Source organism: Microcaecilia unicolor, chromosome 4 (assembly GCF_901765095.1).
Source record: "Microcaecilia unicolor chromosome 4, aMicUni1.1, whole genome shotgun sequence".
NCBI lineage: Eukaryota > Metazoa > Chordata > Amphibia > Gymnophiona > Siphonopidae > Microcaecilia > Microcaecilia unicolor.
Window position 1 is genome coordinate 365,779,907 of NC_044034.1, and position 288,358 is coordinate 366,068,264.

The following is a 288,358-nucleotide window of genomic DNA, read 5'->3' on the forward strand; positions in this document are numbered from 1 at the left end:
GCTGTTACCACATCCTCCAGCAACAAGTGCCAGAGCTTAAGTATTCTTTCAGTGAAAAAATATTTCCTCCTATTTGTTTCAAAATTATTTCCGTGTAATTTCTTTGAATGTTCCCTGGTCTTTGTACTTTTTGAAATAGTGAAAAATCAATTCACTTTTACCCGTTCTACTCCACACAGGATTTTGTAGACCTGAATCATATCCCCTGCTCTTTTCCAGGCTGAAGAGACCTAACCTTTTTAGCATTTCCTCATGTGGAAGGAGTTCCATTGCCTTTATCATTTTGGTTCCATTGCCTTTATCTTTGAATCTTTTCTAATTCCACTATATCTTTTTTGAGATATGGTGACCAGACCTGAACGCAGTACTCGAGGTGTGGATGCACCATGGAGCCATACAGAGGCATTATAGTATTTTCGGTCTAACTTAAGTTGGGAGATTCTTTACTACATTGATGTCTCTCAGGGACCTCCTATTTCTTTCCCTTTGGCCATCGAATGTCTACTTCAGTTGTCATTATCGCTTGAATGCAAATGTCGCTTACATCAACTCTTTCTCCATATCTTCTTCTCTGGAACCTGTGGTTCCACCTCAATATTTGCTGGCCAATTTAGTTTCAAAACACAAATTCTTCTCATGGTTCAGAAGAGTTTCATTTCAAAGCAACACCTGATCTGACTCGTTCCTTGTGTCTCATCTCTCATGTTGAATCCTTGTTGTGGTTCTCTCGACCCTCAATCATCTTTTCCACCGCTGGATATTTTATAGCTATCGGTTAGTGTCTCCAGAACATTACTGATGTCTAACCTTCACCCTTCATCCAACGAAAAGCCTTAGCCATACTTCTATGACCTCACTGAGCCAACTTGGCAAATGCAAATGCATTATTTATTGTTAGAAACCTTAGAATTTTTTTTTTAATCAAAAACATGTGAGGCATCTAGAGAGAACTTTAGTCCAGTATCAGATTTAATGGATCACATATTTTTGTGCTATGAAATATATATGTATAACTGTTTATCATTCCATCATGTGTAACCTCAGGCACAATCTGAATCATTAATGTAACCTGCTCTGATAGAACAGGGGTAACTTACGATCCATCTCTCATTCCCTTTTCAGCACAGTATTATTGTATCCCAGATCTGAATAATTCATTGTTATTCTTTCCAACCCAACAGAAGTTGGAAAGAATTACATACAACCAGTCAAGAATACCGTCTGTCTGTCTGGGGGGGTGATGGCTTGTGAAAAGGCACATCGAATAGGAAAATGAGCCAAATTGGATTGGAGGTTTGATGATGGTGGGATTTGGAGTAAGACCCCGGAGGAGCGCAGTGACGTGACAGGCGGGAGGAGGAGCGGCTGCAGAGACTGCGTTGTAAGACTCGGGCATTTGCGAATGATTTGGGCTGGGTTTAAAAACATTTATCGCTTCTTTTCTTTTTGTAGCGGCCGGTGCTGCTCAACAGGAGAAGCAGCAGCGGCCAGACAGCGTTACTACTGGCATCTGCGGGTGGCGATGGGGTTTGATGCGCCAGGGGGGTGTTGATGCGCTTCGGGTGGGGGGAGGGGGTGATTGATGTGCTTGGGGGGGATTGGGTGATGTGCCAGGGGGGAGGGGAGGGTCGCTGGACATGGGTAGCTACAGGGGGGACAGGGGGAGAGGAGGGTCGCTGGACATGGATGGCTGGAGGCGGGGCAGAGGAGAGGGAGGTGGGGAGGGGGTCCTGAGACCAGAGAGGTGGGGGTGGGGAGAAGGGCCCTGCGAGAGGGGGGGTGGGGGCTCACACTCACTCACTCACTGTCTCTCACATACACTCACTCTGACACACTCCCTGTCTATCACACTCTATCTCTCTGTCACACACACACAGTCTCACACACACAGACACTCTGTCTCCACACACTCTCTCTCACACAAACACACGCACACGCTGTCTCTGTCTCTCTCTCATTCTCTCTATGACACACACACTCCATCTCTCACACACACTCTCTCTCTCTCTCTCTCTCTCTCTCTCTCTCTCAAACATATACACTCCGAGGAAAACCTTTCTAGCGCCCGTTTCATTTGTGTCAGAAACTGGCCTTTTTTACTAGTAAATAAATAATTCATCCAGGCCAAATCTGAAATTACCATCGGGGGTTGCGCTGGGCTGGCGGTAGTCTCATTAGGGTGCACGCGGCACGCGCCTACAGCCTACCGCAGCTTTTTAAAAGGGCCCCACAAAGACTAAGGGACACTCCATGAAGTTACATGGTATTACCTTTAGAACAAATAGGAGAACATATTTTTTCACTGCACAGGTAGTTAAGCTCTGCCAGATAATGTGGTAAAAGGAGTTAGCCTAGCTGGGCTTAAAAATGCTTGGACAAATTCCTGGAGGAAAAGTCCATAATCCATTAGAAAGAAAGGGTTGGGCGAAGCCACTGCTTATCGCTGAGGAAGGGTAGCATGGAGTCTTGCTATTCTTTGAGATCCTTCCAGGTACCTGTAGCCTGGATTGACCACTGTTGGAAAAATGATACTAGATAGATGGACCATTGGTCTGATCCAGTATAACTATTCCTATCTTCTTATCCTTATATTAAGTACATAAGTGCATAAGTACATAAGTATTGCCATACTGGGAAAGACCAAAGGTCCATCGAGCCCAGCATCCTGTTTCCAACAGTGGCCAATCCAGGCCACAAATACCTGGCAAGATCCCAAAAATGTACAAAACATTTTATACTGCTTATCCGAGAAATAGTGAATTTTCCCCAAGTCCATTTAATAACGGCCTATGGATTTTTCCTTTAGAAAGCCTTCCAAACCTTTTTTAAACTCCGCTAAGCTAACCGCCTTTACCACATTCCACCAGATGAAACAGCACCAGTGCTATTTTACTATTAGGCATCCCTTCTCCAATCCCTTTCCCCAATAGGAATGTGAGAAAGTTCACGGTTAGCACATGCTAAAAATGCTAACGCACCTTAGTAAACGGCCCAAGGAGTCATCATCCCAGAAAAGTATTTCGGTGTCGTCATTGATGATAGGTTGAAACCCTCTGCTCAAAGCAAATAGAATGTTAGTAATTATTAGGCAAGGAAGGAATGGAAAGCAAAATTTAGGATGTCATGAAGCCTTTATATCACTCCATGGTGCGACTGCACCTCAAATACTGTGTACAATTCTAGTCACCACATCTCAAAAAAGCCACTGCAGAATTAGAAAAGGTACAGAGAAGGGTGATGGAAATGATAAAGGGGATGGGACGACTTCCCTATGAGGAAAGACTAAAGCGGCTAGGGCTCTTCCCAGTATGGCAACACTCATGTTCTTATGAAAATTTCAATCAGCATTTGTCGAAAGAATAGTAACCCAAAGGCAGGGCTGTCCCTATACCCAGGCAAATCTGCCATCAGATTAAGAGAGGACTGTGCACCTCAACACCTCTGTACATAAGCAAGGCATAGGATGAACCTATGCACGTCTCATATTCCGCCAGAACCGATATACTCATATCACCCCTCTCCTCAGGTCACTTCACTGGCTTCCGATCAGATACCGCATTCAATTCAAGCTTCTCCTTCTTACCTACAAATGCACTCAGTCTGCTGCCCCTCACTATCTTTCTACCCTCATCTCTACTACTACTACTAACTAGCATTTCTAAAGCGCTACTAGGGTTACGCAGCGCTGTACAATTTAGACATAGAAGGACGGTCCCTGCTCAAAGAGCTTACAATCTAAAAGACAAGAGAACAATCTAAAGACAAGTGAACAATCTAGAGGACGAGTGAACAGTTAATCTGATAGAGTGGATAGATAGGGGCATTCTCCCCTTACGTTCACGCCCGTAACCTCCGTTCACAGGATAAATCCCTCCTCTCAGTACCCTTCTCCACCACCGCCAACTCCAGGCTCCGCTCATTCTGCCTCGCCTCACCCTATGCTTGGAACAACCTTCCTGAGCCCTTACGCCAAGCCCCCTCCCTGCCCGTCTTCAAGTCTTTGCTTAAAGCCCACCTCTTCAATGCTGCGTTCGGCACCTAACCCTTACCGTTCAGTGAATCCAGACTGCCCCTATCGGACCGACCATTCACTTGTTTATTAGATTGTAAGCTCTTTGAGCAGGGACTGTCTCTCTTTGTTAAATTGTACAGCGCTGCGTAACCCTAGTAGCGCTCTAGAAATGTTAAGTAGTAGTAGTAGTATTCAAATTTACAAAAAAAAAACGGTACTTATATCACAGCTCTGTTCCAGTGCTACAATGGTTTCAATTTTACCTCAGCAATTTTTCCCTTTGAAATACTGAGATAGTTTCATCAACAAATCAGGAACGTTTGCAGCATTGGAAGAAAACTGTAATAAATCTTCTCCATGGAGAAACCACATCTGTATCCCAGAGGCTTGATTTTTGTGAGCCATCTTTGTCAATAAATGACTCCCTGAAGGCCAGATGCTGAGCCAACGCTCATGGCATCTCACATTTTTCAACCAAATGAAACAAGCTGTTCCTCAGTAAAACAAAGAAAATGCCGACCAGGGCGAGTCCAAGACTGAAATGCACCGTCTCAAAGGATTCACCACCCTGCAGGTCAACCTTCTAGAAACCATACTAACTAGGGGCCCTTTTACTAAGCCACGTAAGCCTCTATCCAGCTTATTTTCGAAAGAGATCGACGCCCATCTTCTGACGCAAAATCGGGAGATGGGCGTCGATCTCCTGAATCCGGCCAAATCGGCATAATCGAAAGCCAATTTTGGCTGGCTTCAACTGCGTTGCGTCACGGGGCCGTCGAAAGTTCAAAGGGGGCGTGTCAGCATGGTAGCGAAGGCGGGACGGGGGCGTGCGTTGGGATGGCCAGCTTCACCCGATAATGGAAAAAAGGAAGCCGGCCGTCACGAGAATTTGGTCCGCTTTATTTGGACCCTTTTTTTTCAGGTCCAAGTCCCAAACAAGTGCCCAAGCTGACCAGATGACCACCAAAGGGAATCGGAGATGACCTCCCCTGACTCCCCCAGTGGTCACTAACCTCCTCCCACCCTCAAAACAACAACTTTAAAAACTTTTTTTGCCAGCCTAAAATGTCATACCCAACTCCATGACAACAATATGCAGGTCCCTGGAGCAGTTTGTAGTGGGTGCAGTGCACTTCAGTCAGGAGGACCCAGGCCCATCCCCCCCTACCTGTTCCACTTGTGGTAGTAAATGGGAGCCCTCCAAAAAAAACCAAAACCCACTGTACCCACATGTAGGTGCCCCCTTCAGCCCTTAGGGCTATGGTAATGCTGTAGAGTTGTGGTCAGTGAGTTTTGGGGGGGATTTGGGGGGCTCAGCACCCAAGGGAAAGGTGCTATGCACCTGGAAGCTAATTGTTTTATTTTTTAAACTTTTTAAAAGTGCCCCCTAGGGTGCCCGGTTGGTGTCCTGGCATGTCAGGGGGGCCAGTGCACTAGAAACGCTGGCTCCTCACATGCCCAAATGCCTTACATTTCGCTGGGTTTGAGATGGCCGGCTCCGGTTTCCATTATGGCTGAAAATCAGAGTCGGCCATCTCATCTAACCCCAGAGAGCGATTTGGCCGGCGCCAAGCGTATTTTGAAAATACGCTTGGCTCCACCCCTTCATGGAGCTTGCCCAGAAGATGGCCGCCCATCGATTTGGCCGGCGCCGTTCGATTATGCCCCTCCACGCGTTCCAAAATGGAGTTATTGCCTGGCTACCGCACGGCTTTTGCACTAATTTCATTTTTGGTGTGTGTCCGCCGAATAAATTTTATTGTCGGACACGGGTCAAGTGGCATTTGACGCATGTAGGTCATTATCGCCCGGTTACCACGTGAGGTTTTACTGCTAGGTCAATGGCTGGAGGTAAAGTCACAGACCCAAAATGGACGCGTGGCAATTTTGATTTTGCTGCATGTCCATTTTCGGCAAAAATTGTAAAAAGGCCTTGTTTAAAGGCACTCTGGAAAATGGATCGGGGCACGCCCAAAACCCGTACCTACACTACCACAAGCCATTTTTCAGCGCACCTTAGTAAAAGAACCCCTAAACCTGGTGAAAACTGGAGTCTTTGTGAGTTGTGAAACATAGAAACAGAGGGAATGATATTCAACGGGACATTACTGGGATGGAGAACCTCCTATCCAGTTATTGTCTGTTCATCAGATGTTCCTTGGATTTCCAGTGTGACCACAACCCAGCACTCTAAACGTTCATCAATTCTTGGACAATATTATCAATTTAAGTGATGGAAGAGCCTTTGTAGCGACTCGTTTCAAACAAGGTTACACCCTGTGACTCGTCTGAATATTCATCAGCTCAACATACTATGACATTGTATTTTTATACATACTCATTGTTCATTAATCCAATCTTACATGGTATAACAAACTTCTTCAAAACTTGGAAAACTTATCTTAATCGCATTACTCAAGCTGGACCTGTGCTAATCAGTTAGCTTTTAGAGAGCTGGGTCGTGGTGATATCGAGTATTGTTACTTCCGCTCCTTGAGTATTGTTGGGACTGTTGATACTTGATTCATCACCTTGGATTTCCAACGGCACATAACCAGAGAGTACCACTGAAAATTGGGGGATGCCACTGTGACACTATCTGATTAATGCCAGGGCGGTTAAGGGGCAGAGTCAAGGTGGTGTTCAAGTTACTGGGCATTGACGATATTTAGTGGTGATGCCCAGGTAACTATCTGGTTAGCTTAAGAGAGCACAAAAACACCACGGAAGTGGAAAGAACAACAATGTCCCATGAGATGTCGTAGGAAAAGGAGAAGAGTGAAAATAGAATAAGGCTCTTCAAAAACAGAACTAAGACGCTCAACGTAGATATTAAAGGATGACTCAACACAGTACTATGTTTTGGCACTGGAAGTGCCTTCTTCAGGAGTCTTGGCAAATGTGCCTAACGATCCTTATAGTAATGTCTTCAGATTTATCACTGTCCTTATATCAGCCTGACATTAATAGTAGCTTTAGAAAATAGAGCAGAGATCTACAAGATAGGGTGTGTCACAAACCTGGAGTGTAACGTGCGGAGCCAGACGTACGCGCCCATGACGTTCCTCCTGACCCAGACGCTACGCGCGTAGATCCCTTCCCTCCTGGGCGCCTACATTCCGGCGTGTCTACAGACTGGGCATGTATATCCAGTGCGCCTACAGTCTGGGCGCATCATTTGGATGTGCCTAAAGACTGGGCGCATACCTGCGGGCGTGCTCCTTTGACGTCAGATGCCTTCAGCTTTAAAACCAGGAATCTTTCACTGCTTCTTTGACTCGGCTACAACCTTGTTGGATTGTGCTGGTGCATTTCTTCTTGTTGACTTGTCCTGACTTGACCGCTGCCTGAACCTGACTTTGCCTCCTGGATTGCTGCCTGTCTTGACCTCTGCCTGAATCGGACCCTTCCTGGACCGCGGCCTGCCTTCACTACTTGTTGACCAGGATCCCCGTTGTCTCCTCACAGACAAGACAGGTGCTTCCCAGGTAGTCTCTTCCAGACCAATTTCCATTGAAGTCCTGCCGACTGCCTGAACCTAGGGGCTCAACCTCTGGGGAACGGCGGTCACCACAGGTGAAGCTTTGGGACTATCCGACTGCCTGTTCTAGGACCGACTCCTCATCTCCGGGCCTGGTTCTCTGCCCTGGGATCAGCATAAGGGCTCACTTCTTTGGTCTGTGTCCAATTTTCAAGTGACCAATCAAGACAGACCGTGAGAGGGAGCTCCTAGGAATGCCGGGAACTATGGGGTCCTTTTACGAAGCCAGAGTAGTTTCAAAATTAGTGCGTACTGTTTCTCACAGTAGAAAATATTTTTCTATTTTTCTACCGTGGGGCTGTTCCCGGCGGTAATCAGTAGCACGGCCATATTGCCTCACATTGCCTGATTACCGCACAAGTAGCGCATGGTGGTAAGAGCTCAGGCAGTAAATAGCCGCACGCTAGTTTTAATATTAGCGCCCCATTTTAGAAAAAGGCCTTTTTATCCAACGTGGTAAAAAATGGCCCAACGCGTACCAATTTCACGCGTCCAAACTAGTGTAGACCACTTTTTACTGCAGCTTAGTAAAACAGACCCTCTAGTAGAAAAGCAGCATAGGTTTAGAGCACAGGGAAAAGCAATCAAGCACCTATACCCAATTAAACAGACTTCTGGTGAGCTGAAAAAAAAAGCCAGACAGACAAGGGAAGAGAGCTCAGGCCAGAACAGTCAGCAGGCTAGAAGGACAAGTTTTGATAAATCCTTGGGGGGGGAGGCTGTTCAAAGGGGCCCTTTTACTAAGCTGCGTAAGCGTCTACGCATGCCCAACATGTGTCAAAATGGAGTTACCGCATGGCTCTTGTGGTAATTTCATTTTTGCCATGTGTCCGATACGTACGGCCGAAAATAACTTTTATTTTCTGCCTCGCGTATCGGACGCTCGCCAAGTGGCATTTGGCGCGCATAGGTCATTACTGCCCGGTGACCCCATGAGACTTTACTGCTAGGTCAATGGCTGGCGGTAAGGTCTCAGACCCAAAATGGACGGACGGCAATTTTCATTTTGCCGCACGTCCATTTTGGGCAAACATTTTTTTAAAAAGCCTTTTTTACAGGTGCGCTGAAAAATGATTCTGTACGCGCAACGAAACCCACGCCGACACTACCGCAGGCCATTTTTCAGCACACCTTATTAAAAGGACCCCTAAGTTTGTCTAGGGAACTGAGACATTGTCAGTGTGGTGGTCTGACTAGAAGCCTTATAAAAAAAAAAGGGAACATACAGACAAGTTTGGGATCAGACTCTCTAGTGACTGTAAAGGTACCCTGGCTTGAAGGCAGATGCAGCAACCAAACGTAAAAAAATCTAAATCGTTAAAGTCCCTAACGATTTTAAAAAAACGAAGAATGCACCAAAAAAAAAAGTCACACATGCTGAGATCGGTATTGAAACGTACAATGTATCAAAGAATCACAATACACATCGGTAATCGGCCCCCAAATCATGCGCAGAGCAGCCAAGCGTTATGTTAGCTGCTCTGCGCATGCCACAAACAGTCAAAACACAAGCACATGGCTCCCAAATCAAAACAAAAATAAAAAAAGGGTCGGGAGGGGGCAAAGGCGCTCGCCAGAAGCGTCCTGTATGGCCGTCCTTGCCCCCCCCCCCCCCCGCCCGAGGTCGCCATTCCCCCCTCCCCCACTTCCCCCTGCATTCTAAATTAAAAAGCAAACATACCTTTAGCAGCCCCGGCCCCCTCCCTTCCTCACTACTCTGTCTCCCCTCAGCTCCGCCTCCCGACATCCTCCGCCCTGTGCCCCGCCCCCTCTTGGGGTCGTCGCCGCCATTCCCCTCCTCCATGGGGCCCCCCTCCCTCTTACCGGGCCCGTGCAGTGTTGCCAGAGAGCTGTGAGAGAGCTGAATATTCCTTAATGGGGGGGGGGGGGGGAGGAGGGGCAGCAAGTGAATTAATCTCCTAACTAGAAAAAACATTGTGGCTATGAGTTAGAAAATGTGAATTATATCAGTGTGTGCTTATGCGTAAACCCATTCAGTGATTGTTTTCTGAAGACCTCAGTCAACAGGAGTGATGGATCATGCGTTTATTTCAACAAACCCCTCTCCTATCGTCATTGATCTTCGTTATTTTTAAATCTTTTTATCTTCTTAATAATTCTTAGTCACAGCGTCAGCAAAGGATGGTTTGAGAGCTTTATAGGGGGTGGATCCTTGATACAGCTGGATGGTGAAACATGATTTCATGTCGGACTTAAAATTCTCCCGGAGTCTACAAATTTAAGATAAGTGAATGAGTTTCAACTGAACAATTAAAATGTTTGAAAATGTTTTGAAAACACCCATAGAGTGAAATATTGGGAGTTTTGACATACAAGGAAGGAAGAGAGCTAAGAATTATTAAAAAGATTTAAAAAAATAACAAAGACCAGTGACGATAGGAGAGGGGTTTGATGGAATAAACGCATGATCCATCACTCCTCCCGACTGAGGTCTTCAGAAGACAATCACTGATTGGGTTTACACATAAGCACACACTGGTATAATTTACATTTTCAAGCTTATGTTAAAGACTTAGCTTGTATCAGAATTAGAGAAGGCATTCAGTTAAAGGAAAGAATCCTATTGGGGAAATATACTGCAGAAGGTTATAGTTATAGAAACTGGAAGCATACTGCAGACGTAAGCAATGAGTTTGATGTTTCACAGCTAGGACCAGACAGAGGGAGGGGCATAATCGAAAGGGACGCCCAAGTTTTCCTGAGGACGTCCTTGCAAAACATCCCGATGGAGAGGCGGGGAAACCCATATTATATCGAAACAAGATGAACGTCCATCTTTTGTTTCAACAATATAGTCGGGGACGCCCAAATCTTGAAATTTAGGTCGTCCTTAGAAATGGTCGTCCCTAGACTTGGTTTTTGATTTTTGGTGATAATGGAAACCAAAGACGCCCATCTCAGAAACGACCAAATGCAAGCCATTTGGTTGTGGAAGGAGCCAGCATTCGTAGTGCACTGGTCCCCCTGACATGCCAGGACACCAACCGGGCACTCTAGGGGGCACTGCAGTGGACTTCCTAAATTGCTCCCAAGTACATAGCTCCCTTACCTTGTGTCCACTACCCCCAACTGTACACCACTACCATAGCCCTTATGGGTGAAGGGGGGCACTTAGATGTGGGTACAGTGGGTTTTTTGGTGGACTTTGGAGGGCTCACATTTACCACCACAAGTGTAACAGGTAGTGGGGGATGGGCCTGGGTCCGCCTGCCTGAAGTGCTCCAGGGACCTGCATACTGCTGTGATGGACCTGAGTATGACATTTGAGGCTGGCATAGAGGCTAGCACAAAATATTTTTAAAGATTTTTTTTTATGGTGGGAGGGGGTTAGTGACCACTGGGGGAGTAAGGGGAGGTGATCCCCGATTCTCTCCGGTGGTCATCTGGTCAGTTCAGGCACCATTTTTTGCCTTCGTCGTAAGCAAAACAGGGCCAGGTAAAGTCGTCCAAGTGCTCGTCAGAGATGCCCTTTTTTTCCATTATGGGTTCTCTACACCTCCAACACGCCCCCGTGAACTTTGGCTGTCCCTGCGACGGAAAGCAGTTGGGGACGTCCAAAATCGGCTTTCGATTATACCAATTTGGCCGACCCTGTGAGAAGGATGCCCACCTTCCGATTTGTGTCGAAAGATGGGCGTCCTTCTCTATCGAAAATAAGCCTGAGGATCTAGTAAATGTTATGTTTGAGGAAAGTATGTTGGATTACATTGTGCAAGTGACTAGATATAGTGGCAGTATGTTAGCAATGGAATGTTAGTAAGACATCTATGAAGAGGCTTCCCATTTAAGCTCGTAAATAAAACATGTAAATAGTACACCAGTGTCTTGCTCAATTATGATAAATGAGTTTAGTGTTGGGTTTCAGGAGGGGGGTTTCACTTGAATTTTGGGTTCCAATTTGTTCATCTGAAAAATCTCAATCAAAATTCTGATGTTGGGTTTCTGAGCAAAAGAACTAACTAATAGATAATAATTGGAAAGTTGTTGCGCTTGTGAGCTCCTGTGCCCAGCGAAGCACAGATGCGACAAACTTGGACCCGAGCTCCGCAAGGTAGCTGGACAATTCTGAACCTTCACCTGGAGCGATCCCTTCCCCCCAGGGTTGAGCCCCCAGGACCCAGGGCAGACAGGACTTCCAAACACCAGCTGGGAGTAGTGGCACGCCAAGCGCCTGGTCAGAAGTAAGACAGAGGTCAAGGCTACAGCAAACAAAGAGATGGTCAGGATGCAGGCAATGGTCAAGGCAGGCAGCAAACATAGAGAAGGTCTCTTCAACAAGGTATACCACAATGATCAATAATAGAAACTATAACATATCACCACTTACCTGATATTCTGAATGTTTTCTCTTTATACCTGATTGCTTAATTCTATTATGTCATCCATGCTCTTGATGTAATACCAATTGTATCTTTACTCTGGAATGGCGAATGCCATGACGGAACATTGTAAGCCACATTGAGCCTGCAAATAGGTGGGAAAATGTGGGATAAAAAATGCAACAAATAAATAAATAAATATTCTGATTAAGTGTCACTGAATATCAGCAGATAGGCAGGAACAAGCAATTTAACCGGGCAGGCTTTGAAAATTGGCCGGTATGCTCCTAAATGTAGGCTTGCCTAGTGCTGAAAATCAGTGCTAAGCTCCCAATATTTTCCCCATCCTAAATCTACTCCTGTTGTCAGTGCCGGCCCTACCATTAGGCCATCTGAGGCAGGGGCCTCAGGCAGCACTCTTGTAAGGCGGCATTGCCCCTGTCTTTCCCTCCCCAATCCCCTTCCCTGAAATTAGCTTTTTCATTTCTTGATTTTCAAAGGCAAGCGGTGGCAGTGACTCCCATAGGCTACCCTGCTGCCAGTCCTGGCCCCTTCTTTCTACAATCGGTGACCCGCCTCCGAGGAAACAGGAAATTACATCAGAGAGGCGGGCTGACCACAGTAGAGAGAAGGAGCTGGGACCGGCGGCAGGGCAGGCCTATGGGAGTCGCTGCTGCTTCCTTCTTTTGAAAGACAAGAAAAGAATTGAAAAGGTAATTTGGGGGAAGGGGGTTTGGGAAGGAAGGGGGTGGCGGCTCATTTCTTGCCTCCGGCGGCAGATTATCTTGGGCTGCCCCTGCCTGCTGTCATACCCATTTTAGGCTCCTATATTTCCTTTAGAGACATTTTGAGCATAAATTTAGGCAGCCAGCTCTTGTATATTTTCAGAGAGGCCAACTTAGGAGCTTAACCATGGGAAGGCGGTAGAACGAGAGGACATGAAATGAGGTTGAAGGGGGGCAGACTCAGGAAAGATGTCAGGAAGTATTTTTTCACAGAGAGAGTGGTGGATGCTTGGAATGCCCTCCCGTGGGAGGTGGTGGAGAGGAAAACGGTAACGGAATTCAAACATGTGTGGGATATGCATAAAGGAATCCTGTGCAGTAGGATTGGATCCTCAGCAGCTTAGCCAAAATTGGGTGGCGGAGCAGGTGGGGGGAAGAGGGGTTGGTGGTTGGGAGGCGAGGATAGAGGAGGGCAGACTTATACGGTCCGTGCCAGAGCCGGTGATGGGAGGCGGGACTGGTGGTTGGGAGGCGGGAAATACTGCTGGGCAGACTTGTACGGTCTGTGCCCAGAAAAAGGCAGGTACAAATCAAGGTAAGGTATACACATATGAGTTTATCTTGTTGGGCAGACTGGATGGACTGTGCAGGTCTTTTTCTGCCATCATCTACTATGTTACTATGTAAACTGAAGAGCACAAAGGCTTTGAATATTGGCCTCAGTGCGTTTAGCAAAAGAGAGATGCACAGACGGCTGAGAGAAGCGATCACGCTGACATTAGCTGTACAAGGGAAAACCTATTGCAGTGGAGTCAGCACAGAAGAGCAACACCTGGCTAAAACCTGTCCTGAAATTCCAGGCTTAGGCAATGTTTTGCTTCCTCAGATGCAGACACGAATAATTTCTGCATAACGCATGGACAGCTTTATCTATTAAATCCGTACAGGAGAAAACGACCTGGGAACATATCTGGACTGCCAAAAATTTGGAATTTGTTAATAAAAGGATGGACTGGCTGAACTCAGCAAATTCCCAACTAATTGAAAACAGAAAATGAAAGCGATATATCTTCTTTTTAAAAACCTCTCTTTTTCAATCTAGTGATTGTAACCCCCATCTTGAAGCCCTCACTAGAGAGGAGGGATTAACTGGGAGAAACTGAGACCAGAATGTTGGGTCCAGTCCCTAGTTCAGGGCTGGCACAACCATTATGAAAGACTAGGAGGTTGCCCAGGGAGGCAGCAAAGAGCAGACACACAGGCTCAAAAACCCATCAGCATGCACGTTTACCTACAAAACAAAATGTAATATTTAAAAATGTGATGTACAATCATTGCATTGTTATAGGATTGTTGTAAGATAATCATGATTGTAGAGGTTAATTATTAAAATCTTGGCGGGGGAACTGATGTGCTAGAGACCTGAAAATTAATTGATGGGCGTAAGGCTAAAGGTTCGCTTAGATCACATTGGACTCTTGCACCAGACCTGCCCAAGTTGGTTCTGAACAGGGAGAACTTAAAAAGCTCAATGGTTCTTAAAGACAATGGTCCTGTCAATATTTTACTCCTCACCCAAGAGTTGGCATTCCAATAAACCCAATGTTTATTGAATATTTCTTCGGTACTGTTAATTTGACACAATGCACATTTTCTAACAGTTGAAGCCCTACCTTATCTCTCACCATGCTCTGTTAGAATCTCTTGTCTTTACATGGTATACAAATCTTTTGGAACAAGCTCTAAGGATTTCCTATAAATTTCTAGGCTACCCGTTGAATCCAATCTGCTTGAATCTCCTGTCTCCAGTGGCGTAGCCAAGGGTGGGCCTGAGTGGGCCCAGGCCCACCCACTTTGTGCTCAGGCCCATCCAGTAGCAGCACACCTATGATGTGGCTGGCAGGGATTCCCAAGCCCCACCAGCTGAAAACTCCCAACAACTGTCTCTCCTGCATACCTTGTAAATAGCAGACCTTTGCCTGCATCGAGCAGCAGCTGATACATACTGTTCGCACCGGCCCCACAGCCTTCCCTCAGACATATTCCCACCTATGCAGAAACAGGAAGTTGCATCAGAGGGAAGGGTGTAGGGCCAACATGAGCAGTGTGTATTAGTTGCTGCTCGCTGCCAGTGAAAATCTGCTATTTAAAAGGTAAGCGGGAGAGGGGGGATGTTTGAGAGACCATATGGCATGCAGGCGAGAGAGGGAGAGACCAAATCACCTGTGGGATGGGGTGGGGTTCTTCTTCCCACCCATCTTGGGCCCAGGCCCATCCAAAATTGGGTGTCTGGCTACGCCCCTGCCTGTCTCCTGCTTTCATGTACCAATTGTCACGACTTGAAGTAGTTGAGCCTTTGGGCCCCAGTCAGGTTTACGCTGCCTACCTAACCCCATGGCTAGGCGGACGTTGGCTGGCAGGTGGTGAGTCATGCCATGGCAAAGACTAGACCAGGGAATAGCTCTTAAAAGAGCCCTTGGGGGCTGGCCAAAGAGAAACCAGGCCAGGGAATAACATTAACAACATTAATATTAGCAATTAATTTATATTCCGCCATATACCTCTCGGTTCAATGCGGATTACAGTCACCAAGAAGCTCTTAAAAGAACTCTTGGGGGCACCCAGGGTGGAAAGTGGCTCTTAAGAGAGCCTTTTGGGGATGGCCCAACGGAGTCAAGGCCAGGGAGTAGGCTGGAACCAGGTTAAAGCCACAAACTGGAACAAAGCTGGAACAAGACTGAAGGCACGGACTAGAACAGAACAGGGCTGCAACTCACTCTAGAACAGGCTAGTCAACCTGTTCCAAAGGCATTGGATGAGAGTCAGGAACTTCCTTATATACTACTAGACAGGATGTTATGACATCAATCAGTGCCCTCTCGCAGGGCTATAAAGGAAAGGCAGAGTTTCCAGGAAGTAAATCAGACTCTCTTGGCACGGAATGCTGCTGGAGACCATGGAAAACAGGTGAGCGGCATGACACCAGTTGATTTCAGGCCCAGGCCAGCACCAGCACACTAACTAGGATTAGTGAGCATTATCACTTTCCTCTCAGGAGATAGAGAGGAAGGACATCTTTTTGATTGGAGGGACCCCAAACAAAAAAAATCTTCAGCCCCACCCTCAAGCTCTTTAGTTGCTGAGGCTGCGTTAGGCAAAATATAGTCAGATCAAGATCTCAGTGGTGCTTTCCATTCCACTACCCCTGTTCTAGAACATTTGTAAAGAACGAAAAACATGAAAAATACTAAAATAGAATTATCTTTACCCTTGAAATAACCCTTTGACTGAGATCTATCCTCTGAAGGAAAAGGAAAACTCTTCACTTTTGATCATGTCAAGGCTTCAAAAAAAATGAAATAACCTATAGACTGTTCTCCTTAGGCAAGAGGTTGTTTATTTATTTTATTTGTTGCATTTGTATCCCACATTTTCCCACCTATTTGCAGGCTCAATGTGGCTTCCATAGTGCAGTAGTGGCAGTTGCCAATACGGCATGAACAAATACAAAGTGAGGTTAAGACCGACTAATGATCAGAATTGATAGACATATTAGGGGTCAAGGGGAAGAGTAGGTTATGTCCAATATGAACATTTATATTGCCCCTCCTTACCTCTCTACCCTCATCTCCCCTTACGTTCCTACCCATAACCTCCGCTCTCAAGACAAATCCCTCCTCTCAGTACCCTTCTCCACCACCGCCAACTCCGCCCTTTCTGCCTCGCCTCAGCCCATGCTTGGAATAAACTCCCTGAGCCCATACGCCAGGCCCCCTCCCTGCCCATCTTCAAATCCTTACTCAAAGCCCACCTCTTCAATGTCGCCTTCGGCACCTAACCACCACACCTCTACTCAAGAAATCTAGACTGCACCAACTTGACATTTTGTCCTTTAGATTGTAAGCTCCTTCGAGCAGGGACCATCCTTCTTTGTTAAACTGTACAGCGCTGCGTAACCCTAGTAGCGCTCTAGAAATGTTAAGTAGTAGTAGTAGTAGTATCTTGTGGGGTTAGGCATTTAGGTTGAGTCGTTTGAGTATGCCTTTTTGAACAGGTTGTTCCAAAACACTCCAGAAAACACACCCTAGCTCACTACAAGAGACAAAGAAGAGCATAGACCAATATCTGGTGGTGAATGGGAAGGTTGGGGGAGGAGGAAAGGAATGAAAGGTTGGCGTACGTCTGTGGATGGGGTGGGGGGGGGGCACAGGTGAAGGATGCCGGTTCGGTCAAGGAGGAAGTGGGCATGCGGCGCGGGTGGAAGATGCAGCTTATTTCTGTAGAGGAGATCCTCATGGCACCCACTCAGCATACCTGCGAAAACAGCTACGGCACACCAGTTGAAAAACACTGTATTATAAAGAATACAATTATTTTAGTAGATTTTGCTCACACCTTTTTCAGTAGTAGCTCAAGGTGAGTTATAGTCAGGTATTCTGCATATTTCTCTGTCTCAGGAGGGCTCATAATCTAAGTACCTGAGGCAACAGAGGGTTAAGTGACTTGCCCAAGATCACAAGGAGCAGCAGTGGGATTTGAACTGGCCACCTCTGGATTACAAGACTGGTGTCCTAACCACTAGGCCACTCCTCCACTATAGCAACATTCCATGTAGAATCTCAAATAGTAGCAACATATCATGTAGACCAAGATTCCATGTAGAATCTCGGATAATATCAACATTCCATATAAAATCTCAAATAGTAGCAACATTCCATGTAAAATCTCAGATATTAGCAACAGAATCTCAAATAATTTATTTGGATTTTGCTCATACCCTTTTCAGTAGTAGCTCAAAGTGAGTTACATTCAGGTACATTAGATATTTCTCAGTCCCAGGAGGGCTACAATCTAAGTTTGTACCTGAGGCAATGGAGGGTTAAGTGACTTGCCCAAGATCACAAGGAGCAGCAGTGGGATTTGAACTGACCACCTCTGGATTACAAGACCAGTGCTCTAACCACTAGGCCACTCCTCCACTATAGCAACATTCTGTGTAGAATCTCAAATAGTAGCAACAGAATCTCGGATAATATCAACATTCCATATAGAGTCTCAAATAGTAGCAACATTCCATGTAAAATCTCAGATAGTAGCAACAGAATCTCAAATAATTTATTTATTTACATTTTGCTCACACCTTTTTCAGTAGTAGCTCAAGGTGAGTTACATTCAGGTACTCTGGATATATCTACTACTACTACTACTATTTAGCATTTCTATAGCGCTACAAGGCATACGCAGCGCTGCACAAACATAGAAGAAAGACAGTCCCTGCTCAAAGAGCTTACAATCTAATAGACAAAAAATAAATAAAGTAAGCAAATCAAATCAATTAATGTGAACGGGAAGGAAGAGAGGAGGGTAGGTGGAGGCGAGTGGTTACAAGTGGTTACGAGTCAAAAGCAATGTTAAAGAGGTGGGCTTTCAGTCTAGATTTAAAGGTAGCCAAGGATGGGGCAAGACGTAGGGGCTCAGGAAGTTTATTCCAGGCGTAGGGTGCAGCGAGACAGAAGGCGCGAAGTCTGGAGTTGGCAGTAGTGGAGAAGGGAACAGATAAGAAGGATTTATCCATGGAGCGGAGTGCACGGGAAGGGGTGTAGGGAAGGACGAGTGTGGAGAGATACTGAGGAGCAGCAGAGTGAATACATTTATAGGTTAGTAGAAGAAGTTTGAACAGGATGCGAAAACAGATAGGGAGCCAGTGAAGGGTCTTGAGGAGAGGGGTAGTATGAGTAAAGCGACCCTGGCGGAAGATGAGACGGGCAGCAGAGTTTTGAACCGACTGGAGAGGGGAGAGGTGACTAAGTGGGAGGCCAGCAAGAAGCAGATTGCAGTAGTCTAAACGAGAGGTGACAAGGGTGTGGATGAGGGTTTTGGTCGAGTGCTCGGAAAGAAAGGGGCGGATTTTACGGATGTTGTAAAGAAAGAAACGACAGGTCTTGGTGGTCTGCTGGATATGAGCAGAGAAGGAGAGAGAAGAGTCAAAGATGACCCCAAGGTTTCGAGCTGAGGAGACAGGGAGAATGAGAGAGCTATCAACAGAAATAGAAAACGGGGGGAGCGGGAAGGTGGGTTTGGGGGGGAAAATGAGAAGCTCGGTTTTGGTCATATTTAATTTCAGGTGGCGTTGAGACATCCAGGCAGCAATGTCAGACAAGCACGCTGAAACTTTGGTTTGGATGCAAGGTGAGATATCAGGGGTAGAAAGGTAATTTGGGAGTCATCAGCATAGAGATGGTAGGAAAAGCCATGGGATGAGATTAATGAACCAAGGGAAGAAGTGTAGATAGAAAAGAGGAGGGGACCAAGAACAGAACCCTGAGGTACGCCGACAGGCAGAGGGATAGAAGTAGAAGAGGATCCACCAGAGTGAACACTAAAGGTGCGGAGGGAGAGGTAGGAAGAGAACCAGGAAAGGACAGAGCCCTGGAATCCAAGTGAGGACAGGGTATCGAGAAGTATGCTGTGATCGACAGTGTCAAAAGCAGCGGAAAGATCAAGAAGAATGAGGATGGAATATTGACCTCTGGATTTAGCCAGTAATAGGTCATTGGAGACTTTAGTAAGCGCAGTTTCGGTTGAGTGGAGAGGGCGAAAACCAGATTGTAGTGGGTCAAGAATAGCATGTGAGGAGAGAAAATCAAGGCAGCGGCGGTGAACAGCACGCTCAAGTAATTTGGAGAAAAAAGGAAGGAGGGAGATGGGTCGGTAATTAGAGGGACAAGTAGGGTCGAGTGAAGGCTTCTTAAGGAGAAGTGTGACCACAGCATGTTTAAAGGCAGCAGGGACAGTCGCAGTGGAAAGTGAGAGGTTGAGAATGTGACAGATAAAAGGAATAAGAGCAGGAGAGATGGCATTAAGAAGGTGGGTGGGAATGGGATCAGAAGAACAGGTGGTACATTTTGAGGAAGAAAGGAGAAGTGTAGTTTCCTCAATAGTAACTTCAGGAAAGGAGGGCTCACAATCTAAGCTTGTACCTGAGGCAATGGAGGGTTAAGTGACTTGCTCAAGATCACAGGGAGCAGCACTGGGATTTGAACTGGTTACCACTGGATTGCAAGACCAGTGCTCTAACCACTAGGCCACTCCTCCACTCCACTTATGGAACACATAGACAAAAATGGTTTAATGGGACAGAGTCAGCATGGGCTCAGCCAAGGGAAGTCTTGCCTCACCAATTTGCTGCATTTCTTTGAAGGTGTAAATAAACATGTGGCTAAAGGTGAGCCGGTTGATGTAGTGTATCTACATTTGCAGAAAGCTTTTGACAAAGTTCTTCATGAGAGACTCCTGAGAAAATTAAAAAGTCATGGGATAGGAGGCAGTGTTCTGTTGTGGATTAGAGATTGGTTATTGGACAGAAAACAGAGGGTAGGGTTAAATAGTCATTTCTCACAATGGAGGAGGGCGGAGTGCCGCAGGGATCAGTACTGTTTATAAATGATATGGAAATTGGAATGATGAGTGAGGTGATGAAATTTGCAGATCACACAAAACTATTCAAAGTTCTCAAAACCCATGTGGATTGTGAAAAATAGCAGGAAGACCTTAGGAAAATGGAAGACTGGGCATCCAAATGGCAGATGAAATTTGCAAATTGATTCACATTGGAAAGAATAATCTGAACCATAGTTACTAGATGCTAGAGTACACCTTGGGGGTCAGCACCCACGAAAAAGATCTAGGCGTCATTGTAGATAATACACTGAAATCTGCTCAATGTGTGGCAGCAGCCAAAAAAGCAAACAGGATGCTAGGAATTATTAGGAAAGGGAGGGTGAATAAGACTGAAAATACTATAATGCCTCTGTATTGCTCCATGGTGCAACCGCACCTTGAGTATTGCGTTCAGTTCTGGTTGCCGTATCTCAAAAAAGATATAGCGGAATTAGAAAAGGATCAAAGAAGAGCGACCAAAATGATGAAGGGGATGGAACTCCTCTCATATGAGGAAAGGCTAAAGAGGTTAGGGCTCTTCAGCTTGGAAAAATGACGGATGAGGAGAGAAATGATTGAGGACTACAGAATCCTGAGTGGGGTAGAACAAGTAGAAGTAAATCGATTTTTCACTTGTTCCAGAAGTAAAAAGACTATGGGACACTCAAAGAAGTTACATGGAAATACTTTTAAAACAAATAGGAGGAAATATTTTTTCATGCACTGAATAGTTAAGCTCTGGAACTCTTTGACGGAGGATGTAGTAACAGCGGTTAATATATCTGGGTTTTAAAAAGTTTTGGACAAGTTCCTGGAGGAAAAGTCCATAGTCTGCTATTGAGACAGACATGGGGAAGCAACTGCTTGCCCTGGGATTTGTAGTATGGAATGTTGCTAGTCTGAGATTCTGTTTGGAATCTTGTCACTTTTAGGATTCCGGAATCTTGGTATTCTTTGGGGTTCTACATGGAATGTTGCTACTCTGAGATTCTACATGGAATCTTATCACTCTTTAGGATTCCGGAATCTTGCTATTCTTTGGGGTTCTACATGGAATGTTGCTACTCTTTGAGATTCTGAATGGAATCTTGTCACTCTTTAGGATTCCAAAATCTTGCTATTCTTTGGGATTCTACATGGAGTGTTGCCACGATTTGGGTTTCTGCCAGGTACTTGTGACCTGGCTTGGCCACTGTTGGAAACAGGATACTGGCCTAGATAGACCATTGATCTGAGTGACCCAGTATGGCTACTCTTATGTTACCCAGTTGAGGATTAGCCTAGTGTTTCATGAAGCAGGCTGTGATCCTGGTGAACTGGGTTCAGTTTCACTGCAGCTCCTTGTGACTCTGGGAAAGTCACTTAACCTTCCATTGCCCCAGGTACAAAATAAGTACCTGTATTTAATACATATACCACTTTGATTGTAATCACAGAAAGTCAGAATATCAAATCCCATTCCCTTTACAGCATCCTCTAGTATTTTCACAGGATCAATATATTAAATAAAGGAATGAACTATGGTGAAACCTTCTATGCGGTTGCTTAAATAAATGGTCCAGTCCGAACATGTCCTTTCTAGAACAGACATAATTCCTGGTATGAATTCATTAGGTCCTTATACCCTCCCTCGGGTGAAAATTCAGAATTAGTATTACTAATTCACCCACACATGGAATATAAGCATTTTACATAATACATCGATAACATAAATGGAATACATTTTTTTAAAATTTGGATGCTATGTTAGGACAATCCACATCTGCAGTTCCATAACAGGTCCAGTGTCAAGGTCTGGAACACGGAGCTAAAGGTTTTGATTCCCACATTTTGCATGGAGGAGTGGCCTAGTGGTTAGGGTGGTGGACTTTGGTCCTGGGGAACTGAGGAACTGAGTTGAATTCCCACTTCAGGCACAGGCAGCTCCTTGTGACTCTGGGCAAGTCACTTAACCCTCCATTGCCCCATGGAAGTCGCATTGAGCCTGCCATGAGTGGGAAAGCGCAGGGTACAAATGTAACAAAAATAAAATAGATACTATTGGAGATTCTACATGGAACGTTGCTGCTACTGGAGATTCTACATGGAATGTTGCTATTCCACTAGCAATATTCCATGTAGAAGGCTGCGCAGGCTTCTGTTTCTGTGAGTCTGACGTCCGTCAGACTCACAGAAGCAGAAGCCTGCGCGGCCACATTGGTGATCTGCAAGGGCCGACTTCTACATGGAATGGTGCTAGTGGAATAGCAACATTCCATGTAGAATCTCAAATAGTAGCAAGTGGAGGAGTGGCCTAGTGGTTAGGGTGGTGGACTTTGGTCCTGAGGAACTGAGTTTGATTCTAACTTCAGGCACAGGCAGCTCCTTGTGACTGTGGGCAAGTCACTTAACCCTCCATTGCCCCATGTAAGCAGCATTGAGCCTGCCATGAGTGGGAAAACACTGGGTACAAATGGAACAAAAATAAATACAGTATTACCACAATGTACCCACCTGAACCACTGAGACAGATTTCTCTTTCCTTACATTGCCACATTTCCAGATAATTCCTTCTTTCCTTTCCAAATTAAGGAAAATCAGCATCAAGCATTATGGAAAGGAGCTCTTTCTCTCTCTCTCTCCCTCCCTCCCCCCCTCTCTCTCCCTCCCTCCCTCTCTCTCTCTCTCTCCAGTACTCCAATTCACAATAAACTAAATGCAATGCCAGCTATTTTCTTCACATGTTACATCTGTATGTTGGAAAATATCGGTCAGAAATAACTTTTAAAATACACAATAAGGACACAACTATTTTTCATCCTGATTGTCACCATGGAAACTTGATAACACAGTAACACTCTTTCTGTACACACATAAAAGTGATTGTACTTCCACTGCTACGTCTATCTAGGAAAGACCAACAGAAGAGCATCGTAACGGTCATCCAAGGTCATGTGAAAACAGGGATCATCCATGGGAAGAAGATGGGATCATTCTGCAGACATTCAGGAGAAAATTCTGTAAGTCGATGCACAGCAGGGGTGTAGCTACGGGGTGCCACGGGGGCCTGGGTCCCCGCAAATTTCATCCGAGCCCCAGGTTTGGCTGGCGGGGGTCCCCAACCCCCACCAGCTGAATCCTTCTTCAGCGCCGGTCTCTGGCATCAGCGTGCACAGGAGGAGCAAGAAGAAAAAAGAGCAGGGGGCAGGCAGCGAACGCGGCTGCACCAGAGACCAGCGCTGAAGAAGGCTTCGGCTAGCAGGGGTTGGGGACCTCCACCAGCAAAGGTATTTGTTTGTGAGGGAGTGAGGCGAGGCGGTGGGTGGGCGAGGAGGCGAGGCGGTAGGGAGGCGGCAAAATGTGCCCCCAACCTCGGGCTGTGGACCCCTCCCACCATGAGGTCTGGCTATGCCCTTGATGCACAGATTCCATTACTGAGTACTAGTGTAATCGGAGATCTCTGCCTAACCTTGCAACCGTCTACTCGTGGCACTGCCTTCTCTGTAACTTTGTAACCATCTACCTTTGTAAGCCACATTGAACCAGACTTCTCTGAATAATGTGGGATATAAATGCTGTTATAAATAAATAAATAAATAAATATTGACATGCCTGTGGTTATACCAGCCATAGATCTGGTGGAACTGTATTACTACTGCTACACAGGTACTTTCTCTGTCCCTAGAAGGCTCACAATCTAAGTTTTTTGTACTGGCAATGGAGGGTTAAGTGACTTGCCCAAGGTCACAAGGAGGTGTAGTGGGAATTGAAACCAGTTTGCCATGATCAAAGCCTGCTGCATTAACCACTGGGTTACTCCACCTACTGTGGACCCTAAATATGGCAGCGAGTATTCTGTAAGCTACGTGTGTAAATGAGAGCTACGCCCATGGCTCCACCCATGTGTGCACTCCCTTGCATTTATGCACTGTGCCATTTGTGTGCACTAGAGAGCTGCATGGAAATGGGGGGGGGGGGTCTCAGGAATCCCATGCAAAACCATGGGATTCCCATGGGGAAGAAGTTGCCACAGGATTCCTACAGGTGTGAAGTCAAAATCTGTGGTGACTCCAGAATGAGGCTTGGAATGCCCAGACTTGCAGCTGAGGGCAGCTACAAAATTAGTAAGCGGTCTTGAATGCAAAAATTATAGGGACAGGCTTATGGACCTCAACATGTATACGCTGGGAGAGAGGAGGGAGAGAGGAGACATGATGGAAACTTTTAAATATCTCAAGGGCATTTATGTACAGGAAGAGAGCCTTTTCCAAATGAAGGAGAGCTCTGGAATGAGGGGGCTTATGACAAAGATAAGAGGAAATAGGCTGAGGAGTAACCTAAGGAAGTATTATTTCACAGAAAGGGTGGTGGAGGCATGGAATGGCCTCCTGGTGGAGGTGGTGGAGTCGAGGACTGTTCATGGGATAAGCATGTGGGATCGCTTAGGAACAGGAAGAATTAGGGGTTACAGAGGATGGGCAGACTGGATGGGTCATGTGGCCTTTATCTGCCGTCGTTTCTATGTTTCTATTCTACCAATGCCTAAGAGCCAACCTCATTAGTGATGTCACAATGGCTCAATTGTCCCATTCTTGGCTTACTTTCCCCCCTTAGTGTGAAGAGTTTCAGTCTCTGGTAACCAGAGCTCATATTGTGATGTCATAATGGGAATAGGCTTAGGAATAACCTAAGGAAGTATTATTTCACAGAAAGGGTGGTGGAGGCGTGGAATGGCCTCCCGGTGGAGGTGGTGGAGTCGAGGACTGTTCATGGGATAAGCATGTGGGATCGCTTAGGAACAGGAAGAATTAGGGGTTACAGAGGATGGGCAGACTGGATGGGTCATGTGGCCTTTATCTGCCGTCGTTTCTATGTTTCTATTCTACCAATGCCTAAGAGCCAACCTCATTAGTGATGTCACAATGGCTCAATTGTCCCATTCTTGGCTTACTTTCCCCCCTTAGTGTGAAGAGTTTCAGTCTCTGGTAACCAGAGCTCATATTGTGATGTCATAATGGGAATAGGTTTAGGAGTAATCTAAGGAAGTATTATTTCACAGAAAGGGTGGTGGAGGCGTGGAATGGCCTCCCGGTGGAGGTGGTGGAGTCGAGGACTGTTCCTGGGATAAGCATGTGGGATCGCTTAGGAATAGGAAGAATTAGGGGTTACAGAGGATGGGCAGACTGGATGGTCATATGGCCTTTATCTGCCGTCATGTTTCTATGTTTCTAAACACCAGCCTAAGGCTTGGAACACTCATTGGTAAAATAGCGAATACTATCCAAAATACTGTGGGAGGCTATTGGGGTTGGGAGGAAACAGAGGGCTGTGAGTGAGTAAGTAATAGCATTGACTCCTGGGCATGTGGGTGAGGATAGAGGAGATAAATTGTGGGGGGGGGGGGGGGGGGATGGAATGTATCTTAGCAGGTTCAGGTGGGTATGAGTTAGATTCTAGTTTCTGTCAAGCTCTCTCTTGTACATCTTTACAGAATAGCCTGTTGATGCCCTGCTATTCTGCATGTATGTATTAAATAGTAACATAGTAACATAGTAGATGACGGCAGAAAAAGAGCTGCATGGTCCATCCAGTCTGCCCAAGGCAAACTCATATGTGTATACCTTACCTTGAATTTGTACCTGTCCTTTTCAGGGCACAGACCTTATAAGTCTGCTCAGCAGTATTTCCCGCCTCCCAACCACCAGTCCCGCCTCCCATCACTGGCTCTGGTACAGACCGTATAAGTCTGCCCTCCCCTATCCTCACCTCCCAACCACCACCCCCTCTTCCCCCCACCTGCTCCGCACACACTCTGGGTATCTAATGTGGCCACTGAGTTAGAGAATTGCCCTTCAGTTGGAGGAGTAGCCTAGTGGTTAGTGCAGTAGACCTTGATCCTGGGGAACTGAGTTCAATTCCCACTACAGCTCCTATGACTCTGGGCAAGTCACTTAACCCTCTATTGCCCCCGGTACAAAATAAGTACCTGACCATTTTTTTTTATTTTTGTTACATTTGTACCCCGCGCTTTCCCACTCATGGCAGGCTCAATGTAAACCGCTTTGAATGTAGTTGCAAAAACCTCAGAAAGGTGGTATATCAAGTCCCATTTCCCTTTCCCTATTTCAGATTCTAGATGAAATGTTGAACCTATTTGAGATTCTATATGGAATGTTGCTACTATTGAGATTCTGTTGCTACTGTTTGAGATTCTAAATGGAATGTTGCTATTCCACTAGCAACATTCCATGTAGAAGCCTGCCCTTGCAGATCAGCAACGCGGCCACGCAGGTCTGTTTCTGTGACGTCCTGCACATATGTGCAGGACGTCAGACTCACAAAGAAGCCTGCGCGGCCACATTGGTGATCTGCAAGGGCCGACTTCTACATGGGATCTTGCTAGTGGAATAGCAACATTCCAGGTAGAATCTCAAATAGTAGCAACAGTGGTAAAAACCTACATCACCTGGTTTGCATCTTCACTCTGGATGCACTTTTGGCCTGGCTATAGGGAAAGTTTAGCGTGTTCTAATGGACATTAGCTAAGTGTCACGTGGTCCATAGGTATAAAATAGGGCACGCACAAAAAAACAGCCTGCGGCAGTGTGAGCCAGGGGCATAGCCAGACTTCGGTGGATGGGGGGTCCAGACCCCGAGGTGAGGGGCACATTTTAGCCCCCCCTGGCGCCGCCAACCCCCCCACCCCCCGACCATTTTTGACCCGCCACCACCAACAACTTTGATCCCCCCCCCGCTGACGACACTCTCGACCCCCCTCCTGCCGCCAACCCTCCCCCACCGTCGCCTACCTTTGCTGGCGGGGGACAACGTGCAGGACGTCAGACTCACAGAAACAGAATGAAGCCTTGCGCCGGAAGATGACCTCGGCTGGCGGGGGTTGGGGACCCCGCCAGCAAAGGTACCAGATGGCAGCGATGACGATAGTGGCGGCGGCGGGAGGGGGGGGGTCAAGCAGGTCATCGGCAGGGGGGGTCCAGGGCCAAATCTACGGGGGCCCCACATAGCTTCGCCCCTGGTGTGAGCTCGAGTTTTGGGCCGCGCCAGGCCAGTTTTTACCATGTCCTGGAAAAAGGGCCTTTTTTTAGGGGGCTGGAAAATGGATGTGTGGCAAAATAAAAACCAGCATGTCTCCATTTTCAGTAAAGTCTCACGTGCTACCTTCGTGGCAGGCATGTAGCGCACGCCCACTGGCATTTACCACCGGGTAAGCACCACATGGTAGAGAATAACAAATTTTTTTTCTACCACGTTTTTTTGGCACAAGCCAAATTCAGAATTACCACCCAGGGCACATGGAAGCCAGGTGGTAAAGGCAATTTGGTGCACGCTGGACCTGCGTAGGCCATTACGTGCCTTTCTAAAAGGATCCCACTAAGCTTTAGTAAAATGGCCCCTATGTTACCAAAGAGGTTCATCTAAAAACAGTCTCCAATAGGACGCTGTCACACCAGGGTGCAAATTATATTGCAGTGATAGGGTAGATCGAATTGGTGGAGGGGTAGCATTATACGTTAAGGAGAGCCTTGAATCAAATAGACTAAAAATTCTGCAGGACATGAAATACGTCTTGGATTCCCTATGGATAGAAATTCCATGTGTAAAACAAATCGTAGAAAATTTTTCTTCACCCAACGCATAATTAAACTCTGGAATTCGTTGCCGGGGAACGTGGTAAAGGCGGTTAGCTTAGCAGAATTTTAAAAGGGGTTAGACGGTTTCATAAAGGACAAGTCCATAAACCACTACTAAATGGACTTGGGAAAAATCCACAATTCCAGGAATAACATGCATAGAATGTTTGTACGTTTGGGAAGCTTGCCAGGTGCCCTTGGCCTGGATTGGCCGCTGTCGTGGACAGGATGCTGGGCTCGATGGACCCTTGGTCTTTTCCCAGTGTGGCATTACTTATGTACTTATGTACTAAAGGGGGAAAGGTTAGTGACAGGAGTGTACTATTATCCACCTGGCTGGGATGAACAGACAGATGCAGAAATGTTATCAGAAATTAAGGAGGCTAACAAACCGGGCAACACAATAATAATGGGTGATTTCAATTACCCTGATATTGACTGGGTAAATGTAACATCAGGGCACGCTAGGGAGGTAAAATTCCTTGACAAGATCAAGGACTGCTTTATGGAGCAGCTGGTTCAGGAACCAACAGGAGGGAGAACAATTCTAAAACTAGTCCTATGCAGAGCGCATGATCTGCACGATTGTACAGAAAATCATTCACGCAGACGCCCCAATCTGCATGCTAAACCTCGTGGACCTGCCTCCCAGAAACGCCATAAGATCAGCCCACAAATTTCTCAATCTGCACTTCCCCAGCTGTAAAGGACTAAAATACAAGCTGATACACGCCACCACCTTCTCTTACATTAGCACGCAGTTCTGGAATGCATTACCTACAGCCCTGAGAACCATTAACGAAATAACTAACTTTCGCAAATCTTTGAAGACACATCTCTTCAATAAGGCCTACAAAGAGAACCCATAGCCTTACAAAACTACCTCACCAACCCACCCAGTTATTAAAATCCACCATCTATACTATCCTGCCCAACACCTTCCTTCTCTCTTCCCTTTCTTAATCTCTGTATATTGCTAACATGTATCTGATATCCTGGAATGACTAGGTCATAACAAAACTCTGTAAGCCACATTGAGCCTGCAAATAGGTGGGAAAATGTGGGATACAAATGCAATAAATAAATAAATAAATAAAAATCTGGTACAGGAGGTAATGGTGCTGGGGCCACTTGACAACCGTGATCATAACATGATCGGATTTGATATAAGCTCTGGCATAAGTACACACAGGAAATCCAATATGTTAGTATTTAACTTTCAAAAAGGAGACTATGATAAAATGAGAAGAACGGTTTAAAAAAACCCATAGAGGAGCAGCTGCAAAGGTCAGACATTTACATCAGGTATGAATGCTATTCAGAAATACCATCCTGGAAGCCCAGAGCAGATATATTCCATGTATTAGAAAAGAAGATGGAAGGCCAATTGACAGCTGGCAGGATTAAAAAGTGAGGTGAAGGAAGCTATTAGAGCTAAAAGAAAATCCTTCAGAAAATGGAAGAAGGATCCAACTGAAAAAAATAGGAAACAGCATAAGGAATGGCCATCGACCTCCCAAACAGAAACAGTTCGACGTCTTCCCGTACTTACCTTAATCTACACCTTCCCAACTGTAAAGGTATTAAGTACAAATCCTTCTACGCATCCAATTTTTCCTTTTTGGGTAGCCAGCTTTGGAACGCTCTACCAAGATCCATCCGAACAATCAACGGCCTAAGGCCCATCTCTTCAAGAAAGCCTGCCATAACGATTCAACTTAACTAAAGCCTGCCCACATGATTCTTACCGACGACTGTTTATACACTGACCATGTCTCCTATTATCCTATTACTTTCCCTTATCTATTCCTTCCATCTTCCTCACACCTACCTCCTAACACTTAATTCCTTACAGCTTTGTTATTCTTTATATTGTTATGATGTAAGCCGCATTAAGCCTGCCATGTGCGGGAAAGCGTGGGGTAAAAATGTAATAAATAAATAAGTCAAATGCAAATCGCTGATAAGGAAAGCAGAAAGACTTTGAAAAGAAGACTGTGTAGCAGGCAAAAACACATAGTAAAAACTTTCTTAGGTATATTAGAGGCAAGAAGCTGGCAAAAGAATGAGTTGGACTGCTAGATGACTGAGGGTTAAAAGGAGAACTCAAGGAAGACAATGCCATAGTGGAGAGATTAAATGAATTCTTTGCTTTGGTCTTCACCGAGGAAGACGTGGGAGAGATATCAGTGCCAGAAATGGTATTCAGTGCTGATAACTGAAAGAAACTGGAACAAATCTCTGTAAACCTTGAAGAGTGGCAAATCACCTGGACCAGATGGTATACATCCCAGAATACTGATGGAATTGAAAAATGAGCATGGTATTGGGAGAGTGGAGGGTGGCCAATGTAATGCCAATTTTATAAAGTGTTCCAGAGATGATTTGGGAAATTATAGATTGGTGAGCCTGATGTCGGTGCTGGGTAAAATGTAGAGATTATTATAAAGAACAAAATTACAGAGCATATACATAAGCATGGATTAAATGAGACAAAGCCAACATGGATTTAGTTAAGTGATATCTTGCCTCACCAATCTACTACATTTCTTTAAAGAAGTGAATAAATGTGAGCTGGTTGATATTATTTATTTGGATTTTGCTTACACCTTTCAGTAGTAGCTCAAGGTGAGTTACATTCAGGTACTCTAGGCATTTCTCTGTCCCAGGAAGGCTCACAATCTGTACCTGAGGCAACGGAGGGTTAAGAGTCTTGCCCAAGATCACAAGGAGAAGCAGTGAGATTTGAAACAACCACCTCTGGATGTCAAGACTGGTGCTTTAACCACTAGGCCACTCCTCCACTCCATTATGTATTTGGATTTTCAAAAGGTGTTTGACAAAGTACCTCATGAAAGACTACAGAGGAAATTAGAAAGTTGTGGAGGTAATGTCCTATTGTGGATTAACAACTGGTTAAAAGATAGAAAACAGAGTTAAATGGTCAGTATTCTCAATGGAGAAGGGTAGTTAGTGGGGTTCCCCAGGGCTCTGTGCTGGGACCGCTGCTTTTTAACATATTTATAAATGACCTAGAGATGGGAGTAACTAGTGAGGTAATTAAATTTGCTGATGACACAAAGTTATTCAACGTTGTTAATTTGCAACAGGATTGTGAAAATTTGCAACAGGACCTTACAAGACTGGGAGACTGGGCATCCAGATGGCAGATGACATTTAATGTGAGCAAGTGCAAAGTGATACATGTGGGAAAGAGCATCCCAAACTATAGCTATGTAATGCAAGGTTCCACATTAGGAGTCACCGCCCAGGAAAGGAATCTAGGTGTCATTGTTGATGAGACTTTAAAACCCTCTGCTCAGTGCGCTGCAGCGGCTAAGAAAGCAAATAGAATGTTAGGAATTATTAAGAAAGGACTGGAAAACAGCAATGAGAATGTTTTAATGCTTTTGAATTACTCCATGGTGTAGCCACACCTCAAATACTGTGTGCAACTCTGGTCGATGCACCTCAAAAAAGATACAGCAGAATTAGAAAAGGTGCAGAGAAGGGCGACAAAAATTGTAAAAAGGATGGGACAACTTCCTTATGAGGAAAGGCTGAAGCAGCTAGGGCTCTTCAGCTTGGAGAAAAGACGGCTGAGGGGAGATATGATAGAGGTCTATAAAATAATGAGTGTAGTGGAACGGGTAGACGTAAATCGTTTGTTTACTCTTCCAAAAATACTAGGACTACGGGGGCACACATTGAAGCCACTAAGTAGTAAATTTAAAACAAACCGGAGAAAACATTCCTTTACTCAATGTGTAATTAAACTCTGGAATTTATTGCCAGAGATTGTAGTACAAGCAGTTAGCTTATCAGGATTTTAAAAAAAGGATTGGATAATTAAATCCATAAGCCATTATTAAGATGGACTGGGGGAAATCCACTGCTTATTTCTAGGATAAGCAGCATAAAAATCTGTTTTACTCTCTTGGGATCTTGCCAGGTTCTTGTGACTTGATTGGTCACTATTGGAAACAGGATGCTGGGCTGGAGGGACCTCTGGTCTGTCCCTGATTGGCAACACTTACGTTCTTATGGGAATGTATTATTTGGATTTAGTAACTGCCTTGAGGAAGAAATTGACCCTGGCAAGGTTGGTCATTTTTCTTCTGTATGTAATGTGCCAGAGAGGGAGAACAGAAAGATACAGAGAACTCTGTGTACTACTTTGGCAACACATACGCATATTAAGGAGTAGCCTAATGGTTAGTGCAGCAGGTTGACAACTGGGAGAGCCCAGTTCAAATCCCACCACAGCCCCTTGTGATCTTGGGCAAGTTACTTATGGGCCCTTTTAATAAGCTGTGGTAAAAGGGGACCCTGCCCTAGTGGCAGTAGCCATGTGTCAGGGCCCCTTTGCCTGCAGCGTGTGCAAAGGCCAAAAAAAGTACATAAGTATTGCCATACTGGGACAGACCAAAGGTCCATCAAGCCCAGCATCCTGCTTCCAACAGTAGCCAATCCAGGTTACAAGTACCTGGCTAGATCCCAAAACAGTACAATAAGCAGTGGATTTTCCCCAAGTCCATTTTAATAACGGCTTATGGACTTTTCTTTTAGGAAGCTATCCAAACCTTTTTTAAACCCTGCTAAGCTAACTGCTTTTACTACATTCTCTGTAGTTCACACTTGCCAAGCAGCCATTTTGTGGAGGAGCATTTATCACCACCCATTGAGGTGGCAGTAAGGGCTCCTCTGCTAATCCGGCATTAACCAGGCAGTGCACCAGCGCTGGCCGATTACCACCGGGTAACCCCTGCTAGAAAGTCAGACCTGATTTTCTGTAGCACCGGAAATGGTGTTCTGGGGGTGGAAATACCCACTCGACCTGAATGTATACTGCCGTGATATCCTTTGGGCTTGCAGATAGTATATAAGAAATTAAAATAAAACTTCCCAAATCTGTAAGACACCTTTATTATATTTAATAATAGCAGCAGTCCACCATCAAATCAGTGTTCAAAAGTCAAAGGAAAGGGACTCCCGGACTGGTGGCTGTCAAATCAAGACACATCAGCTTACTTCTAGCAACTTCGGTTGTGGACACCAGAGGATATGGGATGAGCAGTACCAGAAGATTTTTTCTAAAAACTTTCTCCAATTATTGAGTGGTTTTTCAGTTCATTTCGCACATTCATTTTTTTTTACACACGTGTTACAAGCTTTTAATGCATGCAAACTGCTTGTATACATGTTAACTTGCTGGTGTAAATGTGTAGAGTCAGTGGCATAGCAAGGGCGGGGTGGTGGGGGCGGTCCGACCCGGGTGCATGCTGCTGGAGGGTGCGGAGAGCAGCCGCGCGCCTGTTGGCTCCGCTGGTTCCCTGTTCCTTCTGCCCCGGAACAGGTTACTTCCTGTTTCGGGGCAGAGGGAGCAGGGAGCCAGTGGAACCGACAGGCGCGCGGCTGCTCTCTGAAGCCTCCAGCAGCCAAGAATGCACCCGGGGGGGGCTTGATGCGCCGGGGGGTGTCATTGTGCCAGGGGGTGTCATTGCACCGGGGGGGGGGTGCACAGCGGCGATCCACCCTGGGTGGCAGCCGACTTAGGAACGCCACTGTGTAGAGTACAGAGTGCTAAGGTGCCTCAACAAATCCAAAGCATACTAATGATCTTATAGAGTTCACCACAAGCCAACTGGATTTGGCTTTGATCAACGAGCCACAAGACCACGCCAACTTCATTGCCAAAAATCTAATCCAGTTATCTCAGCAGTGGCATAGCTACGTGGGGCCACGGGGGCCTGGCCCCCCTCCCACATTTGCTCTGGGCTCCTCATTTGGCTGGCGGGGGTCCCCCACCCCCGCCAGCTGAAGCCTTTGTCCAGTGCTGGTCTCCGGCGCCACCGCATTGCCTGCCCTGCTCTTTCTTCCCCTCATGTCCGGCACGCTCCTTTTAGTGAAACTGAGCATGCTCAGTTTCACTGAAAGGAGCATGCTGGACGTGAGGGGAAAGAGAGACTGGGGCAGGCAATGTGGCGGTGGCGTCACGCCAGATACCAGAGCTGGATGAAGGTTTCAGCTAGTGGGGGTTGGGGAGCCCCACCAGCCAAGGTATTTGCGGCGGTGGTGCTTCAGCCAAGATGTACAGCGGCAGCAGTGGATGGGGAGTGGCAGGGCGGCAAGGCGGTGGAGGCGTGGCAGTGAGGCGGCAGACCAAAATGTGTCCCGTCCCCCCCACACACACACGTTGGGTTCTGGCTGCCTCCCACCTCGAGGTCTGGCTACGCCCCTGGGTCAGCAGCATTTTTGACTTCGCTTCCTAAGCCTCCACTCTGCATCTTCTTCCTGACATGTACCCTCCCAAATCTTATTCCCAAGTGGTTAGGGTGGTGGACTTTGGTCCTGAGGAACTGAGTTCGATTCCCACTTCAGGCACAGGCAGCTCCTTGTGACTCTGGGCAAGTCACTTAACCCTCTATTGCCCCATGTAAGCCGCATTGAGCCTGCCATGAGTGGGAAACCACAGGGTACAAGTGTATAAAATAAAAATAAATAAATTCATTGTTTCCCTTCTCTACATTGTCCATCTCCCTGGCCAGTTCCTCTTGTCCACCGTCCTTGAGTTTCAATGTTTTCTTCCTCCTATTCAGCTGCCCACATTCTCCCTAAGAAAATCTCATCCTCATTACTGTCATCCCACCTCTGCTTCCCTGTTCCTCCTTTCAGCTGGTGATTAACAATTTCACTCCTGACCCTTCAAGGGAGCTTTCACCTCGTCTAAACACATTAACCCCTTACCTTTATCCCTACCCCCCTTTCTACCTCTTCTCTCCTTCAGAGTAGTTATCCTCCCCCCTTCAAAAGCAAATATTTTTCACCTTCCCCCCCCCTCCGAGATGACCTTGAAAATTGCTATCTGTTCTTAGAACAACATGCTTGATTTATCATATAGAATTCTTTTGTCAATTATGAAGCTTTTAAAATGTCTTTGTAAGCCCCTGAGATTAACCTCAGCTTCCAGGGAGTCTAAAAACCTAAATTCACCTTCCAGCAACCCAAGAACCTGCTTTCACTACCCTTGACACATTTGAGCTTCAGAGGTTTGACTTTTATCACAACAAACTGAGGGCCCCTTTTTACCAAGCTGCGGCAAAACGGGGGGCCGGCACTGGTGTTTTTTACATGTGCCGAGTCCCCCTTTTACCACAGCTGGTAAAAGGGAAGTCTCGCCTTCCTGCAGGAAATGGCCATGCAGCACGTAAAGCACTTGACGTGTGACCATTTCGGGGGGGGGGAGCCCTTAACACCACCCACTGAGGTGGCGGTAAGGGGTCCCGCGTTAACCCAGCGGTAACCAGGCAGTGCGCAGCACTGCCCGATTACTGCGGGTCCACTTTGGCGCTACAAAAATAAATAAATGTTTGTAGGATCGGAAATGATGGCGCACTTGAGGTGGGAAGTATTCTGGGATGCTGCTGTAGCCTATGGTACCACCACTTAGTAAAAGGAGCCCTAAGTGTTTTGCCTCCATATTCATGGAGGAAGGGTATATTGTGATGTATATTTAATATGAGTATTATCTGTATTTAATTGCATTGTTTGTGTAATAGATAGCACTGTGCATTAGGACTCTTTTTCCTATAGTTTGCAGTTCCTGTGATTGACTCCTTGTGAGCTTTCCCAATTTACTGTTAGCTCTGAGCTAGGGTCAGCTCTCCCTCTCTGCCCCATGGGCTATGTGAGAGAGTTCAGTTTTCCTTGCATGCCTGATCAGCAGCTGTTCTTGGGGCTGAACCCTCCTTAATCTACTGTAATTCTATCAAGATTTTTCACCATCTCTCCAAGTCATTCCCATTTATTTTTCCCTGAGTTTCACCCCCTTATTCTCCTTTGAGTGTTACAGCTTTTGCTCTCAGCTGGGCTGAGGTTCTGGCCATCTCTTTGCCTCTGAGGTGGCTTGATACAGACTCTGTGTGCAGAAGGCAACAATTCTCTTCTAAGCAACTGAACTGTAAGTTGCATGTTCTTCGTTTATTCTGAGTGCTACAATAAAGAAGAATTGCTTAAGAAGTGAGAGTCTACTGTTCTATTCTATTGGAGTCTTATATCCCCCCCTCATTTTCCATAAAGGATTCATAGCGGTTTATAATAAGGAAAGTGAAGCTCTTCATATAGAGTGAAGAGACATCTCGAGGAATGAAATAGGAAGAAGAAATCAGTTTCACGGGTGGTCTGAAACTGTTGATATAATACCTATTTGTCAAACAGATAAGTCTTCAAGTCCTTCCTGAAGGAGAAGTAGGAGGATAGATACTTTAGATCTGGTGGTAAAGCTTCTACTTGGGGATGGTTTATGCTGGCTGTTCAAGCTACACTATGCTTTGCCTACGACACTGAGCACTTCAAGGGTTTAAAGCCAGGAAAGTTCTTGTATAAGAGTATTTTTGACACAGATGACATGTATCGATCATTGCTGTATTCAAATCTGCAGAGACTCTGAAGCCCCACCTAACCTGAGAACATCTACAAACAACTTGTCATGGTTCACACCTTGGCAGGAATGGATAAAAGGCAACTTTGTAGACAGCCTGGGGGAAAGGGTAGTAGATAGATTAAGGAATGGGAGGGGGAGGGTATGAGTGCAAAGTTTGTGCATTTTAGGTCGGTATTTATTGATTTACTGATTTATGCTTTCATCTATCTGACTTAAGTGCTTCTTCTCCCCAGAGACTACAAAGCTGTGAACAGCATAGCCATTAAAATACAACCCATAGAATGGAGTGGACAGGGGGCCTATTATTATTATTAGCATTTGTATAGCGCTACCAGACGCACGCACACACGCAGCGCTGAACACCTGATACAAAGAGACAGTCCCTAACGGTTAGAGCACCTGTCTTGACATCCAGAGGTGCCTGGTTAAAGTCCCATTACTGCTCCTTGTGATCTTGGGCAAGTCACTTAACCCTCCATCGCCTCAGATACAAACTTACTAGATTGTGAGCCCTCCAGGGACAAGGAAATATCCAGAGTACCTAAATGTAACTCACCTTGAGCTACTACTGAAAAGTTGTGAGCTAATCCAAATAGATATATAATCACAATAGGGGTAATAATATTCAGCTGGCAGCAATCAGTGGCTTGCTGGTTGTGCCCCTTCCAGCATCCCCACTCACACCTCTTGCCCTCCAGTCATTCTCACTCCATTTACACATCTTGTGGCCACAAATACCCAGCTGTATCCTTGGCTCATTCAAAGTTGACTCTGCCCTAGGGCAATCACCACTGGATTCTATAAAGGCTGCCCCCAAACACCAGAGAAAGACTGTGCCCCAACACTGCCAGATTTAGTCCCAGATATTCAATGCTGGGCCATGTTGAAGCATCGGCATTGAATATCCAGGGATACGCGGCTGCGTAAAGCCTAGTCAGTTAAGTGCGATATTCAGCTTTTAATCGGCTAAGATGAATCACATAAAGATAGGACTGTGTTCTATGCAGGTTATCCTAGCCAGCTAAGAGCTAAATATTGGTACTTAACCCAGTAAGTGCTGACTGTAACCCCTGAAGGCCCACAAAATAGCTTGTTTCGTCTTAGATCAGGCTTGACCAACCTACGGCCCACGGGCCAAAATCCAGCTCACAAAGTGCTTTTTTTATGGCCCTTAGAAGCTTGGCAATTCTTGTAGCTCTTATAGCGGGATTCCTGCTTCCTCACATTACTAGTCTCTCTGTAAGTCTGAGCCATGTGGTATCAGTCTTGCAGTTTCAATCTTGCAAGTCTTCCAGCACCACGTGGCTCAAGCTTACAGAGAGCCGTGTCGCGGTGGAAAAGCAGGAATCTCACTGCTTCTTCTGCAGCTGAAGCCAGGTAAGGGGAAAGGGGTTGGGTGAAGGCTTGGTGTGGAGGGGGGGGGGGGGGGAGAGGTACATGAGAGACAGAGACTGGATGAAGGCTGGGGAGGGGACAATGCACCTTTATATTTTACCACTATTTCACGAAACGTGGCAAAATATGATGGTGCATGTTTTGGTCCTCCAAATGTTACAAAATATTAAATGTGGCCCCCGATAGAAAAAGGCATTTTCAGTGGTGTTTGCCTTTGACGCAAGACGTCATTGCCGAGTAGAGTTCTGACTACCCCGGAAGCAGGCAGATGCCGAAACGCTCCTGTTTGAGCATCGGGTGTGGATTTTTTTTCCCAGAGTTGGATTTTGTTGAATTCAAGTTAGGTGGCCATATTTTTTAAGAAAAATCTTTTGAGTTATATTGTGAAGATTTGTGGAGATGAATTAAATTTCAATAAATGAAAACTTTTTAGTTATATAAAGAAATTACTAAGGACCGAGGAGTTTCTGCAAATGATTTGATAACCGGTGGTGAGGCGCGGACTTGAAACAGCTGTGTACTGTAAGAGGTCTCATGCCCCGCCATTCTTTATTCTGATGCGGTATCTCCTAAGTTTCTTTGTATTTGTTTGAATACTGGTGTTGTTTTGTCATCACCTTGTTGTGGAATGGAGTGGAGGAGTAGCCTAGTGGTCAGTGCAGTGCAGTGGACTTTGATCCTGGGGAACTGAGTTCAATTCCCACTGCAGCTCCTTGTGACTCTGGGCAAGTCACTTAACCCTCCATTGCCCCTGGTACAAAATAAGTACCTGAATATATGTAAACCGCTTTGAATGTAGTTGCAGAAACCCCAGAAAGGTGGTATATCAAGTCCCATTTCCCATTCCCTATTTGAGATTCTACATGCAATGTTGCTACTATTGGAGATTCTGTTGCTACTATTTGAGATTCTACATGGAATGTTAATGTTGCTATTCCACTAGCAACATTCCACGTAGAAGCCTGCCCTTGCAGATCAGCCACGCAGGCTTCTGTTTTTGTGAGTCTGACGTCCTGCACAGTATGTGCAGGACGTCAGACTTCACAGAAACAGAAGCCTGCGCGGCCGCATTGCTGATCTGCAAGGGTAGGCTTCTACATGGAATGGTGCTAGTGGAGGAGTAGCCTAGTGGTTAGTGCAGCAGACTCTGATTCTGGGGAACTGGGTTCAATTCCCACTGCAGCTCCTTGTGACTCTGGGCAAGTCACTTAACCCTCCATTGCCCCTGGTAAAAAAAAATAAGTACCTGAATATACATAAACCACTTTGAAAGTAGTTGCAAAAAAAAAACAACAACCTCAGAAAGGCAGTATATCAAGTCCCATTTCCCTTTCTATATTTTATATTTTGGGTTGGTTGTGTGTATTCCCATTTTCTTGTTTTCACCTATAGTGCCCCTCAATACACCTGGCTAGCACTGGACAAACAATTTAAATGGCCAGGAGCATTTCTGGCCTTTTAAATCACTTTGAATATTGACCCCCATACTAACCAAAATTGTACACTGAAGCAAAGGAAGTGCCAATCCTATAGGCCCGTAACATTATCCAGTCCTTCCGATGACAGCTGTTTAGCAGGTGCACAGCAGCTAACCCGAAAGTACCTGAAGTGAACAGAAGAAGCATGAATAATTGTGTCAAACATAAGCCAAGTCAAACAGCAATTAGCAAAGGAAAACAAAGAAAACACACAGTAGTAACCAAAACATATAAACCTGTTTCCCCACCTTTATAAATATCTCCGCTCTGTTGTATGTGTTTGTTTAAGCCCAGTAGTTTTCTCCCGCTCCTTTGGCCTTCCAGTTCAATTGGACCTGACCTCTCTTCGGATGTGGCCCCATGAGCCTCCATTCATTACTAGCCAGGCTTTCCCCCCTCCCCCCTTTTTGAGCTCATGCCTAATCCTACTACTACTACTTATCATTTCTATAGCGCTACTAGACGTACGCAGCGCTGTACACTTGAACATGAAGAGACAGTCCCTGCTCGACAGAGCTTACAAACTAATTAGGACAGATAAACAGGACAAATAAGGGATAAGGACAAAGTGTAGCAAGATTCCGGAATCCCAAAGAGTAGCAAGATTCCGGGCGGAATCCCAAAGAGTAGCAAGATTCTGTGCAGAATCCTAAAGAGTATCGAGGTTCCAGAATCCCAAAGACTACTACTACTACTTATCATTTCTATAGCGCTACTAGACATATGCAGCGCTGTACACTTGAACATAAAGAGACAGTCCCTGCTCTTCAACTCCAGACTCCGCCCATTCTGCCTCGCCTCACCCTATGCCTGGAATAGACTTCCTGAGCCCCTGCGCCAAGCCCCCTCCCTACCCATCTTCAAAGCCTTACTCAAAGCCCACCTCTTCAATGTTGCTTTTGGCACCTAACCTCTATACCTTCAAGTAACCTAGACTACCCCAATTTAATGACCCCTACTTAACTAACTGTATATTTGTCCTTTAGATTGTAAGCTCATTGAGCAGGGACTGTCTTTCTTTGTTAAATTGTACAGCGCTGCGTAACCCTAGTAGCGCTTTAGAAATGTTAAATAGTAGTAGTAGTAGTAGTGCTCAACAGAACTTACCCACCACAGCAATAACGATTGGCCAGGGACCACCAATCATGGTATGTGTGCATCCTGGGTCTGGCCAGTAGATGCCAGCACTGAGCAGTGACTGAGCTTACCTTCCACTGAGGCACTGTGAACTGCATTCAGCTAGTCTGAGAACAGAGAATGTGAACTAGGAATTGAACCCGGATCCCTTGATTTAAAGATAGTCTGATGGAGGTATTGTAGTTTCAACAAAATTTATTTAAAAAGTATTTGATATATAATCATATTTTATTGCTTGTTTTGAATTTTATGTATTTGAACTCACTTAGATTATATAGATAATTGGGATGATTAAATTGTTTTAAATAGATAAAGAAATAAAAGTACTGGCTCCAAAATCACAACCTACTACCAACAAAACAATCAGTCCCAAAATATAATTCCTGGAGTCCCTTTGATCTCCCTTATCTCCAAACCTTCCCTAGGAGAGAGGGGATGTTCTTTGCTCCTATCGAATTTCCCTAGTACCTGTATCTGTGCAGTTTCTTAAGATGACTTCCCTTTTTTAATGACCCTAAGAACATAACAACGGCCATTCTGGGTCAAACCAAAGGTCCATCAAGCCCAGTAACTTGTTTCCAGCAGTGGTCAATCCAGGTCACAAGTATCTGGCAGGATCCGCAAAACTAGACAAATTCCATGTGGGTTCCCCCCCAGTTTATCTTAATAGCAGATTAGACTTTTCCTCCAGTAACTTGTCCTGACCTTTTTTTAAGACAGCTACGGTAACTGCGGATATCCAAGACTTCTGGAGTTGAGATTACTTGGCTTGCTGGTAAATTTAGACACCAGTTATTAATCTGGTCAGTCAATGGACTAGTAGACAATCAGTCTTTCTTACCCCCTCTATGCAGAAAACAGGCCCCCCCCCCCCCCCTCCTTTAACACCAACCTTCCGCTCTACTAAACATCTAACAGTCCCACTTTAAAACTAAAGGCACTTACAAAACACTGGAGTTAATTTTCAAAAGAGAAAAACGTCCCAAAAGTGGCATAAATCTGCATTTGGCTCCCTATTAGAGAACGAATCAACTTTAAGATCCACACATTAATCCACAAGATTATCCACGGTGAATCTCCAGGCTATATGCTCAATCTGATTGACCTTCCAACCAGAAACATGTCTGATAGTTTGCGAACTTACCTCAACCTACATTACCCCAATTATAAAGGACTCAAGTACAAAACCTATTATGGATCTAACTTCTCCTTCTTAGGCAGCCAACTTTGGAATGCTCTACCCAGACCTGTCCGATCAATCAGTGACCATCTACCCTTACGGAAATCACTAAAAACTCATCTATTCAAACAAGCCTATCCAAATAACCCAAGCTAACTTTATGAACCCATCTACCCAACACACATCCAGGAACAACGACAATGACCCAGATTACATCCCCCCATCATATTTCCCTATGCTTATCCCATGTCCCATTTCCCCTCGCCCTCCACTACCCCTTGCTCTTACCTCCCTTCTCTCTTGCCCACCTCTACCTACCTATCTCTCATTATTCTGTTATACTTGACTTATTTTTCTCTATCAATAATCTGTAATCTCTATTACTATGTAAACCGCATTGAACCTGCTTGGAGTGGGAAAGCACGGGGTACAAATGTAATAAATAAATAAATTTCCCATAAAAACATCCAAATTGGTATTTTCAAAACCAATTTTTAGATGTTTTTCTGTGAAGTCCATCAGAAGTGTTTTCAGATCACAAGGGGGGCGTGTCAGGGGCATGTTAAGGGCAGTATCTGGGCATTCCTAACACTTGGACATTTTTCAGCCATAATGAAACAAAGCAAAACCATCCAGGACTAAAACTAAGACAGGTGCTCTAACCATTAGGGACTGTTTTGAGCTAGACCTGTTTTTATAACAAAGAAGGCACAAAAAGATGCCCTAAATGACCATATGACCACTGGAGGGAATCAGGGATGACCTCCCCTTACTCCCCCAGTAGTCACTAACCCCCTTCCACCCCCATAAAATGTGATTAAAAACATTACTTGCCAGCCTCAGATGTTGTATGCAGGTCCCTGGAGTAGTCTAGAGTTGGGTGCAGTGCACTGCAGACAGGTGGACCCCGCCTCTTACCTCCCCCTACCTGTTACACTTCTGGAGGAAACTGTGAGTCCTCCAAAACTCACCAGAAACCCAATGTACCCATATATAGGTGCCCCCTTCACCTGTAAGGGCTATGGTAGTGGGTTGGGGGGGGGGGGCTCAGCAGACAAGATAAGGGAGCAATGGTGAGATGTGTACCTGGGAGCAGTTTATGAAGTGCACTGCAGTGCCCTCTAGGGTGCCCTATTGCTGTCCTGGGATGTCTCGGAGACCAGTCTACTAAAACTGCTGGCTCCTCCTACCTTCCAATGGCTTGATTTTGTGCGTTTTGCACTTGGACATTTTTTGTTTGAAAATGGACAAAAAAAAACCCAAAACATCCAACTCACAAAACCCCGTTCAAAACAGTATTTAAAAAAAAAAAAGATAGGTATTTTTGTTTTTTGAAAATGACCTTCTTTCTTATTCATATGTACGCTGTTACAATGCAATGCACACTTACCAATTCCATGTATCTATCACTGGTAAAGAGTCAGAGTGCCATTACCCTCAATCTGCTCTCACCTTCATATCTAAAATTCAGACATTGTAATCGACGGAATCAGCGGCAGCTGCTCATACCTAAATCAGTCATTTGGGCAGCTAATTTGATAAAATGCTCTGCTACTCTGAGGTATTAACTGGATTCTAGGGACTGCCTTCATGAATCTGTACTGTGATGGGTAGAAGGGATGAAGAATCTGAGGCAGCCTGTAAAATCAAGGGTTGCTTTCGGAATCTGTTTCTTGTAAGGGGGCTGCAATCATACAAGTAAAACACAACAGGGTAAATATTCAAAACGGGTTAACCAGGCAGGAAAAGCTCCTGCCTAGTCAGATCATCTGTGTGGGGCTATCCAGGGATATCAAGCAGCCCTTAACTGGATACTGAATATCCCCTCTAACCACCTAAGCCAGTGTTCTTCAAGGCAAGGCCCAGGGACCAACGGTGGCCCCATTGTCTTTCAGGGGACGGAGGATAGGGTTACCATATGTACTCTTTTAAGAAGATGTGTCCTGTTTTTGGACTTCTTACATAGTAACATAGTAAATGACGGCAGATAAAGACCTGAATGGTCCATCCAGTCTGCCCAACAAGATAAACTCATTTTACAGGTATGTGATACTTTATACCCGAGTTTGATTTGTGCTTGCCATTGTCAGGGCACAGTACGTAGAAGTCTGCCCAGCACTGTTCTTGTACTAAAAGTTCTGAAGATTCTGGAATCCCAATTAGTAGCAACATTCCATGTAGAACCCCAAAGAGTAACATAGTAAATAACGGCAGATAAAGACCTGTACAGTCCATCCAGTCTGCCCAACAAGATAAACTCATTTTACACGGTATGTGATACTTTATACCAGAGTTTGATTTGTCCTTGCCATTCTCAGGGCACAGACCGTAGAAGTCTGCTCAGCACTGTTCTTGTACTAAAAGTTCTGAAGCTAACGTCGAAGCCCCTTAAAATTTACACTCCAGCCCATCCCTATCTGTTCAGTCACGATCAGGGCATAGACCGTAGAAGTCTGCCCAGCACCGGTTTCACTTCCCAATTACCGGCATCGCCACCCAATCTCCGCTAAGATTCCATGGATCCATTCCTTCTACACAGGATTCCTTTGTGTTTATCCCACGCATGTTTGAATTCCATTACCGTTTTCATCTCCACCACACCTACCCACATAATAAGAGAAACCATCTCTAGCCTATTAATCACTCTGGACACATGGGGACGCTAGAGAAAGAGAGAGAGGGGCATTGCTGATCTCCTCTCTGTTTCCCTGCTGGTTGAATCTGTCAAAGGAATTTTGTTTGTGCTGTACAGCTTTAAGTATATGTCATGCAAAGACTTACACATATCTCGGAAGCCAGCCAAAATTGTTGAGGGATATCCCCTCTTCTGATAAGTACACTTGGGCTCAGACTCAGTCAAACGCAAATCCAGAAGTCTTTGAAAAGTAGACTATTGTTGACTGCTGCAGTCAGTCGCTGTTTGATGTGTGTTCATTATCTAAAAGCTATTTACATATTTGCTACGATTAAATATTTCTTTAGCAAAGGTAGCAACCATTTTATTTTTGTCTCTGCAAATATGGTAACTCTAGTGGGGGGGGGGGGGGGGGGGGGAGGTTCTGCTACGCTGTCTCTCTACTCGGGCTCAGGCCAGAAAGGGGAAAGTGGATGGGGGAAGAGCCGCACACTTGAAGGACAATTTTTCAATAGACAAAAGAGGATGCACTTGGAAATTTATTTGTTGCTTTTGTATCCCACATTTTCCCACCTATTTGCAGGCTCAATGTGGCTTACATTGTTCCGTCATGGCGATCGCCATTTCCGGAGTGAGAGATACAAGTGGTGTTGTGTCATTCGTGGTAGGGTAGACTTTGGCAGTCAAGTACAGAGAGTTGGGTTTTATCTAGTTCAGGCTTGAGTTTCGTTGTCTGGTAGTTAGGCTGTATCGAAATGTTCACAACCATGAGGATACTCCCCAATGGAGGTGGGGCTGGTGGGGATGGATATCATTGACACACACTGGTCAGCAGTGTCATGGGCCCCCATGGCAAGATATTTGGCAGCTCTCTTTCAGCTCATTAGAATCCAAAGTGGCCCCAGCTTCAAAAACAATGAAGACCACTGGCCTTCGCTGAAACTGGCTATGATGTAGGCGGTTCAGGGGGCAGAGTCGGTACTTATGCTGCCTGAATATTGGCTTTAACCACATAAGGGGAGGAAGAAGAGTAGCCTAGTGGTTAGTGCAGTGGACTTTGATCCTGGGGAACTGAGTTTGATTCCCACTGCAGCCTCTTCTGACTCTGGGCAAGTCACCTAACCCTCCATTGCCCCTGGTACAAAATAAGTACCTGAATATATGCAAACCACTTTGAATGTAGTTGCAAAAACCTCAGAAAGGCAGTATGTCAAGTCCCAGTTTCCTTTCCCTATTTGAGATTCTACATGGAATGTTGCTACTATTGGAGACTCTAAATGGAATGTTGCTACTATTGAGATTCTGTTGCTACTATTTGAGATTCTACATGGAATGTTTCTATTCCACTAGCAACATTCCATGTAGAAGCCTGCCCTTGCAGATCAGCAACGCAGGCTTCTGTTTCTGTGAGTCTGACATCATGCACTCCATAGTGCCCCCCCCCCCTTCTGAGACATTAAAAAAAATTATAGATTTTTTTTCACCTACCCCACATCAACATCTCTCCTCCTCTGCAGCGTCCAGGCATCTGATCACCCATCGCTGAACCCCATCCCTCCCTGGTGTACCTTACAGGCGTCTCCGACACCTGCAGTGATTTAATTATTGCTGCCTGTGCCGGCTTTGTAGGCTTCCATCGAACAGGTCCCACCAGACAGGAAATTATGATGAAAGCTACTGGTTGGAGTGATGAAGGAGATCTTGTATTTGTAGCTGGATGGTGGATCCTTTCTGGAAAAGAAGTCTTTTTGCAGATTTGTTGGGAATGAAACCTAGAGAAAGTCTTATGTTGGGTTGAAATTGGTTCTTTCTGGTTTTCAGATGGAGACATAGAAATGTTGATTTAGCTGGTCACGTGTTTAAACTATATCATAAGGGTTCCTGGCTGACCATGTGCTGTAATACACACCCAAATATACTTGACAAGATTAGGTGGGTCAGTGTTTGGGAGTTTCAGGTAGATGGTCTGTCTTTTGATATATCCAGTCTCTTTGATTGCTATCACTATACCGACCCTGAAAGGTGGTGATTAACTTTCCAGTATCCACCCAGCCTGCTTTTGTTGGCCATTCAGTAGTCCTATTGTTCCAGGCTATCAGTGGTCTTCAGTGGAAAGGTGGAGCCAGATCTGCTTTCCGATACTTTGCAAGTTACATAGGAAAACATTTATATATATATATATCTGTTTCTGTTTTCAGCAAAATTAATAACTCAGAAAAATTCAATATATCATACTACAGGAGGGGGCCTATGGACCTCATCGGGGAGAAGGGGGATTGGAGGGAAATCAACATTTTTTTTTTTTATGCAGGTCCTGATCAATAACTGTCTTATGCAGGCCGTAGCTGAATATTGTCTGGGAACCATATAAGCTTTGGCGGCCTCAGCCATTCAATTAGGCCTAGATATTCATTGCCGATGCCTGGACATGGCCTGGCACTGCAAATCTGGATCTAATTCTGCCCACAGCTGTCACCATTTAAAAAAAAACACTGACCGGCGTGGGCTGAATATTGGCCAGTATGTGCATACCTGAGAGACACGCCCAGGCTCTGCCTATATGTACGTTCCCCTTGCAGTTCGGCGCTATGGCACAAAGGCGCTACCTTATCGAATAGCATGTCGTGCACACAGGTACCTACCTTTCAATTAATGGGGCCTTTGAATCGCCTGCCTCAGAGGACGTGTAACTTTGTGCAGGAACTTTCAGGTAGGCTGTTTTATCAAGGCACAACTCATGCACACCCATGTGCCTTCTTAAAAAATTACTTTTCACGTGTATTTTTCTCTGCAAAAAAACGGGCATATCCCACTGTGCTCATTTCCACCACCCACTTTTCAGCAATTTAAGGTTTATCAAAGCTGCAAACCATGGAAGAGTGAGATATATTTTAAAATAAACTGACTGGCGCTATGAGTGACGTGGTGTCTGGAATAACAGTCACAACCGATTTCTGGCTGGGGCTGACAGAACCACTTACGGACACTCTACTGTCTTGTCACTCATCCTCTCCGATACGGCACTTGCAGCGATCCTTAATTAGCAGAGAAAGTTAAGAAGGCACAGCCAAGCCAGTAATCTGACTGGCTCGACGCCCTATCACGTTCCTATAATAGTTGTTTATAAGACGTCAATTTCCCTTGTAAGAGGAGTGTTTCTTGATCTGTACAGTCTGGGAAACTAGAACAGCAACCAAATGCAAATAATTCAATGACGGTAAAACGCAGGAACCTCCGAGGCACATTCTAAAGCCTTCTGAGTGCTATCGTTCTTTTCAGTTTGAGCTGAAATGCAGCTTCCTCATCGACAGCCACCGGAGGCAAGGTACATTATAGAAACTGAGAAAAATGAAGGCAGATAAAAGACCACCCGGCCGATATTCAGCCCACAGGAGGCAGGCTGGCTAAGTGCCGCAATTAGTGCTGAGCCTGTATATCTAATGCTGGACTGTTTCCAGTGACCGGCATTGAATATCTGGGGGTTTTTGACCGGCTTAAATGTAACCGGTCAAGTTAATATTCACTGCTGGCCAGTTCAGTTTACAGGGGTCAAAGATAGGACCAATTTGGCTGCTAACCTTAGCCGGCAAAGCGCTGAATATTCGCAGCTAGTCAGTCATATCATGCAATATGGCCAGTTAGCCACTATGCGCTAAACACTAATATTCAGCGCAGGAGCGTAGCCAGACCTGCCATTTTGGGTGGGCCACGAGTTAACCTGGATGGGCCCTTCCCAACCCTGTACATACATACAGTTTTTTTAAACCTTTCCCTCTGCCCCTGTTATCATCATCTCTCTCCCCACCACCTGGCATCTGCCCCTCTCTCCCCCAACCCGCTCGGCATCTGCCCGTCTCTCAAACCCCATCCTCCCCAATCTACCTCCAAGCTGTCACCAGCAGCAGTTCTTGTAAGCAACCTGTGGCCTAGTGGTTAGGGTGGTGGACTTTGCTCCTGAGGAACTAAGTTCAAGTCCCACTTCAGGCACAGGCAGCTCCTTGTGACTCTGTGCAAGTCACTTAATCCTCCATTGCCCCATGTAAGCCACATTGAGCCTGCCATGAGTGGAAAAGCACAGGGTACAAATATAAAAAAAAAAGACCAAAGGTCCATCAAGCCCAGCATCCTGTTTCCAACAGTGGCCAATCCAGGTCACAAATACCCAGCAAGATCCCAAAATGTACAAAACATTTTATACAGCTTATCCCAGAAACAGTGGATTTTTCCCAAGTCCATTTAATAACGGTCTATGGACTTTTCCTTTAGGAAGCCGTCCAAACCTTTTTTTTAAACTCCGCTAAGCTAACCGCCTTTACCACATTCTCTGGCAACAAATTCCAGACTTTAATTACACGTTGAGTGAAGAAAATTTGTTTTAAATTTACTACATTGTTAGCTTCATTGCATTCCCCCTAGTCCTAGTATTTTTTTTTTTTGAAATGGCGTTTTGAAATTTGTACAATGGATTGAATTTTTCGGCATTTAAAAGATACGTAAAAAGATTTTTTTTGGACTATTTCTGAGCAGTGCACTTGAGTGGTTTTAATATATAAATATTGCTGGACTGATACTTTTATCTTTGTGGAAGGAAAGGCTGACTGGTTAACTCCTTCATACTAGGATGGTCCATCTTATTTATTCTTAATGGTGAGGATGGTTTTGGAGTGATGCTGACTGTAGCATGAACCTCAATGATTTAACCATGTTGCTTACATTTTACAGACTAGAGGTGGATATCAGATGTAGAGAGACTGTTTTTTCTCTAAGGCCCCTGCAGAGAATGTGTCCTGTTATCACACTGCTGCAGGTGTGGCAGTTTCCTGGACACCTGCATTCAGTCCCGATATCTGTACTGTTCATCCTCCCGGGGATGGGTGACTTTGAAGAATCACTGGAAACAAGGTGGGGATCCTCCCTATTTATAACCTGCCACTAGCAGCCGTGTGCCTTAATTTGGAAAAAAACCCAAATATAATTAGGGAAAGGCTTTATTTCCTGATGGCACAACTGCAAGATTCCCCTTCCTGGTCAACATATTAAAAAGCTGCTCTGCAACCGACCCTGTCACGCTTTCTGTGACTCACCCAGCCTTGGTGTGGGACTGGGGAAAGGGATTTCGGAGCCTGGCATCTTCACAAGGCATCAACAGCTGCCTATTGTGTTTCTGAGGCAACTGAAAGTCCAGACTGAAAATAGCTGAGGTGCCTCTGTATCAATTGCTCTTAGAGCTTGGCTAAAGATGTGTAGTTGTCAAGTCAGCCCGCTTGGATGTGTAGAGATTAGGGTCAGTAAATAAGCTGGAGGGGAGACCTCGTTCCTGAACTATTGAAAACACTTCACTATAACTGTGTTCATAACGCCAACACAGTCATAGTGAAGTGTTTTCTATAGTGTGTTTTGTACTTCACTCCTATCCTATCCTATATAATAAAACGTTCCTCCAACATTCTGAAGCTGACTGCATGGCTGAGGCATTCCTGCTCTCTGTATCCATCTCCTGAATTGATATCACGTACTTCCGGGTTCGTCACAAGCAGAAGTGACCAACCACACGGGGTTTCTCGGCTTCAGAATGTTGGAGGTGCATTCTATTAAATAGGATTGGTCAGTTCCTTGAAGCACAGCCAGAGCTCAGCGTCCTGCACATAGGAGCCAACTTTTCAAAATTATTGGGGGTGCTAAGCCCAATGGAAATGACCCCTCCCTGGACACGTACAAGGAATTTTCTCAATATTGGGGGTGCTCAAGCACCCACAGCACCCACAGAGTCGGCTCCAATGGTCCTGCACAGTAACGCTCAGACACCAGAGAGAGAGGGGGGGGGCCTGACACCAGCGAGAGGGAAGGAGGGGGGGCCTGACACCAGAGATGGGGGGGAGGTATCTCTGTCACACACACACTCTGTCTCTCACACACTCTCTCGCTCTCACAGTCAATGTCTTTCTCTCTCTCACTCTCACACCCTGTCTCTCACACTGTATCACATTCACTCTCTCTCTCACAGACACACTCGCACCCAGACTCTCTCTCTCTCTCACACACACTCGCACATTCACTCTCTCTCTCACACAGTCACTCTCACATACACTCTCTCAAACATACACACTCCGAGGAAAACCTTGCTAGCGCCCGTTTCATTTGTGTCAGAAACGGGGCTTTTTTACTAGTAGTATAGATTTTGTATTAAAAGTGAGCCAAGTATAGGACAATCAAGCCATTGTGACATCACTAATGAGCTTGGCTCTTATTGGTTAAATGAGGTATTATGACATCACAATATCAGCTCTGGTTACCATAGACTGAAACTAATGGTTTGGTCACTGTTGGAAACAAGATTCTGGGCTTGATGGGCCTTCAGTCTGTCCCAGTATGGTAATACTTATGTACTTATGTAATGGAGGAAGTTATCAATGCGGAGTACCGCTAAGACATGTTATTTTACCACTAACTCGTGTTCTTTCAGCACAGATCCCATTTTATGCAGTGAGACTTTGTTACCAACAACTGGATTAACAGTAAAATAACCCATCTTAATGGTAGCCCATGTTAATAACCATCTCCCCCCGCTTAGGCTCTTCAGCTTGGGAAAGAAGACAGGGGGGAATTATCAACATGGACTACTATTAAGATGTGCTATTTTACCACTGACATGCGATTTTAGCACTGGTCCCATTCCATGCAATCAGACCGGCTCATTTTCCTACTCACTTTTGCATCTGGCTAGTCCAATCAACCTTCTGGGTAACCTGTATTATTCTCACTATTATATGCAGTAAGCACATGCGACCTCTGGATCTGACCCTGAAGGAAACTTGGCACAACAGGGTATAAAAATCCAAAATGCAAATTGCACTGCATTATCTGTCAACGGTGATGATGGAAACAAAGACCCACTACAGAATAAATGTAGCAATGCCCATTCTAACACATCACGCCGTTGTCTTGAAAACTGGGGTGGTTTTTGTCTCCCTTCCCTTTTGTTACCCTGTTCTACTAAGAAACACAAGGCCAAAGCCTTTCTAATTTACAGCTGAGAGGTCAGAAAACATGACGCTCTCTTGACCTCCAGGACTCAGCAAGCAGCAGAATTTTCCCCAGAACACTGAGACTTTGCAGGGCAAAGGTAATGACCGAAACACAGAAGGGCCGGCACAATGGTATTAGATATCCTAGGTGACATGTCAGCCTTAGCCTCCCCCCCCCCCCCCCCCACCACCCCCAACCCTACAATTATCTTTCATGCCCTTGCCAGCCTCTTCCCCTAGATTTTCATAATTAAACTTAACAATTAAGATTAGCCCAACATTGCCCATCTCAAAACTATCACACCAGCCCCGATGGTGGGAGGCGGGGCTAGTGGTTGGGAGACGGGGCTAGTGCTGGGCAGACTGCTAAGGTCTGTGTCCTGAAAATGCCAGATACAAATCAAGGTAAGGTATACACAAAAAGTAGCACATATGAGCTTATCTTGTTGGGCAGACTGGATGGACCGTGCAGGTCTTTTTCTGCCGTCATCTACTATGTTACTATCCAGCTTTTTTTCGAAGGAGAAGGGCGTCCATCTTCCGACACAAATCGGGAGATGGGCGCCCTTCTCCTAAGGGCAGCCAAATCGGTAAAATTGAAAGACGATTTTGGCCACCCTCAACAGCAGTCCGTCGCAGGAGCAGCGAAAGTTTAAGGGGGCGTGTCGGAGGCGTAGCGAAGGCAGAATGGGGCGTGGTTAACAGATGAGCGCCCTCAGCCGATAATGGAAAAAAGAAGGGCGGCCCAGACAATCATTTGGCTGACTTTACTTGGTCCATTTATTTTCAGGACCAAGCCACATAAAGGTGTCTGAACTGACCAGATGACCACCGGAGGGAATTGGGGATGACCTCCCCATACTCCCCCAGTGGTCACCAACCCCCTCCCACCCTAAAACAAAAATTAAAAACATTTCTTTGCCAGCCTCTATGCCAGCCTGAAATGTCATACCCAGCTCCATGACAGCAGAATGCAGGTCCCTGGAGCAGTTTTTAGTGGGTGCAGTGCACTTCAGGTAGGCGGACCCAGGTCCATCCCCCCTACCTGTTACACTTGTGATGGTAAATGTGAGCCCTCCAAAATCCACCCAAAACCCAGTGTACCCACATGTAGGTGCCCCCCTTCACCCATAAGGGCTATGGTAGTGGTGTACAGCTGTGCGGAGTGGGTTTTGGGGGGGATTTGGGGGGCTCAGCACTCAAGGGAAGGGAGCTATGTACCTAGGAGCACTTAATGAAGTCCACTGCAGTGCCCCCTAGGGTGCCCGGTTGGTGTCCTGGCATGTGAGGGGGACCAGTGCACTACAAATGCTGGCTCCTCCCACGACAAAATGGCTTGGATTTGGCCGGTTTTGAGATGGCCGGCCTCGGTTTCTATTATCGGCGAAAACCGATGTTGGCCATCTCTAAGTCCGGCGATCTCAACATTTAGGTCAGACTCACAGAAACAGAAGCCTGCACGGCCGCATTGCTGATCTGCAAGGGCAGGCTTCTTCATGGAATGTTGCTAATGGAGGAGTAGCCTAGTGGTTAGTGCTGGGGATTCTGATTCTGGGAAACTGGGTTCGATTCCCACTGCAACTCCTTGTGACTCTGGGCAAGTCACTTAACCCTCCATTGCCCCTGGTACAAAATAAATACCTGAATATATGTAAACCACTTTGAATGTAGTTGCAAAAACCTCAGAAAGGCGGTATATCAAGTCCCATTTCCCTTCCCTACTTGGTGGTAAGCACTCCCACCTGAAATGAGCAAGTGCTTCACACTTCTTACCGCATGTCCATTTCTTTAAAAAAAAAACAAAACCCTGCCTTTTACCCTCTGTGGTAAAAGGGTGCTTCGGTGCACGTCAAAAACCTGCGCCGACGGCAGCGCAGGCCCCCTTTTGCCGCAGCTTTGTAAAAGGACCCCCTGGTTTGCCTAATGGTTACTCCGGATTTTGAATAAAGACCAGAAAAAAAAAATATTTGAATCTTTTCTAGCTTCAGGTTGTGGGGGTCCTGCTTTCCTTATCGGATTGCAAAAACTCTTCCAGTTCCCTGGGAGAGGAGAAGGGAAGTAACAGCTGCAGGCAGCATCTCAGTAACATGGAATACTTTTATTGAAGATCTCTTGTTCAGTACTTGGAAAAGAAAATCAGGAGAGAAAAAAACAGCGGGAAGATGTTATGACTGCTGGACCACCCAGGACAATGAGAGAAAAAGAGACTCTGGGTTGGGTATTATGAGCATTTAAAGGAAAACTCCTACATATGAAGCCAAAACAAGATTTTAAGTGCCAGTTTTTTTTTTTCCTCAGTACCACTAAAACAAGAAAAGAAATGCTGGCACATTCTATTAAATTCATTGCAGTTTATATCCTTTAATCCTTGGCATCTGTCCACCTGTGGTGGGAGCTGTTTATTGAGTAATAAACTCTGCCAGTGACAGTTTGTTCCATTCACTCAAAGTCATGACTTTAAAAAAAAAAAAGTTATTCACCAATTTCTGCAAATAAAAATAATCATAAGCAAGATGGCCGACTGAATCGGTTGTGAGATTCCTCGCTCTGTTTCAATTCTGCAATGCTGAAGCGTCGAGGGAAAGCGGCGGCCACAGCTCCCCCGGACCGGCGTACCTCAACGATAAGTGGCCCTATTGATACCTTTTTACGGGGATTCCAGGTTCCTGAAGGGTCGGTGAGCGGCGGATTGGCGGCGCCCGGGGTAGCTGGAGAGCCCGAGACGCTGCCCCTGCTAGATGTAACACTCAGCCCCGACCAGCGAACTCCGCCCCCGCAGCCCCTGAGCGTTCCCCCTCCATTGATGGCGTCTTCCCCGCAGCTTCTGGAAAGTGCTACGAGGGATTTGATGGGAGCTGGAACTTCGACCCTGGAGAGTGGAAGAACACAAGGTGGGATTCCCCCTTTGCCCGCTCAGGAGTCTTCATCTCAGCTTGTGGGAGGAACAAAGGCAACTGTGAACTCGGGAGCAGAAGGAATTCAATCTAACGATACACGAGTTCAAGGTACTTTGAATTTGAATTTTCTTGAAGAGAAACCTACTGATATTACCTTAGAAAGCCTCTGGGCTTTAATTGCAAATTTGGGGAAAGTATTATGCTCAAGATTTGCAAATACTCACTATTAAAGATGTAACAAATATGAGAAGAAAGATTGAAAACTTGGAGAATGCTCAGAGATCTAACAATTTAAGATTTTTAAATTCTCCGAGAACCATAACAACTACTTCAAGAGAAATGCTAAATAGATATTTAAAAGAAATATTAGGATTCTCAGACAATACTTTACCTCCTATTGTACAATCTTACTACTTACCGACTAAAATGGTGGATACCTCTTTACAACAACCTGAGCAACTCCGTGATGTCTCTGCACTGTTAGAAACCCCAACAGAGGACTTAGTAACTGCTTCAACCCTGTTAGTTAATTTAGCTCTCTCTTTGGATAAAGCTTTAATAATGAAAAAATTTTTCAGAAGCAGAGACATTGAATTCCTGGGTTTCAAAGTACGAATATTCCCGGATGTGTCTAAAGATACCCAAAAAAGACGCAGACAATTTCTTCTGTTAAAACCAGAGGTTCTCCATATGGGAGACACTTTTCTCTTACGATATCCTTGCAAATGTATTGTAAATTATCAGTCAACTAAATATGTTTTTTTTGATTCCTTGCAGCTTTCCGAATTTATAGTAGCCAGAAGTTCTCAACGGTAAAGCTTTGAATGTATATGAGAACCATAAAAGCCGATTTATAATTTCTTGTTAAAAAATCTTGTTAATTCTCCTTAACTGTTAATCTTGGATCCCATTTGTGGACTGGAAGTACTAACTCAATTAATATTAATGAGTTTAAATTTCTTTCTTAGTAACCTTATTGAGGAATGTACTTTTTCTTTTTTCAAATATGGTGTTTATGATATTTGAAATTAATAAATATATTTAAATATAAAAAAATAATCATAAGCTCGGTTTGAAAAACATGGCTCAGGAGCCCTGTATTTCATAAAACCTAATAAACCTAACTGGCACCCAGCTTGGATGGATTCATACAATATATTACCTGCCTGCAATGTATTATATCAATCCCGGCAAGTATGTTGATTCTTGATATTCCTTTTTTGCTAAGAGGGAGCTGCTGTCCTGATGTCACGAATATGTGAAATGGGGTAGCGAGATTCAAGGAGAAGGTAATCCACCGAGGTGGATGAACGCTGACTCCCACGAGAATACAGAAGATAAAGGAAAGTGGGAAGTGGACCAATGACTCCAGGGAAACGGGATACTAATGTATAAAAATACCACTTTATTCACAGACTCGACACAGTACCGTGTTTCGGCCTCAGGCCTGCCTCAGGAGTCTTAAAAGATCCTTGGTGCTCAAAATCAATCTCGATGTCAAATGGTCTTAAAAAAAGACCTTTGTGTTATATAGTGAATGCTGAAGCGTCTCTGTATAGTTTTGTCTGGAATAGACTATACAGAGACGCTTCAGCATTTACTATATAACACAAAGGTCTTTCTTAAGACCATTTGACATCGAGATTGATTTTGAGCACCAAGGATCTTTTAAGACTCCTGAGGCAGGCCTGAGGCCGAAACACGGTACTGTGTCGAGTCTGTGAATAAAGTGGTATTTTATACATTAGTATCTCGTTTCCATGGGGTACTAAGAAACATACACTAAAGGCTTTTTTTTTACAAAACTGTGGTAAAATCTAGGCTGAGCATAAGCTAATGTGGGAATTTCTCGCATGCTAGGCCCAGATTTATTGCGACTGCTGTTAGGGAATTTTTTTTCTTTTTTTTTGCAGTTTCCACGATAATGTTCCAATTAGTGCATGAGACCTGTGAAAAAATTAATGCAGGAGAACTTGCCACCTCTTAAGAGCTCCTGCATTAACCAGGTACTGCGTGCTAATCAGAACGCCCTAGCTGGTTAATGAAGGAACGTCCACTCTCTGCTCATTCCACTCCCTCTCAGAAAAAATATTTTTAAAAACTTATCACAGGCTTAGCATGCAGAAAAATTAGCGTAAAGGGAGGATTCTATATACGACACCTTAAAAATCTGCGCGGAAAACATTTCCATCCAAGTGTATTCTATAAGCAGCGCTTAGATTTGGGCGCAGTATATAGAATATGCTTAGTTGATAGTTCAGTGCCTAAAACTACACGCATCCATTTACACCAATGAAAAAATGGTGTAAATCCCGGCATGTAGATTTAGGCGCAGTGGGCCATAATCTATAATTACGTGCGTAAATTTCAGAAAGCCCACAAAATGCCCATTTCCCCACCCATAATCATGCCCCTTTTTGTCTGTGTGCCTTAGAAGTTAAGTGCAGTGCATTACAAAGTACGCTTAGCGAGCTGTGCATGCAAATTCTAATTATTGCCAATTATTGCTCATTATTTGCTTGTTAAGTGCTGTTATCAATGCTGATTAGCTTAAGCCAATTAAGTTACGTGCACTGTTATAGAATCTGCCTAGATTTCGGCGTGGATCTCTAGGCGCACTATATAGAATCCGAGGGAAAACGCTTTAATGCATTTTGCAGTAATCCTTTTCTCACATGCTCAGCATGTGTTAGGACTTACAGGCTCATTTTCGAAAAAGGACGCCCATCTTTAGACACAAATTGGAAGATGGGCGTCCTTCTCACAGGGTTGCCCAAATCAGTATAATCGAAAGCCGATTTTGGGCGTCCCCAACTGCTTTCCGGCGCGGAGATGACCAAAGTTCACGTAACGAAGGCGGGACTTGGGCGTGCCTAACACATGGACGTCCTCGACCCAAAATGGAAAAAAAGGGCGTCCCTGACGAGCACTTGGACGACTTTAACTGGTCCTGTTTTTTTTACGACCAAGGCACAAAATGGTGCCCGAACTGACCAGATGACCACTGCAGAGAATTGGGGATGACCTTCCCTTACCCCCCCCCCCCCCCCCCCGTGGTCACTAACCCCCTCCCACCCTCAAAAACATCTTTAAAAATATTTTTTGATAGCCTCAAATGTCATACTCAGGTCCATCACAGCAGTATGCAGGTCCCTGGAGCAGTTTTAGTGGGTACTGCAGGGCACTTCAGCCAGGCAGACCTAGGCCCATTCCCCCCCCCCCCCCCCCCCCCCCCACCTGTTACACTTGTGGTGATAAATGTGAGCCCTCCAAAACCCACCACAAACCCACTGTACCCACATCTAGATGCCCCCATTCATCCGTAAGGGCTATGGTAGTGATGTACAGTTGTGAGGAGTGGGTTGTGGGGGGTTGGGGGCTCAGCATACAGGGTAAGTGAGCTATGTACCTGAGAGCAATTTCTGAAGTCCACTGCAGTGTCCCCTAGGGTGCCCGGTTGGTGTCCTGGCATGTCAGGGGGACCAGTGCACTACAAATGCTGGCTCCCCCCACAACCAAAGGGCTTGCATTTGGTCGTTTCTGAGATGGGCTTCCTTGGTTTCCATTATCACCGAAAATCAGAAACGACCAAGTCTAGGGACAACAATCTCTAAGGATGACCTAAATTTCAGGATTTGGGTGTCCACGACCGTAGTATCGAAACAAAAGATGGACGTCCATCTTGTTTCGATAATACAGGTTTCCCCGCCCCTCCATTGGGACGTTTTGCGAGGACATCCTCAGCAAAACTTGGGCATCCCTTTCAATCATGCCCCTCTTAGTGTCCTTTAGTAAAAAGGCCCCTATGATTGTGCCATGATGTCACCAAGAAGGGCGAAAAGCAAAAGAATGCTCTTCCACATGTTCCAGATAAGAAGAAGGGCAAAGCTTGTGTTGTTTCCAGGGAAAAATCTCAGGGGTCCTTTTAATAAGGTGCTCTGAGAAATGGGTTGCGCTAATGTAGATGCATGTTTTGAGCGCGTGCAGATCCATTTTTCAGCGCGCCTGTAAAAAAGGCCTTTCTTTTATTTTTGCCAAAAATGGACGTTCAACAAAATAAAAATTGGTGTACGTCCATCTTGGGTCTGAGACCTTACTGCCAGCCATTGACTTAGTGGTAAGGTCTCATGCGTTAACCGTGTGGTAATCGTCTATACGTGTAGAATGACGATTACCGCCCAGTTTCTGCCGCGCGCTAAAAAATGAAAATTATTTTTCAGCACTCGTAGCGGACACACGTCAAAAATGAAATTACTGCAAGGACCACGCGGTAGCCAGGTGGTACCTCTAAATTGACGCACATGGGGCGTGCATAGGCACCTACCTGGCTTAGTAAAAGGGCCCCTCAGTCTATTCTGTGCTTCCTGATGAGAGTTAACATCCAGATCATCTGGTTTTGATCCAGCTCTGAGCCTTGACGCGCTTCAGCCACCTAAAGTCTCCAGACAGCTCACTCTGAGGCCCTACAATCGGTGAACGCTGATGCTAAGATAGATTCATTAATCCTACTGGAAATTTCATCAAAGTCCTTAGGGGCAGGTTTGTGTAAGAGACCAGAGGCAACTGATAGCTCGCTGTCAGCACTGGTAGATGGGTTGAAGTTGGTACTGGAGGTTATTATGCCAGGGTCTGAGGTGCTCTGTCAGGAATTAAAAGTGGCGAGAGCCTTTCAGGGTAACCACTGGGCAATAAATACCAGAATTCAAAGAAATTAGTGCTCATATAGCTTCAGAATATTTATTTATTTGGATTTTGCTCACACCTTTTTCAGTGGTAGCTCAAGGTGAGTTACATTCAGGTACTCTGGATATTTCTCTGTCCCAGGAGGGCTCACAATCTAAGTTTGTACCTGAGGCAATGGAGGGTTAAGTGACTTGCCCAAGATCACAAGGAGCAGCAGCGGGATTTGAACCGCCCACCTCTGGATTGCAAGACCAGTGCTCTAACCACTAGGCCACTCCTCCGCTTATTATTCTTTAGGGTTCTACATGGAATGTTGCTACTGTTTGAGATTATGCATGGAATCTTGTCACTCTTTAGGATTCCAGAATCTTGATATTCTTTGGGGTTCTACATGGAATGTTATTATTATTTATTTAGATTTTTGCTTGCTTACACCTTTTTCAGTGGTAGCTCAAGGTGAGTTACATTCAGGTACTCTAGGCATTTCTCTGTCCCAGGAGGGCTCACAATCTAAGTTTGTACCTGAGGCAATGGAGGGTTAAGTGACTTGCCCAAGGTCACAAGGAGCAGCAGTGGGATTTGAAAGACTGGTGCTCTAACCACTAGGCCACTCCTCCACCCCAAAGAATCTTGTTACTCTTTGGGGTTCTACATGGAATGTTGCTACACTTTGAAATTCTGCATGGAATCTTGTTATTCTTTAGAATTCTAGAATCTTTATTTATTTATTTAGATTTTGCTCACACCTTTTTCAGTAGTAGCTCAAGGTGAGTTGTATTCAGGTACACTGGATATTGCTCTGTCCCAGGAAGCCTCACAATCTAAGTTTGTACCTGAGGCAATGGAGGGTTAAGTGACTTGCCCAAGATCACAAGGAGCAGCAGTGGGATTTGAACTGACCACCTCTGGATTGCAAGACCGGTGCTCTAACCACTAGGCCACTGTTCTACTCTGCTGTAATCAATGCACATTTCAAGTTCACCCAGGGCTTAATTTGTGTTTGGTAGACAACAAGGAAGTATAACTGTGGAGGGAGAGAAGGAATAAGTGGGCCAGGGGCAGGAGCAACAGGAACAGAGGAGCTGAATCAGGGAGCAGAGGGACTGTTCTCTGCTGGGCTCCATGCTCATTCCCATCCCTCCTCCACCCCCCTGAAGGCTTCCTTGAAAAGGGGAGGGGGGGGGCTGGAGCACAACATCCCTGCTGCTCTGGAATCTGAAAAAAAAGTGGTGAAACTGTGTTCCAGACTGTTCCATCAGAAATTAAGGGCCCCTTTTACCACACTGCTGTAAAAGGGGGCCCGCAATAGCATCTGCACGCGGGTTTGCTACGTACTGAGGCCCCCTTTTTTCCACAACGGGTAAAAGGCATTTTGTTTTGTTTTAAAAGTACATAAGTACATAAGTATTGCCATACTGGGAAAGACCAAAGGTCCATCGAGTCCAGCTTCCTGTTTCCAACAGTGGCCAATCCAGGTCACAAATACCCGGCAAGATCCCAAAAATGTACAAAACATTTTATACTGCTTATCCCAGAAATAGTGGATTTTCCCCATGTCCATTTAATAATAGTCTATGGACTTTTCCTTTAGGAAGCCGTCCAATCCTTTTTTAAACTCCGCTAAACTAACTGCCTTTACCACATTCTCTGGCAACGAATTCCAGAGTTTAAATTACACATTGAGTGAAGAAACATTTTCTCCAGTTCGTTTTAAATTTACTACATTGTAGCTTCATCGCATGTCCCCTAGTCCTAGTATCTCTTGTGGAGGCTATTCCAGAGAAGGCTCGCTTGCGGGTATCACACTGTGTAATATCTTTTGGAGAGGGTGTGGTTACATAAGTACATAAGTGCCACACTGGGAAAAGACCAAGGGTCCATTGAGCCCAGCATCCTGTCCATGACAGCGGCCAATCCAGGCCAAGGGCACCTGGCAAGCTTCCCAAACGTACATTCTATACCCCTTCCCTTCCCCCCTCCCCCCTCTCATCCGAGTTCCAGGCCCCCCTCTCCAAGTTCCAGGCCTCCCTCCCTCCCTCTCCTCCGAGGAAAAGCTAAACGCCCACCTTTTTGATGCTGCTTTTAACTCCTAACCCTTATTCACTTGTTCACAACCCTTATGTTATCATCCTCACTTTAATATTCCCTTATCTCTTGTTTGTCCTGTTTGTCTGTCCTAATTAGATTGTAAGCTCTGTCGAGCAGGGACTGTCTCTTCATGTTCAAGTGTACAGCGCTGCGTACATCTAGTAGCTCTTTAGAAATGATAAGTAGTAGTAGTAGTACATGTTATTCCTGGAATTGTGGATTTTTCTCAAGTCCATTTAGTAGTGGTTTATGGACTTGTCCTTTAGGAAACCGTCTTAACCCCTTTTTAAACCCTGCCAAGCTAACTGCCTTCACCACATTCTCCGGCAACAAATTCCAGAGTTTAATTATGCGTTGGGTGAAGAAAAAGTTTTCTGATTTGTTTTAAATTTACTACATTGTAGTTTCATCGCATGCCTCCTATCATATGGTCATATGGCAAGTTAACCACTTGCCATGCAGATATTTCCTAGGGAGCCCTTACCCCCCCCCCCCCCTTCCCCCCAGCACAGAATTTTTTTTTTTAAACGGTAGCTCAACAGCAGTGCTTGATTGGCGCATGTCAAGGCCGCAGTAGTTGTACAGTGACATTGTAAATGGCACCTAAGTCATAAGAATATAAGCGTTGCCATACTGGGACAGACCAAAGGTCCATCAAGTCCAGTATCCTGTTTCCAACAGTTGCCAATCCAGGTCACAATATACCTGACAAGATCCCAAAACAGTAAAATAGATTTTATGCTGCTTATCCTAGAAATAAGGAGTGCATTTTCCCCAAGTCCATCTTAACAATGGCTTTTGGAATTTTCTTTTAGAAAGTTATCCAAACCTTTTTAAAACCCTGTTAAGCTAAATGCTTTTACCACATGCTCTGGCAACAAATTCCAGAGTTTAATTACACACTGAGTGAAGAAATATTTTCTCAGATTTGTTTTAAATTTACTACTTAGTAGCTTCATTGTGTGTCCCCTAGTCCTAGTATTTTTGGAAAGAGTAAACAAGGGATTCACGTCCACCCATTCCATTCCACTCATTATTTTATACACTTTTATCATATCTGCCACTGGTTATCCTCCTTCCATCAGGTCTCAGAGATGCCTATTATATCTATCTTTTCATTTAGGGCAATATATTCTAATTCTCCCATCTAATTTCTTAGGCTTCTGGCATTTGCATATAGACATTTCAAACTATCGCTCCTGTTCCCGGCGCTAATGCCGACAGAGCCAATTCAAAGTGAATAGGCTCTGCTGGCATTAACGCCAGGACAGCCGCTAGTGAGGCTTAGTAAACAGACCCCTATGTTTGTTGTTCCATGAAAGTTGTATTGAATTTTATAAAGGTAGAACACATAAAAATTGAGAAAACTGCAAAGAGATTAATTCCCTCCAGAGACGATATAACAATTTAGAAGAAATCACATTCTCTATGTTTAAAAAAAAAACAAGAAAACTTACAGTATTATACAGATATGACAATTAACATATATTGTCATGAATGCAAGTAAGTTTCAAGAGGTGCCCAAATTTGGTGTTTTCTGGTAGCTAAACCTTGAAATTCAGCTGAGGCTATAATAAAGAACAGATTGCCACCAGTAATGAATATTTAATAGACCGAAATTTTTCCAATTGGCCAAAATAGCGTTTTGTGTTATAGTGATTATTACTATGTCAAAAAGGTGCTTATCAAGCTTATTTTTGAAAGATAAGGGCGCCCATCTTTCGACACAAATCGGGAGATGGGCGCCCTTCTCCCAGGGTCGCCCAAATCGGCATAATCGAAAGCCGATTTTGGGTGTCCTCAACTGCTTTCTGTCGTAGTGACGACCAAAGTTCATGGGGGCATGTCGGAAGCATAGCGAAGGCATGACTGGGGTGTCCTCAACACATGGGCGTCTTCGACCGATAATGGAAAAAAGAAGGGTGTCCCTGACGACCACTTGGCCGACTTTACTTGGTCCTTTTTTTTTACGACCAAACCACAAAAATGTGCCCTAAATGACCAGATGACCACCGCAGGGAATTGGGGATGACCTTCCCTTACTCCCCCAGTGGTCACTAACCCCCTCCCACCCTAAAAAAAAATTGTTTTATATTTTTTACAGCCTCTATGCCAGCTCAAATATCATACCCAGTATGCAGTATGCAGGTCCCTGGAGCAGTTTTTTAAAATATTTTTTTATTTATAACAACTTAATTTTACAAGCACACGGTGGTGTCCCTTCGGAGGGGACTGGAGCACTTTTAGTGGGTACTGCAGGGCACTTCAGCCAGGCAGACCCAGGCCCATCCCCCCCACCTGTTATACTTGTGATGGTAAATGTGAGCCCTCCAAAACCCACCAGAAACCCACTGTACCCGCATCTAGGTGCCCCCCTTCATCCGTAAGGGCTATGGTAGTGATGTACAGTTGAGGGGAGTGGGTTGTTGGGGGGGGGGGGGTTGGGGGCTCAGCACATAAGGTAAGGGAGCTATGCACCTGGGAGCTTTTTCTGAAGTCCACTGCAGTGCCCCCTAGGGTGTCCGGTTGGTGTCCTGGCATGTGAGGGGGATCAGTGCACTACAAATGCTGGCTCCTCCCATGACCAAATGGCTTGGAGTTGGTCGTTTCTGAGATGGGCGTCCTTGGTTTCCATTATCGCCGAAAATCGGGGACGACCATCTCTAGGGACGACCATCTCTAAGGTCGATCTAAATGTTGAGATTTGGGCGTCCCCGACCGTATTATCGAAATAAAATATGGACGCCCATCTTGTTTCGATAATATAGATTTCCCTGCCCCTTCGCGGGGACGTCCTGCGAGGATGGCCCCAGGAAAACTTGAGTGCCCCATTGAATTATGCCCCTCCACGTGTCTCAAGTAAAAGATGAAAAATAGCGCTAAATTTAAATATAACAATGGATGGTGAGATGGAAATAAGAAGATTAAATATTTTGGTAATAATAGACCATGCTTCATTCCAAAATGATTTAGCTGAATTGTATTCAAACAACATACTGTATGTAGTAAACTTCCAGTTTGAGATGTACAGTTCCAACATGTATCTTGTGGTGTGAGGCCAGCTAGATGTAATTTCCTTAGTGTCTAAATAGTTCTGTGATAGGTAAAGAACTTTGATTGTAGATAACTCACTGCTGAAATACGCTTCAGGACTGTGATCCATATGGAATGAATTAAAGTATTGTCAATCTTTGAAGTTTATGTCAAGTTCCCATAATGAGCACATGGAGGTTGTTTGAGTATATTTATTATCAAGCATTATTTTGTAGATTGAGGAGGCAACATATCCTTTTTTCTGATGTTTTTTGTTCCTATTTACAACTTACTCAGCAGTTGACAGTGTTAATTTGCAATCTTGAAAATCTATCTGCTTTTAAAGACACCTGGGAGGGGCATAATCGAACGGAGCGCCCAAGTTTTCATGAGGGCATCCTCACAGGATGGCCCTGCGAAGGGGCGGGGAAACCCATATTATCGAAACAAGATGGGAGTCCATCTTTCGTTTAATAATATACGGTCGGGGACGGCCAAATCTCAACATTTAGGTCGAACTTAGAGATGGTTGACCTAAATGTTGAGATGGTCGACCTTAGAGATGGTCGTCCCCGGTTTTCAGCCATAATGGAAACCAAGGACACCCATCTCAAAAATGACCAAATCCAAGCCCTTTGGTCGTGGGAGGAGCCAGCATTCATAGTGCACTGGTCCCCCTGACATGCCAGGACACCAACCGAGCACCCTAGGGGGCACTGCAGTGGGCTTCACAAATTGCTCCCAGGTACATAGCTCCCTTACCTTGGGTGATGAGCCCCCAACCCCCCCTCCCAAACCCACTCCCCACAACTGTATACCACTACCATAGCCCTAAGGAGTGAAGGGGGGCACCTACATGTGGGTACAGTGGGTTTCGGGTGGGTTTTGGAGGGCTCACATTTACCACCACAAGTGTAACAGGTAGGGGGGGATGGGCCTGGGTCCGCCTGCCTGAAGTGCACTGCACCCACTAAAACTGCTCCATGGATTTGCATACTGCTGTCATGGAGCTGGGTATGACATTTGAGGCTGGCATAGAGGCTGGCAAAAAATGTTTTTTAAGTTTTTTTTTTGAGGGTGGGAGGGGGTTGGTGACCACTGGGGGAGTAAGGGGAGGTCATCCCCGATTCCCTCCGTTGGTCCTCTGGTCAGTTCGGGCACCTTTTTGAGCCTTGGTCGCAAGAAAAAATGGACCAAGTAAAGTCGGCCAAGTGCTCGTCAGGGACGCCCTTATCAGCCAAGGATGGCCATCTCTTAATCACTACGGTGCCGACAAGCCCCCATGAACTTTGGTCGTCCCCGCGACGGAAAGCAGTTGAGGGCACCCAAAATCGGCTTTCAATTATGCTGATTTGGGTGACCTTAGGACAATTACTGTACGAATATTTGCCATCCAGAGGCTAAAAATTTAGGTTTGTAGTTATCCCTTTATGAAAGATTGTATGACAGCAACATTATTCAGTAACTGAGCCACTTAGGCACTGAGTTATATCTACTACTACTACTACTTAACATTTCTAGAGCGCTACTAGGGTTACGCAGCGCTGTACAATTTAACAAAGAGAGACAGTCCCTGCTCAAAGAGCTTACAATCTAATAGACAAGTGAACGGTCGGTCCGATCGGGGCAGTCAAATTGGGGCAGTCTGGATTCACTGAACGGTAAGGGTTAGGTGCCGAACGCAGCATTGAAGAGGTGGGCTTTAAGCAAAGACTTGAAGATGGGCAGGGAGCCTCACTGAAATCTTGACTGTATTTTAACTTTCAAAATGATGTATTTGCTCTGTATGATTGTGGGCTGTTTCAAAAGCCAGACACGAGGCTCTTATGAGCTCTTGCTACTCAAGCCAAGGTCACCGTTAATCATTCGTGCCAGGATCAGCCTATAAGGAGATTCTAAGTGCTCGCTGTAATATGACAAAAAAAATTTAAAGCAGCACCTTGCAAACATTTACAGTCACACACGCTCGCTCACTCAATCTACTTACATATATGGGAAAAAAGCTCAATGTGTTAAGAAGGAAATGATACAAGGCTTGGCACAGTGTCAGCGAAACTGCAATAAAAAAAAGAACTTCTCATCACTGCAGCTGGGATTCCTCCTTCGAATCAGACTTTATTAGTTCTGAGGCACAATAATCACACTTCTCATCGGTAATATGAGATGAAAGAATTGCATAAGAATGACTTTATATGCAAGCAATCAGTCCATTCCACAGGACAGTTTTAAACCATGGTAAACTATATTTTCTAGTAAACTAAACAGAGATAGTTGTCCTACAGTGCAGAGTTTAATTACTTCATTTTGGCTCTAATAAATGTCGGCTTGCTGGAGCCAAACCACTACTTCATAGAGAGAAAAAGCACCTTGTACAAGTCATGATGCTCATTTTTCAAGGCCAAACAAGTCCTCTAGCAGCATCAGATAGCAGACATCTTTCACCAGACGGGCCACGGGCTCTCCAGTCCAGCCCTCTTCACACTGAAACATACAAACAACAAATTCAGAAAGCCTCCTCAAAATGGGCAGTAGCACCTATTCATCTGTGCGATCCAGATGTGCGCTTTATGGAAGGGAACAAACAGCAGCCACATACATAGTACATGATGGCAGAAAAAGACCTGCACGGTCCATCCAGTCTGCCCAACAAGATAAACTCATATGTGCTACTTTTTGTGTATACCTTACCTTGATTTGTATCTGTCATTTTCAGGGCACAGACCGTATAAGTCTGCCCAGCACTATCCCTGCCTCCCAACCACCGGCTCTGGGACAGTGTATAAGTCTGCCCAGCACTATCCTCGCCTCCCAACCACCAGCCCCGCCTCCCACCACCGGCTCTGCCACCTAATCTCAGCTAAGCTTCTGTGATGTGCAGTACAGGGTCACCTTTACTGGAAGGCCTTTGCGTGCACAAGAAGGAATCATCTTAGGATAATACAAATGAGTATTCTTGGTGGGAAAAGACAGAGCTGGTCTCTGACCTCTCCACAATTTCACTCTTGTGAAGGGCTAGTCTATAAATCTGCCCCTTTGTTTACGCCCTCCTTGTGTATATAAATGTGGGGGGAAAATAGCACTTGCGTGTCTAAGGGTGCTCACGGGAGGGGCATGGGTACTGTATGTTACACTTGGCCCTGCAATGTCCAAAGCAGTAGGGAAGGGACATAAGGACCAGCAATCCAGGCAAGTAATAGAGAAAATATTTATTTTAAAAAACAGATTACTCTCTACCCCTGGAGTCCTGCTTGGAAAGGTTGTCCTACATCCCTTCCCCTCTCCTTTGAACATTCTGATTCTTCACAGGGAACCCTTCCTTGATCCGTCAGGTATTAACACCAGCCCTTGCCACATTTACGCACAGGTCTATGGCTGGTGTAACTGTAGGCAGGTACATTTTAGGCAGTGCTTAAACTACTAATTCTATACCGGAATTTGGGCTCCTCACACTGCGTCAGCACACCTAAAAGGAGGCTCCCACTTATCGAATTGCCCCTTTAAAGTATAGTTCACAGGGACATGGCAAAGCTCCTGTATCTTTAACTCTAAATTAGTTATAACAGGAGAAACAACCCATTTTGAACCTCTGCTTCAAAATTGATCTTAATTAAGTGTGGTATTTTCAAAGCAACTCGCATAGCTGCAACATTCATTGATAGTTTTGCCTGGGTCGGACTTTGCACTAGCATAAGCTGTCTATGGAAAAGGTGTCGACATCAATTTCCACCTGTAAATACTTTTTCCCTTGGAAACGAAAACTATGCATGCTATTCTCATCCAAGCCCACCTAGATTACCCAGAAGTACAGATATGTGTGTTGTTAATCCCACACATAGTTTTATCCTGAACTAACCTCGCACCCGAGTCCACCTATATATTTCCCACGAGTATGGATATGTGTATTGTTGATCCTCATGCACAGTTTTACCCTGCAGACGTCCAACACCAAATGAGACATGGCCCAGCAGAACTTCCCTCCCCTACTGCAATGTCCTTACTACCATGCCAGAACCCAAACTCATGACCTTTTCAGTGCTCCCCAACCAACCCTGTGTCTGTTCTGCCAACATGCAGGGTCATGAGAATATCTCACGTGCAAGGATAACCGAGGCATCCAAAGTCTCCGTCATGATTTTTAATAACAAACCACCAGTTGTTCTAACGCATTATAAAAACCAAAAAAGCATACCCCAAAGGTTTTCTGAAAACAATGCCTCAGATTCATACTGTGCCTATCATCCAAATAAGACATTTTGTAATTTTAGCACCTGAAAACATACGTTCTCTGAAGATGTCCTAGAAGCTTATTCTTGGCACTTGCAATACATGTCGCCTTCCAAAGGAGGGCAGGAACAATTAAAATTCTAATTGTTCTCAACTGTAGCTAAATAAACACAATGTCTCATAGGGAGTCAGCAGCACATCGGGGATTCAAAGTTGTGTACCAGGAGTTTTTCTGACTCATGTAGCTTTATCCTGCAGATCCTAAACTGCAGCTTCTCCCTGGAGTGTAAGAGTTAATAGCTCGCTACGTACATTTCAGTCTAAAGCAGAGTTAAATGTTTGCTTCACTCTGTCTGTGCATAAATCCTGAACACACAGAATGGAGAAAGGGTTTGCTTATTTGTTTTTTGGGGTCAATGACAGGTAATTTATTGCAGATGAGAGTCTTGAGCTGCACTTATAGAAACAAGGGCGCTTGGTGTGCAAGAGAATGAAGGTACCTGACTGAGTGAAAGCTCTAAGGAGATTTATTAGCATAGAAACTAAAACCAGTGCACTGCCTAAACTGGATCCTGGCTTGGAATGTCCATCTCGATGATAGATAGCGCTCCCTCCTCCACCATTCCAAATAACTTGTTTTTCTTTAAAAAGAGAGAGAGCGAGAGAACACAGGACCCTGTATGTGGTAAATGCAAAGAAAAACAAAACTAGAAAAGCTTAAGAGAAATGCTGCACTGGTATCTGCAAGTTAAATCACAATTGAGCTGTAAAAATACAGTCCTACAGCAAACACTGCAATGACCATTCCATAAATCTAAGTACAATGGGAAACCAGGAGCAATTTTCAGAGAAACGGGGCAACTTGAACACATCGGGTGAGCTGGATACTGCTCCTGTCTTTCTTCGGAGAGCCTAGGTGTTGGCAATGCTGGTGCTGGTAGAAGGTATCACGATGCCTAATAAAAAGGATCAGCCTGACAGGCTTGTGGTAATATCCCATACATGGCCAGTTTTTAATCTCAGTCTGGCTTCTGCTTGGAGGCCAGCTGAAGCTGCGACATTATGGGGGGGCAGTGTTTACAGTCCCCAGGAAAGGAAAGCATCTTAGCCAATGCCTGTTGGCAGACTGGGTATACTGAGATAGTTACACTCTGACTCTGTAGCCCTTGAACCGTGGATTGTTGATGTCATAGTTGAGTAGAAGGAGGGGAAATGAATCAAATTCTAGGAACCCCACCCCATCTCTCCCACAAACTCCAAATGAAAGATCATGGTGTTATGGTACCAGTAAGGGCTTTTTCTGATTCAGCGGGAAACTCAAAGGAGAACTCCTACCCTAGCTGAGATAACATTTAACCATCTCTCTGACCTCATGTGCAACTTTCTTTGAATTAGACGTCTTACTTTCTAACTCCTCTTGCTCTTACCTATCTATATGTTACATTTTTCCTTATACCTTACACTGTCAATTAAAATGTTCTATTACGTATTCTGTTGACATTGTAAGTAGTAACTACAGTGGGGGAAATAAGTATTTGATCCCTTGCTGATTTTGTAAGTTTGCCCACTGACAAAGACATGAGCAGCCCATAATTGAAGGGTAGGTTATTGGTAACAGTGAGAGATAGCACATCACAAATTAAATCCGGAAAATCACATTGTGGAAAGTATATGAATTTATTTGCATTCTGCAGAGGGAAATAAGTATTTGATCCCCCACCAACCAGTAAGAGATCTGGCCCCTACAGACCAGGTAGATGCTCCAAATCAACTCGTTACCTGCATGACAGACAGCTGTCGGCAATGGTCACCTGTATGAAAGACACCTGTCCACAGACTCAGTGAATCAGTCAGACTCTAACCTCTACAAAATGGCCAAGAGCAAGGAGCTGTCTAAGGATGTCAGGGACAAGATCATACACCTGCACAAGGCTGGAATGGGCTACAAAACCATCAGTAAGACGCTGGGCGAGAAGGAGACAACTGTTGGTGCCATAGTAAGAAAATGGAAGAAGTACAAAATGACTGTCAATCGACAAAGATCTGGGGCTCCACGCAAAATCTCACCTCGTGGGGTATCCTTGATCATGAGGAAGGTTAGAAATCAGCCTACAACTACAAGGGGGGAACTTGTCAATGATCTCAAGGCAGCTGGGACCACTGTCACCACGAAAACCATTGGTAACACATTACGACATAACGGATTGCAATCCTGCAGTGCCCGCAAGGTCCCCCTGCTCCGGAAGGCACATGTGACGGCCCGTCTGAAGTTTGCCAGTGAACACCTGGATGATGCCGAGAGTGATTGGGAGAAGGTGCTGTGGTCAGATGAGACAAAAATTGAGCTCTTTGGCATGAACTCAACTCGCCGTGTTTGGAGGAAGAGAAATGCTGCCTATGACCCAAAGAACACCGTCCCCACCGTCAAGCATGGAGGTGGAAATGTTATGTTTTGGGGGTGTTTCTCTGCTAAGGGCACAGGACTACTTCACCGCATCAATGGGAGAATGGATGGGGCCATGTACCGTACAATTCTGAGTGACAACCTCCTTCCCTCCGCCAGGGCCTTAAAAATGGGTCGTGGCTGGGTCTTCCAGCACGACAATGACCCAAAACATACAGCCAAGGCAACAAAGGAGTGGCTCAGGAAGAAGCACATTAGGGTCATGGAGTGGCCTAGCCAGTCACCAGACCTTAATCCCATTGAAAACTTATGGAGGGAGCTGAAGCTGCGAGTTGCCAAGCGACAGCCCAGAACTCTTAATGATTTAGACATGATCTGCAAAGAGGAGTGGACCAAAATTCCTCCTGACATGTGTGCAAACCTCATCATCAACTACAGAAGACGTCTGACCGCTGTGCTTGCCAACAAGGGTTTTGCCACCAAGTATTAGGTCTTGTTTGCCAGAGGGATCAAATACTTATTTCCCTCTGCAGAATGCAAATAAATTCATATACTTTCCACAATGTGATTTTCCGGATTTAATTTGTGATGTGCTATCTCTCACTGTTACCAATAACCTACCCTTCAATTATGGGCTGCTCATGTCTTTGTCAGTGGGCAAACTTACAAAATCAGCAAGGGATCAAATACTTATTTCCCCCACTGTATGCCATACTTTGTATTGTTAGTTGAATATTTTACTGCTGTAATTGTGTATTGGTCACGTTTGATTTATTCTTACTGTACACTGCATTGAGTGAATTCTTTCAAAAAGGCAGTAAATAAATACATAAATAAATAAAACTGCTAATCCTGGCTCCTGTCCCTCAACAAAAAGAACTACAGCCAGTATATGGAAGGAGCGGCCAGGAGACAGCATAAGAAACAAAACAAACGGCAAAGTAAAAGAGTGGCTCCCTTTCATGTATGAATTAGAACTAATCCCTGAGCACTGATAGAACTGAAAAGCTATTGTTAGTAATATGTAATCTATCTTTAAAATTGAGTGTGGTACCAGAAAATTGGAGGGTGGCCAATGTAATGCCGAATTTTTAAAAAAGGTTCTGGAGGTGATCCGGGAAATTATAGGCCGGTGAGCCTGACGTCAGTGCTGGGCAAAATGGTAGAGACTCAGACCCTCTAGTTTCTCGTTGTTTTCCTTCCAATGTTTCAATGTTCTTTTCCATTGATATATTCCTTAACGATACTTTGATTTATCTCGTATAACTCTTCACAATGTAATCCATAACCGAATTGTAACAAAATGTATTTTCCATCATTCATAATGTATTGTAAGCCACTTTGAGCCCGCAAAAAGGTGGGAAAATGTGGGATACAAATGCAATAAATAAATAAATAAAAATTACAGAGCATCTTGAAAAACATGGATTAATGAGACAAAACCAACATGGATTTAGTGAAGGGAAATCTTGCGTCACCAATCTATTACATTTCTTTGAAGGGGTGAATAAACATGTGGATAAATGTGTGCCGGTAGATATTGTGTATCTGGATTTTCAACAGGCATTTGGCAAAGACCTCACGAAAGACTCCTGAGAAAATTAGAAAGTCATGGGATAGGAGATAATGTCCTATTGTGTGGATTAAAAACTGGTTAAAAGATAGAAAACACTGGGCTCTGCTTCGAGTCAGAGTGAAGGAGCACATGCTTTTTGGGGGCATGACGTTACGCTTTCTCTGCCAGACTCCAGTCTTCTACCTTGTCTAGCAGCAACAACAACGTGGTCAGTTTAACCACAGTGCTGATGGGATTGGCACAGAAGAATTCAGGCGACGGAGGCAGAGGAGGGATGATGTTAGAGGTCTGCCGAGGAATGAGAATGCTGGCGCAGCAGAAAATGCTACACCCAAGGCAATAACTTTAGATTTCATTTGGAAAGCCTTACAGGATCTGTCTACCGTCATGGAGAAGCCTTCAGATGAGGTAACCTCTTTGGTCTCGAAAGTAGATGGCTTGGTTAAAACAGTGGATGATATTTAAAATGACTGTTCCGACCAGTTCCAGCAGATCCAGGGTGATATTAAATTGCTCCAAGAATTTAAGAATGCTGTTGATAAAGATAAACTGCTCGATATTCAGCCACTCCCCTATAATTGTGGTCTAAGGAAGAAGGGGAACTGTTTTGTATATTGAGAATCTGTGTTTCTTTAGTATTTTTCTTATTATTCCCTTTTTTATTACTGTAACAAATGTTATACTTCTGAATTGTAATTGTTATTTTTTATTTTTGCAAATTTAAAAAAAAGATAGAAAACAGAGTAGGGTTAAATGATCAGTACTCTCAATAGAGAGGGGTAAATAGTGGGGTTCCCCAGGAATCTGTGCTGAGACCGCTGCTTTTTAACATATTTCTAAATGATCTAGAGATGGGAATAACTAGTGAGGTAATTAAATTTGCTGATGACACAAAGTTATTCAAAGTTAAATCGTAAGAGGATTGTGAAAAATTGCAAGAGGACCTTACGAAACTGGGAGACTGGGCGTCTAAATGGCAGATGATATTTAATGTGAGCAAGTGCAAAGTGATGCAAGTGGGAAAGAGGAATCCAAATTACAGCTACATGATGCAAGGTTCCACATTAGGAATCACTGCCCAGGAAAAAGGATTCAGGTATCATCATTGATGATAATGTTGAAACCCTTGGTTCAGAGTGCAGTGGCAGCTAAGAAAGCAAATAGAATGTTAGAAATTATTAGGAAAGGAATGGAAAACACAAATGGGAAAGTAGCATCTATCCCACTCATAACCAAACTCATGGAGGGCATAGTGACGAAACAACTCTCGGAATACTTAAACAAACACTCTGTTCTACATGAATCTCAATCAGGATTTCGGTCAAATCACTAGTATCCGCAATGAACTCATTCAAACAAGCAATTGCAACTGGTAGCAATATACTCCTCCTACAATTCGACATGTCTAGCACCTACGACATGGTTAATCATGGAATTCTACTACATATACTAGAATACTTCGGAGTAGGAGGCACAGTTCTCAAATGGTTCAAAGGATTCCTGACCACAAGATCATACCAAGTAACAACAAACACGGACAGATCACCCCCATGGACACCTGAATGTGGAGTTCCCCAAGGATCCCCCCTATCATCAACTCTCTTCAACCTGATGATGATACCTTTAGCCAAACTTCTAGCCAATCAAAAACTTAATCCATACGTATATGCAGACGATGTCACGATTTACATCCCGTTCAAACACGATCTAAATGAAATTACCAACGAAATCAACCAAAGCCTCCAAATCATGCACTCCTGGGCGGATGCATTCCAGCTAAAACTCAACGCAGAAAAAACACAATGTCTTGTACTCACCTCACCTCACAACACAACAAAAACAATTACTCCACCATAACCACACCATACTGCTCCCTCCCCGTAGCACAGAATCTGAAAATTCTTGGAGTTACCATCGACCGAAACCTCACACTCGATGCTCATGTGAAGAATACAACTAAAAAGATGTTCCACTCCATGTGGAAACTCAAAAGAGTAAAACCTTTCTTCCCGAGAGACATATTCCATACCCTAGTACAGTCAATGGTACTAAGTCATCTAGACTACTGCAACGCACTGTACGCTGGCTGCAAAGACAAACTATCAAAAAACTCCAAACAGCCAAGAATACCGCTGCCAGTCTTATATTTGGAAAAACCAAATACGAAAGTGCAAAACCCCTAAGAAAGAAACTTCACTGGCTCCCACTCAAGGAACGCATTGTATTCAAGATATGCACGATTGTACACAAAATCATTCACGCAGACGCCCCAATATACATGTTAAACCTCGTGGACTTGCCTCCCAGGAACGCCATAAGATCATCCCACAAATTTCGCAATCTGCACTTCCCCAGCTGTAAAGGACTAAAATACAAGCAGACATACGCCACCACCTTCTCATACACGAGCACGCAGTTGTGGAATGAACTACCTACAACCTTGAAAGCTATTGACGAAATAACCAACTTCCACAAATCTTTGAAGACACATCTCTTCAATAAGGCCTACAAAGAGATCCCATAGCCTCAGAAAACTACCTCACCAAACCTTCCAATTATTAAAGTCCACCTCCATACTAACCTACCTAATACCTTCTTCTCTCTTCCCTTACTTAATCTCTACACAACACTAAATGTATCTGATATCATGTAATGACAATGTCATAACAAACTCTGTAAACCACATTGAGCCTACAAATAGGTGGGATAATGTGGGATACAAATGCAATAAATAATAATAATGCCTTTGTATCACTCTATGGTGTGACCACACTTCGAATACTGTGTGCATTCTGGTCACTGCATCTCAAAAAAGATATAACAGAATTAGAAAAGGCACAGAGAAGGGTGACAAAAATGATAAAAGGAATGGGACAATTTCCCTATGAGAAAAGGCTGCAACAGCTTGGGCTCTTCAGCTTGGAGAAAAGACGGCTGAGGGAAGATATGATAGAAGTCTATAAAATACTGAGTGGAATGGAATGGGAAGACATGAATCGCTTGATTAATCTTTCCACAAATATTAGACTAGATACCGTTCAAAGGAGCCACCAAGTAATAAATTTAAAACAAACTGGAGAAAATATTTCTTCAATTAATGTAACATACATAGTAACATAGTAGATGACGGCAGAAAAAGACCTGCATGGTCCATCTAGTCTGCCCAAGATAAACTCATATCTTGAATTTGTACCTGTCTTTTTCAGGGCACAGACCGTCTAAGTCTGCCCAGCAGTATTTCCCGCTTCCCAACCACCAATCCCGTCTCCCATCACCGGCTCTGGTACAGACCGTATAAGTCTGCCCTCCCCTATCCTCGCCTCCCAACCACCACCCCCTCTTCCCTCCACCTGCTCCGCCACCCAATTTCAGCTAAGCTTCTGAGGATCCATTCCTTCTGCACAGGATTCCTCTATGCATATCCCACGCATGTTTGAATTCCGTTACCGTTTTCATCTCCACCACCTCCCGCGGGAGGGCATTCCAAGCATCCACCACCCTCTCCGTGAAAAAATACTTCCTGACATCTTTTTTGAGTCTGTCCCAGTATGGCAACACTTAGGTTCTTATGTTCTAATTATTATATGTACAGACTTCCTTTTCTATCATGCTTATTCAACTCCATCTCTGGCCTGCTCTGCAGTGCCCAAGGCAGGTTTCTGTTCAAATGTGGAGTCTAGTTACACATTCACTTCATGTGTAATTAAACTCTGGAATTCACTGCCAAAGAATGTGGTAAAAGCAGTTAGCTTAGCAGGGTTTTAAAACGGTTTACGTGATATCCTAAAAGAAAAGTCCATAAGCCATTATTTAGATGGACTTGGGGAAAATCTGCTTATTTCTAGGATAAGCAGCATAAAATCTGTTTTACTGTTTTGGGATCTTGCTAGGTACTTGTGACTTGGATTGGTCACTGTTGGGAACATGGATACTGGGCTTGATGTACCTTCAGTCTGTCCCAGTATGGCAACACTTAGGTTCTTATGTTCTAATTATTATCTGTACAGACTTCCTTTTCTATCATGCTTATTCAACTCCATCTCTGGCCTGCTCTGCAGTGCCCAAGGCAGGTTTCTGTTCAAATGTGGAGTCTAGTTACACATTCACTTCATTCTTTCTAAGGATGTGCTTTCCTCTCCTGTTAAGGATTTAAAATGAGCTGCAGGCTGAAGCTTAATTTCTAGCAATGTAAGAATTAAAACCAAATAAAACAGAAGATTCATTCTGAAGTTCCTTTATTTGATTTTGTTTTTCCGTAGAGGGATGGAAAACACTTGCTGGCTGTATTCTGCGTCATTTTGGTGGACTGTGAGTCATGGTGACATGCAGTTACATGTAACTTGCTAGCAGGAGCCATCTCTCTCCTGCCTTCCCATGCCTGCCTCATCCTCCCCCAAGTACATTTTGGTTTGATTTTAGAAAACCTTGCTAGCCTACTTTCCAGAAACAAAACACTGTGACAATTTGCAAGAGAGAGGATGACAACAGATTTAAAACCAGTGCTGAATTTGTAGCCATATTTTGCATGGCAACACTGAAGAGTGTATCACTGACACAGCTCCGTTAAACAAGAGGGAACGCTATTTTAGATCTAGTACTTGGTGGAATGCAAGACATAGTACGATAGGTAACGGTGTTGGGTCTGCTGGAAAACATGATCAAATATGAGCTAATATCTGGAGTGAAGTCACTAAGGGGTCCATTTACAAAGGCACACTGAAAAATGGCTTGCAGTAGTGTAGGCGAGGGTTTTTGGCACACGCTGATCCATTTTTTAGCATGCCTGTATAAAAAGCCTTTTTTTTACGAAAATTATAGAGTGATAAATCACCTGGACTGGATGGTATACACCCCAGGGTGCTGAAAGAACTCAATTGCTGATCTGCTATTAGTGTAATCTGTCGTTAAAATTGTCCATAGTACCTGAAGATTTGAGGGTGGCCAATGTAACGCCGATTTTTAAAACGGATTCAAGGGGTGATCTGGGAAATTACATCAGTGCTGGGTAAAAAATAGTGGAAACTATTATAAAGAATAAAATTATGGAACACAAGAAATAAACATGGTATAATGGGACAGAGTCAGAATTTGCTTCATTTCTTTGAAAGCGTGAATAAACATGTCGGTAAAGGTGAGCTGGTTAATGTAGTGTATCTAGATTTTCGGAAAGCTTTTGACAAAGTTCTTCATGAGAGACTCCTGAGAAAATTAAAGAGTAATGTGGATTAGGAATTAGTTATTGGACAGAAAACAGAGGGTAGGGTTAAATGGCCATTTCTCTCAATGGAAGAGGGTGAATAGTAGAATGCTATAGGGACCAAAATGATAAAGGAAATGGAACTCCTCCCAAATGAGGAAAGGCTAAAGAGGTTAGGGCCATAGGAGCCGACTCTGTGGGTGCTGTGGGTGCTTGAGCACCCCCAATATTGAGAAAATTCCTTGTATGTGTCGAGGGAGGGGTTATTTCCATTGGGCTTAGCACCCCCAATAATTACGAAAAGTTGGCTCCTATGGTTAGGGCTCTTCAGATTGGAAAAGAGACAGCTGAGGGGGGATATGATTGAGGTCTACAAAATCCTGAGCAGTAAACGTGAATTGATTTTTCACTCTTTCAAAATGTACAAAAACCAGGGAACGCTCAATGAAATTACATGGAAGCATTTTTAAAACAAATAAAGGAAATATTTTTTTCATTCAAAGAATAGTTAAACTCTGGAACTCATTCCAGGAGGATGTGGTAACAGTGGTTAGCGTATCTGGCTTTAAAAAAGGTTTGGAGAAGTTCCTGAAAGAAAAGTCCATAGTCTGCTATTGAGATGAACATGGGGGAAAGCCACTGCTTGCCCTGGGATTGGTAGCACGGAATGTTGCTACTAATTGGGTTTCTGAAGGTACTTGTGACCTGGATTGGGCACTGTCGGAAGAAGGATACTGGTCTAGATGGACTTTTGGTCTGATCCAGTATGGAAATTCTTATGTTCTGTCCTGGGACTGATGCTATTTAAGATATTTATAAATAATTTGGAAACCGGAACAAGTGAGATTATTACATTTGCAGAAGGAGAACAATAGGCACTGCACCCACAAACTCCACAAGGAACAGATGGGGAAGGCACAAGAAGGACTCGGCACCACCAGGTTTAGCACCCCTGAGCACAGTGGAACGGCCAACACCAATTCTAGCCTCTACTTTGTTCTCAAGAAGGGAAGGACATTGGCCCCAAAGAACTGTTGCCTGCAATATCCACTGGACAATGTCTGTGCACCCCCAGGAATCTGGGTCTGCAGCTTACTCAGTCTGTTTGTAGTTGCTGTACCAGGCCACATGTCAAGCCAGAGAAATACTGAGGCGTTGAAGGCAGCCTCTGCCCCCTATAAAGGGAATGAAGTCAAATCTGAGCTGTTTTTCTCTGGCTCCATCTGCTGGCTGGGGTACATTACCCACTCGTCTGAACTGGTCTGGTACAGACAATAAGGGAAGTGGTATTTTCTCATATTTTTTATTTTATTTTTATTTTTCTTACATTTGTACCCTGCGCTTTCCCACTCATAGCAGGTTCAATACGGCTTACATATTATATACAGGTACTTATTTGTACCTGGGGCAATGGAGGGTTAAGTGAACCTTCCTCTATACAACTTTATACCATAGCCTTTTACCCTTGAAATTCCTCAGCTACAGAAAATGTCCCCTTCCCATTACTACTGAAGCTTTTCAAATATTTATTGTTTATTATTAATTGGAATGTGTCTATCATATTCCTCTTTCCCTTCTTTCCTCCAGTGAGTACATTTTGAGTATCTTTGTAGAGTTTGTATTCTGGGCACTACATCCAGCGCTATCCTCAGAGTAAAGCAAATTGAGGTGACTCCGCTGGAACCCAAGCTTTGAAGGAAGATGCCCTGCCCTCTGACATCACAGCAGGGAATTCTAAGAGCTCAATATTCAAAGACCCATTCAGCAGGTTAAATGTATCCAGTTATCTTTACATAAATATTAAGCTGAAACCAACTGGACTGGTTTTCAGTTAAAAATTCTCCTAGATCTAGAAAGTCAAAATTTGACTGGATAGATGTGAAGGGGTGTTTAAAAAAAAAACGTCCAAGTCAGAATTAAGACATCCTGCCTATAATATTTTTAAAAAGTGTCCATTTCACAGCTATTGTTCAACAGGAAATATGTCCATATTTTCTGTTCAAAAATATGTAAGGATGTCCTTACACTGGAGACATCCATCCTGAACAACCATTTTACAATCTGAAACGTCTGCCTAGGTAGCAATCTTATTAAAATGGGCACACAGTCATCCTTGGAGGAGTAGCCTAGTGGTTAGTACAAACCAAAGGACACGGGTTTAAATCTCACTGTAACTCTTTTTTTTTTTTTTTGGGGGGGGGGGGGGGGGGGGGGTAAATGTGATTCCTTCCAGGAACAGAAAAATAGCTACTGTTCCTGAATGTACAACACTTCAATAGCTTTCAGGCTTGGAGGTGTCTTATATCTTTAGGTACAGCAAGTATTTTTCTGTTCCTGGAGGGAGCCCCAGGAAAAAAAAATCAACAGAGTTACAGAAGGATTTGAACCTATGTCCTGTGGTTTATAAGGCCACTACACTAACCACTAGGCTACTCCTCTGACCTACTTATTGCCTTTTTCAGAATGACTTTTAATACCTGCAGCTAACAGAGCCTGGTTTTCCTTTCTGGGTCACTTTCAGAGGACAGGGAGAAGGTGCCATTGGGGGATTAAGGAGGGGTTCGCTTAGCAGGGTTTAAAAAGGTCTGGACGGCTTCCTAAAGGAAAGTCCATAGACCATTATTAAATTGACTTGGGGAAAATCCACTGCTATTTCTGGGATAAGCAGCATAAAATGTATTGAACTTTTCTGGGATCTTGCCAGGTATTTGTGACCTGGATTGGCCACTGTTGGAAACAGGATGCTGGGCTTGATGGACCTTTGGCAATACTTATGTACTTATGATGCCTTAATCTTCTCCAGTGGTCAGCTGCTCAATCAGAGCACCTTTTTGTAACTTGGATGTAACTGAAACAGGTCTAGATAAAAATGTCCTTTTTTCTTCCCGTTCGAAAATCACTGTTGGGACATTCTACTTTTGAGCTCTCCCTGGTCCTGCCCAAAACACGCCCACAATATGTCCCCTTGCTATCTGGACGAACTACAGTGTGAAACGTTCAAATTCTGACTTTCTAAAATCTGGATTTGGGTGTTTTTAGGAGATGGATGGGTTGGGTTTTTTAAAGATATGTCCATCTGCTTTGAAAATGAGCACTTAAGTGTTGCTGAATTCCATGTTTAAAGTTAGCTGGTTAACACAGAAAATCGGTGATAATTTGTTAAGTAAGAAAAAATAAAAAGAATACATGGAAGACATGTCCCTTGCAGATTACAGTATGGGATCCCAATCATCCTTCTCTAAATCTCCCTTCCTCCTTTCTTCAAGAGAAAGTTTTACAGGATGTTACCAGCCTCCCTTCAACAGGATCCACTTCCTCCAGGCCAAAGGAAAAAGCTGAGTGGGAGCACAACAATCCCTGCCACGCACGTTACAAAGTTTTGTGGGGGGAGGAGGGCCAATAGCCACCAACAAGATCCCCTTCCTTCCTGGCCAAAAGAAAATGCTGCTGGGAGCCTGACAGTGCCCCGCAAGACCCTCTCTGCTTCCCAGCCAAAAGTAAAGCACAAAGCATACAGCACAAGAGCTCCTGTCCTGCCCATCCCTTCAATATCATGAGAAAATGTCCCCTGCCTCCCCCCAGATGCTCAAATACATCCAAGCTCCCACCCTACACCCTTCATCAAGCCTTCCTAATCCCCTCAATACATTCCTAGGAAGAGTTTAAAGTTTACTATCCTCTTGATTGACTTCCGATGTTGCTATCAGACCAATGCTAAAACCCATCACAGGCAACCTGCCCTCTCAACAACATTTACTGATATAGGTTTATAAATTCTGCATTAGTGTTGCAAGGTTAGTAAAAATGTCCTATCAATTAATTCCCAGTCCTGCTCCCTGCAACCCCCTTCCCACCGTGATATTTAATCAAAAGTCCAAATGCCTCCAGGTCCCTATCCCAAACCCTCCTAGACCCCTAGGTCGAGTGGAGAGGAAGCAAAGGCTGGGTTTCCATCCTCCCAAACTGGCTTCCAGTGTTGCTCTCAATCAATTTTGACAGGATCTTGCATTCCTGAATTCCTGCTGTGAGATGTCCTGTCTTTTGCCGTAGTTTTCGCCATTACTGATGTTAAAAGATTCTGTATTACCTCTGTATCAGGAAATTGAACCAAGATGGAAACACCATACACAGTGTTTCAATGACTGCACTGCATTAATGTTATTACAGAGTTTGCAAAATCTACAACCTCACTAGGATTTAATTTGCTGCAAAATACTTCCTATTTCAGTAAGCAACAGAAGGCTTGTACGTAAATACCTGGCTTCACGAAGGACAATGAAGGAATACTGTAGCTAAAAATAAAGCCAATTTCTTCCAAATTTTCTCAAACTTTTGCCATGTTTTACTTTTTAAATTAATAGGGTCAGGCAGTACTGATGTCAAGCACAGCACTTTCTTTCTTATAAGGCAATCTTACTTCTGCTTGTTTAATGTAGGGCTGTTTTGCCGTTCACACACTGAAAGGATACACATGATCACTCTTAACCAGAAAATCACATCCAAAGAAGGGGCCCCACATGGTCTTGAAAACCGATGAGCAATGCCATCTCTGAAAATGTCTTCTTTTAAGTAAATGAAAGACATCAAAGAATGGAAGGAATCCTCCTAACTTAAAAGCCATCTTCTTGCTCTCAGTACCTAGAGTTGAATATTTTTGTTTGTTGCCATGTACAATAAACTGTTTAAGAGATTTGCTCTTTTAGAATGCTGTTCTTTCACTGTCTTGACCCACAGGACAGGTTTATGCAAGCGTCAAGGTAAAGGTCAGGCACCTGATTCAAGAATAAAAGTGAATATAGAAAGAAAAGCTGAATCCTTAAGATGACTCTTCGTTGCGCCCTTCCCTGCCTTCACTCTGCACTGCTTGGGTATTATTAATCCATTTTTAGGCCTCAGGAAAACACGCGTATTGGGCCTTCCCACCATAATAATCACCACTGCCAAAGTATGGTGAAATTTGGTCATCCCTGCTAATTTCCTCTCCGTGACTCCTGCTAAACTAGTCCAGTATAAGGAGTGGTGCAGCCCTGGAACTTGCCAGTATACTATTGACAAAGCTGTGGTAAAGAAACTCAACACAGAACCTTATTAAAACTTTCAACAGAAAATAGGATAGGAAAAAAACATACCCTGAAATCACATCCTCTGTGAATATCCCCTAGTGAAACAGCAAGCTGTGAATATCCTTGAAAAAACCTTCTTAATCAGCCATTCTCCTGAAGATGAACATCCACCTTAAGACTGTCAAGAGAAGGGCAATCATGTTGACATCCTGCCCCTAAACTCATGCTTTATCGTTCTGCAGCTTCCTCAGGCCATCTTCCACTATTTCACTTCCACTGAAACTATGGACATCCTGGCTCAATGGACTCTTCAGTCTATCAGGAGAAATGTAAATATAACTGGTGCGCCTCTAAGCAGCCTAATAAACATAGCAAAAATCAAAACAGTTCAACATCTCAAGGATGGAATCTGTTACCCTTAAACCCTTATGTAGGCACTCCCACTCTGTGAAGAACCAAGAGGACCCTAAAGAGACAAGATGACCAATGTGGGTATGGGCCAGAGACCATTCATGATTCAAGTGATCCTATTTGGTAAGACATAACCATTCAGTAAGACAACAGGGAACACTACTGGAAGAACCCAAGGACAGAAATGCATCTATGATAGATTCTTAAAGGTAGTTTCCTTAGAGACCACTCCCCAAGACTCTATGGGTGGCTCTGAAAAGACAAACCCTCCCAGCCAGTGGAGAACATAAACCATCTTACTCCCCGACAAACAAAAAGGAAGAAATGCAAGGCTCCCAAGTCTACCGCTAGGAGAGAACTAACCTTCAGACCTTTCCACCAACTGAAGCCACCAAATGCACTCCAAGGGTATTGAGGATCAAGAATAGGTCACCACAGAGCCTCCTGAGAATGGGGCTAAAACGAAGCAGGAGCCATCCAACAGATCTACAAGAATGCATAGAGTACCCGATCTCAACCATGCCAATCTGCATCCACATCATAGGAGACTGCCCAGAACATATTCAACAGGCAACAAGCATCAGTCCCACAGGACCTGTATGAGAACCAACACCTTGTGAAGGTGATGCAGCAATCCTAAGGGAAATAAGAACCCTGCCCCCAATTGTGAAAAAGAAGAGCCAACCAAACCAGTCCCAGGCCCATGAACAGCAAGGGGTGAGGGAGAGGGCCTTGGGTTGACACAGCAGTAGATGGTAGGCCAACAATATCAGGCACTTGGGGGAATCACTATTTCATTCAGAGCTCAGCTGATGCATGGCCATGAAGGACAAGTAGTGAGGACCTTCCAAAACCACCACGGTATGAACATTCTGCAGCCGAAAATGCCAAATATCCCCATGCAAATGAAGACACAGGTGTCCTCAGAATTTTGAGACACCACCATGAAAAGAAGACCCAGATGGCTACAGCATTACAACAACCCCTGGAATACCTGGGAACTTAGCCCTCAAAAACTGACTGAATTTTGGACACGAGCATAGAGGACTGGTAGGCCCTCCTCCCAAAAGAGTCCAGGGTTCTAGATTCTCGTCCCGGGGGCGCCGAGGCAAAATCCCTAGAACTACTTGCTCTCTTGAGAGCAGAATCCACAACCATAGAGTCATGAGGTAACTGCGTCTTCATCAACTCAGGTTCTCCGTGAATCCGATACTGGGACTCAGCTTTTTTGGGAATGGTGGGATTAGTTAATGGTTTCATCCAGTTCCTAAGCAATGTCTCCTTAAGGACATTATGCAAAGGAGCCGTGGACGACTCCTTAGGTGGCGAAGGATAGTCAAGGATCTCGAGCATCTCAGTCCTGGGCTCATCCTCAGTTACCACAGGGAAGGGAACAGTCACATACATTTCCCGGACAAATGAAGAGAAAGAAAGACTCTCCGGGGGAGAAAGCTTTCTTTCTGGTGAAGGAGTGGGATCAGAGGGAAGACCACAAGACTCCTCAGACGAGAAATATCTGAGATTCTCCTCTTCCCCCCACAAGGCATCCTCCTCGGTGTCGGACAAAAGTTCTCGAACTGCAGTCCGAAACCGGGCCCATCTCAACTCCAAGGAACCACGTCCTCGATGACGACGTCGAGAGGTCGACTCCCTTGCCGGCGGCGATGAAGCTCCCTCCAACAACATCAACGGGGAGTCGACCCGGGTGGCAGCCGAAGCCGATGCCGCAAGCGGAGAGCCAGCCGGCGCTTCCATCAATGGTACCGAGGGCGCAAGCACCCCCGGTACCGGCACAGACTGACGCAGCAGCCCTTCCAGAAGGCCTGGAAGGATGGCTCAGATGCGCTCATCCAGAGTGTCTGCCGGGAAAGGCTGTGGGACCGGGGCAGGAGTCGGAGGCAGAATCTGCAAAGGGCGAGGAGGCAGTACCGGGCTGTCTGATGACAGACACCTCGTGAATGGAGGGCGAGCAGTCCTCCCGGCATCGACGCTTCTTGGGTGCTGAATCCTTCGACGCCCCGGAGCTCCTGGTTCCATGTCTGGAAGGAGACCAATTCGTGATGCTTCTTAGCCTTCGCTCGAGGCACGGCATCAGTACTCCTCAGTACCGACGAGGAGGACATGGAATCCACACGCCTCCTCGGGGTCGGGTCCGAAAGAGGTCGGTCCTGATGGGCCTGCACAGCAGGAGCCTTCGAGACAGGTGGAGACCCACTCGATGGCTCACTACTCCCAGCGTGCGGTGGTCTGCGGACAGCCATTACCTGCACTCCCGATGTCGATGCCATCTCCAGTGCCGACATCGACGCCGTCGACCTCGGTACCGCTGTCAAAGTCAACGCCGAAGTGCTGGGCAAAGCTCCAAACAGATGGTCCCGCTGAGCTTGTCTCGATGTCTGTGTCCACTTTTAAAGGTTGAGACACAACTTACATGCGTCTGGGCGATGGTCGGGCCCAAGGCACTGGATACACCACGCGTGGGGATCAGTACCTGAGATTGTCCGGCTGCACCGACCGCACTTCTTGAAGCTGCTGGGAATCCTCGATGTCATGGACAGAAAAATAGCGGCGGCAAAGTCAAAGTTCTTGATAGTGCCAAAAAAGAAGGGCACAAAAATGAGAAGCACATACGTGCGGCCTAAGAGGGCCACGACGACAACGAAAAGAAACTTAAGAAGGGACATGAACCTAAAAATATAAAGGATGATACTTTTTTTTTCTTTAGAAAAACAGAGCAAAAAAAGAAAAAAATGAAGAAAAAAAGGCAGAAAACCCGCGAAAAACGAAGGCTCTTTTCACAAGGGCACAGAGAGAGACCAAAAAACAGCCGCTCCCTTACCGCGGAAAGAAAAAGACTGATCGGGACTCTCGCACAATGGGCAGGAAGATGGCCGCGCATGCACACGCTCGAAGGCTCTAGCAAACTTTTGTTGCAAGGAAGATTTCCGTTCCTCGGGGCTGCCGTGGACGTCACCCAGTCGTGAGAACAAGCAGCCTGCTTGTCCTCGGAGAATGCACTATATGTTAAAGAGGGAATTGAATCAAACAAAATAAATATTCTACATGAAACAGTAGTGTGGAATCCTTACGGATAGAAATTCCATGCGTGAAGGGAAAGAGTATACTGTTTACACGTTGTATGTGGCTTGTTCCCCACTTAGACTCTTGCAGATATAGCAGGTTAAAAATAAAGTTTAATGATTATTATTATTATTAGGGATGTATTACCATCCGCCAGGACAGAACAAACAGACAAATGAAGAAATGTTTACAGAAATTAGAAAAGCTGGCAAATTGGGCAACAGCATAATAATCACTGACTCTGATATAATAGTCTCTGACAGTCTGAAAATTCTGGGAGTTACAATCGACCGCAATCTCACACTTGAAAACCATGCGAAAAATACAGCAAAGAAAATGTTCCACGCAATGTGGAAACTTAAAAGGATCAAACCTTACTTCCCAAGGGAAATATTCCGCAGCCTGGTACAATCAATGGTGCTAAGCCACCTAGACTACTGTAATGCCATCTATGCCTGATGCAAAGAACAAATCATTAAGAAGCTTCAAACCGCTCAAAATACAGCAGCCAGACTCATATTTGGGAAAGCAAAATATGAAAGCGCCAAACCCCTAAGAGAAAAACTACACTGGCTTCCATTAAAAGAATGAATCGCGTTCAAAGTCTGTACCCTGGTCCACAAAATTATACACGGGGAAGCCCCGACCTACATGTCAGACCTTATAGACCTACCTACTAGGAACGCAAAAAGATCAGCACGCACATTCCTCAACCTCCACTACCCCAACTATAAAGGACTATAATACAAGTCCACATACGCCACCAGCTTCTCCTACATTTGTACGCAACTATGGAACGCATTACCAAAGGCCATAAACACAACGCAAGATCTAACTAGCTTCCGAAGGCTACTGAAAACTGACCTATTCAAGAAGGCATACCACAAACAACCATCCTAATTACTAAACAATAAGACTGATCATGAACGAGACAGAACCGATCTCTTATCACTTGACTGGTTAGCCTCACTGTACAAACACTACCTCTTCTACCCTAATGTCGAAAATTGATCTTTCTACATATGATGGCCCAACATATGCTACAATCCAATCTATTACCTAAGAATCTATTCGCAATACCTTAATGTATTCCTCCTTCATGTATGTACGCACTTGAATGAAATACCATTTGTAATTCTACTGACCGGAAATGGCAATCACCACTACGGCAAATGTAAGCCACATTGAGCCTGCAAATTGGTGGGAAAATGTGGGATACAAATGCTACAAATAAATAAATAAATAAATACATAAAATAAATAATGGGAGATTTCAATTACCAAGCAATATCACCAAGGGTAAAGATTAAGCAAAATCAACATTTTATACAAGATCAACTCTCTTCCAGTACAGGGTTAGGACCGACATGCCTAACACAACAGAATTAAGTGGAGAAAAAAGACCTCAGTACCAGAAGAGCTCTAAACATGCAGCATCAAGCTGCTAATAGAAAGCTCACATTAATCATAGGTCACAGAAAAAAAAATCCACTTATGGCAAAGCAACAGTCAAGTCCCCAACCCAAAGTGGGAATAAGTAGACAAATCAACCCAGTCGTTTAAACAACTTCCATGTCTGATTTGGCGGCTGATCATTTTAGCTTCTTTTTAACCATTTTCCTCATTTTATTGTAGTCGCCCTTTTGAAAATTGAATGCTGCTACAGTAGATTTCCTTAGTGACTTCGGTCCAGATATCAGCTCAAATTTGATCATGTTATGATCAGTTTCCCAGTGGACCCAACACTGTTACCTCTCATATTTGCCCTGTATTCCCCTAGTGACTAAATCAAAAATAGCCCCCCCCCCCCCCCCCCTCTTGTCAGTTCTTGGACCAGTTGCTCCAAGAAGCAGTCATTTATTACATCTAGGAATTTTACCTCCCTTGCGCTCCCTGACGCAACATTTATCCAGTCAATAATGAGGTAATTGAAATCAAAATTCAGTACAAGATCAACTCTCTTCCACTACAGGGTTAGGACTGACATGCTTAACACAATACATGTTATCATGTCCTTTCACAGAGTCCCCAAACAGCCAGTGCAGGAAGGGAAAACATAATAATAACAAAAAAGGTAGACTGATAGAAAACATTAACACATGAAATAATTTATTGGTGTGAATCAAAAAAGAAACCCGACGTGGCCACGTTTCGCCTTCAGGCTGCGTCAGGAGTCAAAACTAAGAAATAAAAACATAGATATCAAATCATCAAACATACGTCATATATATCAACTTTCATTATAAAACATTCATATGTGTCATTATATTTTCAAAATAATTTCAAATAAATAACAAACAATATCAATATAGATATACTGCATAGACTACCTACGATGCTTTACAATTTGAATATTGTTTTAATTCAAATCTATCTCCCGTTGATGGGTGAATAAAATATTTTGTTTTTAAATTCACATTACAAAATGTGCAATTTAAGCATGGGTAATGTCCCCATACTGGGTCATTTCTAAAAGGTACTGGTAATGCTGATGGTGATAAATAATCTCTCAGATTCTTATTCCTTTTAAAAGCTATAAGTAACTCTTTGTCAGCAAAACATGGTATATTCTGTATCAATGACCAATGCTTTCTGAAAATCTTAATCAAATCTGACGACATATGGTCAAAATATAAAGAACATATAATCCTGTTCTCATTTTTACTCTTTTTTTAGGTATGTACATATATTTTGATCATTCACCTCCTTTCGCCATATGTTTTGTTGACAATTATGTTTTGATGAATTTTTTTACACGTGATTGATTTTATATGTTACAACATGATGAATTTCACGTTTTTTTAACTTTATTAACTTAGTTGAATATTCATGTATATTTTGATATGTTTATTTATATTGTTTTTTAATTATTTATTGTCATGTATTTTTGAGCTAATTTTTGCAATAATTTATGACATACATGAATGTTTATCATGATTGACACATATGAGTTTTTATATAATTGTTTGATATTCTTGGTTGACTGTATATCTATATTGATGTTGTTTGTTATTTATTTGAAATTATTTTGAAAAAATAATGACACAAATGAATGTTTTATAATGAAAGCTGATATATATGAAGTATGTTTGATGATTTGATATCTATGTTTTTATTTCTTAGTTTTGACCCCTGACGCTGCCTGAGGGTGAAACGTGGCCACGTCGGGTTTGTTTTTTGCTTCACACCAATAAATTATTTCATGTGTTAATGTTTTCTATCAGTCTACCTTTTTTATTATTATTCTACCATAGTAAGGAGACTGTTACCTTTTTTGTTTGCTTTTGGAAGGGAAAACATGCATTTTGTCACACTATAAATGTGCAATTTTCAATTTGACATATTTTATTGAAGTCATTGGTATTTTACCACACTTTATTAAACAGGGCCGTTATTTACTATAATGTTCATGCTAGGTTTTAGTGCATGAAGCCAAGCTTACAAAATTTATCAGCTTTGCAAGTAATAAAATTTTGCATGAAGTTTGCTACATGTAAATATTCAAATTTCAAAATGAATCTGTACTAACCCAGCACGCAAACATAGCTTTGGAGACTGGTTTTGGTAAAAGCAAAGTTCTTTGTAAGGTTCCTGTAGTTTTTCTAGCGAACTCATTTGCATCCATTGTGATAAAGTCACATCTAGGATAGTTGGGTTAAGGCAGTTTCAGTCTGAAATACAAGTCCCAGAAGGCATTGCAAGCAAGGAGCCAGGAGGTCAGATGAGGAACCCGGACTGGACTCCTAGCTGCAATGGGAGAAGACATGGGTGTAAGTTGTCAGGATGTGTAGATTGGCTGCCACTAGGGGGAAAGAGAGATAGGAAACCCTGTGTGCAGGAGCCCATCATTAGTCTAATGCTTAACTCAGCTGGTATGGGTGTGGGGGAAGCTAATGAGGGGAGAATGATTGGTTGTGAGAGCAGAAGCCAGGGACTGATTTTGCAGGTGGGAAGGAGTCCCAGGAGAGAGAAGCAGTTGCAGGCTGAAACCCCTTGGGTAAGAGAGGTCCCTAAAGTACTGAAGCAGGCTGAAATCCCTTGGATGTGAGGAAGTCCCAAAAGTATTTGCAGGCTGAAAATCCTTGGGTAAGGGAGGTCCCTAAAGTATTAAATTTACCAGTGAAGCTGATGCAGGGTGAAATCCCTTGGGTATGAGGAGTCCCTAAAGTATTGAACTCTCCTGAAGGTAAAGAGAGTAGACGGTAGAAACTGCAGCTTTGTGATTTAACTGTGATGATGAACTGAAAGAACTGCTTCTATTTGGAATTGAACTACTGCTTATTGTGCACTGGATAAACAGCCCAGACTGGAGCTGACTGTGAGCCTGTATTGAATCCTGATATGTGCTGATAGCCTACTGCTTAAAGGGGACTATTTGCCACATACTTTCAGGTGGCTTATATATGCTTAAGATTGAAGGTGATTGCTGCTGTTGGAACTGTGTATCAGATCTACTAGAAACCTGCATGGAATAAAGTCCTTAAGATTGAAGTTGCTGGTGGACATTTATTTCTTGATTATACCGGGAGCCTGTGGCTGGAGGAGATTGTTCTATCCTTGGCTGTACTTAGAGGTACCTGGTTACACCATAGAAAAGTGAGAGCACAATCACCGCTAACTCAAGGGAAATCCCACTGGTTAGTGCAATGGCCTCTTGTGTCTCTGCTGTGGATACTTACAGAAGTTAAAAACTACAGAGTGCTGGCTGCTGATTAGGCGCATAAACTAATTATCTAATTAGGTACTATCAATAATTTGAGTTAATTGGAAGCAATTAAGAGTTACATGTGGATCTGCCCTACGCCCTGTTCTATAACATACACACCTAAATTTTCATAGCGTGTAACTCCAAAGGGGCCTGGGCTAGTCAGGGGTGTTCCCAGATGTTAGGCACGATGTTATAGAATTCTGTGATTTATGCGCCTAACTGCCATTAGTCGGCAGGCGTAAATGCTCATGCCCAAAGTTAGGCGTGAAATACCCACTAAGCTACTATTCTGTAAAGGTCGTTCCACAACGAATACTAGCTTAGCGCGGTTCATCCTAGCGCCTAACTTTGGGTGCCATTTATTGAATTCCCCCCTGTATGTCAGGATTTTCGCCATATAAAGTGATCTATTCAGCTCATCCGTAACTGAATATTTCAGTCTGTGTTGGTTAAATAAGCCCTTCAGCCAGCAGTGAACAGCTCCAGGGTTTTCTCTTTGTTTCTGTTTTGAAATCTTTACCTTAACAAGGATCTCCAGTGGTTGGCTTGTACGAATTGGATGCTCCCTCCAGTTCAGACCAGTCAGAAGTTTCATGTAATCTATTTGTCCCTGGTCATTTTCATGCCTGAAAAGCAGAATATATAGACATAATGTTAAGGTGATGGTGTCATCTTTTCTAGGAATGGCAGATGTCTGAAAGCACAGTATTAGTTTACATTAGGTCCAGCAATACATGACAAGGACCGGGTATCACTGAGTAACTCCTTGAGGCTGATTATGTGATAGCTCAACAAACAGCTTAGTCTTTCTTGCATGTTAGCATCTTACGAATCATGGCAGGCTCAAAAGCCAGAGCAATCATTTTACTTAGCTTCAACACTCTCAGATATATACAGTTAACAAGAAATGTCACACATTTAAATAACTTGGCACCCCAACATAACAGCCTGGACAAAATGATCTCATACATCACTTGATAGGCACAGAAAAGGTAAAATACTCAGAGGCAGGCCCTTTTGTCAGGGGGCTATTTTGTCAGGGGCTTTTTTGACCTGGTACCAAATAACTTTTGCTTCCAAGATTTTCCTAGTCTCTGCCTGCCGCCAATCCCTCTATCTAATCATCTGTGTTTGTCTCTCAGCTCTTCCACGTTTATCTTCATCTTTCTCTTTTTGTCACATGGAGGGCAGTGCTATAAAGGAAGCCTATCTAGAAAGGAAAGCAGGTGTCCTCTTTATAGAATATTAGGGGTCCTTTTACTAAGCCGTGTAGGCGACTACGCACAACGCGTGTCAACGCGAGGCCCACGTGGTAATTTCATTATTTACACACATCCACTACACACGCTGTAAAATAATTTTTGTTTTTCTTTTCAGTTCCTTGCTGAGGATGTAAAAAAAATGGAAGCGGTGCAAAGAAAAGCTACGAGGATGGTATGGGATTTGCATTACAAGACGTATGAGGAGAGACTTGCGGACCTGAACATGTATACCCTGGAGGAAAGGAGAAACAGGAGTGATATGATACAGACGTTCAAATATTTGAAAGGTATTAATCCGCAAACAAACCTTTTCCGGAGATGGGAGGGCGGTAGAATGAGAGGACATGATATGAGAGTGAAGGGGGGCAGACTCAAGAAAAATGTCAGGAAGTATTTTTTTCACGGAGAGAGTGGTAGATACTTGGAATGCCCTCCCACGGGAGGTGGTGGAGATGAAAACGGTAGCGGAATTCAAGCATGCGTGGGATAAACATAAAGGAATCCTGTGCAGAAGGAATGGATCCTCAGAAGCTTAGCCAAGATTGGGAGGCGGGGCTGGTGTTTGGGTGGTGGGGCTAGTTCTGGGCAAGACTTCTACAGTCTGTGTCCTGAAAATGGGGCTAGTTCTGGGCAAGACTTCTACGGTCTGTGTCCTGAAAATGGGGCTAGTTCTGGGCAAGACTTCTAAGGTCTGTGTCCTGAAAATGGCAGATACAAATCAAAGTAAAGTATACACAAGAAGTAGCACATATGAGTTTATCTTGTTGGGCAGACTGGATGGACCGTGCAGGTCTTTTTCTGCCGTCATCTACTATGTTACTATGTTACTGTGCGCGGTGGAAACCGAGTGGTAATCGTCATTCTCTGCACGTAGATGATTACTGCATGAGACCTTACCACTAAGTCAATGGCTGGTGGTCTCAGACCCAAAATGGATGTGCACCAAATTTTTATTTTGCCGCATGTCCATTTTCAGCAAAAATTTTAAAAAGGCCTTTTTTACAGGCGCCATGAAAAATGGATCTGCAAGTGCCCAAAACACGCACCTACACTAGCACATCCCATTTTTCAGCACACCTTAGTAAAAAGGACCCCTTAACTCAGGTGCGACCACTTGTACCAGCCACAGAGCTGGTATGAATTCTCACGCCTAGATTGCTAAAAAATGGATGTAAATTATTGTCAGGCCCGCTGAGAAGGAATGTGAGCCTTTGTGCTCGATGGAGGAGAGTTCCTCCCCGAGCTGTCGGCCAACCCCGCGTTCCCCAGTGTCACCCTCCGTTCCCCAGGGGTTGAGCCGCCAGGTGTAGGACGTCAACAGCAGGAAGAACTGAGTCCAGAATAAAGTCCACGGGGCCCAGCCTAGCCATGGGAGAAACGAGGACCAGAAGCAGACAGCAGAGGAGACAGGAACGGGCAGAGGTCAGTACCAGGCAGCAGACAGTAGCAAGTCCAGGATCAGGCAGAGGTCAATACCAGGCAGCAAACAGTCGCAAGTCCAGAATGAAGCAGAGGTCAAAACCAGGCAGCAAACAGTAGCAAAAACAGAAGCACTGCAACTACCCAGAAAACTGAATAGAAGCCGAAGCGTGGAAGGACTGGAGGCAGGGCTTTAAATAGGGCAGGAATTAAGCCCAAACATGCACAGCTGTCTTCAAGATGACTGGCCCCACCGGAGACACCCTCAAGCCCAAATATGGGCTTCCTTCCTGAAGCTGCCCAGCTCCAAGATGGCCGCCCCAACCTATGGCGCCCACCTCTGAGATGGCCGCTTTATCCTGGAGATGCCCAAATCCAAGATGGCCGCCATATCCTCAGATGCCCATACCTTGCGTAAACAGGGAACATGACAATTATTGCATTCTATAATTCAGATGTGTAACTGTGTACCCCATCCATGCTGTGTCCAGACTCACGCCCATAGTGAAATTAAGTGGTAGCACATTTAAGCACCATTTTATATAAGAGCACAAAGCTGGAATATAATAACATAAAGATAACTTTATTATAGACATACATAGCTGCCTTTCAGTTTTGAAAAATCAACTTCTTTAAGTCTATTTTTCATATGATGGGCTAAGTAGCATGTGCATTCAAACATTTAAAAAGCTAGTATCTTTTTAATTAGTGGAGTGGAGGAGTGGCCTAGTGGTTAGGGTGGTGGACTTTGGTCCTGAGGAACTGAGTTCAATTCCCACTTCAGGCACAGGCAGCTCCTTGTGACTCTGGGCAAGTCACTTAATCCTCCATTGCCCCATGTAAGCAGCATTGAGCCTGCCATGAGTGGGAAAGCATGGGGTACAAATGTAACAAAAATAAAATTACAAAACAACATAAATCAGATAGAAAAGGAGGTTCTCTAGCTGAATAACTGTAATCTGTAAGGAAGTCTTTCAAGGTGGCCCCCAATCCCAAGGGTCATTAGCTGTATTTATTTATTTTATTTATTTATGGTTCATTTATATCCCACATTTTCACCCACATGCAGGCACAATGTGGCTTACAGAAAATTAGAAGGAATTACAAATTATGAAGATACAGATAAAGCGAAAAGGTAAAATTATGTATCATACCTGATAATTTTCTTTCCATTAATCATAGCTGATCAATCCATAGACTGGTGGGTTGTGTCCATCTACCAGCAGGTGGAGATAGAGAACAAACTTTTGCCTCCCTATATGTGGTCATGTGCTGCCGGAAACTCCTCAGTATGTCGATATCAAAGCTCCATCCGCAGGACTCAGCACTTAGAGAATTACACCCACAAAGGGACACTCTGCCCAGCTCACCACCGCCGAAACGGGGGAGGGGAATTAACCCAGCTCATAACCACACAAGTGGGGGAGGGGAATCCGTCCAGCTCATCCCCGCGGAGCGGGGGAGGGACACCACCCCGCCGATGCGGGGGGATCTGGCTTATCCTGCAACCGCAACCGCGGGAGGAGCTGACTGACCCTAACACCGCCGAAGCGGGAGGGGTACAAAGCTGCCCTACAGCCGCACGAAGCGGGAGGGAGTGCCGGCAGAATTTAAGTCTCAATCCAGCCCCGTAAAACGGAGGGGAGAGGAATGCAGCAGCTCACTGTAACACAAACTCGTCTCAACTCTTGAAGGATCCAAGTGAAAAAACTTGAACACGAAGTCCTCCTGAAGTAACTGAAGACTAAACTTGAACCTAAAATTCAACCAGAATATAAACAGTACAGATATCTGGGAGGGGCTATGGATTGATCAGCTATGATTAATGGAAAGAAAATTATCAGGTATGATACATAATTTTACCTTCCATATCATCATGCTGATCAATCCATAGACTGGTGGGATGTACCGAAGCAGTACTCACCCAGGGCGGGACATTGAAATCCCTGACCTCAACACTGAAGCTCCAAACTGGGCCTCCGCCCGAGCAGCCACAGTCAAGCGGTAATGCTTGGAGAATGTATGGGCCGATGCCCAAGTTGCCGCCTTGCATATCTCTTTGAAGGAGACGGACCCGGCCTCTGCCATCGAGGCCGCCTGAGCTCTTGTGGAGTGAGCCTTCAGCTGGATAGGCGGCACCTTCCCCACGGCCACATAAGCCGCTGCAATGGCTTCCTTGACCCATCTTGCCACTGTAGGCTTAGCAGCCTGCAGACCCTTACGAGGACCTGCAAACAGGACATTTCCGGAAATCATTGGTCACTTCCAAGTATCTGATGATGACACGTCTCACATCCAGATATTTGAGAGCAGAGTATTCCTCTGGGTAGTCCTCCCTACGAAAGGAAGGGAGACAGAGCTGCTGATTCACATGGAAGCGAGAAACAATCTTGGGCAGGAAGGAAGGCACTGTGCGAATAGTCACTCCTGCCTCAGTGAACTGCAGAAAAGGCTCTCGACATGAGAGTGCCTGGAGCTCGGAAACTCTTCTGGCTGAAGTGATAGCCACCAAAAAGACTGCTTTCAACGTCAGGTCTTTCAGAGATGCCCTCGACAAGGGTTCAAAAGGTGGCTTCTGCAATGCTCTTAGCACCAGGTTGAGATTCCACGCAGGCACCACAGAGTGCAGAGGAGGGCGCAGGTGATTAACTCCCTTGAGAAAGCGCACCACATCTGGCTGTGAAGCCAGGGAAACACCCTTCAGTCGGCCCCTGAAGCAAGTCAGAGCCGCTACCTGGACTTTAAGGGAACTGAGCGACAGGCCTTTCTCCAGACCTTCTTGCAGGAACGCCAACACTGAAGAAATTGGAGCAGTGAAGGGAGAAAGTGAGCCTGCTTCACACCACGCTGCAAAGATACGCCAAACCCTGGCGTAAGCAGTAGAAGTAGAGCGCTTCCTCGCTCTCAGCATAGTGGCGATGACCTTGTCTGAGAAGCCCTTCTTCCTCAGACGCTGCCGCTCAATAGCCAGGCCGTAAGACCAAAGGGGGAGGGATCCTCCATCACCATGGGACCCTGATGTAACAGGCCCTGCTCCACTGGCAGCCGCAGAGATCGTCGACTGAGAGCCTGATCAAGTCCGCATACCAGGGACGTCTGGGCCAATCCGGACCCACCAGGATTATCCGGCCCGGATGCTTTGCCACCCGGTCTAGCACCCTGCCCAGCATGGGCCAGGGCGGGAACACATAGAGAAGCTCTTGTGTCGGCCACTGTTGGAGAAGAGCATCTACTCCCAGGGATCAAGGGTCCCGTCCTCTGCTGAAAAAGCGCGGCACTTGGCAATTGGCCGATGACGCCATCAGATCTAGGCTCGGCTGGCCCCAGCGCTTCGTGATGTCCAAGAACGCCTGAGCAGATAGCTGCCACTCTCCGGGCTCCAAGGTATGGCAACTGAGAAGGTCCGCCTTGACATTCATGACTCCGGCAATGTGGGCCGCTGACAGCTGTTCCAGGTTCGCTTCCGCCCAATGGCATAGATTCATGGCCTCCTTGGCTAGAGGGGCGCTCTTGGTACCTCCCTGGCGGTTGACATAGGCCACAGCCGTGGCATTGTCCGACAGGACCCGTACTGGCTTCAACGCCAGTACCGGGATGAACTCCAAAAGCGCCAACCGAATGGCTCTGAGTTCCAGGAGGTTGATAGACCACTTTGCCTCTGCAGGAGACCAGAGCCCCTGCGCTGTCCTTCCCAAGCAGTGGGCTCCCCAGCCCGACAAAGAGGCGTTCGTCGTGACGACAATCCACTCCGGGTTCACCAGAGGCATTCCCGCAGACAACTTGTCTGTCTGCATCCACCAGCTCAGCGCCTTGCGCACTGCTGGGTCCAAGGGAAGGCGCACAGCATAATCCTCCGACATCGGAGTCCAGCGCTGCAGCAGAGAGTGTTGTAGTGGTCTCATATGAGCCCTGGCCCAGGGCACTACTTCCATCGTGGCCGTCATAGAGCCTAACAGCTGCACATAGTCCCAAGCCCGAAGAGGAGAGGCTACTAGGAACTGGTCCACCTGAGCCTGAAGCTTGACAATCCGATTGTCTGGCAGGAACACTCTGCCCACTTGGGTGTCAAATCGAACTCCCAGATACTCCAGGGACTGAGTCGGGCGCAGCTGGCTCTTCTCCCAGTTGATGATCCATCCCAGGGAGCTCAAAAGAGCAACTACCCGGTCCACAGCTTTGCCGCACTCTGCATAAGAGGGGGCTCGGATCAACCAGTCGTCCAGATAAGGATGGACTTGTATTCCTTCCTTTCGCAGGAAGGCCGCTATGACCACCATTACTTTGGAAAAGGTCCGCGGAGCAGTAGCCAACCCGAAAGGGAGGGCTCTGAACTGCAAGTGTCGTCCCAGGACTGCAAAACGCAGAAAGCGTTGATGAGGAGGCCAGATGGGAATATGCAGGTACGCTTCCTTGATGTCCAAGGAAGCCAAGAACTCTCCTGCCTTCACTGCCGCTATAACAGAGCGGAGAGTCTCCATGCGAAAGTGCCGCACTTTCAAGGCCCGATTGACCCCTTTGAGGTCGAGGATAGGCCGGACAGAACCTCCTTTCTTTGGTACCACAAAGTAAATGGAGTAACGTCCCTTGCCAATCTGAGTTTCTGGCACCGGAACGACCGCACCCAGGCGGATCAGGTTGTCCAAGGTCTGCTGCACTGCCACAGCTTTGACCGGAGACTTGCAGGGAGAGAGTACAAACCCGTCTCTTAAGGGTCGGCAGAACTCTAGCTTGTAGCCGTCTCTGATGACTTCCAGCACCCAAGCGTCTGAAGTTATTGTGGTCCACTCACCCAGAAACGAGGACAGTCGTCCTCCAATCTGCACTGGGGCGTGGACCAAGGCCCCGTCATTGGGTACGAGACCCTGGGGGAGGACCGGAGGGAGCACCTCCAGGACGGCGGTCTCTGCGAAAGGAATGCTGCTTGGGGGAGAAATTCCTCTTGAAGGAAGAGGGGGCAGAGGAGCCCGACCTGCCCGGGCGGTACCGACGGGCTTCCTGAAACCGTCCTCTGGAGGTACCGGGACGAGTACTAGCCCGAGCCCTGACCTCTGGTAACTTCTTGCCCTTAGACGTGCCGAGATCAGTCACGATTTTGTCCAGCTCGACCCCAAAGAGCAGCTTGCCTTTAAAAGGCAATCTAGCCAGGAGGGATTTAGAGGCGTGGTCAGCAGACCAATGCTTCAGCCAAAGCCACCGCCGCGCAGAGATTGTCTGAGCCATGCCTTTAGCTGAGGCCCTCAAGACATCATACAGCAAGTCTGCCAAATAGGCTAAGCCCGATTCCAGGGCCGGCCAATCAGCCCTCAAGGAATGATCCGAGGGGGAATCCCGCTGCACCATAGACAGGCACGCCCTGGCCACATAGGAGCCGCAAACTGAGGCCTGCAAACTTAAAGCAGCCGCCTCAAAGGACGACCTTAAGGCCGCCTCCAATCTTCTGTCTTGGGCGTCCTTTAGGGCCGTGCCACCTTCCACTGGGAACGCCGTTTTCTTAGTCACCGCAGTGATTAAAGAATCCACGGTAGGCCACAGATAGGCCTCACGTTCACCTTCAGGCAAAGGATAGAGGCGGGACATAGCCCTAGCCACTTTAAGGCTCGCTTCCGGGACATCCCATTGAGCCGAAATTAAGGTGTGCATGGCATCATGCACGTGGAAGGTTCTAGGCGGACGCTTCGTCCCCAGCATAATGGCAGAGCCAATAGAGGCTGAGGGAGAGACGTCCTCCGGAGAGGAAATCTTCAAAATGCCCATGGCCTGCACTAACAGGTTGGGCAAATCCTCTGAGCTAAAAAGCCGCGCTGCAGAGGGGTCATCCGCTCCAACCGAGCGGGGATCCGTCTCCTCCAAGGAATCCGCAAAGGACCGTTGGGAGAACTCAGATACGCTGCCCTCATCAACATCGGAGGAGACAAAGTCCTCCAAGGCCTGGGAATCAACCCGAGGGCGTTTACCTCCGGGGACCTCAACCTCTTTACCAGACGAGGGAGCAGGGGCAGCGTTTTGCATAAGGAAGGCCTGATGCAGCAGCAAAACAAACTCGGGGGAGAAACCCCCCAGACTGTGCACTTCCGCAGCCTGGGCTACAGCCCTAGACGCACCCTCAACCGGCACTCGCAAGAGCGGGGGAGAGACATGCTGCGCATCCAAGATGGCGTCCGGCGCGACACTCCGCGAAGGAGCCGCGCGGGAAGAATGGCGCTTAACTTTAGCCGCTTTTGTGCCGTCGCCCAAATTAAGGGCGTTCATGGCATTAATGTCTCTTACCTCAAGGGCGGCCCAAGAAGAAGCCGTCCGAGCCGCGTGGCCGGCCAAGATGGCGGAGGCGAGCAGCGGGGGATGGGCGTTTATGGCGGGAAAAACTGCCACGCCGGAGGAAGGACCGTGACACTCATCGGTCACGAAACTGTCACCCAACAAGGGCGAATCAGCCTTTAAGACCCCCGCATCCCCTCTAGAAGCGCCCAAGCGATCTGGGGAGCGACTCTTTGCGCCCTCGCCCTCCGACGCCATATGCCACGTGCAGATCAATCGGGGAACCCCCTGCCCGCTATAAAAAGGTAAAAATTACCTGCTTTCCGCTCCGAGCTGTAACGACCTGGTGTCCCAGTGAGTAGCTGCAATAAACGTTTAAATAAACGTCGAAATAAACGCCTTTAAGGACGTTCAAAATTTTTTTTTTTTTAACGGAGCCAGCGGGAGGGGGGAGAAAAGGAGGGACCTGGCACCACCAGGTTTGCACTTGCTCAAAAAGAGCCCTCAACCCCCAGGCACTCAACAAAACCTAAAAATTAGGCTTGGAGGCCTAGCCAGAGCTGCTGTGTGTGTGACCACCACCTGCTGAGATAGAGAACATACTGAGGAGTTTCCGGCAGCACATGACCACATATAGGGAGGCAAAAGTTTGTTCTCTATCTCCACCTGCTGGTAGATGGACACAACCCACCAGTCTATGGATTGATCAGCATGATGATATGGAAAAAAAGGTTAAACAAGGGGAGCATTGACTAACAGTGGAAAACTAAGCAGGATGGGGAATGTAAAGGGGAATATTAATCAGCAGGGGAACAGGGAGAGTAGGTTGCAACAAAGAAGTAAGTCTTCAGTAATTTCTTGAAGAGGGTGTGGTCCATTTGCATTTTGAGGTGCCTCGGCAGAGCATTTCAGATTTTGGGGCAGCAATAGCGGAAAGAAGAGGAAAAAAATCATCTTGTATTTGACGCCCTTGCAGTTAGGAAAGTGGAGTTGAAGATATGACCGGGCAGCAAACAGTAGCATCAGTATTGTTTGGCACACTGTTGAACAGCTTGGGGGGGGGGGGGCAGGGTTGGGATGGGCAGGTGGGCTTACTAGGTGGAAGTGGATAATTTTTGTATTTTTTGGAGTCTGTGTGGGCTGTTTACAAAGGTGCAGTAGTATTTTTAGCGCATGCTACAAGTAAGTGTACACTAAACGCTAGAGGTGCCCATATATTCCCATGGGCATCTCTAGCATTTAGCGCGCGCTAAAAATGATACTGCGCCTTTGTTAAATACCCCCTGTATTTGCTGTGGTGTTTATTGCTTGTTGTTTAAATAAAAAATTAAAAAAAGAAAACAACATGCGCTTCCACTGAAAATGAAACTTCAGTGGCACTTTAATGTCTGGCACAGTTCCAGACATCTAAGTGCTCTTTGAAAACTGACTTTATATATATATATAAATATATATATATATATATATATATATATACACACACACATAGATATTGATATCTAACATATATCTCTTTCTGTATCATATCCAGCATTTATAAAAAAAAGCCTTAAGACACACCTATTTCTGGATGCGTTTGGTCCAGAATGACTACAAATTTGTTCCTCACCTTTTTCTGTATTATTTCAGCTGATATGGAGTGCCAGGTGGCTGGGACATATAGGACTAGAAACATATTACAACTACATATTTTATTTTTTTAAATATATTTTATTTCTTTTCTTGTTTTAATGAAGAATTTGTAAACGCTATGACGGTTTACCAAATAGTGGTATAAATAATCTGTATATCTATCTCTTTATTTTGTTCCAAGAAATATCTGATTAGAATAAAATAAGTATATCTGGACACAAGGGGCACCTAGCGATAAGGCCAGAAAAGGAAGAAAGAGAGTGAGACTACCATTCAAAAGTAATCATCTTCAGACCACGATCTATAAAACTGTGACTTACCTTGTTAATATCATTCGTAAAAGGTCATCTGCCACTGGTATCCTGAAGCCTTTAAAGATTGTCCGGCTTGTCTGCAGAGATAGTAACCCATTCCTACAAATAAAGGGCAATGCTGTCATGTCAAGTACTGAGCATGATGTAAATAGGAACAACAAACATACTTTGAAATGTCTATATGCGAATGCCAGGAGCCTAAGAAATAAGATGGGAGAGTTAGAATATATTGCACTAAATGAAAATTTAGATATAATAGGCATCTCTGAGACCTGGTGGACGGAGGATAACCAGTGGGACACTGTCATACCGGGATACAAATTATATCGTAGTGATAGGGTGGATCAAATTGGTGGAGGGGTAGCATTGAGGGGCCTAATCGAACGCGAACGCCTATCTCCATGGGCGTCTATGTCCGAAAAAGGGTAAGTAAAGAGGAGGGACAGACCGTATTTTTGAAAAAAATGGACGTCTTTTTTTTTTTTCGAAAATACGGTTTATACAGACCAAATGCCATGGATTTGTTCGTTTCTGAGCTGGGCGGTTTTTTTTTTTTAGCGATAATGGAAACTAAAATCGGCCAGCTCAAAAATGTCCTAATCCGAGCCATTTGGTCGTGGGAGGGGCCAGGATTTGTAGTACACTGGCCCCCCTGACATGCCAGGACACCAACTGGGCACCCTAGAGGTCAGTGCAGTGGACTTCAGAAACAGCTCCCACATGTATAGCTCCCTTACCACGGGTGCTGAGCCCCCAACCCCCAACCCCCTCCCCCAAAACCCACTACCCACAAATGTACAACACTACCGTAGCTCTTAGGGGTGAAGGGGGCACCTACATGTGGGTACAGTGGGTTTTGGAGGCCTCCCATTTACCAGCACAAGTGTTAAAGGTGGGGGGGGGGGATGGGCCTGGGTCCGCCTGCTTTAAGTGCACTGCGGTACCCGCTAAAAGTGCTCCAGGGACCTGCATACACGCAGGCCTCTAGGACTTGTTGTTGCTGTAGAACCTTGGCACACCAGTTGACACCTGAACACTAATGTCTCCGAAAACGTCCTTTATTGGAATAAGCATCCTGCTGGTAGGCGAGCACAACCCATCAGTCCAATCCTGGTCCGGTCCGGAGGGACGCTAAGGAAGCATGTTTACTCACAGTTAACTGCAGATCAGAGGTTGTGCCCCACTGGCAAAGAGTCTCCCTGGTACTGAGATTAGCAGTAGGTCAGAGCTGGCAGAATGCTGTACAATGCCCTCTTTCAGCAACATTCAAGGTAAGAACTAAGTGCTGTAACGTGGCTAACACATGAAAGGGATCTAAAAGTGTCTTACACAAATGGCCACTACCACATGGACTACCGGAAACAAAACAGGGCACACTCTGACCCAGTAAGCAGGGGGAAAAGCACCATGGGAGTAGAGCCTACCAACTACCAACATCGTGAGCATTTAACACAAGCTAGTGGAATCACGGAGCCCAATACCCTACACCCACCACAATGCATTGCTGATGTGACTCTGCAGTGCGCATAACAGAAAAGGTGTCACACTCACCCGAGAGCCACATTAGCTTAGCTGAGTTTAAAAAGGGTTTGGATGGCTTCTTAAAGAAAAAGTCCATAGACCATTATTAAATGGACTTGGGGAAAATACACTATTTCTGGGATAAGCAGTATAAATTGTTTTGCACTTTTTGGGGATCTTGCCAAGTATTTGTGACCTGGATTGGCCACTGTTGGAAACAGGATGCTGAGCTTGTTGGACCTTTGGTCTTTCCCAGTATGGCAATACTTATGTACTTATGTATTTATGTCATGTTTTATATTAAAAACATAATTCATATTCCTCAGATCAGGTCTGGCCTACGGTATCTGACACCTAGGTGAACCTTCTTCAGCCATGCACACCCCTCCCCCTCCATTATCCAGGATCTGGCATTTCTTTTCCCTAACACAGCAAAGTCTAGCACCCCACTTTCCCCTACTCCCCCCCAATATGTCCAGCATCTCTTTCCTTCCCTACTTCCCTTCCCCCAAGGTGTCAAGCATCTCACTTCTTCCCTTCCCTTTCCCACCCTGAGAAGTTCAGCTTCTTCCCTACCCCTCCAGGGCAGCACTGATGTAGCAGTCAGTGTGCCTACAGAAGACTCCTTACAGCCGGCATAGGGCCTTGAGCATCCATGCATGCTCAGGGCTCACTGGGTCCTACTGCCTCTGAAAAGGAAGTTTGGAGGAGGTGGGATGCTGCAGGCCCTGAGCATAGATGGATGCTTACGATGAATCTTCTGTAGCCACACTTACTACCTTGTCAGTGCTGCCCCCCCCCCCCCCAAAACTATGCCACTCTATGCACATGCCTATTCCAGTTTTCAGATCAGCCCTGTCTCTGTGGGGACCTGTGTCTGTATTTCTTTAAGGCCATCTAAGTAAATTTAAATTCTATTCTATATATATACATGGTACTCAGAATAAAGTGTTAATATTCTAGGGAGGCCAGACTTCAAAGGGAGGCCCAGGCTGGTAGAGTTTGTCCTCATTGTACACATCGGTAAGTTCCAGAAGAATCAACCCTTTCATGGAGTCTGGACCACGTGATGTTGGAGGGTCTGCTTCCACAGAAGGCAAAGAGACCCAATGGTTTCCAGGGGCTCCCTACTGTATGGAGGTAAAAAAAAATTGGAATAGTAGATGACGGCAGAAAAAGACCCGCATGGTCCAACCAGTCTGCCCAACAAGATAAACTCGTGTGTGTACCTTACCTTGATTTGTACCTGTCTTTTTCAGGGCACAGACTGTATAAGTCTGGCCAGCACTATCCCCTCCTCCCAACCACCAGTCCCACCTTCCACCACCGGCTCTGGCACAGACCGTATAAGTCTGCCCAGCACTATTCCCCGCCTTCCATCCACCAGTCCCGCCTCCCACCACCGGATCTGGCACAGACAGTATGTCTGCCCAGCACTATTCCCCACCTCCCAACCACCAGTCCCGCCTCCCACCACCGGCTCTGGCACAGACCGTATAAGTCTGCCCAGCACTATTCCCCGCCTTCCATCCACCAGTCCCACCTCCCACCACCGGATCTGGCACAGACCGTATAAGTCTGCCCACCACTGCTCAGAAAGGGTCCAGGTCACTTCAGATCAGTGGGGTCCTCGAGGTGGTTTGTCTCACGTACTTCTTGTAATTGGCACAGCCACTTCTGACATCTTTATGGTATGTCTCTGAGGTTCATCAGCCAAGAGGACGGCATTACCCAAAATCTTGCAGCAGCTCCTAAGCTTGAGAGTCATTGAGCTGGTTCCAGTAGAGCAGGGGTTCTCAACCCAGTCCTTGGAACATATCTAGCTAGTCATGTTTACAGGATACCCACAAAGAATATGCAAAAGATTAATTTGCATACACTGCCTTCACTGTATGCAAATCTATTTCATGCATATTATGGATATCCTGAAAACCAGACTGGCTAGGTGTGTCCCGAGGACTGGGTTGAGAACCCCTGCAGAAGAGGAATGGGGCTAGGGGAGATCTCCATATACTTTAACAATGTCTTAATCAGAAAGGAAGAATCCTTCCTCCCTATATTGGAGCTTGAGGAGAGTTGAGATCTTCTTAATGCCCCATTTTCATAAGGAGACTTTACACTCTATGATAGCAGTGGCCAGAAAGGGAGAGTTCCTTACCTCCCTGGACCTGACTGAGACGTAGAACAGGTAAAAGTGAATCAATTTTTCACTCTTTCAAAAAGTACAAAGACCAGGAGACACTCAATGAAATTACATGGAAATACTTTTAAAACAAATAGGAGGAAATATTTTTTCACTCAAAGAACAGTTAAGCTCTGGAACTCATTGCCAGAGGATATGGTAACAGTGGTTAGCATATCTGGGTTTAAAAAAGGTTTGGACAAGTTCCTGGAGGAAAAGTCCATAGTTTGCTATTAAGGCAGACAGGGGGGAAGCCACTGCCTGCTCACATAGTAGAATGCTGAATGCGCAAGTGGACTTTCTCAGCCAGAATGTTCCGGATCCAGGAGAATGGAAACTAGGCCTGTAGTCCTTCCAGTTGTTGGTACTCTGATCTCATCCCATGGTTTTCAGTATCATCTTTACGCTGATGATTCCCAGATCAACCTCTCCACACCAAAAATCTCAGCCAAAATCCAGGCCAAAGTATCAGCCTGCCTGTCTGACATTGCTGCCTGGATGTCTCAGCGCCATCTGAAACTAAACATGACCAAGACTGAGCTTCTTATCTTTCCCCCTAAACCAACCTCTCCTCCTCCCCCATTCTCTATTTCTGTGGATAACACTCTCATCCTTCCTGTCTCATCAGCTCGTAACCTTGAGGTCATCTTCGACTCCTCCCTCTCCTTCTCTGCACATATTCAGCAGACTGCTAAAACCTGTCATTTCTTTCTCTATAATATCACCAAAATTCACCCTTTCCTTTCTGAGTACACGACCAGAACCCTCATCCACACTCTTATCAGACTATTGCAACTTGCTTCTCACAGGTCTCCCACTTAGCCATCCCTCTCCTCTTCAATCTGTTCAAAATTCTGCTGCACGACTAATATTCCGCCAGTGTCGTTATGCTCATATTAGCCCTCTCCTCAAGTCACTTCACTGGCTTCCTATCCGTTTCCGCATACAGTTCAAACTCCTCTTATTGACCTATAAGTACATTCACTCTGCAGCTCCTCAGTACCTCTCCACTCTCATCTCTCCCTACATTCCTCCACGGGAACTCCGTTCACTGGGTAAATCTCTCTTATCTGCACCCTTCTCCTCCACCACTAACTCCAGACTCCGTTCCTTTTATCTTGCTGCACTATATGCCTGGAATAGACTTCCTGAGCCGGTACGTCAAGCTCCATCTCTGGCTGTCTTCAAATCTAAGCTAAAAGCCCACCTTTTTGATGCTGCTTTTTACTCCTAATCCTTACTCATTTGTTCAGAACCCTTATTTTATCATCCTCACTTTAATATTCCCTTATCTCTAGTTTCACCCATTTGTCTGTCCTAATTAGATTGTAAGCTCTGTCGAGCAGGGACTGTCTCTTCATGTTCAAGTGTACAGTGCTGCGTACGTCTAGTAGTGCTATAGAAATGATAAGTAGTAGTAGTAGTAGTTGCTAGTAAGATACCAGGGTCATCCAGTCATCGACCTCATGCAATCCCATCAGAATGCCAAATTGGCCAGGTTTACAGTCAGAGAATAGATAATAGTTTGTTAGGAATAGATTTGCTGATTCACCCTGGTTCCAGACAACTACTCTATATGCCTTTCATCCTTCAGCCACTAGTAGGACATGTGATTCACAAGACAGTGAGCCATCCAGGTCTGGCCATCTTTATCACACTGGACTTGCAAACTGTGGTACACAGTCCTGATTTGTATGCTGGTGGGGGATCCCCTTTAGTCGTCTCAGTGTCAAGATCTCCTTCATCATGGTCTGATGCTCATAGAGGACCCAAATCCCCTTGAAAAGGCCTGCTTAAGGATCCAAGGTTATTTGGCAGCAGTACTCTCAACATTACTAAAAGCATGCAGGTCCTCAACTTCTCGAATATATGCGAGTCAGGCATCTGGTTTTTTGGTGTTCAGGTCATGGACACTCTGCCTAGCAAGTGGACATACCAGCCCTTTGGTTTTTCTGAAGAGTATCTTTGACTAAGGGGCTGGCCTTGAGCTCCCTCAAGGTCCAGGTAGCATTGCTGTCCTTCTACAGAGGTGAGTCAAGGAATGTTCTTTAGCAGTGCATCCAGATTATCTCCTAGTTTTGCGTAGGGTATGGCAGATCCACCTTTCTCTCTGAGTGATCCACATTTCTCTCTGGGTGGTAGTTCCTCAGCAGGATCTGAATCTATTTTTGAATGCTCTTGGCAGGTCCTCCTGTTCATCTGGTGAAGTGGGCTTGGGTGAGAAACTTGACCTCGAAGACAGTAGCTAGATATATCTTGGAATTCCATACTCTCTCCTGCAGGGATCCATATTTACTACTACTACTGATCATTTCTATAGCACTACTAGACATACAGCGCTGTAAACATTATATGCTCTCATTACCTCTCGTCTCGACTACTGCAACTTGCTCCTCACTGGCCTCCCACTCAGCCATCTATCCCCCCTTCAATCCATTCAGAACTCTGCCGCACGTCTCATATTCCGCCAGAACCGATATACTCATATCATCCCTCTCCTCAAGTCGCTTCACTGGCTTCCGATCAGATACCGCATCCAATTCAAGCTTCTCCTCCTTACTTACAAATGCACTCACTCTGCTGCTCCTCACTACCCCTCTACCCTCATCTCCCCCTACGTTCCTGCCCGTAACCTCCGCTCACATGACAAATCCCTCCTCTCAGTACCCTTCTCCACCATTGCAAACTCCAGGCTCCACTCATTTTGCCTTGCCTCACCCTATGCCTGGAACAGTCTTCCTGAATCCCTACGCCTCTTTCATTAGGCTTCTACTGAGATACTTTCTTGATTTCAGCAGGGATTAAAACATTATATTACATTACAGAACACATAACCCACACAGTGGCTTACATGTCAAAAAGACTGGGTATACACAGAAAAATAAACACGGGGGCCCTTTTACTAAGGTGTGGGAGGGCGAACACACAGGTAGTGCGCACCAAATTGGAACTACCACCGGCTTAGCACATGTGCCCGGCGGCAAGCTTATATTATGCTCACTACAACCTTTATAGCATAATTTATATACCTGAATTTAAAGTTTATAATGTTCTAAAGCCATTTAACATTTAAACTCAGTTTTATAAATGCACGTTACCCTGCATGCTCTGCTTTTCTATCTGGGTTTCACCCCCAATTAAACACTGCTTAGGCCAGCAGGCAAGACTATGTCTGACTTCTCTGCATGAGCCATATGTTTTTGTTTAGCAAGAGAGAAAAAGAATTTATTAGGACAGCTACCAGATGGTTTATATTGAAAGATCTTTTCATATATATGTTTATTTCTTTTACAATGTTAATTTTATTTGCTAAATATAATATTCATGGCTCATTCCTCTAAATGTAAAATACTTTCTCTGAATTTCCAGGGAATGAATCACCCTATAAAAAGGAAGACAATCTTTAATTATCTAAAGAAAGAAAATGGAGATATTTTAATGTTACAAGAGACTCATATGCCATATTCTCTTTCTTCAAGATTGAAAGTTCCTTGGCTAGATAATCATGTGTATACCCCTAATATTAATAAGAAGTATGGACTTTCTACATGGCTTCATAAATCATTACATGTCCAAATCATTGAACAAAAAACAGACATTAATGGTAGATAAGCATTAGTCCTAGTTCAATTTCCAGATAACACTAAAATAATGTTTCTGAATGTTTATGCTCCCAACAATCACTCACCAAAGTTTATTCAGGAACTTGCAGAATTATTATTAAATTATGATTCTTATGAGACCATTATAGTAGGAGACTTCAACCAACCTCTTGATTTATTTTTAAACAGACTATCTAACCCCACTGTTTACTAAGCTGCGCTAGCGGCTGGTGGTGTGCTAATGCCAACACAGCCCGTTCACTTTGAATGGGCTGTGTTGGCATTGCCGCATGGCTTAGTAAACAGGGGGGTAAATGTCATCCCTCTCGTACCAAAACTTTACAAGCTCTACATGATATGATGGATCATACAGGTCTACTGCCCCACAACTCCAGTGGACTGAGGTCTTCTAAACTAAAAAAGCAAGCTGCGGATAGCACAAGCCTCGCCACAAAGTTTATGAAACATTAGCACACAGCCATTGATGGAAAAAATAGAAAGTCGTAGGAGTCCTTTTACGAAGGCGTGCATGAACTCAGACTCCAAGTGAGTCAGTTCCTAAGGAGGAAGAAAATCAATCCAAATAAGACTGTTCCCAAGAGAGGTCTACTCCTAGCTGCTTCCTCAGACCACATGTCTGCATCATCTGCTAGAGACAGAGAAATACTGAAGAGCAGATGGCTGCATCAGACCCTTATAAGGGGAGTGAAGTCAGCTTTGAGATTTTAGGCTCACTCTCCCTCAACTGGCAGAGCGACATAACCCATTTGTCTGAAATGGTCTGGCTTGGACAATAAGGAAACATAACGACTTGAAAACATCAAAGTTAGACATTTCCCAAATACATGTTGCGCACAGGGCTGAATATTAACCTCTTTAGGTTTTTCTACATAAGATGGAAACTATGTAAATATTAAAACTTTATCTGAAGCAGGTCACAGCTCTCAGAAACCCACAGGACAACTCTGAAAGCACACGGAAGATATCAGCCTGCAGAGAAACATACAGTGGGAGCATTACCTTTCCCGGTCACTGTGTACAAAGAAATCTTTCAATTTGGAAAAGTCTTCAAAGTTGTTTCTCTTGAGTTGTTCCTGGGCTGTTGCTAACAGGAAATTAACATCAACATCAGAATCATCTTGCACACTGTAGTATCGTGCAACAGTCATAATCTCATGTTCAGAAAGGGTTCCATCTGACACATTCCGCAATATCTTTCTGTTAAAGACATAAAATAGGAAAAAATTAGACTGGTACAAGGTAAATCTAGAAATGGGAGCCTACAACGAGTCTACTTAGAACCTGTTCTATTAAAAAAAAGTAGAAGCCCACTTTTCTTTATAGAATACCAGTGTAACATGCCAAGAAGATGCCCGTTTTCTAGGTACGATCACTTATACCAGCCGTAGAGCTGGTGTAAATAATCATGCTTATTTTGCTAAAAAATGAACGCAAATTACAGAATTCTATAATCTAAAGATGTGCCTCGCCCTTTCTCTGCCCAAGTCAAAATCCACCTGCAAACTATGCACCATCATATTTAGATACAATTTACAAAACAACATTATCCCCTAAGGGTCTGATTTTATAACAGGATGCTTACGTGAGAAATCCAAAAAGGCGCCTTTGTAAAACAGGCTCCCAGATCCAGCCCCAGTGGTGCAGTAGCACAGCCAGACCTGACATTTTGGGTGGGTCCAGAGCTAATATTGGTGGGCACTATGTATGTAAGTATGACTAGTGTTTCTTGGGATCCTACAAAATAATGCCTTAGAATGCATTTGATGATGGATTTCTAAGTAGTCTGCCCAACAGCTGCCCTGGATCAACATAAACCACATACGTACGTAATGGAAAAAAACAATATTTTTAAATATAGTTACATTATGCCATATCAAACTTGACCAGACATAAGTCTACTATAATGGCAAAGTCTACCAAAATGGCAAAAATTTCTGTAGCCTACTGTCAACCCTGTCCTACACCCAACCCATCCCCCATGGCATTAAATATAAGACTCTGGAGCTCAATCTGCCTCTTGGGTCTTACACATGGAACAGGGGGCATTTCTGAAAATGCTACCCTAGAGCAGTGTTTCCCAAGTCCAGTCCTGGAACACCCCTTGCCAGTCAGGTTTTCAGGATATTCACAATAAATATGCATAAACTTGATTTGCATACACTGCCACCGTTATATGCAAATCTCTATCATGCATATTTATTGCTTATACAATACAAGGGTTATAATAAATATCAGTAGATCTTACTTTGTTACCTACTTCAATTAAACTACTACAAATCATATATCTATATTAAAATACATTATTTATTATTTTAATAAAGAATAATGTATTTTAATATAGATATATGATTTGTAGTAGTTTAATTGATGCATAATTATTGTGGATATTCTGAAAACGTGACTGTCAAGGGGTACTCCAGGACAGGACTTGGGAAACACTGCTCTAGAGGATTCTGGATTTCAACTTTCTGTCTAAGAGCCTAAATTTGGCTTCCAGAACCTCCCTTGCCAGTACATGTGATGTTTCCTTTGTAATATGGAGCAGTAATGCAGTGAGTTGCCTGGTTCATGGTTGCTCTACAATAAATATGTGTGTATTTGCGTTATTTTATGAGCGTTTGTTGTAAACTGACTAGAATTGTGGCTAATGTAGAGTATAAATGTTTTTAATAATAAATAAATCAAATTATCCTGTGTAGAGTTTACTGGTAGATTATCAGGCTCATTTTTGAAAGAGAAGGGCGTCCAAAAAGCGACACAAAAGGCACATGGGCGTCCCCGTGAAAGAAGGTCGGCCAAATCCAATAATCGAAACAGGGTTGTAAGGGCGTCCTCAGCGCGAGGACGCCCATCTATGGTCGTCCCCACAGGGGGCGTGTTATGGGCGGCATTACGAGATGGGCGCCCCCAGCGTATAACGGCTTGCGAAATGGTTTTGAATGGGTGGGAACATGGGCGTCCTTAGTTAGACCTGAAATAAAAGCAACCAGGGTAAGGGGGAAGTCGTCTTTAGACCCATTAGTGATTTTGTGCAGTTGGAGAGTGGCGAGAGCGTTGTTGGGAGAGAAAGCTGAGAGTTTGTTGAGTTCCTAAATGTGTGCCGTAGTTGGAACGTTTTCACCCTCACCTGCCTCATTTGTGTTTTACCTTTTCAGCTTTCCCTACCCCTTCTAGTCCCCAAACCCAGACACTACTACTCCGTCCTCTATCTCCCCAATCCCCTCTCCCTATCCCTCTCCATTCACTGTCCCCAAGTTCATAATTCATTCCCTTACCTGTTTGTAGTCTCTGTTTGTCTCTTTGTCCTGTGTACTGCTGCAGCGTGTTTGTGAAGACTGTCATTTGCTGCTTGGAGAGTGAGTGGATAGAGGGTGTGGCAGGAGAGTCTGTAGTGGGTCAGAGAGTGCTTGCAGTGTGGCTCTGCTGTATGTGACTGCATTGTTTGTCGGTGGTGGGAGAGTGAGTGTCAGCTTCTGTAGTGTGGGGAAATGGAGGCACTAAATGCACAGGTGGCTTACATGTTGGAGGAAGAGTGGAGGCACCGCAGGAGGTACTCACGCCCCAGAGTTTTCAGGCCCCGTAGCAGTTTCCTAGACCTCACTGACCTGCAGTGTCTCACTAGGTACCGCTTTGATAGGGCTGCCATTCAGCACCATTGTGACCAGCTCAAACTCCTTCTGCAGCCCAGGACCCGTAGGAACAACCCCATCCCTGTGCACCTAAAGATCACTGCTTCTCTATCTTTTCTGGCCACTGGGAGTTTCCAATCTGTCTTATCTGTGAACACGGGTCTCACCCAGGCTTCCATTTCTAACTGCCTCACCCAATTCCTTGATGCCTTCCTTACCCACACCTCTGAGTACATCACCTTCCCCACCACCCCCCAGGCCCTGCAGAACAACACGGCTGACTTCTACGCCGTAGCTCACTTCCCCTCGGTCATAGGCACCATTGACTGCACACATGTCACACTCAGACCCCCCTGGGCATGAGAGGCCACTTATAGGAACAGGAAAGCATTCCACTCACTCAATATGCAAGTTTTGTGTGACGCCCAGGGGGAGATTCTAGACGTGTGTGCCCGATACCCAGGTTCCACCCATGACGCCTATATATTGCAGCACTCAGGAATCTTCTGCAGGTTTGAGCGAGGGGAGATCACTGGCGGATGGCTCCTAGGTAAGTGCAGCATGGATCTGCCCAAACTATACCTCCTCCACCGGGCAATCCTCAGCACTATCTCCCTCCAGCTCACTCCACAACCCACTATTCCCCCCCCCCCCCCCCCCCCCACCTCCACAAGGTACCCACTCCAAACAATACACACTCATCTTTCTCATCCTGTTTCTCCCCAAAGGTGACAGAGGCTACCCACAGTGGAGTTCTCATGACCCCCATAGTGCACCCACAAGCAGGGTCAGAGGAGAACTACAACAGTAGACATCGGACCACCTGTGGCATCATCGCGCGCACCTTCAGACAACTTAAGAACAGGTTCCGATGTCTGGACCATTCTGGAGGGGAGCTCCTGTACAGCCCCCAAAAGGTGGCAAAGATATTCCTGGCCTGCTGCATGCTACATAATTTGGCAACGCACAAAGGACAGGCCCTCCCAGAAGAGCCACAGCCACCACAGTAACAGGCCCCAGACGAACAGGATGAGGAGCCCCCTCCACCTCCCGCCCACAGAGCAGAGCAGAGTGCACACCAGCTGGGGGTCAGAGCCAGGCAAAGACTGATCCAGACAAGTTTTGTGTGAGAGTAAGTTGACATTTATTTCTATGACATAGTATTTACACACCATCACCACCACCCGCTCTGTGCATATTCCCCTCCCTCCAACCCTCACCCCCCCCCCCCCCCCAGCATGTCCCATCACTTTCCCCACCCCCTCCCCTGGTCCCGTCCCCTCCTACCCCTTCCACCGTGTTCCTTTGCAGCTGGTGCTGCAGGGGAACTCTGTTGAGAGTCCTCTGATGAGCTTCCACTCTCCTCCTCTGTGTCCACAAGGCAGCCTGCTGCCTCGGCTGCCCTGTGGAAGTCCGACCACCTTGCGCTCTGTGGCTTGCCCTGCAACCTGGGCACAAGACCCAGAAGGGGAGCTGGTGTGGTGGCTGCTGGACCAGTGGCTGGGGAGGCTGAGGATCTCAAGCTCCTCTTCTTAGTGGGTGGTTGCTGTGCAGTGGTGGAAGTAGACGCCATTTCTTGCTGCATCAGGGCTGTACTAGGTGCTTTCAGGTCACGGCATAGGCCCTCGATGCTGTGCTCCAGCTGTTGGTGCTGCTGTATTACTTTACTTTGGGCCTGTACCACTACCCGTTGCACCTGGAGCGCTTCCCATTGCACCTGCAATTTCTGGCACCGGTAGTCTTCCATCTGCACATTCTGGCCCAGCAATTGTGTGGCGAGGCGCAGTAGCTGCCTCCTCTGGCTGGATGGCCTCTGCTAAGGAGGTGCCCCCCTTCTGCATCTTCTTCTTCTTCTTCAGTGCCACCATCGGCAAAGGCTGCAGTGAATGGAAAGGGATGTAGATGGTTATATCATCTGCATAGATAAATGGATTAGCTGAAATCAGAGATCTGATTGAAGTGAGTTTTTTCATCATGGATCTGTGGGCTAAGGTGTTTCAGTTTAAGTTAAACAAAGATAAAACTCAGTGTCTTGTCCTCTCGTCCCTACATAACAAATTCTCCTCAAGCACCCTTGTCATCAAAGACCAGACACTTCCTATCTCAAAGAGCCTAAGACTTCTAGGTGTTGAGCTGGACCCTCATCTGCAGCTGGACCTGCATGTGCGAGTGGTCACCAAGAGAATGTTCTATGCAATGTGGAGGCTGCGGCGTATTAGGTTCTGTCTCACCAGAGAGCTCTTCCGCACTCTCGTTCACTGGCTAGTTTTGTCTCACCTAGATTACTATAGTGGGATATATGCGGGCTGCCAGGAGCACCTACTGAGAAAGTTCCAGACTGCCCAGGACACTGCTGCGCGACTCATCTTGGGAAAATCGCGCTTGGTTCCTGCACAGCCTCTGCGCCTCAATCTACACTGGCTACCAGTAAAAGAACAAATCGCTTTCAAGATCTGCACATTAACACATAAAATAATTTACGGATTAGCTCCAGAATATATGATTCCTTTAATAGAGCTACCGCCAAGAAATGCCATCAAAACAGCTCGCTCCTATCTCCAACTACATTACCCAACTTGCAGGGGAGTCAAATACAAGCTTCTTTTTGCCTCGTCTTTCCACTACTCCAGCCCGAAGACTTGGAATACCCTACCTTTGTACTTAAAATCACAAGCTGATCACCATCTTTTCAAGAAGTTGCTGAAAACGTTCCTATTCGAAAAAACATACTCCATCAGTACCTCTGCTGTCTAGTCATTGTTATTGTTGTTAGCGTTGCATCCTTATTCTTCTGTAAAATTCATGTATTGTACTTTTCTTCTTTTATAATTCCTGTAAGCCACATTGTGCCTGCATTTGTGGGAAAATGTGGGGTAGAAATGAACCATAAATAAATAAATAATACTTATTTGTACCTGGGGCAATGGAGGGTTAGGTTACTTGCCCAAGGTCACAAGGAACTGCAGTGGGAATTGAACCCAGTTCCACTAGCAACATTTCATGTAGAATCTCAAACAGGGAAAGGGAATGGGACTTGATATACCACCTTTTTGCGGTTTTTGCAACTACATTCAAAGCGGTTTACATAGTATATACAGGTCCTTATTTGTACCTGTGGCAATGGAGGGTTAAGTGATTTGCCCAGAGTCACAAGGAGCTGCAGTGGGAATCAAACCCAGTTCCCCAGGATCAAAGTCCACTGCACTAACCACTAGGCTATTCCTCCACTAGCAACAGATCATGTAGAACCTCCATGTGGAATCTCAAATAAGGAAAGGGAAATGGGACAATATACTGTCTTGCTGTGGTTTTTGCAACTACATTCAAAACAGTTTACATAGTATATACAGGTACTTATTTGTACCTGGGGCAATGGAAGGTTAAGTGACTTGCCCAGAGTCACAAGGAGCTGCAGTGGGAATTGAACCCAGTTCCCCAGGATCAAAGTCCACTGCACTAACCCTTAGGCTACTCAGATATATACTCCTGTCAGCTAAATAGGGTGGCCACTGAAGCATCCTTGGAACACAGGCTATCCTCTTGGTAAAAGCCATAGCAACCATACTATCTTTGCAAGTCCAGCCTTCTTCTGCGCTTCTTTCTCCTGGCCTGGCCATCAGATCACTGGCAGAGACAGCAGGCTGGCAATATGGGGACAGAGTAAACATATACTTCTAATCTTTGCAGCTTAAGTATAAATCCATATTTAATTCTTCTCTATATTATCAAGCTGCTGCACTGTAGAACTTCTTACCATTGGAAATCTGCATTATTTCTAACCACTTAGTGTTTCATAACAAATTTTATAACTTGGTTATTTGAGAAAAAGTTTTGAGCCATTTCACAGACTGCTGTTTAGTTCATATGTATTTTCCTGGACGGTTGTGGTCCAGTTCTCTTTTTTTTATATAATCCTCATTGAACTGTTCAGGTATTTGCGATTTGTGGACTATAAGCAACGTATAGTATAGTAATGCGCCTAGGCAGAATTATTTTCAGTGCTGATTATTCAGGCGCCATAAATAGAATCTAGCCCTATATGTGGAAGTGGGATGTGAGAGACGGAGAAAGACAGCCTTCTGGACTGCAAAGAAAGTGTGCACCAAAGAGGAAGGCAGGTCCTCACGGACCGTGCCTGCACCTGCGCTAAACAATGATGGTTTACGTGAGCTTACGTGTGATTACTTCGATCCTTCAGTTTAGGAAACATTTAAAATTATTTCTTTTTGCTCAGGCTTTTTCAGTCTAACTGAGTAGTTTATACTTACTGCGGCAAGATATTAGTCTTGATGCAGATGTGTTCATTTAGTGATTCTTTGTTGTAGTTGTGTGGATTCTGTAAAGCTTTTTTTGTGTCTTTCACTGTGTATGTTCCAGATGTACACCGCCAAGGCCAATTGGATAGTGTGGTTTAGAAATGTTTAAATAAATAAATGGTTTGTAGCAAACATTAGAGGCTTGGTACATGTTTTTTTGAACATGTGCAGTAAATGTTTACTGTGTGCATTAAAAAACAATTTACTCACCAGTATCTGCCAAGATGACAAATACATTCAAAGGGAGCAGACCCAGAAATCTATCCCATAACTGCAAGGAAGGATTGCTGGCACCCACCTGAATTGCTCATATTCAACCTTATTGCTTCTTCCTGGGTCACTGGCTGCAAATGTCTGTTTGATTTCTCTCGATTTAGCTTCTTTTTTTTTCAGTTTGTTGAGGATGATGTTGATGTTGGCTCTAGGGAACTGAGTGAAAACAATATCTCCCGTAAGTACACATAGGGGGCAATTCTAAAACCTAGGCGCTAACATTTACATGCATGCAGTGGCGTAGCCACAGGTGGGCCTGGGTGGGCCAGGGCCCACCCACTTAGGGCTCGGGCCCACCCAACAGTAGCACACATTTAGTGGTAGCTGTGGGATCCCAAGCTCGGCCAGCTGAAGACTTCCTCCAGATGGTAACGAAAACGCTACTCTCCATGGTACCGGCACCTGCGTATGTTCAGTTTTCAGCACATGCCTACTGCAGACTGCCAAGGTGGAAAGAAGTGTTTTCCCACCAGCTGAGATATTGTTTTGGTGGTGGTTGGGGGGGGGGGGAGAACAATTGGTGCCCACCCACTTCTTACCTAGGCCCACCCAAAATCTGTTGTCTGGCAACGCCCCTGCGTGCATGTTACATGAATGTTTTTTTTATATTTCAACATTTTTATTGATGACATTTCGAAACAAAAATAAACAATTAAGGCAATTTGCCATGTACAGTCATCAAACTTTTGTCGTTTTTATCCCCCCCCCCCCCCCACGTCCTCCCTCTGTTTATGCTTCAACATTTTAACATTGTAACATTTTATTTCCCTCCGATGGATTGCGTTTATTAGTCAATAGCATCCCGCTGCCCAATTAGGCTATAAATGTAACAGCAAAACAACAATAAGACCATACATTGTGCAGGAAAGAACATTACATAGGGGATTCCCCTCCCCTCTCGTGGTCTCCCCATCATATTATCTCACTTTCCCCATCAACTATCAACAATTATATTCAACATTCCAATGCTGTATTCATTTCTAGTAACTCAAAACTATATAATTTGTGCATCCTAATATACCTCTTCTTCAATCCCCTTCCCTCCTTCCTTACTCACCTTTATATAAAGTATTTGTCTTCGCACATTCCACACTTATCTACCTTTCCTGTCAACTTCCCTGAATAAATGTTTTAAATGCTTATATATGTGCCTATGTGCACACTTACACATGTATATGCTAGCATGCTGCCTAAGCATCATTCTGCAAATATCTGCTTAACTCCCATAGCTCATATCTGCAAGGGGGACGTACACAGGGTCAAAGAAGAGGTGGGGCTTCCACTTGCATGCCTAACTTACAGAATACCATAACTTATGTGCTTCCTTGCTGCACTTAGGCACTCACACACCAGCTCTATGGCAGGCTTATGTGTGAGCACCTAAATGTTAAGCATATCGATACCAGGTTACGCTAATATTCTGTAAACAATTCTAGAAAACAGCAACAAAGGTTTCTCACCATGATAAGGCCTGTAATTCCGAGATCCTTGAAGCCAAGGCAATAGCAACTACAAAAACTGACTTCAAAGTAATATCTTTCAATCTACAGTCAGCTAAAAGCTCAAAAGGAGAGGAAACCAAGATGCACAAAACCAGGTTCAGATTCTACTGAGGAACCACTGGTCAACAAGGAGGCTGGATGTGTTTGACTCCACTAAGGAAACGGAGAACATTCAAAGAAGAAGCCAAAGATTTTCCTCAAATAAGACCACAAAGACAAGACAACACTGCTACCTGAACCTTCAAGGAGGCCAGAGCCAACCAAACTGGCCTGCAGAATGTCTAAGATCTGAGCGATGAATGCACTCTATGGGCTGTATCCCTTCTCCTGGCACCAACCTTCAAAGATAAGCTATACCCTCACATAGGCTAGAGAAGTAGATCTCCTTCATGACTGCAACATGGTAGCTACCAAACAGTAACCTCTCTTCGGCAGCTGCACCCTTTCGAGCCAAGCCATAACAAACAATGGAGATGGATCTGGCATACTGCACCAACATATCATCTGGTCCCTGCACCAACATAGCGTCTGTCCCCTGCAACCTAAGAGGAATGCCCACTGCCAGATGAATCAGGTCTCTGTTCCACGGTCTCTGGGGCCAATCTGGAGCCATAAGGACTATTGAGCCGACATGAACTTCTATGTATTGAATGACGCAACCCACTAAAGGCTGCGGGGAAAGCACATACAGACAGCCAAGGCTGTAACAAGGTGTTGATCCCTGCAACTGTAAAACCAGGGCACTTGCGTGTTGCCCACTGTCGTCAGTAGATCTATCACCAGAAGACTCCAAGTTCAAACTACGCTCACAAAGGACTCCTGGCCTGGACTCCACTCCATGATATCCAAGGTATTTCTACTTAGAAAGTCTGCTTGAACATTGCCTACACTTGCCACATGCACCACTGAGAGATCCAACAGATGACCCTCCACCCAGGCCAGAAGACCCAAGGCCTCCATTGCCACCTGACTGCTCTTCGTGCCACTCTGGTGATTCAGAGGCCACTGCTGTCACATTGTTGGAGAGCACACTCACTGATTTGCCTTCCAGGATCTGCTGAAAGGACTCCAAACCAATTCTCCAGCCTGATTGACCACTGTATTTCCAAAACTGACCAGTGTCTCTGTGCTACCTGCCTCAGACAATGAGCTCCCCAGCTCTTGAGAATGGCATTCATAGTCATTTTTGTCCACTGCAAAAGGCTTCAGACTCATGCCCTGCTGTAGGTTGACTGCATTGAGCCACCACTGAAGACATCTTTTCATCTCTCCTCGAAGAGGAAGACGCACCTCCAGATCCTGATGCTGGGAAGACCATCATGATAACAGGGCCACCATTGATCCCAGTACTTGTAGGTAATCCTTGGCTTATGGGGCTCTTGAAGCTACAAGGTTGAAAACTCTGCTGGAGTTTGCAAATCCTCACTAGTGGAAGATACACACTGCCTATCCGAGTGTTGAAACAGACCATGATAATCAAGCATTTGGATCTGAACAAGATGGCCAAATTCACTATTCAACCATGATGCTCCAGAAAGTGCATGACCCAGGAGATAACCCTTTTGCTCTCCAAAAGGACTTGGCGCAAATCAACCAGTCACTAAGGCAGGGTGAAGAAGAATTCCCTCCTTGCGTAGCGCTGCTGCCACCACGACTATCACTTTGGAGAATGTACGAGAAGCTTTAGGAAACCTGAATGGAAAAGCATACAATTGAAAGTGCTGCCCTAACACTGCAAAACAAAGGAACCATTGATGCACCTTTCAAATAAGACTATGAAGATACGCCTCCATGAGATCCACAGAGGTTAGAAACTCTCCGTGCCGAACTGGTACGATGACCAATAGGAGCATCTCCATGCATAAATTGGGCATCTTTAGTGCTCTGTTCACTCTCTTAAAATCCGAGATAGGCCAAAAGTACTTTCCTTTTTGGAAACCACAAAGTAAATGGAATGACTGCCTAAATCACATTCTTCAAGTGACAGGAACCACAGCCTGCAGCAGCAGCAATCTTTGCAAAGTGTTCTTGGCCACCCTCACCTTTCAACAAGTGCAACAGGGAGACTCTAGAAAGAGATCCAGCAGTGGACACTCAAACTCCAAGGCATAGCCCTTGCAAATAACCTTGAGGACCCATTAGTCCATAGTAATCTGGACCCCCAACCCCTTGGGCTTATTCTCTGGCAACTGGGGAACTTTGGCTTCTCCCGAAACTTTCACTGACTTATCCAGTTCTTCCCTGAAGAGCACTGAACCCCAGAAAGGAAGAGAACAGAGTTTTTAGGCTTAGAAGGTACATTCACAGCCGAACCATATAGCCAGAGGGCCGTCCGGGCCGCTACTAGCAGGGACGTATTCTTCACAAAAGCTCTTAATAGATCATAGAGGGCGTCAGCAAAGAACAAGGAATCCATCTCAATTTTTGTGACCTCTTTACCCACCAAGGTCTGATCCAAGGCAGGGCCATCAAGCACCTTTTCATCCTACCTGAAACAAGCTCTACCCACCAGGCCCCCCGCAAATGGATGATTGCAGCGCCAGAGCTGAGAGGTCAAAACTACACTTTAACAGGATAAGCAGCATAAAATATATTGTACTGCTTTGGGATCTTGCCAGGTACTTGTGACCTGTATTGGCCACTGTTGAAAACAGGACGCTAGGCTTGATGGACCTTCGGTCTGTCCCAGTATGGCAATACTTATGTACTTATTATGTACTTATTAGGGTCTCCAACTTCAGTCCTGAGGATCCTTCAGGTCAGTGCCTCTGTCCACTGGGATAGTAGTCTTCATTGTGACTGCTTTGACCACAGCATCCACTGTAAGTGGCTTCAATGACTCCCTATCTTTTGTAAGAATAGGGTAAAGTTTAGTCATTGCCCTGGCCACTTTGCCAGTGAAATCCACTCTGCATGAACCATCTCCCTGAGATTCTGGTTCATAGGAAAAGGGTTTGACGGTCTCCTAATGCTCTTCACTAACTGATCCACCTTCCTAGTGCTGCCCTCCTCCTCAAAGTCTCCTCCTGCGCCTATGACAAAACAGGAACTTACATCAGAGAGGCAGCCGCAGTAAAGAGAAGAGTCAGGTGCCGGCAGTGGAAGGGCAGCGTATGGGAATCACTGCTGCTGTTGCTGGGTTTGGAACATCATCGTAAGGTAAAACGCCGTGAAGGGGGAGATGCTGCCCCTCCAAGGCGCCACTCCTGAAGAGTGCTGCCTGAGGCCCCCACTTCAGATGGCCTAATGGTTGGGCCGCCCCTGACAACTGACCAAGTGCTGACTCTGCCCTCAGAATGCCCCCAAAATAGCCAGTTTTGAGATAGGCACAAACCATACATTTTCAGTGGCACAAACCGGTTAAGTGCCACTGAAAATGGCCAGTTGGCCCCAAACAATTGATTTAACTGGCCAGGAGCCATTTCTGTCTGGTTAAAAAAATCACTTCGAATATTGACCCATAAGGGCTTATGGACAATTTTCAAAGCACATAGAGAGAAATTCCATAAAGGGGCTTATTTGGAGCCTAATCTATAAGTAGGCATCTACCAGGTATATATGTACTTATGTGTTTAGGTGTAAGCACTTACGCCAGCCACACAGCATGTAAACGCTGGCGTCGAGATTGCTGAAAATGGAGAAATTAGGTCTTACCTGCTAATTTTCTTTCTTTTAGCCCCTCTAGACTAGCCCAGACAAATGGGTTATGCACTCCAACCAGAAGATGGACACTAAGAACCACTGACTTCCAAGCAGTCTCCCTACTCAGTCCCCAAGTAGCCAAGCAGATGTCCTCCCTTAGAAAACTACTGCTCATATCAGGTCCCTCTCAGTGTTACCATCCAGCTAACCCAGATGATCATGTGTTGCTGCTGCCCCACAACCAAAAAGAGAACCTCCCCTGAACAAGCATCAGAGATGAGATGTCCCTAGACAACTGGTCTATCATCTTTGGATTTGGTTGGGATTTTTTTTTTTTTCATATATATGAGCAGAAGAAACAAAACAAAACCATAGTATAAACCAGCAAACTACACAACTCGCTATAACCATAAGTACACACAAAAAATTATCTTCTTCGGACACACCAACATTGACCGTGCAGAACGGGTTGGCTCTGTGTCTGTCTGGAGGGACTGAAAAAAAGAAAATTAGAAGGTAAGACCCAATTTCTCCTTCTATAGCATCCCTCCAGACTGGCACAGACAAATGGGAAGTACCAAAACAGTTTCCACTAAGGGTGGGACCCCTGAAGCCCCGCCTGCAACACATACGCTCCAAAGGATGCAACCTGACATGCTTGCACATCCACGTGATAGTGACATACAAATGTATGCAAGGATGATCACACTGCCATTTTACAGATTTCTTGAGGTAGAACCAGAGAACTCTGTGCCCACGAGGTAGCCTGACATCTGGTGGAATGAGCCTTGAAGAAGGAGGGAGCTAATTTCCCCTTCAAAAGATAAGCAAACGAAGCTGCTTCTTTGATCCATTGTGCTATGGTTGCCTATGATGTTGCCTCACCTTTCTTATGTCTGCCCAGAAGGACAAAGAGTCGGTCCGAATGCCGAAACTCTTCCGCCTTCTTCACCAACATGCGCACAGCCCTGCAAACATCCAGCTTTCGTAGGCGCTGCTGGTTGGCTGAACTTCCCCACTCCCCTAGGACAAGCAACATCACCGACTGATTGACATGAAACTCAGACAGTACCTTGGGGAGAAAGGAAGGCACAAGTCAGAACAACACGTTCCCTCAAAAAAAGGAAGAAAGGTTCCCGGCACAAGATGCCTGCAACTCCAAAATCCAACACTCAGAAGTAATAGCAACCAAGAAAACCATCTTCAAGAAAGGATATTCAGGTTTATTTATTTATTAGGATTTATTTACCGCCTTTTTGAAGGAATTCACTCAAGGCGGTGTACAGTAAGAACAGATCAAACATGAGCAATAGGCAATTACAGCAGTAAAAATATTCTTGTATAAACTTTGTGGTGAGGTTTAGATTCAACAAGGCTGTCTGCAATCAAACCTGGCTGTGTTCAATCAACAAATCATCAGTTACATTTGGTCAATTGGTTGGGGGCAAATTAATTTTTCACATGGGTGATATGTTATTGGATAAATTCGTTCCTTACAGAAAGAAATTAAGTAATTTAAAATCTGTGTTATGTATTACTCAGGTTCCCTTTCACGTACATTACATTTTGTTTAATGTTCAGATACCATTCACAATGACATATATGAAAATAACAGAGAAAACCAGGAGGGGGAAAACCATTGGAAGTGATGGGCTTTGGGGGAGGAGGGGTTGAGGAAGGAAGGAAATCAGAACACTTGAGCTGGGACCCGACGGCCAAAATTTAGTGCTGACACCCCCACAACTAATCAGCTGCATTTAGGACACTTTTTGAGCCCCCTGTACCGCCCGACCTGCTCACTTTTCTGATGACTGATTAGAGCCGATATTGAGAGGCACTGCCCGGTTAAGTGGTGCTGAAAATCGGTAGTTGAGCGACCTCTCCTCTCCTGCCCGCTTAGATCATTTTGAATATCAGACCGTAAATTTCTACACATATTGTGTATAGTCCTCTTTGTTTGCTCGCTCATCTGTTAGTGGACTATCGACTAGCTTCTTATCCCTTCATACTATAAAACATTTATGCATTTACGAGATGAACAGTCTAATGTGGCCTCCCATTATAGAATAACCTCAAAGATTTCATAAGATATTACTTATCAAGAGCCTCAAATAACTTAAGTGTCCTCTTTTCACAGATAACCAAAAATTGACAAGTTACATCCTTCCTTTTCCCTTCCCTTCTAAGTATATCTAATCCAACTCCCTAACTGATGAGTCAAAATATATAGCAAGTTTGAACAAAGGGGTGGGGGTATGAGCTGGGGTAACGAGCGAGGGAAATGACCCCAGAAGTGCAGTATTACTGCTACAGAAAACAAAACCATCAGCAGCAATAAAAAATTAATAAAAAAAAATTAATTTTCAAGGACTGGTGTGCAAGAGTTGTGACTTGAACCCAAAGGGACCCCAAAACAAGCCCCATGATCAAGCCCTCCTGCAAAAAGTCCATAACCTCAGGCACGGAAGCTTCAAGTAGCGCAATACCTCACTCGCCACACCAGACACGAATATATGCCAGAGAAGTAGACCACTTCGTGGAGCTCAAAAGAACTGTGATGACTCAACCTGAACATCCTTTCTTTCTTAAATGGGCACTTTCAACAGTCAGACCATAACAGAAAATGGAGCTGGATCTGGCATGCGTACCGGGACCCTGCATTAGAAGATCTTCCGTGAGTGGCAGATGAATAGGCTCCCCATACCACAGCCTGTGAGGCCAGTTTGGGGCAATCAACACTACTGGAAAATCATGAAGCTCAATCTTCTGCAGAACTATGTCCACAACAGGCCAGGGAAGAAACACATAAAGGAGCTTGAATTACACGAATCGCCTGAGAATGAGTCTCCACAGTCCAACATGTCTACCGACAGACTAGGCACCCAAGCTACACCCAACTTGGCCCCCCCTCATAGTCAGCCCAAAACTGGCAATGCATGGCGTCATTCACACCTTTCCGAGATCAAACAGAGCAGCGTTTAAGCCTGCCACCACTCATGTTGAAGGACTACGAGGAACTAAGCCGAGCAGACGCCCACAGAAGCCCCAAAGGCACGGAAACCAGAGGTAGATAAAGGTTTATGCTGCAAGGAGCAGGCTACCAGAATAAAACCCCAAATAAAGAGTCAGTAGCAAGGGTTCAGATGACTGGGGTTTAACATTGGGCAGAGCCCAGAGGCTCTCTACACAGAATATCTGTCTCCAGACACAGTGGGTCAGCCAAGGCACCAACATATCACAGGGGAGGTGCGGGATGGGGGGAGGGACCTGGCCATCCGGGTTTGACACCCCCAAGGCTTAGAATCCCCCTCACGGGCCTCCGTCTAAGTCCAGCAAGAAAATTACATGCAGCTCTGAGAGGGAAGAAAAAAGAGTCCATTTTTCACTCTTTTAATTTTAAATTTAAATTGTTGTTTTGTTTTTTTTACAATGGAAAAATAAAGACCCCCTAGGCCTAACCTCCAGACCAAGACCGCACAGACTTACCACATCTACCATCTTCTGGAGACTGAGAATAGACTGACTCTAGGGGGATTGCACAGCCGACTTAAAAATTACTTAGAAGTCAGTGGTTCTCTGTCTCCATCTGCTGGTAGAAGTGCATAATGCATCTGTTTGTGCTGGTCTGGAGGGACGCTACAGAATGCACATAAATTATAGCACTTCATAATTTATACATGGATCTGTGCACCTCACCAATGCTCTGCTCAAACTCCGCCCCTGTGTACGGCCACCTTCAAACTACTCATCATTGCATTTAGGTACCACTGTACAGAATACTGGCATTTGTGTGTATATTTGCACACACATAATCATTTGCGTGCATTCTTGGCACCTAAATGTTGGCACCACATTGTAGAGCCAATTTTATCCCCAACATAATCAGCCATCTGAAACATGCCCTCCTTTAATGCAGCTAGAGATGTGCTTTATTCTATAATGTGTATTCTTGGACAGGAAGCATTCCTAGGGTGTGTTTTAGGAGAAGGAAAAGTAAATATGTAGATTGCATTTTCAGATCTTTCTGTAGACTTTTGCAATAAAATTCTACCCACAAAAAAAAAAATATCCTGATGGAAGTTACTGTGTGTAATTTGCACTCTCAGCAAGTTTCAGAGCAAAGGCATGTCCAGTTTTTTCTCGCTGTAAAAATAGTTTGAAAACTGCTCCCAGAAAGTCTCTTTAAAAAAAATTGATTGGAGATTCATTGATTCCTGGGTGCAGGAGGAGACAAGGGAAAAATACCGAGATGGTAAAGGATAATGACTTTTATGTAAGGCTGATTTTTCATTTATCCTCTTATTGTATTTACAAAAAATGGTCTGCATATGGATTCAGATTTCAGTACGATATTGAATTGTAACTAGACAAACTGCAGAAAAAATCTGCACATACCTGACAGAAAGATTTACCATGAGTCAGTCAACATAAAGCTTTGATAGTTTGGGGTCTGCAGGCATGTTTTTTCTTTTTACTGGGGGGCTACAAAGGGTTACTGAGGACAATAATTTACTGAAAAAAAGGAAAAGTGAGGTTACACAATTTGAAGAATCCTCCTGTGAAATACACTGGTCCTTTGCAGAATGCATGCTAATAGTCTTAATCTATGTAGAGATCTTGCAAATATGTCCCACTATTTCAATTCACTTTAAATGGGAACTGCTGAGTTTTGCCAGCAATCCTTGGCTTTAATAGAGAATATAGAGATGATGAGAATGCATTAGGTAATGGAGATGATCTATGGGAGTATGTTTTTGTATCATAACGGATATGAGAACTCATGCACTGACCTAAAAGAGCAAGCTTAATGGGGGATCAGCGGTTATGGAGGTTCAGTGTTTTACAGAGAATTCCAGAGAGATATCCTGAGAGTCATCAGAAGAACCGCTGTAAATCAAGTGTTCTCAAGGATGTTACGGTTCATGAGTGCATGACTGTCAGTGAATCTGTGACAGGGACGGAGAAAAACTGCCATGTATGCGAAATGAAGTGTAAAAATTGGAAAAGAACCAGTTTGTTGATTTGCAAAGAATAAAGACTTCCAAAGAATTCCTGGGAAATGCAGCAAACAGGAGGCATAGCAAACATTTTATACAGCTATTACTCAATGCATCTTTTGACTTTAAAGTGATGCTTTGAGTTTTAGTGATGATCACTAGAAGAATGCCTGTGGTAACTGACAAGATCTGATGATTCAAAAATTTACAGCATAGTATACACACAGTCCACTTCATCTCAGAGACTGAAAACTCCATGAGTTCACACATTTTGCAAAGGTGATCTTTTGAGACAGTACCGAGGGCTGTGCGAGCGATGCAAAAGTGAAGCAATTGCTCTCTGTCCATTGTCTCTTCTTCTTGGCTGCAGTGCACTGGGCGGCATGTTGCACAAGACATGATTCTGGATAGGTACAACCCTGCAATGTTTATACTCTGTATGTGTGCACATGTGTGTGTCTGCTCAGCCCTTTCTCGTCCCTTCCTCTCCTGCTCAATGCTGTTTTCTCCACTCCTCCCATTTGATCTACCCTTCTTTTAGTGTCACCCCCCCCCCCCCCTCCACACACACACACATACAAACACACATGCAATTCTCTCCGCTTCCATTAACACTCCAACCTTAATTGATACTGGAACCCCACTACTTCAGTCTCCCCCCAACTGAAAGGAAAACAAAACTGAGACTTTGAGCCACTGGCTGGCAATTGGGTTCTCTGGTTGCTTGGCAATTGATTGATCAGTGAGAGAATTCATGATGTCAGACTCCTTTTAAGGGAGGGAGTGTGACAGATGTAAAACATTTATTTATGGTTTCCAACCCAACTAAATGATGAAAAGAATTTTGCAAAAGGGTCCTTATCTATCTGTGGAAAAATAGCCTTCCAAACACGAGACAGAAAGTCACCAAATTTGGCTTGCTGGAAGCAAATTGAAATATCTCAGATGAATTCAAAAACCTGTTACTGTTTTCAGAGAATGAACCCTCCTCTCTCCCCCCCCCCCCCCCCCCCCCCCCCCCCCCCCCCCCAAATATTCTCATAGCTTTCCTACAGGAGGTAGTTAAAGGCTGCTGAGTGATCAAGACAGGAAAAAATGAAGTGGCTGGCAGAAGCTGGAAACTTTCTGGCTATCCCCACACTCTGGAACTCATTCTCAGAGGAGCTGCGTCTAACTCAAGACTACCTCTACTTCAGGAAGCAGGTGAAAGCCTGGCTCTTCTCCCTGGCTGTGCTGACTGACTATCCACTCACTCCATATCTGGACTAGCCTACTGCACACCCTGTAAATTAGACCAGTTCCACATACCTTACTCAATTGTACATATAATTTGCCTCCACTCTAGCCATCCACTTATTTATCCCTATAAACATTGTCTTACCCATCTTGTCTGTCTATATGTCCCAATTGCACTTATTCCCTCTGTTGCCTAGTACGATGCTTCATTGTATGGTGCCAACATTGTGAGAAATAGTAATTATGTTATATGAATGTTTTAATATGTTGGCTATTGAAGTGTTTCATTGTATTGCGCTGACATCATGAATGTTCTACCATGCTGCCCATCATGGTATATCATTTGTATTCTGCCGAAATTCATCTACTGTGCTTTTTAAATTTGTGTATTACTGGCACTATCATCTTATTGCTACCTCTAGGATTTAATTTGCCTTTTCTTTTGTTTACCTCATTGTTCTATGTATTATGCTGATATTTGGACATTTTACTATTGTTATTTTGTTAATATAATATAAGCTGCTGTACACTGCCTTGCGTGAATCCCTTCATAAAGGCAGTTAATAAATCCTAATAAATAAAAAAATACTTTTTTCCAGACTCATCAACCAACAACCCCTACCACAAGCACACACCCCTTCACTCCTTCCCCACACATTCCACTCCCCTTGCACACCCACAAATGCCCCCCAAATATCACCCCACCCAGAAATACTTAATATATATGTACACACTGCAATGCTGCGTTTAGAGCTATTCTCTGGAAGAATAAAGTCAGACAGAGACCAAAAGACAGGAAAAGGGAGGTTTTATTACTCACTACAACAAGAGTTGGTATCTGTAGCAAACATTAGTAATCTCACAAAACCTAACATCAGTTACTTTGGTAGTTGTAAAAGAATCAGTCTGAACTCAGAGAAAAGGGAAAAAGAGGAAGGCAAGTTTGTTCCTCACCAGGACATATCACTGGCTTTGAGCTTCAGAAGTTCTACAGAGTAAGGTACATTGAAACTATCATATATGAAGGACACAAAGCTGAGAGAAATAAACAAAAGAAAGAAAGAATAAAAGATTCTTAGCTGCAAAGACCAAGTCTCCACCCATAGTCATGGGGGGAGGGAAAAGCACACACATCCCCCCCCCTCCCCCTCCAGGGAATATGCCCTACCTACCAGAAGGATATATTCCAGCGTTCACTAGATCTCCAGTCACTTATATACACCTTCCATCACAGAGCACCACCTCATAAATAACCCAATGAGAAATCCTGCACATACACAGGGCTCCGCCCATGTGCTTGGTCATTACTTCATGTTTTACCAACCGTTATTCCTACATGTCCAGCTAAAACTGGTTTGTAGAGATAACCATAATCAGGCCTCTGGCTACAGTGAACAGGATGTACTGAAGTCTGTAGCAACAAGCCTCAGAAGAAATACTTACAAAGCACGAAGAAGCATAGTTGCATGACAAATTCCATAACAACAAACGCATCCTCCCACCCATCCACTAAACCCCTTATACACAGTCCCACAGACCTCTACATACACACAACCCACACATACCCCCAAAAAACAGCATTTCATACACTGCATTGCACACACCCCTAAACACCTAAACGTTTGAACACACACCACTACCCCATGTATATACTCTTCCTTGTGCACACGCAAACTCCACAAACATACATCCTGCTACACATATTTTAATTTGTATACTGTTTTGTTTATTTGATTTGGATCTGTGATTTTTTTTGTGATTGTTTTTGTATTGAAGGCATTGTTTTTTTATTCTAGATTGTTTTCATTAATGTTTTTTTGTAAACCTTCTAGAATTTAAGAGAGAGCGGTCCATAAACTGTGTTATAAATAAATAAAATCACACACTCAGTCCCGAATCCTCTACAAGCAGAGAAGCATACCTACACACTACTGTATCTATGTGTGGCTGTGTATGTGGCCCACTTTTCTTGTTTTCTTTTTAAAGCCTGAATGTACACCAGAAGGTTCTATGGTAACGAAGCAAATTAGGATTCAGCTTCAGCTTTGCTCTAGGCCAAGCTGCTAGGTGAGGTTTATGAAATGGAGCAACATTCAGCAACTTCGAAAACCCACACGCACACACATGCACACACACACACACAGTAAGGGCTGACTCACCTCATGCGCATTGTTCTCCATGTAGATGAAAGCGTATTCATCAGCATCCACCAAATGAAAGATGTGACCAAACAAATTAACAGTAGCACCAACAAATAAATCCTGAGCTGTAAAGAATTCAGACATCTCACTTTTAAACGTCTCCTGCCCAGGTTTTGCTATGCGAATTCTTTCCAAAAACTTGCCACTAATTATTCCTGCAAGACATGGTTGTAAATAATTAGTGAAATCTGCACTTCTGGGTGATTTAAAGCCAGAGGACATAATTATAAAAACTTTTTCCTGCATATACATATTGGGATTTTGGTACACGTGTACTTCTGTGCGACCTGTGGGTATGTTTATGTTTATTCTGTGCTTCCTATACTGCCTTTAAGTGAATGAGCAGAAGTTATGCCATTACTTGGAGTACAGCCTGGGCACAGTGTGGGTGCAATAGTAGAGCTACATATGTTCTTTCTAAAATACACATATACATTTACAGCAGCTCCTGAGCAGGCCTAAATGTCCACAGCTTTCAATTTCTGCTGCTTTTCCCCTAGATGGCTATGTGTTTATAAAAGAACCTTGAAGCAAGCGCCATCCTGCCCTCTCAACCTAGGCAACGTTTTATATAATTGCCCTCATCCTGTTTATTTTCATTTACTTCTATTCATTTTATGTTCTACCTTTTCTAATATTCAGCAGCAGTGGTGGCAACCATATCAATTACAGCATTGATGTCTAAAATAATCCGTATATGCAGCAGCACTAAATACCACACTGCCACTATGGGGGATTAACCCTGTTTAATATGCATAAAGTGGCTGTTATAAAATTATCCCAAGGGTTATGCATGTAAAAATATGTGGAGGACAAGAAGACCCATACTCTTATGTGACCCTCGGGTAGATGTTGTTGGACGGAGTGTGGCAGAGTCATAGGTTATCAAGCATGCTCCTATGCACATATTTCAGCCCTGTACACTTACATTCACTCCCAAGAAGGTGTAAGTGTATGCAGACAGCCCTCCCCCCCCCCCCCCCCCGCCCCAATATTCAAAACCATTTAATCGATCAGGAACAGCTATCTGGAAATATCCAGCAGGAGACAGACAGCTGTCTCCCGCTGAATATCGACAGTTAGCGGCTAGTGGATAGCCAGTTATATCGCCTGATATAACCAGCTATGTGGTCATTTTCAATCTCAGTTTGGCAGCCATATTTGGCCACGTGAAACCCTAGAATATCTTTGCCTGGTTTAAACATAACCTGCCAATGCCGAATATCAGCTTGGCCAGTTAAATTCAAACTGTCCAAAAATAAACCAGATATTCAGTGCCAGTCACGGAAACGGCCAAGCACTGAATATCCGGCATCAACGCGGACCGCTGGAGTTAGCCAGGCTATCTCCCACAGTTTCAATATCAGCTCCAGGTGCATTTTAGCCGCGATTGTGCGGCTCTTGAGAGGTTATTTTACAAAGAAACATAGAGGGGAATAATCGAACGTCGCCGGCAAAATAGGTCGCCGGCGATCTATTTTGGCGCCGGCGCAACAGCTGGCCGGAACCGTATTTTCAAAAAAGATGGCCGGCCATCTTTTTTTTTGATAATACGATGTGGGCCAGCGAAATGCCTTGGATTTCGCCGGGTTTGAGATCACTAGTTTTGTTTTTCCGCGATAATGGAAAAAACTGCCGGCGATCTCAAACCCGGCGAAATCCAAGGCATTTGGCCGTGGGAGGAGCCAGCATTTGTAGTGCAATGGTCCCTCTCACATGCCAGGACACCAACCGGGCATCCTAGGGGGCACTTCAAACATCTTTTATAAACAACCAAATTAGCTTCCAGGTGCATAGCACCCTTCCCTTGTGTGCTGAGTCCCCCAAATCCCCCCCAAAACCCACTGCCCACAAGTGTGCACCATTACCCTAGCCCTAAGGGCTGAAGGGGGGCACCTACATGTGGGTACAGTGGGTTTTGGGGGGTTTGGGAGGGCTCAACATTACCCACCACAAGTGGAACAGGTAGGGGGGGGATGGGCCTGGCTCTGCCTTTCTGCAGTCCACTGCAACCAACAACAACTGTTCCAGGGACCTACATACTGCTGTCAGGGTGCTGGGTATGACATTTGAGGCTGGCATACAGGCTGGCAAAAAAGGTTTGTATTTTAATAATTTTAGTGTGGGAGAGGGTTGGCGACCACTGGGGGAGTAAGGGGAGGTCATCCTCCATTCCCTCCGGTGGTCATCTGGTCAGTTGGGGCACCTTTTTGAGGCTTGGTCGTGAAAATAAAAGGACCAAGTAAACCCGGCGAAATACTGCTTATCGCCCCTTTGAAATTTTGCCGGTGAGGCGAAGGGAAAGTGGCGAAGCTATCACAAATGTAGCTTTCGATTATACGCTTTTCGCCGCTTTTGCGAAATCGCCGGCCATATCCCGATTTGTGTCGGGAAATAGCCGGCGATTACTTTCGATTAAAAGCTGGATAGACACCTATGCATCTTTATAGAATAGACTCAAAACTAGTGCCTACTTGCCCTCCCCTCCCCCAGCTAAGGCAACCTGTTTCAAAATTGCCCACCACATGTTTAGTTTAGGCTGTAACAGGTCTAGTCTAAAGGTATGATTCAGTGTTCTTTAATGCAAGCCCAGGGGTGGCCCCCATTCTCTTTCTGTTTGTTTGTTTTTTCACTGCTACTCTACCTCTCTACCCAGGCTCAGGACAGAAGGGGGAAAGTGGATGGATGGAGAACAAGGCATTTCTCAATAGACCAAAGTGAATGCATTTGGAAATGCTCACAACCTTGAGGATACCTTCCAATGAAGGGAGGGCCAAGAGTTCCTCTCGAAGTAAACTCAGCTGGAGGAAGCTGAAACAAAACTCTCTTGGTGGATGGTCAGCAGGTTTTCTTTGCCAACCCAAAGCAAAACTGTGATGGATGGTATGTAGCAAGCAGCAGTCGGAGGTTATGAAAGGTCACTTCTGTTGAAAGAGGATGAGCCTCCCTCCGACTGGTAGGTCGCTTGGCACGGACAACTGTACGGTGGCAATGCTCTCTAGGAAGCAGTCAAAAGGAAGGTTGTTGTTTAGTTTGAGAGGGCAATTGGGTTTTCTGACCTCTTGGACATGAGGGTTGAGGTGTAGCCCTTTGAGGCAGAGGAAGAGTGGGAATATAATGACATTTTGCCATATAATAGTTGGAGAACATAAGAACATAAGAATAACCATACTGGGTCAGACCTATGGTCCAAATAGCCCAATATCCTGTTTCCAAACAGTGGCCAATCCAGGTCACAGGTACCTGGCAGAAACCCAAATAGTAGCAAAATTCCATGCTAACAACTGAAAGACAAGCAGTGGCTTCCCCATGTCTAGATCAATAGCAGACTATGGACTTTTCCTCCAGGAACTTGTCCAAATATTTTTTTAGACCCAGACACTCTAACCGCTGTTACCAAATCCTCTTAGCAACAAGTTCCAGAGCTTAATTATTAATTGAATGAAAAAATATTTCCTCTTATTTGTTTTAAAAGTATTTCCTTGTAACTTCATTGAGTGTCCCCTAGTCTTTGTACTTTTTGAAAGAGTAAAATATCGATTCACTTCTACTCATTTTACACAAATCAGGATTTTGTAGACCTCAATCATAATCTCTCTTCAGCCGTCTCTTTTCCAATCTGAAGAGCCCTATCCTCTTTAGCCTTTCCTCAGATGAGAGGCGTTCCATCCCCTTTATCATTTTGGTCGCTCTTCTTTGAACCTTTTCTAATTCCACTATCAGGGTCATTTTCAAAGCACTTAGCCTCCCAAAGTTCCATAGAAACCTATGGAACTTAGCCTCCCAAAGTGCTTTGAAAATATGCCTCTATATCTTTTTTTAAATATGGCGACCAGAATTGAACACAATACTCAAGGTTAGGTTGCACCATGGAGCGATAAAGATATAATATTCCTGGTCTTATTTACCATCTCTTTCCTAATAATTCCTACAATCCTGTTTGCTTTTTTGGCTGCTGCCACACACTGAACAGAAGATTTCAATGTAATGTCTACAATGATACCTAGATCTTTTTCTTGGATGCAGATTCCCAAGGTGGACCCTAGCATCTGGTAACTATGATTCGGATTATTCTTCCCAATGTACATCACTTTGCCGTTGTCCACATTAAATTTCATCTTCCATTTGGATGCCCAGTCTTCCAATTTCCTAAAGTCTCCCTGCAATTTTTCACAGTCCAAATGAGCTTTAACAACTTTGCATAATTTTGTGTCATCTGCAAATTTAATCACCTCACTTTTTGGTCCGATTTCCAGATCATTTATATATATGTTAAATAGCACCAGTCTCAGTACAGATCCCTGTGGCATGCCACTATGCACCCTCCTCCACTGAGAAAAATGGCCATTTAACCTCACTCTCTGTTTTCGGTCCAATAACCAACTCCCAATCCATAGGAGGCTCTTATGAGGAACTTTGTCAAAAGCTTTCTGAAAATCTAGATACACTACATCAACTGGCTCACCTTTATCCACATGTGTATTCATGCCTTCAAAGAAATGATGCAAATTCATGAGGCAAGACTTCCCTTGGCTTAATCCATGCTGACTCTACCCCATTAAACCATGCTTATCTCTGTGTTCCATAATTTTATTCTTTATAATAGTTTCCACTACTTTATATTTCCACTGACATCAGGCTTACTGGTCTCTAATGTCCTGGATCACCCCTGGAACCCTTTTTAAAAATTGACGTTACATTGGCCACCCTCCAATCTTCAGGTACTACAGACAATTTTAATAACAGGTTACAGATCACTAAGAACAAATCAGCAATTTCATGTTTGAGTTCTTTCAGTATGCTATGGTGCATGCCATCCGGTCTAGGTGATTTTCTACTCTTTATTTTGTCGATTTGGCTCAATACGTCTTCCAGGTTCACTGAGATTTCTTTCAGTTCCTCCGCATCACCACCCTTGAAATCCATTTCTGGTACAGATAGATCTCTTACATCTTCTTCCGTAAAGACCGAAGCACAGAATTCATTCAGTCTCTCCACTATGGCCTTGTCCTCCCTGAGTGCCCCTTGTACTCCTTCATGATCTAATGGTCTCACAGATTCTCTCACAACATTGATATCCTCCTGTAAATCTTCTGGTAGAAGACAAGAAGTTTGTGGCCTAGATAGTCTTAATGGTATCTGCATGATTTTTGATTAGATTGGCCACCTCCTAGACTTTGCCTTCAAATAAATTCTTTCCACTACAAGAAACATCTGTTAGACATTCTTTAACTGTAGAATTGAGGTTGGACACTCTGACCCATAAGAGATATCACATTGCCACTGCTAAGGCAGAGATGTGGGAAGAGACATTAAACGCATTAAAGGCCTGTCTTGATGATGTATGTAGGACATGATTATGTAATTTTTTTTGTAAACCACTTAGTTGTTAGGTGGTATATAAATTTTTCAAATAAATATTTACAGCAGTTGAGAAGCTTTCTGTGAATTTTAAGGAATTCCTCTGCCTTTTCTGCAAAAGGATAAAGTACTCTCAGGCTTATTTTCAAAAGAGAAGGATGTCCATCTTTCGACACAAATCGGAAGATGGGCGTCCTTCTCACAGGGTCATCCAAATTGGTATAATCGAAAGCCGATTTTGGACGTCCCCAACTACTTTCTGTCGCAGGGATGGCCAGATTTCACGGGGGCATGTTGGAGGCGTAGCGAAGGCGGGACTTGGGCGTGCCTAACACATGGACGAATGCTGGCTCCTCCCATGGTGGAGACAAATCAGATGGAATGCCACAGAACTCCTCATCTGAGAACTCCTGTGGGTCTGGATCTGTCTCCCAGGAGAGATCTGAGTCTGACCCTTCAAAGTACTGCTCATGGGGAGTACATGGAAGAGAGTGATGACTGGAGTGTTGGCTCTGCCCCAAGGTGCGTCGAGATCTATGAGTTCCCATTGCTGGAGAACCCTCTTCTGGTGATGTTGACCCATGTGTCATTCAGTTTCTAGTTGCACTGGAGGGTCAAAACAGACCCAGCATGCGGGACCTCTCCCATGACTGTCTCTCCGATGCACTGACAAACTGAGCAGAGGCTGGAACAAGCACCTTGAAAGCCGGTAAGGACTGCGACTGCAGTAGCCCTGAGAGCTCCTCCTTGAGCATAGCCCAAATTTCCTTGTGGAGAGTTGGCGTTGTTGCCAGCTGGTAGCATGTATGGATGCAGCTTGGGCTACAACCTGTGCAAGTGTGGGAGATCTCGAAGATCTGGAAGGATCTCGGTGTGAAATGAGATGGAGAGCGGTCACTGCGACATACTTCCCATGCACCGATGATGTTGATACAGGGGAGGTATGGGTCGAGTACCTAGAAGGAGAATGATGGTGATGTTTCTTAGGTTTTCTATGCTACAGGTTCCTCGATGTAAACACCAATGACGAAGACGTAGAGTCCTTATGGGTACAAAGTACTGAGGTTCCTTGATGCTGCTTTGGTGCAATCAATGTCAGGTTCTGCGTCAAGTACCGAATCTCCTGCCATGCTCAATGTGGATGCTGATGTCGATGCAGAACCAAAAACGTTTTGTTGTTGGATTCTGCAGGCTTCAAGGGTCCTGGCCTGCATATGCAGGCAGAGGTTACACTGAATATCTCAGTGCTCTGGACCTAAGCACTGAACACAATTATGGGGTTCTGTGCCTGATATGATCCTATTACACTGAGTACACTTCTTAAAGCCACTCGGCATCCTAAGTCAAAAGGCACTATGGCCCTGGGAGCTTGAGTAGTCACGTACATAAAAATAGTTGATACTTCTTGGCCATAGGAAGGGTTAAAAGGTCCCAAAAGGCCGAAAATGAAAAATAAAAAAAAAAATGAAAATTTCAATAAAATGAACAAATAGATGAAGAAAAAGAAAAAAAATAGGAACTCAAAAAAGTCACGAAGAGGGAAAGCACCAAAATTCAAAAGTTTGACGTGCTGTGATGAGATTAAAAACACAACCTCTCTGCTCTATGGAAAACAACAGACTGCTGATCCCACCCTTGAGCGTCAGTCGGGAAGGCACCCGCACATGCGCAGTGGGGCCACTGCCTCAAAGATTTAAAGTGACAGTGTACTTGGTAGTGTCCGTACAGGGCTCCTTGGATGACATCACCCACAAGTGAGAATATTATGCCTACTTGTCCTCAGAGAACCATTAGTCTACTCCTCAGATCTGCATGGAGATCTATTAAGAATGTACATAGTTCCTGAAATCCAATGTGGATAGCAAGTTAAAATAATCCAGGAGAAATTGAAGATGTAGTTAAAGATGTTCTTTAAATAAAGTGAAGATACTGTACTTATTCTCAGAGGACAGCAGGCCGTTAATTCTCACATGTGGGTGATGTCATCCAAGTCGCCCCATGCGGAACGCTTTTTTTAGCATACTATCTCTTTAAGAGCTTATAGCAGTACTCCCACCGCGCATTTGCAAGTGCCTTCTTGCCCACTGCGAGAGCATGGGACCATCAGTACAACAGTTCTGTCCTTGGAGAATACCTGCTACAGGTAAATATCTTCACATTCTCCGGGGACTAACAGGTCGGTTGATTCTAACACGTGGGAAACCCTAGCTATCAGGCTCACCGAAAACAACAACAGTAAGACAATAGGAACTCACAACTGCGAATTCTAATTCAAATTAACCTGAAACTATATACAAACTGTTTGAGAGTGCAGCCTGGAACAGAACAAAATGGGCCCAGGAGAGGGGAGTTGGAGTCTAGACCCCAAATAAATTCTGCAGAACTGTCTATCCAAACAAATTATCTCATCGAGTCTGCTCAAGGCAATAGTGAGATGTGAATGTGTGGACCAAAGACCAAATTGCAGCCTTGCAAATCTCTTCTATAGAGGCTGATCTCAAGTGGGCTACTGGTGCCACCATGGTTCTGACATTATGATCCTTGACATGACCCTCAAGAGTCAGCCTAGCTTGGACATAAGTGAAAGAAATGCAATCTGCCAGCCAATTGGAGATTGTGTGTTTCCCGATGTCGACCTCCATCCTGTTGGGATCAAAAGAAACAAAAAGCTAGGTGGACTGTCTGTAGGGCCTAGTCCACTCCAGGTAAAAGGCCAATTCTCGCTTGCAGTTCAAGGTGTGCAGTGCACTTTCGCCAGGATGGGCGTGGGATTTAGGAAAAAACGTTGGAAGAATGATAGACTGATTCAAATGGAACTCCGATACAACCTTAGGCAGGGTGCGTGCGGAGAACTACTCTGTTATGATGAAATTTCATGTAAGGTGGATCCGCTACTAAGGCCTGAAGTTCACTGACACTGCAAGCTGAAGTTACAGCCATCCAGGACAAGACCTTCCAGGACAAGAACTTCAGTGAACAGAAATCAAGCGGCTCGAAAGCAGCTTCTTTCAGCTGGTTGAGGATATCGTTGAGGTCTCATGACACAGGCTGAGGTTTGACTGGGGACTGTCAGAAGCAAATCTCTCATGAAGCAAACGAGAGGGTGTCCAGAGATGGGCTTACCTTCCACAAGTAAGCAGGGCCGTGCCAAGGGTCTGTGGCGCCCCCCTGCAAGGGATCAGGTGGCGCCCCCCCCTCCCGCAGGGGATCGGGTGCTGCGCCCCCCCCCCCCGCAGACAAGCGGTTGGAGCGCGCGGGCGCGCCCCCCCCCGTGAAGATGATCGCTGTCCTCTCTCCCCTGCCCTCCCGCTCCCATGTCCCAACTGCCCACCCTCTTCTCCCCCCAACAAAATCTCTTTTAAATTTACCTCCGTCCGGCTGGCAGGGCAGCGAAGGCACAGCGTCAGTGAAGGAGGCGGTGCTCCCGACGTCTCTACTAGTCTTCCCTTCGCTCAATGTCCCGCCTTCTTCTGACATCAGAAATGACGTCAGAAGAAGGCGGGACATTGAGAGAAGGGAAGACTAATAGAGACGTTGGGAGCGCCGCCTCCTTCACTGACGCTGCGCCTTCGCTGCCCTGCCAGCCGGACGGAGATAAATTTAAAAGAGATTTTGTTTGGGGGAGAAGAGGGCGGGCAGTTGGGACATGGGAGCGGGACGGCGAGGCAAGCATGGCGCGGCGGGGTGCCCCCCCAGAGGACGGCGCCCCCCTGCCACGCTTACCTCGCTTACCGCGTTGGCACGGCCCTGATGGTAAGCACTGACTGCACCGAGTTGAACCCTTACAAAGCTGGTCAGACTTGGGGAGCTGTAGAAGGTATTCAAGCAGGGTCTGTGTAGGGCAAGATAGAGAATCTAACTCCATGGAAAAACCTTCCCCTGCACCTGCAGACCCGGGCAAGAACCCTGGAGAAGCAGCGCATGTCGAAGCGGAGTTCCCCGCTGACGTAGTGCCAGACTTTGTCGGTGGTGGGAGGATTCTGAACCCGCCAAAAACTGCAGAGCGGAAACCGCATCAGCATTAGGAGGTAAAATGCCATGCTTTCCTGCCACCTCCATGCAGGAAGAAGGTTCCTTGGAAAGAGAAACACTTGCCGCTAAAAGATCTGTGCAGCCTGCCACACAGATTCCCGCTGCAAATTTCCTCTTCCTGTATTAGTTTCTATTAGTCTTCCCTTCGCTCAATGTTTAACCGCTTCCTCCACCATAGACGCAACTCAGAGCAAGACACTTACTGGAGATAGAAATATACTGACTGCTGAAGGGGCTGGTCGTCTAGTATCACTGTCTTCAGTCTAGTAATCTCTATCTCCACCTGCTGGTAGATGGACACAACCCACCAGTTTCTGAATTCATCTGCTGCTGGGGCTAAGGAAACTGCCTTTCTGTGGTTACAATCCAAGCAGTTTACATATTATATACAGGTAATTATTTTGTAACTGGGGCAATGAAAGGCTAAGTGACTTGCCCAAAATCACTATGAAGAAACACTAAGGAGGCTGGGGCTTTTCAGCTTGCAGAAGAGACGGCTGAGGGGAGACAAGATAGAGGTATATAAAATAATAAGTGGAGTGGAACAGGTGGATGTCAAGCGTCTGTTCACGCTTTCCAAAAATACTAGGACTAGGAGGCATGCGATGAAACTACAGTGTAGTAAATTTAAAACAAATAGGAGAAACATTTTCTTCACCCAACACATAATTAAACTCTGGAATTTGTTGCCGGAGAACGTAGTGAAGGCGGTTGGCTTGGCAGAGTTTAAAAAGGGGTTGGACCGTTTCCTAAAGAACAAGTCCATAGACTGCTACTAAATGAACTTGGGAAAAATCCACAATTTCGGGAATAGCATGTATAAAACGTTTGTACGTTTGAGTAGCTTGCCAGGTGCCCTTGACCTGGATTGGCCACTGTCGGGGACAGGATGCTGGGCTCGATGGACCTTTGGTCTTTTCCCAGTATGGCATTACTTATGTACTTATGTACAAGGAGCTGCAGTGGGAGTCGACCCCAATTCACCAAGATCAAGGTCTGCTGCACTAACCACTAGGCTACTCCTCCATAACAACTCTTCCTTGTTACTCAGCTCCTTACTCCAGTGGTGGTACCCTTTGATCCGCACATCATCTTTTACCAGTTCCTGCTTTTCATCAGATTTTTCTAGATTATGGAATAAATTTCCCTTACATTTACGATTGCTGCCTACACAGCAACAATTTAAGGTAGCTCTTAAACCTTACCTTTTCCTGCTAGATTTCAGGGCCCCAGGTTGGGGATTTTCCATGCTATGGCACTGAGCTTGTTGCAATCACAGTATCTCTTTTCCTTATTACTATCTTTCTCTTTTTTCTGAAGATTTATAATTCCAGTTTTCTGGCTAGCCGCTTTAACTATTATTTCTTATTATTGTAAACCACCTAGATGGTATGTCCCCTAGTGGTATATCAAATAAAGATGAGCTTGACCTTGAACTTTATAGAACAGACATCTTTTTGCCCTCTCAATCCAGGCAATCAGTTATAAAATTACCCTCTTAATACATAGGACCAAATTCTAGAAATGGTGCCAAAAAAACGGGCTAAGTGCTATTCTATAAATAGCGCTCAACATTAGATGCCTAACTTTGGACATGAGAAAAGTATGTCGTCCCATTTATGCGCTAACCCTGGCCGTTTAAGTGCTGAATATCAACACTTAAGCAGCCAAATGCTGACTCCGCCCCTGGAATGCCCCCAAGATAGCTGGCTTTGTGTTCAGCACTAACTCTGATATTCAGCAGTACTTAGGGGCCCTTTTACTAAGCTGCATAAGTGTCCACACACACCCAACGCACGACAAAATGGGCCCCTTTTACTAAGCTGCATAAGCGTCTATGCGCACCCAATGCATACCAAAATGGGGCCCTTTTACTACGCCACGTAAGCGTCTATGCGCACCCAATGCATACCAAAATGGGGCCCTTTTACTAAGCCACGTAAGCGTCTATGCGCATCCAATGCACACCAAAATGGGGCCCTTTTACTAAGCTGCATAAGTGTCTATGCACACCCAATGCACACCAAAATGGGGCCCTTTTACTAAGCCGTGTAAGTGTCTATGAGCACCCAATGCACACCAAAATGGGGCCCTTTTACTAAGCCGTGTAAGTGTCTATGAGCACCCAACGCATGCCAAAACGGAGTTACCACTCGGCTAGTGCATGGCTCTTGTGATAATTTCATTTTTGGCGCGCATCTGAAATTTTTGGCACGCATATCAGACATGCGCCAAATGGCATTTGATACATGTTGGTCATTACCACCCGGTTACCGCATGAGACTTTACCGCCAGGTCAATGGCTGGCAGTAAGGTCTCAAACCAAAATGGGCGCATGGCAATTTTCAATTTGCCGCACAACCATTTTTGGCAAAAAATTTAAAAAGGCATTTTTTACAGGTGCGCTGAAAAATGATTCTGTGCGCGCCCAAAACGTGCGTCTACACTACCACAGGCCATTTTTCAGCGCGCCTTTGTAAAAGGACCCCTTAGCCAGTTAAGTGCCACTGAATATTAGCGGTTCCAAGTGATTTAACCAGTCAGCTAAATCGTTTTGACTGCAGGGCCACATGATATTAACAGAGAAATGCATGTATGAGGGTTTCAGCGTGGCCTGGCTCCTGGTAGTCTAGAATTTACCTGAGTTTCGCTGTGGAGGCTCAAACACCTGAATTGTATCATCACTGAGGTAATAGGAAACGATGAACTTCCGATCCTTGTCGATTGGGTTGTCAGTAATAAGTATGGCCAGAAATCTCAGCACATGACTTTCAAGACCTTGCCTAATTTGGAAAAGAGAAAAGGGGGATGGGAGGAGACCTCACTGCAGGGCAATAATCATCATCCTTATCTGCTCCGTCCCACATAATAATCCAATAAAAAGAGAATATAGAGAGAACAGAACTGTCAGATCGAGGTGTGTCATGAAAGTGATACAGCTGAGCCTCAGAGAATGGAAAGAGGAGCATGTACTGAAAATGAAGTTACACTTACACACTATTCTGCACCAATCAACAATAGAGCAGTATAAGTGGAGTTTGTGAGAGACCACACCGGAGAACACTGAAGTAGTAGTGTAGTCAAAAGGCAAGGCCAATGGGTACCCCCTGTGACCCCTGCTCCCCCAGCCAAACTTAAAAATTGAATACCATAACAGAAGGGAATCGCCAAGCCCCACCACCTCAAGACATTCTCAGTTCGCCGAAACCCCAGGCCATCAGAACACTGCAGCAGTCAGGGCAGTGCTCCGAGCCCCCAATACTGGCACCCCAGGCATGCTCAATTCTTGCTCATAAACTGAGCATGCATGAAAACTGGACATGTGCTGAGAGCATTGCAGCTGACTGCCATGGTTCCAACAGCCCAGCAGTTCGGCAGGCTGAGAATGTTTTCAGGTGGCAGAGCTTGGGGATCCCCACCAGCTACACTAACAACACACACTGTAGCTGGGAGGCATTGAGTTAAAAGGGGATGGATTGAGGCCCTCCCATGCCCACCCATGACTATGCCCCTGCACTAAGGTCTAGGCCAGAGTACAATGAAGTCTATGGTTGACCTCAATGACAAGGTACACTTGGGGATCATGTTAAATAGGGCTTTTTTTGAGGGGGTACTTGGGGGTACTGAGTACCAACACCTCTTCCGTTGTGTGCTACAATTGACCCATGGTCCCCATGTTTTAATGAAAGAGCTCAGGCTCTACACACCAATTCTGCCTTGTCATAGATTCTGGTTGCAGGGGTCCTGGCTATTGTGGGGTGGGTCCCTCAGTGATCACCCCATCCCTGAAGGGTGGCCTGGCATTTGAGTACCGGCACCTTTTTTGCTAGAAAAAAAACACACAGTTTTTAAAAGGCATTTCTGTTACACATGTAAAGGGGCTCTTACTAAATTATCCTACAGTCAGACACATAAAAAGTATGCGCAGTGCCAAGAAGGTATATACATTTAAGCTACCTGTACCAGGCGCATTTGAGGTGGAGTTTCGGCAGAATGCGTGCAGAGTCATAATTTACATGCATTGTTTATAGAATATTTATATATGTACTTTACACATGGTCATTTACATTTGCTCTCGAGCAGGCATACGTGTTCCCAGCTTCAATCGATTTCTACTGTTTTGGCTCTAATATTTTATAATGATATATGGAGACAGATTTTAGAACAGATGTTCAACTCGGTACAAGGAGATCCAGGTCAGTATGTCGATGGTGGTGACAGTATTTTAAAACAAGATCTACTGAAATACGTGAGAAATGGACGTCCACGTGCTGGCGCTGTCCAGCATGAACATCCATTTTATGAACTGAAATGTCCAAACCATGTACAGGAAAAACAAGAGACACGGACATCATTGTGGCAGCATAAGAACATTTATGCTATAAAATGACCATAGAGATTTCCATGTGGAGTGCAGAAGCAGCCTAACGGTCAGAGCGGTGGGCTGAGAGCCAGAGGACCCCTCTTTTCTGATTTCTTTTTATACGTTCTGAGACCTCCAGGGACATTGTGTCAATAACCAGAAGGCCCCTGTTGCCACCAGTTTTTTATGCTCCTACATTTAGGAGTTTAGTGGCATTTTGGAGTCATCATAGGAGGTTTAACAATGCAGGAGAGGCTCCTGCCCAGTTAATCCCCACTGAGCTGGCTGGCTGCTAATATTAAATGGCACTTAACCAGATAGTTGGGGGCAATCTGGAGGCGGAGTTTGGGTGGCTAACTTAGCCAGTCAGTACCAATATTCAGTCCGCGAACCAGCTAAGTAAGCAGATAAAATTAAGATAGCAAAAAGGCTGTCCTAACTTTATCCACCTATTCACAAAAGTGGTGACAGAGAAAAAGTTGCAAACTACAGGCCGGTAAGCCTCACTTCGGTTACTGGAAAAGTAATGGAAGCAATGCTGAAGAAAAGGATAGTGAATTTCCAGGAATCCAATAGGTTACAAGATCCGAGACAACATGGTTTTACTAAAGGTAAAAGATACCAAACAAATCTGAATGAATTCTTTGACTGGGTGACCAGAGAACTGGATCGAGGACGTGTGCTAGATGTAATCTACTTAGATTTCAGCAAAACCTATGACAGGGTTCCTCATAGGAGGCTCTTGAATAAACCTGACAGGCTGGAGTTAGGACCCAAAGTGGTGAACTGGATTAGGAACTGGCTGACAGACAGACGTCAGAGGTGGTGGTTAATGGAATTCACTTGGAGGAAGGAAAGGTGAGTAGTGGAGTGCCTCAAGGATTAGTGCTGGGGCCGATTCTATTCAATATATTTGTGAGCGACATTGCCAAAGGGTTAGAAGGTAAGGTTTGCCTTTTTGCGGATAATACCAAGATTTGTAACAGAGTGGACACTCCAGAGGGAGTGGAAAACACGAAAAAGGATCTGCAGAAGTTAGAAGAATAGTCAAATGTTTGGCAATTAAAATTCAATGCTAAGAAGTGCAAAGTGATGCACTTAGGGAGCAAATATTCAAGGGAGACATATATGCTAGGAGGTAAGAGGCTGATATGCACAGACAGGGAGAGGGACATTGGGGTGATAGTATTTGAGGGATCTTAAGGTGACAAAATAGTGTGATAAGGCAGTGGGCATATCCAGAATGATGCGAAATTGTATAGAGAGAGGCGTAACCAGCAGAAGAAAGGAGGTGTTGATGCCCTGTACAAAGTCGTTGGTGAGGCCCCGTTTGGAGTACTGTGTTTAGTTTTGGAGGCTATATCTTGCTAAGGATGTAAAAAGACTTGAAGCAGTCAAGAGGAAGGTGACAAAAATGGTACGGGATTTGCGCCAAAAGATGAAACAGAAGAGACTGGAAGACCAGAATATGTATACTCTTGAGGAAAGAAGGCACAGGGAAGATATGATACAGATGTTTAAATACTATATAGAAACAAATATTTTCCACAGAAGGGTGGTAACTTAGGAGTAAGGTCAGGAAATTCTCTTGGAGACACGTGTAAAATTTATGCGCCAATCCTGGTGTCTAAAGATGCACGTGTAAATTTTAATTGATGCCAATTAGCACAGATAATTGATTATTAGGGTAGTTGATGCCTGGACTACCCTCTCAGGGGAGGTGGTGGAGAAAAAAACGGTGACAAAATTCAAAAAGGCTTGGGATGAATACAGAAGATTTCTAATTCGAAAATGAATGGTATAAAAAACAAAACTTAAATGGCTGCAATGTGTACTTGCAAGTGGAGTGGCACTTAGATGGCAACTCAGGCTGTGAAGAACTAAGGCCGGTGCTGGGCAAGCTTGTACAGTCTGGATACCATATATGACAATCCAGTTTAGGATGGGCTGGAGAGGGCTTTGACGGAAACGTTAGGAATTTGGAACGTGAGAACAGTGCCGGGCAGACGTTTACGGTCTATGTCCCACAAATGACAAGACAGATTTGGATAGACTGGAGTGGGCTTTGATGGCAACTTCAGTAGTTGGAACCTAAGAACAGCGCCGGGCAGACTTCTATGGTCTATGTCCCAGGAAAGCCAAAGAGAAACAATGATCAAGTATTCTATATCCCATTCATTGTTGGTTTAATCATGACTTCATAATGAGTGTAACTGTTGGGCAAATTGGATGGACGACTGAATATTGGCTGGTGCCTGGTTAACTTCTGGATTGCTGAACTAACCTGGATATTCAATGTCAGAAGTTGGACATAACCTGGCATTGAATATCCAGGGTTAATTTACCCCGACGATGTAAGCAGCTTCAGTTATCACCACAGACTGAATATCGGGCCCTTTAACTATAAAATTATGCACAGCCCTAGTAAAGTCTTGAAGAGGCAAATTTATGAGCATAAGAGGCTCATTTTCAAAGCACTTAGCCTCCCAAAGTTCCATAGAAACCTATGGAACTTAGCCTCCCAAAGTGCTTTGAAAATGAGCCTCTAACTCTCACAGCTGGGAGCATAAATCCTCTGAATATCAGGCCCACAATTGATAGTCTTCCTTTGTGGTTAGTACCAATCAAAGCAGAACATAATAAGAACTTCCATAAAATAAAAACCCAATTGTCACGAAATGCCTAGCCACCCACCTGGGGTCACCCCGCAGCCACATAGTCTGTCCCCAGCACAGCTCAAGTCCGCCTGCACCTGCTGTTGTGCTCTACACTAGAACCTTTCTCCCACTGACTGTGTCACAACCACCTCTGGGAGAGTCTCCCACTCACTCCCAGTGGTCCCACAGTTCACAGAAAGTATTCATAGACCCAACACACAAACCATCAGGATTCTTTATCAGTCCAGACAAGCAGAAGCAATAAACAATTGTTTATTGTCTTAAAAATATATTGAACAATGAACAAAAAATGTGCAATCAGCAAACAATAACAGGTAACTGAAATATGGATCCATTATAACACTAACTAAACATTTGTTTACTTTCTAAAAAGTACTTGGGGATATCAGGACATATAGCTGTTCACCAGTTATCAAATATAACTGTTTTTTTACAGGGTTTTAGCAAAGAGCTTTCTCTCTCTTTTCTCCCAGGCTGAAACTGGGTAAAAAAGCCAGTAAAGTCCCCCCCCCCCCCCCCAAAAAAAAAGCTCCTGGGCCAATCAGAGCCCAGAATAGCCAAGTTTAAAAAAAAACTGGTTACATCACTACAGGCATTTCCTTTTTTTGTGCTAATGGGCAGATGATGCGCTCAGGATCCCAAATAAGAAGAAGATAGTATCAAAACAACACATCAACAGTTATGACAGGTAGGAGCGGTGCTTAGACGACAATTCCAGCAGTGGGGAAGTGAGGCCAATGCCAGACAGACTTCTGTGTCCTGTATATGGCAAGACTGATCAGGATGAGCTGGAGTGAGCTTCGACGGCAACTCCAGTAGTTGGAAAGTAGGGTGAGTGCGAGGCAAAATTTTATGGTCTGAGCCAAGAAAATTGCAAGGACAGATCAGGATCAAATGTGTGTATTTTATACCACATTCATGTTGTACGCTGAGTACAGGTGCTGTATATCCCATTGGGGAAGGGGAAGACATCTTAAAGTGGAACTTAGTGAGTAAAATGTTGTAATAATACTATTGGATTGTTGGTTCTATCAAGCTTTGATAATGAATGTGACTATTGGGCAGACTGGATGGACCATGCAGGTTTTTATTTGCCATCATTTACTATGTTACCTCACCCTATGCTTGGAATAAACTCCCTGAGCCCATACGCCAAGCCCCCTCCCTACCCATCTTCAAATCCTTGCTCAAAGCCCACCTCTTCAATGTCGCTTTCAGCACCTAACCATTGTACCTCTATCCAGGAAATCTAGACTGCCTCAATCTTGATTGACTGCACTTTTTGTCCTTTAGATTGTAAGCTCCTTTGAGCAGGGACGGTCCTTCTTTGTTAATTGTACAGCGCTGCGCAACCCTGGTAGCGCTTTAGAAATGTTAAATAGTAGTAGTAGTAGTAGTTATTATGTTACATGCACACATTACTATCCATTTAATTACCTGTCCTTCTCTAGAAACTTCTTAAAGTCCCTTTGAGGAGGTTTGGGCACCATGCCTAAGCAGGAGCAAAGGGAATCTTCTTCAGAGCCAAATCCAGTATATGGTGGGTATTTCACTTCCACCTTGGGGGGAGGAGGAGCTTTGTACTGAACCGGGTTAAAGTCCTCTGTAAAAAAAAAAAAAAAATCCACATAGATTATTTATAAGATATTGTTCTCTTAAGCTTTTGAACCATAGAAAATGTAGCAGCTTGTAACAGAGACTCTGTACCATGCATTCACTGTTTCTTATATTAGCAGAAATAAAGCTGCCCCTATCACACTGCATGACCCAAAATTAGGGGAAATCATTGAATGGAACCACAGAAAAGAGAACATACTGACATGGCAAGATATAGCTGAATATTTCCACTGTATACTATTTATTTATTTGTTACATTTGTATCCCACATTTTCCCACCTATTTGTAGGCTCAATGTGGCTTACATAGTAATGTTAGTAAATTAAATTCTGAAAGACCTCACTAATGTCAGCCACACCAATAATATTTCTGCAGAGTGGCCCAAGAGAAACCCAGATTTCCTAGAGTGGAGTGCATTAGTTTTGTCTAAGAACTGGAAGAGTTAACTATATATAGTGCTTACCAGAACTTTAGATCAAAACGTAAGAATGGAAATTGGGCAATGGTTGGGCTCAAAGATGGGTGTTCAAGCAAAGGACGCACATTTCCAATTTGAGGGAAATAAACATGAAGACAAGTTAGTATTGATCAATGACAAAAGAAAAGAACACCAGGATTAATCACAGAAGGAGGGCTGAGGCTGTAGCAATTATGGAGGCCTTAGTCTAAGAAAGCCAGACAGAATTTGCTAGTTTAAAGACAGTCCATCTATGAGTACCTGACCAAATTTTGGTTACGGTTTCAACACTGAAACCAACACGAAATCCGGGTTTGGGTTTCAGCCGAAAATGCAAGTGCCTCCCCGGGCCTACCTTTAAACCTCCTGGTGGACTAATGGGTCTTCAGGGCATGAGCAATCCCCAATGGCTTTTGCCCCCACTGGTTCTACAGCCAAAATGGCTGCCAGGACTTCTCGTAACAGCCTCATAGCTCTGTTTATGCTGTTTCCGGTACTCAAAATGACCGCTGGGACCTCTAGCAGCAGTCCTAGCAGCTATTTGGCAGCAGAACCATCGGGGGCAAGAGCGACTAGGGATTGCTCTTGCCCTGAAGACCCACTAGACCAACAGAAGGTTTAAAGGTAGGCCAGGGGAGGGCCTTTGGGTGGTAGGAGAGGAGGAGAGAGGCACCAAGAGTGATCATGAGGGGGCAGCAGCGGCAGTGGGGATAGTGATCGAGGAGGGGGTAGGCAGGGGCTGCCGAGAGTGATTGCGGGAGAGAGGGGGGTCGGTTTCAGCTGAAATCGAACTGCAAATTTCAGTTGCTGGTTTGGTTTTGGTTGAAACCGAGAATACTGATTTCAGTCAGCCTCTAGAGTGAGGAAATGAGAATGGGAAGATGAAAAAAGTAAGATGTGATCATACTCTACCTGAAATTGAGCTCCTTTGCTGTAAAAAATGTAGCCTATTAACCCAGTGTAAAGTGGTGTTGTCCACTTTTAAAGGTAATAAATAGAGATAAAGCAAAACAAAGAAAAGAAAATATAATGACACCTTTTTATTGGACTAACAATACATTTTTTTATTAGCTTTCCAGGACAATACCTTATTGTTCAGATCAGAAATGAACAAATGATGACATATCAGAATGAATATATATATATATATAACATAAAAGCATTCCAATGACAGAATCATGGGGAAAGGTAGGGGTGGGAGAGGTTGAGAAGAAATTTTGCTGTTAAGTCACAGCATTCTAAAGACATGGATTGTTCAGTGTCTGCTACCCATATTTCTGAGTGGTTTTAAAAACATTGTTACACCCATTGTGTTCCTTTCAAGAGTACTCTTTTATACTGACCCCAAAATATGGCCCATGTCAGGTCGAACTATTAAAGGACTCTCAATTGTTCCAGTCTTGAAGGGCCATTTGTGCATTTTTCTTTTTTTGCTGTTCTGCTTGTGTACTTTGGAACCCTCTCTTCTGCTATCTGTCAAAATAGTTCATCATTTTAACTTAAGGTTTTTACATTCCTGGATAGTTTTAAAATTTCCTTTTAGTATTCTCATCATAAAGTCAATGATGCAATGGTCTGGTCTTGCAAAATGGTTAGCACTGTGCTGTTAAATATGGTGTCTGTGTGAGTCCAGTCTTGTCTTAAGCATCTGGCCTGTCTCTCCAACATAGCGTCCTTCTGCACGTTTTGTGCACGCTCTGACACTTTTGACTGTAACTTGAGTTGACATTAGTAATAACTAGCTCATCTTCAAATGTAGTATATGTGAAGGAAGTTATGTTGCAGAGACAAGCTAGATGCTTAACTTACACAGACACCATATTAGCTAACCAGGGTGACACCTCTGGAGGACAGCATTTTGCAGGACCAGCGCACTGCATTAAAGACTTTATGCCTTTGAAAGCTAATCAAAAAATGCATTGTTAGTCCGATAAAAAAGCATCACCTTTTTTCTTTGTTTTATCTGTATTTATTACTAATAAATTACAGAAAAGGTTCTATGCATTAGCTAAATTAGCAATCCTTTGTGGCCAACCAGTTAACATAAAGTTGTATTGCAGCACTGCGTGGAAATGTCAACTCGTCAGACCTGTAATCACTCTTTGGAGCGTGACTTTCTGTTTTCATGACCTTTGACCATTTTAACCTCAGGGATTCCCTCAGAGACCGAGTTTATCCATCCAGTTGACAGTGTTAAAGTCTGGCATAGTAATCTCAAGGAATCATAGTCACTGTGCTGCACACAGATGGAAAGGGCTTTCGGTGTACTCTGTGTTTCCATATAGATACCATACTTCTTGTGCTTCATGTATGTAAATGCAAATATGTCACTGTACTGTAGATGTACCACCTTTCTACACAAAACATGGCTACGAACACAATGGTGCTTTGTTTGCTTCCAATAAATCCTGGAATTGAGAGAAAAAGATCCACAAAAATGCACGTTTTAGATAGGACATACAAATTGAGATGACCAGGTTGGGACATGCCATATTCTAGTAGTATGTTTAAAAAGGTCTTCCTTTTTTAAAATTCATGCAGGAATGCGGATGTGCTGGTTACGTGCAGCAGCATCCACAACAATCACAACAAGGGCGACGGAAAGAAGAGGGGACAGTAGATGATCTAAAAACTTGCACTTTATTAAGCTGTTTGTACTCATTTTAGTCCAAGTGTTTTTTGAGGATTTTCCACAGACAGAATACAAGGATTAACCCTTGAATATACCTGCACCTATCTAGTTTCATCTATACACATCCATTTCAAGTGACTCCTGAGGAAGGCCTCTTGAGGGCCGAAACACAGCTCGTGTCGAGTCCTGGATGCTTAATAAAGTGCATCTAAGGGGCGTGTCAAGATGGCGCCGTGAGCGGACGCGTTGGAAGCGAGCTCCTGCCTTCTACTTGCTTGAATTGAATTATTTACCTGCAATATTTCAAATGCCGCATACCAAACGTAAGGGAACGACTCGAGGGACTACCCTTCATCCCACGACGTCTACCCCGGCAAGTGGAGGACTAGAGCGCTTCTTCCCCGCATTGTCCCGTACAAGCAGTGCGGAATCCTTAGCGGGTGGAACCGGTGAAGCGAGTCCCCCGCAGGAAATTGAAATATCGTTATCCCCGCCTTTCTCTACGACGCCTCCATGCCCTGCAACTGCCTTGAGCGCGACGGGGTTTCAATCGGAGCCCGGAAAGGGTCACTTCGAAGAGCCCAGAAGGGAGTCTAACTCTGCAAAGACAACTGTAGCTGCAGAAGAGACGGAGGTGAGCCTGGGCAAGATCTGGCTGAAATTGTTGGAAATAGAGTCAACCTTGAGACAGTCCTCGGAAGAGGTAAAGATATTAAATTTAAATGTACAGGAGGTGAAGAGCTCCCTAGAATTGGCAAAACAAGATTTTTCCTCTAAAATTGAGGCCCTAGAGAGAGAGTCAAAGCAAACTGAGGATTTCAAGATGGCTGTGATAAAAGACAATATGGAACTCAGGAAAAAATTGGAACAGGTGGAAAACTTTAATAGGAGATTAAACCTTCGAATACTGAATTTTCCAAGAATATTGGGAGAATCTCCAAGAGATATATTCCAGAGATATTTGAAAGAAAATTTAAATTTCCCCCAAGAAGTTTTTCCACCTATGAATAAAATTTATTATATTCCTAGCACGATGAAAAAAGTTGGAACAGTGAATACTTTAGATTTGCAAAATGTAACAGCCATTTTGGAGCAAACAATTGAAGATTCACCTGAAAGAGGGACGTTGATAATTTCTTTTGTATTTCAGCAGGATTTAAATGCTGTAATGCGCCTTTATTTCAAATCAACAAATCGTATTTTTGCCGGCCAAAAGATCTGGCTGTATCCAGATGTGACTAAATCCACACAAGAAAAACGGAAAAACTTTCTCTCAATGAGGCCGAAAGTATTGGAAATGGGAGGTTCTTTCCTCCTGGCTTACCCCTGTAAATGTGTCATTAAGTTAAACCAAGTTAAATATATATTTTATATGCCTGATCAGCTTCAGACTTTCCTAGACAATAAACAACGATAGAGAGTTGTGATATAAATGGGACTCACGGAACCATAAATTTTTCCTTTTACATGTTAATTTAATGTATATCTTCACTATATTCCTACCCCCCCTTTTCTAAAATAGGGGTCTAAGGAAGCCATATTACTTGTATTTTGCTTGTTTAAGAAATTCTTCTAGTTTTTCATTGAAAGGCTGTATTACACTTTGCAGTTAGATAAATTTCTGTAATAGTATATAAAATCCAATAAAAATTATTCAAGATAAAAAAAGTGCATCTACTGTCCCCTCTTCTTTCTGTCACCCTTGTGATTGTTGTGTCTGCACGGGCTACAAGAGTTCCTGTTCTTCTGTTCTTCGGTTGTGCCTACGTTGTCAGACTTGTGAGCACTGCTGAGCCCGGTACTCAGACAAGGTTCTGCTTTGTTGGCCAGACAACCCTGGGTTTCACCTGTGCTGACCGCCGTTCCCCAGAGGTTGTGCCCCTAGGTGCGGGCGGCCTGCAGGACTTACAAGACGGAGCTGGAAGCGGGGTGGTGAACATATCGGCCAGGCAGGCAGCAGGCAAGACAGTGATCCAGGTACAGGCATGTCAATAAGCAGACAGCAGACAGGGGAGTAATCCAGGAACAGACAATGTCAATAGGCAAACAACAGGCAAGAGAGTAATCCAGACACAGATAAAGTCAATAGGCAGGCAGCAGGTCAAGAGAGTAATCCAGGTACAGGCAAAATCAGTAGGCAGGCAGCAGGTCAAGAGAGTAATCCATGTACAGGCAAAGTCAGTAACGAGGGACAAAGTACAGAAAAAGCAAACTACTGAGCAAATAACACCTACCAAAGTAGAAGCCGAAGCATGGAGTCCAGGAAGAGCTCAGCTGATAAAGTGCTGGCGTCTGACATCAGCAGGAACCAGCAGGGAGAAGGAGCTCAGCCATAGGACAAGAGCAGGGGGAGGAGGAACAGGAAGACCAGTAGGAGAGAAGCAAGGGACGCAGCTTGCGTTGAGGTAGGGGACATGACATATGTGCAGCAGCACCCAGTTTACAAATGTCAAAGTATAAACCATCAAGGGCCCTGTTTACTAAGGTGCGCTAGCGTTTTTAGCGCGTGCACAAAATTAGTGTGCACTAACTGTGTAAGCACCCATAGGAATATTGAGGGCACCATTAGCGCACGTTAAAAGCACTAATGCGCCTCTAGCGCGGCTTAGTAAACGGGGCCCAAAATAAGGCAACACGGCAACTTACATGTCTAAGTATCTGCAGTTACACCTGTATACTGGGATTTCAGATGTGGAAATACCAGCAAACAGATGTGTACGTCTGTCATTTTGGAAACTGACATGTCTTTGATCTCCTATTTTAGGTACAGAGCCCAAAATCATGCTACACTATCAATTTCGGAGTGGGGGAAACACTAGGGGATTAAGGATGTGACCGCCCCTAATTCCTGCTATAGAGCGCTGCCCACAAACACCTTTATAAATCTACATGTCTCCAGCAGCAGATGCAAATCCTGCCATTGATGCTGGAGATTGTAGACATGCATTCCCCTTCTGAAATGGGAAATATGTATATATATTCTGACACTGCCTTTGCCAAGCCCTCATCCCGCTCTAGCTATGCCCTTTACATCTGATAGTACTTGTGATTTGCACATGTTAATTCCACCTTTCTAAAATCAGGGTTTCTATGTTTATTCGATAGGTGTTTGCAAATTGCACTGCATCTCGAATATTGTGTGCAATTCTGGTCACTGAATCTCAAAAAAGATATAGTGAAATTAGAAAAGGCACACAGAAGGGCAACGAAAATGATAAAGGGGATGGGACGACTTCCCTATGAGGAAAGGCTAAAGCGGCTAGGGCTCTTCAGCTTGGAGAAGAGACGGCTGACAGGAGATATGATAGAGGTCTATAAAATGAGTGGAGTGGAACAGGTAGACGTGAATCGCTTGTTTAGTCCTTCTAAAAATACTAGGACTAGGGGGCATGCGATGAAGCTACAAAGTAGTAAATTTAAAACAAATCAGAGAAAGTATTTCTTCACTCAACGTGTAATTAAACTCTGGAATTTGTTGTCAGAGAATGTGATAAAAGCAGTTACATTAGCAATGTTTACAAAAGGTTTAGATAGCTTCCTAAAGAAAAGTCCAAAAGCCATTTGACATGTCCAGCGCGTTCGACATGGTAAGCCATAAAGCGAATGCTACATACCTGTAGAAGGTATTCTCCGAGGACAGCAGGCTGATTGTTCTCACTGATGGGTGACGTCCACGGCAGCCCCTCCAATCGGAATCTTCACTAGCAAAGTCCTTTGCTAGCTCTCGCGCGGCCGTCTTCCCGCCCGAAACCGGCTCGAGCCGGCCAGTCTCGTATGTAGCAAAAGAGAAACAAGGGAAGACTCAACTCCAAAGGGGAGGCGGGCGGGTTTGTGAGAACAATCAGCCTGCTGTCCTCGGAGAATACCTTCTACAGGTATGTAGCATTCGCTTTCTCCGAGGACAAGCAGGCTGCTTGTTCTCACTGATGGGGTATCCCTAGCCCCCAGGCTCACTCAAAACAACAACCATGGTCAATTGGGCCTCGCAACGGCGAGGACATAACTGAGATTGACCTAAAAAATTTACCAACTAACTGAGAGTGCAGCCTGGAACAGAACAAACAGGGCCCTCGGGGGGTGGAGTTAGATCCTAAAGCCCAAACATGTTCTGAAGAACTGACTGCCCGAACCGACTGTCGCGTCGGGTATCCTGCTGCAGGCAGTAATGAGATGTGAATGTGTGGACAGATGACCACGTCGCAGCTTTGCAAATTTCTTCAATTGAGGCTGACTTCAAGTGGGCTACCGACGCAGCCATGGCTCTAAAATTATGAGCCGTGACATGACCCTCAAGAGTCAGCCCCGCCTGGGCGTAAGTGAAGGAAATGCAATCTGCTAGCCAATTGGATATGGTGCGTTTCCCTACAGCCACTCCCCTCTTATTGGGATCAAAAGAAACAAACAATTGGGCGGACTGTCTGTTGGGCTGTGTCCGCTCCAGGTAGAAGGCCAATGCTCTCTTGCAGTCCAATGTGTGCAGCTGACGTTCAGCAGGGCAGGAATGAGGACGGGGAAAGAATGTTGGCAAGACAATTGACTGGTTCAGATGGAACTCCGACACGACCTTTGGCAAGAACTTAGGGTGAGTGTGGAGGACTACTCTGTTATGATGAAATTTGGTGTAAGGGGCCTGGGCTACCAGGGCCTGAAGCTCACTGACTCTACGAGCTGAAGTAACTGCCACCAAGAAAATGACCTTCCAGGTCAAGTACTTCAGATGGCAGGAATTCAGTGGCTCAAAAGGAGGTTTCATCAGCTGGGTGAGAACGACATTGAGATCCCATGACACTGTAGGAGGCTTGACAGGGGGCTTTGACAAAAGCAAACCTCTCATGAAGCGAACAACTAAAGGCTGTCCTGAGATCGGCTTACCTTCCACACGGTAATGGTATGCACTGATTGCACTAAGGTGAACCCTTACAGAGTTGGTCTTGAGACCAGACTCAGACAAGTGCAGAAGGTATTCAAGCAGGGTCTGTGTAGGACAAGAGCGAGGATCTAGGGCCTTGCTGTCACACCAGACGGCAAACCTCCTCCATAGAAAGAAGTAACTCCTCTTAGTGGAATCTTTCCTGGAAGCAAGCAAGATGCGGGAGACACCCTCTGACAGACCCAAAGAGGCAAAGTCTACGCTCTCAACATCCAGGCCGTGAGAGCCAGGGACCGGAGGCTGGGATGCAGAAGAGCCCCTTCGTCCTGCGTGATGAGGGTCGGAAAACACTCCAATCTCCACGGTTCTTCGGAGGATAACTCCAGAAGAAGAGGGAACCAGATCTGACGCAGCCAAAAAGGAGCAATCAGAATCATGGTGCCTTGGTCTTGCTTGAGTTTCAACAAAGTCTTCCCCACCAGAGGAATGGGAGGATAAGCATACAGCAGGCCCTCCCCCCAATCCAGGAGGAAGGCATCCGATGCCAGTCTGCCGTGGGCCTGAAGCCTGGAACAGAACTGAGGGACTTTGTGGTTTGCTTGAGATGCGAAGAGATCCACCAAGGGGGTGCCCCACGCTTGGAAGATCTGGCGCACCACTCGGGAGTTGAGCGACCACTCGTGAGGTTGCATAATCCTGCTCAGTCTGTCGGCCAGACTGTTGTTTACGCCTGCCAGATATGTGGCTTGGAGCACCATGCCGTGACGGCGAGCCCAGAGCCACATGCTGACGGCTTCCTGACACAGGGGGCGAGATCCGGTGCCCCCCTGCTTGTTGACGTAGTACATGGCAACCTGGTTGTCTGTCTGAATTTGGATAATTTGGTGGGACAGCCGATCTCTGAAAGCCTTCAGAGCGTTCAAGATCGCTCGCAACTCCAGGAGATTGATCTGTAAATCGCGTTCCTGGATGGACCAGCTTCCTTGGGTGTGAAGCCCATCGACATGAGCTCCCCATCCCAGGAGAGACGCATCCGTGGTCAGCACTTTTTGTGGCTGAGGAATTTGGAAAGGACGTCCCAGAGTCAAATTGGACCAAATCGTCCACCAATACAGGGATTCGAGAAAACTCGTGGACAGGTGGATCACGTCTTCTAGATCCCCAGCAGCCTGAAACCACTGGGAAGCTAGGGTCCATTGAGCAGATCTCTTGTGAAGGCGGGCCATGGGAGTCACATGAACTGTGGAGGCCATATGGCCCAGCAATCTCAACATCTGCCGAGCTGTGATCTGCTGGGACGCTTGCACCCGCGAGACGAGGGACAACAAGTTGTTGGCTCTCGCCTCTGGGAGATAGGCGCGAGCCGTCCGAGAATCCAGCAGAGCTCCTATGAATTCGAGTCTCTGCGCTGGGAGAAGATGGGACTTTGGGTAATTTATCACAAACCCCAGTAGCTCCAGGAGGCGAATAGTCATCTGCATGGACTGCAGGGCTCCTGCCTCGGACGTGTTCTTCACCAGCCAATCGTCGAGATATGGGAACACGTGCACCCCCAGCCTGCGAAGTGCTGCTGCTACTACAGCCAAGCACTTTGTGAACACCCTGGGCGCAGAGGCGAGCCCAAAGGGTAGCACACAGTACTGGAAGTGACGTGTGCCCAGCTGAAATCGCAGATACTGTCTGTGAGCTGGCAGTATCGGGATGTGTGTGTAGGCATCCTTCAAGTCCAGAGAGCATAGCCAATCGTTTTCCTGACTCATGGGAAGGAGGGTGCCCAGGGAAAGCATCCTGAACTTTTCTTTACGAGATATTTGTTCAGGGCCCTTAGGTCTAGGATGGGACGCATCCCCCTGTTTTCTTTTCCACAAGGAGGTACCTGGAATAGAATCCCAGCCCTTCTTGCCCGGATGGCACGGGCTCGACCGCATTGGGCGCTGAGAAGGGCGGAGAGTTCCTCTGCAAGTACCTGCTTGTGCTGGAAGCTGTAAGACTGAGCTCCCGGTGGACAATTTGGAGGTTTTGAGGCCAAATTGAGGGTGTATCCTTGCCGGACTATTTGCAGAACCCACTGATCGGAGGTTATGAGAGGCCACCTTTGGTGAAAAGCTTTCAACCTCCCCCCGACCGGCAGGTCGTCCGGCACTGACACTTGGATGTCGGCTATGCTCTGCTGGAGCCAGTCAAAAGCTCGCCCCTTGCTTTTGCTGGGGAGCCGCGGGGCCTTGCTGAGGCGCACGCTGCTGACGAGAGCGAGCGCGCTGGGGCTTAGCCTGGGCCGCAGGCTGTCGAGAAGGAGGATTGTACCTACGCTTGCCAGAAGAGTAGGGAACAGTCCTCCTTCCCCCAAAAAATCTTCTACCTGTAGAGGTAGATGCTGAAGGCTGCCGGCGGGAGAACTTGTCGAATGCGGTATCCCGCTGGTGGAGATGCTCTACCACCTGCTCGACCTTCTCTCCAAAAATATTGTCCGCACGGCAAGGCGAGTCCGCAATCCGCTGCTGGAGTCTATTCTCTAGGTCGGAGGCACGCAGCCATGAGAGCCTGCGCATCACCACACCTTGAGCAGCGGCCCTGGACGCAACATCAAAGGTGTCATACACCCCTCTGGCCAGGAATTTTCTGCACGCCTTCAGCTGCCTGACCACCTCCTGAAAAGGCTTGGCTTGCTCAGGGGGAAGAGCATCAACCAAGCCCGCCAACTGCCGCACATTGTTCCGCATGTGTATGCTCGTGTAGAGCTGGTAAGACTGGATTTTGGCCACGAGCATAGAGGAATGGTAGGCCTTCCTCCCAAAGGAGTCTAAGGTTCTAGAGTCTTTGCCCGGGGGCGCCGAAGCATGCTCCCTAGAACTCTTAGCCTTCTTTAGGGCCAGATCCACAACTCCAGAGTCGTGAGGCAACTGAGTGCGCATCAGCTCTGGGTCCCCATGGATCCGGTACTGGGACTCGATCTTCTTGGGGATGTGGGGATTACTTAGTGGCTTGGTCCAGTTCGCAAGCAATGTCTTTTTCAGGACATGGTGCAAGGGAACAGTGGACGCTTCCTTAGGTGGAGAAGGATAGTCCAGGAGCTCAAACATTTCAGCCCTGGGCTCGTCCTCCACAACCACCGGGAAAGGGATGGCCGTAGACATCTCCCGGACAAAGGAAGCAAAAGACAGACTCTCGGGAGGAGAAAGCTGTCTCTCAGGAGAGGGAGTGGGATCGGAAGGAAGACCCTCAGACTCCTCGTCAGAGAAATATCTGGGGTCTTCTTCCTCTTCCCACGAGGCCTCACCCTCGGTGTCAGACACAAGTTCACGGACCTGTGTCTGCAACCTCGCCCGGCTCGACTCCGTGGAGCCACGTCCACGATGGGGGGCGTCGAGAGGTAGACTCCCTCGCCCGCATCGGCGAAGCTCCCTCCGCCGACGTAGTCGGGGAGCCTTCCTGGGAGGTGGCCGCAGTCGGCACCGCACGCGGTACCGACGTCGGGGACCTCACCCCGGGCGATGGGCCAGCCGGCGCCACGCTCGACGGTACCGGAGGCGCAAGCACCGCCGGTACCGGAGGGGTAGGGCGCAACAGCTCTCCCAGAATCTCTGGGAGAACGGCCCGGAGGCTCTCGTTCAGAGCGGCTGCAGAGAAAGGCATGGAGGCCGATGCAGGCGTCGACGTCAGAACCTGTTCCGGGCGTGGAGGCTGTTCCGGGCTATCCAGAGTGGAGCGCATCGACACCTCCTGAACAGAGGGTGAGCGGTCCTCTCGGTGCCGATGCCTGCTGGGTGCCGACTCCCTCGGCGACCCAGAGCTCTCGGTGCCGACGCGGGGAGGAGACCGGTGTCGATGCTTCTTCGATTTCTTCCGAAGCATGTCACCGGAGCTCCCCGGCACCGATGAGGAGGACGTAGAATCCATCCGTCGCTTCCTCGGGGCCGAGGTCGAAGCAGGTCGATCCCGGGGGGGCTGTACCGCAGGAGCCCTCAGGGTAGGGGGAGACCCACCCGAAGGCTCACCGCCACCAGCAGGGGAATGGACAGCCCTCACCTGCACTCCTGATGATGCACCACCGTCCGACGACATCAGGAGACGAGGTCCCGGTACCACCGACGTCGATGCAGCTATCCGATGTCTCGGCGCCGATGCAGATTTCCGAAGAAAAACACGTCTATTAAGATAACGGACGCGCGAGGTCGACTCTCCGGGGCTCGACACGGCAAAAACACAGCCGTACCGAGTGCGGACGAAAGAAGACTGGCCGGCTCGAGCCGGTTCGGGGCGGAAGATGGCCGCGCATGCGCGGTGCGCGCGGGCGCGCGAGAGCTAGCAAAGGACTTTGCTAGTGAAGATTCCGATTGGAGGGGCTGCCGTGGACGTCACCCATCAGTGAGAACAAGCAGCCTGCTTGTCCTCGGAGAAAATATTATTAAACATCCTAGAATACTTTGGGATTGGAGGAAACGTTCTCAGCTGGTTCAAAGGCTTCCTAACCGCAAGAAAATACCAAGTAACATCCAATTTGAATACATCAGCACCATGGAAACCTGAATGCGGAGTACCTCAAGGATCACCGCTCTCACCGACCCTTTTCAACCTAATGATGATACCTCTGGCCAAATCATTAGCCAACCAAGGCCTCAATCCAAACATCTACGCAGATGATGTCACGATCTACATCCCATTCAAAAAAGATCTAAAAGAAATTACTAGTGAAATCAACCACAGCCTCCAAATCATGAACTCATGGGCGGATGCATTTCAATTAAAACTTAATGCAGAAAAAACACAATGCCTCATCCTTTCATCACAACACAACACGAACAAACCCACCACTATAAACACCCGAAAATATACCCTCCCTGTCTCAGATCAAGTAAGCCTGAAAATACTCGGAGTCACAATTGACCAAAATCTCACACTAGAAAGCCATGCGAAAAATACAACAAAGAAAATGTTTTCAAGCAATGTGGAAACTCAAAAGAGTAAAACCTTTCTTCCCAAGGGAAATATTTTGCAACCTGGTACAATCAATGGTGCTAAGTCACCTAGATTACTGCAATTCACTCTATGCTGGATGTAAAGAACAAATCATCAAAAAGCTCCAAACAGCCCAAAACACAGCAGCCAGACTCATATTTGGAAAAACGAAATACGGAAGTGCCAACCCCCTAAGAGAAAAACTACACTGGCTCCCACTAAAAGAACGTATTACGTTCAAAATCTGCACTCTGGTTCATAAAATCATTTACTGAGAGGCCCCGGCCTACACATCAGACCTCATAGACTTACCACCCAGGAACACTAAAAGATCATCACGCACATTCCTGAAACTCCATTACCCTAGCTGCAAAGGTCTAAAATATAAACTAACATATGCAACCAGCTTCTCCTACATAAGCACACAGCTATGCAATACACTACCACTCGCCGTGAGAAAAATCCAAGACCTAATTAACTTTCGGAGATCACTGAAGACCAGCCTGTTCAAAAAGGAGTACCACATTGACACATCCTAACTACCAGACAAAAGAATTGAAGCCCGAACTAGATAAAACCAAAATCTCTACATTCAACTACCAAAATCTACTCTACCACGAATGAACTTTATCGCATCATCACTATATCTTTAATTCCAAATATGAACTCTTTATACTTGACTGCTTAATCTATTATGTCTATCATGATCTCTAGTGTAACACCACCTGTGTCTCTCACTCCGGAAATGGCTATCGCCATGATGAAACAATGTAAGCCACATTGAGCCTGCAAATAGGTGGGAAAATGTGGGATGCAATAAATAAATAAATAAAATTATTAAGATGGACTTGGGGAAAATCCACTGCTTATTTCTAGGATACTGTAAAACTTCTATATGGCACTCTACTTACTCCGTGTGAACAACTCAACAAATAAAACAATAAACTGATCACTCAATATGTGTGTTTCAGGGGAAGTCTCATATTGTCGCTTTAAATAGCCGGTTCTGCTGCCGGTTCTACTACTGGTTTCCTGCGACTGTTCTAATCATAGACAACCCCCTACCATCCACATAAAAAGATTTTGTACTTTTTTCTTTTCCCTTCTAAAGTGTTCAAAATAATAACAAAAACTTGTGCAATCGGGTGACCACTATTAAATCAGTGGAAGTTTGATTGCCTTGCTTTATATTTATACAAGACGCTTTCAAACTCTCAAACACTTATCTGTATGGGAAGGGAAAAGAAAAAGAAAAAAGTACAAAAAACTTTTTATGTGGATGGTAGGGGGTTGTCTATGATTAGAACAGTCGCAGGAAACCAGTAGTAGAACCGGCAGCAGAACCGGCTATTTAAAGTGACAATATGAGACTTCCCATGAAACACACATATTGAGTGATCAGTTTATTGTTTTCTACCTTTTATTTGTTGAGTATTTCTAGGATAAGCAGCATAAAATGTATTCTACTGTTTTGTGTGAAGGATCCCTCCACTACTCTCAGGAAACTCTGGCCTTCGGCCCAGGTTTTCTATACTATATTCCACTTAGGTACAACTCCCTGTAATCCTCCAGGTGTACCCTCCGACCTGAGGTACGTCAGCAGTACTATTCCAGCACAGCTCCCGAGATATCCGCCAGGAAAATTATCCCAGCGGTTTCAAAAATGCAATCCCAAAAACAAACAGTTTAGAAAAAGTAGTTTTTAATAATGCAGTTTCAAAAGCAAGCAGTTCAGGAATCTCCACAGCTTCAAAAATGCAGTTCATAAACCAACAGGACATGAATCTCAGCAATTCTCAATGATGCAATTCAAAATAAGTAATCCCAAAAGCAAAAAATGTTCCACAAAAAAAAACAAGCAGTTCAAAGAAAACAAGCACTTCCAAACAGGCAGTTCAAACAAATAATTTAGAAATCCCATCAGCTGTTCAGAGGCAGAGAGCTCCCAGGGGTCCCCTCCCTCCTCTGGCCAGCTCTATCTCCTGGCTTCCCCCCACTTGACCCCGTCGCTCCCTGGCTCCTCCACGATAGCCACTGCCTTCCCTTGTTTACCAAGACCCCGCACCAAGCGGTTACCTGCTGTCTGAACCTTTTATTTGTGGATCTTGCCAGAGCTGCAATCTTCATGATCCTCGCCCCACCCATTCCCCAGCTGATCCTCCTCCCCCTGATTAGCTCTGCTTAGAGGCTCCCCCTCCATTCCTGGCCTCCCCTCCGTGTCTTGGGTTTCACCTTTACCTGCCTTTCCCTTGGGCTCCACTGGGGGCTGCTGGGATAGGAAGTCTTAGACTTCCTCAAGGGCTGCTGGGAATCATAGTTTTTACCCTGTCTCCAGCCCTCTGGGGAAAATGATCTATGCTTTCTCCTGACAAGTGGAACTCCCTGAACTAAGAATCTGTGCTGTTCCCTCCTCTGGGCCTTATCTTCTCCTCCGCCGGTACCCCCCCTGTCTGTTCCCTTATCCCCTTCTTCACATTTGGGATCTTCCCAGATACTTGTAACCTGGATTGGTCACTGTTGAAAACAGGATACTGGGCTTGATGGACCTTTACTCTGTTCTAGTATGGCAACACTTATGTTCTTACGTAGGGTTTCTAAAATAATCTCCATAACCTAAATATCTACTGTAGTGAAACTGTCTATGGGGTCAGCATAAGACACTTTGGGCTAGGACAAACGAATTGCAGCACAAAAAATATCAAAATATTACAGGGTTGCAAAAGAAAAGTAAGAGTCTAATACTAGCTCATATTGTGGTTACTGTTAGTGTCCTGCCTGGAAAGAGACAATCAATTTGGAACACCAGGAAACTAGATGATTTGCTCAGGGATACACTTACACTTCACTGAACAGAATTGGGATCTTCAGGTTCATAGCAAATTCTGTGGCGAGACCCTGTCAGTGGAAGAAGCACCAGTGCTCTCAGCCCTGTCCTTCACTCTGCCTCTCACTCACTAAACCTCGTGCAAAGAGGTCCTGACTTCAGACACAGGTCCACCTACTGCAGTCTCTCCTGGGCAGCCCTTGAACATCATGCTGAAAAGTGTGCTGGGATAAATGTGGAATTTATTGGCTTTCACATACATACAAACACACACACACAGGACTGGCAAACAGTATTGTGGAAGTTTTCTCCACTATAGTTCTGTACACTTTTCTAACAACCACAGTACAACTGGATCAGTGGGTCAGATATTATAATCCAATAGTGCCCTCTGGTGCCTCTGAGTGAGATGAAAAAAGATACCCCCCCTTTTTTTTTTTTAGCTTTCTACAAATTAATAAAATCATTGCCCAGGATTTCTTTGTCCCTTGATAAAGAACCTGTGACATGGAAGCAGGAGCTGAACACTTTATCAAGGGACAAAGAAATCCTGGGCAATGATTTTATTAATTTGTAGAAAGCTAAAAAAAAAAAAGGGGGGGGGGGTATCTTAACCTGTGACATGGAAGCAGGAGCTGAAGTGTGACATTACTCCTCAGAGGTTTCTATCTTATCCTAAACTTAACTGGTTGTCTGCCTTTGCCACGTGAACGATGTATGTGGTACATTGTTAGTTAATTGAAATTACACTCCTCCGGGATCCTTCCTCTGTTTCTTTCTGTTTACTCATTTTATTCAGCCATGGCATGCTGACCCTGTATCCTTGAAGTCCTCTGATTATTTATTTGCAAAATTTTATAGCCCACCAATCTATGGAAATCCTTTACGTGGATTACAAAACTCACAAACCATTATATAAGAGACAAACAATATAAAAGACTCACTCCTTAATCAAACCCTTGGTGAGTCTCCCTGAAACATATATATCAACATAAAACAAACCACAAATAGTACTTAGAAAAACAAATAGTACTTAGAAAGATATAAAACACACACCCTAATTTCTCCACAAGCCAGCAGAGGAACAAAAAGTTTCCACACTGTCCGGCCTTCATTGTTTTTCGAAAAGATTATGTCTAAGGAGTGAGATGCTGATCCCATTTATAAACTGCATCGGAGCCTAGCCACTGTTTCAATTTGCTAGTCAATGACACTCTATCTTCAGTTAGAAGCAAATATAAAATTGTACAGATCATAGCTCCCCTATAAGATGCTTCTCCACTAGTAGCTGATTTCAAGCATAAGTAAAGACTCTACCTACCGACTCCATACTTATTCTTGTAGTATTCCTTTGTAAACTCATCGCAGTCACACAGCACTATCCTCCTTCCCCAGGCATTGATTATGGCCCCAATTTTCAGGTCACAGTCTTTGTAGAAATCCTGCTCCAAAGCTCCAGTCTAGAGAAAGTAGAAGTGATAAAAGGAAAGATGTCAGACTTGCACCTCTCAAAGCTTTTACTGCTGCCTGAGAGATCAGTGTGATACCAACACAAAACACTAGCAGACATCATAACACAGCTATGTTTTCCACTAACTTTCCCACAGGAGGACTGGTGGATGGAGGAGGTTTCTTGTTCCTAATTGCTAAATTACCATACTCTGTGTTACAAGCCTTCACTTCTAGGCCTCGGTCTACATGCATTATTAACTCTCCAAGGCCACGTGCTTTTTGGTCACTGCTAGTTTTACAACATCCAGCCAAGTGCACTCTGGTGTTTGTAGTTTTTCTTATTTCAATTACAATCAGCACTACTGAGTACCACGAATTATAACTTTGGCAATGATCATAGCATAATCCCCTCCCATGCAGAGCCGCCGAGAGGGGGAGCAGGGGCGGGGGGATTCCCTGGGCCCCCAAGGGGGGCCCGGTGCTGGGATCTCGCTCTCTCTCTCTCTCTCCTGCTCCTGACGGGACACGAGTGATCACATCCCGACAGAAGCAGGAGAGAGAAAACTCCAGCACCGCAGCTGGGCCCCTCTTGGAGGCTGGGGACGACCTGGAGTGGCTGCTTTTCCTCTCAAGCGCGCATGCTCGGTTTTGAAACCGGGCATGCCCTGAGAGAAAAAGCAGCTTCAGGGGCAGGCAATCTGCAGAAAAGCAGCGCTGGAGGAAGATGTCTTCTGCTGACGAGGCCTCGGGATCCCCGCTAGCCAACAAGGAATTTCAATTGCAGCAGCGATCTGCGGGGGTGGGCGGCAGTGATCCGGAGGGGGCGGTGGGCCTGGTTCAGTCTCTTGGTGGCCCTGCTCCCACGTTGCCAATCTGAGTTGAAGTTCACAGCTTAGACACCGCACTATGATCTTAGGCAAGGAGAAGCCAAGAGGAAATTAATTACAGGTATAGAATGCATCAGACAAGGGTGTCAAAAAAACAGGATCAGCCCAAAGCCTCCCTCCAGATGTTGGGTAGTTGCATGGCAGTTTAGCATTATATATAAAAGCACTGAGGTCAATTTTCAAATCACACTTAGATGTGCACATAAGTACATGGAAAAGGTGTTTATCAGACCATAAATGAGGCTACTCCATTAATTGCTTAGCTCTTATCTCATCTTGGATGTTGAACTACAAACTTAAGTTAAATCAGGAGAGGACTAAGTTCTTGTTGTTATCCAATAATCCTCTTCCCTTATTAGATCATATTCAGGCCAAGCCAAACAAAATACACTTTTTACTCTGTAATTAAATTCTAGGGGTTTATGTGGATAGTATTCTTTCTCTTGATTCAAATATCAATGCTGTAGTTTTTCCTATTAAGAAAACTGAGATGAGTGAGATGCCTTTTTGAAACTGATAAATTCAGACTCCTTGTCCAATCGCTAATATTGTCAAAGCTTAACTAATGTAATCTGATTTTTCTGGAACGCGCAAAATACAAATTAAGAAAGCTTCAGACAATACAGAATACAGCGATGTGTTAAATATTTTCTTTAAAAAACATCAGATGAGATCTTGGGGTATTCTGTAAAATTACATTGGCTGCTGATAGAGGCCAAGGTTTTGTTTAAGTTTGTTTGCTTTATATTTAAAGTTTTAGACAAAGCTATTCCAGATGATATGTTGGATAATTTTCAGTTTGCAACTTTACTTAGATCTCGAAGAACCATAAACAATTCTCCTTTTAGCTTTCCTTCTGCCAAAAGTTGTAAGAGATTGAAAATTCACGAATTATTGTTGACTTATCGAGCCCCTAAATTTTAGAAAGAATCCTCATTATGTTTTTCTCAATCTGACTCCTATGTTTTATTTAGGAGAAATCTTAAACTTTATCTTTTCCAGAAGTTTGTTCTGTCTAATAATTAGAGCTATTGTTTGTTATCTAATTTGTGTTGTAATTCCTGAGAGATTGTCCTGGTTTCTTAACGAATATTGTGAACTGCTTGGAACTTTGAGGTTATAGCAGTATAAAAATACCACTGTTATGTTATACTTCTACTACTACTTGTCATTTCTATAGCGCTACTACACGTATACAGCACTGTACACTTGAACATGTAATAGACAGTCCCTGCTTAACAGAGCTTACAATATAATTAGGACAAACAGGACAAATAAGGGATTAGAGAATTACTAAGGCAGGAATGATAGACGTGGGTAATGAACACGTGAATAGGGGTTAGGAGTTACAGCAGCCTCAAAGGGGGGGGGGGCTTTTAGCTTAGATTTGAAGACGGCCAGAGACAGAGCTTGACGTACTGACTCAAGAAATCTATTCCAGGCATACGGTGCAGCAAGATAAAAGGAACAGAGTCTGGAGTTGGCAGTGGAGGAGAAGGCTACATATAAGAGAGATGTACCGGAGGTTTTCAGGGAGGAGTGTAGGAAGAGATAAGAGTAGAGAGGTACAGAGGAGCTGCAGAGTGAATGCACTTGTAAGTCAATAAGAGGAGTTTGAACTGTATGTGGAAACGGATAGGGAGCCAATGAAGTGACTTGAGGAGAGGGCTAACATGAGCATAGCGACACTGGCAGAATATAAGTCATGCAGCAAAATTTTGAACAGATTGAAGGGGACAGAGATGGCTTAGTGGGAGACCAGTTGAGAAGCATGCTGCAGAAGTCTAAGCAAGAGGTGATAAGAGTGTGGATACAGGTTTTGGTAGTGTGCTCAGAAAGGAAGGGATGAATTTTGGTGATATTATAGAGAAAGAAATGACAGGTTTTAGCAGTCTGTTGAATATGTGCAGCGAAAGAGAAAGAGGAGTCAAAGATGACTCCAAGGTTACAAGCTGATGAGTGTTATCCACAAAGACAGAGAATGGGGGAAGAGGAGAGGTTGGTTTAGGGGGAAAGATAAGAAGCTCAGTCTTGCTCATGTTTAGTTTCAGATGGTGGTGAGACATTCAGCATGCAATGTCAGACAGGCAGGCTGATATTTTAGCCTGGATTCCTGCTGAAATTTCTGGTGTGGAGAGGTAGATCTGGGAGTCATCAGCGTAAAGGTGATACTGAAAACAATGGGATGAGATCAGAGTACCAAGGGAAGAAGTATAGTTGGAGAAAAGAAGAGGTCCCAGGACAGATCCCTGAGGTACACCAATTGACAGTGGGACAGAAGTGGAGGAGGATCCACCAGAGTATACACTAATGGTACGATGAGAGAGAAAAGAAGAAAACCAGGAAAGAACAGAGCCCTGAAATCCAAGTAAGGACAGACTATCAAGGAGCAAGCTGTGATCAACAGTGTCAAAAGCAGCAGATAGATCGAGAAGGATAGAATAGAGGCCTTTGGATCTGGCCAGGAACAGGTCAATGGACACTTTAGGAAGTGCTGTTTCAGTGGAATGAAGGGGGCGAAAGCCAGACTGAGGTGGATCAAGAATAGCTTGAGCGGAAAAAAGTCAAGACAACGGCAGTGAACAACACGTTCAAGTATCTTGGATAGGAAAGGGAGGAGGGAGATGGGGCGATAGTTGGAAGGACAGGCAGGGACCAATGAAGGTTTTTTGAGGAGTGGTATGACTACGGCATGTTTGAAGGCATTAGGAACAGTCACAGTGGAAAGTGAAAGATTAAGGATATGACAGCTAAAAGGGATGACAGTACGAGAGATAGTGCTAAGTAGATGGGTGGGAATAGGATTAGAGGAACAGGTAGTTAGTTTCGAGGAGGAAAGAGAATGTGCAGTTTCCTCTTCAGTGATTTCAGAAAAGGAAGAAAAGGAGGCAGGGGTTGAAGGAGGATTGAGAGAATGGACTAAGGGAAGGAGAAGTGGAGGTGACTTGGTTGAGAATTCAAATTTAATCTTGTGAACCTTATCATGAAAGTACTCAGCCAGAGTCTGTGGAAAAAGTGAGGGGGGAGTTGGAGGTGAAGGCACTTTGAGGAGAGAGTTCAGTGTGGCAAAGAGACGTCGAGGGTTTGAGCCAAGAGAATTTGTCAACTCAATGTAGTAGTCCTGTTCAGCAAGTGAAAGAGCAGACTGGAAGGAGGTCAGCAAGAATTTCAAATGTATGAAGTCAGCATGGGCATGAGATTTCAGCCAAAGGCATTCAGCACAGAAGAAACAGGAACGTAGGTAGTGGATTCTAGAGGTCAGCCAAGGCTGGAGCTTGATATGCGTTACAGAACGGGGAATGGGAAGCACAAGAGTATCCAGAGCAGTGGAGAGAGTAGTATTATATGAAGAGACAGCCTCATTGACAGACTTGGATAACATAGTGGTTGAGAAGAGATATGAAACACTAGTGGACAGAGTAGATGGGTCAATAGTCAATGTATTGGTTGAAATTGGACAGGACTGGGGGGAGGGTGTTTAAGTGTGAAAGTTATCAGATGATGGTCAGAGAGGGGAAGAGCTGAAGTGCAGAAACTGGAGAGTGAGCAGTTGGAGAAGAAGATAAGATCAAGACAGTAGCCATTCTGGTGAGTAGGGGTAGTGGAGCACAGTTGAAGATTGAAAGAGGATGTTAAAGCGAGAAACTGAGAAGCATAAGAGTCAGAGGGATCATTAGCATGAATGTTAAAATCCTCAAGGATGAGGGAAGGAGATAAAGGTTCAAAAAAGAAGGAAAACCAAGCATCAAAGTCAGTGAGAAAGGAAGAAATGGACTTATCAGGGGGTCAATAAATGACTGCTATTCAGAAAGGCAGAGGAGTGACTAGATGGATAGAGTGGACTTCAAAGGAAGAAAAGCAGTGAAACTGAGGTGGAAGAAGAGGTTGAAATCTACAGGAGGGTGAAAGTAGTAGCCCGACACCACCTCTTCGGCCAACCAGGCGAGGAGTATGGGAGAAAAGGTAACTTCCATGACACAGGACCGTGGCTGAAGCAGAGTCTTCAGGGCAAAGCCAAGTCTCAGGGCAAGCAGATGGAGAGTATGAGAGATAAAGAGGTTGTGGGTGTAGGAAAGTTTGTTGCAGACAGAGCGGGCATTCCATAGAGCACGTGAGAAAGGCAGGGAAGAAGGGGGAAGAAAAGGAACAGAAATTAGATTGGAGACATCACAGTGTGACCTGCACAAATAGGATGAGAGCTGATGTGGAGGACCAGGATTGGGACTGATATCCCCAGCGGAGAGCAGGAGAAGGAGCAAGAGAGTACGGAGAAGAGTAGGAGAGGCATGACGACAGCGACGAAGGGGAGATGTACTCAGATAGAATGGAGATGGATGAATGGAAGGAAGGAAATGTTGAAGGTTGAGAGCTGAGAAGAAGGGAGAAGACAATAGAGATGGTGAGATGATGAAAGCAGAAGGTGGGCAATGTGATCCTTTCAGATGGAGAAAGAGATTGGGAAGGGTCAGTAGCAAGAACAGAAAGTGTACTGGAGCCATAAGAAGTAACTGGGAGAAAATACAAAGTGTATAGAGAACATGCTTTGGCGCGCAGCACCTGGAGCGAAGGCCCTGAGCGGATCGGAGTAGAATTGTGGGCCACCCCAGAGAAGGCTGTGAGGATATGCAGATGGGCTGCAAGTCCTCCACAGTACCTGGAAGGCAGCTGGTAGGAGCAATGGGGACCTCCACCATGCACCTCCCAGCCAAGAAAAGGCTTACCAGGGGTTAGGCCAAAGCCAGCATACCTCCCCCTGAGGATCATCTGATCTTGTAGCATGCCCTGAAGCTGAAAGCCCTGAAACCAGAACTCTGGCCCCCAAGGCTGCATCCTCACAAGCCTAAACATAAAGCCTATAATGATGCATATAAGAATTCAGTAAACTCCAGGTGGCTGTCTTGCAAATCTCTTGAGGCAGAATCAAGCATGCTCTGCTCAATAAGTAGACTGATTCTGGGTAGAATGCACTTTCACGACTTCTGGAACCAGATGGCTCTTCAGGATGTGGGCAGAATCAAAAGCCTCTTTAATCCACCTTGCTACTATTGCCTTTGACACCGACTCTGCTTTATGGGCTCTCCCAAACAACACAAGTAACCTTTGGGTTCTTTTGTAATAAGCATGCACCATGCATCCTACATCCAAGGAATGACATCGCAGAACACCAGTAAGGAAATGGACTAATTGATGGGAAAATATGAAATCACCTTAGGGAAAAACAAAGGTAATGGTCAGATTACTACTTTCTTCCTAGAAAACACTAGAAATGGTCTCAACATGATAATGCTAGAAGTTCAGAAATCCTCCTAGCTGAAAAGATGGCAACCTGAAAAATCGTCTTTAGCCTAACATTTTTTATGGAGGTTCAAAAAGCCATTGTACCAAGGCTGAAAGGACTAAATATAAATCCCATGGGGGAACAACCAGCTGTCAGAGAAGATTCAAGAATTTGCCTTCCCTTAGGAAATGTATAACATCCTGATGAGTACTTAAGGACTTGCCTTGATCCAAACCCCTGTAACATGCAAGAGCAGTAATTTGGACCTTCAAAAATTCTGCAAAAAAGTAGAAACTGTTTTAAAATGTGGTAGGGTATCTTCTATAGTAAAATAATTCCTCTTGTTCAACCATGTCCTTTCAAGAGCCAAGCTATAAGACAAATTGAAGACGTGTCCTGCATCTTGGCTGGATCATGTACCAAGATTTTCTTCCTTGTCCAACAGAACTAATGGATCCTCAACATGAAGCCTCAACAGATGTCTGTACCATGGCCTCCTTGGCCAATCTGGGGCTATAAATTTCCCCAGCCCTCAATGCCTCTTGATCCTCTGAATGACTTGACCCAGAAGCAGTCCCTGCAGAAAGACATATTACAGCCCTGAAGTTGGCCAAGGCTGAACTAGAACGTTTATCTCTGCAGATAGCTTCCTTCTTTCTTCGACTGAAAAATTTGGGAACCTTTCCATTGTGAACTGTTGTCGTTATATGCATGAGAGGGACCACCCAGCACCACACCACTGCTCAGAATACTTCATCCACCAGATTCCATTATCCCAAATCCAATATATTCCCACTTAGAAAGTCTGCTTGGACACTGGCCATTCCTGACACATGTGCTCCCGAGATGTCTGCCAGATTTTGTTCAACCCAGCTCTTCATTCATCAAGCTTTTTCTGACACCTGGAGGCTCCTTGTCCCTCTATGTTCACATACACCATTGCTGTGGAATTACCCAACAGAATGCAAACTGCCCTGTTCTGAATCAAAGGTTCAAACTCGATCAGGGCTTGCCGATTTTCAAAAATATGATAGACCATGTTGCTTCTGTCTGGGACCCACGGCCTTAAGCCCATTTGCCAAAACATTGAGCTCCCAAGCTGCTGAGGCTGGCATCTCTATTATTACTATCCAGACTCATTCCTCATGCCAAGATAAATATTTGTAACCACCATGTCACACTTATTCTAGCCTTCTTGGGCAGATGCAAAATTACATCGAGAACCTGTCTGCAGTAATTAACAAAAGGGAAGAGCTCTTTGTAGAGGATGCATGCCCTTATCCACAGGACCAATTCCAATGTCTCTGCCATGGAGCTCAAGACTTGCAGGTAGTCCCATGCCATCAGACTGTGCCAAGCAATCAGATTCCAGACATGAAGCTGCAACTTGCTCTCTCTTAGAAGAAACACGCTGCCTTGCTGAGTGCTCCCACTCCAGAGTCTGAGACAGTTGAAGCTTGATGTTGGATGAGTTGACCACCCATCTGAAATCTTTATATTTATTATTTATTAGGTAATTTATGGCATCATTAACAAGTACATGAAAGGAAATATGGCAGGAAAAAATGTTTAAAAAGTTATGCAAAAAAAACTAAAATGGGGAAAAAGTGACAAGAAATAATCCTAACACAGCCAGCATAACAGCATATTCAAGTGGAAGGATTCACAGGAACCAAAATACCACCTTCTTTAGAAACCAAAAACGCTAGAAATTTTTTTAGGTTTAAAGAAAGTATACAAATGACCATCCAAGGAAATTACACATCTACATGCAATTTTTTCAAAAAAAGAGTAGCACCACAAGCAAGAGCTCTTGGCCTCAAAACTAAGAACTCCTTCTTCCTTTTTTGGATTTCTCTAGCAAAATCAGGAAAAATTTGAACTTTCAATCCCATAAAAATTGTATTCATACATTGAAAATATAATCAAAAAATATTATTCCTACCCTGCTCTAGAGCAAATGTCACAAAGGGTCCTGTTACTAAGCTGTGCTGAAAGTGGCCTGAGCGCATGGGAAAGCCCTGTGCTAGTAATAGCACTGGACACATTTTAGCGCAGCTGTAAAATGGCTGCCTTTTTTTTCCCTATTAATGGCTATGAGCTAATTTCCCTATTAGTGTGTGCCATTAGCGCAGCAGCACTTACTGACACCTATTTTCTAGGTGGTAAGGGCTCCTGTACTACTCTTGTGCTAATCGATTGGCGTGCGCCGATGTAGCTGCGCTAACCACTTAGCACTATGCACGCCTACTCTCCGCCCCCAAACATGCCTCCAGTGCTAAAACATATTTTCTATTTTTTAGTGCGTGGGAACTGCGCACTGATCCCAGAACTACTGCAGGACGCCTGAGTACGCCCTGCGGTAGTAATTTTTACCCTTTGGAAAGCACGCGTTAGTGCTTGCTGCAGCTTAGTGAAAAGGTCCCTAAGATTGTAGTGCATTCAATTATTACATCCAGAGAACTCTCCAAAAACTCAGTAAGCTTCATAGCTGCTCTTCATCTAATCCTCTGTCCAGAGTGCCTTCTTCCACCTACTCCAGATAGATATTGTGCACGGACAACAGGGAGTAACAACTCATTAGGGGTCTATGGAAAGTTTAGGAACCTTAAATTGTTTTTTTCTAATCTGATTTTCTAAATACTTCAACTTACATGCTGTAATATCTTTTATAGTCATCATACAAAAGATCTGATTTTCTTGTGGAGCATTCTCCAAAACACTCAGTCTATGAAACTGCTGTTCCAGAGCCATAGTAACAGCTGCAAACTTCGGGAGAATACAAATCTGCATCAACTTTCTGAGAAATTTTAAGAAGAGAGGTGTGGTAACCTTGAAGCGCATCCCACAGGGACTCCAAAGTCACCACAGTCAGTTTCATCAAATCACCAGGAGTACTACATGCTACTTTCTCCTTCCAAATATCAGTGAAACTGCACCCAGGCTGCTCTGCACTCTTCTTTGGGTGACGCAGGATGGAAAATCCTGATTATCTGAGGATTAAATTCAGGTTTTTGAGCCTAACTCATTGCTGAGACATTGTCTTTCTAAAAATCATATTTTGCGTGCCATAGGAGCCAACTTTTCAAAATGATTGGGGGTGCCGAAATTTTTAATTATTATTATTATTTTTTTACAGGTGGTGCATTCCCCCCTCCCCCCTCTCCCATCCCCTCCCCCTCCTCCCCCCTCCCTCTCCTCCAAGTTCCAGGCCCCCCTCCCCTCCCTCCCTCCGAGTGCCAGTCCCAACCCCAGCCCAACCTCTTCTCCCACAACAGTCCTCCGCCAGTCCGCCCTCACCTTCCTGCGTGCCGCCCAGAATTTTAAAACTCATCTTACCTCAGGGTCCCAGCGGCAGCAGTAAAAAGTGAGCAGGCTCGGCACTTCAGCCTTCCCTTCTCTCTCAGCTCTGGTCCCACCCTCACACAAGGGCGGGACCAGAGCTGAGAGAGAAGGGAAAGCTGAAGTGCTGAGCCTGCTCACCTTTCACTGCTGCTACCGGGACCCCAAGGTAAGATGATTTTTAAAATTCAGGGCGGCACGCAGGAAGGAGAGGGCGGACCAGTGGAGGACTGGGTGGAGGACTGTTGAGGGAGAAGAGGGCGGGCACTGGGCAGGTCGGGCTGGTTGGGAAGGAAACTTCCAGCGGGTGAAAATATTGGGGGTGCTCGAGCACCCACGGAGTCGGCACCTATGTTGCGTGCATCTCTTCTGCTCTGGCTAAGAGATTTCTAAGCTACTGCAAGGGCATGGGTTTTTCTTTCCCTTATGCATAGTTTTGTTATCAGTTTATGAAAGGCAGTACAAGGCACAGCAAGATGGGAACATCTCCTGGTTCTCATCAAAGCCTGGACACCTGTTGTAAACAAGTTTTTTTTTACATGATTTTGTGTTTCTGATTGGCTCCAGGAGCTCCCACATCTTGGATGCAGAGTCTATAATCTCTATTGTATATTATTTGAGGGGGACATTGGCTGAGGACTCCATCTCAGATCGCCTGCAATAACACCTGTAGGGACTCTTGGGATTTTGCTGAAACATCTTGTACCAAAACCAGTGCCAAGACCAGTGCATGGCCTCATAACTTTAAAGCTGGTGTTTACATTGCACTTTTTGTGATGACTGTTTTCTTGCATTGTTGATGTTTGGCCAATAAACATATATAAACATAAAGCTGGTGTTTATGATCTAACTTTCTCCAGTCCCTGGAAATTGGACAGAGCTGAGGAGCCCCATGCCTCTTTTCTGTGATTCCTTCCAGCTGAACTCTATGACTCTGTAGTGCAAAATCTCCAAATGGGTTATTTTTGTGCATAACATGACAGTAATAAACCTCAATCCTAAACAAGGGTATATGGAATATGATCTCAGGGCAAGTCGCAAACAGAGACAGATGCACAAAGGATATCTCATGCAAATGAGCTGCATGGATCCCCCTTTGGGCATCAGTCACTATTTGCAACTCTGAATAAGTCAAATGCATTTGACAGCTCCAATGCAGAGGCGACCCGACTTGAAAACCCCCTGCTGACCCTCCTGCACCCCCATGGAACAAATACCTGGTGGTCCAGTGGACCTCCAAACCCCCCACCTTCCCCCCCCCCCATGTAAGCAATCCCTGGTGGACCCCCAACACCAAGCCCCCCCCCACTTGAACCCCTCCTGACCCACCTTGAAGCAAGAATGGCCCAGGTGGTCTAGTGACCCCAACCCCCGAGCCCCCTTCCTGACCCCCTCCCATAAGGCAACAATGGCCCTGGTGGTCTAGTGACCCCCTCCCTCCATATCTGGAAAAAAGATGGAGGCAGGAGGATGGAAGCAACACCTCCCACCCACCTGCCTCGGGGCCCATCCTGCACAAAATGGCAGTGCACAGCCCAGTGCATCCCAGGATGCACCTGGCTGGGGCTGGGTGCTGCCATTTTGTGCAGGGTGGGCCCCGAGGCATGTGGGTGGGAGGTGTTGCATTGCCACCCCCCCAGGCTCTCTCCCCAGCTATAGCCAGCTCTGCAATTTGGGGAGGGGGCACAGAGGGGGACGGGGGGCGCAGAGGGGGACCGGGGAGAGAGCCTGTTGTTAAACATTTACCAGCACACCACTGGGTGACAGCGTCAGGGACTAGCAGGAGCTGCAGAGCAAGGAAAGGGTTACAAAGCTATTTTTAAAGCTCTGGAACTCCACCAAACTACAGTGAGAGCCATTATCTCCCAGGAGTAGCTGGCCTGCAAAAATTACCTCAAGGCCAGGGCACAACCCATCTGGGAAGTCACAGGATCCCAAGAGAACATCCAAAGAACTGTAGACCTCTAGCTTCAGTTTAATTTACCCCTTCTCCTACTAGCTCTAGCCCTGATAGTAAGGATAACACAAATAGTCAGCCAGATGAGGGACAGCAGTGGCGTTCCTAGGGGGGGGGGGGGCGGTGGGTGCGGTCCGCCCTGGGTGCACGCCGCTGGGGGGGGTGCCACGCGCCTGTCGGCTCCGCTTGTTCTGTGCTCCCTCTGCCCCGGAACAGGTTACTTCCTGTTCCGGGGCAGAGGGAGCATGGAACGAGCGAAGCCATCAAGCGCGCGGCACCCCCCCCCCCCCCCCAGCAGGTAAAAATGCACCCGGGGGGGGGGGTGTCGTTTCACCAGGGGGGGGGGGGGGGCGCTGCACCCGGGGGGAGGCGCATCGGCGATCCGCCCCGGGTGTCAGCCGCCCTAGGAGCGCCACTGGTCCTATCCTCCGCCTCCTCCCCCACCCCAGACATTACAAAAAATATCAAAGAGCAAAAACAAAGACCAGCCAATTCCTCTTGCTGGCTTCTGCCACCAAGGTTACCTTTAAATTGAAGTAGAACAGTACTTTATTCTTTCTCATTTATCAGTTCACGGTACAAAAATCCACTTTGATTTTGGGAAACAGACTTCTTCACAGAGCTCCTTTGCCATAATGCTTCCAGGTGTCAGCTTCTGGCTTTTCCCTTGTTCCTTGGCGATTCCTCTCTCTCCTCCCCCTTCTGACTGAGGTTTTTATACCCTGAGCATGAGGTTTCTGGAATAGTGCCTGTCCTTGCCACACTACTACTACTACTATTTAGCATTTCTATAGCGCTACAAGGCGTACGCAGCGCTGCACAAACATAGAAGAAAGAGCTTACAATCTCCCTCCTGGTTCAGACTTTTCCCCTTCTAAGCACTCATGTTTATTGGGACTCCAGCCCAGGTGTTCCCCCTTTGGACGAAAGTCATATTGAGTGATGTTCTATCTAGAACATAGAGGCTGTTTTAAGGCTGTGCTCAGACTAACACAAAGGAGCCAGTCTTAGTTTTTGAGTGTGACCCCACCCCAACTAAACAAGCTCAGCTGTCTAAGGAGCAGAGTGATTGCTAAGGAGACAATTTACATATTATCTAGCTACAGCCAGAGAAGGATCTGACTTAATATGCACACCCCACTGCATGCTGGGAAAGCTGTTCATTGTTGTAAGCGGAAGAATATACTTACAACTACTTCTTCCTTTTGTACTTTATACGTGGATTAAGTATATAAGTATACAAGAAAGAAGTAGTTGTGACACTCTCACAAAGGTACTGTTCCATATTGGAGTTAGTTATTAATATAGCTTTCTCACCCTGAGCGTACAAGATACAGGGAGTGAGGGAGAAAGTACCTAGCCAGTGTCTGGGACTTATCTGTATGGATTGCTACAGTGTTTGAAAGTGTGGTGGTTTTCTCTTGAATCTTTTTCAAGATATTGTTTGAAACTTCAGCTGGCCAAGCAGAGTCCTGACTCAACACAACACCTTGCTGGTAGCTACTGTGTGCCAATATATAAGGACTAGTTTATATGTTTATTGTTTCTTAGATCACCCCTTTCCTTGCACATAAATAAACTCATTTTTGCTTCATCTTTAAAACCTCTGTGTGGCTGTGTTTTCAAGGCACCAGGCCACACCCTCACTCAATAACAAATAAGCAGTAAGAAAAAGTATAGGATAAAAACTGTATTTTCTGTCCAAGTTGCCTTCAGGCCAACCAAGCCCATAAGCTATGCTAAGATTTTAATCAAAAGCCTTCAGAAACAAAATTGTTTTGAAGCCCTGCTTAAATTTAGCCAAAGATGTTTTTTGCCTAAGATAAACAGGTAATAAATTCCAAATAGTTGGTGCTGTGACACTGAAAATGGACCGTCTAATATGATCTAAATGAGCAATTCGTAAAGATGGTGCTATGAATAGAGTTTTGTGGGAAGACCTTAACATCTTTGCTGGAGAATATGGAATTAATAGCCTGACTAGAAAAAGGGGTTGACCCTCTTAGTACTGCTAAATGTCAGCAGAGCAATCTTATATATATGATCCTTGATGAAGTAGGTGGTCAGTGTTCAGTCTTAAAAGCACCATGTTAAAACCCAGAAGTTCCTGCCTGCATCGAACCCTTTCCTCATACAGTAGGCATGTTATTATTATATTACAACTTTTATACTGCTCTATCCACTGTACTAGGTGATTTACAACAAAAGTTAAACACACATCGTTCAAAATCATAACAATACAAAAAATAAAATACAAAAACTTTAAACTGTTACAACTTCAACTATCAGCTTTCTGGAAGAAGTTTTCAATATCTTCCGAAACTACAAATACTTATTTGAATTGCATAAGTATTCTAGAAGTGAGTTCAATAAGCGTGGCCCTTCTACACAAAACATCCGCAATCTATAATCCTCTGTTCTAATTTGCTGAAATGATGGAACAGTCAGTATTTGCTTATTTGCAGACCGCAGTGTTTGTGCTGGAACGTAAACTCTGTGGGGCCCTTGTAGTAAGGCGCGTAGGCGCCTACGAGCGTCCGACATGCGTCAAATTGGAACTACCGCCCGGCTACCATGTGCCCCAGGCAGTAATTCTATTTTTGACGTGCATTCAAAACACGCGGTAGAAAATATTTTCTATTTTCTATTGCGTGGCGCTTACCCGGCAGTAATCGTCAGTTTACACGTGCTGGCTGCTTACTGCCCGGTTAGCGCATGAGACCTTACCGCTAAGTCAATGGGTGGAGGTAAGGTCTCAGGCCGAAAATGGACACGCGCCGATTTTAATTTTGCCATGCGTCCATTTTCGGCCACAAAAAAAAATGGCTTTTTTCCAGGCGCACTGAAAAGATGACCTGTGCGCGGCCAAAACGCGCCTTTACCAGCGCAGGCCACTTTTAGGCATGCCTTAGTAAAAGGGCTCCTTAGTGTGGTTGCAAGCATCAGAAGGACTTCACTATGCAAAGCTTTAAAAATCAGTGTCAGTATGTTAAAGTGTATCCACCATTTGATGGCCAACCAATGTAATCCCTGTAATATTGGAGAAATATGTTCAAATCTTGTCATATCAGTCAAGATCCTGGCCATAGCATTCTGTGCCAATTGCAATGACTTAATTACACTTCCCGAGACTCCCAATTACTGTAATCAAATAATGGTGCTACAAGAGCCTGTACAATCTTTCTAAAATTATCCCCAGACAGCTGATCTTTTAATCTTCTCAACACTTTTACTTTATAAAAGATCTTTCTCACTAATATTCTAAGATGAGATTTGAAGGAAAGTGAAGAGTCTAATGTAATTCAGAATTGGTATTATGCTGAATTGAACTATCATCAGAAGATTCCGCATGCATGGGAGTTAAAGTAGGTGGCATTTCTAAACTTGGAACTGCTGAACAGTATTCAAAATGCCAGCGCTTCCTTCAACTGGATTACTTAGAAAAGAACTGGTAAGACTTTTCTCAGAGAAGTTACAACCCCAAGACATCACAGAGACCAAACGGCACTCCCCATAAACACCTCAGCGCATACGCTTATCTGTTTGGGCCATCAAAAGAGTAAAACCTTTCTTCCCGAGATACATATTCCGTACCTTAGTACAGTCAATGGTAATAAGTCATCTGGACTACTGCAACGCACTGTACGCTGGCTGCAAAGAACAAAATATTTAAAAACTCCAAACAGCTCAGAATACCGCCGCCAGACTCATATTTGGAAAAAACAAATACGAAAGTGCAAAACTCTTAAGAGAGAAACTTCATTGGCTCCCACTCAAGGAACGCACTGCGTTCAAACTCTGCACGATTGTACACAAAATCATTCACGCAGACGCCCCAATCTACATGCTAAACCTTGTGGGCCTGCCTCCCAGGAACGCCATAAGATCATCCCGCAAATTTCTCAACCTGCACTTCCCCAGCTGTAAAGGACTAAAATACAAGCTGATACACGCCACCACCTTCTCTTACATGAGTACGCAGCTGTGGAATGCATTGCCTACAGCCCTGAAAGCAATTGACGAAATAACTAGCTTCCGCAAATCTTTGAAGATTCATCTCTTCAACAAGGCCTACTAAGAGAACCCACAGCCTCACAACATTACCTCACCAATATTCCCAATTATTACAACATTACCTCACCAATATTCCCAATTATTAAAGTCCACCTTCCATACCATCCGAATAACACCTTCCTTCTTTCTTTCTTTCTTCCTTTACTTAATCTCTATACAATACTAAGTGTTTTTGTTATCATGAAATGACTATACCATAACAAACTATGTAAGCCACATTGAGCCTGCAAATAGGTGGGAAAATGTGGGATACAAATGCAATAAATAAATAAATCATACCCTGATAAGCAATAACCCCAGGCAGACCAGTGTGCTTGAATCAGCTGGAGCTGAAATTAAGTCTCTCTCCACCCCAGGTAAAGCTGTGATTTCTGCATCAGCTGCTCAAGAAGCCAAAGATAGGGGAATCAAAAAGGATCTTTTTTTATTATTATTTGAAGTTGTCTGTTGCAGCCTCCTTAGTATGGGCTCTCAAGGACACTTCCCTAATTGAGGAGAAATGACCCCAAATAATATTTTATCAGGGTGAGGGAAGGAGGGATTGGGAGGGACCTAGGACTCCCAAGCTGTAACATCCCTTGGCTCTACAAGGGCAGAAAATCACCTTCAGCCACTGACACTAACCTGATCTAGTTATTTTCGATTCCCGGCACAGGCAGCTCCTTGTGACTCTGGGCAAGTCACTTAACCCTCCATTGCCTACCGCATTGAGCCCGCCATGAGTGGGAAAGCACGGGGTACAAATGTAACAAAAAAAAAATTTACTTTATTTATTTATTTCATTTAGATCCCACATTATCCCAATAGATCAGGTTCAATGTGGCTAACAGCTTATTGTGATTAACGTACAAAAAGTGATGCAGGATAGTAAAATTCCTCACATAAAAATAACAAAAAACAAAACCTACCACACCAAGCCCAGACTGCACAAGATAGCTTGTCCTACCACATGCTGGAAACTGAGAAATACAGTCTGCACTGTCTGCACAGGATACTTAAGCAATGAAGTCTCGAGTCATTAGTTCTTGATCTCTACCTGCTGGCTAGACAGCATAAGCCCAAGCATCTGGACTGTTCTGGAGGGATAATAAGGAAGCAGGCAATTTTGTAGCCGTGTGAACTTTTCAAATTCTCAAGAAGAAGCTGGGGAAAACATGTGTATACTGAAATATTAAATTAAACATACATGTTCAATCATCTCCCTTAAGTTGCACTCCAAGAATGCATATAGTTGGAACAGCTAAATCTAGCAATGCAGTGAAACAAATGAGGACAATTTTCACCAGTAGAGACAACAGGGAAACAGGAGGGACAACGGGAAGGGGAGGGGTGCATGGTAGGTAAAAGCATGCGGAGCATGCCTCATGGAATTCATTTGAATGAATCTGTATCTGTTTCATTTGTGCAAGTGTGTGTCTGTGCATACCTGGGTGTTTGCACTCTTGTGTGTCTGCAACCGAGAGAGGAGATGAGAAGGTAGGACAGCTTGACAGGTGTAATTCCATAACTTCTATATTATAGTAGTACAGCTATGGATGTTTGAACTGCATCGCTCACAGAAATGCACTGGCCCATTATTTTGGGAGAAGGGGACTTTATTTCTCTGGAGCTCCTGTTTTTTTCGGCCCATTTTCAAGTGCAATGTGCCTTTTCACCAGTTTTTTTCCTATCAAATTTGATCTCATTCCATTAAATTTTCAGAGAGGTATTTTGTCTAGACAGACATTTTTCAAACATTCATGCTTCTGTACAACATTCCACTGGAAAAAATAAAATGTTTTCTCACCTCCAGGCGGTCTAGAAGGTAGCGGCTCCCATGGCCCATAGGTCCAAACACATTCAGTACAGTGTGAGTTGTAATCTGACCTGGTCGAGGCAAATCCACTGGGGCATTCTATAAAGAACAGGAGACTCATTTTCAAGAGGTACAAGATATGGGTAAATTTACCAGTACAATGGTAACACACAGGGAGTGAAACATCAGCTCAGCAGAGGGCATTATCATTAGATATAGTTTGAGCCAAGAGACAGATGATCAGAAGCTCTGCGCAGTTCCAAACAGTGCTCTAAAATTAGTACTGGAACAGCACAGGGCATTAACACCCCTATGATCAGAACTAATAGCATACAAATTTAGGCATGCTATTAGCTCTGATCATAAGGGTAAAAATGCAGGAGGATTGTGCCTGAGAGCATCCTCCCGCACTTGTTTGACAGGTCCATACTGTCAAAACCCCTGACCGGTCAAACACAGGAGTTGCAGGTCCCAGACATCCCCAAAAGCAAGGCCCTAGTGGCCTAGTGCCCTCCAAGCCATCACACCCCACATCCCCGAGACAGTGACACGGGAGGCTGGCGGTCTTGAGGACCTCCAGCCCCCCAACTCCCCCCTGACACAAGGGCACGGGGGGGCTGGAATTCCATTGGATCTCCAGCCCCCCCCCCAGCCCCCCACACCATAAAAAAATACCCTTGTGGCGTAGTGTGCTACACCCTCCACCCGCCCTAGTAGTCTAGCGGTCCCCTCTATACCCCCACACTCCATACCTCAGATTTGATGAAGGAAGTAGCACTCCCTCATCTTCCAGCGCCGCCTACAAAATGGCAGTGCCCTGCCCTGTGCATCCTGGGATGTGCGGGGCGGGGCTTTCCTACCATATGAAAGCCCCACCCAGTGGATCCCAGGATGCACTGAGCAGGGCAGGGCACCATCATTTTGTAGGTAGAACTGGAAGAGAAGAGAGTACTACTCTCTCCTCCATCGAAGCTGAAGTATGGGGGGGGGGGGGTAGAAGGGACCATTAGACCACCAGGGCAGGTGAGGAGTGCCCACTGGGCCACCAGGATTTTTTGAGGGGTTGGGGGGTTAGGGGGCTGGAGATCCACTGGATCTCCAGCCGCCCCATGCCCTCATGTGGGGGAGGGGTCAGGGGGGATTGGGAAGCACTAAGACACCAGGGCAGGACTGACACTGGCAGCCCGGGATGCCTGACGGACGGAGGTGAGGGGCAGGAACAGAGCCTTAACCCTAACGCCAGCTCTGAGCTGGGGTACGGTTAAGGCGCTATTCCACCCCTACGATCAGAGCACTGTTCTATGATTATAGGAGGCGAAATACTACAGAGCTCATTTAAATCTAATTTAAATAAGCTCTGTGCTATTGCCTGGCTTGGGGTGCTGTTTGATCATGTGTGCAAAGGTAAATGCAGGCGATAGTCCGGCACTAGTAGCCTCTAGCACCGCATTTACCTTTGATCATCTGGCTGCAAGTTAGGTGTGTGTACGAGAAGGACAGTTATCTGACAGCATTGCCAAGGCCATTAGCACTATTAGAACAGGCATTTAAAATAACTCATTGGTATGAATGCTTTAAATTTGTTTTAAAACCTACATTTTTTTTGTAAATATCTTTCCCTAGCGCAATAGCACAGCCAGACCTCAATTTTTGGGTGGGCGCATTTCCCCTCTAACTCCCCCCCCCCCCCCCCCCACAAACACACACATCCGAAGCAGTAAAGATGAATACCTTGGCTGGTGGGAATCCCCAGACCTCACCAGCTGAAGAGTTACTCGAGGCACAAGCAGTCTCATCCCCAAAGCAGTCAGCCGACACTGGCACTGCCTTCCCCACCCACGCATGCTCAGTTCATGATGATGCAGAGGAACTGAAATAAATCTTGGTTAACCTGGAGGATGTACTGACAAATTAAAGAGTAGTAAATCACCAGGACCGGATGGCATACATCCAAGGGCACTCAAAGAACTCAAGCATGAAATTGCTGATCTGCTGTTAGTAATATGTAACAAAGGACCTTTGTTAGTAATATGTAGCCTGTCGTTAAAATCGTTCTTAGTACCTGAAGATTGGAGGGTGGCCAATGTGACGCTGATTTTTAAAAAGGGTTCTAGGGGTGATCCGGGAAACAGTATACAGTATATAGTATAAAGAATAAAATTACAGAACACATTGAGGAGCATAATTGAAAGGGGCACCCAAGTTTTCCCGAGGACGTCCTTGCAGGACATCCCGGCGAAGGGGTGGGGAAACCCGTATTATCGGAACAAGATGGACATCCATCTTTCGTTTAGATAATACGATCGAGGACGCCCAAATCTTGACATTTAGGTCATCCTTAGAGATGGTCGTCCTTAGACTTGGTCGTTTCTGAATTTCGTCAATAATGGAAACTAAGGATGCCCATCTCAGAAACGACCAAATCCAAGCCCTTTGGTTGTGGGAGGAGCCAGCATTCGTAGTGCACTGGTCCCCCTGACATGCCAGGACACTAACTAGACACCCTAGGGGGCACTGCAGTGGACTTCATAAATTGCTCCCAGGTACATAGCTCCCTTACCTTGTGTGCTGAGCCCCCCAACCCCCCCCCCCCCCCAAACACACTACCCATCACTGTACACCACTACCATAGCCCTTACAGGTGAAGGGGGGCACCTAGATGTAGGTACAGTGGGTTTGTGGTGGGTTTTGGAGGGCTCACATTTACCACCACAAGTGTAACAGGTAGGGGGGGTGATGGGTCTGGGTCCGCCTGCCTGAAGTGCACTGCACCCACTAAAACTGCTCCAGGGACCTGCATACTGCTGTCATGGAGCTGGGTATGATATTTGAGGCTGGCACAGAGGCTGGCAAAAAATATTTAAAGAATTAGTGACCACTGGGGGAGTAAGGGGAGGTCATCCCCGATTCCCTCTGGTGGTCATCTGGTCACAGTTCAGGCACCTTTTTGTAGCTTGGTCCTAAGAAAAAAAGGACCAAGTAGAGTCGTTCAAGTGCTCATCAGGGACACCCTTTTTTTCCATTATGGGTCAAGGATGCCCATGTGTTAGGCACACCCAAGACTCGCCTTTGCTATGCTTCCGACACGCCCCCGGGAACTTTGGTCATCCCTGTGATGGAAAGCAGTTGGGGACGCCCAAAATCAGCTTTCAATTATGCCGATTTGGGCGACCCTGGGTGAAGGACGCCCATCTCCCGATCTGTGTCGAAAGATGTGCGTCCTTCTCTTTCGAAAATAAGCCTGATAGACAAACATGGTTTAATGGGACAGAGTCAGCATGGGTTCAACCCGGGGAAGTCTTGCCTTACCAATCTGCTTTATTTCTTTAAAGACACGAATAAACATATGGATAAAGGTGAGCCGGTTGATGTAGTGTATCTAGATTTTTTTCACTCTGCAGCTCCTCAGTACCTCTCCACTCTCATCTCTCCCTACATTCCTCCCTGGGAACTCCGTTCACTGGGTAAATCTCTCTTATCTACACCCTTCTCCTCCACTGCTAACTCCAGACTCCATTCCTTTTATCTTGCTGCACCATATGCCTGGAATAGACTTCCTGAGCCGGTACATCAAGCTCCATCTCTGGCCGTCTTCAAATCTAAGCTAAAAGCCCACCTTTTTGATGCTGCTTTTAACTCCTAACCCTTATTCACTTGTTCAGAACCCTTATTTTATCATCCTCACCTTAATATTCCCTTATCTCTTATTTGCCCTGTTTGTCTGTCCTAATTAGATTGTAAGCTCTGTTGAGCAGGGACTGTCTCTTCATGTTCAAGTGTACAGCGCTGCGTACGTCTAGTAGCGCTATAGAAATGATAAGTAGTAGTAGTAGTAGTAGATTTTCAGAAAGCTTTTGATAAAGTTCCTCATGAGAGACTCCTGAGAAAATTAAAGACTCATGGGATAGGAGGCAAGCTTCTCTTGTGGATTAAGAATTGGTTAATGGACAGAAAACAGAAGGTAGGGTTAAATGGTCATTTCTCTCAATAGAGGAGGGTGAACAGTGGAGTGCCGCAGGGATCTGCACTGGAACCAGTGCTATTTAACATATTTATAAATGATATGGAAATTGGAACGACGAGTGAGGTGATTAAATTTGCAGATGATACAAAACTATTCAAGATTGTTAAAAACGTGTGTACTGTAAAATATTGCAGGAAGACCTTAGGAAATTGGATGACTGGACATCCAAATGGCAGATGAAATTTAATGTGGACAAATGCAAGGTGATGCACATTGGAAAGAATAATCCGAATCATAGTTACCTGATGCTAGAGTCCAACTTGGAGGTCAGCACTCAAGAAAAAGATCTGGGTGTCGCTGAAGAGAATACGCTGAAATCTTCTGCTCAGTGTGTGGCAGCAGCCAAAAAAGCAAACAGGATGCTAGGAACTATAAGGAAAGGGATGATGAATAAGACCTTAAATACTATAATGCCTTTGTATTGCTCCATGGTGCGACCGCACCTTGAGTACTGCGTTCAGTTCTGGTTGCCGTATCTCAAAAAAGATATAGCGGAATTAGAAAAGGTTCAAAGAAGAGTGACCAAAATGAAAAAGGGGATGGAACTCCTCTCGTATGAGGAAAGGCTAAAGAGGTTAGGGCTCTTCAACCTGGAAAAGAGAGAGATGAGGGGCGATATGATCGAGGTCTACAAAATCCTGAGGGTGTAGAATGAGTAGAAGTAACTCAATTTTTTACTCGTTCCAAAAATACAAAGTCTAGAGGACACTCAAAGAAGTTACATGGAAATACTTTTAAAACAAATAGGAGGAAGTACTTTTTCACTCAACGAATTAAGTTCTGGAACTCTTTGCCAGAGGCTGTAGTAACAACGGATAGCGTAACTGGGTTTAAAAAAGGTTTAGACAAATTCCTGGAGGAAAAGTCCATAGTCTGCTATTGAGACAAAAAAGGGAAGCAACTGCTTGCCCTGGGATTTGTAGTATGGAATGTTGCCACGATTTGGGTTCTGCCAGGTGTTACGATAGTGCCTATGCTTCCTGCTCTCATTCATACGGCCACTTGGTGGCTGGATCTGGTGATTGCCAGGGACTGACTGCTGGCTGTTTCCCATGTTCCAGAGGTTACTCCAGTCCAGTCCGGATCTTCCAGCCCTCCAGTATGTCTTGGAACGTTTTGGAACTAAGCAGTACCAGTACCGGGTGACCGCCCTTGTTGTTTGCCTTTATTAGCCACCTGGTAGCTTTCTAGTTTGCCTTGCAACGGAGGTCCTCAGTGGAGTCTTAGTCTGTGAGAGTTTTGTTGCAGTGCTACTTTGCTACTTCTCATGTCAGCTAGACCTTGCTTGTTTTCTGACTTATTCTTCTTCTGCCTGCTGCCTGCCTCGACCCGGATTGTTTACTGGTTTTGCCTCTGCTTGCTGCCAGGACCCGGCCAGCTCACTGGATTATTCTACTGCTGCTGCCCGCCAAGACCTTGTTTGACTCGTGGACGTTTCTCCTGCTCACGGCCTGTGTTTCTATTCCAGTCCAGCTCTGCCCGGTCCAGTAAGTCCTGCCGGCCACCTGCAGCCCGGAGCTCAACTCTGGGTGAATAGCGGCTAAGTGCAGGTGAAGTCTAGGGCTCCTGTGTTGCCTGGTCCGGCTTGTGTTGCCTCTGCTGCTTCTTCTGTCCTGCTGTTCCTGTCCAGTCTGTGTCTTGTTGCCTGGTTGAGGGGTTCTCCTGCCACTGCCGGCTGTCGGTAGTGGTCCAAGGGTTCACTGTTCGTGACAGGCGCGGAGCGTGACACAGGTACTTGTGACCTGGCTTGGCCACTGTTTGGAAAACAGGATACTGGGCTAGATGGACCATTGGACTGACTCAGTATGGCTACTCTTATGTTCTTATGTTATGTTCTTATGTCCTACAAGGCACAGTGCAAATTAGTGCTCTCTAGCTCCACCTGCTGGTAGATGGACACAACCCACAGGTCTGTGGATTCATGTTCTGCGTCTAAAGGAAAGAAAATTATCAGGTATGAAACATAATTTTCCACTAATAGCAGAACCAAGCAAATTCACATAAAGTAGATACAAATAACAAAAGCACAAACAACCAAACAAGTACAAGGAAAAAACTGTGAACAGGCACACAGAATATATTTGCCACCCGCCTAGCAATAAAAGCAACATACATACAGATAGCGTCCCCTAGAATTTCCTACTGTTAGTTAATTTCCATGGAATCAGGCTGCTAATAAGTCTGGCAAACTATTCCCTTTCTGTACTTAGAAGTAGAAATGAATCAACAATCGCATTTGAGAAATTCTTACCACCTTAAATTGAGCAATGTAAGGTGGGGGTGGGCAATTAGCAATCCTCATAGCCACCCACCCTACTACCACCACCTATTTCAAATTATTACCCCCACAAATCAATGTCTTTCAGATTCTTTTAGAACAGGAAATGCCTCTCTCCTTTCAACGTTCTGGAGCAGGAAGCAGTCTTTCCCTCCTTCCAGAACAGATAACACTCTCTTCCCCCTTCTTCCATCCTGGAAGAGAAGATGCCCTTCCCACCTCCTGAAACAGCAAATACTCATTCCTGCATTCTGGATTATGAAAAAAATCCCTCTCTTTCCTTTCACAGTCCTGGAGCATGAAATACCAGCCTCCCCTCAACACACACACTTCTTCCCTTATCTTGTTCTACAGAGAAAATGGAAACTGGCACAGTGGCTAATACCACCTGAAGCACAGGGCCGGCCCAAGGGTACCTGATGCCCTTGCTAAACCTTCAATCATGTGTTCCCTGTCTTCTGGGGTGGCTCAAGACCCTACCTCCCCTGTACTCCAGGATCTCCCCTTCCTTCCCTAGTCCCCCCTCCAGAATCTCCCTTTCCCTAATTCCCCCATAATTTAGCATTTCCCCTTACCCTCCTCCCAGGTATCCATCACCCCCTTCCCTATCCCCTGCCCCCAGGTAGCCAGTATACCTCTTTCCCCTCCCTACCCCCCCCCCCCCATTCAGCATTTTCTCTTCCCGTCCCGTGTCCGACATGTCCCCCCACTGCCCTACATGTTTCTTGGCCAAGTCGCAAGTAAACTTGAGTTGGCACGAGGCCTTTAAACACAAGCCTTCACCAGTGCTGCATCTACTTGCAACTTGGACCAGGGAATAGGTATGACATCAGCAGCAGGGCATAAGGCAGAAATGCTGGACATGGGACTGAGGAACGGGGAAGGGGAAAGGAGACACTGCTCACCTGCTACGCCCTCCCAAATGTTGCCACCCAAGGCAGATGCCTAGTCTGCCTAATGCCAGGGTCAGCCCTGCTGAAGTAGCATTAATAAGGTATGTGTAAACAGTAAGGTTGCATTTGTCATTGTTTACCTTGGGTAGTTTCATTCGATGAATAAGTACTGGAGCGCTATCTCGACCAGAATTAGACTTGACGACTTCTAGGACTTCCATGGTATCATCGGCCAGGAAATAGTGTACGACCAACTCTCTCAAATCTCCAAAGAGGGATTCCCTGTCATCCCATATGCCATAAAACCGCAAAACATGTCTGTCAAGTGCCAGGAACTGCCTAAGCGTATCCATCGGATCGTAAGGACGTAAGGGATTCATGTACTCGTACATCTGTAAACAAAACAGATTACACAGCAACGCTTGTTACTTCATTCATGAGCAGAACTGAGAAATACAATACAGTTAAGGCTTATAGGCTGCAGATACTATACAATACTTCAGTGCGGCTTACAAAAGTGTAAGGGAGAACAATCTCCTGAGCTTACATAAAATGCAACATAATTAAAAACTTACAGAATATTTAAAATTTTTGTATGAGATTTTATTTTCTTTAATAAACCTTAAACCTGGAAACAATTTTTAAAAGTTGTTTTTAACAATTTATGAAAAATCCCGTAATTAGATTCAAAAAGAATAAAAGGTAGCAGTAAGCAAAAGGTAATAGAAAAGGTAAACTCTAATCAACAGAGCTGAATTCATCCACCCACATATATAACAGCTTCAGTCCCTGCAACCCAAAATCTATGCTAAAACTGTTCCCATCCCAAAAATAAGGTGATTCAGCAGATTTAACTTGAATACCAGTCCTGCTGAAAGAAAAACTCATGCAGGGGAAAGCAGGATCAAGCTTAGGAAGGGAGTACTGGCAGCACATGCTAACACCCCTGCTACACACCTACTGCACCTAAATGTAACTCACTTTCAGCTACAACTGAAAAGGGTGTGAGCTAACTCCAAAATCCCTTCTCTTCTCTTCCCCTTAACAGAGGCCTGGCGCTTGGCAAGACTGAAAGGGTGCAGAGGCACAAGCTGGGTCAGGAGCATCCTAAAGACCGAAGAAGCAGAGTGGTCTGATGGCCTCCTTCTATGGGCCAGCCCTGTTTTCTTTTTTCAGAAATCATCCTGTGTCCTGCATAGGCAAGAATAGGCTGTATAAAAATTATTTTAATTATTCTAATTGGTACAGTAATACCAGACATATGCAGCGCTTTACAGACAGACATAACCCATGAAGCTTGCACACCAGTTAACAGACTCAGAAGCTGCAAAGGCAAACTAAGTAAGTGGCTTACAGTTAATGGGAAATTGATCGAGAACTGTTCTGCTTTTCAGACTGAAACATAGAGCCATTAGTTCTCAATTTCCCTTTTAACTGTACATCTCTATGGGCGCTTTAGCGTTTAACCTACATACACCATTTACATACGTTAAAACCACTAACGTGCCCATAGCACCGCTTAGTAAACCTAGCCCTAAGTCTCATACTTATTTAAAAATTTTTACCCCGTTTACACCTAAGCGGTTTACAAGAAATACATACGCAAAATCATAAATCCACAAGAACAATCACATAAAAACTTTAAAATACTGCTGAACCACCTGCCACATCCCACCATACTACTAAAAATGTAGGGTACAACCACTTGCATCTGATAAATTTACTCCATAGCCTCTGCAAAAACCTGTTGCAAAAGAATCCATATCTTTAAAAAAAAAACAAAAAAAACCTACACAAATAAGTGTATCTTCAATCATTTCTTTAATTGCTTCTTATCTGCACATAGAAGCAATTAACCTGGTAACTTATTCCACAACTGTGGAACAGCCACAGACAATGATGTAGCCTTTGTATAGGCATAATGTACTGTAGACATCATATCCCCGGTGCAGAAAATCAACCTCGAATTCACCACCAAACCATCTTCTCCTCCTCCTCACCCTATAACACACTCCCTCAACCAACCAACCCCGGCCTCCTTCTCCTCTTTTCCCGATATCACCGAAGAGGAAACCGCCTATCTTCTCTCCTCCTCAAAATGCACTACCTGTTCCTCAGACCCCATCCCCACCAACTTACTTAACACCATCACTCCTACTGTCACCCCCCCCCCCCCCATCTGTCATATCCTCAACCTCTCTCTCTCCACTGCTACTGTCCCTGACACCTTCAAGCATGCGGTAGTCACACCACTCCTCAAAAAACCATCACTTGACCCTACCTGTCCCTCCAACTACCGCCCCATTTCTCTCCTACCCTTCCTCTCCAAGACACTTGAACGCGCCATTCACAGCCGTTGCCTTGATTTTCTCTCCTCTCATGCCATCCTCGATCCGCTTCAATCCGGCTTTCGCCCCCTACACTCAACGGAAACGGCACAATCTAAAGTCTGCAATGACCTGTTCCTTGCCAAATCCAAAGGTCACTACTCCATCCTTATTCTCCTCGACCTATCCGCTGCTTTTGACATGGTCAATCACAACTTACTTCTCGCCATGCTGTCCTCACTTGGGTTCCAGGGCTCTGTCCTCTCCTGGTTCTCCTCTTATCTGTCCCACCGTACCTTCAGAGTACATTCTCAGGGTTCTTCCTCCACCTCCATCCCGCTCTCTGTTGGAGTTCCTCAGGGATCTGTCCTTGGACCCCTTCTTTTCTCAATCTACACCTCCTCCCTGGGTTCCCTAATCTCCTCTCATAAGTTCCAATATCATCTTTATGCTGATGACACCAGTGGCGTTCCTGGGGGGGCTGACACCCGGGGCGGATCTCCGATGCGCCCCGCCCCCCCCCCCCGGGTGCAGCGCCCTCCCCCGGAACAGCGTGACGCCCCCCCCCCGGCGAAAGAACCCCCCGGGTGCAGCGCGATCCCCCGGCGAAAGAACACCCCCCCCCCCGGGTGCACACCGCTGGGGGGGGGGGGGTGCCGCGTGCCTGCCGGCTCCCTCTGCCCCGGAACAGGTTACTTCCTGTTCCAGGGCAAAGGGAGAATGAAAATGAAGAGCCGACAGGTGCGCGGCACCCCCCAGCGGCGTGCACCCGGGGCGGACCGCCCCCACTTGTTACACCACTGAATGACACCCAGCTTTATCTCTCTACACCAGACATCACTGCAGAAACCCAGGCTAAAATATTGGCCTGCTTAGCTGACATTGCGACCTGGATGTCCAACCACCACTTGAAACTGAACATGGCCAAGACCGAGCTTATTATTTCCCACCCAAACCCACTTCTCCTCTCCCTCCACTCTCTATCTCTGTTGATAACACCCTCATCCTCCCCGTCTCATCTGCCCGCAACCTCGGGGTCATCTTCGACTCCTCCCTCTCCTTCTCTGCCCATATCCAGCAGATAGCCAAGACCTGTCGCTTCTTCCTCTATAACATCAGCAAAATTCGCCCTTTCCTCTCTGAGCACACCACCCGAACTCTCATCCACTCTCTCATTACCTCTCGCCTTGACTACTGCAACCTACTCCTCACTGGCCTTCCACTTTGCCATCTATCCCCCCTTCAGTCCGTTCAAAACTCTGCTGCACGTCTTATCTTCCGCCTGAACCGGTACACTCATATCACCCCTCTCCTCAAATCACTTCACTGGCTTCCAATCAGGTACCGCATACAGTTTATGCTTCTCCTTTTAACCTACAAATGCACTCGATCTACAGCCCCTCCCTACCTCTCTACCCTCATCTCCCCTTACATTCCTACCCGTAACCTCCGTTCTCAAGACAAATCCCTCATTTCAGTACCCTTCTCCACCACCGCCAACTCCAGGCTCCGCCCTTTCTGCCTCGCCTCACCCCATGCCTGGAATAAACTCCCTGAGCCCATTCGCCAGGCCCCCCTCCCTGCCCATCTTCAAATCCTTGATCAAAGCCCACCTCTTCAATGTCGCCTTCGGTACCTAACCACCATACCTCTATGCAGAAAATCTAGACTGCTCCTATTTGACATTTCTCCCATTAGATTGTAAGCTCCTTGGAGCAGGGACTGTCCTTTTATTAATCTGTACAGCGCTGCGTAACCCTAGTAGCGCTCTAGAAATATTAAGTAGTAGTAGTAGTAAGTAGCAGTCTCAGAATGTACATAAGTACATAAGCATAAGCACTGCCACGCTGGGAAAAGACCAAAGGTCCATCAAGCCCAGCACTCTGTCTCCGACAGCAGCCAATCCAGGCCCCAAGAACCTGGCAAAAACCCAAAATTTAATAACGATCAATGGACTTTTCCTTCAGGAATCTGTCCAGACCCCCTTTAAACTCAGCGTAGTGCTCTGCTGGGTCGGTAAATATTCAAAACTCCTGAAATATTCTGCTACTTTTCCATACAGTGCCTGATGAATAATTGTCAAGACCTTATGCTGTATCCTATATTCCAGTGGTAACCAGTGGAATGGTTTCAAGATAGGTGTCATGTGCTCAAACGTTTTTTGCTCCAGCAAACGGGCTGCAGAATTCTCAATAACTTGTAATGCTTTTATCCGCACCTTTGGAAGCCCCAAAAATAACACATTACAGTAATTAATTTTTGATAAAACTAAGCACTGCATTACACTACAAAAATCACACCTACTCAAAACTGGCTTTAGTCCATATAATAAACGTAACTGCTGGAAAACTGACTGAACAACTTTCACAAAGTGTGCACTCATAGACAAACGAGCATCCAACATAACACCTAACAACTTCTTCTGTTTTGCCTGTGTGCTGATGGGTAAATAGCAAGTAGAACTTTAAACACATAACTGGCCATTTAAAGTTATATGTGGACTTTCCAAGCCAGCAATTATATGATAAGTTATTTGCTGAAAATACAAATAACTTTAAGGGGGTGATTTTACAAATTTTCTATGCATACAGTTGGTTTCAAATGTAAATAAAGCCATTTGTTCAGTTTATGATCGTTTCACATGCATATATGTGTGTGTGCCTACAAGATCACATGTACTTATATGTGCATCGTATGTAGGGCATTCCCAGGGGCACAGTATGAGCAGAGCAGAGGCGGAGCTGCAACATGTGTATTTTATTTAAAAAAAAAAAGAAAAAAAGGACATACACATATAGGGGGCAATTCTATAACGTGGAGCCTAGATTTAAGGTACTAGGAGAACATCTATTTGAAGCTTATTCTTTAAAGAAAAATAGACACCTAATTTATAGAATACTAACATAAGTGGCCAAAAACATGCCTACATTTAAAGCATGAATAATTATACCACCATAAAGCTGGTATAAATGCTTGCACCCAAATTGCCAAAGAATGCACACAAATTCTGCGCTCATAAGTATGCGTTTCACCCACGCTCTGCCTAAACTCCACCTGTGTGAGTGCTGTGCCGTCACAGAAAACCACTTAGCCAGAAACTGTTCGCATACACATGTACATGACTAGAAAAGCAATACTTTAGTGTGCTCCTGCCACCTAAAACAAGTGGGCTGCTTACAGAATTTACCCCCCATAGTCGCACATATTTATGCCAACTTCAGAGCAGATTTAAATGTGTGTGGCAGTATTTGGGTGTCTCCAGGGCTGGTTCTGGCATCTATTTTATAAAGGCACATAGGCTCCCATATTGCCTTTATGATATAGGCTCAAAAGAGGTGCCTTTTGACACACCTCACGAATGTGCCCTGTGCATAAGCACCAACATTATAAAATGAATAATGGTTTCAAACACAATACAAATTACCTCTCCCTGGATACAATGAAGGCGCCTGCCCATTTGAGAGGGTGCTCAGCTGGCTCTTCAAAATTCAAACGCCAGTGGCTGGCTGGATATCTACGTCCAGAGATGAACATTCTCTTTGAGAAATGTGATGTGGCAGCCATGTTAGTCCACTTTTAAAGGTAATAAGTAGAAACAAAATGAAAACACAGAAAAGAAAATAAGATGATACCTTTTTTATTAGACTAACTTAATACAGTACAATCCACTTAAGTGCAAGGGTCTGGGACCAAAGAAATGCATGCAGTTAACCGGAGCATGCACTTAACCATTGTGACCCAAAGAAGCTTGGCATCTGCTAAACATATGTACAGTACTGTTTATTATTATATGTACAGTATACAATCTCCGTTAACTGACATTAGGCTTATTTGAAGTAATCAGTTATAGTCCTCTGTACACTAATGGGTCTGTGAGTTCCATAGACTACGCCTGCCAGACGGTAAAAACTGTTATAGCACTGACATCCAGTGGCCTCTAGATAGGCCCGCACGGTGTTGAGACTCTCCAGCGCTCTTGCAAAAGTGACAGGTGGAGGTTGTTGAATTTCGTCAGCATGTGCCTCGCTGCTCATTTCATCATCTGTTTCATTATCAGCCGTTGTTGCCTGCGTGTAGGCGCATATCTCCGCATGTGCTGCCGTCAGCTATTTGTAGTACGTAGTCAACAGCTACGTAGTGATGAAACTCCTCTTCAGTAACACCGGCTGGGATGTCAATAACCTGTTCATCTGACACATTTGCAACAGCTGCATCTCTTTCATCCCTATCCACATTCTTAACAAAGCTTGCCCGCTTGTAGCAGTTCACAATGGTTGCCTATGCAACATGATTCCAGGCTTCTTTCTGCATTTGTAGGGAATCCAACAGTGATAGATTACGAGCCAGTCTGGTCATCAGACGATGTAGCACAAGAGCCCAATAATGTTGTTTGAAATTGGCTATTATGCCCTGATCCATAGGTTGGATCAGAGAGGTAGTGTTTGGTGGCAGGAAGACCACCTTGACATTAGACGTTAGACAGCCTGACATCATCTCTGTGTGCAGCACAATTATCACAAAGCAACAAAATCTGACGCCTTTGTGCCCACATTCTAGTGTCTAACTTCTTTAGCCACTGATTCCAAATTTCCCCAGTTATCCATGAATTTGCATTAGCCTCGCATGACACAGAAAGTCACTTAACTTTCTTGAAGCAACGGGGCTGTTTGCTATTTCCAATGATGAGGGGTTACAACTTCTCAATCCCATCCATATTGCAGCAAAGGAGGATCGTTAGTCGGTCCTTTGACGTTACCTCCAGTAGTTTCGCATGTTTGAATACAAGTGTTCCATCAGGAATCGCTCACCAGTAGAGACCGTTTTCGTCAGCATTGAAAATATCACGAGGTGCAAACTCGTTCAAGATGGTAGGAAGAACTGAAACAACCCAATTTTCAGCACCAAAGTCATCAGCATCTTGTTTCTCACCATGCTGTTTCTTGAATGTTATGCTGTTCCTCTCCTTCCATCTTTCCAACCATCCAACAGTGGCTTTGAATTCAGTTAGTCCAAGACTTTCAGCTAGCTGGTTAGCTTTCTCCATAAGCAGTGGACCACTGACAGGAAACTGTCTGCTCCTGACTCGAGAAAACCACCGAAGAAGAGCATCTTCTATCTCCTCAGCTTTTCCCGCCCGTTTTTGTTTCCATTGTGGATTTGTATTGTTTTGCCAGTCTTCCAGAAGCTGGTCTTTCTGCTTCAAGACACGTGAAATTTGACTGGGATTGACACCATATTCTTTAGCAATAGATGCTTGACTTTGTTTGTTTTCTAATTTTTTAAGAACTTCTATTCGTTCAGCCAGTGTTAAAGTCTTACAGTTCCGCCGCCACAACGACACCAGTGTACACTCTAACAACATTTTTTCACTTATTCTGCCTGTGACAGTTAAAGGGGCGGTAAATTTGAAATCTCGTTGGTTGTCACACGCCAATCGGCTTCCATATTCCGTCCACGTGTTTATGCGGAGTCTTTCCTGCAGAGGAATGGTCTTAAACCATGCATATAAGCGAATCTTGCACTTATCAGTGGTGCGCTAAAACGAAGTTTGTCCCCATAGAAATTGATGGTGCCAAAAACGGGACCGAAGTACATACAGTTAAACAGAGCATGCGCTTATCCGACGTGCACTTAAATGGAGTGCACTGTACATCTTTTGATTAGTTTTCAAAGGTCCTGTGAGACTGTCATTGGCATACTTTTGTGTTTCACTTATATATATACTGACAAGCAAAAACGCCCATTTTGGAACAAATGAAACTGGCCCTAGGAAGGCTGTCGTCTAAGCGTTTTCTCATCTCTCTCCCCTGCCCTCCCCTCCATGTCCAGCGATTCTCCCCTGCCCTCCCCTCCATGTCCAGCGATTCTCCCCACCCCTCCATGTCCAGCGATTCTCCCCTGCCCTGCCCTCCCCTCCCTGTCCAGCGATTCTCCCCTGCCCTGCTGTCACGATTGTGACTATTTTACATGTCTGTGCTCACTTTGCCCCATGGTGGCCGGACCCTGTGGTTGCTATAGACTGTTTTCTTGCTGTTTCACAAGCATTTAGCCAATTTGCTAAATAGATACTTTTGTTCTGTTTTCACTGAAGAAAATCCTGGAGAAGGACCGCGAGGGACTGGCAAAAGTACACCTGAGAATGGAATGGATATAGCACCATTCACGGAAGAGAGTGTGTATCAACAACTTGGAAAACTAAAGGTGGACAAAGCCATGGGACCGGACGGGATCCACCCCAGAATATTGAGGGAGCTCAGAGAGGTTCTGGCGGGTCCTCTTAAAGATTTGTTTAATAAATCTTTGGAGACGGGAGAGGTTCCAAGGGACTGGAGAACGGCGGAGGTGGTACCTCTTCACAAAAGTGGTGATAGGGAAGAAGCTGGAAACTACAGGCCGGTAAGCCTCACTTTGGTTATTGGAAAAGTAATGGAAGCCATGCTGAAGGAAAGGATAGTGAATTTCCTAGAAGCCAACAAGTTACAAGATCCGAGACAACATGGTTTTACCAGAGAGAAATCGTGCCAAACGAATCTCATTGAATTCTTTGATTGGGTAACTGGAGAATTGAATCATCGACGTGCTATAGACGTAATCTACTTAGATTTTAGCAAAGCTTTTGACACGGTTCCCCACAGGAGGCTCTTAAATAAACTAGATGGGCTGAAGATAGGTCCCGAAGTGGTGAACTGGATTAGGAACTGGTTGACGGACAGACGACAGAGGGTGGTGGTAAATGGAGTTAGCTCGGAGGAGGGAAAGGTGAGTAGTGGAGTGCCTCAGGGATCGTTGCTGGGGCCGATTCTGTTCAATATATTTGTGAGTGACATTGCCAAAGGGTTAGAAGGTAAAGTTTGCCTATTTGCGGATGATACTAAGATTTGCAACAGAGTGGACACCCGGGAGGGAGTGGAAAGCATGAAAAGGGATCTGAGGAAGCTAGAAGAATGGTCTAAGGTTTGGCAATTAAAATTCAATGCGAAGAAATGCAAAGTGATGCATTTAGGGAGTAGAAACCCACGAGAGACTTATGTGTTAGGCGGTGAGAGTCTGATAGGTACTGAGGGGGAGAGGGATCTTGGGGTGATAGTATCCGAGGATCTGAAGGCGACGAAACAGTGTGACAAGGCGGTGGCCGTAGCGAGAAGTTTGCTAGGCTGTATAGAGAGAGGTGTGATCAGCAGAAGAAAGGAAGTGTTGATGCCCCTGTACAAGTCGTTGGTGAAGCCCCACCTGGAGTATTGTGTTCAGTTTTGGAGGCCGTACCTTACGAAGGATGTTAAAAAAATGGAAGCGGTGCAAAGAAAAGCTACGAGAATGGTATGGGATTTGCGTTCCAAGACGTATGAGCAAAGACTTGCTGACCTGAACATGTATACCCTGGAGGAAAGGAGGAACAGGGGTAGGGTATAATACATACCTGTAGCAGGTGTTCTCCGAGGACAGCAGGCTGATTGTTCTCACGACTGGGTGACGTCCGCGGCAGCCCCCACCAACCGGAAAAAGGCTTCGCGGGACGGTCGGGACGCAGGGCACGCCCACCGCGCATGCGCGGCCGTCTTCCCGCCCGTGCGCGACCGCTCCCGCCAGTTGAATAACTAGCAAAAGATGAAACACACAACTCCAAAGGGGAGGAGGGAGGGTAGGTGAGAACAATCAGCCTGCTGTCCTCGGAGAACACCTGCTACAGGTATGTATCATACCCTTTCTCCGAGGACAAGCAGGCTGCTTGTTCTCACGACTGGGGTATCCCTAGCTCTCAGGCTCACTCAAAACAAGAACCCAGGTCAATTGAACCTCGCAACGGCGAGGGAACAACAGAAATTGACCTACGAAGAACAACTAACTGAGAGTGCAGCCTGACCAGAATAAATTCGGGTCCTGGAGGGTGGAGTTGGATTTACACCCCAAACAGATTCTGCAGCACCGACTGCCCGAACCAACTGTCGCGTCGGGTATCCTGCTGGAGGCAGTAATGTGATGTGAATGTGTGGACAGATGACCACGTCGCAGCCTTGCAAATCTCTTCAATAGTGGCTGACTTCAAGTGGGCCACTGACGCTGCCATGGCTCTAACACTATGAGCCGTGACATGACCCTCAAGAGTCAGCCCAGCCTGGGCGTAAGTGAAGGAAATGCAATCTGCTAGCCAATTAGAGATGGTGCGTTTCCCGACAGCGACCCCTAGCCTGTTAGGGTCGAAAGAAATAAACAATTGGGCGGACTGTCTGTTGGGCTGTGTCCGCTCCAAGTAGAAGGCCAATGCTCTCTTGCAGTCCAATGTGTGCAACTGACGTTCAGCAGGGCGGGTATGCGGCCTGGGGAAGAATGTTGGCAAGACAATTGACTGGTTAAGATGGAACTCCGACACCACCTTCGGCAGGAACTTTGGGTGGGTGCGGAGCACTACTCTGTTGTGATGAAATTTGGTAGATGGAGCATGAGCTACTAGGGCTTGAAGCTCACTGACCCTACGAGCTGAAGTAACTGCCACCAAGAAAATGACCTTCCAGGTCAAGTACTTCAGATGGCAGGTATTCAGTGGCTCAAAAGGAGGTTTCATCAGCTGGGTGAGGACGACGTTGAGATCCCATGACACAGTAGGAGGCTTGATAGGGGGCTTTGACAAAAGCAAGCCTCTCATGAATCGAACGACTAAAGGCTCTCCAGAGATGGCTTTACCTTCCACACGATAATGGTAAGCACTAATCGCACTAAGGTGATTCCTTACTGAGTTGGTCTTGAGGCCAGACTCTGATAAGTGCAGAAGGTATTCAAGCAGGTTCTGTGCAGGGCAAGAACGAGGTTCTAGGGCCTTGCTCTCACACCACACGACAAACCTCCTCCACTTGAAAAAGTAACTCTTTTTAGTGGAATCCTTCCTAGAGGCAAGTAAGACCCGGGAGACACCCTCAGACAGACCCAACGCAGTGAAGTCTACGCCCTCAACATCCAGGCCGTGAGAGCCAGAGACTGAAGGTTGGGGTGCAGCAACGCTCCGTCGTTCTGCGAAATGAGAGTCGGAAAACAATCTCCACGGTTCTTCGGAGGACAACTCCAGAAGAAGAGGGAACCAGATCTGACGGGGCCAAAAGGGCGCGATCAGAATCATGGTGCCGCGGTCTTGCTTGAGCTTCAGTAAGGTCTTCCCCACCAAAGGTATGGGAGGATAAGCATACAGGAGGCCGGTCCCCCAATGGAGGAGAAAGGCATCCGACGCTAGCCTGCCGTGTGCCTGAAGTCTGGAACAGAACAGAGGCAGCTTGTGGTTGGTCTGAGAGGCGAAAAGGTCCACCGAGGGGGTGCCCCATGCTCGGAAGATCTTGCGTACCACTCTGGCATGGAGCGACCACTCGTGCGGTTGCATGACTCTGCTCAGTCTGTCGGCCAGACTGTTGTTTACGCCTGCCAGGTACGTGGCTTGGAGGAGCATGCCGAACCGACACGCCCAACGCCACATCCCGACGGCCTCCTGGCACAGGGGGCGAGATCCAGTGCCCCCCTGCTTGTTGACGTAATACATTGCAACCTGATTGTCTGTCCGAATTTGGATAATTTGGCAGGACAGCCGATCTCTGAAAGCCTTCAGTGCGTTCCAGATCGCTCGGAGCTCCAGGAGGTTGATCTGCAGATCCTTTTCTTGGAGGGACCACAGACCCTGGGTGTGAAGCCCATCGACATGGGCTCCCCACCCCAGGCGAGATGCATCCGTCGTCAGCACTTTCGTGGGCTGCGGAGTTTGGAATGGACGTCCCAGGGTCAAATTGGTCCGGATGGTCCACCAGAGCAGTGAAGTGCGGCAACTGGTGGAGAGGCGGATGACATCTTCTAGATTCCCGGTGGCTTGGAACCACTGGGAAGCTAGGGTCCATTGAGCAGATCTCATGTGAAGACGAGCCATGGGAGTCACATGAACTGTGGAGGCCATATGACCCAGAAGTCTCAACATCTGCCGAGCTGTGATCTGCTGAGACGCTCTGGTCCGCGAAGCCAGGGCCAAGAGATTGGTGGCCCTCGCTTCGGGAAGGTAGGCCTGAGCCGTCTGGGAATTCAGCAGCGCTCCTATGAATTCCAGAGACTGAGTTGGCTGGAGATGGGACTTTGGGTAATTTATCACAAACCCCAGCAGCTCCAGAAGGTGAATAGTGCACTGCATGGACCGGAGGGCTCCTGCCTCCGAGGTGTTCTTGACCAGCCAATCGTCGAGATATGGGAACACGTGCACTCCCAGCTTGCGTAGGTAGGCCGCTACCACCACGAGGCACTTGGTAAACACTCGTGGGGCAGAGGCGAGCCCAAATGGCAGCACACAATACTGAAAGTGGCGTGCGCCCAGGCGGAATCTGAGATACTGTCTGTGAGCTGGCAGTATCGGTATGTGAGTATATGCGTCCTTTAAATCCAGGGAACATAGCCAATCGTTTTTCTGAATCATTGGCAGAAGGGTGCCCAAGGAAAGCATCCTGAACTTTTCTTTGACCAGGAATTTGTTCAGGCCTCTCAGGTCTAGGATGGGACGCATCCCCCCTGTTTTCTTTTCCACAAGGAAGTACCTGGAATAGAATCCCTGCCCTTCCTGCCCGGGTGGTACGGGCTCGACCGCATTGGCGCTGAGAAGGGCGGAGAGTTCCTCTGCAAGTACCTGCTTGTGATGGGAGCTGAAAGACTGAGCTCCCGGAGGACAATTTGGAGGCAGGGAGGCCAAATTCAGGGCGTATCCGCACCGCACTATTTGGAGAACCCACTGGTCGGAGGCTATGAGAGGCCACCTTTGGTGAAAAAATTTTAACCTCCCTCCGACCGGCAGATCGTCCGGTACGGACACTTGTAGGGCGGCTATGTTCCCGTGGATCCAGTCAAAAGCCCGTCCCCGGCTTTTGCTGTGGAGGCGCAGGGGGCTGCTTAGGCGCACGCTGTTGACGAGAACGAGCGCGCTGGGGCTGTCCCTGTGCCTGACGAGGCCTTCGGGCCGGCTGGTTGTACCTACGCTTCGCAAAAGAATAGGGTGCAGCCTGCCGGGCCCGGGAAAAACGTCCACCTGTGGAGGTGGATGCTGAAGGCGCCCGGTGGGAGAGCTTGTCGAGAGCGGTTTCCCGCTGATGCAGTTGGTCCACCATCTGCTCGACCTTCTCACCAAAAATGTTATCCCCCCGGCAAGGGACATCGGCCAGTCTCTGCTGGGTACGGTTGTCCAGGTCAGAGGCACGCAGCGATGAGAGCCTGCGCATCACTATACCTTGGGCCGCAGCACGAGATGCCACGTCACAGGTGTCAAAAATACCCCTGGACAGGAACTTTCTGCACGCCTTCAGCTGCCTGACCACCTCCTGATAAGGCCTGGACTGCTCCGGCGGGAGCTTATCGACCAGGTCCGCCAGCTGTTGCACATTGGTCCGCATGTGGATGCTCATATAGAGCAGGTATGACTGGATGCGGGTCACGAGCATGGAGGATTGGTAGGCCTTCCTCCCAAACGAGTCCAGAGTGCGAGACTCCCGCCCCGGGGGCGCCGAGGCGGTATCCCTCGAACTCCGTGCCCTCTTGAGAGCAGAATCCACGACCGCTGAGTCATGGGGCAATTGGGGCCGCATGAGCTCTGGGTCAGAGTGGATCCTGTACTGGGACTCTGCTTTCTTGGGAATGGTGGGGTTAGTTAATGGTCGCACCCAGTTCCGAAGCAGCGTCTCCTTTAGGACATTGTGCAGCGGCACCGTGGAGGACTCTCTAGGTGGTGATGGATAGTCGAGGACCTCGAGCATCTCGGCCCTCGGCTCTTCCACAGAGACCACGGGGAAGGGAATGCTGATAGACATATCCCGCACAAAGGAGGCAAAAGAGAGACTCTCAGGAGGTGAGAGCTTCCTCTCCGGTGAAGGCGTGGGGTCCGAGGGAAGGCCCGTAGACTCCTCTGAGGAGAAATATCTAGGGTCCTCCTCTTCCCCCCACGAGTCCTCATCCTCGGTATCGGACATTAGCTCATGTAGCTGAGTCCTGAACCGGGCCCGGCTCGACGTCGAGGCACCGAGGTCTCGGTGTCGTCGAGCGGTGGACTCCCGCGCCGGCGGGGACGGAGCTCCCTCCATCGACGTCGACGGGGACTCCACCTGCGTGGCGGTCGATACCGGCGCCGCAAGCGGCGGCGGTGTCGACGGCCCCGGCGCCGGGCTAGAGCTCACCGGCGCCACAGTCATCGGCGCCGAGGGCGCAAGCACCCCCGGCGCCGGCACAGCCTGGCGCATCAGCCCTTCCAGGATCCCCGGAAGGATGGCTCTGAGGCACTCGTCCAGGCCCGCTGCCGGGAAAGGCGGTGGGGCCGGTAAGGGTGTCGGTGCCGGAAGCTGCTGGGGGCCAGGAGACGGCACCGAGGTGCCGGAACCCCGACGCGTCGGTACCTCCACAACCGACGGAGACCTCTCCTCTCGGCGATGACGCTTCGGCGTCGCCTCCTCTCCGACATCCGGATGCACCGAGGGCGACCGGTGACGGCGCTTCTTATCTTTCTTCCGATGCCCGTCACCGGTGCCGGAAGGCATGGAGGAGGAGGAGGTCGATCCCCCTCAGTCTCGAGGTACCGGGTCAGACAGGGTTCGGTCCCGTGGCCCACGAGCTGAGGGAGTGACCGGGGCCGATTGCCCACGCGGCCTCTCACCCCCACTCTCACCGGCGGACCGGCGGGCCGACGGGACCTGTTCTCCTGGGGCCGCTGCCATCGGTGCCGATGTCTCGGGCATCGATACCGGTACCGAAGGACCGGCCGTCGATACCGATGCCGTCGAGGTCGACGTCGAGGGGCCGGCGCAAGTTCCAAAAAGACGGTCCCGCAGAACTTGCCTCGCAACCTGAGTCCGTTTCCGGAGACCTAGACACAAAGAACACGACTTGAGATTGTGCTCCGGCCCGAGGCACTGGAGGCACCAAGCGTGGGTGTCGGTCTGCGAGATCGGCCGGCCGCAGCGACCACACTTTTTAAATCCACTCGGGACCTTCGCGGACATCGACGGAAAAATCGCGTCGGCGAAGTCAAAGTCGTCAATGGTGGCTGGAATCACACCACAAAAAAAGAAACGACCGAGCGACCACTAGGCCGCAACGTGGCGTCCCCGCTAGAAGCGAGGGAAAAGGGGAGCGCGTGCTCCACACGCGCAGGTTTTTTTTTTTTTGTTTTTTTGTTTTGAAACAAAAGGGAAACCGTACGGTAACCAGAAGCAAAGCGACGATCCGCGTAAACGCGATCGAGAAAATCCGGCGGCTGAAAACAGAGAGAGTGGCAAAAGCACAACTCTCTCCAGTCGCGGAAAAAAAGGAACTGGCGGGAGCGGTCGCGCACGGGCGGGAAGACGGCCGCGCATGCGCGGTGGGCGTGCCCTGCGTCCCGACCGTCCCGCGAAGCCTTTTTCCGGTTGGTGGGGGCTGCCGCGGACGTCACCCAGTCGTGAGAACAAGCAGCCTGCTTGTCCTCGAAGAAGATATGATACAGACGTTCAAATACTTGAAAGGTATTAATCCGCAAACAAATCTTTTCCGGAGATGGGAAGGTTGTAGAACGAGAGGACATGAAATGAGATTGAAGGGGTGCAGACTCAAAAAAGATGTCAGGAAGTATTTTTTCACGGAGAGGGTGGTGGATGCTTGGAATGCCCTCCCGCGGGAGGTGGTGGAGATGAAAACGGTAACGGAATTCAAACATGCGTGGGATATGCATAAAGGAATCCTGTGCAGTAGGAATGGATCCTCAGAAGCTTAGCCAAAATTGGGTGGCGGAGCAGGTGGGGGAAGAGAGGTTGGTGGTTGGGAGGCGAGGATAGTGGAGGACAGACTTATACAGTCTGTGCCGGAGCCGGTGATGGGAGGCGGGACTGGTGGTTGGGAGGCGGGAAATACTGCTGGGCAGACTTCTACAGTCTGTGCCCTGAAAAAGGCAGGTGTAAATCAAGGTAAGGTATACAAATATGAGTTTGTCTTGTTGGGCAGACTGGATGGACCATGCAGGTCTTTTTCTGCCGTCATCTACTATGTTACTATGTTACTATGCATGTTTCAGAAGTCATTCCAGTCCGGATCTTCCTGCTTGCCAAACTTGCTTGGGTTGTTTGGAACTAAGCAGAACCCTGACCTGTGACCTCACTTGTAATTGCCTTTATTAGGCACCTGGCCCTTTCAGCTGGGCCTTTGCAACACCAAAGGTCTTCAGGTCAGTTTGTATGCAGTTTGCATTTCTGCCTTGCCTTGTTTCTAGTTGGTGTGCCTGTGGCACTTGTGTTTGTTCTTGTCTAGAGTTCTGTTGTGTGTTTGTGTGACCTTGTGGCTACCTGTTAGCATTTTAGCTTTCTGCCTTCGTTCTGTTGTTTGTCTGTGTGGCCTGTCTTGAGTTCTGCCTCCATCTTGCCCATTACCTTTAGTTCTTGTCCTGTCTGAGCATAGTCCTGTGTTTGTATTCAGCTTCAGTCCTCCCCTGTTCTTACCCCTTTACCTTTAGTTCCAGCCATGCCTGTGTATCTTAAACCCTGTTTTTGCCAAGCTTGTCTGTAAATCCTGAGCCCTGCTTCTGCCAAGCTTGTATGTATACCCTGGCCCTGTTTCTGTTTAGCCTGTCTGTGAATCCTTCACCCTGTTTTAGTCAAGCTTGTTTCAGAATCCTATACCCTGTTTGAGAATCCTGAATCCTGTTTTAGTCAAGCTTGTTTAGTATCCAGTGTCTGGTGTGAGAATCCTGTTGTTCCAGTCAGTCTGGTCCAGCATTTCTTGTCTACAGCTCCGTCCTGTAAGTCCTGCAGGCCGCCGGCACCTAGGGGCTCAACCTCTGGGAAACGGTGGTCAGCGCAGGTGAAGTCCGGTTGCTCCAGTCCTGTTATTCCAGTCCAGTTTACTCCAGCATTTGGTTCCAGTCCAGTCAAGCCAAGTGTATTCCAACATTTGGTTCCAGTCCAGCCAAGCCAAGTCTATTCCAGATTCCAGCTCCATCCTTGCTTGTTTGTCCAGTCCTGGTTGGGGGATTTTGCCTGCTGCTGCCGCTCCTCAACAGTAGCCCAAGGGCTCACATTATTCCAGTGTCCAAGAGCCTGAGACCATGACACCTGCCCTTACTTCCCCTCCTCTGCCCTCCCATCCCATCTCATCCATGCCCAGCGATCCTCCCCTCCACTCCATACCCGAGGTCGCAGCGGCGGCAGGCTCGGCTCGCGTCGCCTCCAGCCTTCCCTCTCAGTGTCCCGCCCTGTCACTTCGTCTTTCCGTGAGGGCAGGACACTGAAAGGGAAGGGAACACTGGAGGTGAACTGACATAAGCTCATTAGCATACGGTTACAAACCCAGCCAGCCAGCCAGCCATCCAGGGACGCAGATTGACCAATTATTATATAGCGAGATATTTATCAACATTTGTTTATTTCTGATCTGAAGAAGAAGGGTTACCTTCGAAAGCTATTAAGTTAGTCCAATAAAAAAGGTAACACTGAGGTGGCGGTAAGGGCTCCTGCGCTAACCCGGCAGTGTGCGCTACCCAATTATCGCCAGGTACACACCGGAGCTGGAAATGGCACGTGCTGGGGGTGGGAAATACCACTGGGCTGCTGCGGTAGCCCGGCGGTACTTCTGTTTCAGCGAGCGGTAAGCCCGTGTTGAGCTTACCGCCACTTTGTAAAAGGACCCCTTATTTATTTGAGGAACAGGTTTATTTAAATTCTAATTTTATATTGCTGGGAAAACTGTTGCTTTATTTTTTTTAATCTTAGTAGAGAAGACTTAGTTTAATTTTCTCTTTAAGGAGCTTCTTTGCTTGTTTGCTCCAGGACTTCTTTTTTACCTGTATTTTAAAAGGAGAGGTGACCTAAATAATCTCTTTTGAAGTGTCAGTCCTTACACAAAAGAAGACAGCTGCTACTTTTAGCCTACAGGACAGCTGAGGAAATGTTGGGGCCATTGGTAGGGCTTTTTCTGTTTTCTTTCCACAGGTGCAAATAGTTCTATAACTGCAGTATAGCTGGGAAACACCATGTCTCCAAGCTGTTGCCCAGTTACAGCTTCTGTCTCTGTGCAGACAGAAAGTGTGATCCCAGGAGAGGGGCTGGTTTCTTTTTTTTTTTTTTATAATTTTCAACTTAATACATAAAGATGATATTACATCAAAATGCATGGAATTCACAAAATATATACAATCCAGCAGAATTGTTCTATTTATATAGAAATAAAAGAAACTACCAAAATAATTAGTCCACAATGGAGAGGATCCAAGAGAGAAAATAATACAAAGCAATAAACTTAATCAACTTAAATTAACGACCAGATGGAAGTTAGAATCAAGCAGCCTAGTCAGCACATTTAACTAGGAGATACTAATACAGGGGTATCCCTTACAATCTCTCGAGCCAAAACAAATTCTTGTAGTCTTTTAGGGCATGTAAAAAGGTAATTAACACCATACATAGTAATCATACACTTACAGGGAAATTTAACTAGAAAAGTACCCCCAAGTGAAAGGATTTTTGGTTTAAAAACCATCATTTCCTTCCTCCTGGCTTGTGATTCTTTAGAAAGATCAGGAAAAATCTGGATTTTAGCGCCCATAAAGACAGCATTCATTTTCTGGAAATAAGTACGCAATATTAAATGTTTGTCCGATTCCAGTGCAAAAGTAACAAGCAATGTAGCTCTATCTGAAATTTCAAATCTTTCAAGAAAATCAGTCAGGTCATTTTGTGGAGATTCTGGAACCACATCGATTTTCTAAGATAAACTGTTTTAGTCACTAAAGGGTGACTGTCCATTGGAATATCCAGTATCTCAAGAAAATATTTTTTCAAAAGTTCAACAGATGTAATAAATGGAGAAGATGGAAAATTTAGAAATCTTAGATTACATCTTCTAAGCTGATTCTCCATATATTCTAATTTACGTGCCTGGAAATTATTGTCTTTAATTACAGAGACCATTGAAGTTTGTAAAGTTTTTAATTCTGAATCAACACTTTCAATTTTAGATGTAAACTTCTCAACTCTGGTAGAGATCTGTGATTCAGTAACTTTTAAATGATTTATTTCCGTCTGAGTATAGTTAAACATTTGCTGGAGAGATGTGTTCAGCCCCTGTATGGCCTCCCAGAGATTGTCCAAAGTGACTTTTTCTGGCTTTAACATACCTCTTCCTAATCCAGTAGCTGTTCCTCCCTGGATTATAGCTGGGGGTAAATAACCCCCTTCAGTTGTTAAAGTACCTGGTGTAGAAGCAGAAGCTGGGCCTCCCACCGTCGTCGGGAAGTCATCAACTTCGGATGCTCCCTCAAACGACTCCCCTTCAGCTCCGCTAGTTCGCCCTGGTTGCGGAGGAGTCAAACCAGAGGGAGGGCTCAATGTGACGCCCTCTGCGCTGTGCTCCGACGTTGGCGTTATGGAGCTACCAGAAGCTTGAGTCGGCGTTCCCAGTGCTCGGATTCCGAAACTTTCCAGCTTTGGTTGAGACATGGCGGGTATTCCAACTGCGCTCGGGGAGGCAAGAGCTGCTGTTTTACCTTTCCTCTTCCCCATTGCTCTTGGGGAGCGCTCCGTGTCAGCAACTCACGGCGGTAAGTTTCAGGAGCTCCGACAAGCACGTCTGGTCAGACGGCCATCTTGGATCGAGAGGGGCTGGTTTCGTGTGCAAGATGTCTTCAGTTTGAATCCCTCTTGAAAGAACTGAGAGAGGAGGTGGCAAGGTTGAGAAGCATCCACAAAAATGAGAAATACATTGATGAAATGTTTCATGAAGCATCAAAGATTTCCAGCAGTGAGGAAGAAGAAGCTGTGCTGAAAGAGGACAACTGGACTCACATCATGAGATCCCGGAGGATCAATACCATGACTTCACCCGCCCTCCAACTGAATAACTGATTTATAGCCCTGGAAGTGGAGGAAGTGAGAGCATCCCAGATAGAGGAGGAATCGGAGCCTGAAATCCCCAAAGTTGCTGGTTCAGTGACCACTAAGAAGTGAAAGGTAGTGGTGGTTGGCAATTCTCTTCTGAGGGGTACAGAGGCATCCATCTGCAAACCAGGCTTGATGTTCCGGGAAGTGTGCTGTCTGCTGGGTGCCAAAATTCAAGATGTTACAGAGAGCTTGCTGAGACTCATCAAGCCTAATGACTATTATCTAATGCTGCTTATCCATGTCAGTAGAAATGATACTGTTAAGGTACCCCTCTGAGCTCTGAATGTATCAAAAGTGACTACTTCATGGCTCTGGGAGACAGGGTGAAGCAGATTGGTGTTCTCGTTGATCCTCCCTGTTGAGGGTAAAGGCCAAGGCAGAGACACTTGCATCATGGAGATGAATATGTGGCTGTGCAGGTGTCATCAAGAGCATTTTGGCTTCCTGGAACACGGGATGCTTTTCTAAGGGCTACTCGAATCCAGTATAGGGCACACCTATACTGGATTCAAGGCCTGAGGAGTTTGCAAACCCATATTTGTAACAGACTGGGTCATGGATGGGATGTTACTGGGGGGGGGGGGGGGGGTTCCCTTTTTTAAAGTAAGATGGATGTCCAATCTGTTGTTTCTCTGTTGGTTCTTAATATGCCTCTCTCATTTGGGTAAATTGAAAAGCATTGCCTGTTGCCTTTTGGTTACAATAGTAACAATATATTCTTCTAGCCAGCGCCTGTGGCGCACTTGCATTCTTTGGTTTTTCATTTTGGGGACTGCTATATGGTTGATATTCTAAATTGGGAATTCTCGAGATCCTTAATGGTGGTTACACACGGGGATGTGTTTTTTGGGTGTATGGGTAAGGGGAAGGGAGGGGTAAGGGGGGGAGGTTGATGGAGGAAGGGCGGGTGGAGAGGGTTGGGATAATGGTTACTGTGGTGAAACAGGTGACTCTCATGCTTGTGATCTGTAATGTTACCCAATGACACCTTCCTTTTCTTTCAGTGCATTGCCTTAGATTGGCCAGCAGGTGGTGTTTGAGGTCTGTTGTAGCAGTGGTCTGTTTTCTTTTTTGCTTACCTTCTCCAAAGGAACAGACGAACAGCAAACATAGCCAATAATTGGTTGTTAAAGCCAATTAGTGTCTAATTATTCAATTAAGTTACACATGTAACTGACCTTATTTTATAACTTGGGTGCATGACTTTTCATACTAAGCATCAAATTGGGCACGCAAGTTTATAAAATGAGGGGATACATGGGTAACCCTTGTATGGATTGATCCATGTATCTCCTCTACTAACTTAGCACCGATCCTTGGGAAGAAGTGTGCATGTTTAAAGCATATTAAACTAATAATATGACAAATAATTGCAGGAACCTTTCCTTGGAAGTGTCAGGGCTTTTTTTCAGCTGGTACGCACCAGTATAGAGTACCTCATTACATTTCTCTCTCTAAAACTCCCAACTTGTTTTTTTTTCTCCATTGGTGTACCAGCCAGCCTTGAACCTGTGACCCACAGATTGAAAAACAACCATCCTCTAGGAAGATCTATTCTGGGTCACATGGCTATTCACACCATCTCAGAGCACAGGAGTGGAGTGCCAGACAAATTTAGACTCAATACAGAGCAACAATTGCATCCCAATCTTGAATCAATGTTTACAGCAAGAAAAAAGTTATAAGGAATCGCTGCAGCTTTGCTGATGGCGTCCTTCCTTGTAACTGCAGAGGACTCCTGGGGAAGGCTGGGAAACCAAAACATGGCCTGTGTTGAGTCTAGAATTGTCTGGGACTGTGTGGTTGAATCCAGTTTTGTTCAGGACTGTGTATTCATACAGCTACGAATAAAGATTTTCCTCATGGACACTTTGGATCATCCTGTTGCTTGATCACCTCCATTCCTGTGCATTTGTGTAAGTGTTGGTTTTCTTTTTCTACCTATGCATACACTGTACCAGCTAAAAAAAAAATAGCCATAATAACTCCCTAAGGTTGGCTCTACATGAGTACTGGCACCTTTTTTCCTAGAAAACAAAACTCTGGGAAGAGTTCATATTTAACTAGAATGGGTTAAATCACAAATGAGATGGCTTGCTTGTGCCAGTAAGGTTTCACACAAATTGCTGTGCTAGAACAATTATATTCTGAAACTGCTAATGGATAAGAGGCATCTAGGGGCCCACAGTAAAATATATTAATTCCAGAAAACGTGTGAAAACCTCCAAAATTAAGAGTATAGAAAAATAAGGGTATGTTTGACTCAGGGCCACACAGAATGCAAAGGAGAAAGAAGCCCAAAAACTGCTCCTTATCCACTATCTCCCCTGCAGTGGCCATGGAATAGTGAGCTAGGGGGGCATTGTGACTCGGGATGCTCCTAGTTTGACTTCCAAATATACTTCCTCCTTCTCTATATCTACTGGGCTTATTACTATTCTGACTTTCAAAAACATGAGAACGCTTCCCAGATTTGGAGATGTAGAGTTGTTTGGGGTTTTTTTTTAACTTCCAAAATGTAAAAGGCAATTAGGGCCCTGCATCTCTCTCTCACCTTATTCCGTGATGCTGTGAACGGATCTGGGGGAACAGAACCTGGAGTGTTTAACCTCACGCCAAGCTTACGCAAAAAGTTTCTGGTGAACTGATCACAATCCACAATCATGTAAGGCCTGGCATAGAAGACGACCTCCTGGTTGATGTTGAAGTGTTCCACAGTGTAGAATTCTTCATCATTGGGTGGCGGGAGAGGGATTCGATGACGCCGAATTATGGTTCCTAAAACATAACATTTGAAAGCCAATGAAGTGAATCTTATTTGTAACGGCTGGATTGTGTAAGTAAAACTGCTGAGAGCTGAACTGAATAGGTAAAAGAATAGAGAAAGGCTCACAGGAATATATCTCTGTCTCACTTATCAATTTGGGCCAGACGCTTGCAGAGATTTTGAAAACTGATCTCAACATTACAATATATGCGTTAGCCAAAACAGCATCTTGGGAAACTTCCATCTGCTGATTACAACACTAAGGGGCCCTTTTACCAAGCTACTTACCACATCTTAAAATAGCGTATTGCGGTACTTTTGAGATGTACATGTGCTACTGGCATGTCTGAGGGGTGGAGAGTGGTCATGTCTGCTAATCAATTAGAGTGGCCAGATTGCCACGTGAACCTTTATCACCTACAAAATAGATGGCACTAAGGGCTCACACGCTAATCTTTTTTTTTTAAGGCCACCCACTAATGGCAAAATTAACATGTGGCCATTAATAGAAAAAAATAGGAAAATCTGCCATCTTAATGCAGCAGTAAAAATGGCCTGACAGCATGGAAAGACCAGCGTAAGGATGACCTAAGGCTACTTTTTACCGTAGCTTGCTAAAAGGGCCTCTAAGTGACCAGAGTATTTTGTTTTAGAAGCTCTGTTTGTGTTTTGGATGTCTAAAAACCGGCAACTAGACATCCATATTGCATGGATGTCCAAATCCCAATTTTATAAAGCTGGACATGGATGTCTAAAACTGTAGAGGGCGTAGGAAAGGGGGTGTGATCTGGGCAGGGCTTAGGCAGAACTATGGAGGGCCCAAAATATGGAAGGGGAAGGGACATCCATGTCCAAAAACATGGATGTCTGTCGTTAGACCTGGTATATGGCATGTCTAGGTTACAGAAAGGTGAAGTTCTCCACTGAATGGAGTAAGAGAAGTCACAGTAGATATTTTTCTGTCCCTGGATGGCTCACAATTAAAAAAAAAAAAAAAAAGACAGAGAGAGAAAATACAAAATACTGTACTGGGATTTGAACCAGCAACCTCTGCTCTAACCATTAGACTATTCCAGTGATTTCCAAACCTAATCCTGGAGGCACCCCAACCAGTCAGGTTTTCAGGATATCATAAGAATAGCCAGACTGGGTCAGACCAATGGTCCATCTAGCCAGTATCCTGCTTCCAACAGTGGCTAATTCAGGTCACAAGAACATGGCAGAATACCAAAGAATAAAAAGATTCTGGAATCCCAAAGCGTAATAACATTCCATGCTATCAATCCTAGGGCAAGCAGTGGCTTCTCCTATATCCATGTCAATAATAGACTATGAACTTTTCCTCCAGGAACATGTCCAAACCTTTTTTAAACCCAGATGCACTAACCGTTGTTACCACATCCTTTGGCAATGAGTTCCAGAGCTTACCCATTCTTTGAGTGAAAAAATATTTTCTCCTATTTGTTTTTAAAGTATTTTCATGTAATTTCATTGAGTGTCCCCTGGTCTTTGTACTTTTTGAAAGCATGCAAATCCCTCTCATGAATATACATTGTTGATATCCTGAAAACCTGACTGGCTGAGGTGTCTCCAGGACCAGGTTTAGGAACCACTGGACTATAACTTCATATAGCTATCCATGTTGCCATTTTATAATATGGATGATTGTCTGCAGCCACACAGCTGTCCATGTTTTGCCCTGTCCATAGTTTGTAGAAATGGATGTTCACGCTGGACGCAGCCAGCACTTGGACATCCATTTCTCATGTATTTCAGAACAGATCCTGTTCTAAAATACAGAAGAAATGGACTTCCAGATTCCAAGTTGGTCATCCTTTCTAAAATGCTGCTCTGCATCTGGAATGTAAGCACTCTTTGTGGTTCCAATGGCTATTTAACTTACATTAATTTAATTTCAGAAATAACATAAATAAAATTAAAACAAAAACAAAGAAAAGAAAATAAGATGAAACCTTTTTTTACTGGATTAAATACATTTTTTGATGAGCTTTCGAAGGTGACCCTTCTTCTTCAGATCAGATAATCAGGACTAAAATAAAAATCAGCAAAAGAAAAACATTTAGGAGGTAAGTAATTCTGTAACAGTGTGTCAACATTTAAGTACTCATTCTATGCAGGAAAGTAGGCACCATAGAGCTGGTGTAAGGGTTTGTGCCTAAATGCCAGAGGCTACAGGGGGTGGGTAGTAAATGGAACTCGTTCGGAGGAAAGGAAGGTGAGTAGTGGAGTGCCTCAGGGGTCAGTACTGGGGCCGATTCTGTTTCATATATTTGTGAGAGACATTGCTGAAGGGTTAGAAGGAAAAGTTTGCCTTTTCGCAGATGACATGAAGATAGCCAGTAGAGTGGATACCCCAGAGGGAGTAAAAACCATGAGAAGAGATCTCCAAAATTTAGAAGAATGGTCAAAGGTCAAGCAGTTAAAATTTAATATACAAAATGCTAGAAACCTACCGTATTAACTCAGAATAACTACTTGAATGGTGTATAATAGTGTGTACACACTATTGTACACCATTCAAGTAGATATTCTGAGTTAATACAGTAGGTTTCTAACATTTTGTATATTTCTAATTATCAAAGAAACCTTTCACATTAATCCCCAGTATTTTGTTTATTAGTTATAATTTAATGCCAAGAAATGTAGAGTATTGCACTTGGGGTGCAGAAATCCAAAGGAGATGTACCAGATAGGAGAGAGACTGATAAGTACAGTTCAGGAAAAGGACCTTGGGGTGATGGAGTCTGAGGATCTCATGGTGACAAAACAATGAAACAAGGGAGTGGCCACAGCCAGAAGGATGCTAGGCTGCATAGAGAGAGGTACATCCAGCAGAAGAAAGGAAGTGCTCATGCCCTTGTACAAGCCTTGGAGTATTGTGTTCTGTTTTGTAGGCCGTATCTTGCTAAGGATATAAAAAGACGAAGCAATTCAGAGAAAAGTGATGAAAATGGAATGGGGTTTGCGCCACAAGACGTATGAAAGACTTGATGACCTAAAGACGTATACCCTGGAGGAAAGGAGAGACAGGAGTGATATGATACAGACATTCAAATATTTGAAAGGTATTAATATATACAAACAAACCTTTTCAGAGACGGGAAGATGGTAGAACTAGAGGACATGAATTGAAGTTGCAGGAGGACTGACTCAGGAATAATGTCAGGAAGTAATTTTTCACAGAGAGGGTGATAGTTACATGAAATGCCCTCCTGTGGGAGATGGTGGAGATGAAATCGGTAACGAAATTCAAAAATGTGTGGGACAAACTCAAAGGAATCTTGTATAGAAAACATGAAACCAAACAAACTTAGAAGTGATTAGATGGCAACACCAGTAATCGAGAAGCAAAGCTACTGCTGGGCAGAATTCTACAGTCTGTGCCCTGATCATGGCTGAAGAGATTTGGATGGGTTGGAGTAGGGCTTCGTTGATAACTTCAGAAGTTTTAGAACAAGGTTAGTGCCGGGTAGACTTCTATGGTCTGTGCCCTGAAAATGGCAAGGACAAATCAAGATCAAGTACAGTGCAATCCGCTTAAGTGCAAGGGTCTGGGACCAAAGAAATACATGCAGTTAACCGGAGCATGCACTTAACCGTTGTGACCTAAAGAAGCTTGACATCTGATAAACATATGTACAGTACTGTTTATTATATGTACAGTATACAGTCTCTGTTAACTGACGTTATACAGTCTCCATTAACTGACGTTAGGCTTACTTGAAGTAATGAGTTATAGTCCTCTGTACACTCTTGTGTCTGCGAGTTCCATAGACAACGTCTGCCAGACGGTAAAAACTGTCATAGAACTGACATCCAGTGGCCTCCAGATAGGCCCGCATGGTGTTGAGACTCTCCAGCGCTCTTGCAAAAGTGACAGGAGGTTGTTGAATTTCGTTAGCATGTGCCTCGCTGCTCATTTCATCATCTGTTTCATCATCAGCCATTGCCTGCGTGTAGGCGCATATCTCAACATCAGTGCTGTCGTCAGCTGTTTGTGGATTGTAATCAACAGCTACGTAGTGATGAAACTCCTCTTCAGTAACACCAGCTCGGATGTCAATAGCCTGTTCATCTGACGCGTTTGCAACAGCTGCATCTGTTTCATCCCTATCCACATCCTTAACAAAGTTTGCCCGCTTGTAGCAGTTCACAATGGTTGCCTGTGTAACATGATTCCAGGCTTCTTTCTGCATATGTAGGGAATCCAACAGTGATAGATTACGAGCCAGTTCAACAGCACGTTTATCCTTGCCAGTCTGGTCATCCATAACGCTCATCAGAAGACGCAGCACAAGAGCCCGATAATGTTGTTTGAAATTGGATCAGAGAGGTAGTGTTTGGTGGAAGGAAGACCACCTTGATGTTAGACAGCCTGACATCATCCCTGTGTGCGGCACAATTATCACAAAGCAACAAAATCTGATGCTTTTGTGCCCGCATTCTAGTGTCTAATTTCTTTAGCCACTGCTTCCAAATTTCCACAGTCATCCATGAATTTGCGTTAGCCTCGTATGACACAGAAAGTTGCTTAACATTCTTGAAGCAACGGGGCTGTTTGCTCTTTCCAATGACGAGGGGTTCCAACTTCTCACTCCCATCCATATTGCAGCAAAGGAGGATCGTCAGCGTTTTACTTCCTGTAGTTTCAGCTTGTTTGGATGCAAGTGTTCTATCAGGAATCGCTCGCCAGTAGAGACCGTTTTTGTCACAATTGAAAATGTCACGAGGTGCAAACTCGTTCAAGATGGTAGGAAGAACTGAAACAACCCAATTTTCAGCATCAAAGTCATCAGTGTCTTGTTTTTCACCATGCTGTTTCTTGAATTTTATGTTGTTCCTCTCCTTCCATCTTTCCAACCATCCAACAGTGGCTTTGAATTCAGTTAGTCCAAGACTTTCAGCTAGCTGATTAGCTTTCTCCATAAGCAGTGGACCACTGACAGGTAACTGTCTGCTCCTGACATGAGAAAACCACCGAAGAAGAGCATCTTCTACATCCTCAGCTTTTCCCGCCCGTTTACGTTTCCGTTGTGGATTTGTTTTGCCAGTCTTCCATAAGCTGGTCTTTCAGCTTCAAGATACGTGAAATTTGACTGGGATTGACACCATATTCTTTAGCAATAGATGCTTGACTTTGTTTGTTTTCTAATTTTTTAAGGTAATCAATAGAAATAAAACAAAATAAAACATGGAAAAGAAAATAAGTTGATACCTTTTTTATTGGACATAACTTAATACATTTCTTGATTAGCTTTCGAAGGTTGCCCTTCTTCGCCACATCGGAAATAAGCAAATGTTAGTAGATGACAGTATATATAAATGAAACATCAAAGCATTTCAGTGACAGTCTAACAGGATGGGGGTGGATAGGTGAGATATGCATGGAGACAGGAGGGTGACAAACAGAGCGGTACAACTTTATGGTTAATAATGGGCTAGAAAACCCAAATCTTTGTTAAGTCCTGTCTGGTGGGTGTCAAAATATTTAATCATTCTGACTTCAAAGGTCTTATGTAAGATAAACTCATTTTACATGGCATGTGATACTTTATATGTATACCTGAGTCTGATTTGTCCTTGCCGTTCTCAGGGCACAGACCGTAGATATCTGCCCAGCACTCTTCTTGTATTAAAAGTTCTGAAGCTAACGTCGAAGCCCCTTAAAATTTACACTCCAGCCCATTCATTTCTATTCAGTTATGATCAGGGCACACACCGTAGAAGTCCGCCAACCATTGGTTTTACTCTTCAATTACTGGCGTCGCCACCCAATCCGTTTTGTTCTATGGTTGTAAACTGATATGTTATCTATTCCTCTTTATGGTACTGGCTTGACTGTATTGTTACTGTCTGACAATAAACAGAGTTATAATTGCATATTTACAGAATAGTGCTAAGGTATAACTTCGGCATCTATGGTCATATGTGCACCCACTTTACAGAATCAACCCCTTAGAGGGGTAATTTTAGAAAGTCACATTTGGGGAATAAAGGGACTTTCATCTGTATAAAGCCTGTTGTACAATTCCAAGTGGCGTAACTGTGCACGCCTTGACATGATGGCACATACTTTGCTAGAAGGAATGTACGGTGGCAGAGTATGGGCAAAATGCAAGCAGCATTTCCAAGTACACACACAGCGCTAACTGTATCTATTATAAAATATACCAGGGTGGGCTACTTGCGGCCTGTGGGAATAATTCACAGAAAACCTCATTAACCAGAGTTTTGGCAATTACGGTATTTTACAAATATTTTCAAAACAGCTACTCTAGCAGTTCGTTCTTATCATTATGATATAATGTTGTGGCCCTCCAGGGGTAGTACTGACATTCATGGGACCCTGTGGAGGTACTGCTGACATTCATGTTGCCCTCTTAGTATAAAGGTTGCTTACTCCTGAAATATAATAATATATGCACATACATTAATATCCTATATAATAATTCTCACCTCCAACGTTCTAATGTGCCTGGGACCGTGGCACCCTCGGAGGTGGTCTGCTAGGCAGTTTAGGATGCACTGACGTCAGTGATGTCACTGACAGCTGATTCCAAGGCAAGGGGAGGAGTTCCTCCCCCTGCCTGGAAAACAGCTGTCAGTGCCCCCCCCTCGGCGCAACACCCAAGCCCCTCCGCCCCGGCGCAGCACCCAAGCCCTACCCCCCCCCCCCCCCCTCTCTGGCACATCAGCTCCCTCGCCACCCGCAGCCACCAATACTAATGCTGTCTGGCCGCTGCTGCTTCTCCTGTGGAGCAGCAGCGGCTGGTACAAAAAGAAAAAAAGCCAAAAAAAGATTTTTAACCTGAAACGCGGCTCCGTAGACAGTCATCTGGCATTGGCTGTCGTCACTGCAGCCACTCCTCCTCTCCCCTCCACGTCACTGCCCCTGCAGGAAGACCCCGGAGGAGCGCAGCGACGTCAGAAGGGAGAGGAGGAGCAGCTGCAGAGATGACAGCCAATGCCAGATGGCTGTCTACGGAGCTCTGTTTCAGGTTTAAAATCTTTTTTTGGCTTTTTTATTTTCGTACCGGCCGCTGCTGCTCAACAGGAGATGCAGCAGCGGCCGGACAGCATTAGTATTGGCGGCTGCGGGTGGCGAGGGGGTTGATGTGCCCAAGGGGGGGGTAGGGGCTTGGGTGATGTGCCGAGGGGGGAGGGGAGGGTCGCTGGATATGGGCGGCTGGAGGGGGGCGGGGGAGGGAAGGGTCGCTGGACATGGGTGGCTGCAGGGGGAGAGGAGGGTCGCTGGACATGGATGGCTGCAGGGGGGGCAGGGAAGAGGGAGGTGGGGAGGTGGTCCTGAGACCAGATGGGTGGCTGCAGGGGGGACAGGGGCAGAGGAGGGTCGCTGGACATGGGTGGCTGCAGGGGGGGCAAGGGGAAAGGAGAGGAGGGTCATTGGACATGGGTGTCTGCAGGGAGGCAGGGGAGAGGAGGGTTGCTGGACATGGGTAGCTGCAGGGGGAGAGGAGGGTTGCTGGACATGGGTGGCTGCAGGGGGGGCAGGGGGAGAGGAGAGTCGCTGGACATGGGTGGCTGCAGGGGGAGCAGGGGAGAGAGGAGGGCCGCTGCACATGCGTGGCTGCAGGAGCAGAGGAGGGTTGGTGGGGAGGGGGTCCTGAGACCAGATGGGTGGCTGCAGGGGGGGCAGGGGACACAGGAAGGACGCTGCAGGGGGGGGATTACCTTGCTAGTGCCTGTTTCATTGCCTACCGAAACGGGCCTTTTATACTAGAATTTTATAAAATACAGTAATACACCTATATGCTGAAATAATCTAACGACAGTTACACCTGCTCTGAAATGGGTGTAACTGTTCGCACCTGTAATGTAGGCACAATTTCTGCAGTATTTCACAAACACACGTAGGCACCTATATGTTTTATAAAATACACCTAAGTAGGTGCCTACTTGCCCTCTTAAACTACTACTACTACTACTTATCATTTCTAAAGCGCTACTAGACGTATGCAGCGTCCCCTTCAAAAATTACCCTTAATGTTGATTCTTCTACCCACAGACTTTTCATATAATGCCAGGAATTGTTCCCCCTTTCTTCCATCATTTCACAACTTGTCCCTACCTCAAATGGCATGACAAATGATCCCTCAGCACCACTTAGTGAGTGGCAGGAGCTGGGATGATATCAGTAGCCATATTTCCCTTTTCTCCAGGCTCAATGTGCATCTTAACAGTGGCAATCCCTTTAGACAACAGACTTGAAGAAACATCTAAAAATGCTGTACTGCAGGGTACAGTGCTACAGCAACAGCCATGGGACTAATCAATATTACCAGTTTAACAACTATCGGGCAATTCTGTAACAGGGTGCTGTCAGGATTGCTCAGATGTCAGGATTGCTGGACATACTTATATTAATATGAAACCAGCTTCTGATAGCTCCCCCCTCCCTCAGGAATCCCTGAGGATGGCAGATGGACCAAATGTTGCCCAGCTGCCTGCTAGCCCTTTGTTTCTCAAGTACCCCTAATTAACATACCTTTGTCCTCTCTGGGCATCTGGGACCAGGGCTCTCTGAGAACAATGAAAGCCAGACAGATAGGCTCCAAAACTAGGAACTTCAAAGATTAAAACCTATGAAAGTGCTCACCTTCCTTACATCAGGAAATTAAACTGGTGTTTGCAAAAGAAATAGCTGATAACAAAGGCTGGGAAGGAAAGAAGTTATTTGATCCCTCTCTGTTCCTGTTAGATATATATATAAGTCCGAGCACATGGCTCTGCTCTCTTGTTTCTCTTTCTTTCTCTGCACACCCCCATCTTTAGCTTTCTCTCATTGATTCCCATCTAAACACACACACAGATACAGCATTGTAATATTTACATGTACTAAGTGCTGTGAGCCTATATATATGTAAATACAATATACTTTCTATATATATCCAAACCCATGTGGATTGTGTATTCTTGGGAACCACTGCCTCTACAAACTGAACCCGGGACCATAACTGGACAACGAATGCTGACAGGTGCCTATAATGAAACAATGAAACACAGGTGCCTACTTCCCTTTATAGGAGACTAGTCTAACTGGGTAAAAACGTGCCTAACAGTTCACTATGACATCATAAGGAGCATTTCCAGTGGACAAAAGGAAATATGTCTCTAAGATCTATACTGATTGTAGATCTTCACATGTTGTGTATATATTATAGTGTTCTTGTTCTAAGGTGTACGTAGGCAAAACCATTAGACCCCTTAACATTAGGATAAATAAGCATAGACACAGCATTGTTCATTCTCATCCTGGTGCTCCGCTAGTACCCCACTCTCAATCAGTTGCTCACACTTTAGAAGATTTTACAGTGAGAGTGATTGACCGAGTGTCACCTAAGTTACGTGGAGGAAATATTGATAGACGTTTGTTACAGTTGGAGCAGAAGTGGATTTTTCCTTTACAAGCAGTGGAGCCCAGTGGATTGAATGCAAGAATTGAATGGACTGTATTCTTTGGAAAGAAATTAACAGAAGTTTGCAATATAATAAGATATGTCTGAATGCATTTTTTGGTATATCAGATATGAGATGGAAAGAGGGAGGGGGGTTTGTTACATTTGATATTAAATTTAGGCTTTGGTGGTTGGTTATATCACTATAATTGAGTAGGCACATTTTCATACGGCGCAATGTGTCGTTTTAGGTGTTTTAATGGGATTATTTGTTATTTTAATTGGTGCTATTGGGTAGTTGATATGAAGCATTTGGTTTAGACTATAACCGGTAGTCCTATACACATTTCATGACAATATTTGAAGATCTGTGTAGCTTGGCCAGTATATACCTTTGCCAGAGTGTTTAGCAATATGATCTTTCGTTCAGGGGGAGTTCAACCGGAAGTGACGTGGGGCTTTCTTTTATGGAGGGTACGATACGTTTAAACATAGCTATAGTGTCGTCCCAAGTAATGCTTTACATTTGCATTTAGTAGTGCGAGCACTGAGAGGGTTGGGGTCTTACTGAGAGAGTAGGTTAGCGTCTTGGGGGATTTCGGTTTGTTTGTTTTCCCGGGGTGAGTGATTCCCTACATTATTTCAGTAATGATTGGCTCCTTTTTAAAAAACAGCTGTCATGCCACTTCCGGGCGTGTCCTTTGAACAGGGGGTTTAAATGGTGACGCTGTAGTATGATTTCCCTTGTTCATTTATGTTTTGCTGAACTGTTGGCACACTGGGTAAGCTGCATAAAGTTTTCTTTAAGGTAATAGGCTTTTTTGTTTTTCGTCCTAGTTTTTATTGCATGATATGAATTTGGTTGTTGGTGTGTTTGGTTTTTAGGATTTGGCCATTATTTAACTGAGCTGCGGCTTGCAGTTGGGCGTCCTTCCCCTGATGAAGCTTGACCCGGCGAAACAGGACCATTGGGGAGGCCCTCAGTTTAAGCTGCAGCAAGCTAAGTAGCCTTGCTCTATTTTGTGGCTGTTTTGCTGTATCACATCATATTTATGCATTTATAGTTGTGTGAACACTGAGGAAGTAGGGTGGTAGGACCTATGATTGAAACACGGTGACAATATATGTAATCTTATTAAGATCAAGATTAAGTTGTCACTAGTCTGAGGTCCTCTCCTTCATTTATGATCAATTCATTTTCTTGCAATAGTACGATTTGATCCGCTATTCTGTGTTGGAACATTATTAAATTGAGCGGAGCTCTTTTTTCCCATTGATTTTTGTTACTTTGGTAGTTACATTTGTATCCCACATTTTCCCACCTATTTGCAGGCTCAATGTGGCTTACATAGTACCGGAAAGATGTTTGAAGATTCCGGTGTGAACCAATACAATGTGATGTTGTGGTAAGATGAAGTTTATATGGCAGAGCCACAAAAAGAATCGCAGAGCGGAGGAGTAGAGTTATGTTCATTACGTGCTTTAGTTTTCTTGTGTAGCCAAGGTCAGGCATTTAGGTTGGATCGGGAGAGTATGCCTTTTTAAGCAGGGTGGTTTTTAGTATTTTCCAGAAGTTTAGGTGGTCGTACGTCGTTTTCAAGGCTTTTGGTAGTGCATTCCACAGTTGTGTGCTTATGTAGGAAAAGCTGGATGCATAGGTAGATTTGTATTTAAGACCTTTACAGCTTGGGCAGTGTAGATTTAGATATGTTCGTGTTAAATCAGATGTGTTTCTGGTTGGTAAGTCGATTAAGTCTGTCATGTATCCAGGCGCTTCGCCATAGATAATTTTGTGAACCATGGTGAAGATTTTAAAGGCAACACATTCTTTGATTGGGAGCCAAGACTTGGCTAGTGGGGTCATCATTAGGTTGAAGAGGGTCGGTGATAGCGGTGATCCTTGTGGTACTCCACAGTCTGCTTTCCACGGTGATGATATGTTTGAGTTTGATTTTACTTGATATGTTCTTGTGGTTAGGAAACCCTTGGTCCAGCTGTTTCCACCAATCTCAAACTTGTCTAGTAGTCTTATTAATATATTGTGGTTTACCATGTCGAAAGAGCCCGACATGTCGAATTGGAGGAGGAGGATGCTTTTGCCTATTGCTATTTCTTGTTTGAATTTGGCTAGGAGAGTGAGTAGTACTGTTTCGGTGCTATGGAGGAGGCGAAATCCTGACTGTGATTCGTGTAATATTGAGAATTTGCTTATATAATCTGTAAGTTGTTTGGTTACCATGCTTTCCATCAGTTTGACTACCAATGGGATGGACGCTACTGGTCGGTAGTTGGTGATATCATCTGTTTTAAAGCTGAGGGGCCAAAATTGTGGAATGAGTTGCCTATGTGCATAAGGTCTTTGAAGGCAGATCAATTTAGGAGCGAGCTTAAAACATTGTTATTCTTAGAAGCATTTGGAGACCACCAAGCCTCTGTTTAGGTATGTTATATCTGCTAGTGAGTAATGTGTAGCTGATTTTAGTTTGCTTACTGTGTGTGGAGTCCTTGGTGTAGTATGTATGTGATCGTTATGTTTTTGTTATGATTTGTCATTTCATCACTATGAATGTACTTATTGTAAACTACCAAGAGCTCTACGGATTGTGTGGGTTATAAATTTTTTAAATAGATAAATAAATAGGTTGAAGGATTCAGACTGAATGTTGCCAGTGCCGCTGGTCTCCCTTTGGATACATATGTTCATACCATTCAAGAATCGAAATGGGCGTTGAAGGTGGTAATTTAGAAACGTTATTAAATTATTTATTTATTACATTTGTAGCCCACATTTTCCCACATAGCAGTAGGCTCAATGTGGCTTACAGGTTCCAGAGAGTACCAACTCCGGTAATATATACAGAGTGGAAAATAGAGTAACAGTAGGTTCAAGGAAGCTGATAAGGTTCCAGAAAAGAGAATACAACTCTGGGACGAATGTATAGTAGCATATAGAGAGAATTAATCCCAATGAGGCTGATAAGTCTCCGGGGATGGGACTACAGCTTCTAGTGAGCAATACAAAGTAGGATGAGGGTACAAGTATACGTAATTATAACTGGAGTGGTAAAATTTGTACAGTTTGAAGTAATAGGATTATGTGGAAGGGGTATTGTTAATTGCTTAGATCGAAAGATATGATGCATTGTTCATGAATTAGTTCGGGTTATAAGGAATAAGGATTGGAAACTGGTTGACCAACAGGTGACAGAGGGTGGTGGTAAATGGAATCCACTCGGAGGAAAGGAAGGTGAGTAGTGGAGTGCCTCAGGAGTTGGTGCTGGGGCCAATTATGCTTAATATATTTGTGAGAAACATTGCTGAAGGGTCAGAATGAAAAGTTTGCCATTTTGCGATTGACATGAAGATAGCCAATAGAATGAATACCCTGGAGGGAGTAGAAACCATGAGAAGGGATCTCCAAAAGTTGGAAGAATGGTCAAGGGTCTGGCAGTTAAAATTTAATCACTAAATAATACTGGGTTATCAATCCTCTCTGGTTTCTGTGTTTTCAATTGAAACAAATATTCTGAAACCCCAAATATCTACATTTAAATCGATTCACTCCTCATGCTAAAATATACAATATATATTGTGATAAGCGCTCAGTTTTAGATGCATTACATTGGCCGGAGCCTTCTCATATATAATGCAACCAATCCATCACCATTCTTGCAGGATTTCTTGACTGGAGGCGAGCTTCACCGCAGCTATGTTCTCCTGAGAATGTCTGATATTGGTGAAACAAGGAACATGTTGAGAACATAAGTAATATCACGTTGTAATGAAATAATTCACTATGGAGTATGGGCACTAATTCATCACATGTATGGTGCTACACTGGAGGAACAGCTGTATTACGGGGAGTATACCATCGCATCAGGAGGCACACACCATCCCAAGATAAGTGAATTCATCTATGTATTTTTGGCTGCCTATATTTCAGACAGTATATGCTGTTTTTTGAACTGTGTATTTTACAGCATATAATGATCTGTGGCAGGTAGGGATGAACACTGGTGCAATGATGGTGGATTGGTTGCATTATATATGAAAAGGCTCCGGCCAGTGTAATGCATCTAAAACTGAGCACTTATCACAATATTTATTGAACATGTTAGCATGAGGAGTGAATCGATTTATATGTAAATATTTGGGGTTTCAGAATGTTTGTTTTTGTTTCAGTTAAAATTTAATGCCAAGAAGAGCAGAGTGATGCACTCAGGGTGCAGAAATACAAAAGAGATGTACCAGATAGGAAGGGAGAGACTGGTAAGCTCGGCTTGGAGAGGGACCTTGAGGTGATGGTGTCCAAGGATCTCAAGGTGATGAAACAGTGCGACAACGCGGTGGCCACAACCAGAAGGATGCATAGAGCGGGTTATAACCAGCAGAAGAAACGAGGTGTTGATGCCCCAGTACAAGTCGTTGGTGAGGCCCCACCTGGAGTATTGTGTTCGGTTGTGAGGCCTTATCTTGCTAAGGATGTAAAAAGACTTGAAGCAGTTCAAAGAAAAGCAATGAAAATGGTATAGGGTTTATGTAGCAAGACATACATGGAGAGACTTGCTGACCTGAACATGTATACCCTGGAGGAAAGGAGAAACAGGGTGATATAATACCTTTCAAATATTTGAATGTTTGTATTAATTTGCAAACAAACATTTTCCAGAGACAGGAAGGTGGTAGAACTAGAGGACATGAATTGAGGTTGAAAGGGGGCCAACTCAGGAATAATGTCAGGAAGTATTTTTTTCACCAAGAGGATGGTAGATGCCTGGAATGCCCTGCTTCAGGAGGTGGTGGAGATGGAAGCAGTTACAGAGTTCAAAAATGCGAGGGACAAACACAAAGGAATCCTGTTTAGAAGGAAAGGATCCAAAGAAGCTTAGCGAAAATTAGGTAGGAAAGCCAGTACAGGGCAGATTTCTACGGTCTGTGCCCTGATCGAGGATGAATAGATTTGGATGGGCTTTGACAAGTTCAAAAATTTTAGAACAAGGCCAGTGCCGGACAGACTTCTATGGTCTATGCCCTAAAAATGGCAAGGATAAATCAAGATCAGGAATACATATGATGTATCACATCATACCATATGTAATGAGTTTATCTTGTTGGGCAGACTGGATGGATGTACAGGTCTTTATCTGCCATCATCTACTATGTTACTATCCAAATATCATCTGAAGTCCTTCCTACCATCATATATATGGCCCATTTTGGACTTTACTCACCTCTCCTTTTTGTTTCTTTATTTTTATCTAATCCATTTCTGTTCTCATTATACTTGAATCCCCTCTGATCTGGCCACAGCCTTTCAGTGCATTTTCCCTTCCCTTCTCCCTCTGATTCTTCTGCCCTCTCTACTGTCATTGAACTTGTTTTCTCAGTTCATTGTAAGCCACTTTGAGGCTGCTTTACGTGGTATAAAGCGGGGTATAAATGTTCTGAAATAAATAAATATGTTAATGCTGGATTTTTGTTCTGAATGCATTAAAACCAGAGGAATGCAGAACTTAATTGGTCCTCATTAATCTTTGGATCACGTGAACAGATATAAGAGAACTTCCTGCTCGGGTCGCCATTTTGTTATTCAGACAGAAGAAATTACTTTTGCCTGAATAGGTTTGTTTAAATCCGGATGTAGCATATTAGTTTTAATATTATACTGTTATTGTGTTTGAAGTACTGGTGACAATACTATTTTTAGTTTCATCAGCAAGACAAGGACCTATCTCCAATAAACCATGGCCCATGTCGGCTATATGGTCCTTTGCAGTTGAAGAAGTTTAATCTTGACTAAGATAAGATTGAATTGATTTTTAAAGTTATTTGAAATAAGAAAAAAAACATAATAAATTATTAGTTGAGTAAAGGTTAATGACCAATGACAATAATGGTGAGTCATAAGTTGAAAATAATGCTCATGTGAAACATGTCACCACTGAGGTCTTAATAAATCTACAGATTTATTTTATTTATTTATTTATTTATTGCATTTGTATCCCACATTTTCCCACCTTTTTGCAGGCTCAATGTGGCTTACAATGTATTGCTTTTGGTGAGTAATAGATTAGAAGATAGCAGTTAGTGTTATATACAGACTGTGAGTAACATGGTTGAAATTAAAACAAGTAGGTGCAAGAAAACAATTCTGATTATAGGTAGGTAGTAGATGCAGTGTTTAATGTAATTTTATAATTGTAGTTTGCTGCTCCAAACATTTATCACAGATAAGGCTCATTTTCGAAACAGAAAAGCATCCAAAAAGCGGCAGATGGACATATTTACATCCAAAACGTCCAAATCGCTATTTTCGAAACACATTTTTAAGATATATTTCTATGCAGTTCATATGCAGTGCATCCAAATCACAAAGGGGCATGCCAGGGGCATGTTGGGGGTGGGATTTGGGCATTCCCAAAACTTGGACTTTTTTCTGCCATAATGGAACAAAACAAAAATATCCAGGGCTATACGTCAGACGTCAATCACGAATAACTCATAAAAAGATGCCCTAAAAATGACCACTGGAGGGATTAAGGCATGACCACCCTCCCCTCAGTAGTTACTGATCCCTTTCCACCCCCCAAAGATGTGAAAGAAACAGTACATACCAGCCTCTATGACAGCTTCAGATGTTATGGCCAGTCCTATTAGAGCAGCAAACAGGGCCCTGGAGTAACTTCGTGGTCAGTGCAGTGTACTGTAGAGAATGGGGATCCAAGCCCATATCCCACTATAACTGGTAAACTTGTGGTGAAAAACGTGAGCCCTCCAAAACCTACCAAAAACCTACTGTAGCCACATTACGGTATTATGTAAGCCACATTGAACCTGCTAATGGGTGGGAAAATGTGGGATATAAATGTTACAAATAAATAAATAAAATGTAGGTGACACCTGCAGACATAAGGGCTATTGTAGTGGTATAAATTTGGGTATAGTAGGATTTTGGTGAGTTTTGGAAGGCTCACCAAACAATATTAAGAGGTAAGGATGAGATGTGTACCTGCGACCTTTTATGTGAAGACCACTGCGGTGCCCTCTAAGGTGCCCCCACTGCTCTACTGGGGCCAGTCTACTAAGAATGCTGGTCCCCCATAGGTCCCAATGGCTTGTTTTTGTGTGTTTTTCCCTCAGACTTTTTTTTTTTTTTTTTAAATGGTCACAAAAGAAAAATGCACTGAACACAAAATGTCTACTAAAAGTCTAGGAAATGGCCATTTTCAAAACAAAAAAATAGTCACGTTTCTGGTTCGAAAATCGCTATGTTCAGCACTTTATTTTTAGATGTTTTCAGTAAAACGTCCAAAATCGAATTTAGACATCATATTGAAAATGCCTCTTCCCGTGTTGGGTTATCTGGAGAAATTGTCTTACCTGATCATTTTCTTTCCTTTAGATGCAGCAGATGAATCCAGAGACCTACCCTGGTTTTCAGCTAAGTTTTCTGAGCAGCCCACTTCTTTTGCAGTGGAGTGCTGCGGGAGTTTTTTTTTTGCTGTTGTTCGAGTTATTGTTGGAAATTTGTGTTGTTGCTGTTGATTTACAGGTAGTTTAATCCACTGGATCTAAGTTACTGTGGGGGAGGAGAAAGTTCTTGCAGTCTGTCTTCTGGTGTTTCCTTCTGCTTTGCTATTCGAATACTGCCTGAGCTGGGAGCATGACGTCCCATAATATACCACTTCAGTTCAGTGTTCTCTATCTCCACCTGCTGGTAGATGGACACAACCCACAGGTCTCTGGATTCCATCTACTGCTGGCGCTAAGAAAATGCTGTTTAACATTTAAGTATGAGCATTTATGCCAGCCTTAAAGCTGAAGTAAGTGTTAGTGCAGGGGTGGGTTACCTTTATACATAGAGTGCCACGTGAATGTCAGTACTACCCCAAGAGGCCCACACGAATGTCAGCACTACCCCCAGTGGGCCACAACATTACATAATGTCGGAACCAGAAATGCACAGAGCTCTACAGACCTTCTGTGATAGATAAATAAATAGATAAGTAAAACTTTAAACTAAAAATGATAAAAACAAACAGCTACATTGGCTATTCTGAAAATATTTGTAAAATACAATATTTAAAATTGTCAAAATTATGTTTAATGATGGTTTTTGTATATACTTCCCATGGTCATCGGGGGGCCACATAAAATTCAATGGCAGGATGCAGGTTGCCCACCCCTGTGCTAATGCCTAAATGCCTCCATGCATACACACATGGAGGTCCAGCCCATGCTCCATCCCTGTGTATGTCCCCTTTCAAATATGCACAACCTAAGTTAAGCAGGTATGTGCAAAATAATGCTTAGGTGGCACGTTGGCCTGCGCATATACGTACATATATGTTAGTATTCTAAACATTTATGTAAGTAACACATGTGCAAAGGTTTGCGACTACTTTATAGAATTTCACCATATATGTACCTTGTGGAATTCCACTGTTTTTTATTTCTGGTTCCACCACTTGAATCGTATCATCTTCAAGGTAGAAATAGATTTTACACTGTCTTACTCTATATGCTTCTTCGCTGCTCGAAATGATGTCCTCAGCAAAGTATGCATCAAAAGAAAGAACCTATGGAAATTATAAAAACAGAAAAAAGAATAATTCTTTTATATGTCCACACTATACTAGGTAAACCCCAGGGAATTATGCATCCAACATTTTCAAAATCATGTAAAATTAGACATGATTCCTTGGGGCATACCTACCTTTCCCCTGGAGCTGCCTTTCTCCCAGGCACACTCCCTCTCCCTCCTGGCACACTCTGTTCCACAACCTTCCCCGATAGCACTTCTCCCTCCCCTTCTCCCCCAGGTCCATCTCTGTCTCTCCCCCTAAATCTCCCCAGCACCCTCAACCTCCTCCTCAGAACCCCTGCTCCAATTCACCACTCTGACTCCAGGAAACAGCTACAGGTTATTCTGCCAAACAAGGCAATGCTTCCAAGCATTGTTTGGCAGTCTGACCCCTAACAGTGCATCAGTACACACTACTAAGGTTCAGGCAGAACCATTATAAAAGATGGTGGTGGAGAAGGCAGCAGGCAGGAGCAATTGGGTATCGCTCCTGCCTTTAGAGGTGGGGTTGAAGGGTGTTCTGAAGGGTCTAGAAGGAGGAGTCTGAAGGGGTTGGGGGAACCAGGAAGCCAGGAGTTATCCGGGGACGGTGGGTGAATCCTGTCAAATTATATGGGATTATGTGATTAGGCGCACTCACTGCATATGCATTATCATGTAATTCCCTAGTGTATAACTAGGTAGATCCTGGTGCATCTCTTTCTGTTTTGCTCACTCAGCTTGTTTTGATATATTTAAAACCAACTAGATTTTTGTGGGCTTAAAGTTTCTGAACACAGAGAAAATATTCTGTTATTTGGGTCTTCTATATTGTGCCTTGAACCGGAAAGCAAGTCTGTGATTTGGTTTCTTGTTTTAATAATGCAGCGGTGCACTCTTTATCCCTTTCTAAGTGTGACCATATCATCACCACCCAGTCGCTCTGATTTTCTTCTGACAAATATTTTGCAGTGGTCTAATTCAGGTTTTCCCTTTTCTTTTCCAGTTTATCCACAGGGCAGAATCTGGTTTGAGGATATTTTATGTGATGTCATAATCTGCTGCTATGCTTTTGTGATGTATCGAGTGCCTGTTGCTATAAAGCCATGGACACTTCTAGTCGTCTTCCACTGACTGGTGTTGCTGCTCGTGGATATGGAGGAGAAACAAACAATAAGGAGAAAGCAACCAGATGAAAGGTCAGGTGATCCTTAACCAGTTTGTTGGAACTAATGCTAGAATAGAGTTCATGTTTAACATTAAATATTATTAATACCAAATCTTACATTAATAAACAATATAAATATATGAGCCATGGAAGATCAAGGAAAAAAACCAGATATCAAATCTTGGTATTCCTCTATTCTGATAAAATTTTGCAAAAGTTATTCAGCTGGTATCCAGGAGGAGCACCAGTGGCTTTCTCCTTCCATCCTCTCCATGAGAAGCTGCAGGCAGGATGTTCCCTTGGGGCCAGAGTGGAATCCCAGGCCATGTGTCAGGTGGAGGCGAAAACAGTAAGAGATGCACAGAGGATCATTAGTTGAAAAAAGTGAAAAGAAAGCCAGATTTCAACCAGGGTCTATGGTATCGCAACAGGAAGCCAACTAGGCAGAAAAGATGGGCCCTACCATCTCCTACCTGCTCTCATATGTTCCTGGTAGCCCATCATACCCTCTAGATCTATGAGGAGTCATAGTACACTTAGTGATTCAGAAGGGAAACTGTTCTATACTGAAGCACCTCCACTTCCTAGAGCTCCAGTACTCTTTGGAAATCTCTCAAGCAGGTACCAGTCAAACCCAATCTGGCTTAACTTTGCAAGATCTCACAAGATCAGAGTTCCAGATGTTCTGGCTCTAATCCATGATCTTCATATAAGCACACCTGCCATTCTTTTATTTTTGATAAAGTCTCTTCAGTGCCAGAGATGAACACAGCTTACCTGTTTATCAAATGCCACCCATGACGGCGAATCACTTCCTACTCCCCGTGGAAATACACTGTGTTTAGGTGGCAACTTCTGTCCACCCAAGGGTTCACCACCAATGCCAGGCTTGGCTTCACCCACCCATTTGGGAATTTTATTAGTGAAATCAAAATGCTGAGATTTGTGGAACTTTTCCTTCCCGAGCTGAAAGCAGAATTCCAAAAGAAAAGGTAAAAAAAAAATCAGACCTCAAATTGTACCTCTTTTTATTTAGCTCTAATTCAAATTTCTGCGAGCAGAATAACAGACCATCAGAAGGCAGGGCTATGATGAAATGTTCTAACACTTGACCCTCTGTCACAAGTTCAGGATGCTAATGCATTTCTACAATAGAGCTTACTGAGTTGGGTAGTACAGGAGTCAACTGGGATAAATAGATGAGTATGTATCTTAACTGAAATAATACTTTGTTCTTCTTATTTAGCTAATGACGATTGTTATGGTGGCATTATTTAAGCCACATTGAGCCTGCAAAGAGGTGGGAAAATGTGGGATACAAATGCAGCAAAAAAATCAAACATAAAAATGGCAAGTGACCAACTCACCTGCAAATGTGCAGTAGACACTTCCCTCTCTGTCCCACCCCCGCGTCAAGATGTGATGACGGAACAGAGAGGGAAACTGCGCTGAGGAGTGCACCAAATGGAAGGGGAGGGAGGGAACCGCCGAGGTCGCTACCCCTCCCCCCCAGGTTGCCGCTACCGCTCCACCTCCCGAGGTCGCCGCCGGCCCCCCTCCACCCGGGCCCTCTCTTCTCCATTGAACTTACAGCGCCAAAACCGCAGCAGGCAGATCAGCTCCCTTCGGCCTTCCTTCCCTGCCTGTGTCCCGCCCTCACCGACGTTACGTCACATGAGGGCGGGACACAGACAGGGAAGGAAGGCCGACGGGAGGCGATCTGCCTGCTGTGGTTTCGGAGGTGAGGCACTGTCAGTGTTGCCAGGTGGGCGGTTTTACCGCCCAATTGGGCGGTTTTCCGCGACCCGCCACGGGCAATTTTTGCCCACGGCGGGTTGCGGTTTTTTGGGCTTGTTTTGGGTCTTTTGGGCGGTTTTTAAAGTGGTTTTTTCGGCCGCGGTGGGCGGGGTTAGTGACGTTTTGGGCGGGGTTAGTGACGTTCTGGGCGGGGCCGATGACGGGGGAGGCGGGCTTGATGACGCGGGGGTGGGGGTGTCAGGGGCGGGGTTTGACTTTGGGCGGGTTTTGGGCTGGATTTGGGCTCGTTTGGGTGGGAAAAAAATTTTCCACCTGGCAACCCTGGGCACTGTACGTTTAATGGAGAGGAGAGGGCCCGGCCTGGGTGGAGGGGGGGAGCGGTGGTGGCGACCTCGAGGGGGGGGGAGAGGAGGGCAGGAGAAATGCTGAACATGGAAAGTCTCAGAAGGAGGGGGGGCCTTGGAGCTTGGAGGGATGGACGGAGGGGGGCCTTGGAGCTGGCTGGGAGGGAGGGACAGAGGGGAGCCTTGGAACTGGGAGGGCCTTGGAGCTGGGAGGAAGGGGGGCCTTGGAGCTGGCAGGGAGGGACAGAGGGCCTTGGAGCTGGCAGGGAAGGGGGAGGGAATGGAGCCTTGGAGCTGGTTGGCAGGGAGGGACAGAGGGCCTTGGAGCTGGCAGGGAAGGGGGAGCGAATGGAGCCTTGGAGCTGGGAGGGAGGGAGGGACAGAGGGGAGCCTTGGAGCTGGGAGGGCCTTGGAGCTGGGAGGGAGGGAGTTAGACATCAAAATAGAATATTCTAGTTCATTACCATCACCACAATTTATAATACTGTTCCTACAATTCCTTGTTTTTACTGTATTCTTTACCATGTAAGATGCTTTCTTTTACTATGTAAGGCGCACTGGACCTGCTGTATGTGGGAAAGAGGGGGGGGGGGTACAAATGTAATAAATAAATAAAATAGACCATACCAATACTCGCCCGTTTTAATTAAACTGAAGCCAATTTCTCTGTACAGTTAAAGCAGATATAAGGAACAGGTGTGTAACAGGCTAAGTCCAGGTGGTGCAGCCTTTATGTCCCAGAAGAGAAGGTTCAAGGGGAATAGCTCTTGCCCTGCATGGGGATGTATTTGGAGGCAGGGAAGATACAGGGTTAACATGACACTGCTACTGACAGCTGACGGAGCTGCTGGCCGCCACTTACGTTCCTGTTGAAGCAGTTACCGGGCAGGAGGGGTAACGCCATCTTAAAGAGCCGCTTCTGGCCCCGCTGTCCCCTCTGATTCAGCAGCAGCTGCTCGCGCCTCCCGCCTCCCGGCGCCGTTGCTATGGAGACGGCTTTTGCTTCGCTCCGCGTTGCTGGGAAACGGACGTCTGATGTCACACGTTTTAGCGTCCACGCTTCCAGGGGCGTGATGACGCATACAAAAGGCGTTACCTACCTGTGTGGAGGATGAGCACGCGGTATTTCCCGCCTAAGAAAGCTGCCTTTAAACGTGTCGGCGGCTTTTCCCCCTCTCTCCCCTGCTTGTTCGCTTTCATTTTCAGCTCCCGCTGCAACTATAGTGGTGGTGATGAGTACAGACCCCCACCTCCCCCCCCCCACCCCAGTCTCTGCCTCCCGATACAAAACGTTCGCACATTAGAGGAGGAACCTGCTGTGCACCAACCGCTGCTTTCCCTTCCGGTCGGAGCGACGGTTGTCTATTCTACTGACTTGCAAGGTGACAGACTTGGGAGAATGAAAGCACGTTGTTGTTGTTTTAGAATTAGGGAATGGAGGGAGGAAGAGGTGATTAGGAGGAGGGTTTACCAGAAGCAGTGATATTAATATTGTTAGCAGAAGGGAGCTCCTGGGACCTATGAGACGGGCTTGGGGGTGGTGGAGAAGACAACAACAAAAAACGCCAGCGGCCTCACCCTTCATGAGCCTCTTTGGCAATGAAGCGTTCCGGCCAGGGATGGGTAGAACGGCATTTACTACATGGAGGGACAATGGGTGCAGGATCCTGGGGCAATTACTGGTTGATGACACGTTTGATAGGGTTAAAGAACAATGGGATCTGACCAACAAAAATATGTTGCAATACCTTACTGGGCCACACTGAGAGCAGGGTTGCCAGGTGGAAAATTTTTTTCTAGCCCAAAAACCAGCCCAAAACCCGCCCAAACACAAACCCTGCCCCTGACACTCCCACCCCGCGTCACCGGCCCCGCCTCCCACGTCATCGGCCCGCCCAAAACGTCACTAACCCCGCCCAAAAAACGTCACTAACCCCACCCCCCCACGGCCGAAAAAGGCAAAAAGCCGCCCCAAAAACCGCACAGAAACCCAAAAAGCCGCAACCCGCCGCGGGCAAAAATTTCCCACAGCGGGTCGCGGAAAACCGCCCAATTGGGCGGTAAAACCGCCCACCTGGCAACACTGACTGAGAGCAGAATATGGGGAAGCTTGGACATGGGGACCACTAGATCGGATTCGTCTTAAACTCCCCTATCAACTAAATGGCTTATCGACTTGGTATAAAGTGTTGAATGAAAATAGGCGGGTAGAGGAGATGAAGCAGTTGGTAGAGAAATGGAACGGGGAGTTGGGAACTACGTACACTGAACAAACGCTTCAGCAGTTCTTCACGACTTTATATGAAATGGTCAAAGTGGCTGATTTGCAGGAGACGCAATTCAAGATTCTACATAGAACACACATCTCTAGGGCTAAGGGGGTACAACTAGGACTTTGGGAGGATGATCGCTGTATTAAATGCCATGGGGGGGGGGGGAACGCTGCTACACTCCTATTTAGAGTGCCCGGCACTGATGCTGTGGAATGATGCCATACAGGTGATCAACACTGTTGTGCAACAGACACTGGAGTGGGACTATGCAACTTTGTTGTTAGGAGACCAATCCCTTTTAATTAAGCAAGGCCTAACACAACCTTATAGGAGGTTGATATATGTCACCTTGTTGCTGGTGAAGAAAACCATTTTATATTTCTGGACTGCTGAAGAAGGTGCACTAGGGGCAGTATGGAAGACGAGAATGCGGGAGGTGGGCACATATGAGAAGCAACTTTACTCAAAGGCCACCAAGTCAAATACCAGAGCGTATGCTATGTTGTGGGCGGAGTGTTTAACTATACTTACCTAAGGATGGAGATGGGGAAGGTTGACGAAGGCGACTGTTGGGCTGAACGGGGGGGGGGGGGGGGGGAGTATGATTGATGTGGCTTTGGATGGTGAGTTTGCGGGAGTACAAGAATGTATGACTGGGGGGAGTTTTTGGAATTCTAAAAAATAAAATGCAATGTAGAATGTTGTAGCAACACACAGCTCGATGTGGATGCAGATCAGTTGCATGGACCTGTTGTTTTTCCTTATACTGTATGTGGAGTTTTTTCAAATATGTTATATGTGGCTGCAACTTGTCATTGTGTGTATAAAAATAAAATTAAAAAAAAAAAAAAGGAGGAGGGTTTACCATGAGGCTCATTTTCAAAGCACTTAGCCTCCCAAAGTTCCATAGAAACCTATGGAACTTAGCCTCCCAAAGTGCTTTGAAAATATGCCTCCATGTGAAAACAAAAAAAAATGAGGGCACACAAAAAAGAAAATGCCCCTGTGCCCAGGCCCTGCCACCCAGTCACCTTGACCCCCCTCCCCCAAGAAAGCTAAATTCTATCAATAGTGAAAATACTGGTAAAAGTAACTGAAATGTATTTTCCTTCCATATATTACTAAATACAAAATTTTTAAAAGATGTACGTTTCCAAAAAAGGAACCATCCATGAGCAACATGTCCCCCTTTCCTTTCCCTCCCATCCATTAACAGCTTGTCCCTCTCTCCAGTTGCTGTATTTTGGTCCTTTTCCTCCCTCCCCCCCCCCCCCCCCCCCCATGTATGTCCCCTCACCAATCTTTTTTCCAGCAACCCTCTCGCCCACCCACACACAAAATTCCATCCCCCCCCAAGTCAGGGTACCCTCCCTCAATGTACCTTAACGTGCCCTGGTGGTCCAGTGCTGGCTTCTTCGGGGCAGGAAAGAACCCCCCACTCCGAAATGGCTGCCAAGACTTCAAGTACTGGCTTCACAATACTTCCACAGGTCTCTAGATTTCCTGTATTTTAAGATGGGTTGCTAATCTCCAGATCTTTTTTTTTTTTTTTTTAATTAAAGCTGTACATAGTACCTGGAAAATCAAGAGCTCATGCTTTGCTAATGGACCCATGCTAGACCTGGGCAGATGTCATCTCTAAATAGCCATTAAAGGCATGAGGTATCTCACTAACTTGCTGGTAGTTCATTGTTTGCTTTGATTGGCTTTCTTAACACTCAGAATGCAGCACACTATTCAACTAGCACTGTATTAGGAATATATTATTTGGCATTATCCTTGCCACATTTTTGGTGGGTGTAGAAATGTAAATGCAATACTTTTAAGTCTTTTTCATCATTATAGTTGCATAAATCTATCTATGGAGTGTTTTCTTGAGACTTTTGGATGTTAAATATATTAATGGAGTTCCAACCTGTAGCCACTCTTTTTTGTTAATATAAACTGTTTAATTGGCTATGATATAGAAGGAAATCAAAGTCACGTTTCACCAGGATCTTCAGAGATGCCACTCTGACACCAAGAGAGGCACTTTCTGTTAAGTGCATTCACAGTCTGAAATAACATTACTACAAATTTACATGTGAAGCAAGTGAAAAAGTGCATCATGTAAACATTGCACAGTGGCACATTTCACTAAGGGCCTGATGCTCAAAAGTAAATGTGGGTGCTAGAGGCCATTAGTGCCCGCATTTACCTGCCCAGAATGTTCCGAGGGGTCTATCATGGGAATGAATGAATATGCCAGGCAGCACAGATAGCGTTCAAATGTAGTCATGCTCATGTAATTGAGTTCATTTTGTATTCCTCCCCACTGCTCAGGAAAGAACACCCCAAACAAAACTGCCTTACCATTGCAAAAATAATAACATGAGGTCAGAGCAGGCTTTAGGTTGTTGGAACAGAGGATTTCCCATGATTCTCATGCTTCTCTCTGCAAAATCTGGCAGTTTTGATTGCTTTTGGGAGGCAGAAGAAAACCTGTGCAAGCCCTTAAGCGTGAGAAACAGCAGACCCAAGTGAAAGCACACAGAGTCCGTTTCCTGCGACTAAATTTAAAGCGTCCGTGCTAAAATTATATATATATAATAATGCTCAGTGAAAGCACCTTGGCGTTTGCTGCAGCTAAGCATCCAAGCTAAAAAATAATTTAAAACACATATTCAGACCGCAGAAAACACGCCAATGTGTGATTCACATACGGGTTTTACCAACTGTATGTACACAGGAGCAGAGCTTACTGTGGAACTCTTCTGTGCATGTGCCAAGGCATAATCTTCCTGCCAAACCTACTACTAATCATTTCTATAGCGCTACAAGGCATACGCAGCGCTGTACAGCATACACAAAGACAGTCCCTGCTCAAAGAGCTTACAATCTAGATACAGTACACAGACAACAAGTAAGGGTAAGGGAATAGAGAGGTGAGGATAAGGGACAGGGCAAGTAAGTTAGGAGTCAAAAGCAGTGGTAAAGAAGTGGGTTTTGAGTTTTAATGCTCGATGCTATGATTGTGCCTATATTTGCATCTCATTAGCATCGAGCATTAGGGTGTTCTACACTGTTCCGGCAGTATTTTTACGGCACTATTCAAAACAGTGCCAGAGTTTTGAGCATCGGGGCCTAAGTGGATAGTGACTGTGGCCTGTGTGTGAGTGTGGGGGATATGAGGTGTAAGTGGTCATAGGAGTAAAGCTGCAGCCTTTTCCTGCGATTTGAGATAAGACGCTTGTTCACGATGAAGACAAAAGAAATGGAGTCATGAAACACATGAGGATGTACCGGCTACTCATACTGTCCACTGCTGGAGACCAGATGCTGCGCTCAATAGGCCTTTGCTCTTACTATTAGATTGGTGAGGGGAACCATGCCAAAAATAAGTTTTTAAACGCGTCACAATTCAGCCAGCAGTGGCCACTCTCTTTAAACGCTGACCGTTGCTAGCTAAATTAGACAAAGTCAGGGCCAGGCCCTATCCGGGCACTGTCATTCAATATTTGGCTCTTGGGCATGCCCAGAAGCTACCTAGGTACAGCCACTATTCAGTGTTGTACTTCCACAGTTCACTGCGAATAGTTAGGACTGCATTTTATGTGGTCCAACATACCCAGTGTTTGGATAGCAACACTGAATCCCTGCAATGCCTTGGAAAAGAGACGGATGAGGGGAAATAATGATTGAGGTCTACAAAATCCTGAGTGATATAGAAGAAGTAGAAGTAAATTGATTTTTTACTTGTTCCAAAAGTACAAAGAGTAGGGGACACTCAAGGAAGTTACATGGAAATACTTTTAAAACAAATAGGAGGAAATATTTTTTCACTCAACAAATACTTAAGTTCTGGAACTCTTTGCCAGAAGTTGTAGTAACAGCGGTTAGTGTATCTGGGTTTAGCAAAGGTTTAGACAAATTCCTGGAGAAAAAGTCTATAGTCTGCTATTGAGACAGACATGGGAAGCAACTGCTTGCCCTGGGATTTGTAGTATGAATGTTGTTACTCTGAGATTCTGCATGGAATCTTGTCACTCTTTAGGATTCCAGAATCTTGGTATTCTTTTGGGTTCTACATGAAATCTTGCCATTCTATGGGGTTCTACATGGAATGTTGCTACTCTTTGAGGTTCTGAATGGAATCTTGTCACTCTTTAGGATTTCAGAAGCTATCTATTCTTTGGGGTTCTGCATGGAATGTTGCCACGATTTGGGTTTCTGCCAGAAACTTGTGACCTGGCTTGGCCACTGTTTGGAAAACAGGATACTGGGCTAGATGGACCACTGGTCTGACTCAGTATGGCTATTCTTATGTAACTCCCTGCAGCAATCAGTACAGTCCTGATTATCCAACCTTTTACTAATCCAACTATCCAACATAACCGACAGACCTCTCCTCCTCCCCGCCCGCCCCGTGTTGCAGTTAAGAAGTGCACAGGTTCTCTTCCTGTTTTCCAGCTTCACACGCTGCTGGTTATTGTTAATAAACAACTGCATTTTAAGTACAGATACCCTATGCCTGTTTTTTAGACATAAAGTATGTCTTCCGTGCATTTTTTAAGGGGTTATCATTGTTTTCTGAATTATCCAACTTTTCACTTATCCAACAATGGCTCTGTCTAGTTTATGCAGAGTGGAGGAGTGGCCTAGTGGTTAGCGTGATGGACTTTGGTCCTGGGGAACTGGGTTCAATTCCCACTGCAGGCACAGGCAGCTCCTTGTGACTCTGGGCAAGTCACTTAACCCTCCATTGCCCCAGGTACAAATAAATACCTGTATATAATATGTAAGCCGCATTGAACCTGCTATGAGTGGGAAAGCGCGGGGTACAAATGTAACAAATAATAAAAATAAAGTCAGATAATCGAGACTTGTAATACAAAACCTGCAGAATCACAACCAACTGCCACAGTGTAGTAATCCTTATGATCGTAATGTCAGATAATCGAGACTTGTAATACAAAACCTGCAGAATCACAACCAACTGCCACAGTGTAGTAATCCTTATGATCGTAACAAAATGATTAAACGTATTGTCTTGGGTCATCAGATCTTGCTGAATATTCTGACTTGGCTTGTACTGTAGTCAGTGCCATCGTTGGCAGAGATGGAGACCAGGTGGACAGCACTGAAGAGTAACTACATAAATTAAACTTTGCCCTCCACCCACAAAAAACACAGTCTGGCAGTATAACAGGTTCTTTCCTTCCAGACACCCACCCCAGTACGATCTTTCTCCTCCCGTTCCTGATCACTTAGGAACAGATTTTTGTAATGAAGCCTAAGGTAGCTTCTGTGGAGTGGAGTAGCCTAGTGGTTAGTGCAGTGGACTTTGATCCTGGGGAACTGAGTTCAATTCCCACGGCAGCTCCTTGTGACTCTGGGCAAGTCACTAAAACCCTCCACTGCCCCTGGTACAAAATAAGTACCTGAATATATGTAAATCACTTTGAATGTAGTTGCAAAAAAACCTCAGTCCTATTGTGGATTAAAAACTGGTTGAAGGATAGGAAACAAGAGAGTGGGGTTAAATGGGCAGTATTCACAATGGAGAAGGGTAGTTAGTGGGGTTCCTCAGAGATCTGTGCTAGGACCGCTGCTTTTTAATATATTTATAAATGATTTAGAGATGGGAGTAACTAGCGAAGTAATTAAATTTGCTGATGACACAAAGTTATTCAAAGTCGTTAACTCGCGACAGGATTGTGAAAAATTACAGAAGGACCTTACGAGACTGGGAGACGGGGCAGCTAAATGGCAGATGACGTTTAATGTGAGCAAGTGCAAGGTGATGCATGTGGGAAAAAAGAACCCGAATTATAGCTACGTCATGCAAGGTTCCATGTTAGGAGTTATGGACCAAGAAAGCGATAATACGCTGAAACCTTCTGCTCAGTGTGCTGCTGCGGCTCGGAAAACGAATAGAATGTTGGGTATTATTAGGAAAGGTATGGAAAACAGGTGTGAGGATGTTATAATGCCATTATATCGCTCCATGGTGCAACCACACCTTGAGTATTGTGTTCAATTCTGGTCGCCGCATCTCAAAGATATACTGGAATTGGAAAAGGTGCAGCGAAGGGCGACGAAAATGATAGCGGGGATGGGACGACTTCCCTATGAAGAAAGACTAAGGAGGCTAGGGCTTTTCAGCTTGGAGAAGAGACGGCTGAGGGGAGACATGATAGAGGTATATAAAATAATGAGTGGAGTGGAACAGGTGGATATGAAGTCTGTTCGCCCTTTCCAAAAATACTAGGACTAGGGGGCATGCGATGAAACTACAGTGTAGTAAATTTAAAACAAATCGGAGAAAATTTTTCTTCACCCAACGTGTAATTAAACTCTGGAATTCGTTGCCAGAGAACGTGGTGAAGGCGGTTAGCTTGGCAGAGTTTAAAAGGGGGTTAGACGGTTTCCTAAAGGACAAGTCCATAAACCGCTACTAAATGGACTTGGGAAAAATCCACAATTCCAGGAATAACATGTATAGAATGTTGGTACATTTGGGAAGCTTGCCAGGTGCCCTTGGCCTGAATTGGCCACTGTCGTGGACAGGATGCTGGGCTCGATGGACCCTTGGTCTTTCCCAGTGTGGCATTACTTATGTACTTAGAAAGGCGGTATATCAAGTCCCATTTCCCTTTTTCAGTGAAGGAAGATATGAGTTCTCTAAAAACAAAGACTGAAAGAAACATTATTTTACAGAAACAAAATGGAAGATGCCTCACTATCTTTCCAGCTCCAGGCTACACCTTCAGCTTTACTTTGTAAAGTAGCAGAGCTCCTTCTTCACCACCAAAGATGCCATCTGGTTCTCTAGCTCGGTTGGATACCCATAGTGTAGCATTCTAGAAAAAAAAAAATCTACTGGATCAGACCACAGTCATCACACTATCGGGTGCATTTTAATAGCGCCTTTGAGAAGCTTAAAATGCATTCTACTGATGTTAAACTAAATGTGGTAAATACAAAATCCCATCATCTGCCTTTTCCCTGCTCTTGCACATTCCAATGTTCCTATCTTCCTGCTGATAGCAGAACACAGGGCCAGAGAGTTAAGAGTTGTTGACTCAGCTGACAGAGGAGGTTGCTACTGCTGAAATCTACAACCCAGGAGTGCAGTCTGAAGACTGCTGTCATTCGGCTCCTAGTACATTACCACATTAATAACCCCTTTATTAATCAAATTACACTGGCTCCCCGTCAAAGCAAGAATCACCTTCAAATTATGTACCTTTATCTTTCAAATCCTAAATGGCACAGCTCCAGACTATATGGTACCATTAATAAACTTACATCAAAGAAACACTAAATATGAGGCAAGAAATTATCTCAGACTACACCTCCCAAATTGCAAAAAAGTGATCTACAAAACTGTCCACTCTGCAGACTTCATTTACCTAGGAAACAAATGGTGGAACTCCTTACCACCCAAAATAAGAAATATACTAGATTCCACAAAATCCTCAAATCGTTCCTATTCAAACAAACCCTCACAAAGAACAACCATATCTCAAACAATTAATTATTACCTGAATTGGTTATTACTCTATTTACCATTAGCTTTCTCTTCATGTACAATTTCTTGTTCATAATAGATTTTCTAAATGTTAAACGTACAATACAGGGCTAAATTTAAAACTGCCTGATCTTCAAGGCCCTGAAAGGAAATGGCCCTTAGTATCTGAAGAACAGAATGATCCTCCATGTACCGCCAAGGACACTAAGGTCCTCCCAAGGACTCTCACTAATCACACCCTCTCCAAAAGACATTACACAATGTGATACCCGCAAGCAAGCCGCCTTCACTTAACCCATCTCTAATTCAGGAAGCAGGTGAAAGCTTGGCTCTTCAACCAGGCCTTTAATGGAAGAACTAACTAACCTGTTAGTCTCACTGTCACACACAAGAAGTGACTCGGGCTGCACATACTGCAGCAAGACAAGTTTATCCACTCCTACCCTAGCTGAGATATTTAACCATCTCTCTGACCTCATGTGCAAATTCAAATCAGTCACCTTTCTTACTCCATCTATATGTTGCAACTTTACTACCCTTCACTATCAATTATAATGTTCTATTATGTCTTGTGTTGACATTGTAAGTAGTATACTATGCCATACCTTGTATTGTTGTTTGAATATTTTTACTGCTGTAATTGCCTACTGCTCATGTTTGATCTATTCTTACTGTACACCGCCTTGAGTGAATTCCTTCAAAAAGGTGGTAAATAAATCCTAAATAAAATAGCTATCCCGGTATGTTTATGATATTGTATTGTAAAATTGGATTCTTACAACAAATTACTTTCTTATGCATTATTCTTTATGTATCCTATACTGTTTATTGTAAGCCACACTGAACTCAAATTTGTTTGGGATAATGTGGGATATGTCACAAATAAATAAATATTAAGGAGTGAAAACTTTAGTTTCTACCATGCACAATATTATAATAACGCACATCCCCGCAACTAAACTTTAGGCACGTTCACGCCAACTAAAACCTGGAGTAAATGCCCATGCCTGACTTAGGCGCAGATCATGCACATAATTGCACCACTTTACAGAACACGCTTAGAAAGTTGAACGTGCAAAGTCTAATTAGTGACAGTTCTAATTGCTGATTATTGGACAATTATCAGTGCTGATTGGCTTGTTAATATACTACCTACAATCAAGCTGCATGCATATTTGGCCACACTGCCAAATTTGCACGTGCAATCCTAGTCGCCACATATAGAATCCGGGCCTGACAGGGCAAATCTATAAGTGAACGTCTCTATTTAGGTGCCCGAAGGCCACAAGATGGGAGTTGTCTTCTACATTCAATTCAATAATGAATCCAATTTAAAGCGTTGCTTTTAGGCATCAAGGCTTTTCCAACAAGGTACACCTTTGTATCTGTCCTCTCTAACCATTCCATATTCTTCAACGTTCCATAAATGACCATCACATGGTTTTTACCAGGGCTTCGTCTTGCCCAAATGGAGACGACTCGTTGTTGTGCCTCCTTTTTTGCTGTCCCCCATCTCTGGAACTCCATGCCTCTATCTCTATGCCGTGAACTTAATATAAAGAAATTTAAGGCTACGTTGAAGGCTTAGCTATTCAAGCAAGCTTACACTGGTTAATTGAGATGGCTTGTTGGGGGTATCAGTACCTGGGAGAGGGAAGACGTGTCTGTCTGTAGTGGAGTTGTTTGATTCTGTTTGTGTGTTCAATTACCTTTCCTGTCAAAACATTATAGCTCCATTTCCTTGCTTTTATTTTTATTTTATTGTTAACAATCTTGCTCGTTTGTCAGTTAAAGGTGGTGTATCAAGTTACAAACAATATATATAAGTATTGCCACACTGGGACAGACCAAAGGTTCATCGAGCCCAGCATCCTGTTTCCAACAGTGACCAATCCAGGTCACAAATACATGGCAAGATCCCATAAAAGCTCAATACATTTTATGCTGCTTATCCCAGAAATAAGAAGTGGATTTTCCCCAAGTCAATTTAATAATGGTCTATGGACTTTTCCTTTAGGAAGCCGTCCAGATCCTTTTTAAACCCCGCTATGCTAACCACCTTTACCACATTCTCTGGCAACAAATTCCAGAGTTTAATTACACGTTGAGTGAAGAAACATTTTCTCCGATTCGTATTAAATGTACTACTTTGTAGCTTCATTGCGTGCCCCCTAGTCCTAGTATTTTTAGAAAGAGTAAACAAACTATTCACGTCTACCCGTTCCACGCCACTCATTATTTTATAGACCTCTATCATATCTCCCCTCAGCCGTCTTTCCTCCAAGCTGAAGAGCCCTAGATGCTTCAGCCTTTCCTCATATAGAAGTCGTCCCATCCCCTTTATCATTTTCGTCACCCTTCTCTGTACCTTTTCTAATTCCACTATATCTTTTTTGAGATATGGTGGAAACTTAGGAGATAATTCTCTACAGGGTTGCTGCACGCTAAGCACGAATTCTATTTGTGTGCACAATTCGCATTATAGAACAATGGCTTTTAAATCCACAATTCCACGTCTGGAGAGAAAGAGTGGAAGATGGGGATGTGCGAGTGCCTTGTGCCGAAGGAGAGGCGTGGGGGAGTGGGAGAGGCCAAGCTCAGAGTATGTGAAGGAGAAGAGAGAACTGGAGGTGTTCCACAGCAGGATTCAAGAGAACAAGCTGTGGGGGATGGGTTTGAGAGAAAACTATAGTGGAGTGAGTGCCTTAGGGGTTGTGAGAGCTGTGGTCTGTGTGTTCCAAGCAGGGTCTGAGACAGCACTATGGATGTGTGTGCGCAGGGATGGGAGGATTTCAGAGAGAACTACTTAATTTTAAAGTAAGTAAGCAAACAGTTATGAAACAAAAGTAAAGCCAGATTCCCTTTAAGATCACGTTTCACTACAAAGGATCTAAATTTCAGTTTCACCTTTAATATGCATATTTTTAGTTAGCACATAATTAGAAATATATTCTTTTGCAACTGTTCAGCCTAATGCAAATAAAATCCTTTTAAGCAGTCAGGCCTAGGGACAAAGTGACAATGCACAGCAATGTTTGGCACTACAATAATCAGAGCATGAAGGGTACAGTGAGTAACACACATTTTGCTCTCCTTACAAGACAATTACCACATAGATTAGAGAACATAAATAAATAAAAGAAAACTAAAATCTAAGTTCCACATTAATAATACTAAATATACAAATCAGATTAAGTGGAAGCTGCTGCACACACTCAGCGTCCTTCTTTTAGTTTCCACTTCATTTTCTGCCAAGCTTTTGGAGGCATAATGGCTATGTAAAGGTATTTGAATTGTCCAAACAGTCATTCTTCTGGCCCCACATATTTACTGGCCTACATGCGCCTTCCTTTCCATTCATACCTCACAATTACTGCAGATTTTCTTTTAGCTCATTTGTTGTGAGGTATCACTTCCACTGGGCAGGTCTTTAAGAAGCGAGGCCTAGCAAAAAGCCTCCCACAAACCCACTGGACACCACAATGTTTTGCTTGATGAATTCTGTCGACTGAAACAGAATTAAAAGGGAAATGTTAACAAGAGCAACATGGACAACGTATATTCCATATCATCATGCTGATCAATCCATAGACTGGTGGGTTGTGTCCATCTACCAGCAGGTGGAGATAGAGAGCAATCCTTTTGCCTCCCTATATGTGGTCATGTGCTGCCGGAAACTCCTCAGTATGTTCTCTATCTCAGCAGGTGGTGGTCACACACAGCAGCAGCTCTGGCTAGGTCTCCAAGCCTAATTTTTAGGTTTTGTTGAGTACCTGGGGTTGAGGGCTCTTCTTGAGCAAGTGCAAACCTGGTGGCGCCAGGTCCCTCCTTTTCTCCCCCCTCCCGCTGGCTCCGTTAAAAAAAAAAAAAAATTTTTTTGAACGTCCTTAAGGGCGTTTATTTCGACGTTTATTTAAACATTTATTGCAGCTACTCACTGGGACACCAGGTCGTTACAGCTCGGAGCCAGAAGCAGGTAATTTTTACCTTTTTATAGCGGGCAGGGGGTTCCTCGATCGATCTCCACGTGGCCTATGGCGTCGGAGGGCGAGGGCGCAAAGAATCGCTCCCCGGACCGCGTGTGCGCTTCTAGCGGGGATGCGGGGGTCTTAAAGTCTGACTCGCCCTTGTTGGGTGTCAGTTCGGAGGCCGGTCAGTGTCCCGGGTCTTCCTCTGGTGCGGCGGTTTTTCCCGCCATAAACACCCATCCCCCGCTGCTCGCCTCCGCCATCTTGGCCGGCCATGCTGCTCGGACGGCTTCTTCTTGGGCCGCCCTTGAGCTGGGAGACGTTAATGCCATGGCCGCCCTTGATTTGGGCGACGGCAAAAAAGCGGCTAAAGTTAAGCGCCGTTCTTCCCGCGCGGCTCCTTCGCGGAGTGTCGCGCCGGACGCCATCTTGGATGCGCAGCATGTTTCTCCCCCGCTCTTACGAGCGCCGGTTGAGGGTGCGTCTAGGGCTGTGGCCCAGGCGGCTGAAGTGCACAGTCTGGGGGGTTTCTACCCCGAGTTTATTTTGCTGCTGCATCAGGCCTTCCTTATGCAGAACGCTGCCCCTTCTCCCTTGTCCGATAAAGGGGTTGAGGCCCCCGGAAGTAAAAGCCCTCGGGTTGATTCCCAGGCCTTAGAGGACTTTGTCTCCTCTGATGTAGATGAGGGCAGCGTATCTGAGTTCTCCCAATGGTCCTTTGCGGATTCCTTGGAGGAGACGGATTCCCGCTCGGATGGAGCGGATGACCCCTCTGCAGCGCGGATCTTTCGCTCAGAGGATTTGCCCAACCTGTTACTGCAGGCCATGAGCATTTTGAAGATTTCTTCTCCAGAGGACGTCTCTCCCTCAGCCCCTGTTGGCTCCGCCATTATGCTGGGGACGAAGCGCCCGCCTAGAACCTTCCACGTGCATGATGCCATGCACACCTTAATTTCGGCTCAATGGGATGTCCCGGAAGCGAGCCTCAAAGTGGCTAGGGCTATGTCCCGCCTCTATCCTTTGCCTGAAAGTGAACGGGAAGCCTTTCTTTGGCCTACCGTGGATTCTTTAATCACTGCGGTGACTAAGAAAACGGCGTTGCCGGTGGAAGGTGGCACGGCCCTAAAGGACGCCCAAGACAGAAGATTGGAGGCGGCCTTAAGGTCATCCTTCGAGGCGGCTGCCTTAAGTTTGCAGGCCTCAGTTTGCGGCTCCTATGTGGCCAGGGCGTGCCTGACGATTGTGCAGCGGGCTTCCCCCTCGGATCCTTCCTTGAGGGCTGATTGACAGGCCCTGGAATCGGGCTTGGCTTATTTGGCAGAATTACTGTATGATGTCTTGAGAGCCTCGGCTAAAGGTATGGCTCAGACAGTCTCTGCGCGGCGGTGGCTTTGGCTGAAACATTGGTCTGCTGACCACGCCTCTAAGTCCCGCCTGGCTAAGTTGCCTTTTAAAGGCAAGCTGCTTTTTGGGGTCGAGCTGGACAAAATTGTGACCTATCTCGGCACGTCTAGGGGCAAGAGGTTACCAGAGGTCAGGGCTCGGGCCAGTGCTCGCCCCGGTAACTCCAGAGGACGGTTTCAGGAAGCCCGTCGGTACCGCCCGGGCAAGTCGGGCTCCTCTGCCCCCTCTTCCTTCAAGAGGAACTTTGTCCCCCAAGCAGCATTCCTTTCGCAGAGACCGCCGTCCCGGAGGTGCGCCCTCCGGTCCTCCCCCAGGGTCTCGTACCCAATGACGGGGTCTTGGTCCACGCCCCAGTGCAGATTGGAGGACGGCTGTCCTCGTTTCTGGGCGAGTGGACCACAATAACTTCAGACGCGTGGGTGCTGGAAGTCATCAAAGACAGCTACAAGCTAGAGTTCTGCCGACCCTTAAGAGACGGGTTTGTACTCTCTCCCTGCAAGTCTCTGGTCAAAGCTGTGGCAGTGCAGCAGACCTTGGACAATCTCATCCGCCTGGGTGCAGTCGTTCCGGTGCCAGAAAATCAGCTTGGCAAGGGACGTTACTCCATTTACTTTGTGGTACCAAAGAAAGGAGGTTCTGTACGGCCTATCCTCGACCTCAAAGGGGTCAATCGGGCTTTGAAAGTTCGGCACTTTCGCATGGAGACTCTCCGCTCTGTTATAGCGGCAGTGAAGGCAGGGGAGTTCCTGGCATCCTTGGACATCAAGGAAGCGTACTTGCATATTCCCATCTGGCCTCCTCATCAACGCTTTCTGCGTTTTGCAGTCCTGGGCCGACACTTCCAGTTCAGAGCCCTCCCGTTCGGGTTGGCTACTGCTCCGCGGACCTTCTCCAAAGTAATGGTGGTCATCGCGGCCTTCCTGCGAAAGGAAGGAGTACAAGTCCATCCTTATCTGGACGACTGGTTGATCCGAGCCCCCTCTTATGCAGAGTGCGGCAAAGCTGTGGACCGGGTGATTGCTCTTTTGAGCTCCCTGGGGTGGATGGATCATCAACTGAGAGAAAAGCCAGCTGCGCCCGACTCAGTCCCTGGAGTATCTGGGAGTTCGATTCGACACCCAAGTGGGCAGAGTGTTCCTGCCAGACAATCGGATTGTCAAGCTTCAGGCTCAGGTGGACCAGTTCCTAGTAGCCTCTCCTCTTCGGGCTTGGGACTATGTGCAGCTGTTGGGCTCTATGACGGCCACGATGGAAGTAGTGCCCTGGGCCAGGGCTCATATAAGCCACTACAACACTCTCTGCTGCAGCGCTGGACTCCGATGTCGGAGGATTATGCTGTGCGCCTTCCCTTGGACCCAGCAGTGCGCAAGGCGCTGAGCTGGTGGCTGAAGACAGACAAGTTGTCTGCAGGGATGCCTCTTGTGACCCCGGAGTGGATTGTCGTCACGACGGACGCCTCTTTGACGGGCTGGGGAGCCCACTGCTTGGGAAGGACAGCACAGGGGCTCTGGTCTCCTGCAGAGGCAAAGTGGTCTATCAACCTCCTGGAACTCAGAGCCATTCGGTTGGCGCTTTTGGAGTTCCTCCCGGTACTGGCGTTGAAGCCAGTACGGGTCCTGTCGGACAATGCCAAGGCTGTGGCCTATGTCAACCGCCAGGGAGGTACCAAAAGAGTGCCCCTCTAGCCAAGGAAGCCATGAATCTATGCCAGTGGGCGGAAGCGAACCTGGAACAGCTGTCGGCGGCCCACATTGCCGGAGTCATGAATGTCAAGGCGGACTTTCTCAGTCGCCATACCTTGGATCCCGGAGAGTGGCAGTTATCGGCTCAGGCGTTCTTGCACATCACGAAGCGCTGGGGCCAGCCGAGCCTAGATCTGATGGCGTCATCGGCCAATTGCCAAGTGCCGCGCTTTTTCAGCAGAGGACGGAACCCTCGATCTCTGGGAGTAGATGCTCTTCTCCAACAGTGGCCGACACAGGAGCTTCTCTATGTGTTCCCGCCCTGGCCCATGTTGGGCAGGGTACTAGACCGGGTGGCAAAGCATCCGGGCCGGATAATCCTGGTGGGTCTGGACTGGCCCAGACGTCCCTGGTATGCGGACTTGATCAGGCTCTCAGTGGATGACCCTCTGCGGCTGCCAGTGGAGCAGGGCCTGTTGCATCAGGGTCCCGTGGTGATGGAGGATCCCTCCCCCTTTGGTCTTACGGCCTGGCTATTGAGCGGCAGCGTCTGAGGAAGAAGGGCTTCTCAGACAAGGTCATTGCCACTATGCTGAGAGCGAGGAAGCGCTCTACTTCTACTGCTTACGCCAGGGTTTGGCGTACCTTTGCAGCGTGGTGTGAAGCAGGCTCACTTTCTCCCTTCACTGCTCCAATTTCTTCAGTGCTGGCGTTCCTGCAAGAAGGTCTGGAGAAAGGCCTGTCGCTCAGTTCCCTTAAAGTCCAGGTAGCGGCTCTGGCTTGCTTCAGGGGCCGCCTGAAGGGTGCTTCCCTGGCTTCGCAGCCAGATGTGGTACGCTTTCTCAAGGGAGTTAATCACCTGCGCCCTCCTCTGCACTCAGTGGTGCCTGCGTGGAATCTCAACCTGGTGCTCAGAGCCTTGCAGAAGCCGCCTTTTGAACCCTTGTCGAGGGCATCTCTGAAAGACCTGACGTTGAAAGCAGTCTTTTTGGTGGCTATCACTTCAGCCAGAAGAGTTTCCGAGCTCCAGGCACTCTCATGTCGAGAGCCTTTTCTGCAGTTCACTGAGGCAGGAGTGACTATTCGCACAGTGCCTTCCTTCCTGCCCAAGATTGTTTCTCGCTTCCATGTGAATCAGCAGCTCTGTCTCCCTTCCTTTCGTAGGGAGGACTACCCAGAGGAATACTCTGCTCTCAAATTTCTGGATGTGAGACGAGTCGTCATCAGATACTTGGAAGTGACCAATGATTTCCGGAAATTGGATCATCTGTTTGTCCTGTTTGCAGGTCCTCGTAAGGGTCTGCAGGCTGCTAAGCCTACAGTGGCAAGATGGGTCAAGGAAGCCATTGCAGCGGCTTATGTGGCCGCGAGGAAGGTGCTGCCTATTCAGCTGAAGGCTCACTCCACTAGAGCTCAGGCGGCCTCGATGGCAGAGGCCGGGTCCGTCTCCTTGGAAGAGATATGCAAGGCGGCAACTTGGGCATCGGCCCATACCTTCTCCAGGCATTACCGCTTGACTGTGGCTGCACGGGCGGAGGCCCGGTTTGGAGCTTCAGTGTTGCGGTCAGGGATTTCTATGTCCCGCCCTGGGTGAGTACTGCTTCGGTACATCCCACCAGTCTATGGATTGATCAGCATGATGATATGGAAGGTAAAATTATGTATCATACCTGATAATTTTCTTTCCATTAATCATAGCTGATCAATCCATAGCCCCTCCCAGATATCTGTACTGTTTATATTCTGGTTGCATTTCAGGTTCAAGTTTAGTCTTCAGTTACTTCAGGAGGACTTCGTGTTCAAGTTTTTTCAATTGGATTCTTCAAGAGTTGAGACGAGTTTGTGTTACAGTGAGCTGCTGCATTCCTCTCCCCTCCGTTTTACGGGGCTGGATTGAGACATAAATTCTGCCGGCGCTCCCTCCCGCTTCGTGCGGCTGTAGGGCAGCTTTGTACCCCTCCCGCTTCGGCGGTGTTAGGGTCAGTCAGCTCCTCCCGCGGTTGCAGGATAAGCCAGATCCCCCCGCATCGGCGGGGTGGTGTCCCTCCCCCGCTCCGCGGGGATGAGCTGGACGGATTCCCCTCCCCCACTTGTGTGGGGATGAGCTGGGTTAATTCCCCTCCCCCGTTTCGGCGGTGGTGAGCTGGGTAGAGTGTCCCTTCGTGGGTGTAATTCTCTAAGTGCTGAGTCCTGCGGATGGAGCTTTGATATCGACATACTGAGGAGTTTCCGGCAGCACATGACCACATATAGGGAGGCAAAAGTTTGCTCTCTATCTCCACCTGCTGGTAGATGGACACAACCCACAAGTCTATGGATTGATCAGCTATGATTAATGGAAAGAAAATTATCAGGTATGATACATAATTTTACCTTCTTATTGAAACAGTTAAATAAGGGGCCCTTTTACTAAGCCCCGTAGGCGTCTACGCGTGCGCCAATTTGGTTTGTATACTTCCTGGCTACCATGTGGCCTGGGCAGTAATTTCATTTTGTACGCTTTTCAGCAAGCGCGCTGAAAATTTTCCAGTGAACGGCACTAACCGGGCGGTAATCGTCAATGTATGCGCGTTGATGATTACCGCCCGGTTAAAGCATGAGACCTTACCGCTAAGTCAATGGGTGACAGTAAGGTCTCAGGCCCAAAATGGACGTGCGCCAATTTTCATTTTGCTGCACATCCATTTTCGGCGAAAAAAAAAAGACTTTTCCAGGTGCGCTGAAAAATGAACCTACGTGCGTCCAATATACCATCTAAACCAGCGCAGGCCACTTTCCCCTAAGGAATTTTTTTTTTTTTTTTTTTTTGTAAACATGGACATTTGTTCAACCATTGGGTGGTTCCTCTTTTTTGTTTTGTTTGGATATTTTGGAACCAAATTAGGTGGTGTCGGTAAACCATGTGATAAAATTTGTGCAGAAAAATAAGATTTTTCTTCTGCTTGAGGTACACGGCACTACTAGGAGCAGAGTACTTCGATTCAGCCAAGCTCTGTTGGCAACGCTTCTGCGCACCTTTACCAGGACGAGTTCCATGTCACGTCCTACCTCTTCAATCAGGTTGTTGATTTCAGGGGCTGCCTGGTTTGCTTGCTTTTTGATTTTTCTCTTTGCTCTATTGACGTCTTTTTCAACTCTCTTCCAGTCGACCTGCACGTATCCGCTGTGACTGGCAATCTGTAAAAGCATAAGCAGAACTGTTGTGAAAAGACCAAAATCATGACAGAAAGACACTACAAACCTGGTAAACACTTTGATATTAAACATCTAACACTGGAAAGCTCAGTATATGTAAAATAAGATCATATGCACTTAACCATTCTAGGAAGCAAACGAGGTTGTGAAATACTATTTTTAAAGCAGTGTTTTGTTTTTAAAAACACGGAGCTTCAAAATATTTTTGTGTTATTAGAAAATATAACCAAATATCTCCAACAGCTGTGGAAACAGATTTATTAAAGAATCAGTTCAGATTCAAAAACACAGCTTGCTTGTTCTCCATCCTCAACATTTTCATGCAGTGTTGATCCAGATGCTGCTCAGTGAACAATAAATACAACTTTACAGCAGCTGCTGCATGCCAGCGAAGAGACTCCTGCTGGGTTTGTCCATCCTTGCCTTAAAACTGCAAGGTTATTTCCTCATCTGAGAGGCCAAAGACAAACAAAAACAGGATGCTCCATGCAGCTACCTGAGCCTTCTGTCAGGGAGCAAACTCCAGGCAAACCTCTCACTGATACACGTTAAGCATGAATACAGCATGGGCGACTGCAGATCGGATGTTCCTCAGAACCTCACGCAGGGATCACACTGACAAATGACACAGGAAGATGCTTTTGAAAAAAAGGGATGAAAAGTGCAAAAACAAAGTTAAGAGTATTATGAGAAAAATAAATGGGGCTAGGAATACATCTAGTAGCGCTACAGAAATGAAAAGTAGTAGTCGTAGGAATGTAACTAGCAAGCCACCCAACGTGCAAAAATGAACTTACCGCCCGACTACCGCATTCTTCTTGCGGTAATTTCATTTTGGCGTGTGTCTGAAAAATATTTTTTATTTTCGGACTCGCATAGCAGATGCGCTGATTTGTTACCGCTAGGTCTATGGCTAGCAGTAAGGTCAGACACCCAAAATGGACGCGCGGCAATTTTGATTTTGCCGCACGTCCATTTTCAGCAAAAAAAAAAAAAAAGGCATTTTTGCTACATGCGCTGAAAAATATTTCTGACTGCCCAAACCCCGCGCCTACACTATTGCAAGCCACTTTTTACTGCAGCTTAGTAAAAGGACCCCAGAATGAGCTAAGAAAGAGGTAACAATATTTCGGAGATTGTAGCAAGCGCTGCTGTTCAAACATGCAGACGGCCCCGCATATTGGTTTGACAGCAAATGTTAGGTTTATGCCATGAGATTACATCCCAGTTTATGGTCAAGAAGAATTTCAACTATATAAACAGAAAAATCCAACAAACTAAAACACAAGGGTATTAACCTGCTTTGCAAAGGTGCAGGTGCAGTCTATAAATATTCTAAAGAAAGAAACAGAGGTGGCGACTGTAGAGCTTAACAGTCGATATGAAAGGGCAGGCTGGATAAACCATACAGTCTTTGCCATCATTTTCTCTGTTTTCATGTTCAGTAATCTTTGGTTTGATGTTCTACCGACATCACCATTTTCAAGATACGCTGGACTTTTTGAAGTCACTTATCTGTGTGGACCGTGGAGGATTCCTTTCGTTCTGGGTGGAAATATTTTTATAAAGTATCGAATATTGACTCAGCGACAGCGATTTTATAATACTGACCACCACCAGTTAATTTAGACCACAGCTGGGCCATATCTGGGTCAGCAGTGGTACCTGGAGGTTATGCAGGTACAGCCGATATTCAGTTCTGTACCCGCATAGCTGATACTTAAGCGGTCCGGACTTGCCCAGTTAGCTATGTAGGCACCGGCCCTGAATACTGCCAATGCCTGCGTTACCTTCCGGTTCCACCCAGACTCTGCCTCCAGTCCATACAGCTCTACCTGGACAGTGCTGCGGCAGTCAGAAGGTATATTCAGCGGCGCTGCCCAGTTAACTGCTACTGAATTTTCCCTCCTGCCCGCTCTGTGTGATTTAATTGAGCCTCCCCTACTTGCAAACTGAGGGTTCCTTTTACTAAGGTGCGCTGAAAAATGACCCGCGGTAGTGTAGGTGCGGGTTTGGGGTACGTGCAGATCTATTTTTCAGCCCTCCTGTAAAAAAAAAGGCCCCCCTTTTTTTTTTTTTTTACATTTTTTGCCGAAAATGGACATAGGGCAAAATAAAAATTAGCGCGTGTCCATTTTACTACTACTACTACTTAGCATTTCTATAGCGCTGCCAGGGTTACGCAGCGCTGTACAAGTTTAAACATGGGGAAGGACAGTCCCTGCTCAAGAGAGCTTACATTTTGGGTCTGATACGTTACCGCCAGCCATTCACTTAGCAGTAAGGTCTCACACGTTAACCAGGCGGTAATGACCTACGCATGTAGAATGCCACTTGATGTGCGTAGCCGACGCGAGCCAGAAAATAAAAATTATTTTTCGGACGCACGTAACCAGGTGGTAACTGCAAATTGGCACACGGGCACAGCTTAGTAAAAGGGCCCCTGTCTCCATAAAAAACTAATATGACCCAGTGCATTTTTATGGGACAAAACGTTCCAGCTTCTGTAGCATAGAAACTTAGAGTGAAATTTGATTTGACTTGGGTGAAAAGTTGAGAATTTGGTATGCTGGAGCTTTCGGGGTATTGTCAGTCTGTGGCAGTGGGGGACAGACTGGAAGCCCCCACAGACACGGTCAGGGTGCAGTGTAAATCAAAAGGCACCCAATTCCTTCTATGTTCAATTTACTTATCCGTTAACCCCATTATTGTACTTCTTGCATTGTAACTTACTACAATATTTTTGTAAGCCACTTTGAGCCTGCTATCAGTGGGAAAGGTGGGATACAAATGTGATAAATAAATAAATTATTCTGCGTTTACTACAAACTGTTTATTCTTCTTATGACTTGTAATTCTTTATATTGTTACTATGTAAGCCACATTGAGCCTCCCTTGTGTGGGAAAGCGCGGGGTACAAATGTAATAAATAAAATAAAAGCAAGAAGTGCAGTATTGAACAGGTTTCAGAGTGTTTCCCAAGTTGTTACAGTAGGGGTTGTTTTGGGGTTCTCTGCTTGGGTAGGAGAGGGTGGATTGGGAATACGACGTTATCCTTTCAAAGATGGCCTGGGGGTCATAAGAGCCCAGACACTGGGTCATCTCCGTGTATATTTAAGTTATGGGTAAAGCAGGGTTGGGGGGAGGGGGGTGATCTTGTATACAACCATTAAATTTGAAAGGAAACTAGGGTAATGAGAGGGGAGGGTACCGGAGTCTTCTCACAAAACAAAAAATGAGATCGTGTGTTATCCAACATTTTGCTGTATGATGTTTTTGCTTATTATTCTGTTACGCTTGATTGCTGTCATGTAATCGCTTCATGTTTTTGTCTAGACTTGTTGATAGTTGTTGGATATGTCTGATCCTGAATAAAAATCGTTAAACCTTAACTAAGCCTCCCCTGCCCGGGTAAATCATTTTGAATATTGGGCCCTATATTTCTATAAAAGACTCTGACCGCATGAGTTGTTCACATAGTTAACGAGCGCAACTATCATGGCACATAAATGAAACGGAAATACCACATACCTGAAGCAGAAGGAAGCCGCCTCCTACTGCAGTTGCTGCAAGTTTGCCAACTTTTTGGAACAAGAACCCCGCACACCTTCAACATTTTAAAAAAACAAGGGGAAAAAACACAATTAACTCACTGTAGCATGAATCCATTGTTCCACCCCCACACACAATTCCACTGCCACCATCATCCTAACGCAAAGGTTCTCAATCCAGTCCTCAGGACACACCTAGCTTTTCACATTTTCAGGATACCCGCAATGAATATGCATGAGGTAGATCTGCACAGAATGGAGGTAGCACATGCAAATCTATCTCAAGCATATTCATTGTGGGTGGGCGGCAGCTAAGAAAGCAAATAGAATGTTAGGTATTATTAGGAAAGGAATGGAAAACAAAAATGAGGACGTTATAATGCCTTTGTATCGCTCCATGGTGCGACCGCACCTTGAATATTTTCTAGTCACTGCATCTCAAAAAAGATATAGTGGAATTAGAAAAGGTACAGAGAAGGGCGATGAAAATGATAAATGGGATGGGACAACTTCCCTATGAGGAAAGGCTAAAGCGGCTAGGGCTCTTCAGCTTGGAGAAAAGGCGGCTGAGGGGAGATATGATAGAGGTCTATAAAATAATGAGTGGAGTTGAACAGGTAGAAGTGAAGCGTCTGTTTATGCTTTCCAAAAATACTAGGACTGGGGGGCATGCGATGAAGCTACATACTATTAAAACGAATCGCAGAAAATATTTCTTCATTCAATGTGTAATTAAACTCTGGAATTTGTTGCCAGAGAATGTAGCAAAAGCAGTTAGCTTAGCGGGGTTTAAAAACAGGTTCAGATGACTTCCTAAACAAAACGTTCAAAGACTATTATTAAAATGGACTTGGGAAAAATCCACTGCTTATTTCTAGAATAATGAACTGTTTTGGGATCTTGCCAGCTACTTGTGACCTGGATTGACAATTGTCGATGCTGGGCTTGATGGACCTTCGGTCTGCCCCAATATGGCAATACTTATGTACTTATGGGTATCCTGAAAATCTGACTAAGTGTGTCCCAAAGACTGGGTTAAGAACCCCTGTTCTAATGCAATGTAACAGGATCCCAGCTGAAAGAGACCCAGTTGTTGCTGTAATACTACTCTGATAAGTGACAATCCTACACTGCACAGTTTAAGTCAATTAAATTACTTCATGCTGTGATTCGATAAGACGTTGAAGTATATAAAATTTAGGCTGCGTAGGCTCTTTGACACATGTAAAGAAAGGACCTCGACAGTCTCAAAAGCTCAGGCATTGCAGGATCATTTTTGTTGATGCAATAAACAGATCATAAACTGCAATGACTCCAAGTTTCCCAGAACCAACACATCGAATAATATTATGCAGTCACTGGAGCTCCACTTGCAACACGTCCCAGTCCTCTGTTCTGGACTTCACCTTATCCTTCCACTTACTAGGGAAGGATCTGATTGTGCTGGAATTTGTATTTGACCAATTCATAGCTTTTTTTTGTTGTTGTTGTTCAATGCTCCCCAAGCATTCGATTCCTTCACTTCTTAACAAATCCCTCCCAAATGCCAATCTTAGCCTGTACCTTCTGTATACAGGGGGCACTTTCCAAAACTGAACAAAACTTATTCATGAAGGAGAAATTAGATCTTACCTGCTAATTTGCTTTCCTTTAGTCCCTCCGGACCGGACCAGGATTGGACTGTTGGGTTGTGCTCGCCTACCAGCAGGTGGAGACTGAGAAAAAACTCTGACTCTAGAGAGCCAATAGGAGCCCTGGCCATGTGACCTTAGCCTCAGTATTTGAATAACAAAGCAGGAAAGAAAGAAAGAACTTCTGTGCCGTATGGAATCCTAGCAGCCACAAATTCCTCGGCAAAACCGAGTACTAGAGCTCACCAGCAACTCTCACCAGAGAAATGGTATGGCCCATTTGTATTAGAGCTCGCCAGCAACTCTCACCAGAGAAGTGGCATGGCCCTTTCATATTAGAGCTCACCAGCAACTCTCACCAGAGAAGTGGTATGACTCACTTAAGGTTTCATATATATTCCATCAACTGAGCTCACCAGCAACTCTCGGCAGAGAAGTGGTATGACATATTTAAGGCTTTATATATATTCCAGCAACTGAACTCACCAGCAACTCTCACCAGAGAAGTGGTATGACCCATTAAGGTTTTATATATATATATTCCAGCAACTGAGCTCACCAACAACTCTCGGCAGAGAAGTGGTATGACATATTTAAGGCTTTATATATATTCCAGCAACTGAGCTCACCAGCAACTCTCGGCAGAGAAGTGGTATGACATATTTAAGGCTTTATATATATTCCAGCAACTGAGCTCACCAGCAACTCTCGGCAGAGAAGTGGTATGACATATTTAAGGCTTTATATATATTCCAGCAACTGAGCTCACCAGCAACTCTCGGCAGAGAAGTGGTATGACATATTTAAGGCTTTATATATATTCCAGCAACTGAACTCACCAGCAACTCTCACCAGAGAAGTGGTATGACATATTTAAGGCTTTATATATATTCCAGCAACCGAGCTCACCAGCAACCACCAGAGAAGTGGTATGGACCACGCAAAGTCTTTTTTTTTTTTTTTTTAAACATTCCACATGTGGTAAAGGAACGAATACACTTCCAAACTTAATAAAAGAATCTAAAGAGTTGACAGAACATGGGAGGGGCCTGGTCCGGTCCGGAGGGACTAAAGGAAAGCAAATTAGCAGGTAAGATCTAATTTCTCCTTCCTTAGCATCCCTCCGGACCGGACCAGGATTGGACTGTTGGGAAGTACCAAAGCAGTAATCTTACGGGAGGGACAGACATTGAGAATGTGGTAGAGTCCCTGCAGACACCCAAACTAGGATGAATACGAAGCCAAAGCTTGACGATCCAAGAACCGCCAATAAACTAAATAGAATGACTACAAAGCAAAAAAGCTGAAGCTGAAAAGTCCAAGCGACGCTGAACATGTCCCCTACCTTCGCTCCCACCCCCCCGTCACTCTCTCCTCAATCACTGGCTGACTACTTCCGCGACAAGGTGCAAAAGATCAACCTTGAGTTCACTACCAAGCCACCTCCTCCTCTTCACCCTTCAACCCTCTCCCTCAACCAACCAACCCAGACCTCCTTCTCCTCCTTTCCTGATATCTCCGAGGAGGAAACCGCCCGCCTTCTTTCCTCCTCAAAATGCACCACTTGTTCCTCTGATCCCATCCCCACCAACTTACTTAACACCATCTCTCCTACTATCACCCCCTCCATCTGTCATATCCTCAACCTCTCTCTCTCCACTGCAACTGTCCCCGACACCTTCAAGCATGCTGTAGTCACGCCACTCCTCAAAAAAACCATCACTAGACTCTACCTGTCCCTCCAACTACCGCCCCATCTCCCTCCTACCCTTCCTCTCCAAGACACTTGAGCGCGCAGTCCACAGCCGCTGCCTTGATTTTCTCTCCTCTCATGCCATCCTTGATCCGCTTCAATCCGGTTTTCGCCCTCTTCACTCGACAGAAACAGCACTTTCTAAAGTCTGTAATGACCTGTTCCTTGCCAAATCCAGAGGCCACTACTCCATCCTCATCCTCCTGGATCTATCCGCCGCTTTTGACACTGTCAATCATGACTTACTTCTTGCCACACTGTCCTCATTTGGGTTCCAGGGCTCTGTCCTCTCCTGGTTCTCCTCCTATCTCTCCCACCGCACCTTCAAAGTTCACTCTCATGGATCTTCCTCCACCCCCATCCCCTTATCTGTTGGTGTTCCCCAGGGATCGGTCCTTGGACCCCTTCTCTTCTCAATCTACACCTCTTCCCTGGGCTCCCTGATCTCATCTCATGGTTTCCAGTATCATCTCTATGCTGATGACACCCAACTGTATCTCTCCACACCAGACATCACCGCGGAGACCCAGGCAAAGGTATCGGCCTGCTTATCCGACATTGCTGCCTGGATGTCCAACCGCCACCTGAAACTGAACATGTCCAAGACCGAGCTTATCGTCTTTCCACCAAAACCCACTTCTCCTCTTCCTCCACTTTCTATCTCAGTTGATAACACCCTCATCCTCCCCGTCTCATCTGCCCACAACCTCGGAGTCATCTTTGACTCCTCTCTCTCCTTCTCTGCGCATATCCAGCAGATAGCCAAGACCTGTCGCTTCTTCCTCTTTAACATCAGCAAAATTCGCCCTTTCCTCTCTGAACACACCACCCGAACTCTCGTCCATGCTCTCATTACCTCTCGCCTGGACTACTGCAACTTACTCCTCACCGGCCTCCCACTTAGCCATCTATCCCCCCTTCAGTCTGTTCAGAACTCTGCTGCACGTCTCATATTCCGCCAGAACCGATATACTCATATCACCCCTCTCCTCAGGTCACTTCACTGGCTTCCGATCAGATACCGCATTCAATTCAAGCTTCTCCTTCTTACCTACAAATGCACTCAGTCTGCTGCCCCTCACTACCTCTCTACCCTCATCTCCCCTTACGTTCCCGCCCGTAACCTCCGTTCACAGGAAAAAAATCCCTCCTCTCAGTACCCTTCTCCACCACCGCCAATTCCAGGCTCCGCTCATTCTGCCTCGCCTCACCCTATGCTTGGAACAACCTTCCTGAACCCTTACGCCAAGCCCCCTCCCTGCCCGTCTTCAAGTCTTTGCTTAAAGCCCACCTCTTCAATGCTGCGTTCGGCACCTAACCCTTACCGTTCAGTGAATCCAGACTGCCCCAATTTGACTGCCCCTATCGGACCGACCGTTCACTTGTCTATTAGATTGTAAGCTCTTTGAGCAGGGACTGTCTCTCTTTGTTAAATTGTACAGCGCTGCGTAACCCTAGTAGCGCTCTAGAAATGTTAAGTAGTAGTAGTAGTAGTAGTATTGTCCCCTACCTCATCAGTGCAGCGCAAAGGACAGAGAGACTCGAGAAAAAACGACTGAAAGAAGGATGACAAAGGTAGAAGCAGAGCCGCCTGGCAACAAAAAACTGCAATGAATCTACCTCAGCTGAGAAAGTGGAAACCGAAATCCTGAAGTACAATACTCCAGATATCGTACACTATTGCTGACCTAGCAACAGATTGGAAGTATGTAAAGCCTGTCAGTGAGAAAGTACCTGATCACTAGAAGCTAAATAGGTAAAAACAAGAATGCAGTTAAATACTATGCAGAAGAAGAAGGTACCTAAATCCTTGCTGCAAACTAGACTGAAGGTCCAAATAAACTGACAGCCGCTGCAGTTACCCAACATGAAAAAAAAAACATATCTCAGAGCGCAATTCAACTGAGAGAGAAAGAATCATCTGTAGCTGTTGCCTCTGCAAGCCAATCACCTGAGACTCTTGTTGTAGACCCCAATTAGTGAAAACGGGAATAAATCAACAGTAGACACTTGTTAGTACCTTTCATCTGTTAGAAACATAAAACACTACACAGTTCCAGGAACAACATGTATAGAATGTTTGTACGTTTAGGTATCTAGCCAGGTGCTCATGGTCTGGATTGGCCGTGGACAGAAAGGTGGGCTCAATAGGACCTTTGAGCTTTTCCCAGTGTGGAATTACATATGTACTTATGTAGTAGAACTATAAATATACATATATATTTTCACAGATGCAGCCATCAAAAAACTGGTCACTGTGTATATGCTCCCGGCATACCTGCAGGAAGAATGCTCAATCTCAACCACCAGACCCAAGTGCTGCACTAGTGAGAATACAGAGGCCAACTGAGCGGAGGGAATTCCATCAGAGATAAATATCTGGATACGAGAGGGCATCTATCTCTGCCGCTGACAAGTCTTTTTAGCAAGAGAGTAAGCGAGGCACATGGAAGGTCAGAGCGAAAAGAAATAGTTGTAGAACTGGGACCTCCCCTTAAGGTACTATCCACTGAACTCTTTTTTTTTTTTTTTCTTCAATGGTCACGAAATTGACAGAGTGAAAAGCTGCCCAAAAAAGACTACCGAGACTCCAAAGCGAATGAAGAAAAAATTCCTTCTTGGGAGCTAGAAAGTAAAATTTTACTCTACAAAATAGAGCAAGGTAATGGCCGAAGGCCCAAGAACATCCAGAGAAAACAGAAAGTGGGACGCTTGTAGAGAAGACAAAAACAGTCTGCGCCAACTTGACTAAACAAAGAGAGAAAAAATAGAAACATGCTATGAAATCTAATGAGATCACACGACAGCTCAAAAGAGAGCTCAAATGAGAGACCTGGCTACATGCACCCCATAACCTAGGGTGTGCCCGAAATGCACCACCCGTTGCTTGACCTGACAACTCTGCCAATAAGACTGTCTGTAATGAACCAGACATCTATGGAAAGGATGAAACGACGAGATGTAGTTTCATGAGCGCCGCTGCTACTACGACCATAACTTAAGAAAAAAGTGCGCGGAGCCGACGCGAGACCGAAGAGCAGGGCAACAAAACTGGTAATGAGGACCTTATCATCCTCGTATCACGGACATTACTCCTCCTATATTGAGATGTACTAAGATGTACCGACCCACATCCATAAGAAATGAATGTGGTACTTGCAACCTGGATTGACCACAACTGAGAACAGGATGCTGGGCTTAATGGACTCTTAGACTTTCCCCGTATGACCATACTCATATACTAATAGCAAAAATGCACAGGAAGTGAAAGAATCCCCTTCCAATTGAAAGGAATGTCTGGAATGAGGACATATAGAATGAAAATGAAAGGATCACCATATGTTGAGCGTGGACTGAGACACACTGGCCTTTAATTTTACCGGATCTCCCCAAACCTCGTATCATGTCATGCCTCCTTCCTCACTGAGATGTACAGAGATGAACAGATGCACACTCACAAGATATGAATGTGGTATTTGCAATCTGGATTGACCCCATCTGAAAACAGGATGGGGACTCTTGGCCTTTCCCATTATGGCAACACTTATGCCCTTATGGCAAAAAATGCACAGAAAATGAGTGAATCTCCTTCCAAGAGAAAAAAACTCTGGAGAGAGGAAGAATAAAATGAAAATGAAAAAGAATAGACTTGGAAAATACCTATTACGGAAAAGGTGGTGAATTTGTGCCACAGGAGACAAGACTGTACCTGACGTCAAGAAAGCTTGAAACAAGACCCTAAAATCTGTAAGGAAGAGAAAGGGATAGCAGATGTTATGGATGGTCATACTGGACAAAACCAGAATGTTTACCATGTGCCCAGGCTGAATAGATAGAGGAAACAAAAATACAAATAGATGGCATGAGGACCTCCCACTATCCTTAAGTGGGAGAAAATGCAAATTGACCTGATAACTTTACTCCCTAAGTGGACATATATCTTGTAAGTCCTAGAAGAAAACTAAGATAACACATGAGAAACTCCAAGACAGTTGGAAAGTAGAGAAGATGTGAATAAAACATGCCTTCTAAAGCATCTGAGAAAACTGGGTGCTCGGTAGACAGGACTGAGTCTCCTAGAATATGAGAACCATCTGAACCATGTAGCCTATGCAGCTGTCATCTGCTATGCCAAAGAGAACGCATAGCCATGAAAGAAAATTGCTGAAAGGAAGTAAGACCTTATGTCCAGAATTGCAAAGTACGCAACAATTGAGTATCAGACAATGTATTTCATTGCACATGGCATCTGAACCATATAGCCTACGCTCTAGAGAACGTTTGTTAAGATCTTAAAACACTGTATAAGAACATAGCCACGGAGGAAAATTTCCTGAAAGGAATTAAGATCTTATGTCCAGCATTGTAAAGTACCAAACAATGGCACCTGAACCAGATAGCCTATGCCATAGAAAATGTTTGTTAAGTTCTTAAAACACTGTATAACATCATAGCCATGAAGGGAAATGCTTGAAAGGAACTAAGATATTATGGCCAGATTTGTAAAGTACTAATCAATTGACTATTAGACAATGTAGTCCTATTCACCAGGAAATGAGAAAGACACAGAGTAACACACACTGGACCTCCAAAAAAACTGCGCTAGACAATAGCAAAGACCTTTCCTCCAAACATCACACACAAGGGAAAGGAATAGGAAATTGGTTATTTTGGAGCTGAGATATAATTTAATTCGCCCCATTGTCAAAAACAGAGAATTCCCGACTGAGCTGCACTTTGAATCAGAGTCTTGCCAAGAACAAAGAAATCGCCAACTGAGCTGCACTTTAATTCACAACATTGCTAGCAACCAAAAAGTCCCCGACGGAGAAAAAACAGAGGGAAAAACAAAATGAGCGCCATTCGCATCGTAACATTTCGGTTTTTTTTTGTTTTTTTTTAATAGCTTGAAAAATACATGTAAAAATTAATTGCGGGGAAAATATACTACCAATTGCCCCAACTACCGGAGAAACAATATCTCCTTTCCATTGCACAAACAGCCAAACACAGTAAAAGCAGAAAAACGCTGCCGCATCAAGGGAAATTGCAGCTGCAAGCAAAACAATGGCGGCCAAGCGCGCCAAAATGAGAAGAATAAAGTTTGGGGGAGAAAACCACTGACCAGACCGACGAAGAAGCAGGAAATCCGTGCCACTGAAAAACAGATAACCTCCGATGCCACACAAAACATGGTTTAGCCTCTAGCCCGATAGGAACCGTCAATACAGCTCCCAAGCTATACAGACCTGTCCAAGAGCGAGCACGCGCTTAACAGTTCGCGCCTCTTTTTTTTTTTTTTTTTTACAACTACCGCCGCTAACAACGCCGGATAGCAGAGGAAAAATAATGAAGATAACAAAAAAACACCGATTAAAGTAACAGACGCTGACTTTTCACTTTTTTTTTTTTAAATAGCTCCGCCAGAAAAGAAAATAAAGACTCTTCAAACAGAATAAGACAGAAGAGCTACCTGCTCGTTATAAGACTGGGGAAAGCAAAAACTACTTCCTTTAAATTCCTTTCATTTGAATTAATTTTTTAAATTTTCTTTTACTTGATTTAATTCTTTAAAAACAGCTGCCTATTAAAAGTGGCTGCCTCTCCCAAAGACGGTACACCTTTCCAGAGAAAGGGACGGCCCTTCCCTGCTAAGCCAGGGAGATGGGGAGGAAGGGGGGTGGACTCGAGACACCCGAGTTTAACACCCCAGAGGCTGTCAAAGAAAGAAAAGAAACCCTGTCAAGCCTCTAATTACGATTCCAGGCACAGAAAAAGTATTATAAATATATCTGTAATATCTTATAGAGAAAAAGAGAGAGAGAGACTAATGGGCTCACTTCCTACCTGCTGAGAGACTGAGAAAATACTGAGGCTAAGGTCACATGGCCAGGGCTCCTATTGGCTCTCTAGAGTCAGAGTTTTTTCTCAGTCTCCACCTGCTGGTAGGCGGGCACAACCCAACAGTCCAATCCTGGTCCGGTGCGGAGGGATGCTAAGGAAAAGACCCTTTCCTAACTTGGAAAAGCTGTGGTCAGGGTCTTTCAGTGAGGAATGCTTGATGCTCATTTATGTTCTATTGCTAATCTGCCTTTCAGGACAATGTAACCAAAGCAGTTTACAAAAATGAAAATAACCAGAGTGAAAAGGAGCACTAATTAAAATGATAAGAAAAAAAAAGGAGAACCAAAGGAAGAAAAATAGAGAAAAGTGGGAAAGAACAGACTGCTCTCTGTTCTTTCCCACTTTTCTCTATTTTTCTTCCTTTGACTCTCAGCAGATGCAACCAGTAAGCTAAATGCAGCTCCCAGAGAAGCAGCAAAGGCAAATGTGAACAGATGAGTCTACAGGTTAAGAAAATCTGATGAGCAGCTTGCAGTTCCCTGGGTTCCTCTGCCTGACCCACTTTCTAAGTTTAAGTTACAAAAAATAAATTAAATACTATGTACTGTTATTTGAATATTTTTAGTGCTTTAATTCTCTGTTTCCTACATCCAGATTGTTCTTTCTGTACATCGCCTTGCGTGAATTTCTTCAAAAAGGCGCGATAAATAAATCCTAATAAATAAAAATAACAGTGACCAAAAAGCCAGGCTCTGGCCCAATTTCCATCTCTGGATCTTATGGGGCTCAATAGACTACAGAAGCAGTGTGCATGGCTCAAGGAGGCGCCCAGTGGCCTTCTTGCTGCTGGCTCAAGGCAACATTGGAAGCTCTTCAAGATACTTGCTGTGACTGGGATGAAGTTGCACTGAGGAAAAAAAAGGGAGTCGTAGAGAGTTGCATGGGGACAGAAATAGAACCCGTCCCCATAGGAATCTAGCCCGTCCCCACCCATCCCTGTCGCAAGTGATCTCCATCCCCAACCTTGGCCAGCCCAGCCCCTCCCCCCCAAAGAAAGCCCCCACAAGCAGTGAAATACATAAATGCATTTTCTTCCATACTCTACTAAATAAATTTAAAAAGATGCTGCTCATGGATGTTTGCTTTTTTGGAAAAATGCATGCCCCACTTTACTTTCCCTCCCATCCATGAGCAGCATATCCCCCTCTCCTCTCCATCCCCTTCTATTCCATATGCCCTTTTCCTTCCCCCCCCCCCACCAAATTTTTCCAGCCCTCTCAGTGCTTCCCACCAACTCCCCCCCCCCCCCCCCCCCCCCCATGCACGACTCCATCCATCCACCTCCCGGCGAATGGATGTAAGTTCAGTAGCAGAGAGAGGGCCTGGGCCAGGTGGAGGGCTGGCGGCGACTCCGGGGGTGGGGGAACGGCAGCAGTGACCTCGTGGGGGGGGGGGCAGCGTTGACCTCCGAGAACCCCAATACCAGCCCGTTTTAACAGGCTCAACGGCTAGTATACTATATGCAGGAATAAAAATTTTTTTTTTTAACCCAGAAAATCAGTCATTTTACTGCTGTGGTAAACATGGCCTTAGTACACGTGAAAAACCCCACACAAGGGCATGCTAACGCCAATTTATACCGCAGCTTAGTAAAAGGACTCCATAATTCACTATCAGTACCTGCAAATTCGAAGGGAATCAATATAATGACTGTTAATTTTTTGTTGTGAGATCTAATAAGTAACTCCTCACACATACAGTACTTACAAAATAAAATTTCTTACCAGCCACTCACTCCACCCATCACTAACTGGGTAGCTACGGAGTATTTTTCAGTAACAGGACCAGAATTGCGACCAAACACCCGACTCCACCAGTTATGACGTCTCGCGTACTCAGTTAAATCTAATACTTCATATGCCTCATCATCACTGTCATGCTCTTTAAATGGAAGAAAAAGCGAAATGTAACTTGTTTTCATCTCTTAAACGAGAAACTTTTGAACAATTAATGAAACTCTTGTGTGTAGGGGTGCAATGCTAGTGCTTTTGTAATAAACTTCTTGTGTGTAGGAGACTAAAATCTCAAGTTTTCACAACACACGTCTTGTAAGTAGGGGTGTAATTCTCATGACAATCTAATGAAGCTCTACGTTAAGCATGTAATTCTCATGTTATTTTGGTACACTTCTTGCGCCTAGGTGTGTAATGCTCATGTTATTGTGATACATGTCATACATACACCTAGGCATATAATTCTCAATTTCTCATGTTATTCTGATACACCTTTGCCTCGGTGTGTAATTCTCGTGTTATTGTGATATGCTTCGTGCACCTGGGAGAGTAATTCTCGTGTTACTGTGACAGAATTCTTGTGCATTGGTAATTCTCATGTTAATCTACTAAAGTGATTCTTGCATGCAGGCATGTAATTTTCATGTTAATCTGATGAATAACCATACAGAAGCCAGCGCCCTCTATAGACTGAGTAACGGGTGCACCAATGACCCTGCCCCTCCCCCGAAACCGTGGCCCTCGTACCTATCTTCCCGATCCGCCGCTCCATGCTGCTCAGAGCCCTACAGCTCCTCTTACACCACGAGGGACGGCTCGGTCTGAACCCCGGATTTGATATCTGAACCCTGCTGCAGCGCCAGCCACCGCTTCCGACTTCCGCCTGCACTGTTTACGACGTCGACACGCGATGACGTAAGAACGCCGCGTCTCTCTCCTCCCGCTCTGCCTCGGTTTGTTTTGGCCAACGAGGTTTAATCAATGAAGTTTTAATGACAGGAGACGGCACGATCCTATCTGGCCCATTATCTGAACTGAAGGCACTGGCAGTGGGCGGAGTTTGTCGCCATAGTGGCCAGAACAAAACAGTGCTATCCCTATTGAAAACAATAGAAAACCCTTGATGTTTATATTGTTTTATTGGTTATCAATAGAAATAAAACATGGAAAAGAAAATAAGATGATACCTTTTTTATTGGACATAACTTAATACATTTCTTGATTAGCTTTCGAAGGTTGCCCTTCTTCCTCAGATCGGAAATAAGCAAATGTGCTAGCTGACAGTGTATATAAGTGAAAACGTTCAAGCATTACTATGACAGTCTGACAGGGTGGGAGGATGGGGGTGGGACTGGGTACGGGGTATGCATGGGGACATCAAAGCATATCATTGGTATTCTAACAGGGTGGGTGTGGATAGGTGAGGGGAGGGTGATCAACAGAGACATACAGCTTTATGGTTTATAATGGGCTAGGAACCCCAGGTCCTTGTTAAGTCCTTTCTGTTGGGTGTTAAAATATTCAATCATTCTGACTTCAAAGGTCTTACGTTCTTGTATGGTTTTAAAGTTACCTTTGAGGATTCTCACTGTGAAGTCACTGGTGCAGTGTCCTGGTCTTGTAAAATGTTGCCCAACAGGCGTGGGAACCCTGCTGGCACCAGCATTGTTTATATGATGTCTATGTAAATTGAATCTTGTCTTAAGCATCTGGCCTGTTTCTCCAATATAGCATCCTTCATTACATTTTTTACACTGAATGATATATACCACATTGGAAGATGAGCAAGTGAAAGATCCCTTTATGTTGAATATCTTTCCTTTGTGGATGACTTTGGGGTCCTGTGAAATATTTTGGCATAGTTTGCAACTGGATAAATTACAGGGAAGTGTGCCCTTCTGTTCCTTTTCAGTCTGTGAAGGAAGTTTACTTCCGATTAGCTTGTGTTTTAAATTGGGTGGCTGTCGGAAGGCCAGTACTGGTGGGGATGGGAATATCTCTTTCAGTAATTCTCCCTCAAAATTCTCCCTCAATCCTCCCTCAAAACACCCTCAAAATTCTCCCTCAATCCTCCCTCAAAACACCCAGGGAGAATCTGCTACAGTACAAAAAGAAAAAAATCCACAGACAGAATCCCGCTTGTAGTGACATACAATCCAGAGCTGGAAAAACTGAGGAAAATCATAAGAGATCTACAACCTATACTCCAGGAGGATGAATTACTGAAAGAGATATTCCCATCCCCACCCAGTACTGGCCTTCCGACAGCCACCCAATTTAAAACACAAGCTAATCAGAAGTAAACTTCCTTCACAGACTGAAAAGGAACAGAAGGGCACACTTCCCTGTAATTTATCCAGTTGCAAACTATGCCAAAATATTTCACAGGACACCAAAGTCATCCACAAAGGAAAGATATTCAACATAAAGGGATCTTTCACTTGCTCATCTTCCAATGTGGTATATATCATTCAGTGTAAAAAATGTAATGAAGGATGCTATATTGGAGAAACAGGCCAGATGCTTAAGACAAGATTCAATTTACATAGACATCATATAAACAATGCTGGTGCCAGCAGGGTTCCCACGCCTGTTGGGCAACATTTTACAAGACCAGGACACTGCACCAGTGACTTCACAGTGAGAATCCTCAAAGGTAACTTTAAAACCATACAAGAACGTAAGACCTTTGAAGTCAGAATGATTGAATATTTTAACACCCAACAGAAAGGACTTAACAAGGACCTGGGGTTCCTAGCCCATTATAACCATAAAGCTGTATGTCTCTGTTGATCACCCTCCCCTCACCTATCCACACCCACCCTGTTAGAATACCAATGATATGCTTTGATGTCCCCATGCATACTTCCTACCCACCCCCATCCTCCCACCCTGTCAGACTGTCATAGCAATGCTTGAATGTTCTCACTTATATACACTGTCAGCTAGCACATTTGCTTATTTCCGATCTGACGAAGAAGGGCAACCTTCGAAAGCTAATCAAGAAATGTATTAAGTTATGTCCAATAAAAAAGGTATCATCTTATTTTCTTTTCCATGTTTTATTTTGTTTGATTTCTATTGATAACCTTAAGAGTGGACTAACACGGCTAACACACTCCTCTACGTCGTCAGATCGGAAATAAGCAAATGTGTTGGCAGATAGTATATATAAGAGAAACATCAAAGCATTACTTTGACAGTCTGACAGGTTGGGAGGGTGGGGGTGAGTAGGAGGTATGCATGGGGACATCAAAGCATTTCGTTGATAGTCTAACAGGATGGGTATGGGTAGGTGAGAGGAGGAGGGTCATAAACAGAGAAATACAACTTTATGGTTTATAATGGGCTACAGTGGCGTTCCTGGCCTGGATGGCGGCCGGGGCGGAGCGCCAATGCGCCCCCCCCCTCGGGTGCAGCGCCCCCCCCCCCCCGCTAAATGACACCCCCCAGGGTGCACGCCGCTGGGGGGGTGCCGCGGCGCGCGCCTGCTCTGAATTTGCTAAACTTCGCTGCAGCTCCCTCTGCCCCGGAGCGACGAAGTTTAGCGAACTCGGAGCAGGCGCGCGCCGTGGCACCCCCCAGCAACGTGCACCCGGGGCGGACCACCCCCACCGCCCTCCCCTTGGTACGCCACTGATGGGCTAGATGGGTTTTATTTATTTGTTTGTTGCATTTGTACCCCACATTTTCCTACCTATTTGCAGGCTCAATGTGGCTTACACAGTACCGTAAAGGCGTTTGCCAATCCGGTAGAGAGCAGATACAAGGTTATGTTGTGTTCGAATAAGGTAGGTGTTTTCCCGGCTCCAGTAAGGTCAAATGGAGGGGGGGTTGTTTATTGTCCCTAAAATCCCTAAAACAGTATAAAAAGTATTGCAACTGGTAGAAACATCAGTAATAAACTCTCTGATTTTGTGCGCATTTTATCTACACTGTTCTATTTTTTCCTGATGGGTTCATCTTAACTGTTGTAATCTGGCTTGGGAAGCCCGTTATTAAGATGGAATATATTGAAATTAAATGAAAGTAAAATTAAACTCTCCTTTCATTGGGACACATGGAATCCTCTCTTCATTTCATCTCTTTTGTAGAGGTTTGCACTTTAAATACATACACGGATTTTTCTGTTTTGAGCATGTTTCAGGGACAAGTTGGTTTATAAGTCAAAATAATATCAATCCAAGAAATTTGAAAATATATGAAAATTAGTTTGTGGGTGTCTCCCTGTGGTTTCCTCACGATTTCAACAAAGAAATCTGTACTGATCAATTACATAAATGGGAACCTCAAAGCTCCAAATAGTGAGAATACGATTGTATTTGACAAAATCACTATCAGCTTAGGAGACCATTCCTATCATTGGTTCCCGTAAGAAGCAAACAAGGAAAAATAAACACAAAAAAACTCACGCTACATGAGAAAAGCGAATGAAATCAAAAAACTCCCTTGCTTCTTACTTTACACCTGGTGAGAGACACCAAACTCCAAACTAAAACAGACAATACCCGACCCACATATAAATCGATATTTGCACAAACAACCCCCCAAATACGCCTACCTATCTGAACTAGGAACCCCAGAACCTTCTACACTAGATCTGCAGACCCACAGTACTACAGGTTGAAATGGATGCTGAGGCTGATGACTTGGTCCGAGTGGCGTCCCGGCTGTTCTTTCTTTACTTGTTACGTTAGAACCCTTCAACAAGTGCGCCTTGTTTCGCCAAATCCTTGGCTGCTTCAGGAAGGGTGCTTAGACGACTCCAAATGTACAAGACGACAAAAAATCTGAGTCCTGGTCAATAATATCACAAAAGATGTACATTTGGAGTCATGTAATCCATAACCAATTTGTAACAAATTGTACTTCCATCATTCAATTCTTATTATAAGCCACACTGAACCCGCAAAAAGGTGGGAAAATGTGGGATACAAATGCAATAAATAAATAAATACAAATCTAAGCGCCCTTCCTGAAGCAGGACTAAAACAGACATTTTGAGCGAGACCTGTTTTTATTACGAATAAGGCACAAAAATGTGCCCTAAATGACCAGATGACCACTGGAGAAAATCAGGAATGACCTCCCCTTATTCCGCCAGTGGTCACTAACCCCCCCCCCACCCGAAAATCAGGAATGACCTCCCCTTATTCCGCCAGTGGTCACTAACCCCCTCCCCCCCACCCCCAAAATGTGATGAAAAACATTACTTGCCAGCCTCTGTGCCACCCTCAGGTGTTATACTCAGGTCCATCAGAATAGCATGCAGGTCCCTGGAGTAGTCTAGTGTTGGGTGCAGTGCACTGCAGACAGGTGGACCCCGCCTCCTACCTCTCCCTACCTGTTACAATTGTGGAGGAAACTACAAGCCCTCCAAAACTCATCAGAAACCCACTGTATCCACATATAGGTGCCCCCTTCACCCATAAGGGCTATTGTAGTGGTGTACAGTTGGGGGTAGTGGGTTTTGGGGGGCTCAGCAGACAACGTAAGGGAGCAATGGTCAGATGTGTACCTGGGAGCATTTTATGAAGTCCACTGCAGTGCCCCCTAGGGTACCCTATTGCTGTCCTGGGATGTCAGGGGGATGAGTCTACTAAAAACGCTGTCTCTTCCTACATCCCAATGGCTTGATTTTGTACGTTTTCCACTTGGACTTTTTTTTTTTTTTTTTTTTCAAAAATGGACCAAAAAAAAACGTCCATAGTATTTTCGAAAAAAAAAGATAGACGTTTTTCTTTTTCAAAAATGACCTTCTTTCCTGTTCAGAATTTACTACTACTACTATAAATCATTTCTATAACGCTACCAGTCGTACGCAGCGCTTCACAATTTAACATGAAGAAAAAGACAGTCCCTGCTCAAAAGAGCTTACAATCTAAATCAGGACAGACAGACAGGACAAATAAGGGATAGGGTAGGACAGACTGAGGACACATAGGGAAAGGATTTGGACATTTTGTGTAAAACGTCCAAATTCAGATTTAGACGTCATATCGAAAATGCTCCTCCACGTGCAACATGGCAACAGAGACCAGGTAGACCGTATGGGAGCTCGATCGCCAGCAAAAAGAATGATGGCAGGTACTGTCAAACCTTGGAAGAAAGGGAACATAAGACCCTCCATTGGCCAGGTACAAAATTAGTACCTGTATATATTATGTAAAACCGCTTTGATTGTAACCACAGTAAGGTGATATATCAAGTTCCATCCCCTTTCTTTTCCCCTTTACTATCTCTTGAACTAGTGGCTCTTTTCTGACACTTCAGAAGCTCTTTGATTGATGTTGATAAGTACCCCCCTCCCCAAATTGGACCAAGTTACTGATATGCAACCTGGAGACCTATGTGGGATCTTCTGGAGAGTCAGGACTGGGGAAAATATTTATTTATTAGGATTTATTTACCGCTTTTTTGAAGGAATCCCTCAAGGCAGAGACCCAAGCAAAAGTATCAGCCTGCTTATCCGACATTGCCGCCTGGATGTCCAGCCACCACCTGAAACTGAACATGTCCAAGACTGAGCTCATTGTCTTTCCACCAAAACCCACGTCTCCTCTTCCTCCACTTTCCATCTCAGTTGATAACACCCTCATCCTCCCCGTCTCATCTGCCCGCAACCTCGGAGTCATCTTTGACTCCTCCCTCTCCTTCTCTGCGCATATCCAGCAGATTAAGGAGTTGAGTGGGAAAGTTGTTAATATGGATCAAAGAATTACAAAGTTTGAAACTATACAACCTATTATGGTGAAAGATCTGACTAATCTCAGGGTTAAAATGGAAATCTTTGACAACTACACTAAAAATCATAACTTGAGATTTGTCAATTTTCCTAAACTACAAAATGTTGCTCCTCTGGAGATGTTGAAGCGCTATATGCGTGAAAATTTATCTATTCCTGAACAGAATTTACCACCAATGACTATGGCTTATTATATCCCTGGAAAAGAAATGAATCAACCTGATGTCCCGATAGGTGTTTCTCTTTTGCTTGAGACCTCAGACTCTGAACTTGCGACTGCTGCCACATTGGTGGCGGCAGTCGCATTATTACCTGACAAGAACTGGATTTTTTGTCTCTTTTTCCGAAATAAGGATAAACCTTTTTTGGGTTTTAATGTGTTGTTATTTCCGGATGTCTCTAAGGAGACAAGACGACGGAGGAAACAATTCTTACTCCTTAAGCCTATCAATAGAAATCAAACAAAATAAAACATGGAAAAGAAAATAAGATGATACCTTTTTTATTGGACATAACTTAATACATTTCTTGATTAGCTTTCGAAGGTTGCCCTTCTTCCTCAGATCGGAAATAAGCAAATGTGCTAGCTGACAGTGTATATAAGTGAAAACATTCAAGCATTACTATGACAGTAAAATAGATACCACTGGAGATTCTACATGGAATGTTGCTACTATTGGAGATTCTACATGGAATGTTGCTGCTATTGGAGATTCTACATGGAATGTTGCTATTCCACTAGCAACATTCCATGTAGAAGGCTGCGCAGGCTTCTGTTTCTGTGAGTCTGACGTCCTGCACATATGTGCAGGACGTCAGACTCGCAGAAGCCTGCGCGGCCACATTGGTGATCTACAAGGGCAGACTTCTACATGGAATGTTGCTAGTGGAATAGCAACATTCCATGTAGAATCTATAGAAATCAAACAAAATAAAACATGGAAAAGAAAATAAGATGACACCTTTTTTATTGGACATAACTTAATACATTTCTTGATTAGCTTTCGAAGGTTGCTCTTCTTCCTCAGATCGGAAATAAGCAAATGTGCTAGCTGACCTTAAGCCTGAAATTCTGCACTTGGGGGGTACCTTTTTTTTTTAAGATACCCCTGCAAGTGCATAATAAAGTTTAGGGATAAAAAATATGTATTCACAGAACCTGCTCACGTGTCTACGCTTATAGCCTCAGCGAAAGTGGAAAAGCGTCAGTATATAAGTGTTCACTCTGCTTAGCAGAATTTGCAGATTTTTTTTTCTTGTTTTCCTTTTTTGATATTAATGTCTCCTGTAAATTTCCGAAATCTTGGATCAGAATTTATGGACTTGAGTATAATTTACCTATGAAAGTGAAAACTTTTTTTTGTTTTCCTTTTTATTTGATTATTATGTTTAAATATTTTATTATTTATTAGATACTTTCCTAAACAAGATGTTTTCTTGTAATAAGTGAATAATATGATAAATAAATAATTTTAAAAGTCCAAGGAAACAACGGGGCAGACAATCCACCAGACACCCCCCCCCCCCCCCCCCCCCCCCCCCCCCCCATGTGGCAGTAGGCGAAAGCAGATCAGAATCAGGAAACTTTTCTTTCATCTTTATTCTCTGTGAAGTATAAATTATAACCAAACAAGCCCGACACTAGCCGTGTTTCGCCCATGCAAGGGCTGCGTCAGGGGCTAGATAATACTAACAACAAATCAAACAAAATCATGTTAGTAAAAATGAATTTATATATATTATAAAGGGGTCCGCTTCCTCCACTCTGGGTTGGGGCCGGCAGCCCTGTTAGGCTCACAGGTTTCCAGCAAAGAACCAGACTGCCATATAGACTTAAGACCAAACTGCTTTATTCTCAATTCAGTTCCACTCTCAAAATTGAAATGCAGTTCACAAACAGGGTTCAGGCCAGGTTCCAAACTCCAGCCAATATTCAGTTCCTTAACAGTTCAGGCCCATTTCCTTTGCACTACCTCCCCTCTCCCTCAGGAGGGCTCAGTCAAAGTTCAGCCTGCTGTTCTATACGTCCCAATACTTCAACCCTTTCACAAACAGTCTCTTCAAAGGAAACCACTACTTAATGCCCCTGTCCTCTTCACAGCACCCAGGAGGACCCTGTACCAAACAGGGCTGGCAGCTTTGCTCCTACCTCACAGCACCACACCCCTGTGGCCTCTCATGCTGCCTTCATGTGCTGGACAGGGCTACCTTTACATTCTCACACTCCATGGCAGCTTACTCTTACCCCCCCCCCCTCCCCCCCAGGGAAGCTCCAGTGGCAGGCCCTTTCCGTCCTCCACCTACTCCATGGCAGCTTCTCTCTCAATCAGATTCCTCTCCCCCCTAGTGCCACCCAGAAATCTCTCCCCCTCTCACAGCTGGAGGGAATTATATACCAGCGACGCAGCGAAGGGACTGAGCTTCACCTCTCCTTCTCCCTCTAGTGGGGAAGGGAGTAACTGGCTCCCCTAGCACTGAGCCACTGATCCCCCTGCTGGGGTTGGAAATCCATTCCACCCTTTTGGGGCTACCCCTCCTCTCTCCTGCTTGCAAGGGCTTCTGGGAACCATAGTTCCGGGATTAGCTGCTTCTCTGTGGGGCCCCGAGTGCTAGCTTTGTCACAATATATATATATATATAAATAAACATACATACCAAATATAAATACTTTTATTTATTTATTTATTTATTTATTTATTCGTTACTTTTGTATCCCACATTTCCCCACCTTTTTGCAGGCTCAATGTGGCTTACACATAGTACCATTCCTTAGCGTCCCTCCGGACCGGACCAGGATTGGACTGATGGGTTGTGCTCGCCTACCAGCAGGTGGAGACTGAGAAAAAACTCTGACTCTAGAGAGCCAATAGGAGCCCTGGCCATGTGACCTTAGCCTCAGTATTTTCTCAGTCTCCCAGCAGGTAGGAAGTGAGCCCATAAGTCTCTCTCCTTTTCTCTTTAGATATGACAGATATTTGTGATAATTCTTCTGTGCCTGGAATCTTATTTAGAGGCTTGACAGGGTTTCCTTTCTCTTCTTTCTTTGACAGCCTCGGGGGTGTTAAACTTGGGTGTCTCGAGTCCACCCCCCTTCCTCCCCATCTCCCTGGCTTAGCAGGGAAGGGCCGTCCCTTTCTCTGGAAAGGTGTACCGTCTTTGGGAGAGGCAGCCATTTTTAACAGGCAGCTGCTTTAAAAGAATTAAATCAAATAAAAGGAAATTCAAAGAAGCAGCCTTTCTTTCCCCAGACTTCTAACGAGCAGGCAGCTCCAGTGTTTTATTATGATTGAGGGGTTATAAAAAAAAAAAAAAAAAAAAAACAGAAGAAAATAATTCAGTGTCTGTGACTTTAAACAGCGATTTTTCTAGTCAGATTTAATTTCCTCCATTTTCTTGCGTTTTGGCGGCGGCAGTTTAAACAAATGAAAAAAAAAAAAAAAAAAGAAAGGTGCGAACCGCGTAAGCGCGGCCACCTGTTTTTTCCGATATGGCTTAAAAGTTCAAACAGCTGCTGTCGGTCAGCGTCGCACAGTTCACGCAGCCGGAACGTGTAAATTTTGCTCTCCCTTCAAGGTTTCTTCGGGTCCGGTGCTGCCTCCGGTTTTTTCGGGGCCTTTTTCGCCGGCTGTTGTTTCTTTGCCATTCCACTGGGCTCCGCTTGTTCGGAGGTGTCGGGCGCGCTGTCGACGATCGCCACGGGGCCAGTGGCGCGAACGGCGGCCATTTTGTTTCTCCCTCCATCTTATCAGTCAGGGATCTCTCTGCTGAAGGTAAGGCTGCAGTTCATAGAGCAGTTCGGCTCCAAGATGTGTACACTTTTGTATGTGCTGAACGGCGTATTCTAAAATGCTCTTCACATCAGCAGGCAATATTTGGTTGAAAGGGGGCTCCTTTCATATATGGATATATAACAAGCTTTTCTTCTTTTAAATTTCTATGTATCACGGGGCTGTTAACACTAGTTTTTTCTGGTGCTCAGTCATTTTTCATTGCCTGGTGGAAAAATCTACATCTTATCATAATATCATAATTCATTTCAAGCATTTTCCTCAATAGCTGTAGTATTATACAGTGTTTTAAGAACTTTAGAAACTTTCTCTATAGGCATAAGTAAATTTCTGTCTTTCTCATTCCCTGGTGAATAGGACTACATTGTCTAAGAGTCAATTGATTGATACTTTGCAATTCTGACCATAATATCTTAGTTCCTTTCAAGCATTTTACTCCATGCCTATGATGTTATATAGTGTTTTAAGAACTTAACAGACACTCTCAATGGCTGTAGTGTTATACAGTGTTTTCTTTTTCCGACTTTAAGAAGCCTTCTCTAGAGGCATACAGTATATTGTTCAGATGCCATGGGGATATATCAGCTCTTTCATATTCTCTGAGGGACAGTCCTGTCTACCAAGCTCCCAATCACTCAGCTGCCTTAGCAGGCATGCTTTATTCATGTCTTCCCTTCTTTTCCAACTGCCTTGAAGCCTCTCATATTTCATTTTAGCTTTCTTCTGGTTTTTACAGGACATATGGTCACTTAGAGAATAAAGTCATCCTTTCACTTAAAGATAGTGGACGGTCCTCAAACCATCTACTCGTGTTTGTCTCTACTCTATCAGTTCAGCATTGGCAGATTATAAACATCCTGGTTTGGTCCAGTATGCCTATACATACCATCTGCTATCTCTTCCTCTTCCTTAGAGACCTGATGTTATATCAAGCTTTCTTGAATTCAGATACAGTCTTGTCTACACTGCCTTCACCAAGTGGCTGTGGCACAACTTCACTTTTTTCGTTACAGGTAATTTCCAAGTTTGTCCTTTTTCATTTTCATTCTATGTGCCTTCACTCCAGAGTGTTCTTTCAATTGGAAGGGGATTCACTCACTTCCTGTGTATTTATGCCATAGGTACATAAGTATGGTTATGCTGGGTAAGGCCTAAAGTCCATCAAGTCCAGCATTCATATCTAATGGGCATAGGTACATAAGTTTTGCCATTCTGGGGAAGCTCAAATGTCCACCTTTCTACAGCCAGAACAGCATTAAAGGAAAAAAAAAAAAACAACCTCTCACGAGAGTATCGAACAGAAATCTCTGCTCCAAAAGCAAGGCTTTGCAGTAATTCTGCAAACTAACGCATACAATATTTGCCATGGCTGTTCACCACTAGGAACACTGGGGACCCTGGGCCTAGGTTCGGTGTTTTAACCTGAAACAAGCTCAACATTCATATCTATTGGGTGTGAGTCTGGTACTACTACTACTACTACTTAACATTTCTAGAGCGCTACTAGGGTTACGCAGCGCTGTACAAATTAACAAAGAAGGCCGTTCCCTGCTCAAAGGAGCTTACAATCTACATCTCAGTGAGGGAGGACGCATGACCGTGGTACATGGATTAGTGGTATGTGGATTAGGGAGATCCAAGAAATTACAGGCCGGTGAATCAGACATTCATACTGGGACAATTTTTTTCTGTCCGGAGCGTACTACCATAGCTGGTGGACTCCTATATTCAGAACTTTCTATATTCAGAACTTACCCAACTATGGAACGCCATAGAGATAGGGTTGGAGTTTGTAGCCCTATTTAACTGGTGTCCTTGGTCACCCTTCCTCTTCTCCTCAGGATCCAGAGAATGGCTAGTTTTTTGCTTATGCATTAACCGGTCATTTTCAGCAGTACTCTCTCTTCCGTTCTTTTATAGATCTAAGAGGATGTTCATTGCGCTCTTAGGGTCATTTCATTCTTGCCTAGACGACTGCCTAATTGAAGAAAGTCTTATCAGCAGAGTTCTCAGGTCACGCACCGGGTGTTGCATTTCTTACAGTTTCTAGGTTGGGTGGTGATTGTAGCCAGGCCTCTCATTTGATCTCTCATTTGATCTCTCATCAGATATCTCTGATTTTCTCTTTGTTTAGTCAGGTTGGCGCACAGTCTTTTGTCTCCTCTGCAAACATCCCAGTTTATAGTTTTCTTGGTGACCTTGGGCCTTCGGCCATTTCCTCGCTCTATTCTGCAGAATGCAATTTTACTTTCTAATGCCCAAGAAGGAATTTTCCTTCATCCTATTGCGAATCTCAGGGTCATCAATTGCGCTATTTAAGTGTCATCTAGTTATCTCAAGAACCTTAGTTCTGTCATTGGGATGCTTCGTGCAGTACACTTTTTGGCAGAAGCTTGTTTGTATATATATTTTTTTTTTCTGGGGGACCTCAGCAATTCGTTTTACCTTCGGGTGAATTTTGTTTTCCCTACTGACAAACAAGGCGGAGAGAGCTATGTTGGTCCTTGTCATGGCAATGGGTTATGTCATCCGCCAAGGAGGAGTTAAGAGTATACTCTTGAGTTTGTACTCATTTTTTCTTAGTTGTGTCACCCTGCATTTAGGTGAATGGACTCTCATTTTTTCAGCCTTACTTCCTCACTGCGACACTTCAGGGCTATCTCTTTTTGCCTTCAGGCTCACGAACATTTCTTGCTTCTTCCGTTCAGCAACAGTCTTGACGGAGACAGGGACAGATGCCAACGTCCAGCAGGGGTTTTTCAACCTTCTTTATGCGTTTCTTCCGTCATCTCACTAGGTGTTTACGCAGAACCAAGGCACCCTTCTACATCCGGACCCCCAGTCACTCAAACTTATGGCGTGGTTACTGGGTCCGCAACATCTTTGATATTTTCGCAGGAAGTACTTCAAGTTTTAATTGCTTCCAGACAGAAATCTACATTAAAGTCCTATGAATCAAAGTGGCGACAGTTCACTCTGTGGTGCTCCTCTCGCCACTTCATTCCCAAACAGTATCCATTTTGCATGTTTTGGAATGTCTTCTGCATCTTGCGAAATCTTGTCTCTTACTCATCCATTAGAGTTCATTTGGCAGCTCTATCAGTGATGCATGATACTGTTGACAACCGCACGCTTATGCAGCATCCACTGTCAAAGCGGTTTCTTAAAGGAGTCCTGCACCTGTACCCCCCGCTTCGTCCACCACTAGGTGAACTAGATGAACAGACTCTTAAAGTTCTGTTTTCTAGTAGCCATAACTTTTTCTATAAAGTTTTCCTCTTCAAGCAGTGTTTCCTAGTAACCATTGCAGCAAGTAGATCTATGTGTGGAATACTTCTACGGTTGGTAACTTCTTTTTGGTCTGCTGTAGTTTAAAGTTTTCACCTTTCCAAATCAGTTTTTTCTTATTGGTTTTGTCCTTCTAGCCAGTAGGCGTAAAAGTTTTTCATTGTTTCTAACCCGCTATATCGCGAAGGATCAAGGAAATGAGAATGTCTATTTCTCTTCTCGCTGAGAGGGCAGTTCCACAGCGTATTACAACATATTCCACAACTTCAGAAGCGGGCTCTATTCTTACTACGGCGATTTTTGGTGCTCTCGGTGCACATTGGTAAGTTGGCAACTTAGTCCTAGTTTCATTTTATTTTGCTCATTGGGACACACTACATGTTAGTTGTCGCCAGGTGGCCTATGCAGCATGAACATTTCTCTGCAGTTTTCATAGGGTCCCTCCCTTCAGATTACTGCTTTGGTACTTCCCATCAGTCCAATCCTGGTCCGGTCCGGAGGGACGCTAAGGAAGGAGAAATTAGATCTTACCTGCTAATTTGCTTTCCTTTAGTCCCTCCGGACCGGACCAGGCCCCTCCCATGTTCTCTCTACTCTTTAGCTTCTTTTATTAAGTAGGAAGTGTATTCAGTAGGAAGTGTATTCATTCCTTTACGATTCGTGGAACAATACTATATATATACAGAACTTTACGTGGTCTATATCACTTCTCTGGTGGTTGCTGGTGAGCTCAATTGCTGGAATCTATCTATAAAACCTTAAATACGCCATACCACTTCTCTGGTGAGAGTTGTGGCTGAGCTCAGTTGCTGGAATATCTATAAAACCTTAAATATGATTTACCACTTTTCTGGTGAGAGTTGCTGGTAAGCTCAGTTGATGGAATATATATAAAATCTTAAGTGGGCCACACCACTTCTCTGGTGAGAGTTGCTGGTGAGCTATAAGACAAGTGAGCCATACCACTTCTCTGGTGAGAGTTGCGGGTGAGCTATATTATACGTGAGCCATACCACTTCTCTGGGGAGAGTTGCTGGTGAGCTATATTACATGTGAGCCATATCGCTTCTCTGGTGAGAGTTGCTGGTGAGCTATAGTACAAGTGAGCCATACCACTTCTCTGGTGAGAGTTGCTGGTGAGCTGTAATACATATCGGGCCATACCACTTCTCTGGTGAGAGTTGCTGGTGAGCTCTGATACTTGGCATGGCCGAGTGCTTTGTGGCTGCTAGGATTCCATACGGCACAGAAGGTCTTTCTTTCTTTCCTGCTTTGTTATTCAAATACTGAGGCTAAGGTCACATGGCCAGGGCTCCTATTGGCTCTCTAGAGTCAGAGTTTTTTCTCAGTCTCCACCTGCTGGTAGGCGAGCACAACCCATCAGTCCAATCCTGGTCCGGTCCGGAGGGACTAAAGGAAAGCAAATTAGCAGGTAAGATCTAATTTCTCCTTAACGGCGTTAACTGAATCTGGTCTGAAACAAATAAGGTGTGAACAATACAAGCTGATATTGTAATAGAGTGAGGCACATGCAAGGTAGGTACAATTGGGGGGTGGGGGGGGGAAATTAGAGAGGGAGAGGAAGAGTCCGGTAGTGTCCATTACAGGAACCCATACATAAAAACTCATTCTCGATGATATGAAAATAAGTACAAACTCATCTAACTTAGCGCATACACAATAAAACATTTAGGGCACCTTTTACTAAGCTGCAGTCAAAGGGGCCTTGCGGTAGCGTTGGCGCATGAATTCGCTGTACGCCAAGGCCCTCTTTTAGCACAGTGGGTAAAAGGCCTTTTTCAAAGGGAAATGGCCCGCAGTAAGTGAACTACTTGCTGCACAGCCATTTCATGGGGCAGCGCTCACTGCCACCCATTTAGGAGGCAGTAAGGGCTCCCACGCTCACCTGGCGGTAACTGGGCACACACATATGACATCTCACCAACTGGGAGATAATCATACATGTGACAATAGAACTAGGGGACATGCGATGAAGCTACAATGTAGTAAATTTAAAACGAATCGGAGAAACATTTTCTTCACTCAACGTATAATTAAACTCTGGAATTCGTTGCCAGAGAATGTGGTAAAGGCGATTAGCTTAGCAGAGTTTTATAAAGGTTTGGACGGCTTCCTAAAGGAAAAGTCCATAGACCGTTATTAAATGGACTTGGGGAAAATCCACTATTTCTGGGATAAGCTGTATAAAATGTTTTGTACATTTTTGGGATCTTGCCAGGTATTTGTGACCTGGATTGGCCACTGTTGGAAACAGGATGCTGGGCTCGATGGACCTTTGGTCTTTCCCAGTATGGCAATACTTATGTACTTATATGGGGCAACCCGATTACCACCAGGTAAATCCCTGGGCTAGAAAATAAAAATGCATTTTCTAGAGCTGGAGTTGGCACACGGCAGAGGCCGGGACTACCGTCAGGCTCCTGTGCTAACCCATAGGTAGGCCTGATTTGTTGCACGCCAACGCAGCGGTAACCTACGCCAAGCCCCCTCCCTGCCCATCTTGAAGTCTTTGCTTAAAGCCCACCTCTTCAATGCTGCTTTCGGCACCTAACTCTTACCTTTTTCAGGAAATCTAGACTGCCCCAGTTTGACTACCCCTATCGGACTGATTGTTCACTTGTCCTTTAGATTGTAAGCTCTTTGAGCAGGGACTGTCCTTCTATGTTAAATTGTACAGCGCTGCGTAACCCTAGTAGCGCTTTAGAAATGTTAAGTAGTAACCTAACCGCCCTTTAGTAAAAGGGCCCCATTAATAGACAATGATTAGTATAATAAATAAAACATTTAAAAAGGACACCTATTCAAGTGGTGCTAAAAGAAACACTTCACCAGCGTGGCCAAATCTAAAAGATAGATAAACAACAGCTTAATATATATATTACAAATTTCCAGCTCTTAATTATATCTAATGGATAAAAGGCAAGTGTTCTTACCAACTTTCACCACAAGATGGCAGCCTCACAGAGCAATCCAGCAATACTGTTCCTGCTTTAGCAGCTCTTATCTATATATATAAAACTCACCCTCAACGTTCTGAGGACACTGACGTCAGTGAAGCCAAGCCCTGACTTCCTTCAAAAAGGTTCGAAGGTTCGTGGTGGTGAAGCCACCAAAATCGCTCCGGGCCCCGGAGCAATGGCAGAACAACCAAGGGGTTGGCAGGGAGGGAGGCAGGGAGCCGGGGGGTGGGAAATCGCTCCGGGCCCCGCCCTCGCATCAAATGTCATGACGTTGAGGGTGGAGTAATGCCACAACAACAAAGGGGTTGGCGGGGGGGGGGGGGGGGGTGTTGCCGACGAAAACCTTGCTAGCGCCTGTTTCATTTGCTCCGAAACGGGCCTCTTTTACTAGTATCTATCATAAGTCAAAGGTCATTTAATCCAAAACATGTAGAAAAAAACTATATTAACTACAAAGGAAATTTAAAAGCAACCAAAATCCTTGAGTATTGCATTCAGTTCTGGTCTCCGTATCTCAAAAAAGATATAGCGGAATTAGAAAAGGTTCAAAGAAGAGCGACCAAAACAATAAAGGGGATGAAACTCCTCTCATATGAGGAAAGGCTAAAGAGGTTAGGGCTCTTCAGTTTGGAAAAGAGACGGATGAGGGGAGATATGATTGAGGTCTCCAAAATCCTGAGTGGTGTAGAACGAGTTGAAGGAAATCAATTTTTTACTCGTTCCAAAAATACAAAGACCAGGGGACATTCGAGGAAGTTACATGGAAATACTTTTAAAACAAATAGGAGGAAATATTTTTTCACTCAACAAATACTTAACTTCTGGAACTCTTTGCCAGAGGCTGTAGTAACAGCGGTTAGTGTATCTGGGTTTAAAAAAGGTTTAGAGAAATTCCTGGAGGAAAAGTCTATAGTCTGCTATTGAGACAGACATGGTAAGCAACTGCTTGCCCTGAGATTTGTAGTATGGAATGTTGCTGCTCTGAGATTCTGCATGGAATCTTGTCACTCTTTAGGATTCCAGAATCTTGCTATTCTTTGGGGTTCTACATGGAATGTTGCTACTCTGAGATTCTGCATGGAATGTTGTCACTCTTTAGGATTCCAGAATCTTGCTATTCTTTGGGGTTCTACATGGAATGTTGCTACTCTGAGATTCTGCATGGAATCTTGTTACTCTTTAGGATTCCAGAATGTTGCTATTCTTTGGGGTTCTACATGGAATGTTGCTACTCTTTGAGATTCTGCCAGGCACTTGTGACCTGGCTTAGCCACTGTTTGGAAAAGATGATACTGGGCTAGATGGACCATTGGTCTGACCCAGTATGGCTACTCTTACGTTCTTATGTTCTCTATAAATAAATATGTTTATAAATAAATCACTAAGGGGGTCTTTCATAAAGGCACGCTAGCATTTTTAGTGTGCACTAATCATTAGCATATGCTAAATGCTAGTGATTCCCATAGGAATATATGGGCACCTCTAGTGTTTAGCGCACACTTACTTTTAACAGGTGCTAAAAATGCTAGCGCGCCTTTGTAAAAGGGGCCCTAAAAGCATGCTGAAAACACCACTTAATAGCAGAATTTTAAAAATGGAAAGAAATGGTGCCAAAATGACAAGAATAATAAAGACCACTAAATAACATCATAACAAGACAGTTGCAATAAAAACACTTGAAGTTTTTGGGAATAAAGCAGCAAGATATCAAACATCACCAGTATTACATTAAGCTTAGCTTAATATTAGCACACATCAGCGGCGTAGCTACGTGGGGCCACGGGGGCCTGGGCCCCCCATAGATTTGGCCCTGGACCCCCTGCCGACGACCCTCTCGACCCCCCCCCCCCCGCCGCCAACCCGCCGTCGACCCACTGTCACCATCTGCTACCTTTGCTGGCGAGGGACCCCAACCCCCGCCAGCCGAGGTCCTCTTCTTCCTTCGTTCTGTTTCTGAGTCTGACGTCCTGCACGTTGTACGTGTAGGACGTCAGACTCAGAAACAGAACGAAGGAAGAAGAAGACCTCGGCTGGCGGGGGTTGGGGGTCCCCCGCCAGCAAAGGTAGACGACGGCGGGGGAGGGGCGGGAGGAGTGTCGAGAGGGTCGTCGGCAGGGGAGGTCAAAGTTGGTGGTGGCGGCGGCGGTGCGGTCGTCAATGGCGGGGGGGGGTCGGTGGCACCGGGGGGGGGCTAAAATGTGCCCCCTCACCTCGGGCTCTGGACCCCCCTCCCGCCAAAGTCTGGCTACGCCCCTGGCACACATCCAAAGAAAGACTCCTGAGGAAGGCCTTTGCGGGCCGAAATACGATTTGTGTCTAGTCTTGGATGTCATAATAAAGGCATTCGTTTATAAACCGTCTGTTGCCCTTTCTTTTGCCACCCTTGTTGTGACTGATTCGTCTGTGTATCTACAAGGGTTACTGTTCTTCTGTTTTTTTCTGCCGTTGAAGTTTCAGTAAGCAGCTTTGTAAAAGGGCCCCTTAGAAGGAAAGAATACCGTGCTTTATGGATTGAAAATCTCTCTCTATAAAAGGCACCACCAACGTTCTATGAAGCCTCCAGCCGGAAGT

The 288,358-nt window shown here is 45.1% G+C and overlaps 2 protein-coding genes across 3 annotated transcripts; both read right to left on the minus strand.

The window, feature by feature from the left end:
• Positions 1-65,790: 65,790 nt before the first annotated feature.
• EFHC2 (EF-hand domain containing 2) lies at positions 65,791-235,347 on the minus strand. Of its 2 annotated transcripts, XM_030199701.1 has the most exons (15): positions 235,241-235,347; positions 233,054-233,242; positions 230,974-231,124; positions 212,896-213,119; positions 190,261-190,512; positions 182,917-183,024; positions 165,462-165,600; positions 148,222-148,387; positions 142,384-142,526; positions 130,309-130,505; positions 116,798-116,928; positions 109,554-109,751; positions 101,235-101,327; positions 90,867-90,972; positions 65,791-66,164 (listed from the first exon to the last, which is right to left on the minus strand). In XM_030199701.1, exons 1-15 carry the CDS (start codon positions 235,280-235,282, stop codon positions 66,069-66,071), a joined length of 2,235 nt encoding a protein of 744 aa, XP_030055561.1. In that variant the 5' UTR covers positions 235,283-235,347; the 3' UTR covers positions 65,791-66,068. The 2 variants fall into 2 exon arrangements, with proteins under 2 accessions (XP_030055561.1, XP_030055562.1); XM_030199702.1 differs by lacking the exon at positions 233,054-233,242.
• Positions 235,348-247,059: 11,712 nt separating this feature from the next.
• Positions 247,060-269,875, minus strand: FUNDC1 (FUN14 domain containing 1). The gene is made up of 5 exons (XM_030199703.1): positions 269,733-269,875; positions 268,977-269,133; positions 257,945-258,020; positions 254,267-254,395; positions 247,060-247,672 (listed from the first exon to the last, which is right to left on the minus strand). The coding sequence occupies exons 1-5, from the start codon at positions 269,755-269,757 to the stop codon at positions 247,595-247,597; spliced, it is 465 nt and encodes a 154-aa protein (XP_030055563.1). The 5' UTR covers positions 269,758-269,875; the 3' UTR covers positions 247,060-247,594.
• Positions 269,876-288,358: the final 18,483 nt, after the last annotated feature.

Coding starts and splice junctions, on each gene's coding strand:
- EFHC2 (XM_030199701.1), bottom strand. CDS start 235,282: ATGGCGTTACCCCTCCTGCCCGGTAACTGCTTCAACAGGAAC. Junction 190,513..212,895: donor TCACAGCATCACGGAATAAG/GTGAGAGAGAGA, acceptor TTTTGTTTACAG/ATGTACGAGTACATGAATCC. Junction 66,165..90,866: donor CACTGGAGATCCTTGTTAAG/GTAAAGATTTCA, acceptor TGTATGTTTCAG/TGTGAAGAGGGCTGGACTGG.
- FUNDC1 (XM_030199703.1), bottom strand. CDS start 269,757: ATGGAGCGGCGGATCGGGAAGATAG. Junction 258,021..268,976: donor ATGGGTGGAGTGAGTGGCTG/GTAAGAAATTTT, acceptor AAAATGTTGAAG/GTGTGCGGGGTTCTTGTTCC. Junction 254,396..257,944: donor GCGGCTTCCTTCTGCTTCAG/GTATGTGGTATT, acceptor ATGCTTTTACAG/ATTGCCAGTCACAGCGGATA.